This window comes from Sarcophilus harrisii, chromosome 2 (genome assembly GCF_902635505.1).
Source record: "Sarcophilus harrisii chromosome 2, mSarHar1.11, whole genome shotgun sequence".
Classification (NCBI taxonomy): Eukaryota; Metazoa; Chordata; class Mammalia; order Dasyuromorphia; family Dasyuridae; genus Sarcophilus; species Sarcophilus harrisii.
Genome location: NC_045427.1, coordinates 628,157,762 through 628,446,119, shown reverse-complemented (window position 1 = coordinate 628,446,119; position 288,358 = coordinate 628,157,762). Strand labels below are relative to the sequence as shown.

The 288,358-nt window shown below is 38.4% G+C and overlaps 4 protein-coding genes across 4 annotated transcripts; 1 reads left to right on the top strand and 3 right to left on the bottom strand.

Annotated features, from left to right (window-relative positions):
* Positions 1–33,460: 33,460 nt before the first annotated feature.
* Positions 33,461–53,521, bottom strand: LOC100928062 (cytochrome P450 2C23-like). Its single transcript, XM_003754911.3, has 9 exons — positions 53,301–53,521; positions 45,540–45,702; positions 45,114–45,263; positions 44,620–44,780; positions 40,505–40,681; positions 37,235–37,376; positions 35,947–36,131; positions 34,235–34,376; positions 33,461–33,789 (listed from the first exon to the last, which is right to left on the bottom strand). Exons 1-9 carry the CDS (start codon positions 53,475–53,477, stop codon positions 33,608–33,610), a joined length of 1,479 nt encoding a protein of 492 aa, XP_003754959.1. The 5' UTR covers positions 53,478–53,521; the 3' UTR covers positions 33,461–33,607.
* Positions 53,522–97,368: 43,847 nt separating this feature from the next.
* On the bottom strand, positions 97,369–107,424 carry SNCG (synuclein gamma). The gene is made up of 5 exons (XM_012540953.3): positions 107,159–107,424; positions 104,345–104,386; positions 103,282–103,409; positions 98,825–98,905; positions 97,369–97,781 (listed from the first exon to the last, which is right to left on the bottom strand). The coding sequence occupies exons 1-5, from the start codon at positions 107,277–107,279 to the stop codon at positions 97,761–97,763; spliced, it is 393 nt and encodes a 130-aa protein (XP_012396407.1). The 5' UTR covers positions 107,280–107,424; the 3' UTR covers positions 97,369–97,760.
* A 4,357-nt stretch (positions 107,425–111,781) lies between these two features.
* Positions 111,782–157,723, top strand: MMRN2 (multimerin 2). Its single transcript, XM_012540992.3, has 7 exons — positions 111,782–112,126; positions 136,973–137,101; positions 138,233–138,339; positions 139,184–139,264; positions 140,557–140,730; positions 141,406–143,256; positions 156,454–157,723. The coding sequence occupies exons 1-7, from the start codon at positions 111,897–111,899 to the stop codon at positions 156,849–156,851; spliced, it is 2,970 nt and encodes a 989-aa protein (XP_012396446.1). The 5' UTR covers positions 111,782–111,896; the 3' UTR covers positions 156,852–157,723.
* An 8,625-nt stretch (positions 157,724–166,348) lies between these two features.
* Positions 166,349–271,051, bottom strand: BMPR1A (bone morphogenetic protein receptor type 1A). The gene is made up of 13 exons (XM_031956749.1): positions 270,823–271,051; positions 222,830–222,945; positions 187,281–187,491; positions 180,831–180,996; positions 178,477–178,579; positions 176,774–176,870; positions 175,916–176,015; positions 174,929–175,073; positions 171,243–171,435; positions 169,908–170,205; positions 169,272–169,447; positions 167,705–167,835; positions 166,349–167,615 (listed from the first exon to the last, which is right to left on the bottom strand). The coding sequence occupies exons 3-13, from the start codon at positions 187,345–187,347 to the stop codon at positions 167,490–167,492; spliced, it is 1,602 nt and encodes a 533-aa protein (XP_031812609.1). The 5' UTR covers positions 187,348–187,491; positions 222,830–222,945; positions 270,823–271,051; the 3' UTR covers positions 166,349–167,489.
* Between the last annotated feature and the right edge of the window lie 17,307 nt (positions 271,052–288,358).

The following is a 288,358-nucleotide window of genomic DNA, read 5'->3' as shown; positions in this document are numbered from 1 at the left end:
CCTCCCAGTGCTCCTTCTGAGGACAGTCCACTATGGCATGTGACTCACTTTGTTTTCTAGTCTTCCTGTGCCCTGGCTTCTTCTGCCAGTCCTCGACAGATGAGCTGAGCCTCTTGACTGCTCACCTATCCCTTTCTTTAAGGATCTATGACTTCATTGCATGATCTTCTCCACAAGGGCTCACTGTGGGAAGAATGGTGTGAAGAGGGAATTCCTTTTGTCCCCTAGTGAAAGTTAATGATTGAACTATATGTCACAATAATAGATTTCACCATTTCTGCCCATCTACATCCTTCTCTTTTATTCCCCCCCCCCCACAAATGTCTAGGTCCTATGAGTCTGTTTCACTTTGGCTGACACTATGATGTCGTATGAAGATTTCTATGTATAATTTTATTTCTTTTCAGGAAAAAGGTCTTGTCTTGGAGAGGGCCTGGCAAGAATGGAGTTGTTTTTGTTCTTTACAACAATTCTACAGAACTTCACCCTCAAATCAGTTAAAGATTCAAATGAAATCAGCAGCAAGACCAAGCAGGTTGGGTTCACCAACCTTCCACAATTTTATGAGCTATGCTTTCTTCCTCGCTAAAAAAAGAACACAAACTTGATAGGAAAAATTAGCCAGTCAACTCCACCTTCTGGTTTCAAAATTATCATTTTTTGGCTGGAATCTCCTTGAAGGAGGAAACATTCTCACCTTTTGATTAAAAAGGATCTTAATTTCCAAAGACAAGAGAAGCTAGTAGAATACCTTGTATGTCATTGCATAAAAGGTGTTGCTTTATATACATTCATGTGTAACTCTATGCTCCAGCCATGCTATAATTCATATCTTCAAATTCCATTGTCAGGTTTCAGAGGAAGACCTATAAAATATCCTTCCAAAACTTGTATTAGATTGTACTTTTCAAATAACCTCAAGGATAATCTTATTCTGTATCATACAGCTTTTCTTTGAGAATTTGTCTTACAATAAACATGGTTGTGTTGCTAATAACCCTGTGATATGAAAATGTGTGTCTGCTTGCACACTTTGTGGATTTATGACTTCAGAATCAGCATGGTAATTGGAAAGAGATCTAACTTTTGGAGCAGAGGACCTGGGTCCTATCCTGTCTCTAATGTTAACAACTTGGGTGACTTTGGACAAGTCACTTCACATGGAGTCAGAGTTCCCTACTGACTCCCCCATTCATGACCAGTGGAGATACTCAGTGCAACTATCTGTTGTGTTCTTTTTATGTTGCGGTCTTTTTCCTCACAAGGATAAAAGGGTCTTACCTATTCCTGGTCTTCGGGGGTCCCCAGACAATGAAACATCACTGTTCAATTCAAGGAAGAGTCAGCCAGAGGTACAAAAGTAAAAAGATTTATTTAAAGAATAGAAAGTTACATAATATGCAAGACAGGAAAAAAAAGACACATGTTTCTTTGTTACCATCTTGTTTCCCAGAGTCACACAGCTCATAAATGTCTGAGGCAACATTTGAACTCAGGACATCATAACTACAGGTCTCATATTCTAAACACTGGGAGACCTGGATGTCCATAGGCTCATTTGTGGTTGTTCAGTCGCTCAGTTCGGCTCTCCGTGACTCCATGCAGGGTGTTCTTGGCAAAAATACCAGAGAGATCTGCCATTTCCTTCTCCTGTTTTCTTCTTTAGAAAACCCGATTTTTACCGATTCATAAATAGAGAGAAAGGGGACTTGAAAGTTCATTTCACTCGTGTGTAAGCTAGAGAGATCAAGGTCCCATCAGAAGCAAAAAGCAAAACTGGTATTCTTGTACCCTAACCCAATCTTCTCTTTGACCCTAGTGACAGACTCTCATCCAATCAAAACTTCCTCATGCGTCTTTCAATCATTGGCCAAAGACTATTCATCAAGGTCAGCTAGTTCATCCTATTTCTTCACCGTCATAAAGTTGAACAAAGTACACCGCATTCTTGTGATATCAAGCAAGGTTCTATATATCCTTTAATGCACTTAGACTGTTTCTTCAGTCTGATAATAATCAGTTCAAAGTTCAGATGTATGATTTCTTAACTCCTCTTCCCAAAGGCAGTGCTTAAACAAAGGCTTAGTCTTGTAATTACTTGTATGTGCGTAATTTATCAATGATAGCATTCCCATATTAATTCTTGTCCCATCAATTCAGATGCCTCCCAACAACTATCTGTGATTAATGAACCATTTTCAAGGGTGATAGTTAAAGGAAAACACAATAATGATAGACTTCTATGGCTAGGATAATGACTAGGTGACTAAATCACTGTCCATTGATAGATCCAGAAATTTCTAGTTTTGTAGAATCTTCTACAGTTTAGGGCCCAAGCAACCGAGATCACCTTCCTTCTACAATTCAACATAATACACCAATCTGCCAAGGAACTATGATTGTATTCATGAAGTCCCAGAACAGGTCAGAATTCAGGTAACCATAATTCAATTGCAAAATCTGAAATCATTATCTAATCTTCTTGGGCATCATGTGATTTGCCTGTGACCACACAGCTTTACAGCATGCTAAGCAGAATTCAGACCTTTATTTCTGGGACTCTGAGTTCAGTATTCTACCCACTATATCACATTGCTTCCTTTTCTTATGGCTCACACCTTCTGCATCCACACTTTTCATTTCATACCTCCATGTTTTTCCAGATCCTCACTCCATTTCTTTTATCATTTTCTTTCTTTCAGCCTCTTGATCCAAGAGAGAAGCTGTTCCATCTTAAATAGATCTCCATGCCAACCTTCCTTGTACCCTTGCCCTTTGGAGACATGTATTACTCCTGCTACATGCCATCTCTGTTTTTACATTCTTACTACTGAGAACAGAATCCTTTTTCTGACTCCCACTCTCCCTCTCTTCAGCATCTATTCTAAGATGTCTTTTTTCTACTGATACCTCTCACATCATCCCCAGTCTTCCAGAAAACTGGACTCAGTATTTCACTGAAAAAATTGAGATTATTTAATTTTCTTTCCTCAAAACTAACTGCTCTCACTGACATTAAAGTGTCTTTTAGTAAAAAAAAAAATCTGTTGCCTTTAATCAGTCTTTATCTTTTAATTTCTCTAAAATGTTTTATATTATTGTCCATAATCTCCTTCTGACTCAGTAGTTCTCTCTGGATTTTCTTGGCACTTTACTTCTCTTCTAGATCTCTTCCTCCTCATCTCTGCCTTTGCATTGTGATGAATTTCACGATCAATAAGGGTGGGAGATGAGTGGGAGCAGTAGCTATGACAAATACTACTTTAGCTGTCTTAGTTATCTCATAGAAACACTCAGAACTATCATTCACAATTCTGATATAAGAGACAGAAGTGCCAAGTGTCTTCAAAAACACTTTGAATTGTCCAGGAAACTGCATTTTTTTAAATGAGAAGCCAGAGTCCTTGGGAAACTGCAAAAGACACCACTGGAGTAGGCAAGAGATAGAGATCAAAACTAAAAGGAGCTCCAATGCGCAGGAGTCATTTTGTCAAGAGACAGATGGCAGCTCCTAGATGCCCAATTAGTCATTTGGTCTTGTGAACTAATCTCTAAGATCCATTACTTCCATTTGCTGAAAGAATACACATGTTCTTACTCTCTCAATTTTGGAGTCTTGAAATAAAACCCTCTCTGGCTCACTTTAGTTATAACATTACCACTCTATTCATGACTATCTTATCCAAGAAGCCACGGTCATGTAACTTCTAAAAACCAAGACTGTTACCACTCACTTTTCCCAGTACTCCTAAGAAGCAATCTTTCTCTATAATTCTGACTATTCCCAAGTAATGGCCAGGATAAAACTAGTGACTGTTCGGAAACTGAAGTTATTTTTAGACAATGTAAGTTCCCTATTTCATTTAATGTCCATTTTCCTCCTGATGGATTATACTCAATTTTCCTGAGTAGGTTCTTTTCCCTTTCAGAATATCATATTCCCTGGCTTCCGGTACTTTAATATAAAAACTGCTTAATCTCGTATTATCCTGACTGTGGTTCCAAGATACTTGAATTACTTAAAACCCCAAATATCCCAAACCACATGATCACTTCAATAGATGGAAAATTAACCTCTGACAAAGTACATTAGTCTTTTATGCTAAAATTTCTGCAGAGTTTAGGCAGAGTCCCTTAAAAGTATAAAAGCATCCATCTAGAACCCCAAAAATTTTCCTATGCAATGGAGATATGATAGAACAAGATAGAACAAGTAACCAGAGCCAAGGTGGTGGAGAAAACACAGGACATTATCTGAGGTCTCTACAGCTTTCTTCAAATCAATATAAATCAATTCTCTAAAAAGATTTTGGAGTGATATAATACACAAACATTTGGAGGATAATAATTTCCAGTTTAAGATATTTTGCAAGGAGTTCAGGAAAGATGTGTTTTGATTGGGCAGGAGGAAATGTGACTGAGTGCAGGTGCAATGGTCTCCTCCTGGGAGGCCCAGCATGAGGACTCTAGCTGGAGGCTCTTAGCCAAAGTACAGCATCATTGGATATTCTGTCCTAAAGTACAATTGGCAAAATGCAAAAGGAGGCTAAAAAAAAAGCTAACTGAAGACAATAATTCATTAAAAATTAGAATTGGAAAATGGAAGGTAATGCCTGGTCAACAAATTTTGAAAAATAAAAAATAGAAGAAAATGTGAACTTTGGAAAACAAAGTTTTCCAAATGTTTCCAAATGTTTCCAAAAGTTTCCAAAAGTTTCCAAATGTAGTCTTTGGAAAAACAATTGACCAGGAAAATAGATCCAGGAGAGATAATTTAAGAATTATTAGATTTTCCTGAAAGCCATGATCAGAAACAGAAATCCATTAGTATCTTTCAAGAAAACATGAAGGAAATCTGCCCTGATAGCCTAGAACCAGAAGATAAAATGTCATTGAAAGAATCCACTCATCATCTTCTAGAAGAAATCCCAAAATGAAAAATGCAAGGAATATTGTAGCTAAATTTAAGATTTATCAGATCAAGGAGAAAATATTGCAAGCAACCAGAAAAAACAATTCAAATATTGAGGAACCACAATCAGGATTACCCAGGACTTAGGAGCTTACACATTAAAGAATCAGAGGGTCTGGAATATAATGTTCCCAAAGGCAAAGGAGCTTGTATAACAAATAAGAGTCAACTACTCTGCAAAACTAAGCATGGATATTCAATAAAATAGAGGATTTTCAATCATTTCTGATGAAAAGATCAGAGCTGAACAGAAGATTTGATCTTTAAATACAAGACTCAAGAGAAGCATAAAAAAGTATGTCGGAACATTCTATATTTTTAAAGGATAAATATTTAGTCCCCTACATGAGAAGATGATAATTGTAACTCTTGAGAACTGTATCTTTTTGTCAGAGCAGTTGGAAAAGATATACATAGATAGAGATTGTGGGCATAAGTTGAATTCAATGTGATGATATAAAAAATTTAAGGGGTAGAAAAAGGATTGTACTGGGAGAAGAAAAAGAGAGAGGTAAATTACATCACATGAAAAGACATAAAAAAAACCTTTTATAATACAGGGAAAGAAGGGGGTGTGATAAGTATTGTTTGAACCTTAACCTTACTGGATTTGGCTCAAAGAGGGAATAATATAAATGCTTAATTTGGGATAAAAAATTTATCTCACTTTATAGGGAAGTAGGAGGGGAAAGGGGAAAGAAAAAGAAAAGGAGAGGCTAATAGAAGGAAGCACAGAAATATAATGGGAAAGCTATAAGAAAAAGGGGGGCTGATAGAAAGGAGGGCATATTGAGATCATAAGCAAAATATTGGTGGTCAGGAAGGAAATGGTGAAAGGAGAGAGAGAAGCATAAATAGGGAAAAATAGGATTGTGGGAAATACAGAGTTAGTATTCTTAACTGTGAGTGTGAATGGGATGAATTTTCCCATAAAGCATAAGCAGATAGCAAAGTGAATTAAAACACAGAATCCTATATGTTGTTTACAAGAAACATATTTGAAGCAGGGAGATACATACAGGCTAAAGGTAAAAGGCTAGAGAAGAATCTGTTATGCTTTAGTTGAAGTAAAAAAAAAAAGCAGGGGGAATTTATCCTGTTTTTTTCAGTTCAAGCAAAAGCAAAAATAGATCTAATTAAAAGAGATAAGAAAGGAAACAATATCTTGCCAAAGGATACCATAGAAAATGAAGTCATATCAATTCTAAACATATACAAATCAAGTGGTATAGCATCCAAATTCTTAGAGGAGAAGTTAAGTGAATTGCAAGAAGAAATAGACAGAAAAACTATAGCAGTTTTTCTACTAGTATAGTAGTGACGCATCTCAATCTCCCTCTTTCAGAATTAGATGAATATAATCACAAAATTTTAAAAAAAAGAAGAAGAAGTTAAGAAAATTAATAGAATTTTAGAAAAATTGGGTATGATGTTTCTCTGGAGAAAATTGAATTGGGATAAAAAAGAATATGCCTTTTTCTCATTGGCATATAGCAGGTACACAAAAATTGAATATATATTAGGGCATAAAAACCTCACAATCAAATGCAGAAAGGCAGAAATATTAAATACAATCTTTTCAGATCATGTGCAATAAAAATTGTGTGTAATAAAGGACTACAGATAAATGGACCAAAATTAATTTGAAAATTGAAATAATCCAATTCTAAAAAAATGAGTGGGTCATCAAAAATCATAGAAACAATCAATAATTTCATCCAAGAGAATTAAAATAATGAAACAACCGACTTCCAGGGGCACAACCAAGATGGTGGAGACAAAACATGTTTCTCTCTGACCTTCTTTACAACTCTCACAATAATTACAAAGTCTAGCCTCTGAATTAGCTCTGAAATGGAGACAGCAAGGAGTATACTTTCTTCTCGGAAGTTCATGGAACCTATACAAAAACTGATGATATATTAGGCCATAAAAACCTCAGAATCAAATGCAGAAAGTTAGAAATAGTAAATGCATTTTTTCAGATCACAATGCAATAAAAATTACATTCATTAAAGCGCCAGGGGAAAATAAATCAAAAAGAAATTGGAAACTAAATAATCTCATCCTAAAGAATGATGGGTAAAACAGCAAATCATAGACACAATCAATAATTTCATCCAGGCAAATGACAATAATGAGACAACATACCAAATTTGTGGAATGCAACCAAAGAGGTAATAATGGGAAATTTTATATCTCTAGAGGATTGCTTGCATAAAATAGAGAAAGAGTATCAATGAATTGAGTTTGCAACTAAAAAAGCTAGAAAAATCACAAATTAAAAATCCCCAATCAAACACCAGATGAAATTCTAAAAATAAAAGGAGAGATCAATAAAATTGAAACTAAAAAAATTATTGAATTAATAAATAAAACTAAGAGTTGGTTTTATGAAAAAAAAACCAAAATAGATAAACCTTTAATTAATTTGATTTAAAAAAGGAAAGAGGAAAATCAAATTGTTAGTCTCAAAAATGAAAAGAGAGAACTATCCACCAATGAAGAGGAAACTAGAGCAATTATCAGAAGTTACTTTGCCCAACTTTATGCCAAAAAATTTGACAACCTAAGTGAAATGGAGGAATACCTACAAAAATATAGATTATGCAGATTAACAGAAGAGGAAATAAATTATTTAAATAGTCCCATTTTAGAAAAAGAAATAGAGCAAGCTATTAATCAACTCCCTAAGGATAAATCCCCAGATCCAGATGGATTTACATGTGAATTCTACCAAACATTTAAAGAACAATTAACTCCAATTTGAAAAACAATAGGGAATGAAGGATTCCTACAAAATTCCTTTTATGACACAGACATGGTACTGAAACCTAAACCAGATAGGACAAAAGCAGAGAAAGAAAATTATAAACCAATCTCCCTAATAAACATTGATGCAAAAATCCTAAGCAAAATATTAGCAAAGAGATTACAGATAATCATCCCCAGGATAATACACCATGACCAAGTAGGATTTATACCAGGAATGTAGGGCTGACTCAATATTAGAAAAAACTATTAGCATAATCGACTCTATCAATAACCAAATTAATAAAAACCATATGATTATCCCAATAAATGCAGAAAAAGCATTTGATAAAAATCCAACATCCATTCCTATTAAAAACACTAGAGAGTATAGGAATAAATGGACTTTTCTTTAAAATAGCCAGTAGCATCTATTTAAAACCATCAGAAAGCATCATATGTAATGGAGATAAACTAGAACTATTCCCAATAAGATCAGGGATGAAACAAGATTGCCCACTATCACCATTGCTATTTAGTATTGTATTAGAAATGCTAGCCTTGGCAATAAGAGAAGAAAAAGAGATTAAAGGAATTAGAGCAGGTAATGAGGAAACCAAATTATCACTCTTTGCAGATGATATGATGGTATATTTAGAGAACCCCAGAGAATCAACAAAAAAGCTATAATAAATAATCCACAACTTTAGCAAAGTCGCAGGATACAAAATAAATCCACACAAATTATCAACTTTCTTATACATCACTAACAAAATCCAACAGCAAGAGATACAAAGAGAAATTCCACTTAAAATAACTGCCAATAGTAAAAAATATTTGAGAATCTATCTGCCAAGGAAAAGTCAGGAACTATATGAGGAAAACTATAAAACACTTTCCACATAAATAAAGTCAGATCTAAGCAACTGGAAAAATATCAAGTGCTCATGGATAGGTCAAGCAAATATAATAAAGATGACAATACTTTCTAAACTAATCTATTTATTTAGTGCTATACCAATCAAATTCTTAAGAAACTCATATTCCTGACCTAGAAAAAAATAACACAAAATTCATCTGGAAGAACAAGAGGTCAAGAATTTCAAGGAAACTAATGGGAAAAAAATCAATTGAAGTGCCCTAGCTGTACCAGATCTAAAACTATCTTATAAAGCAATGGTAATCAAAATCATAGACTAGCTGATCAGTGGAATAGGTTAGGCTTACAGAACACAATAGCCAATGATTATAATACTCTAATATTTGAAAAACCGAAAAGCCCCACCTTTTGGGATAAGAATTCACTATTTGACAAAAACCTCTGGGAAAATGGGAAACTAGTATGGCAGAAACTATGCATTGTCTTGCACATAACACCATATACCAAGATAAGGTAGAAATGAGTTAATGATCTAGACATAAAGAATGATGCTTTAAACAAAATAGAACATAGGATAATTTATCTCTTAGATTTGTGGAGGAGGAAGGAATTTGTAACCAAAGAATAACTAAAGATCATTATTGATCATAAAATAGATGATTTTGATTATATTAAGTTAAAAAGGTTTTGTACAAACAAAACTAATGCAGACAAGATTAGAAGTAGTAAATTGGGAAAACATTTTTACATCCAAAGGATCTGATAAAGACCTCATTTCTAAAATATATAGAGAATTCACATTAAATCTATAATAGTTCCAGCCATTCTCCAATTGGTAAATGGTCAAAGGATATTAACAGACAGTTTTCAAATGAAGAAATTGAAACTATTTGTAGCCACATGGAAAGGTGCTCCAAATCACTATTCATCGGAGAAATACAAATTAAGGCAACTCTGAGATATCATTATACACCTGTCAGATTGGCTAAGATGACAGAAAAAGATAATGACAAATGTTGGAGGGGATGTGGGAAAACTGGGACACTGATACATTTTTTTGGAACTGTGAACAGAGCCAACCATTCTGAAGAGCAGTTTCAAACTATGCTCTAAAAGTTATCAAACTGTGCATACTCTTTGATCCAGCAGTGTTTCTACTGGGATCATATCTCAAAGATATCTTAAAAGAGAGAAAGGGACCCACATATGCAAAATTGTTTGTAGCAGCCCTCTTTGTAGTGGCAAGAAACTGGAAAGTGAGTGGATGTCCATTAGTTGGAAAATGGCTGAATAAATTATGGTATATGAATGCTATGGAATACTATTGTTTTGTAAGAAAAAACCAGCAAGATGATTTCAGAGAGGTGTAATGTCCAGACTAGCTTTCTGGAGGGCCTCGGGACCAGTTTTGGTCTCAGCAGAATAATTACCACAAGAATAGTCAGGAATAAAGTTCAAAGTCTTTATTGTACCCTTTATAGTCTTTGTCATAGTTTGACCCAGTCTCCTCTGCCAGCATTCTGCAGGTCTGCCAGTCAGATCTTAGTGTGAGAAGTAGGAGAGCCACCACAAGGATGATCAAAGATAGAATGTCTATCTTCCAGTCCTTCTTTGCCCTTACATACCTATTGTAATTACATCATTACAGCATATTGATTATGTGTAAACCATTACATTAGAGAACCATTAAATCACCATGTTAAGTACTAAGTATATATGTGAACTAGAAAACAATCATCTCATCAGTCCCACTGAGATAACACCTTGTTTCAAGTATACTTCTCCAAAGTTCTGCCCTCTACAGAAAGGCTTGGAGAGACCTACATGAACTGATGCAAAGTGAAATGAGCAGAACCAAGAGATCATTATACATGGCAACAACAAGACTACTATATGATGTTCAATTCTGACGGATGTGGCTCTCTTCAACACTGAGATGATTCAAACCAGTTCCACTTGTTCAGTGATGAAGAGAACCATCTATATCCAGAGGGAACCATGGGAACAGAGGGTGGAACACAACATAGCTTTCTCACTCTCTCAGTTGTCATTTGATTGCATTTTTTTCTGTTTTCCTTTTTCTTCATTCTTGATCCGATTTTTCTTGCACAACCAGATAACTCTATAAATATGTATACACATATTGGATGGATCTAACATATATTTCAACATATTTAACATATATTGGACTACCTGCCAGATAGGAAAGGGGGTGGGAGGGTAGAAGAGGAAAATTTGCAACAAATAGTTATGCAAGGGTCAATGTTGGAAAAAGTATCCATGTATATGCTTTGTAAATAAAAAGCTTTAATTAAAAAAATAATGAGACAACCAGCCAAAACTTATAGGATGCAGCCAAAGAAGGTCTTAGGGGAAATTTTATATCTCTAGATGCTTTCATGAATAAAATAGAGAAAGAGTGTGTCAATGAATTGAGCATGCAACTATAAAACCTATAAAAAGAACAAATTAAAACCTCAAATAAATATCAAATTACAAATTCTGAAAATAAAAGGAGAGATTAATAAAATTGAAAGAAAATTATTGAACTAATAAACAAAACTGAGTCAGTTTTATAGAAAAATAAAAATAGATAAATCTTTGCTTAATTTGATTAGAAAATAGAAAGAAGAAAACCCAGTTAACAATGAAACAAAATGAAATGAAAAGGATAAACTTACCACTAATGAAGAGGAAATTAAAGCAATAATCAGGATCAGGGATCGCCCAGATTAAAGAGATAAAATAAAATACTTAAATAGTTCTATTTCAGAAAAAAAAAAGAAATTGAACAAAATATCAATGAACTTCTAAGCAAAAAAAAAAATCATCAAATTGTCCTGATTAACATATATTGGATTAGTTGCCATATTGTGGGAAAGTTGGGGAAAGGGAGGGAGAAAAAAATTTGGAACACAAGGTTTTGCAAGGGTGTCTTTTGAAAATTAAGCTTGTGTTTTCATAATGAAAAGCCTTATTAAAAAAGAAAAAGTCTTCAAGCATAATTGGATGTACACATGAATTCTACTAAACATTTAAAGAAAAATTAATTCTAATACTATATAAATTATTTGGAAAATAGGTGGAGTACTATCAAATTCCCTTTATGACACATATATGGGGGGTGATACTGAAATAAAGAAGGAACAAAACAGAGAAAAAAATTATAGACTAGTTTCCCTAATGAAAATGGATGCAAAGATCAAAATGTTAACAAAGAGGTTAAAGCAACTTATCATCATGCTTTATACCAGAAATTCAGGGCTAGTTCAATATCAAGAAAACTATCAGCATAATTGACCATATCAATAAAAAAAATTAACACAAATCATATGGTTATCTCAACAGATGTAGAAAAAAGCATTTGACAAAATACATCTATTCCTAATAAAAATTCTAGAGAGCATAGGAAGAAATGGAGTTTTCCTTAAATGACAAATAGTGTCTATCTAATTCAATCAGCAGGCATTATATGTAATGGGAAGACACTAAAAACATTTCCAATAAGATTAAGGATAAAACAAGGTTTCCCATTATCACCGCCATTATTCAGCATTGTACTAGAAATTTTAATTTTGGCATTAAGAAAAGAAAGAAGTTGAAGAAATTAAAATGGGCAAAGGGGAAACAAAACTATCCCTTTTTCCAGGTGATATGATGGTATATTTACAGAATTTTAGATAATCAGCCTAATAATTACTAAATAATTAATAAATTTAGCAATTTTCAGGATATACAATAAACCTACACAATAAATATACACAAATGTTAAAAACATTTATATTTGTTACTTTAAAAATATCCAGAATCAAAAGAAAATTTCCATTTAAAACAGCAGTAGGCAAAATAAAGCATTTGGGGGCCTACATTTTAAGGCAACACCCTAGACTAAGGTAAGCTACAAATGAATTCATGATTTAAACATAAGGGGTGATACTATGACTAAATTAGTGGAGCAAATTAAAAACTAATTGTAATATCTGTGGACCAGAAAGGAATTGATGGGCAAGTAAGAACCAGGGAACATTGTAAAATGAAAAATAGATCATTCTGATTGTATTAAATTTAAAAGTCTTTGTTCAAAGTCAATACAGTCAAAATTAAAAGGGAAGCAAAAAGTTGGTAATATTTTTATAGCCATTACTTTTGATAAAGGTCTCATTTCTAAAATATATAGAAACCCAAATTTATAATAATATAAGCCATTCTCCATTTGATAAACGGTCAAAGAATATGAACAGACAATTTTCAGATGAAGAAAGTAAAGGCATTTTTAGTCATATGAAAAAAAAATCTCACTTTTTTTATTAAAGCTTTTTATTTACAAAACATATGCATGGGTAATTTTTCAACATTAACCCTTCCTAAACCTTCTCTTCCAAATTTTCCCCTCCTTTCCTGTAACACATCCACTTGATGGCAGGTAGTCCAATATATGTTAAACATGTTAAAATACATGTACGTATGCATATTTATACAGTTATCTTGCTGTATAAGAAAAATTGGATCAAGAAGGAAAAAAAAAAACTTGAGAAAGAAAACAAAATGCAAGCAAACAACAACAGAAAGTGAAAATGCTATGTTGTGGTCCACACTTAGTTCCCACAGTCCTCTCTCTGGGTGTATATGGCTCTCTTTATCACTGAACAATTGGAAATGGTTTGAATCATCTCATTGTTGAAGAGAGCTACGTTCATCGGATTTGATCATTGTATAGTCTTGTTGTCATGTATAATCTCCTGGTTATACTCATTTCACTTGGCATCAGTTCATGTAAGTCTCTCCAGGTCTCTTGAAATCATCTTCTTGGTCATTTCTTGCAGAACAATAACATTCTATAACATTCATATACCACAATTTATTCAGCCATTCTCCAATTGATGGGCATCCACTCAGTTTCCAGTTTCTTGCCACTATAAACAGGGCTGCCACAACGTTCTTGTACATACAGGTCTCTTTCCCTCCTTTAAGATTTCTTTGGGATATAAACCCAGTAGAAACACTGCTGGGTCAAAGGATATGCATAGGGGGACTTCTGGCCAAGATGGCAGAGAGGACACACACATCTACTTAATCTCTGTCTTTGCTCTCAGAATTTATTTCATGACAAGGCCTCAGAATTAATGCTTGACTGAAAAAAACACACAAATAATTACCAACAGAAGATATCCTTGAAATTTGGCAGAAAAAGTCTGTTTTTGCTCGCAGGTGGGGATGGTCAGATCAGGCTCAGACTGAAGGCAGGCAGTGGCAGCACAGTAGACAGTGAGAGTACAGAGCTAACTGAGGGGGGTGGGGTGTGATCTCAGCCGTTTCTGCGGGGAGATCTTTACCACAATGTGGCTACTTTGCCCTGGCAGCAAGCCAGTAAATCAGCAGAGGAGGTGTAAACACAGGAGGTAAAGACTATAACCCTGAAAAACTAGGTTCTCTAGGGACCTGGCCACACCCACTTGGAGTGTCTCAGCATGCTCTCAGAGTCTCAGAACACAAATGCAGCACAGCCATTGCTGTCCTGCTAATACCTCACTGCTGACCCCCCGCCCCGCAGTCTGTAAAGGAAGATCAGTAATACCATCCAGGCCCCTCTTTGTCCCCCAAAATGTATACTGCATTTGTTTTTTTGCTACTTTGTTTTCTTTGATTCTTCTTTGACAAATTGAGCAAAAAATTAAAACGGACTCTAACTATTGATAGCTTCTATACAGATAGAGAGCAGACTTTAAACCCTGAGGACACTAAAAACAGACTGTCTCCAGATGAATCCCCAAAGGGGGACATGATTTGGTCCTCAACACACAAGACTCTCATAGAAGAAATTATAAAGGCTCTCACAAGAGAGCTAGAAGAAAAATGGGAAAAGCAAAGGGAAGCTGGGCAAGAGAGTCTGGATAAGTCATCCCAGTCATTTAAAGATAGAGTGGATAAAGAAATCAAATCCTTGAAAAACAAAATTGGTGAATTGGAAAAAGAAAATAGCTCTCTAAAAAATAAAATTGGCAAAACAGAAAAAAAATCCATAGAACAAAACAACTCACTTAAAAATATAATTGGACAATTAGAAGAAGATATAAAAAAGTGAGTGAAGAAAATAATTCACTGAAAATCAGAATTTAACAAATGAAATTGAATGACTTGAGGAGATACCAAAAATCAGTTAAGCAACCCCCCCCCAAAAAAAATGAAACAATGGGAAAAAATGTCAAATACCTTCTTGGGAAAACAACAGACCTGGAAAAGAAATCTAGAAGAGACAATCTGAGAATTATTGGACTCCCTGGAAAATATTATGAAAAAAAGAGCCTGGATACTATTTTCCAGGAAATTATCAAAGAGAACTGCCCAGAAGTTATAGAAACAGAGGGTAAAATAGACATTAAAAGAATTCATCAATCACCTACTGAAAGGAACTCTAAAATCAAAACTCCAAGAAATATAGTGGCTAAATTCCAGAACTATCAAATCAAGGAAAAATATTACAAGCTGCTAGAAAAAATCAATTCAAATATAGAGGAACCACAATAAGGATTACTCATGATCTAGCAATGTCCACATTAAAGTATCAAAGGACCTGGAATATTATATTCTGAAAAGCTAAGGAATTTGCAATGCAGCCAAAAATAACTTACCCAGCCAAAATGAGCATTTTTTCCAGGGAAGAAGGTGGTCTTTCAACAAAATAAGTGAATTTCATCTATTTCTGATGAAAAAAACAGAACTAAAGAAAAAGTTTGATCTACAAATATAGAACTCAAGAGAAACCTAAAAAGGTAAAAAGAAATCTTGGGAACTATATTTCTGCTATGAAGATATATAAAGAATACATGTATACCTTGTTCTAGAAACTAGAGGTGTAAAGGAAATTGCACTGGAAAAGGGGTAAAGTGTGCTATCTCATGAAGAGGCAAAGGAAACCTCTTACATCTGAGAGAAAGAATGGAGGGGGGTGAACATAGTGTGTATCTTACTCTCAACAGAATTGGCTTAAAGAGAAAAATATTAGACATAATTCGATTTATGGTGAAACTTCTTCCACCTCATTGAAAAGTGGGAGGGGAAAAGTGAAAAGGGAAGGAGTAAGCTAAGTGGAAGGAAATACAGAAATTGTGAGGAAAAAAGGATAAGATAGGGGGAGGAACTTTAAAGTGGGGGATGGATATTAAAAAGGGAGGGCTGTGAGAAGCAAGTTTAATACAGGGAGAGGGAGAAGGGGGGAAAGAAAAGGAAAAAAGCATAAGCAGGGGTTAACAAGATGGCAAGGAATACAGAATTGGTAATTTTAACCATAAATGTGCATGGGGTAAACTTCCCCATAAAGAGGAAGTGGTTAGCAGACTGGATTAAAATCCAGAATCCTACAATATGTTGCTTACAGGAAACACACCTGAAGCAGGGTGATACATACAGAATAAAGTTTAAAGGTTGGAGCAGAATCTACCATGCTTCAGGTGAAGTCAAAAAAGCAGGGGTAGCCATCCTGATCTCAGATCAAGCAAAAGCAAAAATTGATCTAATTAAAAGAGATAAGGAAGGGCACTATATCTTCCTAAGGAGTAGCATAGATAATAAAGCAATATCAATATTAAACATATATGCACTAAGTGGTGTAGCATCTAAATGTTTAAAAGAGAAATAAAGAGAGCTGCATGAAGAAATAGACAGCAAAACTACAATAGTGGGAGATCTCAACCTTGCACTCTCAGAATTAGATAAATCAAACCACAAAACAAATAAGAAAGAAATTAAAGAGGCAAATAGAATATTAGAAAAATTAGGTATGGTAGCTCTTTGAAAAAAAATGAATGATGACAGAAAGGAGTATACTTTCTTCTCAGCAGTATATAGAATCTGTACAAAAATTGACCACATATTAGGACATAAAAACCTCAAACTCAAAAGAAGTAAGGCAGAAATAGTAAATGTGCCCTTTTCAGACCATGATGCAATGAAAATTATATTCAATAAAAAGCCAGGGGAAAATAGACCAAAAAATAATTGGAAAGTAAATAATCTCATACTAAAGAATGATTGGGTGAAACAGTAAATCATAGACATAATTAATAACTTCACCCAAGAAAATGACAATAATGAGACATCATATCAAAATGTGTGGGATGCAGCCAAAGCGGTACTAAGGGGAAATTTTATATCTCTACAGGCCTACTTGCATAAAATAGAGAAAGAGAAGATCAATGAATTGAGCTTGCAATTAAAAATGCTAGAAATGGAACAAATTTAAAACCCCCAGTCAAACACTAATCTTGAAATTCTAAAAATAAAAGGAGAGATTAATGAAATTGAAAGTTTAAAAAAAACTATTTAATTAATTAATAAAACTAAGAGTTGGTTCTATGAAAAAAGCAAAAAAATAGATAAACCCTTAGTAAGTCTGATTTAAAAAAGGAGAGGAAAATCAAATTGTTAGTCTGAAAAAATGAAAAGGGAAAACTTGCCACTAATAAAGAGGAAATTAGAGCAAAAGTTAGGAGTTACATTGCCCAACTTCATGCCAATAAATTCAATAACTTAAATTAAATGGAAGAATACCTTCAGAAATATAGTTTGCCCAGATTAACAGAGGAAGAAATAAATTGGTTAAACAATCCCATCTTAGAAAAAGAAATAGAACAAACTACTAATCAATTCCCCAAGAAAAAATCCCCAGGACCAGATGGATTTACATGTGAATTCTACCAAACATTTAAAGAACAATTAACTCCAATGCTATAAAAACTACTGGAAAAAATAGGGTTTTAAAGAGTCCTACCAAATTCCTTTTATGACACAGACATGGTACTGATACCTAAACCAGGTAGGTTGAAAACAGAGGAAGAAAATTATAGTTCAATCTCCCCAGTGAAAATTGATGCTAAAATCTTAAATAAAATATTAGCAAAAAGATTACAGAAAATCATCCCCAGGATAACACACTATGACCAAATAGGATTTATACCAGGACTGCAGGGCTGGTTCAATATTAGGAAAACTATTAGCATAATTGATTCTATCAATAATCAAATTAACAAAAAAACATATGATCATCTCAATAGATGCAGAAAAAGCATTTGATAAAATCCAACATCCATTCCTAATAAAAACACTTGAGAGGATAGGAATAAATGGACTTTTCCTTAAAATAGTCAGGAGAACATATTTAAAACCATCATTAAGCATCATATGTAATGGAGATAAACTGGAACCTTTCCCAATAAGATCAGGAGTGAAACAAGGTTGCCCACTATCACCATTATTTATTTAATATTGTATTAGAAATGCTATGAGTAAAAAAAGTGGTTAAAGGAATTAGAGTAGGTAATGAGGAAACCAAATTATCACTCTTTGTAGATGATATGATGGTATACTTAGAGAACTCCAGAGATTCTACTAAAAAGCTATTAGAAACAATTCATAACTTTAGCAAAGTTGCAGAATACAAGATAAATCCACATAAATCCTCAGCATTTTTATACATCACCAACAAAATCCAAAAAGATACGAGAAATTATTAAAATAACTTAATAGCATAAAATATTTAATCCTCTCCAAAGAAAAGACAGGAATTTATGAGCAAATTACAAACACTTTCCACACAAAAGTCAGATTTAAATAATTGGAAAAATATTAATGCTCTTGGATATTGAAGGTATATAATAAAAATAAATACCCCTAAACTAATCTATTTATTTAGTGCTTCCAATCAGACCCTAAGAAATTATTTAAATGACCGAGAAAATAACAACAAAATTAATGGAAGAACAAAAGGTTGAAATTTCAAGGAATTAATGAAAAAAATCAAATTTAGGTTTTTAAATTTTGATCTAAAACTATATTATAAAGCAGCAGTCACCAAAATCATTTGGTATTGGCTAAGAAATAGATTAGTTGATCAGTGGAATATGTTAGGTTCATAGGACAAAATAGTCAATAATTTTAGCAATCTAATGTTTGACAAACCCAAAGATCCCAACTTTTGGGATAAGAATTCATTATTTGACAAAAACTGCTGGGAAAACTGGAAATTAGTATGGCAGAAATTAGACATGGATCTACACTTAACACTGTACACCAAGATAAGATCAAAATGGGTCCATGATTTGGGCATAAAGAACGAGATTATGAATAAATTAGAGGAACATAGGATAGTTTACCTCTTAGACTTGTGGAGGAGGAAGGAATTTGTGACCAAAGATGAACTAGAGATCATTATTGATCACAAAACAGAAAATTTTGATTACATCAAATTAAAAAGCCTTTGTACAAACAAAACTAATACAAACAAGATTAGAAGGGAAGCAACAAACTGGGAAAACATTTTTACAGTTAAAGGTTCTGACAAAGGCCTCATTTCTAAAATATATAGAGAATTGACTAATTTATAAGAAATCAAGCCATTCTCCAATTGATAAATGGTCAAAGGATATGAACAGACAATTTTCAGATGATGAAATTGAAACTATTTCCACTCATATGAAAGAGTGTTCCAAATCACTATTGATCAGAGAAATGCAAATTAAAACAACTCTGAGATACCACTACACATCTGTCAGATTGACTAAAATGACAAGAAAAAATAATGATGAATGATGGAGGGGATGAGGGAAAACTGGGAAACTGATGCACTGTTGGTAGAGTTGTGAATGAATCCAACCATTCTGGAGAACAATTAGGAATTATACCCCAAAAGTTATGCCCCAAACTGTGCATACCCTTTGATCCAGCAGTGTTACTACTGGGCTTATATCCCAAAGAAATACTAAAGAAGGGAAAGGGATCTGTATTGCCAAAATGTTTGTGGCAGCCCTTTTAGTAGTGGCTAGAAACTGGAAAAATGAATGGATGCCCATCACTTGGAGAATGGTTGGGTAAATTGTGGTATATGAATGTTATGGAATATTATTGTTCACTAAGAAATGACCAGCAGGATCAATACAGAGAGGCTTGGAAAGACTTACATAAACTGATGCTGAGTGAAATGAGCAGAACCAGGAGATCATTATACACTTCAACAATACTGTATAAGGATGTATTCTGATGGAAGTGGATATCTTCAACAAAGCTAAGATCTAATTCAGTTCCACTTGATCAATAATGGACAGAATCAGCTACACCAGAGAAGGAACACTGGGAAATGAATGTGGACTACTTGCATTTTTGTTTTTCTTCTCAGGTTATTTTTATCTTCTGAATCCAATTCTTCTTGTGCAACAAGAGAACTGTATGGTTCTGCAACATATATTGTATCTAGGATATACTATAACATATTTAACATGTATAAGACTGCCTGCCATCTAGGGGAAGGGGTGGAGGGAGAGAAGGGGAAAGTCAGAACAGAAGTGAGTGCAAGGGTTAATGTTGTAAAAAAAATTACCCATGCATATGTTCTGTCAATAAAAAGTTATAAAAAAAATAAATTTTGTCAGCTCTTTTGAACCTGTGTATAAGCTTTATGAAATTATTTAGTTGTTAACTATATTATGAATCTTAAGAGTTTTGAAGGAAAAGGGAAAAAAAGGAAAGGAGAAAAGATATAACTTTGTATATATGGGATAAGGATTGATTTGAAGAAACAATTGACATTGAAACATCTGGTTAGAATATCACATAGAAACTTGATTTTGTTTAGATAATTTTAGTTGGTGTATATGTTATAATTTGAAATGGCTATAAATTATATGAGATTCCTATCCACTTTGTGATAGTTTATGTTATGTTTATTTGGCTATTAAGTAAGGGTTATCATAATATTGTAACCTAAAAAATTGATGTTAAAGTTTATTAATTTGATAGATTGTTACAGAAAGGGGGAAAGTATGTAGCAGAAGGGAAGAGTTATGTTGGAGAAAAAAGAGGCAAGTCTTTTAATAGAAGGAACTTGCCATTTATTTGGAAAAAGAAAATACACTGGCTGGTTGTTATGGTCCAGAACTCTGTACTTAAAAAAGGATTCTTACAAGGTGTTGAGTCAATGGAATTGATGAGACAATGGTTATCTGGTTTAGCATGGTGATTAATAGTTCTCTAAGGTCTATATGATTGATTTAATCTTACAACAAATAATGGTTTCCGAGTGATACAATGATTGGTTTATATTCAGTATAGAGTATATAAGCTGGGACAAACTCAGCCAGAGTCAATTCCATCTTCGGTCAGGCTCCTGGTGGCTGACCTCTTGCACTTTCCTCACCGAGATCCCTTCTCAGCAGGAAGCAGTTGCAGAGAATGAGACCATTGCTCTGCCCACTGTAATGGGCTGAGGCTTGAGTTGATGCACTGAGGTCCCAAGCATGTGAGGCTAAATAGTAATTGGACTATACTCTATTAATATACATGATTGGATAAAAAATGGCCCCCGCCCACTCTCTGTGCAAGTCCTGATGTGTTGTATAGGAAATGACGATTTTGGTGGGTGAAGGCAGAGAGACAGGAAGAGAAGCTGGGAGAGATTGGGCCTGGGTTCTATGCTCCTAGCTGCTGGTCGTGTGGCTGCTGGTCTAGCTAGCTTCTTGATTCAGCTACACACATTGCTATTGCCCATTCTCTTCCACCTCCGATCTTTCTTCACTGAGAATAAAGACTGACGATTTTCCCCTAACCTGAATTCCTGACTCCGGCTGATTTTAAAATACATGGTCTTCACAGCCCACAATGGACATTGAGCCTCATTTATTTGAGGAGAACTGAAAGTGGTTGACGAATGAATGCCGAATTCTGACTGCGTCTCCTATTACAATGTATTTAGTTTTTAGGGTGAAAAGTATTGGGTTAAATTTGGGTAACTGTTGCTGTAAAGAATATTTATACTAAGTATCTACATTATCTAATTGAACACAATGTTCCCTTCAGAATATGTAATTATTTGAAGGGATCTTTGGACAAGTTCCAGGGTAGAAAACCCATGTACATACACTTTCAGGACTTATAAGTGAGACATATTCAATTAACAATTGAAGTCCCCTTTGGATGATTCTTTCAATAAAACAAAAGAAGATAAGAGATAAGGGACCAGGAAAGCCGATGGCTTTCCCCAAAAGCGCTTGAAAAAATGGGGACAATGCCTTCATCAAACAACTCACCTATGGATTAGATTGAAGGGACAGCAGCTGAGAGAGAGGTGAGAAGTGTATTTGACAAAAGTTAAAACTTCAGGTAGCAGATAACAGCGATCTCTCTAGTCACATAGTAATGCTTCCCACAACCTCACTCCTGCCTATCCCTGCTCAGCCCATACTACCCCTAGTGCCATTAATTCCTATTCACTTTGCCCCAGGTACTACTGCCCCTCCTAACCCACCAGTTCAAAAGCCCTTTCAGCAGTCCTTATTTTCATGTTTATTTCTTGCTTCGTTTATTTGTAACCACAGCTGCGCTGTGATTGCTAGTTCTGCTTTGACTTTGAATCCCTCATCTTGTTGTAATTGCCCTGGCAGATTCAGTTTCTGGGACAATTTTCTGATTACCTGTTCTTGGAAACAACCAGAAATCACCCTTGGAAATCTCCAAGGTATAGGCACCTGTCTTGTGACTGCTTCCATGAGTCTTTATGATCCATTCCTCCAGTGTAACCTCAGTTCCTTAATAAGTATTTCAGCATCCTCACAGGATGCAGCCAAATGTTGCAATTTGATATCAGGTATCTGAAAGTTTGTGGTTTGCCTGCCTTGATGGTCTGACTAAAGTGTGCATACTCCCACACTCTGCTCAGTAATCCATATCCTTTCTGTATCCTAGTAGCAGTGCCTGTCTGTTCTTCTGGACAGGGACAGGTGGAGCAATTCCAGGCCCCGCCTTTCCCTCTGAAATTCCTTGGAAAGCAGTGCAGTGCTCTTCCTAGAAGGGCCAGCACAACTGCTTGAGCACTGCTGCTCCTTTTACAAGCAGAAGCTGAGTTAAGTGCACAAATGACTGCAAACCTAACTCATATTAATCGTCCATTTCAAACTGGATTCCTTGGCTGAGATGGTGCTCCAGACTGCAGAGGACCTGACCTGCTTACAACGGGAGGCCTCTGTGCCATCCTAAATGAGGAATCCTGCTTTTATGCTAACAACTCTGTGATAATCAGGGAAAGTCTGGCTCTTCTCCATAAGAATCTTGCGTGTAGACAACTGGAGCAGGGTCAGGGAACAAATTGGTACCAGTCTCTGTTTAATTCCTCACCATGAATAACCACCTTTATTACATCCCTTATGAGGCCCTCCTTCTCCTTGCCCTCACTATAGGTCCTTGCATCTCTTCTCATCTTGTTCGCCTTGTCTGCTCCCAAGTAAAGTCGGTTAAAATCATGGTCCTAAGACCCTCCAGGTATCTGGGGGAAGATGATTCAATGATTTGAATACCCACTTGAGAGTGTGAAATGTAATACCTCAGTTTCCCTGAATTGTTATATCTCAGTTTTCCTGCTTCAGTTTCCCTGAATTATTATGTTATACCCTGAATAAAATATGATGGCTGCCCCCCCTTTCTTACCCCATTAAGTTCTGGTCATTCTCACATTCCAGTGAGTCATAAAACTCCATATGGTTTATCTTAAATGCCCAGGTATCTTTTGCCTCAGACTTGCTGACTCTTGCCCTCAACCTCTTTATCTTGATCCCCAATCTGTCAGGACTAAGTTGTGATCCTTTCCTGAAATTATAAATTACCCAGTGGTCTGCCCCCCACCTTGCCTTTGTTTCCCTGATAGCTAGAGCCCTATAAAATTCTCTGGAATTACTTGCTCGCTCCTGGATGCTTTGAGACAAGAGTCTTATTCAGCTGGCTAATTTTTGCTAGCCCAAATTCGCCACTATTAAAATATTAAAAACCTAATCTCTGTCTTGCCTCTTTCTCTAGCATAACACTCTGATGTCTCTAATTTACCACTATTGCCAAAGTGGGAATTTATTTTACTTAACTATGTATAAATATAGCAAGGGCTTTGTTTTTCTTTTTTCCCCAATGTTTGGGGAAAATGAGAATAAAAACATTTTCTACTAATAAAAATTTAATTAAATTTTAAAAGTAGAATAGATTTAAAATTGTCTCTTTATGAAAGTAAATTCATGTGTTTGGATTTTGGGAGGTGTAGCTCTACAACTTTTTTTTACCAGCATTCAGAATATGCCTCTCTAGAAAGCATAAAAGAATTTTCAAATTTGAAGAAAATGACACATTTCATTTTGGAAAGAGTAAAGAAGCATCAAAAGATACTGGACTCCACTAATCCTCAAGACTACACTGACTGCTACCTCCCCAAAATGCAGCAAATAGGATGAATGGAGAAAGCACTTGTTCATTGAACAAAGCTGATATTCCAAGAATTCTTACAGATCACACTCAAGATCAAGAGTCTCAAGATATTCCTGTTCCAGACAATTCTCAGATGAAGAAATTGAAACTATTTCTAGTCATATGAAAAGATGCTCCAAGTCATTATTAATCAGAGAAATGCAAATTAAGACAACTCTAAGATACCACTACACACCTGTCAGATTGGCTAAGATGACAGGAAAAAATAATGATGATTGTTGGAGGGGATGCGGGAAAACTGGGACATTGATGCATTGTTGGTGGAGTTGTGAACGAGTCCAACCATTTTGGAGAGTAGTTTGGAACTATGCTCAAAAAGTTATCAAACTGTGCATACCCTTTGATCCAGCAGTGTTACTACTGGGATTATATCCCAAAGAGATTATCAAGAAGGGAAAGGGACCTGTATGTGCACGAATGTTTGTGGCAGCCCTTTTTGTAGTGGCTAGAAACTGGAAACTGAATGGATGTCCATCAGTTGGAGAATGGCTGAATAAATTGTGGTATATGAAAATTATGGAATATTACTGTTCTGTAAGAAATGACCAACAGGATGATTTCAGAAAGGCCTGGAGAGACTTACACGAACTGATGCTGAGTGAAATGAGCAGGACCAGGAGATCATTATATACTTCAACAACAATACTAGATGATGACCAGTTCTGATGGATCAGGCCATCCTCAGCAACGAGATCAACCAAATCATTTCTAATGGAGCAGTAATGAACTGAGCTAGCTATGCCCAGAAAAATAACTCTGGGAGATGACTAAAACCATTACATTAAATTCCCAATCCCTATATTTATGCACACATGCATTTTTGATTTCCTTCACAAGCTAATTGTACAATAATTCAGAGTCTGATTCTTTTTGTACAGCAAAATAATGTTTTGGTCATGTATACTTATTGTGTATCTAAGTTATATTTTAATATATTTAACATCTACTGGTCATCCTGCCATCTAGGGGAGGGGGTGGGGGGGGGTAAGAGGTGAAAAATTGGAACAAGAGGTTTGGCAATTGTTAATGCTGTAAAGTTACCCATGTATAAATCCTGTAAATAAAAGGCTATTAAATAAAAAAAAAAAAAAAAAAGAAAAGAAAAAAAAAGAAAACCAATGACATAGACAAAAAAAAAAAAAAAAAAAAAAAGATATTCCTGTTCCCTAGGGATGCTATCAACTTTCTAGTAACTAGGCTTTGTTTGATCCTATCCTGTTCCTTATCTGAACTCAGTATGGGAAATGAGATTCAAAGAGTTCTGCTTAATCAATTAATAAACATTTACTAAGAGCCTACTGTATGTTGGGTACTTTATTAAGTCTGAATACATACAAATACAATACATACTGACAAAAGATAGTCCCTGCCCTCAAGGAGCTTACAATCTTAATGGAAAACATAATATTCAAAAATTACATATAAAGAAAGCTCTGAACAGGAAAAATATGATGCAGAGCAAAACTTGGAGTTGGGAAATCTTGAGTCCAAAATCAACTTCAGACACTTCCTAGCTGTGTAAACTTGGATAAGTCATATCACCACCAAATGCCTTAGTTTTCTCATTTGTAAAGTGGAGATAATAGCATTTATCTTCCAGGTTGATGGTGAGGATAAAACGATATGTTTTTAAAGGGTGCTATTAACTTTAAAGTAGTAGCAGATGACTCAGTGGATTGAGCATTGGGCTTATATTCAGGAAGATGTGAGTTTAAATCCAATCTCAGACACTTCTTAATCAAGTGATCATGTACAAGTCATATAAATCAATTGCCTGAAAATTAATTCACTGGAGAAGTAAAGATTTAGAAGAAATGAAATGGGTTCAGGAAGGACCATATATGACAGAAATGCAACAGAAAACAACCTGAAAGCATTATATAAATGTTAGCCATTATTATAAATGCTAGTTATAACCAGCATTAAACACTCATTTTAACTCATTAAAACACTCAGAATTAATAATTTTTAGGAACAGGTAGCCTTTATTTTGCTTCACAGAAAAATGAAAAAGATACAAAAGCTTCCCAGAAACTCATAAACCAATTCAGCACTTATAGTATCCCATAATCTCCACTGACAATGAAAATTTACTCAGAGTTGCCATCAAGCCATCAGTTCAACATTCCAGCTAATCCTTAACTATCTTCCCATCCTACATGGTTCTACTCAGACTGACAGAGGAAGCTAGGGGGTATCATGGATAGAGTACTGAGCTTGAAATCAGGAGATTTGTATTCAAATATGGAGTCAAACAGTTTATAGCAATATAATCCTGGCCAAGTCACTTCATATCTATTTACCTCTATCTGTAAAATAAAGATAATACTACCTACTCTCTCCCACAGTCATTGTAAAGATCAAATGAAATATTTGTAGGATGCTTAGTATAGGGCCTGCCACATATTAGATGATTGATAAATGTTTATTTCCTTCATTCCTTCATAACCTGATCCAGTGAATTAAATTTCTTCTTGAAGGAATAGTCATTTTGGGAATGCTGAGCTGGCAATGTTCTTTCCCACTGGAAATGAGCTGTTCAAATAACTCATATCAGTGGAGAAGAGGAACATAACAGGAAAGAGTAGAAAGTAAATGTCACCTCCCCCTTCCCCAATCTTACATGGCAGTAATCCTTAACTCTATTTCTTCCTCTATTCACCCCATAGCCATCCTATTTCATTTCAACATCATCTCTTACCTGGACAATGACAATTCTCTTTTAACAGCTCTCCAAGCATCAAGACTCAGTCCATTCTTCCCACATCTGCAAATTTAATATGTAGTATGAGATCCACTGAATTCTTCCCATGAGCAAAAAGTTTTCTGGCTGCTCAGAAATAACACAAATTCATCTGGCTATTCATCTTTACTCTCTGGGGGCTTCTCTTTCTAGATTGGTTATGCATTTACGCACACACACACACAATCTCTATGCTCCAATCAATATAACCAATTTTTCCAATATAAAGAAAGGTTAAAAAACAAAAAAGAAATAGAGAGAGACAAAAAGAACAAAGTGATATTATATCTTTGGAGAAGTAAAGAAGTTTTGATATCAACCTGGAAGAACATTTCATTGACTTATGTTTAGTTCTGTGATGTTTAACATTTTTATCAGTATGATACTGATGCTACCTCCTTCAAGTGATCTTTCCTTATTCTTCCTGTTGTTACTATCCCAGTACAGAAATCTCTATTTATTTTGTATATATCCCATTTATACTTATCTTTAGTTCTCTACCCCCAGTAGAATGTACACTCCTGAAAGGTAGAGGTTGTCTTATTTATATTCTTTGCCTTTACATCACCACCTAGTTCTCTGTTTGGCATATATATGTATAAATTATATATATATATATATATATATATATATATATATCTTACATATTTGTTGATTAGATGATTTAATATATGATTTAATATAATTTAATATAATTGATGGGGTTGGTCCATGAGGTTTGGAAGAGCAAAGATGAGGCACAAAAGTTGTAAAAAAAATCACAATGAGGAGCTCTCCTTGCCAAAAAGTATCTTTATTAATGAGAAAAGGCCACTGGCAAAATCTAAGGATGATTTTTGCAATATGCATTAGGGAAAGGAGAGATTATATAGGCCATGGGAGAAGAAGAAATATCAGAGAAGAGTTGGGAAAATAAAATATGTGTATTTTTAACAAAGCATTCTGTGTTGCTCAAAGATGCTAAGTAGCATCCTGGGAACCTGGAACACAGAAGTAGCATTGAGATCAGAGAAGCTGATTAAGATACAAAGGTTGTATGGAGATACTAAATAGTTAAGTCTTCAGAGAATATGGGGACAAAGGAAATGGATGAAATGTCATTGACTCATTTCCTTAGCACAACAGGGACCCAATACAGAAATTTTGGTCTCTATATCCTCTATTCTATATCCTACAAAAACAGGATAGTCTGAAACTAGCTTCCTTTTTGTTTTTAACAATAAACTAGCTGATGAAGTCTAAGTCATACTAATAAAAATGTTAAACATCACAGAACTAAACATATGTCAATGAAATGTTCTTCCAGGTTGATACCAAAACTTCTTTTACTCCCTCCCAAGAGGTATCACTTTCATCTTTTTACCTCTATATTTTTTACCTTTGATGGCCCTAAGCCAAAGAGTTTTAAAAATACATTGAAATAAATGCTTAATTGACATAAAAACACAGGAGTCTTGATTCCATTACTTAATCTTTTCTCATTAATTTACTTACATTATGCTTTTCTGGCTTGAAGATTTCCAGGTCAAATACTCTGACTCACTTTGAAATTCTTTTTAATAAATGCCTGAAAGACACCTTTTTTCTATGTCTATCTTATTTTATCAAATATTTATTTCCTCCCACTCAGTGAAGAAAGATAAACAAAATCCTTGTTAACACATAAGCATAATCAAGAAAAATAAATTTCCATATTGACCATATCCAAAAATAGATGTCTCATTCTGCATACTGGGCCATCAATTTTTTCTCTCAGAAGGCAGGTTACATTCTTCATCACTGGTCCTCTGCACTCATGAAGGTATCTGAATTGATAAAAAAAAATGTTCATTTTTGTAATGTTGATAGCTATCATTCAACTTATTTCATACACGATTAAACTCAAATTTTCAGGATAACTTATTTAGTTATATAATCCAATCTTCTTTGATTTTTTATTTTTTTGCTCTTTGATTTATTGATTAGAAGTAGTCTTGACCCATTCAAGTTTATTTTACTTGATTGGTAAAGGACTTTCTATTACAAAAAATTCTTATTTAATGTTAAATATTTAAAGATTGAGCATTAAAATCCTTGATGTGTTAAACTTGATGTTGCTTTCTTTTGGATAGCCTCTGAATTCTCTCAATATATACTTTGTCCTCAGATTTTAATAATTGTGCATTTTCATTATTTATTATATACAGAATTTAAAATTAATTCTCTATTTTTAAGACATAGCAGATCCTTAAAGTTTTTCAAGTCTGATCTTCAAGATCTTTTTAACTTGGAGAGAGCCAATGTGTTCTTTCAATAGTGTTATCTCCTCCAAAACTGGGAGGTGTTTGACCAAGGTTGCATGGGTTCCCTACAGTGTTGCTGCTTCCTCTATTTCTATAGATGAAGCAGAATTTGGTTTCCCTACAGTTCTGAAATGAGAAGAGTTAGCAAACAGAGGGACTTGGGTTATATCAATCTTATTAGCAATCCCCATAATTAAGATACACTCAGGACCATTCCAGGGAGTGAAGTGGAGAGGATTCCTTAATAGCTTTGGGAATGCTTTCCCAAAGAGCAGAAAGGGACTCTGGACAAGATAGGCGTTAATGAAGGGTTAGCTAAAAGTTGCTGTCTACCTAGTTTGTTTTTTTTCTTTTTCTTTTCTTTCAGAATGGGGTAAATTCCTGGAATTATCCCCAAAGTTTCAGGAATTTTTCTTGCCATCATAAAATGACCAAATGCCAAACTTCTTAATCATTGCTCTTAAAACTTTGAGAACCTTCTAAGATGTTATTTTAATTTTAATTAGTAAATTTTTTGTGTAGCCCCCAGTTCAGCCAGAGCTAAAGTCTACAGAAAAAAGGTAGGCTTCTTTAAGAAATTTTCTCAGCATTCCAACTACAGCATAGGGGTTTTTCTTACTAGTTGTGTTTGAAATCTTTCCAGGTAACAAAATCTAGCACACAGAACAAACATGACACAGACATTCTGCACACAGACACAGACACAGACAAAAGCAGCCATGCAAGAGGACTGCCATAAAATTTTGCCAAAAGCCATCCTATAGCACTTCATCTCCTCTGGTGTTCCAGAGAAGGTGAAAAAGTGGCAAAGGTACCCTAGGAACTTTGTTGAAAATTGCAAGAATTTCCAAGTCTGGGTGTTCCCAATCAAGAAAAATTTGCTGAGTGTGGAGCTTGTGATGACCCAGACAAACTTTCTTCCAGTGGTTTGGGGTGACCCGGTAATAGGATTACAGGACAAAAAATGGGGGTTTACCTTGACAAGGAGAGAATCAAGCCAGGGGAGCCCAGACTCTGCCCATATGGGCCACCAAATGTTGAAGTTGGAAAGGACCCCAAAAGGTTGGGGTTACAGTTAAGTTATGGTTTATGAATGCAATGGAATATTATTGTTCTATAAGAAATGACTTCAGAAAAGTCTGGAAAGATTTACATGAACTGATGCTGAGTAAAGTAAGTAGAACCTGAAAAACATTATACACATTATAAACAAGAAGATTAGGAAACAACTATGATAGATTTAGCTCTTCTCAACAATACAGTGATTCAAGACAAATCTAATAAATTAGGATGGAAAATGTTATCCACATACATAGAGAGAACTATGAAGACTAAATTTGGATTGAAATATAATATTTTCATGGGTTTTGGTTACTTTTTCTTTCTCATGTTCTTTTCCCTTTTCGTCTGATTTTTCTTGCACAACAAGACAAATACGGAAATATGTTTAAAATTTATATACATGTTATACATATATACATGTATTATATCTGTATAAATTGTATCAAATTGTTTGCTGCCTTGGGAAGAGAGGAGGTGAGGAAGAGAGTGGAAAAAACTTGGATCACAAAATCTTTAAAGAATGAATGTTGAAAAAATAGTCCTGAGAAAAATAATTTTAAAACACCAGAAAAATGAACTTTCATAATCTATTTTATAATCTATTCTCCTTTGAATCTCAGCTTTGTGTTAGCCTACAATCAGCTCTTATCTCCTATATCACATATCCTCAGATGCCATGGTCAACTCTCAACTGGTTCTTTCATTTCCACCCCAGGAATCAGTTTCTTTTTGGTGAGAAATAGAAAAAGACACAAATTAATCACTTTCTTTGAATTTCTATTCTTATCCAGGAAAGTGTTTGTTGCAATTTTCCCCACTCTGAATTTACTCTCTATAATAAAGATATATATAGAAATTATATAAGTATTTTCCTTTCCCATTCTTCTTTTTCAAGCCCTTTTAAAGAGATTTCAGACTCTAGGCATTCTCATTCTTTACCAGCCAATGTAAGGTCAATATTATCCTTAAACCAGGAGCTTATCATTCTTCAAGATTAAACCATAATTCAGATATCCAAAATCTTTCCTCATTTGAACAAACCTTCTATTTGCCCACTTCAATTATATAAGATAAAGTACCCCCAATCACTTTCCCTTTTTCCCCTGGATTATTTCTGTTTTCTTTCTTTTCTTTTCTTCTTTGGTGATCATCAATACATAATAAAAACACTTTCAAACCTTTTATTTGCTTAACAGCCTCTATTATCATTGTGGACATTAAGAGTTGAGGAGAGACTTTTTTTCTCTCTCCTTTTTAGCATGTAAATTGTTGTTCATCCTTTTTGTAGAGGATCAATGACATCTTGGGATGAAGAAGACCAATGCTGTCCAAGTGTGATCTCTTGACTTGTTCATGAATTGGATTTAAATGAAGTCATAAAATTCACTCTCTCTTTCAGAGTCATCAAACTTCAGTGCAAAACAAAAGTCAGGAAGACCAGTTATAACCCAGGATGCATAGGGTGACTTTGGTATCTTTGCTGTTGGACTGAAGTCCAGCTGCCTTCATGGCCACTGGAACAAACTGTTCTTTTCTACCCTTCCACTGGGGGACATCTTAGTTGATTCAAGCAGGTATCCCCCAAGTCACAAATGGTTGAGGCCTGTCAGTTAATGCTCAACTTTATTTAATTGGTCTGCCAAGATGGTTTTAACAGCCAGATGCTGTTGTACTTGCTACAGCTTTTTGGAGCTACAGGTGAGAGATGTGACTAGTGTGTCATTGCATAGTCCTGTCTGATTACTCACTGTTATTTATCTTTCTACCTAGGTGATGCAGTGGAGGTATCATTGGGCTTAGAATCAAGAAAATTCATCTTTTTTAATTCAAATTTGTTCTCAGAAATGTACTAGTTGTGTGACGCTGGACAGTAACTTGACCCTTTTTGTCTCAGTTCCTTGTCTGTTAATAGAGCTAGAGAAGGAAATGGCAGACTTCTGTTATAACTTTCCCAAGAAGAGCCCAAATGGGATCAAAAAGAGGTGAAAAGAGGCCAATGGCTACATATTTTTTTAACAATTGGACAATGAAAAGGAAGAGGAAAAAGGCCTTATAATTGGGCTTGAACAGGGTATGTAGAGGGATTCCAAGGTGGCTTTCTTACTAGCAATTTGTGTCTTAGTATCCTTGCACCTTTGAGATGAAAAGTCAGTCTTGCAGGGTGGCCTACACATTCCAGAAGTTGAAGCAATTCCTCCTTGTCCAGTGAGCTGTTTTTTAATTCAGCAGTTATCCAAAAAGATATACTTTGTCCTTTGGAAGTGATAGTAGTGCTGAGAAAAAGATACACAGTAAGCCAGTCAGGGAATCTCTGGGAATTGGATGGATATTTTTGTTTTGTTTTAGGGATGAGGGAGAAGTGCATTTTATTGCAAGCAGTAGGAAGGGAATCAGTGAATATAGAGAAATGAAAAATTAGGAAAAAAGAGGAGAGATGCAACCTCTCAGAAAGGGGAGGAGATGAAATCAAAGGCCCAAGTTGAAGTAGTTGGAAGAAGAAATGCTATCTATCTTTTTCCCCCACTCTACTCCCTCTATATCCTCAGCTATACTGGAACAAAAGAAAGATAATTCATGTGATGATGGAAAAGTGATTTGGAATAAAGATTTGTAGAAAAAAATAAATTATCAATATATGTTCTCAATTTGTTTCAGTGATATATTAAGTTCAGTCTTTCAGTGAAGGTGAAATGATGGAAAAGACTTTAGAAGAGAAGAAAAAATCTTAGAATACATGCTGAAGGGAGTGGGTAGCTAAGGGAAAAAAATCTGTGTTCAGTAGCAAGATTATAGGAATGGAGAAGGGGAGGGGTAGCAATATTTCCTTATAATTCAGTAAGGAAATGTGTGTCCCCATTGGACAAGGGGACATAGGATTCAAAAGTGGAGATCAGTTTAAGATGGAACCAGTTTGCTATTGAGTCAAGATGCTGAAAAGAGGAAAGTGAGATATAGAATTAGGTCCTAAGGTGTAAATAGATGGACTAACCCCACTGGTCGAAGGATTGTAGATAAAAATTAATTAGGGAATTCTGAGCCCATGTAGTCCAAACTTTTCATTGAATGAGGGAGAATCTGATATGAGAAATAGTGAAGGCCACACAAGATCTTAGCAATAGAAGCAGGGTTGATCTCAGGTCCCTGCCCTCCAAACCAGGAGTCCTTCCATGTTATCATGTTGCCTCCGAAGTCATGAATCCTCAGTGTATGGAAGTATAAATACACATTTGGCTGTAAAGAGTTATTTGCAATATAGCTTTGTTTATCGCATCTCAAATTCCCATATAAGAGGTTTACAATACAAAATAAGATCATCCTTGAGGAAATTTTAAAAGGAAAATACAAACTAATATGCATTGGGGGGGGTTGCTAATCTTCTTGAACACCCTAGATTTGAAAGGAGATATTAGTGAGAGTCGTACATGAATGTGTATAATGCAGCCCCTCATATAATGACATACAAAATACCATGCAGAACTGTCTTGTCTTTGAAAATTAGAAGTAATTTTAATCAAAAGGTGGGAAATTTTATTTCCCCAAAAAAAGATTCCAATCAAAAACATGAGAGTATTGAGTGCAGAAGATAAAATTAGCCGATTAACTTTTCTAATTCAACTTTATCTCTTTCTTTAGCGAGGAAGAAAGCATAGTTGGTAATGTGGTGTAATATTGTTGAACCCAGAAAAATTGGTCTTGATGTTAATTTCATTTGGATCTCCAACTAATTTGAGAGTGAAGTTCTGTAGAATTGTGGTAAAGAACAAAAACAACTCCATCCTTGCCAGGCCTTCTCCAAGACAAGACCGTTTTCCTGGAAAGAAACAAAAATTGTGCTTAGAAATCTTCATGGAATATCACAGTATCAGCCAAAGTGAAACAGACTCATTGGACCAAGACAATAATGAATAAAAAATTCAAAGAGAAGGATGTTCATGGGCAGAAATAGTGAGAACTATTTTTGTGAGTTGTATTTCAGGAAATGATGATCATTAGGGAACAGGAAGGAATTCCTTCTTCATATTATTCTTCCCACAGTAATTTTACAATGGATACAATCTAGGCATAGTTCCACTAAAATAAGGAGGCTCAGCTCATCTATTGAGGAGTCTGATGAGAATACTAGAAAGGAAAGTGTTTTATATGCCACAGTGGTGTGTCTTCAGAAGAAGGAAGAGGCTTAGCCAAAGGAGAGAGGGAAGAGGAACAGGATTCTCCCAATAGAATGAGAGTTAGATATAGAAAGAGTTCTTTTTTACCAATGGAAAAGGGCACGAAGTAGTCACTTTTCTTGAATTTCCCATTCTCATCCAGGAAGTGCTGGGGGTCAAACTGGCCAGGGTTGGGAAACTCTTTGCTATCCCACAAGATTGGGGACAGCAATGGGAAGATAGTTGTGCCCTAGAGGGAAAAAAATTCCAGGCAAGGGTCAGTTGTCATCATGAATATCTTTGCTAAGCTAGTCCCAAGAAACTTCAGTGTCTCCCCAAATGGCTCTAGGACAATGTACACACTCCTTTGTGTAAAAAACACTGCCCTTTTACTGGGCAGGACATGGGAATTGTCACAATCCCTGGCAGTGTTTAAAGTCTCTTGAGGCAGAGCAGGATTCCTACTGAGGAATTTTTTCATCGGGAAGCTCCTCTACCAATCAAATCACAACTTGGGTTTGAAAGAAAGAAATATTTTGTGTGGGCTTTTTCTGTGCCAAGTTTTGCTCCCTCTAGGAGAAGCCAAGGGCCTCAATAGTCAAATACTCTTCTGTTCTTGTCTCATGTCAAAAGCACTAGGCCCAGCAATTCTTACATAGTAGATTCTTCCTGAAGCATTGATAGCTGGACCTGAGCAATGCACTCAGTGGAGTATATTAAATGTAAAATTAGAAGGAATTCTTCTTTCTTTCTTTGAAAGAGAATAATTCTGCTGATTCAATGCTAGGAAACTTCAGCGAAATTCAATTTAATTCAATCTTTTTTTTAAGTAATTCTGGAAAGTAATGTTTTGAATTCTAAAAACCTAGATTCTAATGTCAGCTCCAACACTTTTAAATGATCTTAGACAAGTCATCGGACCTGATTCTCAGTGTTTCCATCTACACAGTGGGACAGATAATACTATTTACACAACCACCTTAGTCTACTGTAAGAGGAAACAAAATAAAAACATGTTCACTTCAGTATTCTTACTCTCTCATTTGACCTGTACTTTGCCCCCAAGAGTTAGGATTCTTACAAGGTGCTAAGTCAGTGGAATTGAGGAAACAGTAGCATTGATGTAATCCTGCAACAAATAATGCTTTCCTAGTGATATAATGATTGGTATATACTCAGTGTGGAACATATAAGGAGGAGCTCTCAGGGCCAGAAAGGACAAGACCATTAGAAGATTTCTGAGGCTGAGACAGATTCATTCCATCATCTACCTTTGTTGTGGCTGGAGGCTCAAGCACAAACCTTTGGATCTGGAGACATTTGGAGGAACTAGAGGCAGAAGCTGGCAGAGGCAAAGGACTAGTGGCAGGAGCTCTCGGAACCAAGGAGAGAGATGGGCCTCTAAGAAAGCTAACCAGATCCCAGGAAAAGAGACAAGACTTTGAAGGAGATAAATAAAGTATTTGGACTTTAACTCCTGGCTGCATTTGGGGGGATTACTGAAATGAAACAAAAGGTGCCTCCAGAAGCCCCCCAGGAAATCTGCTTCCACAAAATATTACATTTTTAGAGGTGAATATAACACCAAGGGTATCTGTGGTGAAGGTGAAGCAGGGAGAACCAAGATAAATATATACTTTTCTCTCATTCTTCATTCAGCACTGCAGCCAAGTTGGCTGTATAATAAGGAAGATTGCTTTACGGAGAACCTCACATGAAATCATGATAATAGGACTTGATTTTTCCATGTCTAAAATGAGATCATTGAGATATTTGAGATCTCTTCCAGGACTAGATTCCATTCCCCCATGATTACTGACCTTGGGGAGGAAATATTGTCGGAATTCTGTGTCCTGGGTTAATGCATGGGGCACATTGAGAGGTACGAGGTCAATGAATCTTTGTATTTCATGCACCACAGCATCCATATAGGGCATATCCAGTCTGTCTTTGATGGAAGGAACTCGATTTCCAATCACACGATCAATTTCCTCATAAATTTTTGCTGTAGGAATAAAAATAGGAATAGTCACTCAACCTGGTCTCCTGTAAATGCCCAACAGAGGCTGTGTGGAGCATTTGCCTAATGATGTGATCTAAGATGATTCTCAGATGGACTCAGTGTCCTCTTTCTACTCAGTCAAGGACGCAAAGACTTTAACAATAGCAATGAATAATTCTCTGTTTCTCAGTTGATAGGAGTCAGAATAATTGTTTATATTCCTCTTTATGCATCATCTGTGCCAATTTAGCCAAGTCATTAAGCCTTTCTAAGCGTCATTTTTCTCATCTGAAAAATGGCAATCATAAATTATGTGTCTTCTAATGTTTTCCACACCACTAATGCTATTATTTTATGATTTGTAAAATGAAGATATTATTTGAATCTCCCTTGGGGCATCAAAGAAAATAATTTGTCAAGAGATTTGCAGACCTTATGTCCTTTATCTTGATAACAACTATTATTCTCAAAGAAAGTAGATATCTTCATTTGAATTTAATAGTACTGATGATGATATTATCATATTGATTTAAACAGTCTCAGGTCCTATCTCGGAAAGCTCCTGAGAAATAGAATCTCAGCAATCAAAATGACCCATTTATACCAAGGGCAATCCATCCTTGGACAGGAATCCTTTATGGAATGTCAAAGGGTCACCCAGCCTTTGCATGAGAACCTCCAATAAGGGAAAGCTCATGACATGACCTACAGGACAAGTGAAAGGACTTTCATAGTTGCCAAGTCTTTCCTTAAATGAACCCTCCATTTCTCAATTTCTGACTTCTCTCCATAATTCATAGTTTAACCATGGTAAACTGTAAACCCGTTTGTGGAAATACAGTGTTTAATTTGAGTCTTTGTGTCCTAAGCATAGAACCGAGGGTTCAGAGCAAGAACTTCATACATGTCTACTAAAGAGAATTGAATTTCCCATGATGAACTTCACATACTTAAATAACTATCAGGTCTTACCAAGTGTTTTTTTAAAATATGCTTCTATCTGACTTATTGCTGCTCTGTGTGGTAGTCATGCAAACCTAAAAAAGTGGCCAACTACTGTCTAAGGTACAGGGTTTAGCTACAGCATGGCAATTCTTGTACTTTACCTTGGACCTCAGGATGTTTCAGAATGAGCAACAGACCATATCTTAGAGTGTTGCTGGTTGTCTCTGTTCCAGCAGAAAATAAGTTTGCTCCAGTCACTGTTAGATTCTCTAAGTGAAATTCAGATTTAGGATTATCTTTTTCCTAAAAAAAAAAAAAGAGGTGCAAATAGATGAAGTAATGAGAACATCAGCAAAACTTATAGCAACCCTATGAAGTACAAAGTGTTTGCCCTAGGAACCCTCCCCTTACTTCATTCCCTACCCCAAGAGAATAGAACCTTCCTAATGGCCCTTAGGCTTCCACTGCCTAACTATAGTCTTGCCCTTTCCAGGCAACCTTTTCCCCAATCAACAATATGATGTAGTGGATAGAGCCCTAGATTTTGAATCGTGAAGACCTGGATTAAATTTAAGTCTCAGCTAAAATGTATGTGTCCAGAGGAAAGACACTTAATTTCCTTAGAAATCCTTAGAAATAGAAAGGATCCAATCCTTAGAGTTGGATACTTTCTTTTCTATGATACATATTATATGGTGGGGATTTGAACAAGTAATTCATTTAAAACCATGATAATCTGGGAAGTGATCCTTAAACTGATATTTTCACCACAAAGCAGGACAGCAACAAGAAATTTCAGGTTTTCAGACTGGAGAATTGAGAGAAAACTTTTGTAGTTGAGAATATAGAATTTCAAATTTTATAGTCAACCTGTGACTGATCAAAATTTTTCTTTTCAAAATCTCACTTAAGCGATCATCCATCCTAAGTTGGAATAGTCCCATAGGTTGAGAATTTATCACTTAATTTAAAATTTCATAGCAATTTTGAACATTATCCCTTCAGGTGGAAAAGAAATGTGTCTCTGTAATTTCAAACCACTATTATGAGTTCTATCTTCTGGAAGTAAAGAGGCAAAAGAATTCTAATTCCTTTGTATAATAGCCTTTAAAATTAAGTGGCTGCTGAGGTTCCTTGTAACTCACAAAAATGTGAATTTCTATGAAATATACAATTTCTACATAATAGGATTTACAGCTTGGAAGAACCTTGGAGATCACTTGACCCAACATACTCATTTTACAAAAAAAAAAAAAAAAAAAAAGGAAATTGAGGTGTAAAGAAATGAGGTGATTTTTTTCAAGACCACACAGGAGAAAATGGAAAAGGTTGGATAGTTAAATGGTCCAAATGGGGAAAGATTTAATAACATGTTACCAGAAATAGAAATGAAGCTATCTATACTAAAGAAAGGAAGAAAGAAAGATACAGGAGGAGGAAAAGAAGGAGGAGAAGGAAGAGGAGGAGGAGGAGGAGGAGGAGGAGGAGGAGGAGGAGGAGGAGGAGGAGGAGGAAGAGGAGGAGAAGGAGCCAAGCAAAGTGCTAGGTAGTGGTGATATAAAAGCATAGGATAAATAAAACATTCTCTACCTTCTAAGAGTTTACATTCTACTGAAGGAATTCAACACAGTTAAACATAAGTACATATGGAATCAATACAAAATATATACACAGTGATTTGGGAGTGGAATACCAACAACAGGAGGAATAAGGAAAGGCTTCTTGAAGGAGGTAACAGTTAAATATGGGAGGATATTAGGGCTGCTAAGAATTGAGGAAAAGGAACAAGAGCATTCCAGGCCTGGGGCCTAGACTGCATAAAACCAAAGAGGCAAAAAAAAATGGAATATTGTGTAAAGAGGACATCAATCAGGCCAGTTTACCTATAGTATAGAGGGTATGAGAAGGAAGAAAGTGTAACCAGCCTAGAAAGGGAGGCTGGAGCCAGACTTTGAAGGGTTTTAAATGTCAAACAGATGAGTTTGTGTTTTGTTTTAGGAGCCCTGAAATTTCCTGATCATGGGACCATTGTTTTGTCAACTTTGCATATTTTTGAAAAATGGATTGAGTGTCTTGATGCTGAAGAATTATCAGGAGAGAATTGTCATTGTCATACTTATCCTTCTAGTTATTCTTTAATCCATTTGGGTTAATCTATAAAGGAAGGAAGGACATAAGCATTCATCAAATATCTACTAGATTCTAAGCAACTTACAAATATTATGTCTTTGATCTTTACAGTGACCATAGGGCCAGATGTTAGTATTACACCCATTTTACAGTTGAATAAATGGAGGCAGACAAAGTTTAAAAAACTTGTTCAGAGTTAGAGTTCTCTAAAGAGTCTGATTCCAGATTTGAACAAAAGTTTTGTTTTTTTTTAACTTCAGGTTCAGTATATAATCCAGACCAACCTGCTTTCTTTGTCAGTCTGAGTGGCACTATGTAAGATTGAAAGGTAGTTAATGATTAACTGGTATGTTGGACTGATATCCTGCTGGCAATTCAGAGTAAATTTTCATGACCAAGGGAGAGTATGGAATATTATGAGTGCTTTATTTGTTTTCTAAATTGGATTGTGGGATTCTGGGAAGCTTCTGTATCTTTTTCAGTTTTCTGTGGGGCAAAATTCAAGCTGCCCTCTTCCTGAAATTAATTAATCTTAATATGAAGTGCTTTTATGGAAACTAGTTATAGTTAACATGTATAACAATAGTTAATATTTATGTAATGTTTTGAAACATTACATAACATTAACAACTTGTTTTAGAAACATAATATTTCATCTTGATAACTACCCTGGGAGATAAATGTTATCCTCAATAACTATTATTCTCAATATTATCCTTATTTTTACAAATCATGAAAGTGAGATAGACAGTGATATTATATGACTTGCCCAGGATACAGCAAAGAGTATAAAATTGGCTTTAAACTCAAGGGTTTTTTTTATTCTAACTCTTGTTCTGCATCCCATTTCTGTTCTGTTTCAAGCTTAACTTTGTATAAATTTGTTTAGATGTCACCCTCCCCCCATTAAATTGTAAGCTCCTTGATGACAGGATCTCTTTTTATTCTTTCCGGGCTTTTGGGATTTAGCAAAGTGGCTGGCACATAGTAGGTGCATGGTAAATGTTTAGTAATTGATTGCTATCATCATTCTCAAAATACCATCCTTCTCCAAACAGGAAAGCCCAGATCAGCAGTTCATCACCCAACAAAGCAGAATTAATCCAATCTCATTTCTCATACAAAGTTGAAGTAAGGGACAGGGTCAGACCAAACAAAGCCCAGGTACTAGAAAGCCAGTGGCATGCTTAGGGGACATGAATACCTTGAGACTCTCTCTGATGTCACAGAGAGTAGACTCTAAGAATGCGTGAAATATTAGCCTTACTCAATAAACACGCTGTTTACCCCATGGATCCTACCTGGTGCATTTTAGAGAGGTAGCAGTCAATGTAGTCTCGAGGGTTGTTGGGGTCCAGTGTCTTTTGATGTTCCTTCACTCTTTCCAAAATGAATTTTCTAACTTCCTCACCACCTTTAAAAATTATTTTATGTTCTCCAGGGAGGTAAATTCTGAATGCTGGTAGAAAGTTGTAGAGCTACAAACCCCCAAATCCCAAACCAAAGACACGAGTTTATTGTCATGAAAAACAACTTCAAATCTCTAATTATAAACCATTATATTTTATTCAAAGGTATTGCATTAAATTTTTCATTAACAATATATATTTCTCTCTAATCTTCACTGCAGATTAGGGAAAAAAACAAAATCCCTGGAACATATATATATATATATATATATATATATGTGTGTGTGTGTGTGTGTGTGTGTGTGTGTGCGTGTGTGTGTGTGTGTAGATATAGATAGATATAGATGTAGATATAAATATAGAAATAGATAAAGATATAGATATAGATACAGATATGAGAGAGTGTCAAGTAAAACAAATCCCCATGTTGGCAACAGGCAAAAATTTGTGCCATATTCTACATCTTGAATCTTTCTCTTCTCTATACTGAGGGAGGAAGGATGATTCATCATGCTTCCTCTGGAAACTTTGTGGGTCCTTGTACTGAGAGTTCTTTAGTTTTGCATGGGTATTTGTGTTTCTGGTGTTTTTGTTATTATAAAAATTGAGTCTGCTTACTTTGTTGTCATTCTTTAGTTATTTCAGTCATGTCTGACTTTTTCTGACCCATCTGACATTTTCCTGGCAAAGATACTGAATTGTTTGTTATTTACTCTTCAAGTCCATTTTACAGAGTCAACAGGGTTAAGTGACTTTTCCAAGGTCATACAATTAATATGTGTCTAAGGCCAAATTTGAACTCAGGAAAATGAGTCTTCCTGACTAGCACTTTATCTACTGTGCTACCTGGTTGCCCACTTTACTTGGCATCTATTTATAAAATCTCTCTAGGTCTAATTTTTTACAACATAGTAAAATTTTATCACATTCATATTCCACAATTTGTTTAGCTACACCTCCCAACAGCTGAAAGGTCCCTTAGTTTCTAGTGATTTACAGCCAAAAAAAAAAAGATATGCTTTAAGTATTTTACCTACAGTTTTCAACTGTTCATATTTTTCTTCTTCTTTAATTTTGCTGAGGCAATTGGGGTTAAGTGACTTGCCCAGGGTCACCCAGCCAGGAAGTGTTAAGTGTCTGAGGGCAGATTTTAACTCAGGTCCTCCTGACTTGAGAGCTGGTGCTCTATCTACTGTGCCACGTAGCTGCCCCTCTTCTTTTTTGAAGATTCTTTTTGGACACAGGCTATGTAGTGGTATTGTTAGTTCAGAGGATATACATAATTTGTTTATTTCGAAGAAATAAATATAAATTGCTTTCCAGATTATCTGAACCTATTCACAGATAGACCAAGAGCTGTCAATGTGCTGGTTTTGTCACAGTCCCTTCAAAATCTGTTATTTGTTTTTTGTTTAAATGCATTTTGGGACATTTGAAAGGTGGTCAGGAATTTTCCACATTTTTAATAAAGCCATTTGGGTCTATTTTTTGTGACAACTTTTAAAGTACTCTAAACTGGCAGAGTGGATTTTAAAGGCATCTATTCAGGAAAGATCTGGTGTTAGTTATGAAAGATGGGGAGTTTCTAGCTGCCATCAGTAGACACAATATCTTAGCCTAAGTAGACAGAGCAAATTTCAGGATTATATACAACAAAACTAGGGAAGGCAGAATCCATTGGCCTCAATGAAGTTTGGAGAAAAACAATCTAATTTCTCTGACTGAAATTTGGATAGAAAATAGTGCTTCTTTCTCTTCCAGAGAGGAGATGTTGGTATGACACAGTGCTACCAAGTTCTACTGTGAGTGGTGATAAGGATAAGGGGGGAGGGAGAACAATTAATCAGAGATGTCAGAAAAAGGACCGCTCTGATCATCAAGGAAGCTCAACACTTGAACTGAGAGAGAAAAAAAAAGATTCTCTTTAGAGCAGAAAGTGTAAAATTGACTTCCTTGCATTTTCTTCTGTTTTTCAGTTAATAAATAGCATCTCTCTATGTCCCTTTAATTGAAAATTTTCAAAACTACTGTAACAAATATAAATAGTCCAGAAAAACAAAATCCCCATATTGTCTATGTCTATAAATGGATGATTCATTCTGCATACTCAATCTGGCACCTCTCTGTCAGGAAAAGAAGAACATATTTCATCATAGATCTTCCGTAATCAGTATTGGGCATTGCACTGATAAGAGTAATTAAGTCTTTTAAAGTATTTTTGTTTTTTTGCTTACAAGGAAGATTGACTTTAGATAAAATTATCTCCTAATTTTTACTCATTTCACTCTACATAAGTTTATACCTTCTTCCCAGGCTTCTTCACTGATGTATTTCTCTATTTTTAAACTAAAAACAAACCATTTTGAAATCTGGTGCTACTAGGCTCATTTCTTCCTCCATTTTTCTCATGATTTTTCCTTGAAGTTCTTGATATTTTGTCCTTCAGATAAATTTTGTCATTTTTTCTAGTATTATTAAGTAAACCTTGAAGTGGTAGGGCAATATATAAATAAATAAATTGAGGTAATATATCATTTTATCATATTATTTCATCTAAACAATGAGCAACTAAGATTCCTTTTATTATTTAGGTCAGTCTTTGTTTCCACACAAGATAATACTGGAGTTGTTTTATTGAAAAAGTTTCTATATGCATGTAGGTAAGTAGATTTCTAAGTATTTTTTCTATCTTATGCTTTTTAATAGAATTTCTTTTTCTACCTCTACCTGTTTACTTTTGTTGAGAGCATACAGAAGTGTTAATGATTTGTATGAATTTATTTTATATCTAGTGACTTTCCTGAAGTTACTAACTCAAGAGTCAGCTTTGAGTTAAGCAGTAATTGATACATTTCCTTTGCTAAAGGTTTCCCTTTGTGCTTAGTCCTGACATGAACATGATTCTGGACTGTCAAACGATCTGGAAGCACTTACCCCTGTGCAAAGACTTCTAAAAGAAGCCAGGGAATGTCTTTACTATTTCGTATGTGTTGAGGGGAGAGAATCAGTCTAATGAGGTTTCTCACTACAAGTTCAACTAAATGAATTTGTGCTAATCAATTACTAATCCATTTATCCATTAATTATGCAAGATAAAATCCTGCTCACATAAATTGACACTCTAGAAGAGGAATAAGGAATAACACACATAGATAACTCTTAAATAAATAATACATGATTGGTGTATCAGAAGGATACATATAAAAATCCCATGGGAGCTCTTAGAGCATGATTATTTCTGATTGCAAAGAACAGAGTAGGCTTCATGAAGCAGGTGGTATTTGAGTTGGACTTTAATGTGTGGAGGATATTCAGCAGATAAAGGGGAAGCCAAGGCCATTTAGCATATGGTGACAGAGATAACAATGAAGCAGTTGTCCTCAAAATGCTTTCATTCTACCAGTGAAGGGCTTAGCTATACTATGTATTCTAGACTTTAAGTAAAACAGAGCATGGGCAAAGGAAAAGAAAACTTATTTTTTGGCTGCATGAGGATCCTTAGTTCTGACTTAAAAGAATGAGGGCTTTGATAACTGTGAAAAAGACACATGTCCATCCATTGTAGAACTAAGCCAAAATCACCCCCAAGATCAGTTTAACCTTTTGGTCTAGTTGACTTGATCCCTTAGGTTGGACCAGTGGTCCTCCTTAATTCCTCCAAAATTGTCTGGGCAGGTTCCTTGTTGCTAATTATCTTACTTTGATACATCTATGAACACTCTCCTACTTGGGATAGTCCAGGCCCCTAATCAGACATTTCTCTCTTTAATTAAAATTTTCATATAACTAAAAACTAGTTTAAATGCCTAGCTAGCTAGCATCTTATTTGAGTATCAAAAATATTGCATGGTGTTATTGTCCTGGAGTGCATGGTATACAAATGTGTGTGTATGTGTGTATTTGTGGGTGTTGAGAATCTTGCTAAGAAATGAGAGCTTATGGTATAATGATCATGTTGCTGAAATTCAGCAAAAAAACCCAGAATATGAAGAGATCTATTATCTTACCTGTGCCCATGGTTTGTTGAACCGATGAAAGTTTTCATTTAACAATTTCATCAGATATAGAAATTTCTCATCATCGTATTTGAATCGATCATGGAAGAGGATAGAACAGATCACATTGCATGGGGCACAGCCAAGGATGAAGGTGGGATCGGTGGGCTGACCTAATGTGGAGAAAAATCACCAAAAGGAGGAAAAGAGCAGCTTTAATAAAAATGTTGCCAATCAGGTAGAGTCTGGACATCTTTTCTGTCCTTACTAGGATATGGTGTTTAGTTCCTTTAAAGTTAGTGATTATTTTATTGCTTAAAAGGAGACTAGATAAGCTTATAATACCCAAGTGCAATAAAAAAGAAGGGAATTCTCTGGCCCACTGTTCAGTGGACCAAGGAAGAGACTTTTAGAAAGATTCCCAAAGCAAGTAACATTTAAATGGGTGATGGGTGAACAATTGGACCGAACATGCACGGGAGGAAAGAACTGAACTGAAAGCCAACCCTTTGTTTTCCTGAGCTCTTCTACCAGACATTGGGCTTCTTCTTGAATTCTCTCTTCGATGCTTCTCTTCCCCATTCCAAAGTTCCTCAGGGTCATGAGAGAAAATCTGCGGAGTTCTCTCCACCTCTCTCCATGACTGAAAATAACTCCTAGAAAAAAGAGAGTAGGGCACCAGAGGTATTTGAGGAAGACATTTCTAGTTTAGTTCATTAGCCAAATTTTATTTTGTTCAATTCAGAACAAAATGCAATACAACATGGTAGATATGAAGGACTTACCACATTTTCTTATTACTTATTCTAGGTGCTGGGAACAGAACAATAAAAATGAGACCAGTAACCATGCTATAGAAGGATACATTCTATTGGATATTCAATGCCATACATTTTGCTTTTCTGTGACTCTTCTGAGTAAATTAAACTTACCTAATCCTTTGAATAAATCTTCAAATATTGGCATATCTCCTCTCTCCATAAAAACATCTCCTTGATCAATTAGAGCTTCCTTGACCATGGTATACCCATATAGCACCACTATACGCTTAGTTCCAATATAAATAGTATAGATGGGGCCATATTTTTCAGCCAGCTATGAAAAGAATGTAAAGAATAAAATGAAGTTCAGTGAGAAACTTTAGAAAGTTGGAATTTATACCTACAATTGCTTCATAATATGTCATATGCACGTCTACATGTGTGCATGAGACCAGATGTTTTTAATGAATTTTGTGTATACAAAAGCATAGGCTGTTGGATAACAAAGTAATGTTCTCATTCCTTTTAGTTTTCTCTTTGGGAATCCCTGTCATTTTAAAACACAGTATTTTTCCCAGATAAAGAATCCTTCATTGGTACCTATCTAGTGTAAAGATATTATAAAGCGAGTCTGAGGTCAATGTTGGTGGGTTGATTCAGGAAAAATTTATAGGAGAACATGAAAAAGCCACACAGAATTCAGAGGGGACTGGGATCTCCTAACAAAGACTATTGCTCTTATTGCCTGTCTTCTCTCAAATACTTGCAGTATTTCTTGAGTAACTCCAACTGGGCAACTCCAATGAACCACTCCAAAGTTATTAATAGTCTCTAGATGGCCAAATATGATGGTCTTATCTCAATTCACATTCTTCTGGACCTTTTTACAGCATTTAACATTGTTGGCTACATTCTTCCATTTACTCTCTTCTCTCTGGGTCCCTCATATCACTCTCTATTCCTCTCTATATCTCTTTCTTCCTCTGCCTCTGTCTCTCTTTTCCTTTTACCTGTCTTATTGGTCCTTACAAATCTGTTTTACTTGATCATAATCCACATTGAACTGTGAGTTTTCCCCATAGTTCTGTCTTGGGTCATCTTCTCTTTCTATGCTCTCATTATCACCATGCATACTCATTCCCACTTGTCTTACTTCCCTACACTAGAAATTTGGGTTCTCAAAGAGGTAATTGCTAAAGTTCTATGAGTACAAAATTATTGTACCATTGTAGTCAAGCACATACGTAGAGTTATATGTGGTTATATTGCTTAGGATAACTCACATTTCTGCAATTGTGTGGGGTCTACCCTCACAAAGGTTTACAAGTGAAAATGGATCTATTTATAAGCTGAGCTTCTCAGAAAAATCTCCTGGACTATTTACTATAAGACTAATTCATTGTTTTTTTAGTAACTTTTTACTGACAGAACCCATGCCAGGGTAATTTTTTACAACATTATCCCTTGCACTCACTTCTTTTCTGATTTTTCCCCTCCCTCCATCCACCCCCTCCCCCAGATGGCAAGCAGTCCTATACATATTAAAGAGGTTACAGTATATCTTAGATACAATATATGTGTGCAGAACCGAACACTTCTCTTGTTGCACAGGAAGAATTGGATTCAGAAGGTATAAATAACCTGGGAAGAAAAACAAAAATGCAAGCAGTTTACATTCATTTCCTAGTGTTATTTCTTTGGGTGTAGCTGCTTCTGTTCATCCTTGATCAATTGAAACTGAGTTAGATCTTCTCTTTGTCGAAGAAATCCACTTCCATCAGAATACATCCTCATACAGTATCGTTGTTGAGGTATATAATGATCTCCTGGTTCTGCTCATTTCGCTCAGCATCAGTTCATGTAAGTCTCACCAATCCTCTCTGTATTCATCCTGCTGCTCATTTCTTACAGAATAATAATATTCCATAACATTCATATACCACAATTTACCCAACCATTCTCCAACTGACGGGCATCCATTCATTTTCCAGCTTCTAGCCACTACAAACAGGGCTGCCACAAACATTTTTGGCACATACAGGTCCCTTTCCCTTATTTAGTATCTCTTTGGGGTATAAGCCCAGTAGAAACACTGCTGGATCAAAGGGTATGCACAGTTTGATAACTTTTTGGGCATAGTTCCAAATTGCTCTCCAGAATGGCTGGATGTGTTCACAATTCCACCAACAATATATCAGTGTCCCTGTTTTCCCACATCCCCTCCAACATTCCGTGTTACCTTTCCCTGTCATTCTAGCCAATCTGACAGGCGTGTAGTGGTATCTCAGAGTTGTCTTAATTTGCATTTCTCTGATTAATAATGATTTGGAGCATATTATCATATGGCTAGAAATAGTTTCAATTTCTTTGTCTGAGAATTGTCTGTTCATATCCTTTGACCATTTATCAATTGGAGAATGGCTTGATTTCTTATAAATTAGAGTCAGTTCTCTATATATTTTGGAAACGAGGCCTTTATCAGAACCTTTGACTGTAAAAATGTTTTCCCAGTTTATTGTTTCCCTTCTAATCTTGCCTGCATTAGTTTTGTTTGTACAAAAACTTTTTTATTTGATATAATCAAAATTTTCTATTTTGTAGTCAATAGTGATCTCTAGTTCTTCTTTGGTCATAAATTCCTTCCTCTTCCACAGATCTGAGAGGTAAACTATCCTATGCTCTTCCAATTTATTTATAATCTCATTCTTTATGGCTGGGTCATGAACCCATTTTGACTTTATCTTGGTATACGATGTTAAATGTGGGTCAGCACCTAGTTTCTGCCATAAGACTAACTCATTGTTAAGTGCCCCATCCCACTGCTGGTCAGGTGCATATCTGCTGGACTAAGTTGAGTGGATTTCTGTTACTGGGCCACTTCAATCATGGGCTGACCAGAGGCAGTGAGGAGGACCTTTCAGATCCTTATCTGGGAATTTACGGAAGCTTTTTCAGTTCTTCCATGTCTGGAGTCCAAGGGTTTTCTGTATTTGTGCTAACATATATAACTATAGAGAGGTATATAGAGCTTCTCTCTTATCAACCAAACTCTTTCAAGCACCAGGTGTCAATGCAGAGAGATGAAGTCATTTTTTCCCTAGAATCTGAGTTCCTTTCCCAGACCAACTTTACTAGTTCAGAAACAGATCTTTTCATTTAAAGAACTCAGTATAATATGGGTTATTAATGAGCAATTTAGTATATTCTCATGTTTACAGGCTAAGCAATAATTTTGTAATGTACATTTGTCAAATAATCATAAAACAGTTCTTGGTCCCACATTTTCTCAAGTATTAATTGCAAAGTTCTCCTTTTGGTACAAATAAAGCAATGGGAAACAAGGCATTGAGACCAACTTTCCCCTAGGTAAGCATACATACTAGATTAATATTTCATAGGTGTTTTGACCCATTTCAAACAGCAAAACAACCAAAGGGACAAATTCTTTTACTTATGTGTGTACATTTTACCTGCTACAATTGAATGAAAGTTTCATAAGGGCAGAGACTATTTTATTTGTGTTTGCATTATCAGAATGTTGGATAGTGTGTAACCTGTAGTAGGTAACTACTCAATGCTTTTTGACTGATTGATTGGTTTAGAAATCCAATTAAACATTCATCCAAGGAGCAAAAGCTTTTTTGTGAGGCAATTGAGGTTGAGTGACTTGCCTAGGGTCACAGAGTTAATTAAGTGTTAAATGATTGAGGCTGGACTCAGGTCCTCCTGACCTGAGGGTCATGCTCCATTCACTATGCCATCTATCTGCCTCTACAAAAGTTTTGAAGAAAGATTTCTCTAGGAAGATTTTTAGGCAAAGTATAGCAATTGAGGGAGGTAGAAATGTATGATCAATACTCTTGTGGTGAGAAATATCAAAGTACATCAGTGAAACTGCTGGTGTAATTTGGCTCAATAAGTCCTTTAAATGAGAGTACATTTGGTATATTACCATTTCATGGGTGATTTTGGAGCAAAGACATATTGTAAATAAAGTTATTCTTGGAGGAAGAAATCCAGACTATCAATAGCCATATTTAAAATGTGTTCCAAATAATTAATAATCAGAGGAATACAAATTAAAGTATCTCTGAAATTTTCCATTAGACTCACAAAGTTGATAAAAAAGGACAATGCACATACAAAAGGGCCTATGGAGGGAAGAAGGGACATTTATGTATTATTGATGGAATAGACAATTTTGGAAAGAAATTTGAAACTATGCCGCAAAAGTTATTAAACTTTACATATCATTTGCTCAAGCAATAAACACTACAAAGATCAAAAATTAAACAACACAAAGATAAAAGAAAGAGAAAGTAAAGATATATTTATATCCCCATACACTAAAATCAGAATAGTATCTATGTATTTCTTTATTTACCATTTAAAAAACTCTGCTAACCATTTTTAGTAGGTTTTTCTCTGTCATAAGTCATATATATCTTTGGTAAAGATATCAAAACCTTAACCCTGTTTCCCCCATAAACTTTGTGGGTTTTATTGCCTAAATTTGGATAGTGGTGTGATTTGGGTGAAAACATAGACTATTTTATTGCAGCAATAATGGTATATGAATACATTGGAATTTACTACACTATAAGGAACGAAAAAAGGAAAAATCTCAGAAAAAACACTTGAAAATGTGGATGAACTGATGTAGAAGCAAGTGACCAAATCAAGAACAACTTATGCAATAAAAAACATTTTAAAAAATAAATAACTTGGAAAAACTTGAGAATCATGATAGCATCCTAGGGTTTTATGATGAAACATGCTATTCACATCCTAAAAGAAATGAAATAGACTCAGGGTTCAGGTGGAGACACTTCTTCAGACATGGTTAATGTGGGGATTTTTTTTCTTGTCTGCATGTTCGCTACAGGAAGGTGGGAGTTTGAGGAAGAGGGAAAAAAATGGATTTCTTTACATTGAAAACAATTGTGTGAATTTAAATAGTAGGTAAATTGTTTTCTTTCTACTTCCTTCTTTTGAGCATCATCTCTCAATTAGTTGTTTTTTCCTATCACTTTCAGGGCATGGGTCATTTTTCTTGATAGAGAAGACTATACTCAAATTTGAAATGATCAGATTTGCCCCCTCTCTGTTGTTCTCATTATTGTCCCATCCACCCCATGCAAGTGTTCTATCCCATAGTCCCACATCCCCAGAATAGATTAAAAAACAACTCTCTTAATAGTTTTTAATGTCATTACCCAGCTTCAAATCACTCTGAGCTTAACACTCATGATATCATTTTTTGTAAAAATATACTCTACTTTTTGGCCCATTCTTTACTACATGGCATATTCCCAGTGTGTGTAGCTTTCTTTGCAAATAAGTTTAAATCCAAGACTTTTGATCATCTATCACTTCCATATCTCATTCAAAAAAGGACATGAACTTAACCTGACAGCTCTTCTTGATGAAGACATAATGATTCTTTGTAATTATAATATCCATTTCTTGAAATTCACCAAATATCTCTTTCCTGATCTGTTCTCAAAATTTTCTAGGAATCGAGACAAAAACTAATTGGTCTTTATTTTACAAACTTTATTTTTTTCTTCTTTCGAAATCTGGCTTTGGAAAGCCTTGAAGCTAATGGCTGGTTTCATCATATGTGAAGAAATAATAAAACAAAGTAAAAATTTCCCTTTCTCCATCCCTCTTCTCCAAATGAAGAGAAAAATAGCTAAGAATTTGAGCAATTAAAAAAAATTCTTGAGACATTTCTTTTCTTGGTTTCCATAATACTGATCCCTTCTGGTTCTTCTACTACATGTCTTGTTCCTTATTCTCAATCCTCAGTGCTGGATCATCTTACATCTGTTGCCCACTAAGGTTCTTTTATGGACTCTCTTTTTTCTCCACTCTCTTGGAGACTCCATGATCTGCTATTGTACTCTCTAACTAGGGTTTTTCAATGTTCATGGTTTTAATGATCATTTCTGTGCAGAAAATTCCCATATTCATATGACTAGACTTTATTACTTTTCTACTCCACGTAGCCAACTGCTTAGAAAGGATTTCTCAACTTGGATGTCCTATTGACATTGCAAAGTCCATAATACAGCTCATTGATTTTCTCCTAAAACTATCCCTTTCTCCAAAGTTATCTATTACTCGTATGGGTCCCCAAGAGGTGGATTTCTCTTGAACATACCTCCATCAACTCTGACGTATAGCTATGGATTTATATTTGACTTTTCATTCTTACCTATATTTTGCATGTGCTTAGAGTTAGATATGCTCAAGTCTGGTAGATTCTATCTTCATGTCTTCCATATTTATTCCATTTTGCTTCCTAACTGGCCTAATTAAGACCTTCACCCTTACCAACTTTGCTTAAACTACTATAATAAACTTGTGAGACAGTATTCGAACTAATTAACCCAATAACAGGGAAAGAGAACATGGAACATGAAAGACAAATCAAACCACCATTAAGTTCCTTTGGAATTGATAGAGAACTGTTACCCACAAGTCTTTGTGACTGATCTTTTCGTGTCAATGACTCCTGCCAATAGACCACTGAGGTTGCTTCAGCCCAAGCCAAAAAGTCATCCTTAAAATGAGGAATAATCCTTGTAGAGAAACGACCCATCTTCCTCCCCACCACCTCTACCAGTTACTAAATAATTAATCCTAGCAGAAAGTAAGCCCAAAATTCCTAGGAGTAGCAGCCCAGCCCTGCAGATCATTGTTTCCACTTCCATCCCAGCTTTCCCAGCCTTCTCCAGTATCAGTCCTGAAAGCAACTCTCTGGCAACTTCTCTAAGTGTTGAAGCCAGAACTACTGAAGACTACCTAAGAAAAATCTGACAAAGAAATCCAGTGTACTTCCAATGGCTTGGTTTCAGAAAAGACATGATTTTTATTGGTGGAATTGGCATAAAATGTACTATATTAGCATCTGTTTTGTTAATTTACCCTTGGAAACCCAAGGCCTTTCCAAATGACATACAATTGAAATCCCTTACTCTGTGTTATCTCCACAATACTGAGAACATAGTAGCTACTTAATAAATTATATCTTTATCAATTCTTTCAAAAGCCTCCAAATTCAATACCCTGCTTCTAATATTTTTCTTTGAAGTGAATAATCGGCAACTTAATATTCCCATAGCATAATTCTGACCACTTCATTCCTCTACTCAAAAGTCTACAGGAGCTCCCTAGTGGCCTGTCTAGCTTGGCAGTTAAATGCCTCCAGAGCTGACTCCAACCTGTGAAGATTAATTTTACATTACATTGCTTCATCCTAAAAATTACATTGCTGCCCTGTTAGCTATATTATCTCCCATTTCTTTGTATGTACCCAGACTGTTTCCCATTCCTGGACTTCACTCCTATTCTCTCTTCCAATCAGAATCTGTTACTTTCTTCAAGATCCAGATCAGGTGTTCTCTCCTACTTAAAACTTTTTTGGGGTGCTCCAATTACAAGTGTTTTCTCAGTCATCTAATTACTTTCTACTTATTTGTCTATGAATTTGTTGTATCCCTTTGATAGAACATAAGCTTCTGGAGGAGAGGAACTATTTCCCTTTAGGGAGAAATTGTTTTATTCCCCATAGATTTTTCTCATGTCTGGCACAATCCCTGGCACACAGTAGATACTACAAAAGTTTTCATTAATTGAATAATCTCTTTTTGTCTTTATATCCCCAGAGCTGAATGTGATACATTACACACAGTAAATATTTGGTCATATTGTTGAATTTCTTCTGTTGCTACCAAACTTTTGACAAAACAATCTATGCTTGACATTATTACTAATAGAGATATCACTCATAGAGTCCTTAAATTATCACACATGACTTAGAATTATAAATCACCATCAGTCCTCATTAAATTATTCATTTGAAGCCTTTGAGAATCCCCCACAAGCCAAGCAGCTAGGATTCAAACCCCAAGCCCAGTCCTTTACCTGCAAGAATGATGCAAGCATGTTCTTCAAATTTATTTGCAGGATGTTGCCAATAAAGGGAAAAGGAGTGGGACCTGGTGGGAGCCTTCCCCTTTTGGTTCCTTGGATCCATACAGATAAGATCAGGAAAAAGACAAAAGCCAGGAGGACAGTAGTGGTCAATCCCGAAGAATCCATTGCCCTGAGAGATGGTTCTACAGCTCTCAGAGGTAGTAGATCAATTGTCAGACTTGCTTAATCATTGATTTAAAAAAACAAGGGGTGGGAACAAGGGAATGTCCAGTCCATAACTTGCTAGTCCTTGGAGACAAACAAATTGGTTTTTCATTAGACAAGCAAGCAAAAAATGATTAAGAAAATGTCTACAGATTTGTCACTTTGGAGTATCTTCTTGACTCTAATTTGGCTCTAAATTGAATAGGGAAAATTGGGGCCGGGAAGAGTCAGAGCTGTTAATAATCAAATTTTAGTTGGCCTATAGAGGTGTGTTGAGCTAAGAAGAGAGCTAATATCCAAATCCAGCTTGAAAGGAGTTGGTTGTGGAGTCCAGATACTAAGATGCTGCAGGCTTGACCTCACATTAAAAAGATTAGGTACTATTTTCTTATCTCCTAAACTATATTAAGCTTAATTGACTTCTTAACCTTGATAGTTCTTTCTATACCTTGAATAACATTCTTCCTGAGAAAGAAGGGGGCAACAAAATAAGTGTCAACATTTTTACATCCCCAAATTTCTTCTGAGCTTTAATCCTTGTTGTTAATGATCTTTCAGATTAGTGGTTTTTCTATGCAAGGATGAGCCCCTGATAACACTCATTCTCTGACCGTCTTTGGTATATATCATCGTGTACTAATGACAACTCAAGCAGAGTATAAATAATCTATGTCTCTCTCAGACCTCAGACCTCAGACTTGACCCCATTCTAACTTAGAGAATAACAACAAATCTTAGATTGAGCCTGTAACCATAAATACTCTTATTCTTTTTGGTCTTCCCCCTTGGATTGATATAGAACACATTTCTCTGTTCATTTTAACTCCTGTTTTCATGTCAGGTGCAAGACTCTGATCATCTCCTTTGAATGTATGCTTTACCCCGTGTTTGATTTGCCATATTTAAGGTTCCAAAGATAACATAATATGCCATCAATGGTCAGCACATGGAGAGCACTTCAAGAAAGACTGAATGCATTTGTGTAGAGTCTCAGCTAGTCACCATTTACTTATCATCCTTTCTTCCATTCACAGAAAGTCTATCACTTGCAAAGTGTGTCTAAAGGTGCTATTCTACCAAATCTTCTTGATCTGTTGGAACAGATTTTGAGTGTTTCAGAAAGAAGATTTTTTAAAAATTAAGAAATAAGATTCTTGCCCATGGGCATGCTAGAGCCAACTCAATCTATCTCAAGAAATCTGGTTGTTAAATTCTACATTGACCCCTGGGACATCTGAAAAATACCACAAATTGAGGCTTGATATTTTGTTTTATTTCTAGAATTAAAAATGATGGAAGAAATGTTATTAGTTCAGATTAAACTTAAAAGTATGAGAGATTATATGTATTATATACCTGTGAAGGATTTTTGTATTGCTTACATAAGAACTGCCTATCCTGCAAAGATATGACTTACTTATCTTTTCCATTGTTAGAGGGAGTTTCATAATTGATACAATCACGGAGTCCTGGGTATATGTAATAATAATAATAATAGTAACATTTACATAACATTTTGTAGGTCCCAGGAACTGTGCTAAAAGCTTTATAAGTATTATCCCATTTAATCTTCACAATAACCTGAATAAATAAGGCGCTATTATTATCTCCATTTTATAGATGTGGAAACTGAACCAAATGGTTGTCATGTGACTTGAGAATAATAGCAGAAATGCCATCTTGGCTCTACCCACCAATAATGGTGGGTTCTACACATTCTGAACCTGGACAAATCACTTAATCTCTGCCTCCATTTCTTCAACTGGAAAATGAGGATAATAATAGTACCTTATTACGGATGTTGTGAGTATCATTCCAAATCATATTTTTAAAGGTTAAACTTTTCTTTGTAGTGACCAAAAACTGGAAACTGAGTGGATGCCCATCAATTGGAGAATGGCTGAATAAATTATGGTATATGAATGTTATGGAATATTATTGTTCTGTAAGAAATGACAAACAGGATGATTTCAAAAAGGCCTGGAGAGACTTACATGAACTGATAGTGAGTGAAATGAGCAGGACCAGGAGATTATATACTTCAACAACAATACTATATGATGATCAATTCTGGTGGACGTGGCCATCCTCAGCAATGAGATGAACCAAATCAGTTCCAATGGAGTAGTAATGAACTGAACCAGCTACAGCCAGCAAAAGAACTCTGAGAGATGACTATGAACCACTACATAGAATTCCCAATCCCTCTATTTTTGTCCATCTGTATTTTGGATTTCCTTCACAGGCTAATTGTACACTATTTCAAAATCCGATTCTTTTTGTACAGCAAAATAACTGTTTGGATATGTATGCTTATCTTGTATTTAATTTATACTTTAACATATTTAACACCTATTGGTCAACCTGCCATCTGGGGGAGGGAGTGGGGGTAAAGAGGGGAAAAATTGGAACAAAAGGTTTGGCAATTGTCAATGCTGTAAAATTACCCATGCATATATTTTGTAAATAAAAAGCTATAATAAAAAAAACTACCCAGCAAACAAAATGACAAATTATGGCAAAAGGCAAATAGCCAACAGAAGCAATCAATTCCTTTTTAAAAGTCAAAAAAAAAAAAAAAAAAGGTAAACTTTTCCCAGAAAAAAGATTGCTTTGGAAGTGCTGAACAGGCAACATTTGGAGTTGAACTGTCCAAATAACTCCTTAGTGGGGAAAGGGAAACCAGGAGAGAGCAAATATTTTCTCTCTCCACCTCCCACTCCATCCTGGCAGTAATACTTATCTCTTACTTCTCTCCATTCATATGCCACAGATTTCATAATTCAAATCCTCATCACTTTTCATATGGACAATGACAATTCTTTTTCATCAATTCTCCCTGCATCCATGCTTTCAATCCATTCTTCACAAACCTACAAAATTAACATGCACAAATACAAATTAACAACCAACAAAGTTGTAAAAACAAAAGTAAATCACACAAATCATAAGCATTTCTATATATTACCAACAAAGTATAGCAACAAGAGATAGAAGCGAAAGTTTCATTTAAAATAATTATAGATAAGATAAAATACTTGGGAATCTATCTGACAAGACAAGCTAGGAATTATAACAACACAATTATAAAACACTTTCCACCAAATAAACTCAGATCTGAACAATTGAAAAGTATGAAATGCTCATGCGTAGGTTGAGTCAATATTTTTTTAAAATGACAATTCTGAATAAGGGCGGAGCCAAGATGGCGGAGAAGGCACATGTGACTTTCTAAGCTCCTCTCATTCCCCTCATAACCAAGTATTTTATCCAGCCTCAGAAATAGCTCTTCACTGCTTAACTTCATGAAGATCAGAAGCATACAACTTACCTGCTGAAGTCAATCTGGAAGATTGTCAGGAAAGGTTTGTCCTGAGGGGTCAGAAACAGACCAGCGCAGGCAGGGAGAGGCTAGCGTCCTGAGCAGACCAGGGGCGGGGGTGATCTCTGTGGCTAGAGAAGTTATAGAGACCACTCTGCTATAGGCTAACTGCTCTGCCTTGATTACAAAGCAGTAAACTGGCAGAGAAATTAAAGCCTGGAACAGAGGGTACTCTAAAAAAAGCCAGAACCTAACACTGGCTGTAGCTACTCAAACCCAGAAGTGACTCAGGAGACTGAAACACAGCCCTGCAGCTACATCCTGCAGTTCGGGGCTTTTGCAGGGGCAGTTACAAACCCACATGGCAGGGGGGCACAGCCTGGGCAGCCTCTAATCAGCACAGTGGGGGGCTCGGCCTGGGGCAATAGAACTTCCCCAACAGGACTGTGCTTCCCGGAGCAGAGACACTTCCGGTCCCTGCAAATCCATTCACTGCTCAACTGCTAATACCCACAGCCCCAGGGTGGGATTTGGCTTGGGATAGTGAAACTCTCACTGCTCAGCATCTAGCCCCAGGGCAGTCATTATCTCACACAGCAGGGGTTCTTTGCAGGGCACTTTCCCAGCTCTGCCCTGCAGGCCTGAGTTACTTCCAGGTGGGGAACTCTTTCCCAGAGCACTCCAGTACCTCACTGCTTTTTGCAGCCGGCTAGCAGGACAGCTACCCGTCCATACACCTCTCACTGCTCTGCAGAGGAAGCTGGTAACCTCCTGGCCCTGAAGGCAGACCCTAAAGGCTTTAACAAAATGAGTAAGAAAATCAAAAGGACAATTGATAGTTTCTACTCAGAAAGAGAACAGCTTTTCAACCCTGAAGAGACTAATAGCAGACAGTCTCCAGACAATTGTTGGTCCCCAATACAAAAGGCTCTCCTAGAAGAGACTATTAAAAACCTTAAAAGAGAACTAGAAGAAAAATGGGGAAAGGAAAGAGAAGCTATGCAAGAGAGTACAGAAAAGACATATAACTCACTAAAAGAAAAATTTGACAAAGTGGAAAAAGAAAACAACTCCCTGAAATGTGAACTGGAAAAGGTAAAAAAACTCCCAAGAAGTGCAGGGAAACAGAATTTGTGAATTGGAGAAAGAAAATCACTCATTAAAAAAAAAAATTAGTGAAATGAAAAAAAAATTCCATAGAACAAAATGACTCATTTAAAAACTCAATCAGACATATACAAAAAGAAGTAAAAAAAAAAGCTAATGAAGAAAATAACATGCTAAAAATCATAACTAAACAAATAGAAATGACTGACTCATTGAGACAGGAAGAATCAGTCAAGCAAAACCAAAAAAATGAAAGATTGGGGAAAAAAGATCAAATATTTACTTGAAAAAACAACGGACCTGGAAAATAGATCAAGGAGAGAAAATCTAAGGATCATCGGACTACCCAAAAATTATGATGAAAAGACCTGATACTATTTTTACAGGAAATTATTAAAAGAACTTAGGGTAATGGGCCAAAGGTAAAATAGGTGTGGAAAGAATCCCGAACACCTTCTGAAAAGACCCAAAAATAAAGACTTGAGGAATATGAGGCCAAACTTCAGAATTTCAGATTAAAGAAAAATTCTACAAATCCAGGAAAAACGTTCAAATACCAAGGTGCCACAATAAGGGGCACAGAAGATCTTGCCCTAACATTAAAGGACGAAGGGGCCTGGAATTTGAATTCTGAAAGACAAAAGAACTTGGGAATGCAGCCAAGAATAAACTTCCAGCTGTGAGCATTTTTCCATGGAAGAAGATGGACATTTAATGAAACAGAGATTTCCATCTTTTCTAAAGAAAAACCAGACTTAAACAAAAATTTGACTAACAATAGGACCAAGAAATTAGAAAAGGAAAAGGGAACCTTGAGAACTGTATTTCTGTTGTGGATATAATAAAAATCACATGTATAATTTGATTTTACTTTTAGCATAAAAGGGAAGTAGAAATGGAAAGGGGATAGTGTCAGAAAAAGGGGAAAGGGGAGAAAAAAGGGGAAACTTCAGGCCGTAGGCAAAGGAAACCACAATCTGAGGGAACCTAGAGGGGGGGGGAACAGGGAATCTTACCTCATCAGAGTTTCAAAGAGGAAAAATTGACAATTTGTTTTAAGAAATCTTCTCCCACCTCACTAAAAAGTGGGAGGAAAAGGAAAAGGAAAAGATAAGGGAAGGGTACAAAAAGGAGGGGATTCAAAGGGAGGGAGGAAGGGATACAAAGAGGGGGCTGGGTGACACAAGGGGACCAAAAAGTTTAATATTAAGGAAGTGGGGAAAGGGAAAAAAGAAAAGCATAATCTGGAATAGGATGAGAAACAAATTGAATTTAACGAATGTGAATGGGATGAACTCCCCCATAAAGAGGGGTGGATAAGGACTGGATAAAATCAGAACCCTATAATATGTTGTTTAAGGAAACACATTTTAAAACAGGAGATACATACAGAGAAGGTAAAAGGCTGGGCAGAATTATTATGCTTCAGGTGAAGTCAAAAAGAGGGGGAAACCATCCATCCGATCAAGAAAAAAGCAAAAAATTGATCTAATTAAAAGAGATAAAAAAACTTATCTTGCTAAATGGTTCTATGACAATGAAGCAAACAGATTAAACATTTGCACCAATGGTATAGCATCTAAAAAAAAACTCCCTAAAGGGGAAGTTTAGAAAATAAATAAAAAAAAAAATAAGAAAGAAAAAAATAAATAGAAAAGAAAGAAATTTGATAACCAAAAACAAAAAAAAGGGAAATTTTTAAAGGAACCCAAAAAATTGAAATTAGGGACATAAAGACCTAAAAATTAAATGGGAAAAAAAGAACTTTCTTTTTCAGCAAATTCAATAAAACTACCAACAAAAACTTTGAAACAAATAAAAATTAAACAAATAAATCAAAGAAATTGGGTAAAATGCTTTCCCTTTTAACTTCAAATAAAAATTAACATCAACAAAAATTTTGGGTGACCAAACAAAAGAGGGAAACTTTTAATCCTTAATTCTTAAAAATAGGGAAAAGAAGGCAATAATTGGGCACAAATTAAAAACTTAAAACCCCAAATATTACAAATTGAAATTCCAAAATTGGAGAAAACATAAATAAAAAGAACAATAACCAAGAGGGTTTTAAAAAAAAAAAAATTATAAATTGGCTTGGATTAAAAGGGAGAAAAATCAAATTAAAAAAATGAAAAGGGAAATTTCCCATGAAGAAAATTAAAAATAATAAATTTTTGAACTTTAAAATATTGATAATAAATAAATTTATTACCCAAAAAACCCCAATTAAAAGGAAAACTTAAAATCCCATTTAGAAAAGAAAAAACAAATAATCCCAAAAAAAAGGAGAATTTTCAATGAATTTAGAAAATTAAAAATTAAATCAAAATATTTAAAATAAATGAAAATCCACCAAAAGACACAGACGGTACTGATACCTAAACCAGGTGGTTGAAAAACAGAGAAAGAAAATTAAAAATCTCCCTAATGAATATTGATGCTAAAATCTTAAATAAAAATTAGCAAAAGACTCAAAAAATCATCCCCAGGATAATTACATGATCAAGTAGGTTTTATACCAGAATGGGGTGGTTAATATTGAAAACTATCAGCAAATTGGCCATATTAATAACCAAAAACAAAAAAACATTGATTATCTCTAGATGCAGAAAAAGCATTTGATAAAATCCAACACCATTCCTAAAAAAACACTTGGAAATAAGGAAAAATGGACTTTTCCTTAAAATAATCAGAGCATCTATTTAAACCAGCAGTAAGCACTTTATGGAAATGGAACAAACTAAACATTCCCAATAAGATTGGGAAACAAGGTTGCACTATCATCGTTACATTTAATATTGTATTAGAAATGTATTGGCAAAAGAGCTGAGAAAGATATTAAAGAATAAGAATAGGCAATGGGAAACTAAATTATCACTCTTTTTTGGATGATATGATGGCAGAGAACCCCCAGAGATTCTACTAAAAAGTTATTGGAAATAATCCACAATTTTAGCAAAAGTTGTTTTATAAAATAAACCCCATAAAATTCATTCTTATATATCACTAACAAAATCCAACAGTCGATTACAAAAGAAATCCCATTTTAAAGTAACTACTGATAGTATAAAAATATTTAGGAATCTATTTGCCAAGGGAAAACCAGAAACTTTTAAAGCAAAAACACAAAACACTTTCCCCAAAATTAAGTCTGATCTAACCAACTGGAAAAAATATTAAATGCTCTTGGATTGGGCAAGCAAATATAATAAAGATGACAATAGTACCAAACTAATCTATTTATTTAACCATACCAATCAGACTTCCCAAAAACTATTTTGATGACCTAGAAAAAATAACAACAAAGTTCATATGGAAAAACAAAAAGGTCAAGAATTTCAAGGGAATTAATCAAAAAAAAATCAGATGAAGGTGGCCTAGTGTCCAGATCTAAAATTATAAGGCAGGGTTAAAAACATCTGGTTTGGCTAAGAAATAACTAGTTGATCAATGGAATAGGGTTGGGTTCAAAGGACAAAACAGCCAATAACTTTTTATCTGTGTTTGAAAACCCAAAGACCCCAGTTTTGGGGATAAGAATGCAATTTGACAAAATTGTGGGAAAATTGGAAATTGTATGGGAAACTGGCATTGACCCATTTTTTCCGTACCCCAAGATAATAAAATGGGTTTATGATCTGGCAAAAGAATGAGATCATAAATAAATTGGAAGACATGGATAGTTTACCTCGGACCTGTGGAAGAAGGAAGGAATTTAACCAAAGAAGAACTAAGATCACTACTGATTACAAAATTGAAAATTTTACTATATCAAATTGAAAGTTTTTACAAACAAAACTAATGCAGGCAAGATTGAAGGGAAAAATAAACTGGGAAAAACATTTTACAGTCAAAGGTTCTGATAAAGGCCTCATTTAAAATATATGAAATTGACTTAATTTATAAGAAATCAAGCCATTCTCCAATTGATAAATGGTCAAAGGATATGAACAGACAACAAGATGAAATTAAAACTATTACTACTCATATGAAAGAGTGTTCCAAATCACTATTGATCAGAGAAATGCAAATTAAGACAACTCTGGAAACCAATACACCCGTCAGATTGGCCAGAATCCAGGGAAAGATAATCAGAATTTGAGGATTGGGAAAACAGGGACACTGATACATTGTTGGTGGAATTTGGAACACGTCCAGCCATTCTGAACAATTTGAACATGCCCAAAAAAGTTATAAACTTGCATACCCTTTGATCCACAGTGTCCTACGGCTTATACCCAAAGAGAACTAAAAAGGGAAAGGACCTGTATTGTCAAAAAGTTTGTGGCAGCTCTGTTTTAGTGGCCAGAAGCTGGAAAATGAATGGATGCCCATGGGTGGGGAATGGTTGAATAAATTTGTATAGAATGTTATGGAATATTATTGTTCGTAAGAAATGAGCAGCAGGATGAATACAAGAGGATTGGTGAGACTTTTAAGAACGATGCTGGCGAAATGAGCAGAAACCAGGAAATCATTATAACCCAACAACATACTGTAAGGATGTATTCTATGGAAGTGGATTTCTTAAAAAGACAAGATCTAACTTAGTTTCAATTGATCAAGGATGGACAGAAGCAGCAACTCAAAGAAAGAACACTAGGAAATGAATGTAAACTCTTGCATTGTTGTTTTCTTCCCAGGTTATTTATACCTTCTAAACCAATTCTCCCTGAGCAACAAGAAAACTTTCTTCTGACACATATATTGTATCCAAGATCTACTGTAATCTATTTAAATGTATAGGACTGCTTCCATCTGGGGGAGGGGTGGAGGGGAGGGAGGGGAAAAATCGGAACAGAAGTGAGTGCAAGGGATAATGTTGTAAAAAATTACCCTGGCATGGGTTCTGTCAATAAAAAGTTATTTAAAAAATAAATAAATAAATAAAATCACAATTCTACCTAAATTAATTTACTTGTTCAGTGCCATACCAATTAAATTATTTATAAATTTATAGGGCTTGGGTAGTTTTTTTTTTTTATAAAAACCATGAATGGGCAAATGCATGTCCATTAAGTCTCTGTCTCATCTAAACATTGGATTTGTTTGGGGAAAAAACCAATTCATCTGGACCAAATAAAAGTTCAAGAATATCAAGAGAATTGGTGAAAAAAGAATGTGAAGAAAAGGGATCTAAGTCATACCCGATCTCAAACTGTACTACAGAGGGGCAATCATAAAAATAGTCTGGTATTTGCTAAAAAAAAAAAAAACAAAAACAAAAAAAAAACAGCGTGGTGGATCAGTGGAATAGATTAGGTACACAATATACAGTGGTAAATAACCATGGCAATGTGTTTGATAGATACAAAGATCCAAACCTTGGAGATAAAAACTTGTAATATGATTTAAAAAAAAAAAAGAAACTTTTAGGAAAACTGGAAAATTGTTTGGCTGAATGGATATGCATTTAATATCATATACCAAGATCAGATCAAAATGGGTACATGATTTAGAATTAAAGATGATAACATAAGCAAAATCATGGAATAACTTACCTGTCATACCTAATGGAAGCACTCATGACTAAACAAGAGAGCTTCACAAGATTGCAAATGCATGGTTTTGATCATATTAGATTTTTTTTAAGTTTTACACAAACAAAACCAATACAACCAAAATGAGGAGAGCAGAAAATTGGAAGATATTTTAATAGTAAATATTTCTGAAAAAGGCCTCATTTCTCAAATATATAGAAAATGGAGTCAAATTTACAAGCATACAAGCCAATCTTTAATGGATAAATTGTTAAATATGAATAGTGAATTTTTATATAAAGAAATCAAAGTTTTCTATAGTCAGGGGCAGATAAATGACACAGTGGATAGAGAGCACTGACCCTGAATTCAGGAGGACCTGAGTTCAAATCCAACCTCAGACACTTAATACGGCTTAGTTGGCAAATCACTTAACCCCAATTGCCTCAGGGGAAAAAAGTCTTTAATAGTCATATTAAAACGCTCTGTTACTATCAATTAAAATGCAAATTAAAACAACTCTGAGGTACCACCTCTTACCTATCAGAAAATCTAATATGATAGGAAAAGAAATTTGATAAATGTTGGAGGGGATGTAGGAAAATAGGGACGTTAATGAATTGTTGGTCGAGTTGATAATTGACCCAATTATTTAAAAGAGCAATTTCACAATATACCCAAAGGGCTAAAAAAAAAAGCCCCTTTTTGTGCCTATTCAGAAAGCTTATTACTCAGGTTGTGGTGGCAAAGAATTGGAAATTAAAGGAATGCCCATCAACTGGGAAAAGACTAAATAAGTTATGATTTGTGATTGTGATGGGACACTATTGTATTGATGCTCTTAACAAAAACCTGGAAATGGTTACATGAACTGATTTTGAAGTGGAATGACCAGAACAAGGAAAATATTGTACATAGTAACAGTTGTATTTTATGATGATAAACTATGACTGACTTATCTATTCTCAGCACCAATGATCCAAGACAATTAGAAAGGACTCATAATAAAAAATGCTATCAATCTCCAGAGAAGAACTGATGGACTATGAATGCAGATCAAAGGAAACTTTTTAAAACTTTAATTCTTTTTCTTGGGTTGCTCTTTTTTTGGTCTGTGTTTTCATTCACAACATAATTAATATGGAAATATGTTTTACATAATTTACACATGCATAACCTATATCAAATTGCTTTCCATCTCAGAAGGAGGGGAGAAAAGTTATAATTCAACTTTTTAAAAAATAATCATTAAATGTAATTGGAACAAATAAAATATTATTCAAAAAGTTAAAATCTTTCATTGCTTCTTATAGCTATAGGCCAAGTTGCTTGGGACACAAAGAAACTAAGTGATTTGTCCAGGGTCACAGGAGAAATATGCATCAGAATCAAGACTTGAAATCCAATTCTTTCCAGACTCTACTATATTGAGCTGCTTGCAGTGATGTTATCTTACCTATCTGATTTTTCCTCAGTTTCCTTTACTAGATCTTCATTTGGGTCATACCTATCAACCATAAGTATGCCTCAAGACTCTGTCCTAGGTCATCTTCTATTTTTCCTCTACACAAGGGGTTCTTTAACTTTAGTCAATTGGCCACTGAGGGGTCTAATTTCAGGGTATCTGAGCACTTGGGGCTTTGATAATTGAATTTCACTATAATTGATTTCATTTCTAATGCTATGTATTTTAAATTTTTAGGTTTTAAGTCTTTAAAAGCTTTACCAGATTATCAAAAAGTCTTATAATGCAAAAAAAAAAAAAAAAAGATTTACAAAGGCCTGATCTCCATGATTACTTTATTTTGTCACCTAAAGATCTCATTAGCTCCCTTGAGTCACATTATAATTTCTTCAAAGTTAATTCTCACATCTATAGATATAGTCTAGTCTCTTTACTGAATTTCAATCCTATAGCCCTAACTTTTCATTGGACATGTACAAAGCTTGATGTTGCACATACATCTCAAATTCGATATGTCCAAAATAGAAATCATTATCTTCTCCTCAAACATCGCCTTCTTCTGAACTTCTTTTATTACTGTTGTGGTGCCATGATCCTTCCAGTTACCCAGATTTTCCATCTCAGCATCATCCTCAATTCCTCATATCTAATCTTTCTTGCTGACTTAAATACTTTCTATCTTCATAAAGTTTGTGATGTACAACCCCTTCTTTCCATTCAAATGGCCATTACTTTAGTTGAGATCTTCATTATCTTATGACTGACATAATGGAACAGCTTTCTAGTTAGATTCCCTGCCTCACCATTCTCCCCATTTCAGTCCAAGTTGTATTCAACTGCCACAGAGGTTTTCCTAATTCTATCTCATCATGTATTCCTTATATTCACCCCCTTGTTGTTATTGTTGTGGTTAAGCCATTTCATTTGTGCCAGAGTCTTCATGACTCCACTCATGTTTGGGGTAGGGTTTTTTGGCAAAGATTCTGAAGTGGTTTGCTATTTCCTTCTCCAGATCATTTTATAGATGAGAAAACTGAGGCAAAAGGGTTTAGTGATTTGCTCAGGATCACATAAGCAGTAAATATATGAGGCCAGATGTGAACCCCTGAAGATGAGTCTTCCTGACTCCAGGTCCAGTGCTCTATCCACTGTGCCACATAACTGCTCTATTCACTCCCAGGATCAAATATCAAATTCTCTATTTGGATTTTTAAGGACCTTTACGTTTCTTTTTTTTAAATAGCCTTTTATTTACAAGTTATATGTATGGTTTTTTTTTCCAACTTTACAGCATTGACAATTGCATAACTCTTGTCCAATTTTTCCCCTCCTTCCCCCCACTCCTTCCCCAGATGGCAGGATAACCAGTAGGTGTTAAATATATTAAAATAGATACACAATAAGTATACATGACCAAACCGTTATTTTGCTGTACAAAAAGAATTGGACTCTGGAATATTGTACAATTAGCCTGTGAAGGAAATCCAAAATGCAGGTGGGCATACATTTCAATTGTAAAAAAAAAATCCAAATTAAAAATGGCAGTATATCTTGCTTTTTTCTGCTGTTAAGAACTGACTCTGGAGTCTGGAAGATCTGAGTTCAAATTTCATCAAAGGCATTTATTAGCTTAGTAATCCTGGGCAAATCACTTACTTTCAGTTTACCTTGGTTTCCTCCTCTGTAAAATTAGGATAATAATAAAATCTACCTCCCAGAGTTGGAAGAATCAAAAAAGGTAAACAATTGAGCACTTAGTACCGTGCCTGACACATTATAAGTGCTATACAGATGATAGGTATAATTACTACAAGTGTTACAATTTTTATAATAGTTTAAATTTACCCAAAAAGAGAAAATACAAAATTAAACTATTCCAGACTGCACACAAACTATGCAGCCTGTTATGTTAAAGTTATGTATCAGAAGACACTATTTTTTACATAATATGTTGAACAATCACACAGACACACATTTTGATGGTTGTCAATCTGTCCGTTCCTTAGATAGAAGAATTTTTTAAATTTAAATTCATTGTGGTTACAGTCATAACAGTGATTAGGATATTAAAAATGCATTTAAATAAATGATAATTTTTTGTGATTTCCTAAGAATTTAGGTAAATGACCCAGAATTTTTAAGCATCCAATGTGTAATATATTAGCAATTCTAAGAAGCAAATAGAGGACATCAAAATCAATTAATTGCTCAGAATATAGAGAGCATGCTGCTAATATCAATATTTAAAGATCAATATTCTTAAATGAAAATTTTATTCATAACATCCCATCTTCTTTCTATGGGTCTTTGCACAGATTGTCCTTTGTGCTTGTAATTCCCTCTCCTTACCTCTATATCTTGAGTCCATATGATGCTTCAAGTCTCCGTTGAGGAGCCTCCTTGTTCAAGTGGTCTTTCCTGCTTCCTATAATTGATAGTCCCACACCAAATCACTGTATATTTATTGTGTATATATTCACTCATCAGTGAATACATTGTTTCCCCCGGTGAAATATGAACTCCTTGAATACAGAATTGTATCACTTTTGTTATCAATGTTGACAGCACCAAGGACAGCACCTGATACATAGCAGACTCTTAATATAGGCTTATTGATTTACTACAAAGATAAATATATAATCCCTGCCCTCATACAACTTACAAATTGTGACATAAACACAAATAAACATAATGCTGAGTAAGTTATGATTAAGGCAAGGTTGAGATACAAAGAGATCAAGAAAAATTTGGGCAGAAGAGAATTTGTAACTAGAAGGCTCAGGGAACAGGTAATGTCTAAATTAAACCTTGAAGGGAAAAAAGCTTTTCACAAGCTTGAGATTTTAAAGAAGAGCATTCCAGGTCTTAGGAACAGAAGATCCAAATGCCCAGAGGCAGGAGATAGCAGATAAGAGTTTGGGAAAGAGGTTCTAGTTCTGTACAGCTAGAATATAATTGTATTAAACTAGGCATCCAAATAAAACAGCAATATACAATTTCAAATAAAGTGTAAAATGAAATAACATCACCAAAGAAACCAAATGAAAAGCAGTAAAAATTATGAGGCAAGGTAGCATAGTAAATAGAAAGCTAGTTTTGGAGTCAGGAGGACCAGAGGTTCAGGTCCTTTCTCTGATATATTCTGATATATCCTAAGTCTATAAACTGCAGAGCAGAGTCAGGTCTACATTGATTGATAAAGGAAATTTGCTGTCCTTGAAGCTCCTTATACCAATGAACTCACAAGTTCGGTTTCTATGTTGAAAGGAATTACTCAGAATGGGAATGTCATTATAGCTACCCTCAGACTGCATGAAAGACTCCTGAGACCAGAAAATCATGACTAGGCAGTAGGCTCATGACCCACACTCCACTTTTGGGTGTTCCCTCCCCTAGGCTCGATCCTTTGTCCTAGTGCCACTCAATGCTATAAGTCCAGAGCAAAATAAAGATTTTGTCTTCCCATGCATCCTTATACATAGCTACTGTGGAGCAAGATAGCGACAACAGGAGGGAATAGATTAAGCTCCAAGAAGCAAACCCCAACTGCTTTTCTTGACAGAACTTGGAGTAGAAACCCACTTCTGCTGCACTGAGCTTCTCTAACAAAAAGGGATTTTTCTATCTCCTGTATTCCATGACCAGTGGTCCCACCATATTTCCTCCACCTTGGTATCACCTTTAAACTACATGATCCAGGACAAACAGTTGATTGAGCCTATTTGCCCAAATCTGAAAGTGGTATTGCCATCATGATGTGAGGGCAGTAATAATATTTTTGCCTTGCTCAAAATCTCCATTGCCTCCTATAATTCCTGAAACTTAGTTGATGCTTAATAAGTGTTTGTTGAGAATAAGAAAGCTTTTGAATTAGTAGCACAAAATGTTGCCCTAAAGGCTCACTCACAAACAGTATGTCATTCCCAATATAGTGTATCCTGTATATACATCTTCCAAGTTATGTCAGATTATTTGAAATACATAGCAACAGAAATAATTTTTAGGGGATATGAATACACACCAAAAGAATTTAAATCTTTCATGGAAGAGAGCCAAAAGGAATTCTTCCTATTTGCGGGTTATCCAAGTATTTATATATTTATAAGTTGCATTGAGACTTGAGTCTTTCCAGAAATTTGTGTACAAGGTATTATTTGACTGTATTCTAAACTTTATAAATCATACTTCAGCTTAGATAATATAATATGGAACTATGTGTAGGACTTGATTTTCCAAATCCTGTAAATACTGGTAAGTCAACTCTCTAAAAGATGATTGACAACTTTTCCTAAGTGAAATGGTATTGTTTCTTAAGAACCCCTACTAGTATGCTTATCAAAGATTGTTAGCCAGTAACCTCATTTAGTTTTTTAAAAAGAGTATTTGCTATCAAGTAGAGTGAAGACATTTGTTTCAGAAATATCTTCACAGAGTGGGAGTACACTTTTCCTTTGCATACACTTCCTTTACTCATCTGCAAAGTGAGGATAATAATATGTCTTACCTAGCTCCAAAGGGCAATGTTTGTAAAGTATTTTGCACATCTTAATTTGCCATGTAAGTATATCATCATTATTATTAAATTAAACAAAATTAATTTTTATTGTAACATGTTTCATGGGATATCATACAATATTACTGGAAGAAAATTCTTTACTTTTCATTTTAGGAGTGAACTTGCTAGAAACAATTTGTAATAGTTAAGAATTGTTGTGATCCAAGTATCTTTCTTTTTAGAGAGTTAAAAGCATCAGAAATAGCTATAAATGGTGGAGTTGCAAAAAGTTATAGAGCCAAACTATCTTCCACAACAACTTTAACATGATTTACAACAACAACCAGATTGAAAAGTGAAGAAGAAAACCCAAGAAGAAACTACAATAAGTCATTTTTTTCCAAGCCAAATGTTGCAAATTTAGCACACTGACAATGAATAAGGCAAGAACTAGAAATTAAGTTGGCAAGATTAGGCTGCCTAGAGGCTTTGAATTATCACTAAAAGGCCTTTAACTTGAAAAAGAAATAGGGGAAAGAAAACTACCTATAGAGTTTTTTTTTGGGGGGGGCATTATATATCTTTATCACAGAATGTATGTGGGAAGAATAGTAGCAAAAAAATTATCTTGAAGTAGACAGAAAAGGGACAGCTAGATGGCGCAGTATATAGAATACTAGTCCTAGAGTCAGGTGGAATTCTTCAAATCCAGCCTCTGACACTTCACATTTACCATCTGTGTCACTTAAGTGACTGGGCAAGTCACTTAACCAAATTGACTTAACAAAACAAAACAAAAACAAAAAAACAGGAGGCCAAGTTTATGGAACGATCCCATAATAAGACCCATGGCCAAGCATGAAAACCAATCAAAGGAAACTACAGATTCTCTTGCAAGGAGGGAAATTTGACCTTTTTGGAATCAGCAAGACAAGGGATGAGATCCATGAGCAGAATAAGAGTATATAATATTCAAAGGGGAAAAGATAAAAGACAAGTAAGAGGGAGGGGAGAGAGAGAAAGGGTGTGTGAGGAAATTCCCAAAAAGGGGAAAAGCAAAGAGGAAGCCATTGGAGTGAAGATCAACACTGGTAACAATCTCATTTCTCTGACTGAAATGGTCATGGAACAGAGAGTAACTTCGGTTGAAGACAATATTTCTTCTCCTCCAGAGATGGGACATCAGCAGAGTATAATACTACCAAGTTCTAGTAGGAGGAAAGGCAATGAATTAGAGACTGAAGAAAAAGGAAGGTTCTAAGCATCAGGGAATCTCAGCACTTGAAGTGAGAGAAAGAGAAAATTTGTCTTTGGATCAGAAAGTCTAAAATCAGCTCCTTTTATTTTATTTTGTTTTAAATTAACAATCATTTTCTCTTCCTGCCTCTCAAATTTAACAATTTTTCAATTTTAAAATGCTGAAATATAAATTGTCAAAGTAGTGTATTTCATCATAGGTTTTCTGGAATTACTAGTGCTCATTGTGTTGGTCAGAATAATTCTAACTTTCAAAGATTTTTGTCCTTATAATTGTATAAAATGATTTTCTGGTGCAGGACATTTATACAATTCTTTCCAAATCTCTCTGAACTGATTCATTTCATTATTTTTTTCCATAAAATAGTATTCTATTAAAGTAATGTAGTATAATTTTTCAACCCTTCCCAAATTGAAGGGTTTTCCATTCAGTTTCCAGTTCTCTCCCACAACAAAAAAGCTACTATGAATATTTTTGTAAATATGAGTCCTTTTTATTTTTCTCTGATATATATAGGGGCTAAAACTAAGAGACAAATTGCTGGGTATATGGTTTGCTGATTTTGAAGCACAATTCCAAAAGGCTTTCCAGAAGGACTCTGCCAACAACATCATATTAATGTGTCAGTTTTTCTGAAACTCTACCAATATTTGTTATTTTATTTTTTATCATCTTTGAAAGTGAGATTGAGATTTGGTTTGGCTTTCACTTTTCTAATTATCAGTGATTTGTAACAATTTTTCATATGGATGTTCATAGCTTTTACATTTTTTCCTTGATAAATGCTTGTTCATAGTCCTTTTCTATTTATCATTTACTGAATAACTTATGAATTTAAATCAATTCCTCAAAAATCTTGCCGTTAATGTCACTATCAGAGAAAATTATTGCAAACATTTCCCACCAAGTAACTGTTTCCCTTCTAATTGTAGCTGCATTGATTTTGTTTGTGCCAATGATTTTCAATTTTATATATCAAAATTGCCTTTTGATCTTAGGTAATTTTCTAATTCAATTTTTAAATGATCTCTGCATATTTACAAATCTGAAAAGCAATCTCTCTCTTGTATGTAAGTTGTATTGATGTGATCTTTTATATCTGTCATGTATGAATTTGAAACTAATCTTCACATACAGTATGAGGTGTTGGTCTCAGATTTTTTTTGCCAGAATAGTTTTTAGCTGGCACTTTTTTTCAAATAGTGAGTACTTATTTCAATAGCTGGTTTTGTTTGTTTGTTTTTTGACATATCAAGCATTAAGCTACCAGATTAGCTGGTTTCTAATTGTATTGTGTCTCATTTATTTCATTGATTTCCATCTCTATTTCTAAGTTAGTAATAAATAATTTTAATTCTAGACTCCATACTCCCATTTTACCATACTTTCCTTGAGATTTTCAATATTTTGTCCTCTAGATGAATTTCATTATCATTTTTCTTTTCACTATCAGTTAATTTTTGGATTTCTATTGTATTATATAAGTCAATGATTTGTGGAAGTGTTGGCATTTTTATTATATTAGTTCAGTCTAACTATAAGCAATTAAGATTTCTTTAATTGTTTAGATCAGTCTTAATTTCCACAAAGAGAGTATTGTAGATGTAGTCAAACAGTTCCTCTGTGTATGTGTTTGCGTGTGTGTTGGTAGGTTGATTCCCAAGTATTTTATATATTCTACACATTTTTATGGAAGTACTCTATCACTTCCTCTTCTCTTTTGTTGATAACATACAGAAATATTAATGACTGTTAAATTTACTAACTGAAAAGCCAGTTTCAGGTTAAGCAATTATTGATGTTTCCTCTATTAAAGTTCTCCTATTTTGCCTAGTCCTGGTGTGGAGGTGATCTTGCAAAAAATCTGGAAACCCTTACTACTGTGGAAAGACTTGCAAGAGAAAGTAGCACATGTTCTTAGTATTTTGTGGGTGTTTGAGAGCAGGGGCGTCAGAACATATATTGTATAATGAGCTTTCTCACTATTAGTTTAACTAAATGAGTTTGTGCTAATCAATTAATAATCTATTTGGGTCAATTCAATGAATACTTCTAAAGTAATTAATCAATGTAGAAGAGAATATTATATAGGAAGATACAAAGCTTCTAAAAGATACAATCCCTACTCATATGAAGTCTTATTCTAGAAAGAGAATAAGATCAAACACACATAGATTACTTTAAAATAAATAATTCATAATTGGTACATCAGAAGCATGTATTCAAGATCCTGAATCATAAGATCGTTGCCGATTGCAGGGAATAATGTAGGTTTCATGAAGCAGTGGACTTATATGAGTTGGGACTTTAATCAGAGGTAGAAATTCAACACATAAAAAGAGAAACTGAAGGACATTCTAGGTATTGGTGACAGGGAAAACAAAATCACAGTGTCAGAGAAGTACAGGATTTTACTTTGAGTCAGAGAATAGTCCAGCTTAAATCAGTCACAAAGGACATGAAAAAGACCAATATGTGGACCAAGCCAGATTTAAAGGGTCTGGAATGGCAAATTGGCTTTCTACATTTTGTCTATATTTGTCTATCTCTGTAGCCCCAAATCAAAGTATTTCCAGCCCCCAGGTGACATTGATTATCAGCTAAAAGGGAAGAGATGGTGAGTGAAAAGCAGGATAATCTCTAGCTTCTACAAAATTAGAGGTGTAAAAGGCCATCATTTCATGAAATTATCACCACTCACTATCCTTGCCAAGAGTGAAGAGGCTTGGACCGACCATGGTGCTGAGATTCGTAATATCAACAAAAGGACTTAAAAATGTTTCTTTCATGTTTCATGTTTCTTGTTAAATTACTTCACATCTGTTTTGTCAATATGAGGTATTCTGTTCTTCAATGGAGAGTGATCAAGTGGAATGATGATTGAATTTGAAATTAGAAAAGTTGAGTCATCATGTGTTGTCCTGTGACATACAGGGTCACCTCAGATAAATCATGCCACTTCTCTGTACTTCAGTTTCCCCCTCTTTATAGTAATAATAATAACAATAATAGCAACAATAGCTAACATTTATATAGCATTTTATAAATGCCCAAAGTACTTTATATATGTTATCTCATTTGTATATCACAACAACTTTAGTTAAGTAGGTGCTGTTATTATTCCCATTTTATGGACAAGGAAACTGAGAATGAGGGGAGTAAAGTGACTTTCCAAGGTCCACATGAGTATTAAGTGTCTGAAGGAGATTTCAGATTCATTTTCCTCATTCCAGGTCTAGGCCTCTATTCCTTAAATTCCTTTCTTTCGCTAAATTCTATGATTTTATGATCCTTCAAGTAAAGGAATAGTTCTCCTGAGCACTTAGGAATAGGAAACTCTTCGGCCTAAGAGTTTCGTGAATCCTTTGAAATTTAAATCTAAACAGGCAAATACCTCAAAATTAATTCACCCAGTACTGTGCTATCCATTGGGAGGGCCAGAAGGGGAATATTATGTTCTTCTTCAAAAGAAGCTGATATTTGAGTTTAGAAAAATCTACTTATCTTAGAAAACCCATTAACATAAAAAACCCTTTTTTAAAAGACAGAGATACCCAGTAAACAATTAATTCAATTCACATTAATTTAATAAAATCCAACAAGTATATATTCTGTACTCACTATAAACCAAATCCTGCACTAGTCTATGATGATATAGACAGCAATGAAGGAATATGTTCCACCCTAAGTGGAACAGAACATGGGTAAAAGAAAAGAAAGTTTGGTTTTGGCTGGATCTGTGAATGAAGGCCTTGACCCTGCATGTTCTTCCTTTTAGAGGCTAGACCATAGCACTCCCCAAATCTGCACAGGCTATTGACCTAAGTGATTTGCTCCCTTAGCCCTGACCAGCTGTCCTCCCTAATCTTCTAGAATGGACCGATCAGGCTCTTTGTTCATAATTCTTTTACTTGTCCACATCTATAAACACTGTGCAACTTGGAATATCAATACCCAATGAGACTTTTTTTTTCTATAACTTAAATATTTGTATAACCTAGAAGTTGTTCGGAGCTTGCTAGGAACAGATTGTTTATTTGAGAACCAAAGATATTACATGATGTTATCGTATTCATGTGTGTTGGAGCTTTTTGCTAAGAGATAAGTGCCTCTGGAACTCAGATCCTGTTGCTGAAACTCAGCAAACAACCACAGAATGATAAGACAGCTCTGGCCTTACCTGTGACCATGGTGAGTTTAGCAGTTGAAAGTTATCCTTTAACAAGTTCATCAGATATAGAAATTTCTCATCATTGTAACTTGAAGAGAGAATGGAGGAGGATGGAGCTGATCACATTGCATGGGGCACAGATGAGGATGAAGGTGAGATGAGTGGACTGACTGAATGCAGAGAAAAGTTAACAAAAGGGAAAAACAATTTAATAGAAATGTTTCCAATCACTAGGAACTAGACACCTCTTCTGCTCATACCTAGACATGTGGTTTAATTTCTCTATGGCTATAGATTGTTATTCTCCTGGACATTTTCCTTTTCTCTTATAGAAAATTAGAGAGGCTTATTGTTAGAAGCATGCCTACAAAAGACCATAGAAACACTAAGGAACTACAAATTGCATATAGCTCCAGTAAGAAAAGCATCCACATATATTTGACACATAGTAGGGCTATTTTTCATTCCCTGTGGCAAAACTATCCATTCATAACTTTTATAAGGCTCAGCTAAGTTAATGCTGGGCACTTAAAAGGCAGATCTTTTCAGCTTATAATACCAAAATATGAGAAGGGTGATCCAGCACAGTAATAACTTGGTCAAGTAATAACCAAATTAAAGACTTTTAGAATGATTCGCAAAGCAAGTAGCATTTAGGACTGGGAATGGGTAAACAATTTGACCATACATGATCAGGAAGAAAGTACTGAAAACCAACCTTTTATTTTCCTGAGCTCTTCCACTAGACATTGGGCTTCTTCTTGAATTCATTCTTCAAAGCTTCTCTTCTCCATTCCAAAGTTCCTTAGGGTCATGAGGGAAAAATCTATGGATTTGTTTCTACCTCTCTTTATGACTGAAAATAACTTCTATACAGAGGAAAAGAATGGCTCATTGGTCATTCTAACACTGAAAGTGATAGAAGTCACTATGTCTGAGGTAGCTATGGGATTTTTGTCTTAATTCATTGGCGAATTAAAAATTGTTTGCATTCAAACCAAAATGCAATACCGCACAGTAGATATCAGGTTCCCACCACAAGAAGGTCTTGTTGTAGGTGCTGAGAATGGAATAATAAAAATACAATCAATAACTATGCTCAGGAGTGGAGTGTTATATTCTACTGGATATACTATGCCATATCCTTTTGTTTTTTAGTCACTTTTGAATACACTAAACTTACCTTGTCCTTTGATTATATCTTCAAATATTGGTATAACCTCTCTTATCTGTAAAAACAATCTCCTTGATCAATTAGAACTTCTTTCAAAATGTTATAATCATGTAGCACCACAACAAGCTGACTTCCAAAATAAAGAGTACAGGTGGGGCTATATTTTTCAGCCAGCTGTGAAAAGAATGCCAAGAAATAGGAAAATATTCAGTGTGAACATTTAAAAAGTTGGAATTTACCCCTACAACTACCTCATAACGTTCCATATGCATACATACATATATGTACCTATAATGTATGTATTGTTAATGGATACTGAGGCATAAGCTGTGGGAATAACAGAATTGTGTTCTCTTTCTTTTTAGATTGCTATTTGGGAATCTGGCATTATACAGCATAGAAATTTTCTCAGGTGGTTTCTCAGTGTGCCCCACTGGTACTTATCTAGTGTAAAGAGCTTGTGAAAAGGGCCTGGGGTCAATGTTGGATAGATGACTGATGGAAAGTGCATAAAAGGACACAAATAAAAGTTACTCAGAATGAAGAAGGGATTGTCATCTAACAAAAGCTGAATACTCTTATTGCCTCTCTTGTTGCCTCTCCTCTCATTTCTGAAATATTTGCAGTAATTCTTTATTCATCAGCACGCATCTCCAACTGATCTCTCTATTAATAGTGTCTGAATAGTCAAATCTGATGGCCATATCTCAATCCACATTCTCTAACTCTTTTTACATTATTTGACAATGTTAACCACCTTTTTTTCTACCTACTCTCTCTCTCTTTCTCCCTCCCTCCCTTTCTCCCTTCCTCCCTATTCTTTCTCTTTCTCCCTTCCTTCCTCCCTTTTTTCCTTTTCCTCCTTTCCCTCCCTCTCTCCCTTCCTTCTTCCCTTTGTTCCTACCTATTTTCTCTCTTTTCCTCCCTCTCTCTGTCCCTTCCTCCCTTCTTCCCTTCCCCCATCTCTCTCTCCCTACATCCCTTCTTCCTTTTCTCTCCCTCCTTTTTTTTCTCTCCCTCTTACCCCTCCTTCTTTCTCTCCTTCCTTCCCCTTCTCTTCCTCACCTTTCTCTCTCACTCCCCCATCTCCCTCTGTCTCTCTCTGTGTTTCTCTGTCTCTTTGTGTGTGTTTCGATCTCTCTTTGTCTCTCTGTCTTTCCTCCCTTTTCCTCCCTCCCTTTTATTTGTCTAATTGCTCCTTATCAACTTCCTTTTCTGGATCATGGTCCACATTGAGCTACAAATCTATGAGTTTTCCCCATGGTTTTGTCCATAATCTCTTCTCTTTTTACATTCTCAGTCTTGGTAACTTTATAATCACCATGGAGATAACTCCCAGATCTATACATCTTGATCTAAAGTCATTCTCTCTATAAGAATCCTATACCAAAGAACATTAAAATAAAATTCATTATCTTTACTCTTAAAAAGTCATCCTCTCCCAAACTTCATTATTTACGGCTAAAATCTTACTCCTTTGATCAACAAATTTCACCTCTGGTATCAAACATAAACTTCTTAGCATTTAAAGTCTTTCACAACCTTGCTAGAACCAACCGTTTAGGGTCATTATTCCTCTTCCCTTATTCCATGGATCAGAAAAACTGGACCTCTTGTTGTTTCTTTCACTACACCATCTGCCATCACTTTGCTTTTACAAAGCTTTTGTACTGCCCATGCCCAGGATGCACTTTTTCTTTGCCTCTGACTCTTAGAAGTCTTAATTTTCACAAAACCTAGCTCAAATGCCAGTTTTAACTCCAAGTCTTTCTTGACCTCTTCCCCAGCTGTTAGTACCTTCCCCTCCAAATATTACCTTACATTTATTTTCAACATTTTTATATATTTAACCAGTTTTCTCATTCCTTCTTTACCTTATTTCTCTTATCTGTATCCAATCTGAATCCAAACTAGGTCCTCAAAAGGATGACTTCTAACGTTCTCAGAGTTCTATAACAAGTGTGAACACAAAAATGATTGTACCATTACTGTGAGGCACAGATAGAAAGAGATCTGTAATTAGGACAACTCACAACTCTGTAATCATGTGGGGTCTGCTATCACCAAGATTCACAAATGGGTTGAGTTGGAGGGAGCTATTGAATTTATGGAAGCTTCTTCAGTTCTCCCATTTCTAGAGTCTGAGGGTTTTCTGCTTTACAGTCAACAAATATAATTACAAGGAGCTATAGAGAACTATATAGTCTCTGATTAGCCAACTCTGTCAAGCACCATGTATCGGTTCAGAGAGATATATTCATTCTAGGATCTGAGTTCTTTTCTTAAACCAGCTTTTTCACTTAAAGACCTCACTAGAGGGTAACATGATTAATGAGCAATTTCTTAAATTTTCTTAAATTTTTATGTCTATGAGCTAAGCAATAACATGGCCATGTACATTTGTCAAATAATCATAAAAGAGTTTTTGATCTCAGGTTTTCCCAGATATTAATTCCAAAGGTCTACTTTTGGTACAAATGAAACACTGGGAAAGAAGGCATTGAGATAGATTTTGCCCCACACAAGTGTATTATCTCTATACTAACTAGTAACTAGCTAGTGTTTCCTTTATGCATATTACATGTGTTTTTACCCCTTTTAAACAACAAAATAATCAAAAGAGCAGAGACCATTTCATTTGTATGTTTGCATCAGCTTCACCAGAATAATGCCTGGCATGTAATAGGTACCTAATCAATACTTTTTGATTAATTTATTGAAATTCCAATTAAATATTCACCAAAGTACCAGAAGTTTTGAAGGAAGATTTCTCTGGGAAGATTTTGAAGAAAGAAGGGCATTTGAAGCAGATGGAAATGTATGACCAACATCCTCGTGGTGGGAAATTTTAAAGGTCATCAAGGAAACTGCTAGTGTCATTTGACTCATTGATAAGAGCATGGAAAGTAGGGAGAGAAGAGGAAAATACATCCATACATATATAAATATATGTTTTCATATGATGATAATGCATGAGAAATGACTCAGAAATATTGAACTAAGGAATTATGGTGGAATGAGAAGAGCCAGAATTTCTGTGTCCTTTGTGAGCTATAAAACTGTGCATATCCTTTGATCCAGCAATGTCACTATTGGATCTGTATCCTAAAGAGATCATAAAAAAGGGAAAAGGACCTACTACATATGTAAAAATGTTTTCAGACAAGGAACTGGAAAGTGAGTGGATGTCCATCAACTGGAGAATAGCTGAATAAGTTACAGTATATGAATGTAATTGAATATTATTGTTCTATAAGAAATGATGAGCCAAGTGACTTCAGAAAAGCCTGAAAAGACTTGAATGAACTGATGCTGAGTGGAGTAGAGCCAAGGGAACATTGTTCACCACCACAACAAGATTATGTGATAATCTACTGTGAAGAACTTGGCTCTTTTCTACAATACAGTAATTCAGGTGATTCCAATAGACTTGGGGTGATAAATGCCAATTACATCCAGAGAAAAAAGTGTGGGTATTGAATATGGATTGAAGCATAGCATTTTAACCTTTTTTGTTTGTTTGTTTCTCCCGTTTTTTTCCCATGTTCTGATTTTTGGTCTGGTGTTTTTTGCACAACATGATAAATACGGAAGTATGTTTAAAAGAATAGTACATTTTAATTCATATCAGAATATTTGCTGTCTTGGGGAGATAAGGGAAAGAGGTAGAGAAATTTGGAACATAAAATCTTATAAAAATGAATGTGGAAAACTTTCTTTACATGTATTTGAAAAAAATAAAATACTATTAAATTTTTTTAAATGAAAAAAATGTGTCCTTTGTATAATGGCCTCCTTGATATATAAGGCATTACCATTCTGTGGGTGGATTTGAGAGCAAAAAACCCATTAAAAACAAAAATTGGGGACAAAGGAAAAGTCAGAAGGCTAGAGTTAAAACAGAGACTGGAGGAGGTGGATGCTATGTAACATGAATGTTTTAGGGTCAGGGAAAAGAATCAAAGTAGCCTAAATATTTAAGTCTTGTGGCTACAAGGTCTTTAGGTAAGAAAGGATTTCAAATTGATCCTAGGACCCTAGGATAAGGAAGCCAAACTGACCACACAGAAGAAAATCTATGTGTTATAACTACCCAGTGCATTTTTGAGGTTATGTGTAAATCAGATATCTTTATCTAAGAGGATAGTTGCTGAAGAAATGACTCCAACATTCTTTATTTAAATAGTGTTTCATTTTTCCAAATAGTTGTCAACCTTTGCAAAATCTTATTCTCCAAATTTTTCTACCTCTCCCCCTTCCCTAAGACATCAAGCAATCTGATATAGGTTAAATATCTGTAATTCTTTTGCACATATTTCCATATTTATCATGCTGTGCAAGAAAAATCAGATCAAAGGGGGAAAAACCATAAGAAAGAAAAAACAGCAAACAAACAACAAAAAGATAAAATTACTATGCTTTGATCCGTATTCAGTCTCCATAGTTCTCTCTCTAGAGGTGGATGACATTTATCATTCCAAGTCTATTGGAATCACTTTGAATCACCTCATTGTTGAAAAGAGTAAAGTCTATCACAGTCAATTTTCATATAATCTTATTGTTACTATGTACAATGTTCTCTTGGTTCTGCTCACTTTACTCAATATCAGTTCATGTAATCATGTCCAGGCTTTTCTAACTCTAACATTCTTGATACCCTCTGTAGCACCTAGGAATCCTTAAAGTGTCTTCGTTCACAGGTTTAAAGATCAATAAAGGGTTTCCTAAGACCCATGATCAAAAGGTTAGTCCACAAGTCTAGAATCCCATATTGTAGTAAATTCAGATAGTTACAGAAGAAGATGATAGAAAGAAGGGATTTCCCTATGACATGCTACATCTGGAATATGATGGGATAAGATGACTATATCTCTTAAAAAACAAATCCCTTTCTCTACAAAAACTAAATTAACTCCAATAAAAATGTTAGCCTGATTGATCCTACAGAAAAAAACCAGGAGAACAGTTAAGGTGGTGTGGGAAATGCTGAAAAGTTGGGTTTCCACAGTGTTGCAAACTTCCAGGTAGTGATTATACTTGTGAGATAGTAGGTATCACTGACTATGAGGTTTTCAAAATGTGAGAGATTAAGAAAGGTTAAGATCCTACAGAACAATTAAGAGATCAATAGAAGCCTTGAACAAATAAGGAACTGGGGAGCTAAGTGAGTTCACACAGGTGGAATCAGCTAATTCTCAGTTTTGAGAAAACCACAAACTTAAGTAATAGCTGATCAAGCCCAAAATAGTTGGGATCAATGACCTGACTTGACCAAATCACTATTTGGCTTAAAAGGCTAACTGAATATTAAACAACACACCCCAGAAGAGAAGCTTTCCACCATTTTGAACATGGAATATATGATGAGAGAGGGAGGGGAAACATGTCTATACATATTTAGGGGAAACATGTAGTGAGCATATCAGAAAGAAAAAATGAATAAATCTGTTCTTGGAAGAATCTTAATGTTTCTGTTCAGAAGCAGACCCCACTCCTTTTTGGGAAGAGGGAGCTCCAAGTCAGAAATGGGAGAACCTTTATATTTGCTAGTTTGACACAGTACCCCCACACACACACTTCCTGGTTCCTAACTATATAATTCCTTAAGATTCTTCTTTAGTATTGTCAATGCTGAAAAATTACCCACCCATATATCTTGTAAATAAAAAGCTATAATAAAAATAAATAAATAAAAAGAGTAGAAAGGACAAAAAAAGATTCTTCTTTAGTAAAATTTCCTCAATATCTGATTTTCAGTGTCAAGAGTGTATTTCCAACAGTGGGGTTTGGGTTATAAAATGGTGAGTCACAAAGGGGGAAATTGTGAAATGATGAGCTAGCATTGATTTTTTCCATGTGAAGACATTAACAGTAGGAAAATTTATTGAAAATAGAATCAAAGACTCAAAAATTATATCCCTTTTATGTAGGGAAAATTGGGGTAGAGGCCATTATTAACAAACAGATGCAAGAGAAATTAGAGGCCTGGATAGCCTAAACCATAGGAACATAGATCTAAAGAGAAACAGGAACCTTAGAAGTCATTTTATTTCACAGATGGAGAAACTAGGGTTCAGGAATATAAAGGGATGAGACCAAATCCCAAAAGTAGCAAAGAGGCCTTCTGACACTAGACCAGTGTTCCATTTACTGTACTATACAGCCTTCCACAATATTTAATACAAGCCAGACAAAAAAAAATCTGTGAACACACAATGCTTCTATTTCTTTCAACCATTTTAGTGCAAAACTCTGTAAGTTTTGCATAAATTTGAAAGTCAATCAAGAATTTGAAGATTTGAACTTATGTTTAATTTGAACATCAGTTTAATGGTGAAAGACTTGCAAAGTATTTCCTTGGAGTTAGGAGGGAGAAGATAAAACCTCATCTTCCCCAAGCCTTGGTTATAGTTTCCTTCCTTTACTCTCTTGGTCAGAAGATGACCTCTCGAACTTCTAAAGATATAAAAGAGATTCCCATAAGCATCCTAGCAGCATTATTGGAATAGTGATGGCAGTGTCTACCTCTTGACTCAAGGACCTGACTTGATAAAGAAAGGCATCTTCAAGACTCTACAAGGAGCCCAGCAGAAAAGCTGCACAATACTTGAGGAGAAAATCTTAAAGACTCCATAAGAAGGCCTTTCAAGAATGTGAGTTTCCCCTTTGCCAGATGTGTATTCTTGAGCCCATTTTCCTGTGGACTTTCCTTGTAGGAAAGTATGGGGGAGGAGGTGTTTTATATGGACAGCTCCTATTATACTATTCTTTCCTAAAAGCAAATGAAGTCTGTCTGACTATTGATATTAACTAATAATCATGGAACAAACACAATGGTAGGGACCTATGAGTGATTAGTACGAGAAAAACTCCTTTGGGCTATAGCTTGAATGTGTGGAAATAAGAGGCTTGGCAAGCCTTGGAGAACTGGTCTGCTAGGGTAAGTAGGAGATGAAATAGTTCAGAGCATGGGAGACAATTATGAAAGAACAGACATGAGAACAGTATAAGAAAATGTGATCTTCTGTTATTAAAAAATGGGTGGTTTTGATGAGTAGTTTCAATTTAATGTCACAATATACTTTTGTGGGCTCTTCTATGCTATCACAAAAATAATTGTACTCAATTATCCTTATTGTATTTTGAAATTCATCAATAAAAGTATGTGCAATTTTTTACCTATTACATGATGTCCTGATTTTGTCTTTTGACCTGCAAAGCCTAAAATAATTAGATCTTGTTCTTTATGTAAAAAGTTTACTGATATGATGATTCAAGGCAATTCCAATAGACTTGGGATGCAAAATGTCATCCACATCCAAAAAGAGAACTATAGAGATTGAATGTGAATCAAAGCATAAAATTTTCACCTTTTTGTTTGTTTATTTCTCATTTATTTCTCTTTTTATTTTATATATTTTTATTTTGTATAACATGATAAATATGAAAATATGTAATTCTTTTAAATTACATATATTTAACCTATATAAGATTACTTGCAGGGAGGCAAGAGAGGGATAAAGAAAAATTTGGAACACAAAGTCTCACAAAATGAATGTTGAGAACTATCTCTTCATTATTTGGAAAAATAAAGTGCTGCTGAGAAAAAAATTAAAAATAAAAGCAAAGAAAAAATTGACTCTTGCTCTAGCTTACCAAGACTTAGCTTTTGTTGCACACTTGAAAATGTTTCTTAATTAATTCAATCTCAAATTCCAAGGTTAAATAGTGTTTATATAATATTTATACTTCAATAAAATAAGTTTAATGACAACTAACATGATGAAAGAGAGAGAAAAGAAGAAGAAGAAAAAGAAGGGGAAGAGAAAAGAAGGAGGGGTAGGAGAAGAAAGAAAAGGTAAAGAACAAGAACAAGAACAAGAACAAGAACAAGAACAAGAACAAGAAGAACAAGAACAAGAACAAGAACAAGAAAAACCACAAGAACAAGAAGAAGGAAGAAGAAGAACAAGAAGAAGAAGGAAGAAGAAGAACAAGAAGAAGAAGGAAGAAGAAGAAGAAAGAAGAACAATAAGAAGAAGAAGAAGAAGAACAACAACAACAACAACAACAACAACAACAACAACAACAAGAAGAACAAGAAGAAGAAATGAGAAAGGAAAAAAAAAGGCAAGCAAGCAACAACAACATAAAAGTGAAAATACTATGTTATGATGCCCAGTCAGTCCCCTAATCCTCTTTCTGGATGCAGATGGCTCTCTCCTTCACAGGTCTATTGGAGTTGGCTTGAATCACCTCATTTAAACAAATAAATTTTAAAAATACAAGTCATAAGCTAATCTAGTAGTCAAATGCCCAGTAAACATAAAAACATCAGTTACCAGGATAAGAATCCACTATTTGATTAAAAAGTGCTGGGAAAACTAGAAAGTACTTTGGCAAAAATTCAATTAACAAGCATCTCACATGATTAGCTTTAAATTGATATATGACAGATATAAAAGGTCAAATAATATTAGTTTCAAATTGATATATGACAGATATAAAAGGTCAAATAATATACTTTGGAGATATCAAGTAGAAATGTACTTTTAGATATATAAATAGAATTCATGAGAAAAGAATTGAGACAATCACAGAAGATAAAAGAAAAAATTTTAATTATACAAAATTGAAACTACAATTAAAAGGAAAAGACTTAATGGGGTGTGAAAAAATGCTTCTCTGGTAAAGATCAACAAGATTTATAAGGAATTGATTGAAATTTCTGAGAGTCATTTACCAACTTCTAAATGGACAAAAGATATGAGCGAGCATTTCTCAAAGGAAAAGATCCAAGTTACAAACAACAGTATGAAAAATTGTTGTAAAGCACTAATAATTCGAAAAGTGAACATCTAAAAACATCTCATTTTTATTAGACTGACAAAAATGATTTTAAAATGGAAATGGCAAGTATTAGTGGAGCTTCATAAAAACTGGCACATTAATATAATGTTAGTGGAATCATTGTGGAAAGTCATTTGGAACTATCTCAAGAGTCATTAAATAGTGCGTATCCTTTCAATTTCTCTCTCAATCTTAGCCCCCAAGAAATCAAAGCTAAAGGGAAAACATTCATGTAAAAAAAATATTTTATCATAGCTTTTTTTTTCCAATAGCAAAGAACTGGAAAAGGAGGGAACATCTATCTATTTGGGGATGGCTTCAAAATGCTATAGAAATATAATGGAATACTAATTTGCTGAAAGAAATGAGGAAAGAAATGTATTCAGAGGAATGGGAAGAATTGTAATGATTGATTCCAAGTGAAATGAAGAAGATAAAAAAAATTAATTATATAAAAATAGCAACATGGTAAAAACAAAAACAAAAATCTTTGAAAGCCTTAATTAATCTTAATTATATCAATGCAGTGACCAATGTTGATTCCTAAGGGCCCTGTGGAAATATGCTACCCATCTTTAGACAGAGAGGCGATGGACAGATTTTGTACGTTAGTCCATCCGCTCTCACTCACATGGCAGTTCTCTCTTGTATATTAACAGCTTTTCAAACATGAGTTCTATATTCATTCTGTGACTGTTAGGTGGTACCAGAGTGCATAGAGGGCTGGGTCTAGAGTCAGAAAAAACTCCTTTTTCTGAATTTAAATCTGGTCCCAGACACTTGCTAGTTATGTGACCATAGACAAGTCTCTTAATCCTATTTGCCTCAGTTTCCTCATTTGTAAAATAATCCAGAGAAGGAATACACTCCGGTATCTGCCTAGAAACGCTCAAAAATGGGATCATGAAGTGTTGAATAAAATTGGAAAAAATGACTAAACAATAACAACCTATTCATTTATTGTATCCTGTTTGAGATTATTTACAATTTTTTTTCTCTTCTTAAGTTTACCTGACAGTTGGTTCCAGTAAAAGAAGAACTTCTACCTAAAATTTGTCTCTAACCTTCTTATCAAAGATAGTTCCAGGTAAAGGTGGGCTCTTCCTTACTGGAGGTTCTCAACTAATGGCTGGATGACTGTTTGTTTAGCATGTTGGAAACAGGATTCTTGTACAAGTATAGATGGCTCTCTGTGAAAACAGTGGTCGTTTCTAATTCTGAGATCCTGTGCCTCAGCAACTTAGGGATATTGAGGCAGGAATTGACATATATTCCTGATGAATTATTTACAGTAACATGATAATGTCACCACTGGTGATTTCAAATTCAAATGAAGAAATTTTTCTTTGACAATAGATAACTAACACAAAAATAAAGAATGTAGGATTTGCAAATCACTTCACATATTATTTCATTTGGAGTCCTTTAAAGAAGGATCAGTTATTATCTCCACTTTACAAACCAAAGGATAATAAATTTAAAAATTAAAGGGAAATGTCTAGTTTAAAGATCCTCATTTTACAGTTGAGAAAACTGAAATTTATAAAGGTTAAAAGATTTGTTTAAGTTCATAAATTATGTCCAAAATAGGACGTGGACACAGTTCTTCCTGATTCCTTATTACTAAGCCACAAAAAGTTATCCCATTTCTGCTGCAAAAACCTTTGCATCCTTGATTAAGTAGGAGAACAATGAGCCCATCTGAGAATGATCTTAGACTGTATCATTGGACAGATTCTCCACACAAGCTCTATTGGTATCCTGAGGACAACAGGAAGTTCAGCGGTTATCCTTATCGTCCCTCTAGCAAAAATTCACAAAGAAATTGATTGGTTGGACAAAACTGAGTTCCTTTCAGTGAGGACAGATAGACCATGCTCTGTATGGATACTATAGTATATGAGGAACAAAGATTCATGAATTTCTCATTTCTCAGCCCCATACAGTAACCTGGGACATCCAGTTTCAAGAATTTGTCCTCCCCAAAGTCAGCAGTTATGGGGCATGGGATTTAGTATGGAAGAGATCTTAAGTATCATCTGCTCTAGTGATCTCATTTTCAAGCTAAGAAAATTGATTCCCATTGTCACGATCTTACATCAAGACTTCCTTAAAGCAGTCGTCTGTCACATACATTTAACTTGGATGTGGTGCTGAAGGAAGAGTGAGAAGTAAGTATATACTTCTCTCTATTCTACCTGCCTCTCATTCACCACAGCACCTTTTTAGAAAGAATATATACAGGGAAAATAGCAGAGTGAAACTATACAATTAACTTTTTTGTTATATTATTTCCTCTTATTAGTCATTGAAGTGTATAGTGTAAATCTGATTGTCTGTTCCATTGTACAGATGGAAACATTGAATCTCAGAAAGGTCAAATGACTGGTTCAAAATGATTTAAGTAAAAATGGTGGAGATGGGACTGAATCCTCGATTCTCAAACTCTGAAGTGCTAATTTCCAAAGGTATTTAATGAGTGGAATGGAATAGAATTGAAGTCTAGAAGCCTCAGTAAAACTGCTCTCCAAAGAACAAGAAAGGGAGAATCTAGTCTAATGCTTCATGATATTTAAGGCGTACCATTCAGTACATCGTTCAATTCAAATCAAAAAAAGCTTCATTAAGGTCTACTATGAGAAAACTGCTGGATCAAGTGCTGTCTACACAGAGTAAGAAAAGAAGAAGACTTCAGCTTTCAGAACTTTGCATGTTCTTGGAGCCAGAAAAGTTCATCCATGGCATTATTTTTTAACTTTGAACCAGAACTGTGATTTGATCAGCATACTGATTTCTTGGTGAGGAAACTCCCTCTATCGATGTATGTGTATTGCTGGTCTCTCCTTAGAGTCTTTTGGGAGTTGCCTGGGGCACTGGGTAGGGTTGTGTCCTGCCGAGGGTCACATAGGTAGCATGGTAAGTGTAGACTGAGGAATTGAGACAGTGGGGAGCACAAAGAATTTGGGGCTTTATCCAAGGCTCCCTGTGTAATATCGAAGTGGAAATTTGAAGGAAGCAAGGATTTCTAACATATTAAAATGAGCAATTTTTTCAGTTATAAGACATAAGATTTGCTCCCTATTATATATGAATAATATTAGAATTTCTATTATAAAGGCACAAAGCTCAGAAAGGGACATCAAAGATGGAGAACAGCAATTGGTTCAGTTTGCCTGGAACCGCAAGGCCATGCATGATAGAGACAATAATGTTGTATCAGTCTGGAATGGCTGAGTGGAGCCAGAGACCTAAAAGATAGACATGCCAGTGCACATTGTCCTAGAGACAATAGGAACTAATTGGAGGTTCTTGAGACTGGCATCCCAAGGATATTAATGATGACAACTGAGTCCCCCTGGAATTTCTTTCCTCTAGAATGTGACCATCTTCCCATCACTCTTCATTCTTACTCTTGCTCTTCTTGTTGTTCTTGTTATTCTTATTCTTGTTTTTTTCTTTCTTGTTCTCATTCTTCTTCTTGCTCTTCTTGTTCTCATTCTTGTCCTTTTCCTTCTTGTTCTTACTCTTCTTGTTGTTCTTGTTATTCTTTTGGAGTTTTTGTTCTTGCTTTTCTTGTTCTCATTTTTGTTCTTCTTGTTCTTGTTCTTTTCTTTCATCTCCTTCTTGTTCTTGCTCTTGTTGTTGTTGTTCTCCTTGTTCTTGTTCTTCTTGTTCTTGCTCTTCTTCTTTTTGTTCTCATTCTTGTTCTACTTGTTCTAGTTTTTGTTCTTGTTCTTTGTCTTCTTTTTCTTCTTCTTCCCCCTGTTGCTGTTGCTCTTCTTGTGATTCTTCTTTTTCCTTCTTCTTCTTCCCTGCCTCCCTGATCATGGTAGCACATAACACTCATAGCCAAAATTAAAGACATATTTTAAACAAGGGCAAAAAATATTTGAATTTTTGAAACTGAATTCACAGACTGATAATCAAGAACTAACACCCATCAAGTCTTTTATCACAATGAGAAAATGGTGTGTGGTTCCTGAACCTGACCAAGAAAGAAGCAGATATGACCTGGTAGTGGAAAAGTACACAGGATCAGGCATCTGCAATTCTGGGTGGTGGGCAGGAGGTGAGGGAGAGAAGATGGAGTCTGAGGCAGGCTGATCTCTTGAGGCCCAGGATTTCTGACTTGCAGTGGGTAATTTTGAAAGGGAATCCATACTAAGTTTAGCATCAGATATGGTAGTAGGGCCCTGAATAGCCTAAAGAAAGGTTGGACTGATCCATGTTAGAAACAGAGCACTTTCCACCTGGGTGAGAGGAAGAGACTCAGTCTTCTTAAAAATGAAAATCAGCATTTTACCTGTGTTGAGGCTAAGATACTTAGCCACTATATTTTGGTAACCAGAAAAGGTGAAGAAACCATTTATTACTTTCATATTTTGTTATTCATTTTAGTTTCTTTTCATGGTGAAGACCATAAATACGGGGAAAGGAGCCAGGTTGGATTCTTTATTTTGATGAGTTAGTACCATATGGTGATTTGGATTTCCTGCATACTTTCCCTCCCCTGGACACCCATTTGTTTTTGAGTATACAGCTCATTCCCAGAAAACATGCAGAAGCATTCATTCTTTCCCTAGATATATAAATATATATATATATATATGGATATTTCATTTCATATGACTGATTGCATTTGCTAAACTGCCATGAGATCCCAAGCATAGCCATGCCTATAAGGGAATTGATGAATCTGTGTGCTCAATCTCAATGGAAGTTGTGTATCGAATGATTGCTCTCTGAGGTCATCCGCATCCTTGAAGGATATCAGTGTGGTCTAGTTTGGGATAAATCTCAAAAGGATTGAGCTGATTGATTCAAAGAGCAAGACTGAATATAAATACAAAGTCATCCTGAAAAAATAAGAGGAAGAACGGAAATATGTTAATATTTTGTCTCCTGGACCAGCCAGGTGGTGCAGTAGACAGAGCACCAGCCCTGAAGTCAGGAGGATCTGGGTTCAAATCTGGTTTCAGACACTTAATACTTCCTAGCTGTGTGACCCTGGGCAAGTCACTTAACCCCAATTGCCTCAGCAAAAAAAAAAACAAAAAACTTTGTCTCCTGCAAGTAGGTGTGCAGAACCATGACCAAAGGATGACTTCTGAAAATTCTCTAACATTCCCTCCCCTTTCACTGTTGTTATAACCTCTGTGAATTTTTTCCCATAGAATATATTAATAAAATCCCTAATGACACCAATGTGATGGGGAAGAGATAAGCCTATGAATTTACCTTTGAGCCAGATGGGATGCTGGGAGATCCAGACTTGAAAGACCAGATGTTGGTAGCTAAGGATGAGAAGAAGGCACAACTTGACTAAGATTTTAAGCTATAGCATCCCTGGTACCCATGACAAGAAGTTGCTGAAGACTCCCTATAGGGGATGCTATAGAGGGGTCTACCTATATTGGATAAGAGTTCAGATTAGAAGATTCCTAAGGTCCCTTTGAATATTAAGACTTATGATTCCATAAGATACTGATCACTCTCAGGAGGATCTATAGCAGAACAGTGTCTGCTGCCCTCCTGTGGCTAACAAAAGTACCTAAAAGAATTTTGCTAATTCAAATCCATTACAAAATAAATTAGCTCTGAAGTCAAGAAATATGGCCAAAAAAAAATCAGAGAGTCCATTTTCCTCTGAGTAACAGACAATCTCCTTTTCATCTGCCTAGGAGAGTCTCAGAATCATTTTTTTCCAAATCTAGATGGTGGTTCTGTAGTTGGACATCAAAGAACCTGTGCAAGTTTGATCAATTCAACATTTCTCAAACATTTACAAGGTACTAGGCTCTAAGATCCGGCTGTTGGGGATACAGAAACAAAAGTGATACAGTCCTTATTCCTCGAGGTGCTTACATTCTGGGAGGGAGAGCCAGAAACAAGACCAGCCCAAATGAGTAACTACAACATAGGTACCAAACGATACAGAATCATTTCAAGAAGGAGAGGGTGCTAAGCACTGGAGAGCGATACCTCCTGAGCGATACCTAGAAGTTTGTAAGGGACTCTAAGAGACAGAGATGAGAATAGAGTAGCCTATGGGGGACCACTGTGCAAAGTCAAAAGTGAGATGACAGAAGGTTGAGACAAAGAACAGCCAGCATGTCTGACTAAAATGAAACTTCAAACAGGAGAATATTATGAAATGACTGGACTTAGGAAGCAAAGTCAAGTTATTGTATGGCAAATGGATCTAGGGCAGAACATCCAGGAGGAGATGAGCAGATCAACGTTCTCTTCTCTGAACCAGGGACAACTCACTGCAAATAAAAATTTCATAAGACCAGAGATCTGGAAATAGAAGGAATCTCAAAGAGCAATTCCTCATTTTGTGAGTGAGAAAACATAATCCCATAAAAGGCGAGTGATTTGTCCAGAATCTCATAAATGGAATGCGATACAAGGAGGATGGAAACATAATGAGCATCCACAATAAGGCCCATGTTGCTTCCTTGCTACAATGCATTAGTCTGCTAAAAGGACTTTAAGCTTTCACTGGAATATCTGAAACTTTAATGAGCACAGAATAAGTTCCTGCAGGCTTTGAAGAACGTGTGATTTTCTGACATTTTAAATAAACATCATTTATTATAAAGGTCTTACTTGTCCTTTTATTCCCAGTGGAGGAGGTGGGAAGGAGAGAAAAGAAATACTTGTTAGATGAAAAAATAAGAAAATAAGTGTTTTGGTAAAACTTTATGATGCTAAAAATCCGGAGAGGATCCAAAGAAAGGAAACCAGAAGTGTGAAGGGCTAGTGGTCTTCTCTTTGTTAATCTCTTTTGGGAGAGACATTTTTTCTCTTTCATTTATTTTTTTCTCTTTTATTTATGTTTTTCTTTTTCAGTTCTATATTTCTTTTCAGTCATTCATGAGGTATATTTCTGAAGAATGAAAGAGTTTGATAAAAAAAAATTTGTCATCAAATTAAACAGTTCATCTTGAGCACAGTACAGGATCCTCAAGAAATGTTGGGCCCTGCCAACCTTGGAGGCCACATTGACTGCTTCCTTAACAGAACAGTCTCAGCTTTCTGAGCACTTTCTCAGCAAAGAGTTGGTCAATTTAGGCTCCACTCCCTGACCAGTTGTGAGTTCCTTGTCTCTTAAGGCTCACAGGACCATAGATCTAGAGATCCTAGAGACCCCTGACATCATCATCATCTTCAACCACCTCATTTTACTAAAGGAACCGAGACCCAAGAAGGATTGGTGATTTGTTCAAAGCCACATGAGTATTAGCATCAAGAGGAAGACTGGAATCCACCTAAGTCCTCCAACTCAAGAGCATGGGCCTTTCCCACTGATTTTTGCACTTACAGGGGCAAAAAAAGGGCAAGTTTGGCAGAGAAGGTGGGGAGGAATCTGAAGTCTAGAGTAGTGAAAAACTAAAAAGATGACCCTTGTTCCCAGAATTCACCAGATTTTTGAAAGTCTTAAGTGACAGGCAGAAGAACTTAAAATTCACTCGGTTACCAATAGGGAGCAATTGAATTTTTGAGCAGAGAATCGGCAGAACGAGGTCATGGTGTAAATAATCCATATCACAGTTATACATTAATTGCTCCATAACCTCATCAGTGCAGGTGCTCCGACGGCCCTTGCCTTTCCGTAAATAGACTGTCTACACACCATGGTGTCTTCCTCTATTTCTTTTCATAAACTTAGCAACCAGCAACACAAACATTGAAATGCACATATGTATAAAAGGTTTTCCCCTAAAAACCACCAGAGACTTCCGCTAGCTCTAGTTTGTCTTAAATTTGTGTATATTCACTTTAATAAGATAATGATGTGTGCATCCTGTTTGCCTCAGTATTCCCCTTAAAACATTTTCTTTTCTATGTGTTTCCCAAATACATTTCTCAAAACAAATTTTGTTGTTGTTGTTATTATTGTCATTATTATTATTTCATGATTGTAGTTGGTATGTTTATTCTCTAATTATGGTTTTTTTTCACTTTAAATTACTTTGTATATGATGACTGGAGCTAGCATGGTGGAGATAGGAGTGTGCTGGTAAGATAATAATACCTGACATTTATATGTCACTTTAAGATTTGTAAAATGCTTTATCTACAATATCTCCTTGAATCTTCCTGTGAGCTAGATTAGAAGCTTATAGATGAGGAAACAGAGGTTAAGTGACTGACCCAGGATCATATAGCTCTTAAGTGGGAGAGGGAGGGAGGACTTGAACTCAGATCATCTGAACTCTAAGCCTAGTCTTGTAGTTTAACAACCAGATCTTGGAATGCACATGAGATATATTTTTAAATTTAATCCATATTATTAGCATCTTCATAGCTTGCTTAAGGGGTCCTCTAACTATGGCCCACGGGCCAGATGCAGCAGCCAAGGACTTTATCCGCCTCACCCAAGGCTATGAAGTTTCTTTATTTAAAGGCACACAAAACAAAGTTTTGTTTTTGCTACAGTCCAGCTCTCCAACAGTCTGAGGGACAGTGAACTGGCCCCCTATTTAAAAAGTTTGAGGACTCCTGGTAAACAATCAACAGAATAATATATTATAATACATCATAATACACAATACATCAAACTTTGATCCACAACATTTGACAGTTTTCCCATTTTAAATCCTCACACCAAGGCTTTAACAATCCTCTCTAGCCCTGAGGAGTTGGCTGAACTCCCAGACCGGAGGGACTGGGTTCAACCCTAAACTCACTACCTGAGTGCGCACAGTAGGAACTAGGGTTAGCCTTTCTGTGCCTTCAATCTCTTTTATAGAATTGGGATAGGAACTCATGTTACTGGCTCACGCCATTGTTATGAGAATTAAAGGAAGTAATAAATGTAAATTGTATACTAGCCTCCTAATATACATTTCTCATGGGCCCATAATAGTCCCATTAAGTTCACGTGCTACAATTTGTTTAGTCATTCACCAATCGCTGGATGCATGGATTGTGTCCAGGTTTTTCGCTTTCATTCATGATACTACTATGGCTAATTTTGTACAGATAATTCTTCTTCCCCCCCTGTCAATAACATCCTTAGTGTATGGTTCCAGAAATGGATCCGTGGGTCAAAAAGTCTAAACAGTTATGTAATCATTATTGTATTATACAATCATAATACTCTGAGAGAGAGAGAGCTAATGGCTAATGTTTATATAGTATTTACAACGTACCAGGCAGGGCTATTGTAACAGTCCTAGAAGATAGGTGCTATTACAGTCCCCATTTTACATTTGAGGAAACTGAGGCACACAGTGTCACATGAGTTCAGAAGTGCTTCAGAGAGAAAGTTCAAGAGACCAGGAGAATCTAGACTCCCTCCATACCCCAGCTCCCTCCCTGTCCTATCTCCCCAAGCATAGGAAGGAGTAGACCTATAACACATATGGAGGAGAAAATCACAGGAGGAAAGAACCTGAACCAAGCCACATATATCGCTTCTATCCAGAGTAGATCTCTAAGCATAATCTTGACTCCTCTCAAGAGCTACTTGGGAGAAGACCTGGCTCAGGGGGAGTTAATGCTATTTTTGACCCACCTTAAGGCTCTTATGGATCCAAAGGAAATTGCCCGTACCCCTCTTGCTGTTGGGAGTTCTCCATCTCCCACTGTATTACAAGCTCAGCTTTCTTCCTCATTAAAACAGATAAAGGCAACTTTAGTTTGGGACTGAGGCAAATCAGGACTCAGAGGGCATCCCTTGAACCCAGTTGCATCTTGTCTTGATGTACAGTAAGTACTCTCCTGAACAGACTGCCTCACATCAGGACGGTTATAATAGTGGGATTCTGGGCTGTCTAGGACCATGAATAAGAATGGGCAGGAAAAGCAGAACTTTCTAAGATCTCTGGCAGTGACCTGGATATTGAGGCTTAATTAATTCTAGGTTTGGATACGATGGGAGCATTATATAACAAAAAATCACTTCTCAACTTCCTTCTATTTCAAAATCTATTGTCTAAGATCCTCCTCCCTTGATATGCAAAGGATTTCACAATTTCATTGAGTAGATTGAATAGTAACAGGATCAAAAAAATACTAAAATTATAATTCACACTAATAGTATGGAAGTGACTTGTGGTTTCATCTGTGTGGAGAGTACCGTCCACCAAAATGGATCACAATAAATAGTTATTAATACCTGACATTTTTATGTCACTTTAAGATTTGTAAAATGCTTTATCTACAATATCTCCTTGAATCTTCCTGTGAGGTAGATTAGAAGCTTATAGATGAGGAAACAGAAATTCACAGGGTTAAGTGACTGACCCAGTGGGAGAGGGAGGGAGACTTGAACCCAGATCATCTATACTCTAAGCCTAGTCTTGTAGTTTCCTCTAACACTTATAATAGTTTATATTTACTTAGCAGCTGGGATTTGCATTTTAGCTAATAGCAGAGGCCATCTATAGTACTCCAGAGATAATAGAGTGCCATTATCTCGAGACAATAGTACAAGATAAAAGTAATCTAGAGTTGGGGGGCTGGATCACAGAGGACCTCAACTGTCAAGAAAAGGAGTTTACACTTTAGGAACGAGGTGGCTACCAAAGACTTAAGGAATAGAATATGGACATGATCATGGGTTACCATAGACACTCACCATCTAGGGAGCTGACCTACTGGTGGTGAGCCTCTCCACTTGTAGCTAGAAAGTTGGGAGACCACCAGTCTGGGCTAATGAGAAAACTCCCGTTCAGCTGGTTGTCATTGGTTCTTTGTTCTCGAAGAGGACCATGACATATGGGAGGTGATGCCATAAAGTGGAAGTAAATTGGATTTAAGGGAGGGAGGGCTGGGCAGGGTCACCTGCCTCACTTTACCTCCCAGAGCCATCTGGGTCCAGGGGCCAGAGAGATCAGGAGGACTCGATTCGATGGAAGACTTTGGCCTTTTTGAGCCAGATCTCGAGGGGACTGAAGCCACACCATGCAATGCTTAAGGCTGGGTTGTTGTTTGTCCTGAGTTTGGAAGAGTTCCATGGCAACAGGAAAGTGATATCAGGTACTGGATGGACTGGACGCTCACCTCAACCTTTACTTCTTCTGAGACTCTATGATCCTATTTAGAAGTGAGGACTCCCAAGACACAGTCGAGACAGCCTTTTCTCTAAAGCTGATAATATGGGTTCAGATCCCATTCTGAACACTGCCTGTATGACCTTGAGCATGTTGCTGATTCCGCCATTTGTAAAATATGGGATGGAACTCGATGACCTCCAGGTTTGTCTGCAGCCCAGGATGCCATCTTCCATAAAAAAGACTGCCATAGATTTAGGGTTAAAGAGCCCAGAGCTAATTTCTGACTTAATTCATCTTTTGGAAGATGGAAAACCTGGGTCAGAGAGACCAAGAGACTAAGGTGACATGTTTATAAAGTACTTTTCTTACAATTCTGTGAAATGGCTGTTCAAGGATTAAAAAGAGTAGAAGGGCGAGGACAGAGTGTTAGAGTGGGAGGCAAGAAGACAATGTCAGATCCCAGCTTTGACACTTAATTGCTAAGGAATCACAAGCAAGTCACTGGACTTTTTTGAGAAGCTTCTTTTTCTTGGAATGGAAAAGACCTGTTAGCTACATTGTGAAGAATACTAGCTTTGGAGGCAGAGCATCGGACTTCTCCCTGTTCTCTAAAAAGAAAAGAGATAATATGTTTGTTACCCATACACAAAGCTGTAATGAGGAGCAAAAGAGCAAAGATGCAAATGATTGTCACCTCCTATTCTGTCTCTGACTCTCAGATCCATCTTCCCAGCCCACACACTGCAGCACTAGCCTCATTAGGAGGCAGTGGGGGCAGCTCACAGTGGGTAGAGCACCAGTCCTGAAGTCAGGAGGACTTGAGTTCAAATCTGGTCTCAGACACTCAACACTTCTTAACTATGTGACCCTGGGCAAGTCACTTTACCCTAATTGCCTCAGGAAAAAAAAATAATCTGTGGACAGGTTAGAGACCAGTATCAGTATCAATCTGTGGCCACATTGGGGGTCAGTTGGTGACCACACTGGGGGTCCATCTGTGGCCACATTGGGGGTCAGTTGGTGGCTACATTGGGGAGTCAGTCGGTGGCCACATTGGGGGTCAGTCGGTGGCCACATTGGGGGTTAGTTGGTGGCCACATTGGGGGAGTCAGTCTGTGGCCACATTGGGTGTCAGTCAGTGGCCACATTGAGGGTCAGTTGGTGGCCACATTGGGGGTCAGTCTGTGGCCACCTTAGGGGTCAGTCTGTGGCCACCTTAGGGGTCAGTTGGTGGCCACATTGGGGAGTCAGTCTGTGGCCACATTGGGGGTCAGTCTGCGGTCACATTGGGGGTCAGTCGGTAGCCACATTAGGGGTCAGTTGGTGGCCACATTGGGGGGTCAGTCTATGGCCACATTGGGGGTCAGTCTGTGGGTTTTACACCAGTCGGGAAGGAATAATAGCCCACCCAAATTCCTCATTCATTGAAGGAGTCCCTTCCTCCTTTCCCTGGTGCTATCTCGGGGTAGTTATGCTTTTTTCAAAGGAAATGGAAAGAACCACAGAGAGCCAGCAGGGAAGCATAGTTCAAACACAGTTTTATTTGGTATCATTTGTAAATAAATAAATAAATAAAGCACATTCAGCATCTACGGAGTCCACTTGAACAGAGGGAAACAAGAAGGAGTGAGAGAGGGGACAACAAGGGTTCTCAAATGGAAGGACAGATGGACTGGGGGGTGGGGGAGGCTTAAGCCACAATTAGGAGGGAAAGGAAGATACCCACACATGGCTACTCAACACGTATGCTCCAGAACCTGATATTCACATGCAGCATGAGGTGTTCATCTAGTCAGGGATAGGGGAGAAGGGAGGGATTTGGGTCCAAGAAAGCGTCTGCTCTGGGACAGGGAGGTGATGGGGAGTGTCAGCTAACGGCTCCACGATCCTCGGCTTGGTCCAGGATTCTCTGGCTACTTTCCACTGCCCTCAACCTCAAAGAGACAACAATTAAAACACAAAGTAAACACACAAGCCCGATGTAATAACCCGCCCGGCTCACTGCCCCGGACATAATGCCAAGTACGGACTCCTGTGCAAACACGGCAGGGTGGCAGGTCTGCCACTGGTAGGACACCCTCTGATCGTCTCCTGCGATAGGGATGGGCCCAAATCGTTCCTCTTGCCCGTTTTCCCTGGGACTCAAGGCCCAGGTTGTTTTAGAGGTAACTGGTAACCTTAGGAGTTGGTCTGTGGCTAGTGCTGGGCTGCAGTATGGGGCAAAAGTGCAGTATGGGAAAAAAGGCTCAGCCATCAGCCAGGATTAGAGGGTCAGATTGTGGCCAGGATGATTGGCATTGGGGCTCATTATGTCACTATTATTAAGGCTCATTCTGAGTATGAGGTCAAGAGGTCAATAAATGACCAGTTTGGGGTCAGTCTTTATTCTGTTTGTGCAAGAGCCTCTGAAGGTCATCATCCCAGCCCTATGATGGGGAGACTTTAGAGGACAATTGTGGCAGTTGTAGGACAATTGGGGGTAGAAAAGGAGATGGAGGCACAGCGCATTGAGCACTGGGTCTCAAGTCAGGTAGACTCATCCTCCTGAGTTCAAATCTGGCTTCATAGCTAGTTATGAAAGCCTGGACAAGTCACTCAAACCTGTCTGCCTCAGTTTCCTCATCTGTAAAATGAGTGGGAGAAAGAAATGGCCAAACACTCCAGCATCTTCACCAAGAAAACTGCAAATGGGATCACAAAGAGTCCATCACGGCTGAAGGGAATGAGCAACGATAACAGCAGAATCCTCCTAGAGAAAGATGCTCTGGGGGTAAGGGAGCATGTAGCAGGAGAACGAGCTGGAGAAAGGCTGGGGAGTAGGGTGGGCAGGTCCACAGACAGAAAGTCCTCTGGTGGCTGCTGTCATTAAATAGGTTTTCCCCAAGTTCAGGAAACTGAAAATTGGAAAATCCTGGAGGGCTCCAGGCAGAAAACCTTGGAGCCCCCAGGAGAGGGGAAGGGAGCATCTGTACTCTACCTCCTCGGTAACTTCTGCAGCCTCTGCTGGCTGGTCTTCTGGGCCTGCGTGCTCAGGGTGGGCTGGGTGCACCAAATCCTCCTAAGAAAGCAGAAAAACACTGGTTGGTTGGAGGGCTTAGGGCAGAAACTGAAGGACACTGAGGGGTTTGTAAGCATGACAAAGAGTAAGAGAGAGGGACATGGGGGAGGATGAGAGGGAAGGAGAAAGGGACACAGAAGGGAAGGGCTAGAGGGAAGAAGGGAAGCAGGCAGAAGCAGAGACAAGGAGAAGAGGAAAGAGGAAGGGAACGGGACAGGGAGAGGAAAGAGACAGGGAGAGAGGAAGGGAGGGGAAAAGGAAGGAAGGAAGACAGAGGAACAGGGAGAGAAGAAGGGAGAGGGAGAGAGAAAGAGAAAGAAAAAGGAAGGGAGAAAGGTGGGGGAGCAGGGAGAGAAGGAGAAAGACAACGAGAAAGGAAGGGAGGGGAAAGGGAGGGAGGAAGACAGGGGAGTAAGAAGAGAAGGAGGGAGACAGAAGAGGAGAGGAAGGGAGGGAAAGAAGAAAGGAAGACAGGAAAAGGGAGACAAGGAGAGAGAAAGGGAGGGAAAGAGAAAGAAAGGAAGGCAGAAGGATAGGGCAAGGAGAAAAGATGAAGATAGGCAGGGAGAGAAGGAGGGAGACAGATAGGAGAGAGGGAAGGAAAGAGGAAGGAAGGTAGAGAGGAAGGGAGAAAATGAGGAATGAAGAAATAAGAGAGGGAGAAAGGGAAATAAGGAAAGAGGGGCAGAGAGGCATATAGATTTATCTCTGGGACAGATGATTCCCAACCTGCCACTTGAGGCATTCCTGTCTTAAATGCAAATAAAATTAAATTGAATGGAATCTCGCCAGCTCACATATCCCTGAAGCAACCAGCCTGGTCTTTCTGCACCCATGAGAATGTAGACCTGCCAAGGGCTAATCCAAGAACCCTCATTAGGCAAGTCCTCTGCAGCATCCCTGACAAATGGACCCCCCACTTATGAAGATGTCCAGTGATGGCCAACCCACCCAATGGAGCCGGTGGCATTTTGGAACACTGTTTTTCAGCAAGCTTCCCTGAGATCGAGTCTAAACCTTCTCCCTAAAATTACCACCCAACAATTCTCCTAAATCCACAGGAAGACTGGGGTTAGCTAGCTCCAGATAGTATTTGTATCTCCTGAGTGTTGCTGCATGAGATGTGTGAAGGAAGAGTGGGAAATGACTCCTTGGAATCCTTTGTTCTCTAGAACTAAAACTCTTTGTTCTTCCAAGTCCTGAACTTTCTGTTTCATACTTGCAGTCTCCCTATTTGAATGGACACATCTGAGATCCTAGGACGGATTGTCCTGGCATCAGACCCATTTTCCAGATAAGGAAACTAAGGCAAGGGGAGCAGCAAACCTTAGGAGGACTTGGGACAACTGCAGAAAATGTAATGCAAATGAACTGGTGGTTTGGAGACAGCCAACTAAGCGGCCCAATGAATAGTGTTGGATTTGGGATCCAGCAAAACCCACATCCCAGTCCTGCTTCAGACACTTACTAGCCACAGGGCAAATTATTTCAGCTCCCCCAGGCACAGTTTACCCTGAAAAATGGAGCTAATAACAACACCTGCCTCCCAGAATTGATGTCTGATCAATCGAGATAATATTTCTAAAGGACCTGGCAAGCTTGGAAGTCTGAGTTCCTGTAACTCTTAAATGATTCTCTGTAGCTGCTGGGCCCATTACTGGTCCTACAGGTGAGAAGGAAGAGGGCAGCCCCTGACCCTGACCTCCTCCCAACCCAAGTTATGTCTTCAGGCAAACAGTGAAGGTTATTTATTCCTACAAAAGGGATGTTCATTAGTCCAGGCTCTTGCCCAGGAGTCCCACCTGAGACTGGCTCTTAGCCTGGCAGCGTCTCCAGCCGGGTAGCATGGCCAGGAGGGTTTCCCTTGGGCAGGACCGTCTGCATCTATAACTGGGGCACTGATATCTCGGAATGGGACACTCTCCATGTCCTTGGCGGCTCCCGGATGCTCAGACACGGAGCCGAGGGAGACTGGGCACAAAGAGCTCTCTCCTGCTCCTCTGCCCCATAACCCCAGCCTTCCTCACTGGTCCTGGAGCCCCTGATTCCCAGCCCAAGGGCTTCCCTTACTCCAGCCACCTGCTCATGTGGGTTTGTAACAGACGGAAGGGCCACAGTCAGAGAAAATTGAAATAAAAAAGGCATTTAAGGCACAGATGAATGGTGTCAACAAGTGTCAACATTTCCATCATACTCTAAAACTAACGGAGAGATTTTCCTACATTTTGTCCTTCATGCCTTATAGAATCCATTTTATAGATGAAGAAACTGAGATTGAGATCGATCAAAACTTCCCCAGGCTCCCACAGCCTGCATAGGATCCAAACAGCAGGCTAGTGTAATAGATGGGTGTGGGTAGAGAGTCACAAGGTCTTAGCTCTTGAATCAGCCCCATCCCATCCCAGCGACAAGAGAACAATCATGGGTAAACACATTGGATGTGTGGGGACAGAGGCATTGGGAAGAAAACACTTACAAGGACCCCAGTCCCAACCCAGAGGGGCACTCACTAGCTGAAGAGACCCCACTCAAATCAACTTCCATGAGTTTCAGGTTACCCATCAGTAAAATGGGGGTAAAAATATATTCACTTGCTACCTCAATGAGTTGTGTTAGGGAAAGTACTTAAAATGCTTACAACCTGTAGAAATGGGAGCTCATAACTGCTTTATCTGACCCTAAGATCCTTTTCCCAAGGGAAAATTGCCTCTAAAATATCTTATGAAAAAGGGCCTGTTGCTAGAACTAAATACTATTTGATTTTCCTCCCAAAATACATCAAATGGATTATTAATTAGATCAAAGACTTCAGCAAAGCATCTGATAGTCTCTCCCTTCTTTGGGTGTGGGAGGGAAAGGAAGGGAATATGCATTTATTAAGCAGCTCCTGTCTGTCACATACTACAGTATCTATAACATCATTTTAAGTTTGAAGCTCAGAGGGATTCATACACAGGACCATAGGTTTAGAGGTGGAAGGGATCTTCAAGGCCATAATGGCCAACCCCATCCTTTTTCAGATGAGGATATTGAGGTACAGAGAGGATAAGTGGTTTTCCTACCGTTACACAGCTGATAAGTGTTTGGGGTGAGATTTGTACTGGGGTCTCCTGATTCTAAGCCCAACAAACTATCCCCAATAACAAACTCCTCTCTAATGAAATCTTAGGGTGTATTACACAAGCACGGTGCTCAGGAGGGAGATAATAGTCATAGAATATTTTAATTTGATCAGACCACTCCTAGGGAATTAGGTTCAGTCTTGGATCCCCCATTTTTGAAGGAACACTGGTGAGCTAGAACCCTTCAGAGAGAGAGGGGGACCAGAATGGAGGGAAGAGTCATAGAAATATTGGTTGAATGATTAGGCTAGAGAAAAAGAAGCCATGCTCAGTGAGGTTGCCCATCTCTAGAATCTGCAATGGAGTAGCCACTTGTTGGGATATCGTAGAAAGGATTCCTGCTGCAAGAGGTCCCTTCTGCTCCAATTTTCTGTGAAAAATTCTTTCCAAGATTTTATTTTTATAGCCTAATAAATATAGTGATCGTGTTTAACTTATATTGGATTACTTGCTGCCTAGGAGAAGGGGGAGAGAAGGGAGAGAGAAAAAATTTGGAACACAAGGTTTCTCAAGAGTGAATGTTGAAAACTATCTTTGCATGTATTATGAAAATAAAAGTCCAAAAATGAAAAAATATATAATGATCTTTGCTCTTAAGGATTAAGAGAGTTAACCCACTGTTTCCCGGGCTATGAATCTAGACTCTACCACTCACTAATCATGGTACCATTTAATGTCCTTGAGACTCAAAGAGATTGGACTCAATGACCTTAGAGGTCCCTTCCAACTCCAAATTTATGATCCTGTGACTGAGATTTAGTATACCTGGATTCTGGTCCTGCCTCAAAATCGACAAACTGCCTCAGTTTCCCCAGAACCACAAAGAGGAGGATGATTACCATCCTTTCTCCCAAGGAGATCGGTTGAGAGACTCAAAAGGATCTGAGATCTATAGTCCTGGGTCACACAGTTATGTTGGGTTGGGACTTTTGGAAAGGACTTTTAAAAAGGCAATACATTCCTGAATCGCTCAGCCATGTAGCCCAGGGCAAAACTACTTCCCCTCTCTGAAGCTTGGTTTCCTCATCTGTAAAATGGGGATGAAGCCTCCTTATGTTACCTACTTAGCAGGGCTGATGTGAAGAAAAGGACTTTGTGGGCTTGAGAGCAGTGAACAGATGGAAGGTGTTTCCATCATCCTTGAGTGCCATATGAGATGGGACCACCCCCAGCTGCTGGCCAGAGCCCCTTGGAGTTGGCTTGGTGCCTCGGGGGCTGAGGATTTCCCTGGAATTCTGAGCAGAGACAACTCACCTTCCGAACAATGCCGGTAGTCACCACAATATTTTCAGCTTCCTCCACTGTCTTGCTGGCCACGGTATTCACGCTGGCCACCATGGCATCGCTCACCATGTTGGCCTGTTCTTTAGTCTTTTCCGCAACTTGTTGGGGAAGAACAGAAAGCATTTTTTCTCTGGCTTCGGTTTTTCCTGTCTGACCCCTCCCTCCTTCAGAGTGGGATTGTTCTGTGCCTCCCAAAGGTCCCTTCCCACACACAGTAAGTATGCTTTGTTCTGGTCACTCCGACGCTGAATTTTGAGCTCAGTCCTCCAGGGAGGAAAGTGGAGAGGGAGATTCCAGGATTCAGATCCGCAAATATGATCTTCCCCTATTCATTTACACGTCTTTTTCCCTGATCACAGGCTCTAATAATTCAGGGTCCCCCTCCCCAAGGTATTCCCAGGAGTAAGGGAGCCATTTGAAATGGGGCTAAAGAGACAGACAGGCACACAAAGAGAGATTTAGATAGAAGCCAGAGAGACAGAGAGGAGGAAAGAGAGGGAGGGAGAGAGGGGGGAGGAGGGAGGGAGTCAGAGAGGGAGAGGAAGAGGCACAGGGAGAGGGAGAAGGAGAAGGAGAGAAAGAGGGAAAGGGATAAGGGGAAGGAGAGGGAGAAGGAGAGAGAGAAGGAAAGGGGAAGAGGGGGAAAAAGGAAGAAGGGGAAAGAGGGAAGGAGGGAGGGAGGAAAATGCTGATTTTCAGCATTTTTCATTCCATTTGTGGGGGAAGAGCTCACACAAATGGGGCTATGCTTTACACAACCCCAGACAACAGGAATGATTTTTAAGGGGAGAGTTCCAAAAAACAATAAAACCTTCAAAAAAACAATAAAATCATGGGGAGTGGTCACAGTCAAGTCAGAATGACAGTGAATGTAATGGGAAGAAGAGTGCAGAAAGGCACATCAGACCCTCGTTTGGGCACCTGTTATCTGGGGGATTCTGGGGAATTGGGATTCTAGGGAAACATTTTTGTAGAGAGAGTTCCAGTGACTGTCCACCCCTAGCTAGTATCACAGAGGGTCCCACATCCTTACCTGAGGTCACACTCTGTACCACGTTCTCTTTAGTTTTCGTCCCTGTGAAGGAAACAAAGACCAGATCAATTCCCTGAACAGCTCAGCCATACAATGAGCCCTTGGCTTGGATTCTTCCTCCCATTACTCCAAAGCATGTTCTGTGTCCACAGGATAGGAAAAGAAAATATAATACAGGAGAATGGAGGGTCTTCTGATGGAAGGAATGAGCCTCTTGCTGGGTTTAGGCAGTAAAGGGAAGGAAAGACTCACAAAGAGATAGGTGGGAAAATAGGCAAGATGGAAACAGATTAGAGAAATTCAGGGCAGAGATTAGAGGAATTGGGAAATGGAACCTAAAGAGATGGGCCGTGACAAAATAGTGGAAAAGGGCAGAGATAGGGGTGAGAAGGGCACAGAATCAATGGAATAAAGGAGCAAGTAATAGAGAGGTGAACGATGGATGAGAATGGAAAAATAAAACAACAAATTGGGGAAGAATCTAAAGGGGAGAGAAATGGAAAATGGAAGTGAGCAGAAGATGGAAGAGGAAAAGAACAAGAGATGGGGGGATGGGGTGGGGACAGTGAATGGAGTGACCAAGATGGAAGACATCCGTAATGAAAGGAGATGGCGGAGCTATAGAGGGAGGATCCTTCCACCCCAAGTCTGGCCCTTCCTCATTTGCCCCCCAGAGATCATTCAGGGAGGGAATGACCAAGTCTAGCTCTCTCCTAGGGTCTGATGTGTTATTATAAGTGGTATATTCATATCCATTCGTTAGGGGAAGTACAGTCCACATCAAAGGGCTCTTTCCTTCCGTGTCTGGGAGAACCCAATAGGAGAGGATGGGCAGGATGGAAGGGTCTGAATACAGAGGAGAAGGGCAGGATAACCGGTTCAAGGCAGAACTTCCTCCATCGCCCCCCAGCTGCCTGCTTAGAAGTCCATGTCCCCCTCCCCATGATCGTCCTGGGCTCTGCCTTGGGATCTGCTACCTGTCACAGTCTGGTCCCCTGAGCTCAGAAGCCCTGTCTTCTCCTCCTACTTCTTGGAGCCACCAGAGAGCATCAGCAAAGTGGAACGATGGGGAGCTCAGTCTGACTTCGAGTGCTACCTCTCTCATTCACAAACTGTGCAGTTTGGGGAAGATCATTTGCCCATTGTGAGTCTGAGGTCCTAAAGGGGGTACTTCACCAGGTCTGATCATCTGAATCTACAAGTTTATCTCTGACTAAAGGGTCTTCCAGATCGTGCTCAATAGCATGGCTTGAAACAGCCCTGGACTAAATGAACTCTGGATAGAGCGAATAGACATGAAGAAACCCGTTTCTGAAGACTTCTGGGCTAAACAGAACTAGAGAATAAAAGAAGAGCTGAGTCATAAAGTCAGTTTTCATCTCAGAGGCATGGGAAGTTGAGATTTCTGTGGCGGGCTGGAGAAGACACCTTGGAACTGGATAATTAAGGGAGGGGGATGGTGGGATTAGGGGCAGCCTTTCCCTCCCCTGTCTCTTCTTCGCCTCCAGCTCTGACCATTCCTGATGACCATTCCCCGCTCCTGCAGGCCTCCCAGGCTCCCAAAGCTGCAGACGAGTACCGGAAAACTAGGTTTGCTTCCCCAGGGGAAGCAGCAGGTGCCTGTTGTGAGGCAGGATGTGGGGGAGGGCTCGTCTGCACGTGTCTGCATCAGTCTCAGCCTTTCGAGGCCCCCTGAGTCACGGGCCAGTCTGCTAGGACACAGCAGTGTCTCGTTCCTCCAGACAAAGCCAGGCACAAAGTGGCTGCCCCCAAGGAGAGCTTCAAGGAAAAGGTGCAGCAATGATCATGAGAACAACAAGCAGGGAGGGAGAGAGTCAGAATCAATAGCTCCGTTTTATAGGTGAGGAAATTGGGATTCTGCGTCCCAAAGTTCTGCCCTTTGTGGTCTCTTTACTCCCCCCACTTCTCCCTCCTCTAACCATTGAGCCGAGGGACCCCCAGCAAAGGCAAAGCCGAGGGAGACCTCACCTAGGGAGGGAACAGAGAGTTTGCAAGGACTTTGTCACTGGGCAGTTGGGTTTGTCACAAGAGCCCCCCCCACTCCCAGCTTCTCCCCCTTCCTCCCCGCCTGGGACATTTGTGGACCCTGCGCACAAGCATCCACGTTTGGGGCTGGTGGGCTGCCTGCTGGGCTCTGGGCAAGGGGGCGACCTTGACATCCATCGGCCTCCATTCAGAGACGCTCTGCAGCCAGAGCGGCCCTAGGGCGTGGTCCTGATGGCAAAAGGCCCAGTTTTCTCCTGATCTCTCTGTAGCCCGCACACATCCCCCCCTCTCCAACCTGCCCCAGTTTCTCTATTCCTTCCCCACGGAACGTCTGACCTACAGGGAAATCCACACAGGGTACAGAAGCCTCGATTGTAGCAAAAGTTAGGGTGGGGAGGGACCCCCAATTATGATGCCCAGGGAAGGACCGCTGGCCTCCCAGACAGGCACAGGCTTCCAGGCTGATGAGTTCGGGGTTCAGCAGCATCAGCCCTACCTCCTTATTAATTACCCAGCATGGGGGTCTTTCATGGACCTCTGGTAACCCAGCCTGGAAGAACACATTTGGACGTGAAAAATTAGCACTTATTTGGACTTACATGGACAGCACTACAGAACCCCCAGCAGCTGTGGAACTGCCCCCCAGGAGTATACTTAAGAACCCCACGGTGATGATGGGGACCTGCCTGAACTTGGGGGGCTTCCCAGGCTTTCCACTTGTCTGGGGCCCCCCTCTCCTGGGCTGGATGAGGATGCTGAGTGCCCCTCCCCCGCGGGGTTACTTCCTCCCCCTGACTCCCAACTCACCCACATACATGACCCCCTCCTTGGTCTTCTCAGCGGCCTCGGTGACTCCCTGCTTGGTCTTCTCCACGGCCCCTACCACGCCCTCCTTGGCGATGGAGAACCCTTTCTTAAAGACGTCCATGGCAGCTGAGCGCGCGGTGGCTCCCGGGCGGGCTGGGCTGCAGTCGGACAGAACGCGGCCCCTGCTCAGTCAGTGCAGCTCGAGGGAGAGCGATTGCCGCCGCCGCCGCCGCCGTCGGTCCCCCGCTGATGGCCGCTTCGCTCCCTCCCTGCCCGCCTGTCTCTTATTGATAAAGTGACTGCGGAGGAGCCAATGCCAGCAGCCGGGCGGTGCTGAAATATTAATGCTGTGGCGTGGCGGGCAGCGGCGCAGAGCGGGGAAGAAAGGAGCGCGGCTGGCCCCCAGCCAGCCCCGGGAAGCTGCAGTGCTCTCATTAACTCCTCCAAGGGCAAGCTCCTCCTGGAAGGAGAAAGGGCCCCTGGGAGCAGCCGCCGGGCTCTCCAGGACCCTGCCGCAAGCCAGCCCGGCCTTCGGTGTTCCGGGGTCCCGGGTCCCACTCTTTGATGTCCCCCTGCCCCACCTTAAGACTGGAGATGCTCCCTCCTGCACCCCAGAGCCCAAGGATCCTGCTTCCACTGCCAAGAGGGGCCCAGACCCCGGCCTCCATTCCTTCCCAGGGCTCCACTCTGTTCTGAGCCACCTCAGAAGAGCCTGACTTGTCCTTGAGCTCAAGGGAAAGGACCTGGGGGATCACTCAGCCCAACCTGTCCCCATGCAGGACCCCTGACAAATGGTCCTCCAACCACTGTCTGGAAACGGCCTGTGATGTTCCCTGCCCAGCATCGCCCCCTCAAACACATGTACACACTCGGACTTTCTCAAATGACCCCCTTGAGCATCGATTGATGATTTATGACCAGATTCTATTTGTGGGATTGGATGCCAGAGATTCAACAGAATGGGAACCTTACTGAGAAGGTTTGTCTGGGATCATCAGCCTAGGGCTGGAAGAAAACTCAGAGTCCGTTTGGCCTCATCAATTTACAGAACAGGAAAGCGAGGTGATGATTCACAGAGACAAAGTTCGAATCCAAGTGGTCCAGCGACTGTCCTCTGTCCTCAGTGAATGGTCTCTAGCCTGCTCTTGGGGGGAGTGCATCCGATCAGCTCTTGGGGTTGGGGAGGAGAGAGACAAGGTCTCCCTCACCCACTTCTGTCTATCCACTTCTGATGGTATGGAAAGGAAGGCTTCTAGCTAACTCCTCCACAGCTGCCAGCAAGGGGCCCCACACTTGGGTCCCACAGTCTGTCCCATCAAAGGCATGAACTACCCGTCCAGATTCAGTTGGCCCTCTCCCAGAAAATGCTGTGAGATAATACAGGGTAGTGGACCGATTCTGCAGCTAAAAAGGCTGAGACACAAAGTAACGTTCTTTTCCAAGGCCCTGTGATGAGTCAGAGAAAAAAAGTTTGAACAAAGGCCAGATGGAATCCACCACACTGCATCCAAGACAGCAAGATTCTCTCTTCCTTAAGTCTTTAGCCTGATATTCAGGGCTCCTAGAGCCATCCATCTCAGGTGTAGGTACAAGGGTAGTATTGGAGAGGAGGATCCTTCCCCCACTTGTATTACCAGTTGATGGTATCTCCTGGTCTTGAATATTAACGAGGGCTAGACAAACAACCCTTCCCTCTAAGAGCAGATGTGTCCAGCTGTAAATTATGCCTTCTCCTCACCTCTCTGATCTCATCTCCCAGCAAGGATTCAGCTATCATTGCTAAGCACATGCTTCCCAAATCTACATGTCCGAACCTCGTCTCTCTCCTTAGCTCCATTATAATAATAATAATATACTATCGATTGCGTGTTGGATATCTATACACAGATGTCCTGTAGGCCTCTCAAACCCAACACGTCCAAAATAGAACCCATTAGCTTCCCCCTGAAATCCATCCCTCTAGAATTTCCCTACCTCTGTTGAGAACACCGCCATCTTTGTCCTCACCCCTACTGGCTGCCTTATAATTGTCTACTTCACACTCTCCCTCACTCTTTATAGCCAATAGATTACTAAATATTAATGATTCTATCAACTGACTCCTTGTGAAAATTCCCTTATCTCTGCTCACAAAGCCATGACTTGGGTATAGGCCCTCATCCCCCTTCTCCTGGACAATTGCAGCAACTCCCTAACTGGTCTTCCTTTCTCATCTTTCTCCATTACAATTCATGCTTACATCTTCCAAACTGATATTCCTTTTCTTCTAAAATTTGATTTTTAATTCATGGAATAAAATAAACATTTCCACAACATAATACAATAAAAAAAAGATGATTGCCCATGAAACTACAAGTCTAGTGTGCAAAATATGCTATTTCTTTCAAATATGCAGCAAAATTATCATGTAAATTTCTTTTTTTCTTCTCTCCATTCTTTCCCCAAATCCAGACCTTAGAAATGCCCTCCATTTGGCATAGATAAGTATATACATATGTATATACATATATATATATCCATAAAATATTATATATTTTAAATTATTCTATACATATTTATAATTATCAGTTCTTTCTCTGGATGCAGACAGTTTCTTTCTTCAAATGGCCTTTATAATTAATTTGGTTATTTATAATAGTCAAAATAATTTATTCATCAAAGTTGTTCTTAAAACAATATTGCTAACTGCACATATCCTTTGATCCAGCAGTCTCACATTTCAAAAAAAAGCGAAAAGGACCTGTATGTACAAAAAATGTTTATAGCAGCCCTTTTTGTAGTGGCAAGGAACTGGAAACTGAGTGGATGCCCATCAGTGGGAGAAGGACTGAATAAGTTGTGGTATATGAATGTAATGGAATATTATTGTTCTGTAAGAAATGATAAGTGAGCTGATTTCAGAAAAACTCATATGAACTAATGCTGAGAGAAGTAAGCAGATCCAAGAGAACATTGTACACAGTAAAAACAAGATTATGTGGTGATCAATGTGAGGGGCTTGGCTCTTCTCAACAATGTGATGATTCAAGGCAATTTCAATAAACTTGGGATGGAAAATAACATTCACATCCAAAGAGAGAACTATGGAGACTGAATATGGATTGAAGCATAGTATTTGCACCTTTTTTGTTTTATTTTGTTTTGTTTGTTTTCTTTCTCATGTTTTTTCTCTTTTAATTTGTTTTTTTTTTTGCACAATATGCAAATATAGAAATATGCTTAAAAGAATTGCATATATTTTAACCTATCTCAGATTACCTGATGTCTTGGGAAGAGGAGTGATAAGAAAGGGAAGGAGGAAAATTTGGAACACAAAGTCTTACAAAAATGTTGAAATGTTGAATGTTGAAAACTATCTTTACATATATTTGAAAAAATAAAATATTATTGAAAATTTAAAAAAGAAAAAAAAAACATTGCTGTTACCATATACAATGTTCTCTTAATACTGCTCGTTTTGCTCTTTATTATTTCATGCAAGTCTTTCCATGTTTTTCTAAAATCATTGAGTTCATCATTTCTTACAGCACAGTAGTATTCCATCACAATCATATATTACAACTTATTCAGTCATTCTCCAAGTGATGGACAGCTCTGCAATGTCCAATTCTTTGCTACCACAAAGAGAGCTGCTATTAACATTTTAGATATAGGTTCCTTTCCCCCTAATTAGCTTTCAGAAATAGATCAAGTGGTCGTGTTGCTGGGCCAAAGGGTACAGAGAGTTAATAACCGAGTATCATTCAGATTGCTCTCCAAAATGGTTGGATCAGCTCAAAATTCCACCAACAATGAATCCATGTTCCAATTTTTCCCCATCCCTTCCAACATTTTTCCCTCTCCCCTATATCATTTTAACCAATCTGGTGATATTCTTTTTTTAAATACTCAATAATATTTTATTTTTCCCAATTGCATGTAAAAACATTCTTTTAAAAAGAAATTTGAATTCCAAATTCTCCCCCTCCTTTAGACGGTAGGCAATTTGATTTAGGTTATATCTGTGCTGATATTCTCAAAGCCCAAATCTACCCAGAGCACCCTCTGCCTCAGAAGTTTCTGTGTGCCTTCTTATCTCCAAGATTAAACCCAAACTCTGTGACACTTAAGATCTTTCAGCATCTGGCTTTGGGTTATTTTTCATCCCCCCTCTGTTCACACATCCTACATTCCAGTCAAACCAGTTCTCTTTGCCATCTCCATCCGGGACATTCCAGCCCCGCCCCAGAACCTTTGCTAGATTCAAACTCAGGTCCTCTCCCTGCAGATGCACCGTGTCTCTCTGCAGGTCCCATCCGATCCCAGCCCCAGATCTCCTCTCGGGGAAGTGACAGCTCCAGAGGTGGCTCAAGGAGCCACTGTAAAGTTAACATCCTCTTCCTGTCTCCTAGGGAGAAGGGGCTAGAGCCCCCAGTTCCTGTTGACAGATCATTTTAAAGGGCCCATCCAGGGACAGAGGCAGCCCTGAATAAACTGTGACCCAAGTCCAGGACTGCTTTCTTCCTCCCTCTCGCTAAGTCCCAGCCCCCCAGACTGCCTCTCGGAGCCCCTTCACAGGAACTCCCCAGGCATTGTTAGGTGGCCTCTGACATTTCCAGGCGGCTGGGCCAGGGACAGCCTCTTCCGCCCTTTGTTGCAAGAATTCAGGGGTTTTATTTTTTTTTTCTTCTGAGATTTAACTTGAAAATCCTGCTAAGCGGGAGTCTGAAGGCAGGTGCTTCACAGCAAGGAACAAGACATGATGGGACCACTCCTCTTGTGCCTCTGGGGGCTCCTTGGGAGGGGAGCAGGGGCAGCTTGGGCTGCAGATCCCAGGCACCTTGGGGGCTCCCCACAGGGGGACTATAGCACCAGCCCCTACCCATACAGGAGCCCCATGCCTCTGGAGCAGGAGGCTGGGGTCCCTTCTCCCTTGCCTCTGATTCCTCCCCAGCAGGCTGAAGATGGACCTAAGGATCCCTGGAGAAGGTAAGGTGGCTATTTCCTCTCCTCTACCTTGCCCCAGCCTCACTTGGGCTAACTGGACTGTGGGATTCAGGGGGAGAAGGACTATAATCATCGGAATCGCAGGCTAGAAATCGGGTTGGGTCCCATCCAAAATGGAGATTCTACGAATCAGGAAAATTAGTTTAGTTTAGAATCTCTGTTCATCATGGTGTGGCTATGGGAAGGTCACATTATTTCCAAGGCTCACTTTCTTCATCCATAAGATAGGGATGCCTTTTAAGGATAAAATTATTTATTATGTAAAAGGTTTTACAGAGCAACAAATCTACTAGATCGGAGGATCATAGATTTCAAGCTCACGAGAGATCTTGGAGGATATCTAGTCTAATCTCTTCATTTAACAAGTGAGGAAACTGAGGCTCACAGATATGCTCAAGGCGTGGCAGTCAGGATCTGGATCCAGGTCCAAAGCTTTTCCTGTTCTACTTTGCTCCTCTGTTTTCTGGGAACTTGAGGCACCCCACCCTCACCCTGCTCCAGCTGAAGATGGGAGCTGTCCATAGAAGCAGAGAAGTTGCCCACTGGCTAGATAGGGTAAGTTCAGGCAGTCAACAAACATTGTATTAATTATCTACTAAGTAGCAGGCAGTGTGCTAAGGGCCAGGATTGCAAAGAGAGGCAAAAGACCATCCTCTATGGGAAAGGATCAGGGCCTCTGAGACCCTCCCAACTCCAAATCCAGATCCTGTAGGGGGTGAGATACAGGGAAGACAACATCCTCCCAAGGGAGGGGAGCCAAGAGAACCCCAGAGGTCCCAGGCTCCCCACCTGTCCTGAGCACTGTTTGGGGCTGGAGTGGGCAAGGATGGAAACCTTCTATTAATAATCAAAGAGGGATGGCGGTTGTGACCCAGGTCAGTTCCTAAGAGCTTGAGAGTTTTTCCTTGAAGGAAATCAATTCTGAAAGACCAACTCAAGCCAAGAAAGTGGGGGAGGGAGCAGGGGAAAGGATTTGGCCTGAATGTGAAACAGAAGCCTTTAGCTGTAGCTTTGCAAAACAAGGTAACTCTGGGGCTGAGTTCCCATCCCATCTTGTTTCAACCATCCAGTTCAACTCAGCCACCATTTATTAAACACAAAGGCCTAAGCTTGGAATTAAGAATAAAAGGGTTTAAAAAAGAAAGAAAGAAAGAAAGAAAGAAAGAAATCCACAGTCCCTGCCCTCAAGGAGCTTGCCATCCAAGAGGGGAGATGAGTCTTACTCATATAATTAAGATATGACTGAATATGACAAGGACAAAGAAGGAATCCACAAAATGTTCCACAGGAAATTTGAAAAGGAAGAATGGGGAAAGTTTCATGGAGGAGCCCCTAGGATGGGCTTTTAAGGCAGGAAAGGCTCTTGACAGCTAGGGATGGAGTATTCCAGCTACTTGAATGCAGCGAGGCAGAATAAGTCAGAATACATTCCGATAGATAGATTGTCTAGAGCAGAGGCTATGAAGGAGATTCTCAAGGGATCTGGCTAGAAAGTTAGCCTTGAGGCCGATTATGGAAGGTTTGAAAGGATAGGCTGTATATTATCCTCTGAGAAATGGGCAATCACTCAAGGGAATAGCATTGTCAAAATTGGATGGATAAGGAATGGATAGGAAGAAATAAGTGTTTATTAAGCATTATTAAGAGCTTTTATTTTCTCATTTAATCTCTAAAACAATCCTGAAGGATAGGTGCTATTATTATTCCCATTTTGCAATTGAAAAAACTGAGGCAGACCCAGGTCGGTACTGGTAGTAAATTTCTAAGGTTGGAGTAAAACTGAGATCTTCCTGATTCTAAGCTAGTGCTCTATTCATTTGGGCAGCAAGGCTGCCTAAAACATTATTCTGTTTGGATCCTAAGGACAACAGCTAAGGGACAGAAGGAAGATGGAAGGGATGACTGTGAAAGTAGCATCTCTAGAACAGATCTGCTTTGCAACTAGGGATTAGAAAAGACTTCAGCTAAATTTCCTCAGTCCTGAACCAAAAGTGATTCGGTGGCCAGAGACCAGAAATTGAGAGACTGAAGAGGAAGGGAGTAAGTGTCTGCCCTCAAGGGCCCTGGGCTCCTCTGGAAATACAGTCATTATTCATCACAGATATTTTTCCCCAGAGAAGTTCTGATTTCAAGAACATAAAATACATTTTACAAAAATCTTTGATTTCAAGTTTGGAAACTATAACAGAATCACAGAATTTCAGAGGTAAAAGGAACTTTAGCAGCCTCCCTACAAATCCCCAACAAGGGGTCCTCTGGTCTTGGCTTGCAGACCTCCAGGGAAAAGGGGCCATTCCATAGGGCAGCTCTAGACATTAAGAAGCTTTTTCTGCTGACATATCTTAGACTAAAATGTAAATCATCACATTTCCCCCTAATTAAATTTCATCTTAGAAGGGGAGAAACAAGGTAATCGAGAGCCCAGAACACATGGATTCCTCTAACATAACTGGCTGTGTGATCTTGGACAAATTGTTGGACTTTTTGATCACTCTGGGAAACACTCCAAGTGACAGGGAAGAGGTATGAAAGACATTTCCGCAGCTGAGAGGTTCTCATATCTAAAATTTCAGCCTAGTGCTTTCACTTTTCCAGAACATTTTGGATTGTGACATCCAATGCATTAATGATCCCTCCAAACCTTGTGTCTGTCATCTGTGGATTTAATGAGAATGCTGATTTTGCCTTTTGTCAAGTGACTGCTGAAACTATTAAATACAGAGGGCCCCGCACAGATCCCTTTGGCACTCTACTAGAGACGTCCTTCTGAGTTGACCCTGAACCACCATTAATGACCATTCTTTAAATCTAACCGTTGAACCACTTCCAAATCTATATAATTATATTATCACTTAAGTAACATCTTTCCTCTTTTCTACAAGAATTAGATACTCTATGAAATCTTAGAAAACTCTATCCTCATCCTTCCTCTGAACTCCCGACTTAATAACTTCATCTACAAAAGAAATGATTCTAAGTATAAATTTTGTTGATGGGTCCATGCTCATCCCCTTGCTATTCTAGGTGGCAGAGTATACAGATCATCAGATTCTGAATCGGGAAAATCTGAGTTCAAATTCTGCCTCAGATACTTATTAATTGTGTGACAATAGACAAATCACTTTATTTCTTTCAATCTCATTTTCCTTACCTTTTCAATAGACATAATTGCACTTACCTCCCAGGATTGTTGTGTAGATCAAAAAAGATACTCTACATAAAGTGCTTCAAAAACTTCAAAGTGCTTCAAAGTATAATTATAAACATCAGTGAATATTATTATATCTTTGCTAACTTCAAACTCATCATTGTCTAGCTTGCTGAACCCATTCTCTTCTCTTTTTTAGTTTTTAACAAAAGGTAGGACACATTTACCTTTCTCCAGCCCTATAGAATCTTTCCTGTTTTCCATGCTCTTGTAAAAGTCACTGGCTTTGGCTCATTAATCAGTCCTGACTGTTCTTTTAGAAGTTCATACAGGTCTAGTGACTTGGGAGCTAGGGATTCCCTGACCATCCTTTACGTCTCCTGGACCTCGGCTTCCAATTAGCCATTCCTTGTTAAGCATCTTCCAATATAAAGCCTATTCTCCTCACCAGACAAAAGAGACTCATAATAAGAACTAAGCAGTGCAGCGATAAAACTAATCCCACGGGCAAAGGGTCCACGATAGGAGAGAAACCTGACTGAAACTTAATTGACATGACAATGCTGCAGAAGGCCGGACCGTCTGATGAAGTAAGAGAACGACTAGAAAAGAGAGAACCAGAATGACAGGGTGAGATGCCCTTGGAAGTGCAGGCAGAAAGGATTTCCATGCTGGAAAGGGAGTGGGAAGACAGTAACAGTCTTTGGGTGATGGAGGCCCTTCTTGGGAGTAAGAAGAAGAAGAATTATAGTTAGTATTATATATATTAGTATGTGCATACTAAAATATAGTATGTATATTAGTATATAGTATTAGTATTATAATTATAATAGTATTATGTATAGTATTATTAATTATAATAATTATAGTTAGTATTATAGTTATAATATTTTAAAATTTGCAAAGCACTTTACAGATGTTATCTCATTGTTGTTACTCAAAAAAATAATAAAAAGCAGGGCAGGTGCTATAATCCCATTTTGCAGAGAAGGAAACTGAGGCTGAGATTCAATAACTTGCCCAGGGTCACACAGCTTTCAAATGGCTATGGCAGGACTTGAACTCGGCTTTTCCAGGCCCCTAATACCGCACTCAGTCTATCATACCACCTAGCTAAGAGCAGTGTGAGGGTGAAGACTTTGCCAGTTACCAGTCTGGCACTGGTTATTCAAAAAATTGGCCACTTTGTTGAGCTTGTCCAGGAATTGTCCTTGGTCACGTCATTAAGTTAACTGGAATTTCCTCTCTCTCCCATTCCCTTTGGGTGGAGGGAGAGGAAGCATCCAATTACCTAAGGGAGAGGAAGCATCCAATTACCTAAGTGATTGCATGAAACTTGGGCAAAAGCAATGAAGCTACAAGCTATTGGGAGATTCCCACTGAATGACAGTGAGCTCGGGGGTTATAGAACAGGTGAGTAGACTTTGCTTAATCTGGAGAACCCCTGGGCACATCCAAAATCAGCGTGGGAGCGTCCCGGCTGTCAGTCTTCTCTTGGAGGCATGAGAATTGGCTCTTCTGCCCTCAGTGAACATCTTTATGTTATGATAGAAAGAACAAGGAATGTGGAATCACAATTACCCATGTTCCCACTTAGAACTTGAGTAGGTCATTAACTGAGTTTCCTCATCTTGAAAATGAGGGAGTTGGATCAGTTAGTTTCAAAGTAACCTTCCAAATCTGCTGTGAGCCTATAAGATCATGGACCAAGTTAGATAGAATCCCTTAAAGGAATTAGTTATTGCCTCTACCCTCCCATCAAACATATACACACAGTCTGGGACTAGGTGATGTTATTTTGTACAATCTCTCATGACCTTCCCCTGACACAGTATTTCTGTCTCTGTAGCAAGTATGTCCTGGATCTACAATTCCAGAGCCAGGTCAGCCACATTTGCCCTCTTGAGACTTTAGGGGTATCCTGAAGAACTCTGGGGTATTTACTCTCTCATGCCACAGGATCAAGCCGGGTCCTTTTTACACACTTTTTAAGTTTCATTTAATCCCTTAATTAAGGGATTTTTTCAAAAGAACATTCACTTAAAAGACTTAACAAAAACAAAAGAATAAATATTCCCCCCCCCCCAATATCTCTGGAATATACTCTCTCCTCTCCCAGCTCAGTCTTGAACATAGCTCAGTTTCTACATTTCATTAGGGCCACTGAGTTCACATCCAAATTCAGCATCAATACCAGATGCATCCTGGTCTTATCTATTTCAGGGCTTTCTCCTCAATGCTAAGCAGCCTGTAAAAGCTGGGTGATAATGTCGGGATGCTGCTTTTCCTTTATCTAAAATGGAAAAAAAATAGGTGATGAGGCAGGAAGGAACCCAGACCTATATTCACAAGGTCACAAAGTAGGGAAGGCCCAAAACAGGAAAGATTTGTCTCCTCCGGGATTCCATAAGTGAAATAAGCAAGCAATCTTACAGGATGCTAAAACGTATGAGGCTGACTCAGGTCTTCTGGGCGCCTCTGTAGCCAGGACAAAAGCATCCCCTTCTCCATGTGGTTAGCCAACCTGAACCAATTACAGAATAGTTATGGATGCTCCAAGGCCTCTCCACTAGATAGCCCCACCACTCTCCTAGAAACAGGTGCATTGGTCTTTTACTCAAGGAAAAATAGTCTCAGTCAAGCATTCAAAGCTTTCACCAGTTCTGATTCCAAATCTATTTCTATGACCCTTGTAAATCCTTCAGCACCTCCATGAATCAACGGTTCCATGAATTCCTTGAGATGGATACCCAGTCCCTTGACACAGGTTGCAATCCTACTCCCTCAACTATGGTCTTGAAGACCATATTCTTGCTCTATTCTTGAACTATTCTTGAAGAATAATATCCCACAGTTACCGACGGCTCAGGAAGCAGGTCCACGAGTTCCTCAGGTTCTACAGAAAATCCTTCAGGAGTCTCATGCCCTTTTTGTAAAAGATTTTGTTTGGAGAGATTTTTTTGCCTTTCCTTTCTGGTAGAGGAGATATTTGGAAGAGCGGATGATGGACAAAAGTATACAATCTATTTATATGTGATTTTTTTGAATACTATTTTAACTTGGATGGAAAACTGGAATCATGGAATTACCAGGCCACTATCTCACCCTTTCTCTCTGTTTCAATACCTATTATTTTTCATTTCAAATATGTGATTGTATTAGTTCTTTCCACAAGAATGAATTCTCCTAATTTAAATAAAATATTAAAAAACCACTCTGTACCAGAGTGAGACAGCATCAGTATCATCATCATGATAAAGATGGAAAGAAACAAACATTTTGAAAACACCTACTATGTGCCAGGTGCTATGCTAAATACTTTATAAATATTATCTCATTGGATTCTATCACAACTCTGGGAGGTAGGGGATATTATGATTTGCATTTTGCAGTTAAAGAAACTGAGGCAGACAGGTCTAACAGTGTCTGAGAACAAATTTGAACTTGGCTCCTAAGTGGCACAGTGGATAGAGTGCTGGGCCTGGAGTGAGGAAAACCTGAATTCAAATCCAGCTTCAGACACTTATTACTGTGGGACCCTGGGCAAGGCGCTTATTTCTGTTTGAAGTAGTTTCCTTATCCATAAAATGAGCTGGAGAAGAAAATGGCTAATCACTGCAGTGTCTCTGCTAAAAAAAATCCAAATGGGGTCACAAAGCGTAGGACACAATTGAAATGAGTGAACAATAATTTCCTGGCTCTGTATAATATAACATTATATTATAATGTGATTATGTAATATCATAATAAAAAATTTCACTTATATATATTTTATATTTGTTATATTATAATATATAATAATATAATATATTCATATTATATTATTATATATTATATAATTATGTAATAATAACTAGCCTTTATATGATTATTAGATTTGTAAATGTTACATTTTTCAGTGCTCACCATAACCTCAGGAAGCAGATGATATTATTATCCCCTTTTTACAAATGAGGAAACTGAGTTCCACTTACCCAGGTCTATTTACACTCAGCTAATAAGTGTCTTAAACCCAACTCCCTATGTCCAAGTTCAGTACTCTATCCACTGTACAAGAAGGTTAATAATTATATATGGATAATTCTAAGGATATCCACTCTGTGCATCTGGAATATGTGGCAGGCCAAGGCGAGATGGAGGGAAAGGAGGCTGCTGGGATCCTCCTCCCTCAGCCAACCGTGGGACAAATAGCAGGAGAAGGGGAAAGGAACCTGGGGATGCCGTGGGGCGAGGGCAGATGTAGCCAATCCCAGAGTCCTGGCAGCTGAATAGATTCCTCTGAGTCATTGTTTCAAAGCAGGGAGACTGGGAGGTTCCCGGTCAAGGTCAGGGAGAGTCAAAATATGTGGATTCTGACAGTCCTAAGATCAAAATCATAGATTCCTCTGAATCCTTTTCAATTGGATTTGTCCAGAATTCTGGTCCGTCCACTTTAATAAGGCCCAAGGTTTGCTCCTTCACAGCCCGTTTTCCCAGTCCAGGCAGTCCCAAAGTAAGCCTGTGCCCCCCAACTTTAGGCCACATAAACTTGGCCCATGGGGGCTCAAAAGTCCAGAGCATCAGCTGCACTGTTATTAATGAATGTCCAGCTCTGAGTTACCTGATCCTGGTTCTGGAAAAGCCCAGTAGGGCTGGAGTTAAAATGAAGCAGCAGCTTTGAGGCTCCATCAACCAATTACCCACCTTAAGAAATTCATTTAATGTCTCTGGGACTCAGTTTCCTTCTCACTGAAATTAAGGGATTGAACTAGATGACCCGTCCACTTCTCCATCTATCATCCTGTGACTCACTCGGGTTGGCGTGAGAAAGGAAGGAAGCCTCCTTACTTCCTTCTGCTTTGATTGCTTCCTCGGCTTCCCTTAAAAGGTAAAAGGTAGGACCCAGAGAGAGAGAACTATGAGAACCGAGTATGGATCACAACATAGGATTTTCACTTTTTTTGTTTGCTTACTTTTTTTCTTTCTTGTTTTTTTTTTTCTTTTTGATCTGATTTTTCTTGTGCAGCATGATAAATGTGGAAATATGTATAGAGGAATTGAACATGTTTAATACATATTGGATTACTTGCCATTGAGGGGAGAGGAAAAGGAGGAAGGGAAGGGAGGAACACAAGTTTTTGCAAGGGTGAATGCTGAAAATTATGCAGATGCTTTATTGAAGCTTTTTATTTTCAAAACATATGCATGGGGACAGCTAAGTGGTGCAGTGGATTGAGCACTAGCCCTGAAGTCAGGAGGCTCTGAGTTCAAATGTGACCTCAGACACTTAACATGTCCTAGCTATATGACCTTGGGCAAGTCACTTAATCCCAATTGCCTCAGGAAAAACAACAACAACAACAACATATGCATGGATAGTTTTTCAACACTGACCCTTGCAAATTTTGTGTTCCAGTTTTGCTCCACTTCCTCCCCTTGAGGCAAGTAATCCAATATATGTTAAACATGGTAAAAATGTAGGTTAAATCTAATATATGAATACATATTTATATAATAATCTTGCTTATGCATATGTTTTGAAAATAAAAAGCTTTTTTAAAAAGATGCAAAAAAAAAGGTAAAAAGGAGGGATGTCATTCCTCTGGTCTGGGGCCATGACTGACCAGAAGGGAAGAAAACATGTGACCTTAGAGTAGTTCTTCCCACTGCCCACACAGGGCAGATGTCTTCTGCAATGAGGGGGCTGAATTAGCCGGTCCTTTTAATCAAGCATGTAACCATTCCTCAGATACCCACCATGTGCCAAATACTGTGGAGCTCCAAAAACAGCAAAGAGCCAGAGCCTGCAATCTGGGAGCTTTTATTCCATAGGGATGATGGGAAGTGGGAAGTGAAATAAGTTTTCAAAGGGTGTTGCTAGCCTTAAAGGGCTAAATAAAAGTTAGCTATCGCTAAAGCACCTACATTTTTCAAATGAGAAAACCAAAAGTGAGAGAAGGAAGTGGCTCACCAGCAAATAAAAGGCAAAGATGGCACTCAGACTAGTTCCTCTTGCGCCTGTTCCCGAACCCTTCTTCCTTGCCCTGAGGTATTTATTTGGAGCTCATTGACCAGTCCGTTATTGATCACCCAACTAAAAGAGATTTCAGAAGCTCTCGTCCAACCATAACCCAACAAGGATCTTCTCCGGGGACCCAGGGGATGGAGAATTGAGTCTGAAATCAACAAGTTAAAATCTGATCCCAGACACTTACTAGCTGGGTGATCTTAGGCAAGTCATTAAATTCTCAGTCTGCCTCAGTTTCCTCATCTACAAAATGGAAAATCAGCCTCTACTTCCCAGGGTTGTTGTAAGGATAAAATGAGATCTTTGCGAAGTGTTTTGTGTATCTTAGAGCATTAGCTAGTGGTTATTGTTGTAACAGAACCAATGTGTTATCCAGCCTGAGCCGGGAGACTTCTAGCAAAGGGTCCACTCCAATCTTGAGGTCTCTCGGTCTCCTTTTGGGCAGCTCCAATTGTCACTAAGTTCTCCCTCAATCAAGCCTCAGTTTTCTCTTCTTTATTGTCCCTAGTTCTGAACTCTGGGATGGAGCAGAGGAAGGTTAATCCATTTTCTACTTGATGGGCTTTCAAATATATGAAGATTGGTCGTGTCCCCCAAGTCTCTGTTTCAAGCTCTGCCAGACTTTTTCCATTGGAAACTTAAGGTCCTTCATCGTCCTGTTTAGTCTTCTTTGGACACTTAGCAGCTTGTTCATTTTTTGGCTAAAAAAGTGGTACCTAGAATGTAAGATAAGTACTCCCAATGCAGTCAGAAGACCCCAGCTGAGCAAACAGGGCACCCCCCCAACTGGACACATTGCCCCGAAAGTCTGCTCTTCTCTAGCTGCCCTGCCCATGACTGATACTAGAGTTGTGATATTCTGTGGCAAGATAAATAAACAAAGCTCCTGCCCAGCCCTAGAGAAAAAAACTGGGGAGCAATGAAGGGAGGCTGGAAAAAAAGGCATATTTGGGCTCAATATGGGGGAAATCTGCACAGGATCACAGGGTTTTTTGGGTTTGTGAGGCAACTGGGGTTAAGTGACTTGCCCAGGGTCACACAGTTAAGCAATGTTAAGTATCTGAGGCCAGATTTGAACTCCAGGCTTCCTGACTTCAGGACTGGTGCTCTATCCACTGAGCCACCTAGCTGCCCCTAATTTTTGGTGGATTGCAGGGTTTGAATTAAACAAGACCTTCAAGGTCATCCACTCCAGAAACTTGGAGAGGTCCAGGCCTTTGTCCAAGGTCACTCTGTAGTAAGTAACTTTGTCATTACTGTTGAGGACATCACCACGCTCCTAGTCCCCCAGGTTTGAACACAAAGTGCCATCTTTGACTTTTCCCTCTTCACACCCCGTAATCATTCTTGGTTTCCTTAGGAACATGTCTTGAATGCACCCCTTCTTTCCTGTGACTCAGCTGCATGCACGATTGCATTAGCTGCTGGGGTGGGAGTGGGGGGGAGTGGGGACTGCCTGCCTCAGATCCCACCCTTCCTCCAACCCCTCCTCCATTCAGCTATGAAATTAAGCTCTGACCAGATGACTCGCCCTACTGGATTGACTTCCTGTCACCTCCAGGATAAAACATAATAAATAAATATATAAATAAAAATAAAATATAATAAAATAAAATCTTTGTCATTCAAAGCCTTTACAACCTGAGCTCCTGCCCTGCCCTTCTGCCTTCCTCCTCTCACACACAAACGTGCACATATACATGTGTCCCCACACAGGTACACACAGAAATATGAACACACACCCTCTGCAACCCAGAGATAACACCAGAGTATCCCATGTCCGGGTTGGGCATTTCCTCTGGCCGTCCCTCTGGCATGGGGCGCTCCCTTCCTCATCTCTGTCCCCATTTCCTGGACTCCCACCAAGTCCCAGATAAAATCTCCCAGGAAGAACCTTTCCCAATCCCCCTTAATTTTAAGGCTTTGTCTCTATTGATTCTCCCCCAATTTCTGTAGAAATCTTACTCGTATGTGGTAGTTTGTGCCTTATTCCCCATCCCCACTAAATTCTAAGTTTCTCAAGAGCAGGGACCTGTTTTATTTCCAGAGCACGCAGTAGGAGCTTCATAAATGCTTGTTGAGTGATTAAATCGAGGGCTTCTACCCACTGCCCCACACTGCCTGACACATAGATCTGTCCGAAAGTCGATGGTCTGGCTTTGGAGGGAGTGATCCCCCTGTCCCTGGTGGTCTTCAAGCAGCACTTGCTGGTCACTGGCCTGGACATGGGACTGCCCCGAGGGCTTCTGGGCTCCAGCTCTTATTCTCTCTGATTCTTTAATGCCTTAGGCTGTGTACAAGGGACTTTCTTTTATTTTGTATTATTCATTTTGAAGTCAAGGTCATCCCCCTTGTCCCCCAGGGAAGAAGAGGGAGCACTTAAGGATGAGTCAGCAATCTCTACTCAGGGAGGGGGGTGGAGCGAGGAGCCAGGCCCGGAAAAGTGTCCACTGTTTATTGGCCTCCCAATGTGGTGTTATCTCAGCTCTGCCAATGAGCTGGGAGCTGTGAAGTCCTGGAAACAGACCTCCACTGGGGACATGGGCTTGAGCAAGATGGAGCGACTCAGGCACGTGGAGGACGAGCTGGGTTCAGACCTCAGGGTCTCCAAGGCCAGCAGGTTCCAGCAAGGATGCCCCAAGACGGCAGAATGGCCAGGAAAGTCTGGACTGGTCACTAGTGTGGATCGTAGGACTTGGGGCCCAAGCCTTTTTCTATCAGAGAGGAGAAACTGAGTCACAGAGAGAGGGAAAGTGAGGGCTCGACAGTCCCTGGGCTAGTGAGCAACAGAGATGGAGCTGGATACAGTGGAAAGAGGCCTGAACTTAGTTTATTTTCCTGGTTTTACTCACTCTACTCATCAGCCTCCATCTGGGGGCCTGCTCCCCTGATTGGCGAGTCCTTAGCCCAGACCACCACAGCCAAGCTCCCTTCATCCCTAGCTGTGTCACTCTCGGGGCTCCCGGGACCCAGGCAGGGACCCCATTCTCCCCACAACCGCCTCCTCTGCCTTTGTCCTCCTGCAGGAGAATGTCTGCTTCTGTGGGTGTCCCTAAGGCTTAGCAAAGTGCCTGACAGTAAGAGCTTAATCAATGCCCTATTATCCATTTATCTACCCAGCTGTCCTATCCATCTATCTCCCTATCATTCATCTATCTTTCTATCATCTACGTACCATTTACCTATCATCTATTTACCCAGCTAGCTTCTCATCTCTCATCTATGTATCTATTAATCTATTATCGACTTATCCAGCTAATATCTGTCTATCCATCATCCATCTATCAGTTATCTATCATCTATCTATCTATTATTCCATCTATGTATCCATTCATCCTTTTGTCTTTTACCTATCACAGGACTTAGATCTGAAAAGAACCCCGAGATTATCTGGCAAACCCCTTTTACAGATGAGGAAACTGAGACTAAGAGAAGGGAAGTGTCACAGGAGGTAAATTTCCTTTAGGAAAATTAACAAGGACAAGTCAAAAGAAAAAGAGCCAGAACCTATAGCCCCCCAGAAGGGTGTAGTAGGTAACTGCCACTATCAGTACAGGAAGCCAAAGCTCAAGCTAAAAGAGGCTTCCATGGTTAATTCCTTGCAAGCAGAAAGCTAAAGGGAAAGACATGGCCAGAAATAGTGAAAAGAGCCTTGAAAGGGGGTTACCTATTGCCTCCCTCGTCAGCTCTCCCCTGAGCTCCAAGCCCTCTTCGCTAACTGTCCCACCTCTCTACCCAATGTTCCGCAAAAATTCCAAATAGAACGTGTCTGTGAACATTATCTTCCCCCTTAAACCTGAGCTTCCTCCTTACTTGCTGAAGGGTCTCCCCACCCTTCCAGTTGCCCAAGTGACTCTGAGTATCTCCAGAGAGCTTAGCTTCCCGCCCCTGTGGCCAGAGACAGGACAGCAGACTAAGGAGGTGCCCTGGAGGCCAACCGACCCAAGCCAAAGGAACAGGAACTTAGGATGTGTCCACTCCATGCTGGGAATCGCACAAGGGGATGAGATGTCAGGAAAAAGGAAAAGTCATTCCTGCCCTAGAATCACAAGTCCCGACCAAGAAAGGATCTGATTTTACAGATGGAGAAATTGAGGGTAAGAGAAATTATGTGACTTACCCCAGTAATAAGTGACAAGACTTATTAATGATAATAATAATCACTAGCACTACTATATTGCTTTACAAATATTATTATATCATTTTATCCTCATAGCAACCTTGGAGATAGTTGCTATTGTTTTCTCCAGGGTGATACAATGAGAGAGAGACAGAGAGAGAGAGATAGACAGACAGACAGAGACACGGAGACAGAAAGAGATAGAGACACAGAGACAAAGACAGAGATAAACAGAGACAGACAGACAGACAGAGACATGGAGGGAGAAAGAGATGGAGGCACAGAGACAAAGACAAAGATAAACAGAGACCAAGACAGAGATAGAGAGAAAGACAAACACGGAGACAGAAAGAGACAGACACAGAGACCAAGACAGAGACAGAAAGACAAACAGGCAGAGAGAGATAAAGGACAGAGACAAAAAACCAGAGAGACACAAAGAGACAAAAAAGAGTAGAGTGTTTATTAAGCACTTAAACTGTACTCCAGGCAATCTGCTAAGTGCTAGACATACAAATACAAGCACTAGCAGGCAGGTTTCACAAATAAGACAGTCTATGCCCTCAAGTAAGTTGTATTCTAATAGGGTAAGATAATTCAAAAGGGGAGAGCCAGAAATCAGGATGTGGTACATAGTGAACAGTCAGTGGGGAAATAAGGTGGGGCCTGGGCCCTAACAAAATAAGGAAAAACTCATCTATCCGAGATGGGGTACTGGGTTAAGTCTGAGCTTCTGGTGGAAGAGAGATAGGATTCAGACAAGGCAGTCCCTTGAGAGATGTCCCTTCCTTCCCCTTCCCTCAGCTCTATCCACATTTCCCAATATTCACTTGTGTCGGGACAAATGTCCAACTTCAGATTCAGGAAAGCCAAGGAGGATTCTCTCCCTGTGGGACATGGGAGCCTTTAAAAGCAAGTTACAAAAAATTGTTTGTTTGTTTGTTTTTGTCAATAGCATGGAGGGTGGAAAGAAAAGAAAATCAATATCTGTTTTTTAAAATAGAGAGAAGGGGTTCTCCATGTGGAGCAGCCTTTCAGAGGAATTCAGGGGAAGGGCGCATTTAAATCTCTCAGGTGTAAGGCAGGGATGAGAGCAGCACTTCCTCTCAGGGCTGGTGGGAGCACACAAGGAGAGCGCACAGGTGGGGCGCTCTGCAAACCTTAAGGCCTCCAAGGTGCCAGTTGTGATGATGATGATGATGATGATGATGATAATGAGGATGAGGATGATGACATTGGTGATGAAGATGATGATGATGTCATTTAACTCTCTAAAATTCAAAGGGGTAGAGCAGGTGTTGACAGGCATTAGTGGCTGGTGTTTCCTCAGAAGGAAACAGATGAAATAAACATATCCACCCCCCCCCCAAAAAAAAGGCAGAGAAGCTGCTTAATGGTTAATGCCTTGGGCTTAGAGCCTGAGAAAGCTGAGTTCAGATCTAGAACTGGACACTTCCTGTGTGCTCCTGAACAAGTTACTAGTCTCCATCTGTCTCAATTTTTCATCTGTAAAGTGCAGATTGTAGCAGTACTTACTTCCCAGAGTCATTGTCAATGAAATCACATTTGTAAAGCTCTTTGCAGTCCCTAAAGTGATATCAACTTGCTAGATACTATTTAAAAAAAAAAAAACAAAAACCTATCCCCATTAGCCGTGCATTCCCTCATCCAATAAAGCCACATGATGAAAGGGTGCTCTTAAGCCGATCAGGTGACTTTTCTGACTGCTTACTGCCCTTTCTCTTTAATTTTTGATATATCTTGTTTTTATGTCTCCACTTCCCCTTGTAACAGAAGATAAATCATAGAAAAGGGGAAGGAAATTCAGAAGAGCCAACAATGACGTATAGCAACCACATCTACCAGTACATATTGCTGTTGTTCAGTCGCGTCTGATTCTTCCTGACCTCATTTGAAATTGTCTTAGCAGATATACTGGAGTGTTTTTCCATTTCCTTCTCTGGCTCATTTTACAGATGAGGAAACTGAGGCACCAGAGTGCGGAGACTGGCTCAGGTTATGGAGCTGGCAAGTGTCTGAAGCCAAAGTTGAGCTCAGATCCTCCTGACTCCAGGCCTAGCACTGCATCCATGGCTAAGAGTACATACAATACTTTAGCCCCATAGATCCTTTGCACCTCTACAAAATAATGGGGGGGTACGTTTTCTCATTACTTCTGCATGGGGTCACAGCTCTAAAGCTGGGAGGTTGAGGTCACTTAGTGGATCCCCCATATTTCACAAATAAGGAAACAGAATTAAGGTGCCCAGGATCACAGAGGCCCCCAGCCCTCTGTGTACTTGGCTGGGTCATTAACCATTCCCAGGCTTCTGCTGCTCGCCCATGAATTCCTGGATCCCTGGGCCCCATCTAGAGCACGGCTAACTGGCTGCTGACTCCTACCTGGTCTCCAGGCCCACTGCCCTTTGCCCACCCGCTGCTGCCAGGAAAGTGGGCCAGTGTGCCCTCCCCTCCATGCCATACTAATGCTGTGCCCGTGACAAGTGGGGCAATGGGTGGCGTTCCTGTAGGAAGAGGAGGGCACACCCGCCCGCCCACCAGGGTGTTCGGAACAGATAAACATTGGGCAGGGGAGGGAAGCGGGGCTGCCTGGAGAGGAAAACTCTCACTATCCTTGGCCTGGGAGAAAGCCGGGCCCCACAGGGAAGTGAGAACAATGAGGGCCCCCCCCCCCAGGACTGGCCTTTGCCACTTCTCAGGAAAGTGGCCGTTCGGGCCAGCTCCGAGTGAGGGCTGTCAAAGCTACAGCCAAAAACAAGACGGGAAAAGAAATAACCGGGAATGAGCATGTTCTCAAGGCCCTGCTGACCTTTGCTGCCAGCCCAGATTCAATCAAACACGGACTAAGTTTCCACTAGCAAGAGCGAGGCTTTGAAAGCAGCAGGCCAAGAGGCGCTTGGCTGGTGCAGTAGGCAGAGCCCTGGGAAGATCGGAGTTCAACCCAGCCTCCCGAAATCCACTTACCTGCTGCCTGCCTCAGTTTCCCCACCTGTAAATGGAGCCGATAAGAAAAAAGTCATAAAGTGACTGGCATTACAGTAGGTGCTTCATAAATGCTTATTTCCTTCCTTCCAAAACCTGAATGCCCTGATGTCTGCGGGACCTGGGACCTCCCTGGGCCTGTTTCCTCATCTAACCCGACTCTCAGATATGAGGGCCAGACTGAATACCCTGACTCTCATCTCTCCCTAAATTCGAGATTCTAGGAAGAAGAGATGAGAAAATATACTTTTCCCTTCTTTTTCAGGAATGGAGCTTAGTGGGGGCAATTATAAGATTGAGGCTTGCCTGGAAATACTGTCTCTTCCAGCTCTGGACCACGACTCTGTGGATCTTACTTTGTGACCTCAAGACCAGGGACAGGCTCTGGGCCAATGTCCTTGTCGGTCAAATGACAAGACTTGAACGAAATACCTCTTTGGGTCCTCTAGCCCAGAGTCCTGATTATCATCTCCACACAAATGACTCCCAGGGTTACCTTTTGGTCTTAATCTCTCTCTTGAACTCTTCTACATCACCGATGGCCTGCTAGACATCCCCACTCGGATGTTCCAACATCATTCTCCAACCTAACAAGTCTAAAATGGAGCCCACCATCCCCATCTCGGCCCCCTCATCCATCCCTCCTCCAACCTCCATTATTTCTCTTGAATTATCCGAGACTCATTCACACTTAACTCTTTCCTCTTCTTCATCCCCCTTAGCCAATCAAATGCTACTGATTCCATGTCCGTGACACCTGTCGTAGCCGTTTCTTTCTCTTCCTCCCATGGCCAACAACTGATTTCAGGCATTCATCACCACTTTCCTGGACTCTTATGATAACCTCCTGATTGGTCTCCCTGTCTCCAGCCTCTTCCCCTTCCCATTTATCCTCCCCATAACTTCCATAATAATCTTCTTACATACAGTTCTGACTCTGCTGCTGCCTTGCTCAAAAACCTTCAATAGCTCCTTCTTGCCTCTTAGTTAAGATTAAAAGTCCTCAGTCTGACTGTTAAAGCCTCTCTCAAGCTGACTTCTTTCTTCCTACTTCCTGGACTTTTTTCATGTTATTCCCTTTCATGTACAAGTTGTGAGGCCAAATTGGACTGCTTGAGATTCTTCTACCTTGACTTCCATCTCCGGCCTCCATGCAGGTCTACGGCCTGTCCCCAAGCCCAGGAAGTACTCCTTCTGCATCTCCATCCACCTGTAGGGAGACCTTCCTTTGAAGCTCAGCTCAGGCGTCATGTTCTTTGGGAGGCTCTTTTGATCTCGCCTCCCTCCCCTCACCGCTATCTTCTCCTCTTGCTGGTATTCTTCCCAAAGACCACAGGATCCTAGATTCAGGTCTGGAAGGGAACTTGAAGGTCATTGAGTCCACCTGCCCTTTTGAGATAAGTGAAGCTCAAAGGGATGTAAATCTCCTGCCCAAGGTCACACAGCAAGAACTGAAGCAAGAATCAAACCCAGCTCCCTATTCTTACCCACAGCACTCCATCCACCATTCCACACTGCCCTCTCCCTTCTGGAATGATTTTGTATTTGCTAATCGATGTCTACTTTGGATTTCCACCCTGATCCCTTTTCTTTTGCCAGCAGAATAGAAGCTCCCTGAGGGCAGGATCCAGTGGGGTTTTTTGCTTTTGTATATCTGTTGCCTAGCACAGTGCTTTGTACACAGTAAGTGCTTAATAAATGCTTGTTGATTGATTTGTATCCCTAGCCTAGCAAAGTGCCAGACACATTATAGTCACTTACTAGCCATCTTTGAGTATAATTGACCCCTCAGCCAGTTTCTGGCTCTAGATCTTATTATTCTGTGTCTGGAGCAACATTTCAGGTCATTCGTAGCATTGCCTGAGAGAAAGGGGGGCTGAATCCTGGGCCCCAATATGGGATTGAGTTGTTTCCTTTGGATTAGATCTGTGATTTCATTGATCTAGGGAACTCTCAGATGAGGAAGCTCCCTCTGCTGGTGTAGGTTGGCACCTGCTCAGTATTTTATAGCCTTGCAGACTTTCCTAGAGTTCTTGGATTTTTTGGAGGGTCATAGAGCCCAGATGTATCAGAAGCAGGAATTTTAACTCAAGCATTTGTCTCCAAAGCCAGCTCTCTATCCCCTGGGCCGCCCTGCTTCTCCCTTACAAATACTACTCTGCCCTAGGTGAGAGATATCTGCCCATTCCCCGGTCTGAGAAGCTTTGCCACCCTCCCCTCAATGGGCTGTGGAAATAGAAAAGTCCTCTTCCTGAGCCTGGGGAGCTCAGCTGGAGGAGCTGGGGCCCTGGGTTCCAGGGCTCCGAGAGGGCTGGGAGTAGCAGACCAACCAGGCCGGAGCCCGTCCGAAACGGTGGCTTTTATTTTCCACTCAAGACCATCATGGAGATGGAACAGCCATTATACACGCTCACTGCGAAGCTTTGAAAACCCTGGAGGCCATAACCATCCCATCCTACCTGACCCAAGGGGAAGGGAACATGGAGCAGATTGATTCTCTTTGAGCCCCATTATAGCTCCTAGGCTTCAGAAATGGAGAGACCTGGGAGGCCATGGAGCCCAGGGCCTTTCTTTTCCTGAGGAGAAGATGAAGCCCAAGTAGACGTGATTTACAATACAAGGTCAGCCGGGGAGTAAGAGCACGGGGCCTCCTTTGCTGTTTGGGGAAGCCCTTGGCCTTTCTGCTAGGTCCATGGTTCTCAGGCTGGGTCCATGAACTAGTTGGAAAAAATGCTTGGCTGGCTACATTTCAATATTACTGGCTTCTTTCATAACCCCATGGGCTTTATGTTATGCTTCATTCTGTGAAAAGGAACATAGAATTCCTACCCAAAGGGTCTAGACAATTAAAGAGTTAAAAACCTTGAACTTGAGTATTCAGGGAAGTGGAAAGCGCTGGCTCCTGGCACTTGTGGTTGTTATTGTTCATTCATGTCTGATTCTCCATGACCCTATTTGGGATTTTCTTGGCAGAGATACTGGCATGGTTTGCCATTTCCTTCTCCAGTTCATTTTACAGATAAGGAGACTGAGGCACACAGGGTGAAGTGACTTGACCGGGGTCACACAGCTAAGATTTGAACTCAGGACTTGCTGATTCCAGACCTGGAGTTCTTCCACTGCACCACCCAGCTGGCCCTTTCTTGGCACTTACTTAGTAACTTTAATAAGAGCTTCTTCATGACCACAAGTTGGTTGGTAAGAGTAAACTGAATTAAGGACCAGAGACGATTGGGTTCGGGAGGTACGGTAGTCCTGTCAGGGTTTCCCACTCCTTGGTTTTACAGGCTCCTTGGAAAGAGTACAGGATCTGTAGTCAGAAAACCGAGGTTGGAGCCCTAACTTTTCCACTTACCACCTGTTTGGCCTTGGAAAAGCATTTCATGTGTCTAGACCTGTTTCCTGATTTGTAAAATGGGAGAGTTAAACCAGATAACCTCTGCAGTCCTTCCCAGCTCCAAAGGCTACACTCCCTTCACATCTCATGACCTAGCCTGGCGGACAAATGTTTATCCCAAGCCATAACCACTGAGCTCCAGCTGGACAAGCTGGTTTTCTCTGTTCAGTGGATGAACCATTCACTCTAGGGTCCAAGGCTTTCTGTTGGCAATGGGTCTCCTGAGAGGCTGCCTCCCAAGCCTTGCCCTTCAGGGAGGCCCAAGGCAGGAAGGTGAGCATGCTGCTGTTTGGATTGGACATCAGTCATTGTTTCCACCCACGCTGCCAAGCTGGCTTAACTTTTTATCAGTTGAGTCACTTTCCCATTGAATCCAGGACCAGCTCCACACCCAAGGACCAGGAGAAAAGGAAGAGTAAAAATAAACTCTTGCACCCCTTTCTCTCTCCCTCTCCTGCTCCACCTCCCTCCTTGTACCACTTAGACTACAGTATTCCAACCAAACTTCTTGTGCCCTCCCTCCAGCTTCCAACTAGACCAACCTCCTAGGCACTTGCACTAAATGCCAGCCCACTTGGAGCCCCTGGTCAAGTCAGAGTCACAAAACACTGGATAAGTTCCTCACTTCTCTGATTCATAGGATCATAGACCAAGGACTTCCTAATCCAAGCTCATCACTTTACAGATGAGGAAACTGAGGCTTGGGGACATTATCTGACTCACTGAAGGTCACACACACACACACACACACACACACACACACACAGAGTGAGGATCACTGCTGTCAACTTCATCAGTCTTCTCACAGTACTTTGCTTTTTCCCCTTCTTCCTTTATTAAATGAGGGAAAGGGATTTGGAGAGCCAGTGAAGGTCCTTCTGGCTCACGGTCTCTCACTATCACTAGAGAGAAAACAGTTCCACTGCATCATTCATTGTCATCATCCTCATCCTCATCATCATTGAAGCAGGAAGGACTGAGTAACTTCTCGTTTTATTTCTTTTCCATCCAGCAAACGTATAGTAAATGACAAATGGGTGTAGAGGTCGTGCTCAGGGCCATCAAGAAGATCCCCCAAGCTCACAGTCTCAGGAGGAGCCCCCGAGGACTGCAGGGATCGGGCTCTACTGCCTCCATTCCTTATTCCCTGTGGATTTCTTCCTCCTGGCCTGTAGCCAGGTCAATTATATGACACAACATTAGAGCAGTAGGAAAAAGGATCATTTAAAACAGGAATGCAGGAGGTAACGATAATAACACCCCCCACCCCCAGGGTTGTTGAGGACCACATAAGATAATCGCTGTAAAGAGCTTTGAGGGCCTGGGATGCAGAAAGAGCTTTACAAACGCTGCTGTGTGAGCCAGGGCTCCAGCTCAATATCCCTTCGTTCTCTTTGCCCCTTTGCTCCATGGGAGAAGAGCTTGGGTGGGCAGGGGGCCTTGATGCAGCTCTTGGGATCTTGGGGCATGATGGGTATCAAGGTATCAAGCCTAAAAGCATGGCTTCTCCAGCTGAGAACCCCAGGGAATGTGCCCTTGAATGGGAAATCCAACTCTGGAGCTTCACCCCCCATCTCCAGAGCTAGTCTTGGCCATGATCCTCTTCTCACCGCCTGGGCTCCCAGGCTCCTATGTGCTGATGACAGCGTCCTCACTGGAGGGTCACAGCTTTTTGATGCCCTGACTGACCCCGCCCCTTCCCAGCTGGACCTTTCTCAGAACCAGAGACTCCCAGAAAAGCCTTCCAGACCAGGTGGCTCCTGCGGCCTCTCACTGCCTCCGTGACTGAGGCCCCTCTGACCCATCTCTGGGTCTGTGACACGAGGTGATCTCCAGCTCTGGGACCTCGATCTCAGACCCTGCGGGAGGAAGAATCCCCTCCTCCTCCTCCTCCACACGGGGACAGGTGGTCCGCTAGGCTTGGCCCCAGCGAGAGGGACCCACCGGCTTCCAAGGCTGCTCCGCCAAGGAGCGGTCAGCACGTACTGACTCCGTGGCCAGCTGCCGCTTCCTCGGTGTCCCCACCCACCCCTCTAGAACTGAGCAGAATGAAGGCGGCCCCTTCTGCTGGGACAAACCTCAAGTTTCTTCTCCCCTGCCCCCCTCCTCCCACCCGTGATTTATGACGCGGACCATTGTTCCCAAGGCCAGATTTCCTTCGAAATGGGATTTATCAGTACTTGGGTTCCTGTGTTTCTACACGAAACGCACGCGCGTGCTCACACACACACACACACACACACACACAGAGTTCAAAAAGCCGCCCCTTGTCCCTCGCCCATTTCTTACAACAATGGGACATTTCACATCAGGGACCCCTCCAAACCTTTCCAAACTCCCTCCCCTTGACTCAGTCTGGCATTTAGAAACATATTTGGTTTCCTTCCCAATTTCCACCCACCCACCCACGCTCTAGAAATTATTGTGTCAGGGTTTGGCACAAGAGCGTGGGAGCTGGAGCCGGAAGAGCTGGGGTTGGATCCTGCTCAGACACTCCCCAGCTGTGGGAGCCGGGCAAAGTCACTTTGTCTCTCTGGGCCTCGGTTTCCCCATCTGTAAAATGTGGATAAAATGAATATTTTCTTCACAGGTTGTCATATAAAGTGCTCTGCAAACCTTAAAGCATTCGATAATAATAAAACTTAATCGTGATCATTATTGATGATGTTAAAGGACTGAGGACCAGTAATGACTGGTATAAGGAATTCCCCAAAGCGGAAACTCCTTCCAGAGAGATCAGCATTTTTTCTTCAACTGGGAAGCTTTGGAAAGGCCCTCAAGACGCCAATGGGCATCCAAGGCAGGACTTGAACCCAGACCCTCCTGGCTTCCAGGCCAGCTCTGACATCCATTCTGCCGACACCTTTTCTGACTCCTTACATCCTTTTTCACCTGGCTGTTCCACCCCCTATAAATTCCCTGAGGGCAGTTTCCTTTTTGACTCTGTCTCCCCAGTCCCTGAGGCTCCACCTGTCAATTGCTGGAGCATTTAAGGCGCCACAGCCCCAGCAGGGGCGGTGGAAAGGCTCCTGGTCCCCTGCGGACCCACTTGCGGCCCGGAGCCTCCTCATCCGCAAAGGGAAGGCCGTGCTCCTGCCCCCCGACCCCCGGCAGCTGTCCCAACGGGGAATGCGAGCTGTGGTTTCTCCCGAGGCTCCGGGGAGGTCCGCGGATGGAGGGGGCAAGAGCACCGGCTGCTCTGCGGCGCTGCGGGGACCCCCTCGAAACATGGGGGGCAGATGAAAGAAGGGTCTCTCACTCCAGAGACAGCGCGCTTGCCACTGTTGGGGGGACGGGGAATTAAAGAGATCTGAGATTAATTCAATTAAATTTTAAAAAATAAAAAATAAATTAATTAAAAAGAGTGACAGAGACACACAGAGAGATAGAGACTGACAGAGAAGAGAAAGGAAGGGGAGAGACAGAGACAGAGAGAAAGAAGCAGAAAGAGAGCCAGAGACAGACAGACCCAGGGACAGAGACAGACAAGAGCCAGAACCAGCCAGACAGAGACAGAGACAGACAGAGAAAAGAGAGGAAGGAGGTCGGGGTAGGGGAGATAGAGATAGACAGAGAGACAAAGTCAGAGACAGAGGCAGAGACAGAGTAAGAGGGAGTGACAAAGAGAGACAGAGAAACAGAGACTAGAGACAGATTTATTACAATGGTTTTGTCTTTTTTATTGATTAGAGGAGATGGAAGGGAGAAAATAGATTTTTATTAATGGAAAAAAATTAAATTTAAAAACTTCAAAATTAAATCCAAAAGTTATTCAATGAATTAAAAGGCTCTAAATTCTTTTTCATGTCCATTTTTTTATTTTATTAAAATATGAAGACAGTTAAGACCTAGAGCTTGACAAAGTTCCGAGTTCTCAGAAAGGCACAAGCACCCCAGGATTGGCAGCCCACCTTGACCCTGTTTCCTCCTAATCCTCATATCCATCATCTGCCTAGACAGATCTTTTGGAGAGTGAGACAGCTCTCCCACCAAAAGCCATAGGGCAGTGAAAAGCTCTCAAATTCTAATCCTGGTTCTGCTGCCAGTTTTTCTTGTTGTTGAGTCCAGGCAGGCTTTGTTGACATGTATCTTCTACCTCTAGAACAGTGTAGAAAGTTGGGAGAGGAGGAAGAAGGGAGGAGAGTGATGTGTTCCTTGTTCATTATTCTCCATTACTCTTATTGTTCTACTTCCCCTGGAAGCAGCCCTCAAGTACTTCAGCATGTCAGCTGATGAGACTGAGACTGGCAAATTCCAAGAAACATTCCAAATGGAAACAGTGCCAGAGCAGGGATTCTCACGTGGCATCTGGAAGCTAGTCATTTAAAACATTTGGGATCATTATGTTTCAGTACAATTAATTTCCTTTCTGATTTTATGATTTTATTTTTATGAATGTATGACTTTATTCTGAGAAGGGGTCCCTCTACTAGTCCAAACACTGGCCATGGGGTCCCTGACACGCAAAAAAAGCTAAGAATCCCGCATTGGGAAGCAGTGGGGACTTCCAAACCAGCCTCCATGGGAGCATTTATTCAAATGGAGGTGGGTGGGAGAACAGGAATTAATAATGCAGGTTCTCTCTCTGAAGAGGGTACTTTAGGTTAAGTGCTAATGGATCCCCAGAAAGCCACACTAGACTAGGCACTTTGTGGATGGGTGGGGCTGAAGGTATTAGGAGGTCCTCACAAATGTCTACAGAAGGGGAAGGGGCTTATGGCACATGTGGGTAAGAACTATGAGCATCCCCTGAATGATGGGGTGGGAGGGAATTGAAGGCTGTACTCAAGCACCCAATGGGCTGGTTCTGTGAATAAAGTCTAGGGATCTAAAGCCTGGTCTCAAAGGTCACAAACAGGATTAATGAATGGTCGCTGAAGAAAGGAAGATTTTAGCTTAACCAGAGGAAAACCTCCCAGTCAGAACTGCCCCCAAATGGAATGAGCTCCCACTGGAAGCAATGGACTCCCTATCCCTAGAGGTCTTTAATGGGAGGCTGGATGAATATTGGTTGGAAATATTGTAGAGGCCATTCCCTTTGTGGGTGGGTCAGAGAAGTGGATCTTCAAAGTCTCTTTCAATGCCGAGATTCTGAGTCTCTAAAATGAACATTAAAGCGTAATTCTTTGATCCTTCTCCCCTTTTTTTCCTAGTAATTGGTGCCCCTACCAACAGTCCAAGCTGGTCACCTTTGTAGCCTCCTGCAAAACCGAGAAATTCCTTGTCCATTCTCAGCAGCCTTGCCCTCCCGGGACTCCTGATTGTCAGAAGGTCAAAGTCATGTGAGTGAGATCCAGGGGGTGGATCTGTCTGTCTTTCCTTCCTTTCTCTCTCTCTCTCTCTCTCTGTCTCTGTCTCTCTGTCTCTCTCTCTGTGTCTCTCTGTCTGTCTCTCTGTGTCTCTGTCTGTTTCTGTCTTTCTCTCTGTGTGTCTCTCCCTCTCTATCTCTGTGTCTCTGTCTCTCTTTCTCTCTGTCTCTCTGTGTCTCTGTCTGTTTCTGTCTCTCTGTCTGTCCGTCTCTTGTCTCTGTACCTCTGTCTCTCTCTGTGTCTCTGTTCCTTTCTGCATATATATATATATATGTATATATATAAAATTCTCTGCGTCTTTCTCTGTATGTGTCTCTGTCTCTGTCTCTGTGTCTCTTTGTATCTTTTTATTCTCTTTCTTGACTATCATAGTTGAGAGAGAGAGAGCGAGTGAGAGAGAGAGAGAGAGAGAGAGAGAGAGAGAGAGTGTTTCTGTGTCCATTTCTGCCTCTGTCTCTCTTTATCTGTGTGTATGTCTCTCTGTCTTTGTGTATCTCTGTGTCTTCTTTTTCTCTCTGTATTTCTGTTTCTGCTTCTGTCTCTGTATGTCTATCTCTGATTCACTGTCTCTGTCTCTGTCTCTGTCTCTGTCTCTCTGTCTCTCTCTCTTTCTCTCTCTCTCTCTCTCTCTGTATATATATATATGTGTGTGTGTGTGTGTGTGTGTATCTATATCCATATTTATTTACCTGTCTCTCTGTATCTCCATCTCAGCTTCTTTTTCTCTCTCCCTCTTTTCCTCCTTTTTTCCCCTCCCTCCCTCTTTCTGTCCCTGTCTCTGTCTCTGTGTGTGTCTCTCTGTCTCTGTCTCTTTTTCCTCCTCTCCCTCTTCCTCCTCCTCCTCCTCTTCCTTCTCCTTTTTCTCCTCCTCCTCCTCTTCCTCCTCTTCCTCCTCCTCACCCAGCACCAAGAGGAACCCTCAAGGTGTCTGGCCCTGGCTTGGGAGGAACCAGAAGGCTTCGGGCAGAGAGAAGCAGCAGGAGAGAGTGGGCTGCTAAGATGGGGCAGACTGGGAAGAATGGAGGGGAGGGTGACCCTCCACCCCCGCAGCTTTTCTCCAGGGCTGAGTCAGCATGGGTTGCCCACTGTTTCGTGCCCCTCCAGGTACCGAGTCTCCTTGAAGCCCGTTTACCAGGTGAAGCAGAAAGTGCACAAGTCTATGGTCTGGAAGTGCTGTCCCGGGTACAGTGGTGCTGACTGCAAACATTACGGTAAGACTGGCCCCCGGGTCTAGGGGATGGGGAGTCAGGAGGGGGAGGCTTGGATATGGAATTCCTGGGGAGTATCTTTAGATGACAAAGGGGAATCTTACCCCCCTCCCCGCCTCCTTGTGACTTCCTGTCTGCCCTAGCTTTCTTCTAACTCAGGGAAGGGGGGATAAGGAACAGAAACAGCCTCCCTACAGAACCTACAGGTGCCAAACCCTGTGTCCTATGCTTCTCACAGATATTATCTCATTTGATCCTCACAATAACCCTTAGAAGTAGGTGCTGTTATTACCATTCCCCTTTTACTATTGAGGAAACTGAGGAAAACGACAGTGAAATGATTTCCTGGGGTCACACAGCCAGCAAGTATCCGAGGCAAGATTGGAACTCAGGTTTTCCTGATTCCACACCCACTCCATCACTTAGCACGCTCAGTCTCCCTCTCTAATTCCCCCCTCACAGACCTTACAACCCACCTCGGCTGTGGAAAGCTATCTCTAACCACCTGTGGATGTCAGCCATTACTGTTTAGTAATGCACTCAGGTTGGCAACTGAGCAGTGTTTTAAGTGTGTTCCTTCTCAGCCTCAGTTTCCTCATCTGTAAAATGATGCGGTCAGAAGAGATGATCACAGAGGGGCCATCTAGGATTAAATTCAATGTTCCCCTTCCCATTACTGCTTATTCCTTCTTCCCCCATCAAATGCTTTATCTCAGATTTTCTTCCTTTTCCTGACCGTGGGAGAGATTCTGATGGCCTAGTGGGTAGAAAGTCCCATCCTGGCCATCCCCCGATTCTCTGAGTGCCCCCTCTCCATCTGAGCCCCTCTGTCACCTCTCTTTGGCAGACCCTTCAGGGATCTCAGAAGTGGACGACCAGAGTAAAAAGAAGCAGGACCCTGGGGAAGAAGCCTTGAAATATGAAACAGGTTTGATACTTTCCTGCTCGGGAAAACTAGGGTGTGTGGGGATCGACTGCTATATACCTCAGGGGGTGGAAGACAGCACCTATCTGACCTTCTCTAGAAGCTTTTGTCTATGGCCATGACTGGGACATTTCAGTCAACAAGTAAATAAATATCTATTAGGCACTCGCTCTGTGTCAGGTGCTGGGGACACAAAGGTAAAAATAAGTTTTTGCCCTCAAGGATCATATCATCGAATAGAAGAAACTACGTATCAGTAACTATGTACAAGAAGACATATATATGGGGGGGTACATATACATATGTTATGCATTTTTATGAGAGATTTCCATTCACATCCACTTGGGGTACCAAGATCTAATCCAAATAATCCCTTGGCTTTGTGACATTTAAAAGGTTCAAGAGACATAATTTCTAAATAATTAATCATAACACTAAATGCCCTAAACATTTTTAATAAAAAGATTTTTATTAAAATTTTATTAAGATTTTAATAAAAGGATGTCTTCATTCAGGCTTTTATGCCCTTGGGAAAAGGTGTTTCTGAGGGTATTGATCAACTCTGATTGGATGATAATAATAATAATAATAATAATAATAGAATGAGTATGACAATGAGGGGCTGAGAGTGACATCATGTCATAGAAAGACCATCCCTCTATCTAGACTACTGTACCCTGTGTCCAGCCTCTGGCAATCTCTTCAAAGAGTTTATCCCCGCCCAGATCTGAAAAAAGCTTAATGGCTTACCCACCTGAGTGGGCTCTGAATAAGATTGTTAAAAAAAAAAAAAAAAGTGAATCCAATCTTATTATCAGCAACATGAGGACTTTACAAAAAGGGGAGATTCTGGATCTCCCCAAGCCATTGTTATTAATAATCACTTCTCTTAGCTGCCCGATGGAGACTTCCAACCACTGAAAGCTGGGGCCATATTTCAGAAACAATCTTTTCTGCCTTTTCTTGTGGTTGCCATTTCTCATCAAGTACAAGATAAAAAGCTATGTCCTTTGTTCTCTTCACGGACACATTCTTATAGAATGGAAAAATTTGGTTCCATTTCAAAAAGTGACCAAGACCTGGAAGGAGCCAAGAAGGTATTATTGGTACCTCCCAGAATTGAGTTTAAATGCTGGACAATGAACTGAATTAGCATAGAGCAGCTCACAGCCATTGCAATGCTGGAGTCCTCTATTCTAATGATCCCTCATAAAATAAGCTGTGGGTAAGGAGGAGGGATATGTTTCTCCCACCCTAAGAACCAATATATTAATTAGTCTCTACCTTGTAATCAGTCCCTCCTTCCAGCCAGCCCATGGAGCTCCGGAGAGCAATTGAACAACAGGAGGATCTATTGGAAGACCTTCAGAATGACATCCACCAGGCAACCGGCAACCTTCTAGACCTGCAGAAGTCCCTGGAAAGTAACTATACAGCTGAAGAGATAGAGGCAAATCTAACCGAGCTCGGTAAGTGAGCTTTAATTCCGAGTCGAGGTAACCGTAGTCACTGGTATAAATTTGTCCGAAGTCTAGCACTTAGCACATTGCTTTTAGTTTTTAAAATTAATTAAGTTTAAATTTAATTGATTTAATTAATTAAAGGGATTTAATATTGATTGTTTGACTGATCAATAAGGAAGATACTCCAATAACTTGATATGAAGAGAAATGAGTGCTAGACCATAACTGAGCACGTATTTGGGTGAGAAGTGTGGGGAAAGGTGATAGAACCACAGAATTATAGAGCTGGGCCCTATAGCATCTAACCTCCAACCTGCTTTACCACATCCTCTCGGGGCATCATATAAAGCACTTCCAGCTGGTCAAAGACTTCCCAGAATGTGGCTACCTAGGCTCCAGGGCAGAATCTGCCCCTTCTCATGGTCTGGAGGCCTGGCTTCTCACACCAGGGACCAGGGAGATGATGGTTGCCATCCTGACGGTCCTCAGTGACCCGATATTAGCTGGCGAGCTGGGATTGGGGGCGGAGGATCTTCTCTCTCTGGGCCTGAGTATGCCATCAAGGCCCGCCTTTCCATCTTGGAGAAGGGGAGCCGTGGCCCAGTGTGAAAGTTTCCATCTCCAAGAAGGAGAGCCGTCCAAACTGGCCCAGTGTGAAAGCCTCCCTTCTGTTGCTTACAGGGTCTGCAGATCCATCCCTTCAGCAGGCCCTGCCATCCCAGCTGGAGACCTTCCTGAAAAGTCACTTCAGCCCCGTGTGGAGAAGCTTCAACGAAAGCCTCCTCAAGCTCTCTGAGACGGTGACGAACCTGTCGCGCGCTGTGGAGACCAACCGCCGGGACATCGAGAGGCTCCGGGAGACCGCTGCGCCCAAGGCCGACCTCCAGGAGCTGGGCACCAAGTTTGAATCCAAAGTCCAGGAAAACACCGCCAGGGTCCACCAGCTGCGGCAGGACGTGGAGGGCCGGCTGCGTGACCAGCAGCTCGCCCTGACCCACAACCTGTCTGCCGTCAGGGCGGACACCGATCTGAAGGTGAAGAAACTCCAGAAGGCCCAGGAAGCCCACCTGCTCCTGAGCAACGGCAGTGCGGCAGACTCGAAGGAGGAGCAGGAGGACACCCAGGTGAAACTCCGGCTGCTGCAGAGCAACCTCTCGGAGTTGTGGGGGGCCTCCGGCCGCAGGGAGGAGGAGCTCCTGAGCGCCCTCCGGCAGCTCAACGAGACCCTGGCCAAGCACGAGGAGGACATCAAGGAGCTCTTCATAGATTCCGACGAGAACTTTGAGCTGGGCACCCGGCTGGAGGGGCAGGTGATGAGCACCGAGAGGAGCGGCAAAACCATGATGGAGGAGCTCAGGGTCATCCTGATGGAGAAGTCCCTCATCATGGAGGAGATGAAGGAAGACTTTGAGAGGCAGATCCTCGACCTGAACTACACGCTCCACCACCTGCAGGGGAGCCATTCGGACCTCATGAAGTACGTGAAGGACTGCAATTGCCAGAAACTCTCCTTCGACCTGAGCCTCCTGCGGGAGGACCAGAGGAATGCCACTCGCTTTCTGGAAGAGACCCACTTGACCCTGGAGGACCAGAAGATGCTGGAGAGCTCTTCCATCAAGGCCCTGCGCAATGCCGCCGAGGACCTCGCCATGTCTGTGGACGCCCAGAAGGAGGAGCTGGCCCGGGCCAAGGGGAGCGTGGCCCTGCTCAAGGGGCAAGTCCAGGCCCTGGCGGGGGAGGTGGATGGGCTGAGGCGAGTGGACAGACACGTCTTCCGGGAGATCCGCTACCTCAACAACTCCTTCAGCTCCCTTCTGGAAGATGCCCTGAGGCACCAGCTCGTGCTGGTCACCCTGTTTGGGGAGGAGGCGCTGGAGGAGATGGCCGAGGAGGACGCCAGGCTGTCTTTGACCTACGTTCAGATGGAAGATGCCCTGGAGTATACCTCGAGCAAGCTGAGAGAACATGCCAGGGACCTGAAGGCCCTCGGGGAGAGAGTGGAAGTACTGGAGAGTGCTGGCCAAGCTGGGCCACAGGACTCCGGGCAGCCCGAGGCAGAAGTCCAGAGCAGGGCGGAACACCCGGAACCCAACCAGGAAGCCTCCGATGGGGCCGGCCTTCAGGAAAACGACCTGGCCAACCTGAAGAGCGAGATCACGCTCCTGGGTGTTCAGATGGAGAAGATGGAGTCCCAGATGAGCCACAGCCAAGAGTGCTGCCGTCCTGCTGGGGAACCGCCCCTCGTCCCCTCCGTGGAGAGCCTCCAGAGGGATGTCAGGGCCGTGAAGCAGGACCTGGGCCAGCATCTCCAGCTGTTCCAGGGCCTGTTTGGCAACTACGGAGAGTTAGTGGCCACCAACATCAGTCTGGACCTGGAGAAGCTTTGGACCATCCTCGACAAAAAGGGAAAGAAGCAACGGAGAGAGGAGGAGTCTCATCGAAAGAGGGACAAGAAGCAAGTAGAGAAATGGGGAGAGCAGCCGTTCCCCGAGAACGGGAGGAGCGACCAGGCCCCCAAGCTCCTTGGGGAAGGTAAGAATTGGGAGGTGTTCTATGCTGGGGTGGGGGAAGTCTCCACAAAGTGGATCCTTAGAGGTCAGATTAACAGATGAAGAAATGAGGGCCAGAAAAGTTAAGGAACGTGTCTAAATTCAGAGATAGCCAATTCATGCACCAATCAATATTTATTAAGCACCTACTATGTGCCAGGCAAAAGACAGTTCTTGCCCTCAAGGAGCTTCCATTCCTCTAGTATGGGAGACAACTTGCAGATATATCTAGCAAAGACACTGGACTGGTTTGCAATTTCTTTCTCCAGCCATTGTACAGATGAGGAAACTGAGGCAAATAGGGTGAGGTGACTTGGCCAGAATCACCCAGCTGGGAAGTTAAGGACAATTTTTAACTCAAGTTTCCCTGAATCCTGGCCCCGTGCTTCCTCTATGCCCAAAGATGCTGGAATTAAGAGGGGGTGGGAAAAACTCCCTGTAGAAAATAGGAGTTTAGTTTCTACTTAAAGGAAGACAGGGAGGGCTCTTTAATCCATTTTATCTCCCTGTGTTTACATAGTATTTACACATTCAAGAGAATTCTCACATTAGTAGCCAGAATTTGAACCAAAACTTCTTGGCACATAGTAGGCACTTTGTAAATATTTCTTGATTGAATCTAAACCTAGTGGTATTTCTACTACAGCACAAAAGACGGGTGACTGAGCCCCAGAAAGTCATTAATTAGCTCACTTATGGTACTACACCAGGTGCTTCCACATGTTCACCCTCAGCTCACTTTTAGCCCCTTCCAATCCAGCTTCCAACCCCACAGTCTGTCTCCTCTCGGGTCACCAAGGATGTCTCAATTGCTAAATCCAATGGTCCTTTCTCAAGTTTTTAATCCTTCTTGACTGCTCTGTAGCATTTTAAACTGTTTTTATATGTTTATAGATTTAGAGCTAGAAAGAGGATCCCACAAGTCAAGTCAAAACCCCTCATTTGACAAATGGGGAAACTGAGGCCTAGAGTAACTAAGAGAAGTTGCTTGCCTAACTGGGAAATTTAAGTGAGAAGGTCCTGGTTAATTGAAGTTTTAAAAAATTTCATTTTAAATGAAATATTTGCAAAGAGCAGTGAATCTGTACCTGAATTCTGTTTACTATCTGTGTGAATTCATAGTGAACAGTGAACTGAGTTGTGTTAGATGACAACCAAGGTCCCTTCTCCCCCTAGTTCAATGATCCTGGATCCCGAATTGTAATAATAATAACAATAACTAACATTTACATAACACTTTTAGATGTTTGAAGAATTTGAAATATATTATCTCATTTCTACTATATACGCGCACTCCAAATAATGATGATGCAAACATGAGTCTAAAATAACAGCATAATTTTAAGACAAGAGTGAACATACCACAATACATTCACCAAAGATAGATTTAGGTACAGTAATTGTTATTTGGGGAGCAGCTAGGTGGTACAGTGCAGTTAGGAAGGCTCATCTTTTGAGTTCAAATCCAGCCTCAGACACTCATTAGCCGCGGGATCCTGGGCAAGTCCCCTCACCCTGTTTGCCTCAATTTTCTCTTCTGTAAAGTGAGTGGAGTAGAAAATGATCAACCAGTGTCTTTGCCAAGAAAATCCCAAATAGGATCACAAAGGGTCAGATACAACTGGAATTGTGTCATTTTAGTGTTGTAGTCAATCCACAAGCATTTATTAGGCACTTACTACATGCCAACCACTAGGGTTACAAAGAAGGGCAAAAATCCCATCCATTGCCTCAAAGAGCTCCCATTCTAATGGAGGAGACAGCTTTCAAAAAAAAGTACACACACACACACACACACACACACACACACACACGATACCTATGGTGATCTCAGAGGGAAGACACTGACTGCGGTTGGGGAGGGGGCACTGGGAAAGGCCCCCAGTAGAAGGTAGGACTTGATGTGAGTTTTGAAAAAAGCCAGAGAAAGCAGGAGACAAAGGTAAGGATGGAGAGCTTCTAAGAGTGGAGGATAGTTTGCTGCAAAGATACAGAAATGAAAGAGAGTTTTATGTACAAGGAAGGAGAACAGTGTAGACAAAGTAGTGAGAAGTACAAGAAAACTGGAAAGCTAAGAAGGAGTCAAGCTGTAAAGAGTTTTCTTTGGTCCTGGAGGTAATAGAGAGTCAGTGATTTTTTCCTGAAGAAGGGAAGAACCTGCTCAGACCTGAACACTTTCCCATGGTCTATTATACTTGACTAAACATTTCTCCAACTTTAGTTTATTTGAGCAAACATACATAAAGGACCACTTGATTTAAATACTAAATGAAAAATAGGAATGTAATTTTATTCAGTAGCAAGAACTACTTGAGCCCTTTGGATTCTTGATTGAATCCAAACCTAGTGGCATAGGATCACAAAGTTTATAAACCAAGTTATTCTCCTAATTAGTCAATGCTCACAAATCACTGATTAGCTACAAATGGAGTGACCTACCATTTCCTTTAATTCCCTGAAATAACTAGAAAGAACTCAAATTCGATGGTTAACATCAAGTGTTCACTTCAAGAGGACAAGTACCTATTTGAGTCATGAGAAGGAGGTTAAACTCAGCATTTTTCAGTTCCAAAGGATGTCTGACAGGTTTGCTTTTAACCACACTCATTTTACTGCCCAACACTTCAAAACACCCTTCAAAATACACTCAGAGTGAAGGGGATTTTGCCTGACATCATTCAATCAAGTCAATCGCTTCCCTAGAATAAACATCACTTCTTTCAGATATTTGGATAACTTTGGGAAGGTAAATATGAGGCAGCCACATGAAAAGGATATCGGCTGAGATTCTTCCTCTGACCAGGGTTAGGGAGAAATCCATTCCCCGAAAATATCTAAAATGAAAAAAGCAAGGATCTAGTTCCTGAGCTGAAATGAATGGTCCCCTCCCAAAGATGCTCTTCTTATTGGATTTTATGACACTTCTCTCCCCTGATTTTTCTTTTACTACTGCTGCTATTGATTGACAGTGCATTTACTATGGGCTAAACTTTACAGAAACTCTCTGATTTGATCATCACAACAAGCCTAGAAGGAAGGAATTATTATCGTCTCCATTTTGCAGATGAGAAAACTATGGCAAACAGGGGTTGAGTGATTTGCCCAGCATTACACAGCTAGTAACCATCTGAGCTGGATCCTGACTCCAGGCACCTGGTGCTCTATCCACTCCACCACTGAGCTGCCCTTTATCTGTCAGACTTTTCCATAGGATTCTCCATTGCTGGTTCATCTATCATTCACATTCTGTCCCCCATACATAAGTGTCACCCATCTTCTGCACCAGGCCCCTTTTCTGTCCAATTCATTCCCATTTCCAAGGAGATAATTCCTAAATCTATTTATCCAGGTCTAGTCCCAGATAGATCCTAGATCTTAGACAGAACATCAGTCCTGGATCACTATCTGCCGGGCATCTCAAATACAGTGTGTCTGAAACGCTCTCCCTGAATCTCTCCCTCTCTGCAACTTGTTTCTGCCAAGAATGTCACCCAGGTTTCAGAGCTCAGAGTGTCCCACACAAGCATTATTCATTCAATCAATAAGCCTTTGTGTGATTGTTTAATGCCTATTGCGTGCCAGGCACTTGGGAAGCAAACACAAAACTGAAACTTGCCCAGCAGCACTCAGGGGACTTACCTTCTAAATGGGAAGAGACAAGGCACAAAAGCCGAGAAATTAATTCACTGTATGTAGGTGACACCTGGTGGGGCTTAGGGATTGGTCTCATAGAGATGATGACCTGGAGAAGATGACAATTTTAAGAGTGGGAAGTGAAGCAGGAACGCTTTCCAGGCTGGAATGCCGACGTAAGCAAATACACAGAGACATGGGATATTGTGTCAGATTCTGGGAACAATTGCAGGCCGGTCTGGCTAACACAGAGAGTGAATGAGTGGTATAATTATCCTGGAAATGTCAGCTGGGGACAATCTGTGAAGGGCCTTAAATGCCCAAATGAGGATTTGCATTTTATCCTCAAGCCAGAAGGGAATCCTAGCGTCTTTGGGGGAGGAGGAGTTGAGAGAGGAGGTCAGAGCTTTGTTTTGGGAATATCATTATGGCACCTAATAGGTTGAAAAGCAGAGATATTAAAGGAAGGGAAACCAATTAGGAGACATTTGTGACTGGATGAGGGGAGGGGCTGTTTGAGCAGAGAGAATTAGAATAGACGTGGTAGAGGCAAAAGCAACAAGACTTGTTTGCCACTTGGAAATGGAGGTTTAGGTTTAGGGAAAGGAAAGAATGGAAAATAACTGAGGTTGAGAATCAGGATGATTGGAAGGATGGCCATGACCTTGACAGAAACAGAGGTATCAAGAAGAAAGGATGGTGGAGGGTGGAGAAGGGACATGCAAGGTCATCACGAGTTTTGGATAAGGTGAGTTTGAGATGGCCATGGAACATGGGGATGGAAATATCCAAAAGGCAGCTGGTAATATGGGGCTGGAGCTCAGGAAAGACTGTGCTGGATATATTGATCTGGGAGCCTTCTATATAGGGATGATAGTTAAACCCATGGGAATGGATGAGATAGGTCACTGAGAAAAAATATAGAAAAAATCCCATCCCAGAGCCTTGAGCTGCTCATTTGTATGGGCAGACATATATGCCCATGTACACATTCTGCATCTGCCCATTCCTGAGAGATATCATCCCCTATTTCTTCTCCCTTTTGTGGCTACACTCCTTGAGAAGACCATCTACAAAAGATGTTTCTGTTTCTTCCTTCTCACTTTTTTCTTAACTCAGCCTTATTATTTAACCAAAACTGTGCTCTCCAGAGTCACCAATGATCTTTGAATGGCCCGTCCTCCCTGATCTCTCTTTCTCCTTTGCCACTGTTGATCACTCTTCCTCCTCGACATATTCTGCTGTCTGGTTTCTATGGTATCGTGTCTGCATCGATATTTCTGTCTCTTCCACTGACCTTTGTCCAGGCCACATCCACCCATTCTTAGGGAGCCCCCTTCTCTTCTCCCTCTCTATTATTTCACTTGGTGATCTCATCAGCTCTTGTGATTTCAACTACCTGACATGTCTCTGCAGAGAACTCTCAGATTTGCTTGTTCAGCCCTAACCTTTCCCCCAATCTTAGTCTCTCATCTCCAACTGTCTTTTAGACATCTCGAAACTGGATGTCTCATGGACATCTTAAACTCAACACACCATCTTTCCCCTTACAGCCTCTCTCCTTCCTAGCTTCCCTGTTATTGCTGAAGGGGCCGTCATCGTCATAATCACCGAGGATGTCAACCTACGACTCATCCTCAATGAAAACATGTTTTTGGGACAGTGGATAGTGTTGAACTTGGAGTTAGAAAAACTTGAATTGTCTCATATTCTTTCTAGGCAGTAACCCCAGGCAAGTAACTTACCTCCTGTTTGCCTCAGTTTCACCATCTCTAAAATGGAAGTCATAATAGCATCTACCTTGCAGGGCTCTAGTAAGAATTAAAGGAGGTAATATTTGTAAAAAGCACCTAGCATGTGCCGGACACAGAGTAGGTACTGTATAAATGTTAACTGTTACTATTACTTATTTCTCACTCTTTCACCCCTCACATTCAACCTGTTATTAAAGTCTTTTCAGCTTAGCTTTCAAACACTCCCTTTTTGCCTCTGGCATTGCCACCACCCTATTCAGGCCCTCATCCCCCATATCTAGATTATTTTAAGAGTTGCTGGTGGGTCTCCCTGCCCCAAGATTCCCCCCACTCCATCTTTCAAAGTGATCTTCCTACACACACAGAGCAGTCCAACAAAAGAAGCCAAAAAGAACCTGAGAGAGACAGAGAGACAGACAGAGACAGAGAGAGGAGAGACAGAGACAGAGAGATGGAGACAGAGAAAGACACACAGAGACAAAGAGAGTCAGTGACAGAGATATAGACAGAGACAAATGAGACAGAGAACAAAGAGACAGAATCACAAAGAGAGACAGAGAGACAGAGACAGAGAGACAGAGACAGAGAGACAGAGAGAAACTTAGAGAAAGAGTCACAGGGAGAGACAGAGAAAGAAAAAAGAAAGAGAGAAAAAGAAACAGAGAGACAGAGACACAGAAAGAGATAGAAATAGAGACAGATAGAGAACTGCCAGGGGAGAGTAATATCATGGACTATGAGATAAAAAAATACTCAGACAAACTGATCTTCTCTCTGTAGAGGGACAGTGAGAGTGACAGACACAGACAAACAGAGACAAAAACAGAGAGAGAGAGATAGGAAGAGAGAGAGAGACAGAGAGACAGAGAGACAGAGACAGAGAGAGAGAGATAGAGACAGAGAGAGAGACAGAGACAAAGACAGAGAGAGAGACAGAGGCAGAGAAAGAGAGACAGAGACAGAGAAAGAGAGACAGAGACAGAGAGAGACAGAGAGAGAGAGACAGAGAGAAAGAGAGAGACAGAGAGAGAGAGAGAGAGAGAGAGAGAGAGAGACAGAGAGAGACAGAGAGAGAGAGAGAACTGCCAGGGAATCAGAAACACTTACACAAACTAACTCTCCCTCTGCAGTGTGGTTAATGATAATAATAATGGCAATGATTATGGTAATAATCATAATAATAATTAACATGATGATAATGATAATTATTATATAGCCTTTTAAAGTAGGGAGCACACTTTACAAACTTATCATTTGATCCTCACAACAGCCCTGGAAGGAAGGACTATTATTCTTCTCATTTTACAGTTGAGGAAATTGAGACAGGCTGGGGAGAAAGAAAAGGCTTGGAACGGCTCCTCTGGGTGTCTGATAGGCTAGTTCCCTATGACCCTGGCAGCCCTGGAAGGGAAATGATCCCGGAGGGGCTGCCCCTCCTAGCAGGCTCATGGCCAGCATCGAGGGTGGCTCTAGGCTTCTTGTCCTCCTGAATCAGGGTGGGCCAGACTTCCCGCCACGGCTCCATTTGGGGGGTTCAGAGGCTGCTGCTGCTTAAGAATTCTCCTTTTCCCTTAATAAAACCGGAGCCCACATTTATAAAGCCCTTCAAGGCTCACGCGTTAGGTTCGGCCATCATCCCCATTTTACAGATTATAATATAGAGCAGCGTCATGCAGGATGCAGGTATCTATACGACCCCCACCGAGCCCTGGGCTGGCAGCAGTGACTATTTGTGGGCTCCGGCCCCGCTGGTCCCAGGCCAGCTCCTTTCCACGTGGAACGCTGCCCTCGGCTCCCTCCTTCCCGGTGGCGGAGGCGGGAGCCCCGGTCCCCAGAGAAGACTTGGGCCAGCAGAGTGGGGGGGGGGGGGTCCTCCTTCCTATGCAGATCCGGGCAGAGTCCCCAGAGTCAGGAGGACCTGGGTCCCAGATCTGCTATGTTACACCCCCTCCTCCTGGCAGCAAGTGGAATGGCAGCCTGGCCAAAGCCTCCCTCGGGCTCTGCGGAAGACATCTCAGAGCAGAAAAGGAATAAGGAGGCTGCCGGTCCCACCCCGCTACCACGGGTCTCGTGAATGGCCCCTGGGCCGCTGGGTGGTTCCACGGCGCCCGAGCACTGAAGAGCAGAGTTCAAATGCAGCTCATTTACTCGCTGTGTGCTCCGAGCAGCTCGTTCGTCTCCGGTGCCTTGCTTTGTCCATCTGTAAAATGGGAACGATGACAAGAGCCCCTCTCTCCCCGGGTAGCTGTGAGGAGCAAATGAGGTAATATTTGTAAAGGGCTTTGCAGACCTTGGCCGTGTAGGTGGGGATTGTTACTGCTGACCCTTCAGCAAGCGGTGTCCGGTCTTCGTGTAGGAGAGAAAGCCTTCCGATGGAGTGCAAAGCGGCTGATGATGGGTTGTTAAAGGAATATAAAGGGGGTCGCTCTCCTGGATTTTGGGCAGGATTTCAACTTTGGAGACCCAGCCCCATCCGTTTATTTTACAGATGAAATCTCGGAGCCTCAGGGAGCTTAGTACTTTGCTCCAGATCACCCAGCTGCGCTGGGATCTGGACCCAGTTTTTCTGTGCAAGATCTAGTACTCTTTGCCCTGTGCCATCCTCACAGCCTAAAGTTTCCTCCCTCCAAGTCAGCAGGCTTTTGTCACAGGAGACAGCATTTATTAAGCACTTAGTGTATACCCCGCACAGCCTCACCACTAAACCATCCTCACAGCCTAAAGTTTCCTCCCTCCAAGTCAGCAGGCTTTTGTCACAGGAAACAGCATTTATTAAGCACTTAGTGTATACCCCGCACAGCGCTGGCCACTCAGGAGGGCTAACATCAGGCAGACTAGACGGACGGAGCCTTCAAGGGGCCCTCAGATGGGGGGATGGCAGGCCCGCGACTCCCACGTTGGTACAACTGCCCTGGGACAAGACTTTCCTGGGAGCTCCTTCCAGTTCTGCCGTTGCTCTTCCGCTTTCCTTTGCTGGGAACCCCGATAACGTCTCCCGCCCTTCCTGCGCCCGCTCGGAGCCAGGATCAAAGGCGGCTCGGGACTGAAACAAGGCCCGAGTGGCCACGGGTGGCGCCAAAGTGCGCACGACGCGAGCGCTGGACTCAGGCGGCCGCGGCCGCTCCCCAGCCGGGGGATCCCGGGCAAGTCCCTCCGCTTCCCATGAGCAAAGCCCCCATTTTTTAAAATTAAAGGGGGGCCCCTCCTGGGTTTGGGGGGTTTTTAAGGGCGCATTTTTAAAACGGGATGTTCCCCCAAGCGTTTGCCCAAAACCCTCGGGGTGACGGCGATAGAGGGGGGAAAGGGGGGCCCTAATGGGGGGTTTTGGGACCCGCAATTTCCCGTGAAACCCGGGAAAGCCTCCCACTCCTTCCATTCTCCTGTCCGGGCTTTTTTCGGGAAACCCCTTGCCTCCCCGCCCCCTCCCTCAGGGGTAAACATCAGGGACAAAGGGCCCGGGGCCGTGGGAACCCGGGCCCCACCCACGGGCCATCCCCCAAAATTTCCCCCTCCCTCCGCTTTTCCCCGTTTCCCCTTGAAACTTTGCCTTTGGGGGAAGGAAAAGCCCAAAGAAAAGGCCCGGGCCCCCCAAGGCCCACGGGCGTGGTCCGGGCCCCGGAACCCCCTCCCCCCGCCCCCGCCCCGGAACCCCAAAACCCCCCCCCTCCCCCGGAACCCCAAAAGGGGTCAACAAGCCCACACCAACCAAACCCAACCGCGCCGGCCCACCGAGCACCAACCCCCAAACCACCCCCCCGAAACCCAGCCCCACCAAAACCCGGGAAAACCAACCCGCCCCCCAAAAACACGCCAAACCCCCATACACCCACCCCACACAACACCACAACCCACACAAACACCCACACACCCCACATCCCACGCCAAACACCACAACCAATGGCGCACACCCACCCACAACGCCACACGCACCCACAACCACCACCATACACACCCGCCACAAACCACCCACACAACCACGCACCCACAACACCACAAACCCACGCCACACCCACACACCAACCTCCACAACAAACCACACAACACCACACACACACCCCGCCACCACACACCAGCACTCACTGCACACACACCCCCCACCCAACACCGCCCGCCACACACATCCACCACCCCACTCACCCACACACACACATACCCAATCCCACCGCCAACACCAACCCCATTTACACACCCCGGTCACCACCCCGCCCCACACCCACACACATACACTCCACATGCAAACCCGCCACACACGCACCACGCAGCACCCCCCACACATTCACACACACACTACACACACCAAATACCCCCATGCACGCACCACCACTCACATCACTCACACCCCCCACGCACTTGCCCACAACACCCGGTACCGCCCACTGCAATTCCCAACACAGACCACACACACGCACGCACGCACACACACGCAGGCACGCACGCACGCACACAATTTCCTCCTCTATATAATGAAGGGACGGCATTAAGGGCTCCAGAAATCCGCTTCCCGCTCTAGATTTTCGTGACGCTGATGGAGACCAGGAGGGGGCGCCAAATAAATAATGATCACTCGCCTTCAATAGGCTCTTGCCACATCATTCTACCGGCGCCTCCCACCGGTCCTGTAGAGGGCGCTAGGATTAGCCCCGCTTTGCGGAGAAGGAATCGGGGCTGAGGCAAAACTTCGTACCCAGAAATGTCCGGGGTGGGGGGGGAGGAGTCCGGGCCCGCGATCCCTGCGCGAGGCGCCTCTAGCTCCAGGACTCAGACTGCTGGACAGCGCGTTACTCGTCCGCTGGAGCGCTTCGGGGGTGGGGAGGTGGCAGGCGTCACCCGGGGCGATAACCCATTAAATAATTGCTTATAACGTATATTTTTTAATATATTATATTTTAAAAAGAATAAATTTTAAAAATTATATAAATTTTAAATAAACGAAAAATTATTAAAAAGTTAAAATTTCCAAAATTTTTATTTTCAAAATTTCCAAAATTTTTTTTTTATTTTAGAAAATTTTTTAAATTTATAAATTATTAAATATAAAATTTTAAATAATTTAAAAATTATTTAAAATAATTAAAAATATAAATATAAATAATAATGCTAAATAAAATAAAATATTAAAAATATTTAAATATAACATATATTTTTTAAATATAATAATAAAAATAAAATATAAATATAAAATATAATAACTTAAATATAAAATATAAAAAATACAAAATAATAAGCATAAATAAACATAAACATATATAAAAATATATAAATATGCAAATATAATAAGCACAAATAAATATATATAAAATATATATAAATATGCAAACATATAATAACCATAAATAAATATAAATATATATAAATATACAAATATATAAACAAAAAAAAGCATAAATAAAAAATTAATAAATATATTAAAAAATAAATATATAAATAAATATATACAAATATATAATAAGCATAAATAAATATGAATATATTAATAAATATATATAACATATATAAATATATAATAAGCATAAATAAATATAAATATATGAATGAATATATAAAACATATATAAATATACAAATATATAATAAGCATAAATAAATATAACTATATTAATAAATATATATAAAATATATACGCATAAATAAATATAAATATATAAAAATATATAAATATGCAAATATAATAAGCATAAATAAATATAAATATATGAATAGATATATATAACATATACAAATATATAATAAGCATAAATAAATATAAATATATGAATGAATATATAAAACATATATAAATATACAAATATATAATAAGCATAAATAAATATAAACATATTAATAAATATATATAAAATATATAATAACCATAAATAAATATAAATATATAAAAATATATAAATATGCAAATATAATAAGCATAAATAAATATAAATATATTAATAAATATATATGAATATATAATAAGCATAAATAAATATAATAAGATAAAAAAATAAAAAACAAATTTGCAAAAAAAAACAAAATTAAAAATAAAAAAAATTCCCAAAATAAAAAAATTTTTTAAATCCCCTTTGCAAAAAAAATAAATTTTAAAAAAAAACTAAAAAAAATGGTAAAAAACCCCGGGCCCCCGGGGGCAAAAAAACAAATAAAACTTTCCCCTTATTTAAAAATGCCCCCCGGGCTAAAAAATTTTTAAATAAAACCCAAAATTTAAAACCCCCATCGCCAGGGCTAACCCAGAGCCCAGGGGGCCCCGGTGCAGGGGCCAGGCAGGGGGGCCGGGCCCGGCTTCCCCACCTTCCCCGCCCGGGGGGAAGGGCCGGGGGCCAACTTTCCAAGGATGGAAAAGGCCAAGGGCGGGCGGGGGCCCCCAGAAAGGGAAAGGGGAAAAAAGAGCCCAGCCTTTTGGGTTGGGGCCCCCAGAACCCAACCAGGGGCCCCAGGGGCCTACCTCCTTTCCAAAAGGGGGGGGGGTAAACCCCGCATCTGAGGGCTTTATTTTTTCCTCCGGATTTTGGGTGGGGAAAAGGGGAAAATCGGGGGCCCCTCCTTCCCCCCCTCCCCAGTCTTGGGCCCCAAAAATTTTTTATTTTTGAATCCATTTGACCTTATTTTTCGAAAACAAAATTTGAATTTCCCCTTTCCCCCCTCCAGTGGAGGTTCCCCATACTGAAAATTTAAAGGGATTAAAATCTGATTTTAACTACCATTTTTCCCGTTTTTAAAATTTTGGGGAAAAGGAAAGTTTAAATTTATTTCCCTCCAAAATTTAATTGGGGGTGGCGCCCACATACCTCGGGGGAAATTTTGGGGAGGGAGGGGAAATTTCCTTTCCATTTTTTTGGGAAATGGGACAATTTCTTCCTGTAAAATGGGGGGTTTTAAAATTCCCTGACTCCCCAGAACCTCCACTTTTTAACGGGACCCTTATGGCAGTTTTCCTTTTTAAAAAAAGCACTTTTCCCTCTGTTTATTTTTGGGGCAAAGATGGTGGAGGGGTCGGCCATTTCCTTCTCCTGTTCGTTTTACAGATAAGGAAACTGAGGCAAACATGGTGGAGTGACTTGCCCAGGGTGCTACAGCCAGTATCTGAGGCTGGATTTGAATCATGTCTTCCTGACTCCAACCCAGAGCTCTGTCCACTGTTTCCCTAACTGGGACGTATGGCAGATGCTTTAAAAAAAAAAAAAGTTTCTGATTGATTTTTACTCTGAATAAATTATTTTTGTCAATGGAAAGGAGAAAAGGATAAAGTATCTTCTCTTCATAGAATAATAATTGCAACGCACCTGGCAGAGCCAACAGCAGCACTCCCAGCCCAGTTCTGGGTTGCTTGGTACGTGCTTTGGGAGAAAATTATTTTTTAATTTCTAGCTGTCCTAGTGCCTAAATATTTGCCAAATTTGAAGTGGAATAGAGAGGAATGGGATCCAATATCTCACTCTGGATATCACCCACACTGGGTGGGTGATGACGAGATGGGTCTAGAATTAGGCCGACCTGATAAAAATCTGGCCTCAGACACTCACTAGTTGTGTGTCTCTGGGAAAGTCACTTGACTTGCCTGCCTCAGTTTCTCCATCTGTAAAATTGGAATAATCCTTGCAACTCTCTCCCTCTCAGGGGCTGCAGTGAGGAAAGGGATGACAAAAGTCATCTTTACCTAAAACAGGCTCACAGACCTTTAGAGGTTCATCTAGTTCCTGCCCCTTAAATTTCAGATGAGGAAAGTGAGGCAAGTGAAGTGATTTCGAACTCAGCTCCCTCACATCCTCTCATGCGTCCCTGTTCTTCCTGTTTGCTTTCCAGGACCCTCCGTGGCCTTTTACGCCGGATTTCCCCAAGGGACCCACGGCCTTCGGCGTCCAGTGAAGTTCAATGTCACCCAACTGAACCTGGGGGACTGCTACGTCCCGGAGCACGGCTACTTCCGCGTGCCGGAGCGCGGGATCTACCTGATTGCAGTGAGCGCCGAGTTCGGCCCGGGGCTGGGCGAGGGTCAGCTGGTGCTCGGGGGCCGACTCAGGACGTCGGTCTCCAGCGGCTCCCAGGAGCCCGCGGCCGCCGGAACGACCACCGCGGCCACCTTCGCCGTGGCCGAGCTGCAGAAGGGGGAAAGGGTTTGGTTCGAGCTCACCAAAGGCTCCCTGGCCAGGAAGAATCCCAGTGGGACCGCGCTGGGCGGCTTCCTGGTGTTCAAGACTTGAACCCAGAGCCCCGCTCTGATTCCTCTCTCTCCCCATAGAGGCTCTGAGTGCCGGACCGTTATCTCGTAGTCCTACTGCGGTAGCCCTACATGCTCCCTGGAAGCCTCTGGCCAAAGCCCGTCTGGGGCTCAAGCCTGATGCTCTGGGTATCCCCGGATAGCCGGGAGCCTGCAGAGGCCGGCTAGGGTCCACAGATTCGGCCCTGAGGGTCGGGCAAGTCCCAAACTGGGGTTTGGCTAAAACCTAAAACGAGATTTAAAGCCCCTCTGTTGGGGGTAGGGCTGCCCTTGACTCCCTCCGGGAGGCTCTCCACCTTTTCTGAGACTGGCAGTTTTTCTAGAACTCTTTAAACCTCTTCCCCTTGGTTTCTTTCCCATTGTCATGAGCTGCACCCGTGGGGAGAGACCTCCGCTGTCCAGTATAATTTAATCGTATTTATTTAATAGGGTGCTAAGTATCCAGGACACAAAGAAAGGGAAAAACAATGTCTCTGCCCTTAAGGAGGCCATGTTTTTAAGCTGGAAACATCAGAGTAAGCTTAGGAAACGACCTGCTCAAGAAAATGGCAGCTTCTTTTTGTGTTGGCTAAGAATTGAAAATCAATTCTCCATCAGCTGGGAAGGGTTGGGGGGATGTGTTTGTAAGGGAGTATTCCTGTGCTATGAGAAATGACAAGAAGGATGATTTCAGAAAAACCTGAAAAGACTTCCATGAACTGATGCAGACAAAGTGAACAGAACCAGTTGAACATTATATACAGTAACATCGATATTGTTTGAGAAAGAATTGTGAAGGACTTAGCTGTTCTCAGCAATACGATGATCCAACACAATCCCAAAGGACTTGTGATGAAGCATATTATCTGCCTCCACAGAAAGAACTGATTGATTGACTACGGACTGAAACATGCTATTTTTCTCTTTCTTAATTTTTCTATTCTCGTTTTCTTGTACAAAATGACTACAATGGAAATGTTTAACATAATTGCACATCTATAACCTGTATCTGATTGCTTACTGTCTCAGGGAAGGGGGAAAGGGGGACTCCAAATTTTAAATAAACATGTTTAAAAATTGGAAGAAAAAAAAAGAAGAAAGAAAAAAGAAAATGGCAGTTCCTAAGAATGGATGTTTTTCAACAAGAATGCTCCATTTGGGGCATTATTAGTAACTTCATGACCATAGGAGATAAAGAGAAAACCAAAAGTGGTTAGGCAAACCCTAAGACCAGAGCATTTGAGAGTACCAGAGACCCACAGAAAAAGTCAAATTCAATTCTTTTGCTTTAGAGATGAGGAAAATGATGAGAAATTTCTGGCTCCTGGGCAAGAAGAGAACCAAGATCTTTCCCTTGGCACCTGAAACCTACTGGGTTCATTCATGATTTCCCTTTTATTGATAAATATTTCTCATCCCTTCCTTTTCCCTTTGGTTTAAAAATCTTTAAAGTAAAATGGAAGGACTCTGGGGTAAAAAATTTTTTTAAATTTTTAAAATGAAAATGTTTTTCTTAATTTTTCACAGATTCATAGATTTTTAGAACTATAGGATGTGGTGACCAAGGCTTTGCTCTTGGACGGGGAAATTTAAAGGGTTATTGAAATGGGAAATTATAAAGAAATACTAAGTAGCACCTGGTTTCATTACATGGGAAGCCACCAGACCACTGCTTCCTTTCCCAGTTGGCTTCAGCCCAGCTAAGTTCCACTCTAACCAGGTCCTGCTCTATTTCTCTCCCCATCCCCCTCATCCCATTGCAGAAGTCCCTCCAGCATGGGCCTATTCACTATTACTTCCCTTCAATGATTCAAAGACAACTTGTTCTGAATTGAAAAAAAATCGTAGTTATATTCTCCTGTTAAAGATTCAGGAGACTTCTAAGAGCATCTTGTTTGACAGAGGAATAAATTGAGGTTCAGAGCAGGGAAAGAGTTTGCCCAATGTCGTTTAGTTCACTGGCTAAAGAAGAATCTGACCTTCAATCCATATCTTTTGATTCCAAAGCCAGAGTTGATTTTTCCTGAATACTCTATATACTCTATACTCCATATGCTATTCTCTATACTATCATCTAATGCACCTCTGCACTAGTGTACTCCACTTAACTTCTAATGACCTTGGTATTCATCAGCACCTCTACTTATAGGAAAGAATGAGAAAGGAAAAAGAATCAAAGCTCAAAAATAAAAGTCTTTCAGTTAGGTCATTTGAAATAAAACTTTGTCCTTCAGTTCCTTGTCATTTATTTGTGTTAACAAAAATGATTAACAAAAGGAGAAGGTTGAAACTAAAATGATATAAATGGAAATATTTGGGCTGTGGGAGGTTGATCATTTTACTTTGATTGGTCTCCTTCATTAAGGAATTAATCATCCATTAAAAAAAAAAAACCTATGCAAAAGACACAAGGCTGATAAAGCTTCGTGGGTAAATATAGAACTGAAAAAAAAAACCCTGCTTTTTCAAGTGAGACTAATTTTAAAGAAGATCAGACACCTATAGCAATTATAAATCAACTAAGGGAATAAACTATCCCATTAAGAAATTTTTACAAAATCCCCAAACATGGGTCTTATACTCAGAAAAAAACCTAATCATTCAGTTAGTAATTTGAAGGATTAAATAATAAAATTTTGAACACTTTTCCCCATCCATCTAAAGTCACACTCCCTCTTGGTGAATGAGAAGAGAGATTTCTAGCGCCCTCGTCAGAATTGATTCATAGTCATTAATGTTAATGACTATGTATGTTTGCTTTCTGTATCATTTTATAATTTCATACTCTTAGAAGAAAATATCACTCAATATACCAAGAACCACACTTAAAAGTCATTTCTTTGCAAGGTAGTAAAGATAGGCAATCATATGCATGTTTGCTAGGTACACCCGACTAAACCCAAATAAAATGTTGTTGTTTGTCCTTTGTTCTCAGAAAGGACCAACCCAGTATTTCCCTAACAGAAACTATTAAGTGATCCTCAAACAAAATGAAAACGTTTCTGAAGTGGAAAAAGTTTTTAAAAACCCTGCTAGAGAGAACGTCTTCTTTCTTCCTCATTCTTCCTTGTCTTGCTTCATCTTGGATGCTTCTCAATGATTTCCCCAATGGACCCCTAATTGTGACAAAGAAACACAACTGAGTAAACTACCCAACACATTATCACTCTGTGAAAATGAATGCCCCATTCTACCTCAGGAGGCCACCACCTCTAGTGAATGTATAGATGGTCATTTCATCGATGGGAAGTCTGAAGTCCTTCATTGTTACTTTCCTTTACATTAATTTGTTACATTATGCAATATAAATTATTCTAATCTTAGTGAGCAACAATTACCTTTGGGGAGAGCATGATGTAGAGGGTATTGTTGATGTAGTGGGCATTGCAGTTGGAGTCACAGGACCCTGGGTCAGAATAAGTGTGGGAATGTCTTCCTGGGGCCTCAGTACTCCAGACATGAGGGATGGCCAAAGCCAAGATATGGTGACGGAGGGCATACAGTTTGTGAGTTTCTGAGAGAAGGCTAGTTTACCTGGACCTCTGAGTGCAGGATGGGAGGGAGTAGACAGTGAGGTGGGGAAGATAGGTTGTGGAAGGCTGGAACAGGTAGTTATGTCCTCATGGAGTGTAAGTTCTTTGAGAATAGTGATTAACGGTTTTTTGTTTTTGTAATCCGGTGTCTCACACCCAGCACATAGTGTTATGAATTTCAACAACTCATTGAAATGTTTGTTGACTGATTGCTATTTTTAGACAGTTCCCATGCTGAGTTCCTGAACATTTGATTACTGCACACAACCTTTATATAGTCTATGTGTCATTTATTATGGCTGACATTTTTATTTCATATGTGCAACATCCCCATTTATGCTGTGTGTGCAGTGCACCAGAGCTTTGCACACTATGGTTAGCTACATGAAATCTGAACGGAAAAGATGTAGATTAAAGCATACCTGGGACTGAATTGTTTTAACATCTGCTAAGAAGAGTAGCTGTGTGATATTGACTGTGTTTTACATTATTTCTCTAATTATGCAACATGCTAAGGTCTGTGTCTTGTGCGACATAAGCATAGATAACCTGATGGATCCCAGGAACTGTCAGTTCTTCACTAGAGGAAGATGTAGGGCAGCACTTAGCATAGTTCCTATCATCCAGGCAAGTGTTTACATCAAGTTAGCAAACATTTATTAATTTGTCCTATTATTATGACAAAAAATTATTATGGGAGTTTTGGGAAGACACTAAATTACGTCAAAAGATCCAAGCCCAATTTAACCTTCCTGTAGGAAGCAACTACTCTGTGCTCTTGATTCTGTGCTAAATGCTGGTTGAAGTCTGGACCCTGTTGCTTACTATTTTGCTAAGTTAGTAAAACTTTTTGAGTTTCAGGTTTTTTGCCAAAAGCGGGGGTTGGACTAGATTCTAGTAGCCTAAGCTCATTTTATCACATCTATAACAAAAATGGGTTTGAGACAGCAGAGTAGTGGATGTGGGTGGTGCGACGGATAGGGACCCGAATTTCAGAGTCAGCTCTGAGTTCAAATGTGGCTTTAAGATATTAGGTATGTGATCCTGGGCAAGTCACTTCACCTGTTTGCCTCTGTAAAAAAGGGCATAAAAATAGTATCTACCTTCCAGGTAAATATGAGGATCAAACTTGTAAAGTGCTTTTACTTAGGAGAGTAACCAACATATAGTAAACACTATATAAATATTAGTTATTATGGTGTCTGGCTAGGATTAAATCTGATTCATTGTACCAGCTACTGATATATCAAATGGCTTTACTTGGTTTTTACTTGAAGAGAACACGACTGCAGCCAGTCAGTGAGTATCTTGTGAGAAAAATGAGATTAATATTCACCCAAAACATTCTGTTTTCTAAACATAAACTATGTTCTGGATGCTGCACTAAGTGCTGGGGACAACAAAGATGTAATTCCTTCACTCAGAGAGCTTTCATTCTTAAAAGGGGGAGGGAAGGTACACAGAGAAACAGATATAGAATATCTACAGTCATTTTAGGAGAGGGATCAGAATGAATGTTGAAAGAATAATTTTAAAAGATGGAGAGTGAGGAAGGACCGCACTCTAGATATGGGGGGGGGGGGGGGGGGGGTCTATGCAAAATCATGGAAACAGGAGAGAGATGCAAAGTCCCATCCTGAAAACTTCAAGCAAGCCAATTTGGCCAGAATGGGGAGTTCATGAAGAGGAATGAACAAGGATCCTCAAGACTAGGCTACAGTCAAGTTGGGAGACAATGGTGCTTCTTGAGAGGGGAGTAACATGAGCATGTGGGTACTTTAATGTATTGGCAGCTGGGTGCAAGATTCTCTTGATCAGGCACAGAAGAGTAGCAAGGAGACCAAATTAGGAGGCTATTGCATTGGTCTATGTGAAGCAGGAAGTCACAGATTAATTAATTGTTCTTAATGATGTTCGCTTTGGGAAGATGGCCTAAATCAATGTGAGCTACTTTCAAGTTTTATGGCCAAGTTTTGATTTGTAATTCTATTATTTCCATGTAATTGACTTATTACTTATACTTCCTGGATCTTTCCTTCCAGAGGAAAGTGGGGAGGGAGGAGAGGGAAAGGGAGAAGAGGAAGAAAGATAGAGACAGAGACAGAGACAGAGAGGTGGGATAGGGAGGAATCCTGTTAACATGTTGAAGAACTACAAAGATTGTCATTTGTGGCCATACTGATCAATCTGACCATTATTACTAAGGTTATATAGTGTTACAAAAGTTTTCAAGGGTGGAAGTATTCCCGGATTTTAGTCATGCAGAATGCAGACCTTTCACACTTTCAGAGATGGTCTTCAGGAGTTCCTGAAGTCAAAATGAAAATTATCTGGTGGTCAGTTTTCTAGTGCTGAACCTCTCCAAATCCGGTTAGCTTTAGCCTGATCCTTAGAAACAGGGTTAGAGACTGAGATTGGTGATAATTTCATTCATATAAGTAACTTCCAGATGAGCACATTTCCCCCATCCATCACAAGTTCAGATCATCTTGTGACTTGCTTCCAAGGTCACACACGCGCACACACACACACACACACACATGCACACTCTCCAGCACTTTAAGCTTTTCTAGGTAGTGGGGGCCTGCCAAAGCCTGCATTCTGCTGGCATGGTTTTAGAAAATCCGGATTCTTCAGACTTTAAGAGACATACTACAATTAATTTTACATGATTCCTTTTCTAAAAAATGGGGAAATGCAACAGCAACCTTCTGCTGTGTGCTCCTGACTAGATTACCAATTATGGAAAGGGGCTTCTGGGCACTGCACAGAAACAAGCATGTTTATGGTGAAATCCCTCTAGATTTGTTCAAAAGAAAATTAACCTCAGGACCCAACACAAGAAAAGTAGAGCAACACAAAACACATTACTAGTATGTACTAAAATAAGGTTATTTACTTAAAAATGATACATTGGACATAATCTGTGTACAGAACAAAGCAATTCATGGTAAACTTAATAAGGCACCTTTTAAACCAGATGCTGTACAAAATACATTTAGTGTATTACCATTTAAAAGAGTAATCTACACTTCTGGTATCTAAGCAAGAATTTAATCAAACTGTTTATTTTATTTTATTTTCTATTTACAATTTTTCTAAGTAAGGTATAATGGTTTTTTTCCTTTTATACAATATACTACAATTTAGTTTTAAAATGGGCATTTCAAGGGCAGTCACTAGGATGGGCTTTTAAAAGGTAGTGTATAGCAGTGGTGTCAAACTCAAATAGAAACAGATCCCTACAAGCCAAATGTTAACTTAAAATACCACAAATTAACATTATGTTGCATTGTCTTTTTATTTAGTTTGTTCAACATTTCCCAATGACATTTAAATCTGGTTAGGCTTTAGGGGAGTTTTGCTGGAAGCATGAGGCAACCATGAGTTTGACACCTCTGGAGTAGGAGAAGGAGCTTAAAGTCACCATGAGATGATATTGTATACTTTCCTCAAGCGATATGAATCACACTTTCCTTATGGGCCTCCCTGGGCAAGGTGTCCCATATTGGCTCTGTACCATCCTGACATACAGAATTCTGCTATAAATACAATGTCCACTTCTCTAAGGAGTTTTGTTTTTTCTCATATATATAAATGAAGTGAGAGAGAGCTGACAGATTGCCCTATCAATCAATATCTGACTAAAATAAATGATAAAAGCTCTTCCTTTTAAAAGGAATGGACATTTAAAAATCATAGTGGCATTTTTTTCTATCCCAAATGCTTTATTTTTTTAGAAAAAACTAAACTTCAAATATATTTGGGGGAAAAATCAGTGATTTAAAATAGGGAACCAATCCTAGGGAGAAAGAAATAGGCAATTATCTCCTTAGCTAAACTTTTGCATTTCTTCTGGAACCTAGATTAGAGCTCTGAGAGAGAACAGATGTTGGATAAAAGTTTCGTGAACAAATACCTCTAAACAAGAATTTCTATTTGTTTCTAGGGAGATTGTTTAAGTCAATGTTTGACATTTTTGTTGCTCTCATTTCCAAAGGTAAAGTTAGCAAAAGGAAAAAAAATCTTTTTAAATATAGCTATAGTAAATAAGAAATCTGGCACAATTTGGTTAAATATCATTTTTAGGCATTTCAAAGTTTAAAAATTTCACTTAAATATTGATGTTAAAAGACCACAATAGGTAGGGAAATAAAACTCACACTGGAAGGTATTCCAGAAAGGGTATCAGAAAAACTGAATTTAGTTTTCATACCTCTGATATTTGTTTGATAAGAAGCTATTATGTCTCAAATAAACTGGAAATCATTTTAAAATCTGACCATACCTTCGATTCTACTAATAACCCAATTCCTTTATCAATTAGGAGAAAAACAGATCCAAGCCAATGTAAACTCTTTCATTAGTTATGGGGCACCAGGCACACTTCCTTCTGATCAATCTCACATCCAAGTCCTAGCACAGTTCTAAGTTCAGGAAAGACTTGTCCTGTGTCATCTAAATAGGCTGGTTTTTAAAAATAAGCAGATCCACATATACGCCCTCCCGCCCCAGGTCAATTCTTAAAGCCTGTGTAGGCAGTGGGGCCTGCACTGGCATTGAACATCAGGATCACCTCCAAGCCACAGGTAGGCTATTTAGCTTAAGTAGCTTGAAACTGCAATGAGACTGTCGGACCCTGTATATTTCACTAATGGGATAAACACAATTCTAAATGGGGAGAAAGAAATAGAAGGGTTCTAGCAGTGTGACCCTGGGCAAGTCACTTAACCCCAATTGCCTCAGCAAAAAAAAAAGAAAGAAAGAAAAGAAAAATAGAAGGGTTTCTAAATAAGGTGACATTTATGTTTCAAGACTATATTTGTTGTTCCTTATAGTCTTACTGAAATATTTTGATTGTTTTGATTTTTAAACCAATTTCTTATTAATAGTTTATTGAGCACAACTCTGACTTAAAACATTTTGTGATTTTTAAAAATTGCTAGGAAGGTTGCATTTTTTCATATTTCCTCTATTTATATGAATAATAATAAATGGCTTCTTTGAGAGTTTGTAATTTGGTCTCGTCCAAAAAAAGTAAGGTCAAATTAGACAAAAATATTAAGACAGAGCTAATAAAAGAGCTTAAGTCACATGGCACTTTAGATGATAGTATTTGTGTCCTTCTATACAAACAGAAGCAAAACTGTTCTTCTGTAAAAACAAGCTCATGGGACACAGAAATCAATTTAAAAAAAAAAAGAATGCTTCAACTTTAAAACATGACAAAGAAAAGCTTTATTTTGGATTGTAAAAATATTAAATCTTTCCAAACAGTTTCCAGTTAACTGCAAAACTGGTCTGCTTGGAAATACTCAATAGCTTCGACTTTCAATGTCAGTCAAGTTTTGGCAATGGACGGAAAAATGCTTTAAAAATTATCATTTAAAAAAATTATAGCCCTTTGTCATTAGTATTTCCATAGCACAACCCCATTTATTGTCTTACGCTGCATCCAAAAATAAATTTAAGTCTAACTTAATGGGCCCATGAATTGTTCTGCCAGAATATAGCATTAATACTTAAAAGACATTACAAAACTGTAATGATTTCATAAAACAGAAATGTCCCTTGAGATAACTAGGATTCTATAAAATATGTAGCACTTTGTTAAATAAAATCTGTACATTGCGATAGTAAAGAAAAACACTTGGGTTTTGTTTTGTTTTTTTGCCTGATCCTTTTTCATTTGTTTTATAAACAATGGAAAAAAAATTTTTTTTAAATCCCCCAAATTTAAAATAACGACTAAGATAATCTAGAACCTACTTAGTAGGTGTTGGTAAGTTCACGTAGGTTCTGCAGTATAAATTTCCAATTAGACCTTTCTCTTATATGGAAGAATTTAAATGAAATTATTATACTGAAAGCTGGTGTGAGTATATTGTAACAAAACAAAATCCTAGATTAGAAGATACTAATTTGAATGCATTCCTTTTGAAAACCCATCCACATTTCTATGTGTAAATGTTCTTCCTAACAATCTTTGGGTATTGTGGGTTTTTTTTTTTTTTTTACCTTTTAAGCCTGGGTTATGAGGTGCATGTGATCTGGTTTCTATGGCATGAATGTATGTGGACAAACACGACTATCCAAAGTGAAGTTAAGCGTTAACGTCCTGCAAATCAAGCACACTGTGCACTAGATATGTCATTTCCCTTTTAGAAGTCACTTAGAACAAACTATACAGGACAAGGTTATAGGCACTTAAATTGCTAACAAAATCACCCCAATAAGTGAGTTCGTTCTTCAGGAGAGTCATCACATTGGGAGTTCCAACTTAAGATATTATGTTTTTCACAAAAACAGATTAAAAATTGCCAAAAAAAAAAAAAAAAAAAAAAAAAAGGAAAGAGGAATGAAGCTCAGGTTTAGAAGCATGATCTTAACTCCCTTTTGATTTTTCAATTGATACCAATTTTCCTGATCAGAGATGTTGGTAAAGAAGCCAAATTCTCCTGTGAGTTAAATGATTTTTGTGTGACTGGCTAATCTTATTGCAACGATAATGACAGACCTGAAGCACTGACCACCCCCACCTTCCTGGGCATTCATTCCTCTTTTTTCTCTTAATCCACATGGCAGCAGAGGAATCCTGGCACACACACAACACAGATGATAAACTGTTAAAAACAGAGCAGTATCCCAAAATGATTCATAATCTACAGGCTGTTTTACAAAAGCAAGAATATGAACAGATTAAGTTTTATCAGGTAGAAGGCAAAAGCTTATATTTCTCCATCTCTGTTAAATTCATTTTCTTCTTAAGGCTTTCACAGAAAGCACCATAATATAAACATGCAATTCAGTACCCAGAGTTTACTGGAGACTCATGAACGATGACTAAAGTCTCAACATAGTTCATAACCCCTTCTCCCTCCAAAAAGAAACACATTTAAACAAGGCTGTCCATAAATGTAGCATGTAGTGAACAGAAGTTCCCAGCATCATATTCTACAGAGTACTGAAATTATTAGCAGCCTGTAAAGGGGTGGTGAGGAAAAAGTCTAAGAACCACATGAATTTCCTCATCCCACTTCAATTCCACCCTTGGCTTGGGTGAAACAAGTTCTTGGAGTCCAATGCGGCTCCTGAGTCTTATATAATTGTCAAATCTTTACATCTTGGGATTCAACCATCTTGGCAAGTGTCTTTTTGATTCTCAACGCGGTAAGTCTTGAAGCAGGATTGTGAGCCCAGCATTCTGACATTAGCTTCAAGATAGCTCTTAGACACTGAAACACAGAGAAAACATAATGTGGTTTTTAAAAAGGAATATACTCCTAAAGACTTGTGACTATAAAGGAATTAATTTCCAACTCACTTCATCACTATTCCATCGGTTAGACACGATGGGCCGCAGTCGCTTAACACACACCACCTCACGCATATCTTCATAGGAAGGATCATGAGGCACCATGTTGTAGTAAGGCAATTGGTACTCTTCTGCAATGCCTATAATGGGGAGAAAAACATTCAAAACTGTGAGGGCAACATGCACGCGTGCGCGTGCACACACACACACACACACACACACACTCCTGGTAAAGCTACTATAAAGTAATTATATTTAGTTAGCCTTAATTAGTCAAACTGTGAAAACATAATTTATTTCTACATAACGATAAATAACAAATTAAAACTTTAGATCAAGGTTAATTTGAATTTAGTGCAAATGTTTATGGTTTTTTCAGAAAATATTTGTTACAATTATATTATACTTATTTTCCAAGTTAGATCACATAATCACAAAATGTCAAAAACCAGAAAAGACCCCAAGAGTGTACTCTTGAGATGTATCCTAAAACTCTCTTCTGGATCACCTTTCTGTCAGTCTCTGCTCTCATAATGAACTCATCAGCTCCCTCTGGGTTCAGTATTGTTTCTGTGCTGAGAAGTCCAAGATCTCTATATTCTGTTAGTATTTCTGCTGAGCTCGAACTTCGCATAATCCAAACTGGGTGTTTCATAACATCTCAAATTTAACACATCCAAAACAGAATTTTTATTTCCAAACCCAATCTCTTCCAAAGGGACAGCACCAGGCTTCCAGTTCCCCAGATTTCTAAATTCTGTATCCTGCTCCATTCCTGTCTCTCCACATTTAGCAATCACTTGCTAATCTTGTGTCTATGACCACTACAATTCCCCAGAATCTTCCTATCTCTCTACTCACATGGCCATCACCATAGTTCAGGCCCTCACTACTTGCACCTAAATTATGTTGCAATAACTTCCTAACTCTCTGCCTGCATGCTCCAATCCATCCTTTTTACAGCTGTCAAAGAGATTTTCCCAAAGTACAGACCGAACCACATCTCTTTCCTACTAAAACTCCAGTGGCTCCTTATTACTTCCAAGAATAGCTCTGAACTCCTCTTTCTGTCATCAGAAGTGCTTCACAACCTATTCCTAATCCACCTTTTCACATATAAACAACCCAAACATGATTCTATCCCATTCCCCTCCCGCAGAAGGTTATCTCCATACTGACTCCCTAGAATGCAGCCGGTTCCTAAGGAACTTGTTCCTCTCACCTTGTTTCTCAGGCTCCCTAGTTTCTGAAGCCTAATTCAATCTCTTTCTACATGCAGCATCTGGAAGTAAGTAATGGCACTAAGGTCATAGTTAGTTAGAGACAAAGGAAGGATTTGAATCCAGACCCAGAAGTCTTTCTAGTACCTTTAATCTCTTCCTTCAATATTCCCGCTAAAATATTATTTATTTTCCCTCTCAACAGAAATTCTGGCCCATCCTCAAAGTATTTTTTCTCTAAAACGAATGTGAAATCTCCTTTAATTCAATAAATCCATTTCTCTTCAAAAAAATGAGATATTTTAATTGTCATCTAAACAGAGCTGGTTTCCTAGAAGCACCCTACAAATACCCACCTCCTGTGACACAGCGACGAGCCATCTCCCACATGATCAGTCCAAAGCTATAGATGTCAGCCATGATGTATGGCTGAAAGTGATTTTTATTCAGGCTTTCATCGAGGACTTCTGGGGCCATGTAACGCTTTGTACCTACTCTGGTGTTCAAAGGAACATCAACTTCATTTGTATCACTGAAAGAGACAAAAAAAAAAAAAAAAAAAACTTACCACAAAGTCAGAGGGCAGTACAAACATGTTAAGTAAAAAAAAAAAAAGATAAATTCCATTTTAATAAAATTAAAATGTGAACTTGATGCAATGAAGACAAAGATTCAATTATCTACTATATGGAAAAATGTAGTTATACAATGAAATAATAATGTCACTGCACTGTTTCCCATATTTGCTTTTTAGATACCATGTGTTTGATTTTGTTGCCTGAGAATATGGTTTCAGACTAAGTTACTCTCTTTCTTTTTAACTTTTTTTCTCACAGAATTCTATCTTTTCTCTTTCCTACCATGCCCCATGGTCCACAGAGAAAGTCAGAAAACCCCCTTCCCACCCATCCCCATTATAAGAATGCAGAGTCAAGCACCACAAACTCCCTCACTGGTCACTGAGAAGGGAGAGCTGCATCACAACAGAATACCTGTTAAATTTCACAGCAAGGCCCAAGTCAGCGATACAACAACTCCCATTTTTCTTGATTAGGATATTTTTGCTCTTCAGATCTCGGTGGGCAATCGCGGGCTTTCCTTGGGTACCATAGATCTCTGTGTGGAGATGACACAGACCACAAGCCGCTGAATACGCCAACTTGAGGAGGGCCCTGGTGTCCAGAGTGGTACATTTCAGGAAGTCGTACAGAGATCCATTCTCGTGGTAGTCGGTGATCAGGTACAGCTGTGTCCAAGAGCCGGTGCCCTTGATGTCAGCCGCGATAAAACCTGTCCGATGAATGAAGCGCAAGTCTGATGAGTTGGTTTTAACTCCTCATAAGGGAAATGAAATCTGACTCTACCTGGGAGTAGGAACCCTGACAAGAAGTTTGCTTCCCATCACTGAATGTCTCCACACTATGGCAGGCAATGTGCTGGAACCCTAATTTGGAATCACAGGCCCAGGGTTTAGATCTTGCCTTGGATGCTTTAAGCTCCCAGGGCCTTCCTGGCTCTGTCACCTATAAAATGGCCTTGCTATTGCAGCTCAAGTCTATAATGTCCTACAACCAAGAAAATCATGCTTTATAATAAAGGTTAAAATTACCTATTGCATGAAGATATGGGGAAAGTTATCTTCCTAAAGAAAAACTTCTTTTAAGGCTATGAGGGAAACTTGAGAAAAGAATGGTGCTAAACTACAAACTCACTCCCTTGAAGAAGTGCAGGATTTGGGTGATTGGCTGACTAAAAGGAGAATTCCATCTTAGGCTACATTCATCACATGCAGGGCATAAAATGGGGGAGAAGACCCTCCTACCATCCTCAGCCACAGACACAATCAGGGCACCAATGTTTAGGAACAACCCTGAGAAGACTATGTCTAGAAAAGGGTAGTATTAAGGATGATGAGGGAATGCAAAATCCTAAGAATAAAATAGGGGCTCCTAAAATATTAAGCCAGAAGAGATGACATGATCACCACCTTGAAATATCTCAAAGCTTATCACGCAGGAAATTGAAGTCAGTTCCTTTTTGCCCATTTATCTTGCTTTTCCAGTTTGTTCATTGTGGTTATCAGGTCTCAATAAGACCCAAGACACTATCTCCAAACTAAGGGCATGGAAATCAAACAAGAGGTCAAAATGGAACAAACTATCCACATAGCACTTTCTATGTAACAAGAATATGATACAAAAATAAGGTCAAATTGATCTTTATTTAAAGGAACTAGCAAAAAAAAAAAAACTATTTCATCATTAGTTAACTACTATGACCCTCCAAAAGCTAACAAAACTTTTTCTTCCAAGGCCAAATTTGTTTACCAAGAATATTCTCGTGTCGCATCAGAACAGTCTGGTAGATCTCTGTTTCCCGAAACCAACTGGCCTCTTCAGTAGTGAAGAATACTTTGACCGCCACTTTTTCACCTCTCCATTTTCCCATCCACACCTCTCCATAGCGACCCTTTCCCACCTGCCGAACCATCTGAATCTGCTTGGCAATAGTTCGTTGAACCTGTCAGGAAAAATGAAAAAGAATTTAGGTTAAAACTTACAATCTCATTTGCCTGCCAAAGTACCACCACCTGAAAGGCAAGGTTAAGTACAGATATTATTAGAAATGATAAATATTAGCAACACAAAATAAATAATATATCAAATCAGGGACTTTTATGTGCACATATTGATGTACTTATAATATTCAGTATGACATCCTGGAGAGAGAACTCCTCAGAAAAGAAGGCCTAAATACAAGTCCTATTTCTAAACAGTGGCTGTGTGATGCTGAGCAAATGTCTTCACCACATAGTGAGCAGGAGCTACTCAGTACTGATAGACACAATTTACTCATGGGGGGTTCTCTAAACCATTAAAATCATAGGCCTAGTAAAAAATATAAATATATTCCTTCCTTATTCTTAACCCACTAGTAGTAAATCAATCAAAAAGAATTTATTCAGCATCTATGATATGCCAGGCATAGAGACCACAAGATAAAAATGGGAAGACAACATTTACACATAGAAGAAGATGCAAAATAAATACATGGTAATCTGAAGGTTGAGCAGGAAAAAATATCTAGCAGTTAGGGTGATCAGGAAAAGCTACATGTGCAAAACATAGTGCTTGATCTCAGCTTAGAAATAAATACTAGGAACTTTAAGAAACAGAGATGAGAAAAAAATACATTCTAAGGACAGGAAGCAGCATGGAAAAAAAGCAAAGATATGGGGCAAGAATCTCAAGGAAAATAATGGAAAAAATGAAAAATGAAAAAACCCAAGGTGTTTGCAAGATCTCAAAGCCATTATAATGCAGTAATCATAAAAACAACATTGTGTTGGTTAAGAAAAAGAGATGCCAGTTACTGGAACAGAGTAGGTATACAACATACTTAAGTAAAAAAACCTACTAACCTAACATTCAATAAACTCAAGGACAGAAAAGTAGTGTCACCATTTACTATTCTAATTTGACAAAAAATGCTGGAAAAACCAGACAGCAGTGTGGAAGAAATTACATAGAGGCTGACATCTTACACAGTATCACAAGATAAGCTCCAAATGGATACAGGATTAATGTATTAAAAATATACATTACAAATGCAGAGTAGCAAGAAAGATATCTCAGATATATGGATGGGGAAGAATGCATCATCATACAAAGGACAGAGAGGATCCTAAAAGATAAAACTAACAACCTGAAGTGCAAAAAATTTAAAAGTTTTTGCACATAGAAACAAATGCAGCTAAAATGAGAAGGGAAATAGTTGAGTGGAAAAAAATTTATGACAAGCTTTCTAATAATGGTTTCACTTTTAAGATATAGAAGTAATGGATTCAATTTATAAGAATAAAAGCCATTTCCCAATTGATAAATGGCATATCTTTTGACCTAGTGAGAAAAGTAAGTCTATACCTCAAAAAGATCAAAGAAGAGAACCAGGTCCTATTACACTCTTTTTACAGTGGCAAAGAACTGAAACTAAAGAACATGAGTTGGAGAAATGAACAAATCATGCTACATGGATGTAATGGAGTGTTACTGCATGCAGTTCCAGAAAAGGCTGGGAAGACAAGACAGACAAATGAATGGATAGATGGATGGGTAGATGTAGAGGTGAAGAGAGAATCATGAGAATAATTTATACTGTAAAAACAACACTGAAAACGAACAAATATGAAAGACTTAAGATCTCTAATCAATGCAACAATGAACCATGATTTCTGAGGATCGATGAGGAGGAATTCTGCTTATGTTCTGGCAGAGAAGTCATGACCTACATGCAGAATGAGACCTGTATTTTTGTATATGGTCAATAAGGGAATGTGTTTTGCTTGACTATGTTTGTCACAATGAATTTGCTTGTTTGTTTTTTGCCTTCCCAATGGATGGAAAGAATAAAAAATAATGCTAGGCAATTTAAAAAATAAAAATTTATTTTTTAAAAAAAGCAAGAAGAGACAGATGGAAAGGAAGAGAGTCAGCTTGTAAAATATGTGAAGGAGAATAAGATATAATAAGCCTTAGAAAGATCAGTTGGAACCAGACTGTACAGTACTTTAAATACTCAAGAGAAAACTAGAGATATTTGATTGGGGGGACAGGGAAAAGGAGCCCTTAGAGTTTCCTAGGCAGAGGAATGGGATGATCACTTTTACAGCTATGAGGACGGGAGACAATAGAGGCAATACTAGACAAGAGGTAATAAAGACTGAAACTTGGATTGTGTGGTTGAGGCATGCATAGAGAGAAGGGGTCAGATAACGAGAGATGGTGTGACTTGACAACATTTAGCTGGTGGTTAAATATGTATGATGAGGAAGATGGCTGCTTGGCAGGGTTATACTACTCTGTATGGAAATAGGGAAGTTCAGAAGAAGAAAACTGAGTTTGAAGAAAAAGATAATGAGTTCAGTTTTGGACATATCGCCTATGGACTATCTAGTCTGAAATATCCAATTAGCAACTGGAGATATAAACTAGATTATCTAGATCTGGGAGTCATCTGCATAGGAGTGATAATTAAATCCAAAACTGTTAAAGACCCCCAAAGAATTTAAAAATCAATAAAGGAAAAAAAGAGAAGAGTTCATTTACTTTTGGAAAAAAACTGGAAACTAGTCAAACTGTGATGATTACTTTTCAAATCACAATGAATAACTTAAAATTTGGTATATATTACATTAGAATATTCACTACCATGTATATCAAGCTATTCATGTGAAATCCATAAAGCAGCATTATGTTACCAGTTCACAGTGGCAGCTGAGTGAAGGATGAAAGCTGAGGCAGGGAGACTAACTAATAGGTAATTCTAGTGGGGTAGGCAATAGGTGATAAGGGCCTGTCCCAAGATGGTGACTGGGTCAGGGTACAGCAAGGGACGACTTTGCACAAGAGGAGTAATAAAGGCAAATGACAGGATTTGGCAAGAGATTAGCTACAGGGTAAGAGAAAGTGAGGAACTGAGGATGACCCCTAGCTTGCTGGTCTGAGCAACCGTAGTGCCTCTGACAGCTTTAAGGAAATTTGAAAGAGAAGAAGGTTTGGGGGTAAAAATAACAAGTTCCATTTTGGCCATAGTAAGTTTAAGTTTGCCATGGGACATCAAGTTTGAGTTCTCTAAAAGGCAAGTGGAAATGTGAATCAGGGCTGGATAGGTCAATAAATCATTGGCAAACTGAATCCAGGGGAGCCGTTTTTCACCAGAGACAGAAAGTTTTAGCATCTGTTTCCTCTCCAGGTACTAAAAACTGGAACTGTTTCACAGATCACAGAATTTTGTGAGATAAGGGTCCTTAGAAACCAATGAATTTATTTTAACAAAATTTCATTATTGTAAAATGGGATGAATGCGAAAAATTTGCCTATGAACAAAAACAAAACTCCTAAATGTAAAATATATATTAATATGCATCATTTTTGTAAAGAAGGATAGTAAATTGGAGTAAATGCTTTGCTTAACAATAAAATTACTGAAGAACGAAGGAAAACACTCTATTTACCAGCAAAGGAAGTCCGGATCCGCTGCCAGAACTTTGTGACTGATCAATAAGGTCTTTCAATGACTCTCCAACTGGTATAAAAGCTTCATCCTGTTCCAAGTCACGATTATAGCAACGGCTTCTTGCTATTCTTTTGCAGTGGTGCCTTTAAAAAGGACAAAAATGCTAAGTGAAAAATGGTACACACTGAATTATAAACTTTGAGAGTATCTTAAGTTTATGCTCTCCTCCTGCTTTCAAACAGAAACATAAGCAGGTAAGAAAGACCATCTTATTCTAAAAAGTTCTTCCAAAGGAATGTTAAGGTAGGGCAGAATCCTCTCAGAAACTCATTTTAACACTTTAAAGTTCTCATTAAAGAATAGTAATTAGATGTTTTCTAAATCCTCCATGCTGAAGATTCAATTTGCAATATTTTTTAAATGTTCAGCAACAGAAGAGGTGAAAGGGGGGGGGCAAAATTTAGAAAATACATTAAAAGCTGATTAAAATAAAAATAAAGGAATATTAGAATGAAATACTTGAACAAAACAGGATTTAAGTATTAAGTGGCATTCAAAACAATCACCATTATCTACAAGAGACATTATTTAGTTAAATTAGGAAGCTAAAAATCAATTAAAAACTTATGTGAATAGAATCTGTGAAAAAATTACAAATACACATGTATAAGAAAGGACAATGAGTAACATGAAAAAAAAAAAACCAGAATTATACATGAGTATAGAGGAACCATGAGGTTCCAAAGGAGCTAGGGAGGCAGAATATTCCTATGTGAGCAAAAGAGGAAAAAAACACAAAATAATAGTTTCTCAACTTCTCACATCTAGCGGTTTTTTTTTTTTTTTTTAAACAATGACATTATCTGAAACAGTAAGATTACATTAAGGTGTCTGTCTTACTTTTCCAAGCACAACAAAAAATCCACTTCAATCTTACTAACAAAGCACATAGTACATGCCCGATTGCAAACAAATCAGTTCTTACTTGTAACAAAAGCAGCTGAAGATGATGATCATAGCAATTATACACACAGCCATAGAAACAAGGACAGCTAGCCAACGAATACTACCATCAAAAAACGGACCTAAAACAAATCCAAAAAACACTTAATGGCAAAATACTTGGAAAGTTCTGAAAACAGACTATATTTCTTTTTTTTTTTCTTTCTTTTTTTCTTTTTTTTTTCTGAGGCATTTGGGGTTAAGCGACTTGATCAGAAAGTGTTAAATGTCTGACATTACATTTGAACTCAGGTCCTCCTGATTTCAGGGCTGGTACTCTATCCACTACACCAATTAGCTGCCCAACAGACTATATTTCAATGAAAGCATCAGTTTAAGAAAAAACAAAATCATTGTTAATAGCTATTCCAGTTTCTGATACTTCTTTTGAAATGTATTTACAAACAAAAAGATGATTTTTTAAATCGTGTTATCTGTTGACAAAACAAGACATTAAACTGGATAATCTATGTGATTTAATTCTTTCACAGAAAAAACTGTCATAGTGAACTAAACTGTACCTGTTTACAAAACTTTCTTAGTTAAAAGAAAGAGAAAATTTTCAATTCAATATCCTATATATCTATGAACAAATTAATTTGGTAACTTTGAAAAGTCTAATATCCTTTGTTGTGAGGGAATGTTGAGAAAGCATAAAAGCTGATCGTTTGGCAAATTTGCTAACAGTTAACATACTTTCAAGTGCAGTAAATATAATAGACTTTCAGATATACAACATGATAATAAAGGGTATTCCATTTATTACTAATAAAAAGCACTGCATATAACATTTCAATTTAAAACACATAGGTTCTATTCTTTCTCTAATTAATTAACCTACCTATGACAACAGGGGGTAGCGTAGGCTGTAAATATTGATTACACAAATTGGTTCGGCAACATTCAATTGTTCTCCGTAGCTGAGCTTTTGGTGAATCCTGGAAAAGGAAAAGTATGAAAAATATCAATGTTTCAATATGTTAAGCAGATCGCATATTCCATAGACTTCATTATGTCACTGTTCTGGAAATGAATAGATGAATTAAGTGATTATTTTGTGCCAAAAACTGTACTAAAGATACAAATACTAGACTGCATGGTAGAGAAAGAAAATTTGGCTAAATTTTGGCTGAAATATTACACTGTAGTTCAGGAGAAAGCATGATAGGATCATACGTTCTCCCTCTATAGATCCTGACAGAATACTGGACATAAAGTGAGACTAGATTTAAAACTCAGTTTTTACAGGACCTCTTTTCCAATCCCTCTTAATTTTAATGCCTTCTCTCTCTCTGGATTATTTCCTATTTCTCCTGTGCCCAGATCATTTGTATCTATTCACTTGTGACATGACTCTTCCATTACTCTGTGAGCTCCTCAAAAGTATTCTATCAGACACCTATTATTGCAAGGTATGACCTAGATGAGCATCCAGCAAAAGAGACAGAGAAGTGGGGTTAGATGGGGGTAGAAATAGGAGAGAGAGAGTAGTTTCCCAAAAACCCAAAGAGGAAACTATCACAGAGGAGACTGTGATCAGCAGCGTCAAAAGACTACAAAGGCAGAGAACGAGGGCTGAGAAAAGATCACTGGATGTGGCAGCTCAGAGATCCTGACTACCTGTGGAGAAAGTTGTTGGGGTGGAATGAAGAGGCTGGAAGCCATTCTAGAGTGAGAAGAGAGAAAGCAGAGGCACCTCATGGAGATACCTTTTCAAAGAGTTTAATTTCAAAGGGTAGAAGAGAAACTAGAAGACAGCAGGGATGGAATACTCAAGTGATTCAGATAAGAAAGACATATAGGCCCTGGCCTTGCCAAGAAAGAACAAGCCACTTAATTATGGGAGACAGGGATAAAGGAAGTGTTTTATAAAAGCCAAAGGCATCTGAATAGAGGAGAGGAAGAAGTGAGAAGAGGGAGCTCTCAGCAAATTGCCTGAAATTTCTTCTGTAAAATAAGAGGCAGAGAGTATGGAGAGGGGAATTCTGGGAATTCTGGATGAGGATGCCAGGAATCTATATATTTTTCAAATCCAGTTTTCCTGAGTCTTTGTGTGACCTTCAACAAACCATTTCTCAGTGACTTAAGTCTTCAAATCTACAAAAGTAAACAGTGATTACTAATCTCATATATACACGTGAACAGTTAATTTTTTAAAATACCATTAGAAATTGTGAAAAATTAAGTTGAATGTTTTGGGGAGGTTTTGGTAGTAATAACCCCTTAGTTCCATCCAACATTTGGAAATGGAAGAACTGTCACAATTTTAAAAATAAGTAACTGGCATGCAACTAGAATCACAAATTGTAATAAAGCCCATTCTTCCCCAAGACATTTAATTAAACAACATCACAGATCATTAGAGTTTGAAGGGATTTTAGAAACCAAAAGATTTAGACTTATTTTTACAGATGAAAAGCTAAGATTACAGTGCATAGAACTGATATTAGTACATAGAATTGTGCTGATCCAATTCTCATCACCTTTTTCAACATGACAGTTTGTTGAACAATCTGATCTTATAGATCTCAAATTAAATCTTACCTTGCACTGAAAATCTGAACCTTCATACTTCATACAGCCTGAAGCTAATGTAGTTTCTCCTTGATCATCTTCTTCTATGATGGCAAAGCAATGACCATTAGTTCTAAAAAAAAAAAAAAAATACAAAGGTTTTCATTTAAAATATACTCATTCTATTGGACTTCAGTGAGACAGCACAGTGCCCTCAACTTTACTATTTACTGAATGAATGGTGTTCATACAGGCATCATAGGTAAATTTAAATTATATTAAATTTAAATTTAAAAACAAAGTGGCTAGGGCAAATAAATGTACATTATTTGTCTGAATTAGGATCAGGAGAATCAATGAGATAAATATCAGATTACTAGGTGAACCTAGATTAGGATGCAGCTTTCTTGACATGGAATGCAATGCTTTTCCCTTACTATACTGTCTCAGTAAGAAAGCATATCTAATATGCTTCCAATAGGAAAAAAATACACCCCGGCACCTCTCAGAATGTCTTTGAACAATATTAATTATTTTATGTGAGAACTGTTTAATGCAGAAAAAGATGGGCAATAGAAAAAACAAGTTGACTCTGAAAAGTTTGTGAGAAGTAGCTTTCACAGTCAAATTATTGAGGACTCAAAAAAGAGGCTGCCTATTTAGTCACAAAACAAAGCTAATCACCAGCAGGGGGCAGACAAACCAAAGGCAGTGCAGCAAGTGCACAACAGACTCAAGGCAGCAAAGAATTTGGATATTATAAAACATCATACTCAATGAAAACCCAGTACCATAACTTTGGTAACTCATTCACATTCAAAATCCACATAGAATCATAGCACTGTTAATAACACAATATTCAACTAATTTTTTCTTTAAGGTGTAAAAACCCAGCAAACTAGTAGAGTCCTTTGGACACTTGGACCTTCACAGAACACTAGATTTGTACCACCACCACATGTAAAACATGAGACACACATCGCTGACGTAATATTCTAAGCTCTGTAAGTTCATCTCTGTACCTGTTCCCCTCCAGCAAGAGAGTCCCAAATGGCCACCCCTAGTCCCACTTGAACTAAGAGAAGCTGGCATAGGAGTGAGTGCCCCAAAGTCTGCCACATGGTTATGCCCAGGTTTTTTTTTTTTACTAACATGAACTATGTATGTCCTTCCTTCTCTCTAAAGAAATTCTGATTTCCATTACTAGACTTCTGTGATTTAAAAAAAAAGGTATTTAGTTAAGTCTGACCTATGTAAGAGGCAGTATGGTCAATGCAGGGACATCAAGCTCAAATAGAAATGATTCCTTTGGCTACATGGTGATTTAGAAAATGGCACATTAACACTTTCTCAATCAAATTGTATTTTTATTTAATGGCACACTTCCCAATTTCCTCTCCATCTCATTCCTGAAGTCAGACACCTCTGGCCTAGTGGAAAGAGTTGACTTCGAAGCAGTCTAAATTCTGCCTGTGACACATGGAGAGCAAGGGAGTCTTAGCCAGATTCTGCCCTCCGAGCGCTTGAGGCAATACAGGAAGGCACCAGATACAGAGACAGGCTGGACTTTTCCTTGGAGCCATTTCCTTGGCTTTTCCTTTTTCAACTTGGAGTACCAGTGAAGTCATCTGTCCTTATCCTACTCTGGAAACTCACACATAGGCCCAATAAAGTTTAACAGGAAAGTCTAACAAGTTCATAAAAACAGATACATCATAATTCTTCTTAGAAGGGACTACATTAGCTCTTTAACATATCTTCAAGTGGAGTCTGATGAGGGAAAATCCTGGACTCCATATCTTATTTCCCTTTGAAAAATGGTGTTAAAAATAACAACTAACATTCACATGGTACACTGTAACCTGTCTAGGGCTTTCTTTACAACCTTTTGGGAGGCAGAATGCAATGGTTCTAAGAGACTAGGTCCCCCAAAGCTCTATGGCTAATGGGTTTCAGGCAGAGGCACTGAACTCAAATCAGTTATGTCGTTTCACTAAGAAAAAGGGTGTCTCGGGAGGTGCACGCCTGTAATTCCTAGCGCTGAGGAGAATGTTGATCAGCCATGAATGGCTGCTCTACTTGCAGCTTAGGCCAAAGAAGGAGGAAGGAAGGCAAAGGAAGAAAGGAAGAGGGAGAAGAAGAAGAAGAGAGAAAGAGGGGGAAAGGAAGAGGGGATAAAATGAAGGGAAAAGGGAGAAAAAAAAGTAAGGGAGTCTCATTCTCTAAGTTATATACAAAATCAGAAGCATTTTGAAAGTTACCTTGCAAAATTAAAGATTATTAGGCTATTTACGCACAGTGTTCTTAAAATAGGCAACAAACTTATAGCATTCTGTATCTACCACTATTACTGCCATCTAAGACCTCTTACACATAATACTCACATGCATGTGTTATTAATAGCATCATCTGGGCAATGTCCTGAACAGTGGCATTTCAAAAAAGGCAAAGTATCCTCTGGTGCTAAGGTTACTCCATTTTCCTGCTTTTTCTGATTTTGGTCTGACTTCATTTCTGTGCCATGAAGGAATCGACTGTCTGGATTCTGTCCTATATATTAACACATAGGAGAACATAAACATTTCCGAAAATCATTTGAATAGTTATTAATAAATATTTTCAAATTTCCTTATCAGAATAACATAAAACATCATTTGATCTTAGATGAAAGCAATTCCTTTCAAGTCATTAAAAGTGAATCTTTCAAAGATATGAAGTACATGCTGTTAACTTGAGAATTTTGCTCCAAAATATTTATCAGGTTTCACCAAGACATAACAATACAAAGTCTAGCGCAATCAAAAGATAACTATTATAAAGACAGAGGCAAATAGCTTATCTAGATAAATTAGTTAAAGATTTTTTGACATATTATCACTATCACACACACACGTGTATGTGCACAGTCATGTATTTATTTAAAGTTTTTCTGATCAGCTTTAAGTACCAAACAGAGGATTTGGATTTTAGTAGAGGATCATTAGAACTTCTTGAGCAAAAAAGTGACATAGTTTAAAATTGTATCAGTAAGAACACCAATTTCACAGATGTGAAGGAGACTTACCTGGAGAGGGAAAAATATAAGGCTGGGACACCAATTAGGAGACTACTGCAATAGATTAAATGAATCAGGCTGGGAGCCTGAACTAAGGAGTGGTCATGTGAGTAAAGAGGATGGGACAGATGCTAGATGTGGTAGAGGAAAAATCAGGAAGACATGGCAACTGATTAGAAGTAGGGGGAGGAAATATGAGCGAGAACAAAGAGTTCAAAGACTCCAATGCTGACAACCTGAGTGACTGGAGAGATGGAGGTGCCCCCCAACAGAAACAGGAACCAGGAAGAAGAATGAGTGGGTTGAGGTATGAAGGAGATGCCAAAATCTTTTTTTAAAACACTTGGCTGAAAGATGCCTTTAGGAATCATTTGGAAATGCCTATCAACAGGGCTCCAGTCACCTCTCACTGGTTTATTCCAGACTACCAGCCATTATGAACTCTACATTCTGGCTCAAATGTTGCATCTGCTATTCCCTGCACAGAACAATTCCCCTCCTCTGTGTCTAAGAATACACTCCTCCTCCTAACTTCACAGAATGTCCTGCTTCCTTCAAGGCTCTGCTCAAATGCCCCCTCAATAAGAAGCTTTTCCTGGGGCACCCAGACATGATGTTGTGTTTACTCTGCACTTAAAAGATGTTCCAAAAGTCTGAATGCAGTTTTAAGCTTTAATGGCCTAATATTGCTCTAATAGCTTAAAATTAAACCAAGACTTTTAGAATACCCCATAGCTGCTACTTTTATGTGTTCATGTTTCTCTCCAACAGAGTATAAACTCCTTGAGGGAAGAGACTGTATTTTTTTCTTGAAAAAATATGAGGGAGATGCTCTCCTTAGATTGAAAGAAAGGTAGATATATATATGTGTGTGTGTATGTGTGTGTGTGTGTGTATAGAAAAGAGGTTTAGAAAGGATGCTATATAAAGTGATAATCAAGGAAGAAGAAAAAATGATCATGCAGTCATCTGGCTAATGCTTATATTAGTTAAATCATGATAGATCTATTTGGGACCTGATATCTGCATGACCTTGTCTAGCAGTACTTAGCAACACATCTGTAGGAGATAAGAAAGTGGTTGCCAGAAGTATACAAAGATTTAAGTTTTAGAATGGTTGCTGGAAACAGGGTAAAGAGGGAATTCTTCATCTTTATGGTAGAGTAAAAATAGAAAATTGAAGTCAAGGGAGGCCAAAGAAAGGATGATGAACTTTGGCAGCAAGAAGGAATGAAATGACTTCAGATTGTAGTGAGAATTAAGAATAGGAAGATGTAAGAAGAGAAGATGAATGGAATAGAAAGGCATCTCCAGTGTTCTGAATTGTGAACCAGAACACAGTGGATGATGACAAGATTAAGGGTTTAACTATCTCTTTGGGTGACCAGGTAAAAAGAAGGTACAGGTCATGCAAGGTGAGAGCTCTGAACAGATATCAATATGAATGTTGGATTCCCCAAGGATACAGATGGAGTGCAATCTATGGTCCATCATTCTCTTTAGATCCAACTTACTTCTGTTATTTGGTCTCATTTACAGTAGAATACCAAGATTAATACAATTCAGGTCCTCTACTGGTATTGGCTATTAGATCAGAGGATAAAAATCTCCTATACAAAATACTGACCACCAAGATATAATATTTTAATAGTAAGAAAAATGTATATAACATAGCACAGTGTAAGGGCTAAGAAGCAAGTCTCAATCAGAAAGACGTGGGTGGCAAGTCAAACCTATCACATACTACACTGCATGGCTCTGGGCAACTTGCTTACCCTCTTGGTACACTGGGCCTCTCTTAAGACTAGGTCTATATAAAGCAGCTGCTGAGGAACATGGATAGAATTAAACCTGGCCCCTTTACAATCTTCTTATACCTTACTCCCCCCCCCCCACATCCTTGCTGATACTCTCAGAAGACACCCTAATTTCCTCATTCTTGGTATTTTCACTGGTTAGCCTCCAGGCCTGGAATGCCCTTTCTCCCAATCTCTGCCTCTTAGCTTCCATGGCTTCCTTCAGGTCTTAACTAAAGCTTTATCTTCTGCAAGAAGCCCTTCCTTCCTTGCTAGGTTATAAAGCACTTTTAAAACCAAACAGGATTTTCTATTTGATACTAAAGGTAATAGAGACACCAGAGTTTTCTGAGTGTGTGTGTGTGTGTGTTTGGGGGGGGGGGAGGTTTGAGATCACATGTGCACTTCAGAGAGAGCAATTTGACAGTTTAGTGGAGGATAGATTCAAGTGGGGAAAGATCTGAAAAATGGTGACACTAGCAGGCTATTGGCATAGTCTAGGCATGGAGTGACAAAAACTTACACCCAACAGACAGTCAGAGGAGATAAGGGAATGCATGTGGGAGATGCTACAAAAGTAAAACTGATAATACTTGGTTACTTAGAATAACTTCCCTTATTCTCCCAGTTCCTATTGTTATCCTCTCTATGCAGATGATTCTCAGATTTGCATGTCCAGCCCTAACCTGACTTCTAGCTCCCCATCTGCATTGTCTATTTAAACACTTCAATGACCACAAATATCTTAAATCAACATGTCTAAAATTAAATTTTTATCCTTTTACCCAAACCACCTCTTCTTCCTAAATTCCCCTATTACCGTCAAAGGTACTATCATTTCTCAGCCCCATCCCACCTTATAACAGGGGTGTCCTACTTAACTATATTCACTGTCCATAGCACAAGAATTGGCATGTAACATGCTCTGAAGAAATGTTACCTGTTATTGCTTATAATGACGGAGTATCACACACACACACAAAAAAAAGATGACTGTTATCAAGATGGGTTTTTGTTTCAGGGAAGAACCTGGAATAGTGTGTTCCCTTTCTCCTGACCCTGCTAAATCTGGCTCTCTTTCCTTTGCATGCAAATTCAAATGCAATTTATATACACTGATGAACTAGATCATTAGGTTGTCCATCTAAATGCATTTTAATTTGGAAAATAGGCTTTCTTTTCATTCATGTATTTTGAATGTTTTGGTTGAATTCTTCCAAGTAGTTGTAGATGTCATTTAGAAGTCTCTGAAAAAGCATAATTTTCCCTTCGTTGCAGACAAGGGGCACTAAGGACTGTCAAAAGTGATCAATGAGCTGACTAGTCTTGCTAAACTGATCTTTCTTCCTCCTTTTTTTACATCTTTTTTTGGGGGATGACTTGATGAGGAGGTCAAAAAGGAGGTATATTTGGAGATGAAAATGTAAAACAAAAAAAATTGATTTAAATAAGATTAAAAATGAAAAAGGTTCTGTAGTATTTCAGGACTTCAGAAAGCAACAAAACGTCATTTCTAAAAGGCAGCATCTGGGAAACCTCACATCTTCATACTTTCCTTTCAGCAATCCCCTTTTTGAAAACTCATAAATATTTCCTTTCATTTCAGTCTTGTTGATTGGTGGAAATTTGTTATATAATGATCGTACTATTATCTACAGAAAAATTTTCACTTAACAAAGCTTAACATCCATGCTAATAAAGCTTTTCATCCAGATCTAAATAACCACTGGCTTACCATGGTTGTGCTACTGGAAATAATTTCTTCTCTTTGAAATAATTTTTAATGTAATATTTTTCTTCTGTATAAGACCTATTATACAGCTCTGAGTAGACCCAAGATGCAATCTTAGTAAAAAAAAAAAAATATTAAGCATTTTCAGATCTACACAGATGTCAAAACACTTTCATACTTAATGATGCTCAAGAGAAGCTTCATTTTTGAATATATATATTGATATACCATGAATGACATCTGTGATTTCCAAATAATTTAAGTTCATAAAGAAGGTCACTAAAATATTGAATTGCTTAACAGTGATCAAAAGAAAGAAATCTTTCTTCCAATGGAAGAATCACAATCTTGATTTTTCTCCAATCTTGTCATGCCTTCATCCACATACAATAATTCTGATGGTTTCGGTACAGATAGTAGCTAGGCTGGAGGTGTTTGCAACTTCACACAAATTAATCTTCCACCCTGGGTCTTTCTTCAGATTTTTTCGGGTTGTATCTGGAGAACCTCAGTTCTGCCCCAAATCTTGATTTTTCATCAGTCTATGTTTGCCCTGAGGCACAAATTTGTTTTATTTGTGGGGGAACTCGGGAGAATTTGAAATTTACCAACCTACTCCGCCAACTTCCCAGAATCCTCCTTATTTTCAGTTATCAAGAAAGTTTAATTCTCACTAGATTTTTCCATTATGAATTTTGATGACTAAGCATCACTTAATCTCTGTGTAAGAACAGAGAGAGATCCATATAACAGTACTTTTTGTGATAAATGGAAACACAGCCGATGCCCATTAACAGGGAAATGACCAAACAGATTGTCGTATGTGAGTATAATCAATTATTGTGCTGTAGGAAATGAAGAATATGATAAATACATTAAAGAATGGAAATATTTACAGGAACGAAAAATGAAGAGTGAAGTAGAGCCAAGAAAACAATAGACAAATGGTTACAACAATGTAACCAGAAAGAACCACCACAAAAAAGTACCAAAGCTAAATGTTGCAAAATTATAACAAGAATGGTTTCAAAGAAAATACATTAAAAGATTCTTCCAGCCTACCACAAGATCCACAAATGTTGTATAATGTATATATTTTAATACTTTTCTGATGTATTGATCAGATATACTGATATTTTTTCCTTTTTCTTTCTTTAAAAAAAACATTAACATATAGGATGACTTTTCACCTCTAAAAGTGGAGAAAGAAATGCTGGGGGAAACTATGGTAACTAAGATAAGTATTTCTTATATGATTTACATGGATTTATTTTTTAAATGTAAGGATGATAAATGTTTGGGAAGAGAGGAGGAAGATATGACGATAAATCCCATTATCAACTATTTTTGGTTTACAGAAAGACCAAGACTCATCCTAAGTTGTTTATTGAAAAAATGTTATATATTATATAATCTTGTAAAGAAAAGTTATTTTAGGACAGTTTTATTTCTAACAAAGTAATTTTCAAATTATATGCCAAAGAATACAAAGCATCTCTATCTATCTATCTATCTATCTATCTATCTATCTATATGTTCACAGATACCATACATTCAATGACATTTTTATGCAGAACCTCTGGTCAACTTGTTACTGAAACACTAAATCTCAACACTCAGTACAAACTTAAGAAAAGAGCAATGTTTTATTGCTGAATAGCCTATTAAATGGAATAAAGATGAAGTGCAAGCTCTATATAAAATCTATTTATGAAATGAAGGTTTTAAGTCTTATCCTAAATAAACTTCAGGAAACAATGTGTAACAACCCAATGGCCTCCTCCTCACAATCAGCACCACCACTTCTAATTTGGAACTTTAAACACACAATAAACAGCAAAACTATATATTAGTAAAACATGGCTAACGAAGACATTGTAGCACTCTAAATTAAGCAATGCCATTCAGGCTTTAATGAAATTTACAAAGTTAACATTTTTCTTAATATCCACCTTCATTCTTTGTTCCATGGTAAAGGCACAGTTGTTTTACTAGCAACAATAACTTTGAAATATTTAATTATTCAAGTCACAGATAAAACGCCCAAACCCTAGTTAGCTTATTTCTGCCTTATGCATCTTATTGCTTTAAGAATCAGTTTTCTAAAAATGAAAAATGCTATACAAGTAACAAGGGGAAAGTTTTCTCTGCAGCATCCAAGATGTGGAATGAAACAGATCACAATTAATTTGATTTCATTATTTTACTACCAAAAAAGGAGAGAAGATTGTTTATATGAAGATGAACTTACCTTGAACATAAAAAATGATGAGCAGATAGGCTCCCCAAAATGTGATATAAATGCTTAGTTGAGTCATTGTTCAGTTTTTAATCTTCTCTGTGAACTGTCCCCCTGAGCAATCAATCTTGTTACTTGATAAATTTTAAGCTTGTATGCTTGGTGAAATTCTGCCTGCAATAGTTTAATAATTACTCCAACTTCTACTGCTGTTTCCTGCTTCCTGAAACATAAAATTTAAGCAAGGGAGTGAGTAAACTTAAATTCTATAAGGCTTTCTCAAATCAAGAAAGGAATAAATGCAAAAAAATTTTCAGAAAACAAGATATAACCGAACCAATGGAAAGATCTCTTTTTGCTCCTTTGTGCTCTGATTCAAGAATTAACTGCTTTAAACAGAATTTACTAAATACATTTTAATATATACCTATATATAAACACACACTACTGAAAACATCATAGTTATATGATAAATATAAAGCTATATATATATATATATGTATATATACATATATATATAGCTTTATAGTTAAAGAAAACATTTAAAAATTACTCAAAATTTAAAAGTAGCTAATCTTTTGAGTTAGTCTTAAGTATAGCCAAATATAAAGTCAGCCTAAGCAGTTCGACAATTTCCTCATGTTTTCTTTAATCCAACCACAACCAACAAATATTCAATTGGAAAAAAGATCTTGACTAGTTCCCATAAAAGGTATTATTTGAGAAATCAAGTCCACTTGACTACAAATCCTGTTTTAACTGGCTTTATCAGCATTTTTTTTTTTTTTTTGCTGAGGCAATTGGAGTTAAGTGACCTGCCCAGGGTCACACAGCTAAAAAGTGTTAAGTGTTTGAGGCCACATTTGAACTCAGGTCCTCTTGACTTCAAGGCTGGTGCTCCAACCACTTTGCCACTTAGCTGCCCCATCAGCATTTAAAAAACAAAATATTGTCTATCTTAAGAAAATTAAATAATCTGGATCGAACTGTAAGAACATTTTAGAAATTCTTTCCAATGGTGATTTTTAAAAAGCCATTATTAACAAAGGCAATTTTAGTTCATAAATGTCTTAAAAGCAATACAACAACAGAGCTAACAAAAACAGATGCTATTCAAGTCTTGTCTTTCAGTCTGTTGATACATTTATTAAAAGTCCTATTATATTCCAGGGACTGTGTTAAATCCAGGAGATATTAAAAAAAAAAAAACCAGTCTTGTCTAAGAGCTCATAATCTAATGGGAGAGACAACATATAAACAACTATGTACAAACATGCTAAAAATAGGATAAATAAGAAATAATCAACAGAAGGAAAGCACTGGGACTAAGGGGAACTGGAAAAGGCTTCTTATAGAAGGAAGGATTTTTGCTGGGACATGAAGGAAATCAGGGAAGCCAGGAGGTGAAAATGAAGAGGGACATCATCCCAAATCCAGGGTGGAGGTGAGGCAGTCAGTGTATATGCCTAGAGTAAAGAGATGGCATGTGCTGTTTGAGGAACAGCAATGAGGCCAGGGTCACTGAATCAGTTTTAGAATCCAAAAGTATGAGGGAGAAGCAGGGGAGATGAAGTAGAGGTAAGTAGAGGCAAATTAAGATTTTGATCCTGGAAGCAAAAGAAAACCACTGGAGTTTTTACTTCTGACACCTACTGTCTCTGCAACCTCAAGTAGATCAGAAACCTCTCCATTGTCCAGGCTACTTTCAAAGCTTTAAGTTGTATCTCGTAGTAGAGAGGAAATAAAACTAGAGGATACAGAATAAGACGAACATTCTCAGACTTAAGCAATTGTACCGATTTCTTTAATTTGACTATACTTATTGGTGGAGGTGGAGAAGGTAAGCAAGTTAGTGAGTAGTGACTGATCCAAAAAGAACATCAACAAATTTTTTTTTTTTGGCTGAGACAATTGGGGTTAAGTGACTTGCCCAGGGTCACACAGCTAGGAAGTGTTACGTGTCTGAGGTCAAATTTGAACTCAGGTCCTCCTGATTTTAGGGCTGGTACTCTAGCTACTGTGCCACCTACCTGCCCCCCCAAAAAATTTTTATACTCATAAAAGAAATTTTAAAAAGAGAATTTCATTATAGGTTGCTAAATTTAATATAAACTTTAAAAAAATACAACACAAACTATGTAGCACAAGTTCACAAGATCATATACAATACTCCTTGTTAGAACAAAAACATTTTGTTTTTTTTACAAGTTGCAGAACAGGCCTGCATTGCTAGTGGAAGTTTCCTTGTTATAAATCTAACTCATTTAAAGAAAAAGATCCAATCCCCTCACCTGATTCTAACCTCCTGGCAGTGAATTTTATAAAAATTTGATTTCATAGGATTTTTTTTTTAATTCTGAAATCTGCTATCCCAAAATACACGTCAGAATATACCAGATTTCCTGTCCTCAACAATAAATTTTAAGATGTAATAATCCCTTTACCTCATGGATCCACATAATTTCTCATCCAAAAATTAGCTTTTTCCTATTTGATGAAAACTGGAACCAAGCTAAAAGTTCCTCTTCTTGGGTCCTTCACCTTTTGAAGGAATAAAGGATCATTGAGGCAAGTCAAGAAATTATATAGTTGCTCTGTTTTGAGCAGAGATTACTCTACTAGGTGTTCAGATAAATGCAATCCCCCTAATTCTTAGCAGTCTGTTTTCCTTAGTTCTACCTGCACTATCCTTCACACTATCAACAACATGGTATGCTTTCCTATTTTCATTATCTTTACCTGTCCTCTCCTCCCTGCTTGCTGAGTCTTTTCACATAAATTCATCTCCTTACAATGTTACTCTGCTCCCCTTCCCTCCTTTTAAAAAATCCTGTTCTTTTTTAATATATCCTTCCAAAGTAATTTTCTTTTCATGAGTCTCATCCCACAAAGTCTCAGGGTCAAACTTGTTTCCTTGGGATAGGACGCATCTCTAATTTATCCTATTTGTTAGTCATATCTTGTAAATTTTTTTGACTGTGTATAGATAGCTGAAAATAAGTTTCATTATTCACCCTTTTCTTGGACTCTATATTACAAAACTCTTGACATCTCTACTGTTTTTCTTCATATGATATAACTCTATGCTGATTCTGGAGGTGATAAGTAACCAGTGGAGTTCACCGAATAGTGGTGGATGACATGGTCAGGTACAAACTATGGGAAAAAAATAATCTGATAGTTAGTGGATTGTGGTGGAAGGAAACCTGAATCAGGGCAAGACAACCCAGAAAGACAATCATCCAGACACGAGGTGACTGAGATCCTGCAACAGTACAGTGGAAATGTCAAGAAGAGACAAGGAGTCATATATACAAGATGTTACAAAGGCAGAACTGACAAAACTCTGACAACAGGCTGGGATGAAAGAGAGGAAGGAGTTCAGGATGATCTGCAGGATGTGAACACAGGATCCTAGGAAGATGTTGACAACCCTGACAAGGAAGAGGAAAATGATAATGAGGGAAGAACAAGGGAGAAAAGTAGTGAATTTAGTTTGGGAATACTGAGTGTAAGATGTCCATGGGCATCCAGTTTGATAGGCAGTGAGAGATGCAAGAAAGAAGTATGAGCTGGATAAAAATTTGTGGGAATCATTAGCAGAGATGATATCTGAATCCATAAGAGCTGATGAGATCACTAAATGAGACAGTATAGGAGAAAGAAGGTAACCCAGGACAGAACACTGGAAGATGCCCATGACTTGTGGACATAACATGGATGATCTAACAAAGGAGCCTGAGAAGTAGCAGTCAGACAAGTGGGAGGAAAATCAGGAAGGAGCACAGTGCAAAAAAAAAATCGTTATTTTATACTCTTGAGGTTTTCTCAAATTTCTTCCTAAGCTCCTCCTACTTATAAGGTCTTGGCAGACTTATTTAGTCCCTCCAGGTCATCTGATTCTGCCATCCCATCAAAATTTTATTCTATATCTTTCATTTTTTTTACCACAAAATTCTTAGGAATAGTTGACTACACTTTTTACCTTTAATTGTTGAGCTCCCACTCAATTTTCAACACTTTTTAATCTGCCTCCTCACCACTACTGCTGAAGCTATTTTTTCCCCCACTAAAATAATAGTCTCTTAGCTGCAAAATCCAATGTATTTGTATCAGTCTCTCCCTATCCTCTCTGGATTTCACTCCAGTTTTTCAAACTGCAAACCAACTCTCCTACAAAGTATTTTTTCTTCTGAATCCCATGGTCCTGCTTTCTCCTAGTTTTCCTCTAACCTAACATGCTCAGTGTCCTTTATACCCTTTCAGCATGAGGGCCCTCCTCCTACATTTGGTTCCATGTGACCACGTACAAATCACTTAATCGTTGAGCATTAGTTTCCTCATCTATAAAGTGGGGTTTTTAATACTTATTATGTCTGAAAAGGATGTAAGGGTCAAGTGTAATGATGTGTACTCTTTAACAAAAGCAATATCTAGAATTCTGAAAATTAATTATTCCTTTAGAATTTTTTTTAAATGAAATTCTCTAGAGATTAAGACAAGTAACTCATCCATAAAGTCCAAAATTAGGGACAGATATATCTTTCTTTTTCTCAGCTGTTAAAACTGGTTACAAATTTTAGTTAACAAGAGCTGGAAGATGTGTTTTAAGTAACAAATTTTCTAGGACAAAAAGTATCACTAGTAATGTTACTACCCTCTCACCTTTCTGAAAAGTAAGTGGAGAAAGCATGTGAGTGCCTGTCTGCTGGAAAACTGTTCATAGATTAAAGACCTGTGATAACTTTTCTGAACCTTATCTGACTAGTAATGGAGTTAAGTGTAAAGTAAGACCCAGAAACTATAGGTAAACTGTCGAATGTAAACACCTACAATAGAAGTTTGTTAGTTCAAGGTCAATTTTAAATTCTTTTTACAAGACAAAAGTAAAGCCATCTAAAAGATCTTATACAATATAATTAGTTTGCTACTAAGTGTCTCCTTACTTCATCCCCTGAAAAACATTGAATATTTCTTTCATGCAATTGCCTTAAGATATAAACAAATATTACAATTTATTTTAAAGACATCTCCTTTTTTAAGGATAAGGAAAATTGTCTCCAAATCATAAGGACATCGGCTTACACTAAAAACAAAATTTTAGTTCTATAAATCTGATTCATTTTGCTATTCAAAAACAATTCTCTGTGCTGAAATTCCATGAGATGAAGTGTGAGAGCACTCCCTCTCCAAATGACTTTGTATTCCTTTTTTAAATGCCATGTTTATATTTACACTGTACATTTTCTTTTTCCTGTTAGAAATAAAATAAGCTCCTTGAGGGCAGAGGATCTCTCCATCTTCAGACCTTAGTACAATACCTGACACATAGCACTTAAAAGGTTTGTTGATTGATTTTATAATCACAGAATTTTAGTGCTGAAAGAGATCCTTAGAATATCATAGTCCTACCCCTGATTACTTTAGAAGAGTAAACAGACTGAAAAGATTAAGGGACTTATCTAAAGTCCTTCTGTGGGTTAGTGACAGAACAAAGATAAAAATCCTGGTCACCTGATTCCCTGGTCAGTTGTCTTTATAAAACGACACTATGCAGTTCTTTATTCAGATTCAATTAATTTTATGGACTGAATTATCTATTCCTGAACTACAAGACATTTAACTTCCATCAAACCACTTCTGTTGATCTTCCTGGGAAACGAGTCTTTAATGAAACTTTCTAAAATATATTAGGGGAGAAAAGAGAATTTACAAAACATGTGACTATGCATCAATACAGAAGCAACAACAAACCCATAAAAGTCAAATTATCTATCACTGAGATTTGTTAAACTGTCATCTTCTAGGCATCTACAGGACCCTGTTAAAATGCTATAGTTTCTCTCCCGAATTTCAGTCTCCAATCATGAACTGCTTTGAAACATCTGGGCACCTCAAATTCAACATGCCTCAAACAACTCATTTTCTTTCTCCAAAATCTTCCCTCTCTACCCCATCCCCCTTTTCTAGCTCTTACTACTACAACCTCCCAATCATCCAGGATCACAACCTTGGTGTCATCCTGGACTTCTCACTCTAACTCACACTATAGCTAAACTGTTGTCAAATCTTGTTTCTCCTTCCCAATATCACCCATGTGCATCCCTTTTCTCCACTAATACAGCCAACCACTCTAGTATAGATACTTATCACCCTATATTTTTAAGAATATCAATTTACAAAATGTGGAGGATGAATTGGAAAGGAAAGATATTAGAAAATTCAGAATTCATTTAGGAAGTTATTGCTACAGTCCAGGAAGGCATGAAATGGTGTGGTTGTAGTGATAGGGGAGAGAAGGGAACAGGAAAAAAATGCTAAGTCTTAGAAACTGAATGGATATTGAGAGAGGAATAAAATTAATAATAGCTAGCACTTATACAGTGCTTTAAAGTTCACAAAGTACTTTCCAAATATCATTTCATTTGATCTTCACCACAACCCCTTAAGATGGATACTCCTGTGATTCCTATTTTACAGATGAGAAGACTGAATCACAGACTGGTAAAATGAATTTCCAGGATCACAGAGTTATTAAGTGGCACTCTCATTAAGTATCACTTTACTCATATTTGAACTTAGCTCTTCTTGATTCCGAGTCCAACACTGTCCCAACTGGCTGCTTAGGATGAAAAGTAAAGGATTATTCCTAGGTAGCAAACTTTTGTGGTTAGAAGGAAAATGGAGTTAGGAGGGGTAGGTTTAAGGTGAAACATGAGTTCCATAATGGATATAACTAGGGCATATCAAGAAGAAGTCAAAGGCAGCAGTATTGTAATAGTGGGCCTCAGGAGGAAGTGGAGAATTAGAGATGCAGATATCCTGCATCTAGATATCTAGATCTAGAAGCCAGCTATATAAAAATGATAGTAGAATGAATGCACTGAAAAAGAAAAAAGATCAAAAAATAGAACCTTTGGGTACATTCATTAATAAGAAATAGAACTTGGAGATAAACTTGTAAAAAAAAACTAAAAAAAGAGAGCATTCAAACAAATATGAACAGAACTACAACAGAGCAGTGTCACAAAGGTCCCAGAAGAAAAGAGTTGATAGGAGGAGGAAATGATCAGCAATGTCACTCAAAACAGAGAGGTCAAGAAAGAGGAGGCCTGAGAAAAGATTAATGGATTTACAAACCAGAAAGATCATTGGTGACATTGCAAAGAGCAGTTTCAATTGAGTGATGAAAACAGAAGTCAATCTGCAAAGAATAAAGTAAGTAAATTATGAGAAAATATCTACAAAGGCAGATAAGGTACAGTTTTTTAAGGAATTTTGTGGAATATAGAAGAGATGTAGGAAAATTAGCTTTAGGTGATAATAAAGGAAAGCAAAGGTTTAGGATGACAAAAATCTGGGCGTAATTGTAGGTAGCAAGGAAGGAATAAATGTTAGAGAGGTTGCTTTATATATATAGTTTATTAAGAAATCAAAAATTTTAAATGCCTTAAAAAAGACATCAGTAAAAAAAGAAAAAAATTAAGGAAAGTGGAGGGTGGGAAATAATCAATGGGTTAAGCTCAAGAAGAAAAAAAGTGAGATCTCAAAAGAATAAGTAAAAGGATGGGCAAGGAAAGGGGTCAACTCTTTCTCCAAAAAAAAAAAAAAAGGAGAAAGAATGCTAACGCTATATGAAATACGGATTTGGAGAAGAGAGGGAAGCTTTGGATGGATGACCTCAATTTTTCAGTTAAGCATAAGTAAAGTTCTCCTGTTGAGAAGGAGGGTGAAGGCAAATTAATGGTGCCTTTGGTTGACCATGTATTTGTAATTCCACTTCCAGACTGGCATGATGAGAAATCTATAGTCTGTATATGATTATTCTAATTAAATGGCTCTATTTAGAGAAAATTATGCCAATTATTTTATGAGCTTTAGTTTTGTAGGAATACTAAGGCCAAAGTCCAAAGAATCCAAGAGTCCAGACACTACAAATGATCTGGGGGTACAACAGGCAACTGGTAGGAGCTGGGGGCTCTTCCTCTACTATCATTCTTGGTAACATTTTATCACAAGGTTTAGCCACAAGAAAGATCTCAGAATCATACTTCTAAGGGGTGAACAATTTTTCACCAATCTGTGGAGAGTGTCTTATGTTTCTTTTACCAATGTTAAACAATAGTTATATCTGCACAAAGAGGCAAAGTGGATTCCCTCATAGGGAATACAGAAATACCTCTAGAAGTTTTCAAGGAGAATGCTGATAAGGCAGAGGGTAATCCTAAACCATATCAGGAAGTTGAAGGACACGACACAAAGTGAGCAATTATATAGTAGGATAAAACTGGACTCTGAAAGATCTCAGTAACTTCTCCCATTTAAAACCATGGCAAAGTGGGCCACTAGTTCTATCTGGACAGAACTTGTCAAATGATGATGAGATGAGCCATTGTAGCTAAAGACACCCTAATGAGAGGTAGGCAAACACTTACTATCTAGGGTTCTGAAGACAACAGAAAGGATTATTTTCTCTAGGACATCTATCTGGGCATTGGAAGAAAGCATAAGTCTACTATTGGCTTTTAGTAATTCCTATGAGGAAGAATGTTGCTATTTGAAGTAGCTCAGAAAGCTGGAATGATAACATTTCTATGACACCTTCAAGTTTGCATAATAGCACAGGTGGTGTTTTCTTCCCTGATGCCAAATAGAAGTGGGAAACACTTCAGAAAAGAAAGGAAAACTTGGAAAATGAAAATTTAGTTTATTAGGCAATATGTAAGAAAGGGATTTAGTTTCCATAGCTTAATTATACATGTTTAATTACTGAAGGGTCTTGGTTTGGGATAGAATACATAAAGAAAATCAGTAAAAAGAAAAAAAAATATATTGGTCTCATGTCTTACAAATCTAATCAAGATTTTAACCTGAAAAAAAAAAGGCGGCAAAAATTGTCCTTATCTCACTTCCAAGAAAGAATTACATAGGAAAAGTATCAATACAGATCAACATTCCACAAGAAGCAATAGCCCCAAAGAGAGAAACTTTTATAATCCATAGTTTATTTATCTACAAATGCAAAAGGTATGGACCACAAAAACACAAAGCAAGGAGACAAATTCTATTTTATAGGTATCACTGAGACTTGATAGGATCCAATCCTATCTGATCCAACAACATGTATTAACTTGCAAGGCCTTTCTCCATCTGCTAAAAGCAGAGTTGCTAATAAAGTCTACCTCATCTTAACTAAAATTTTATTCTTAAAAATGCAGAATAGAAAAGAAGTTCTATTCTAAATCTGATTATGACCAAAAAAGAGCACTTACTGAAGAAGAAATGATATAGAATTTAAAAGCACATGATCACTAACTTTTTTTAATGGTACATATCAGGGTTTTGATTTGTTGTCTTGTGGACTGTTTGGAATTGAGAAGACAATGGAGAACATTTAATAATGCAGATGAAATGTTGATTCAGTCTTATCAGTCATGTCCAACTCATGCCCAACCAAAACTGGGGTTTTCTCGACAAAAATCCCAAAGTAGTTTGCTATTCCCTTCAGTTCATTTTACAAATGAGGAAACTGAGGCAAACAGGGTTAAGTGACTTGCCCAGGGTCACTCGGCTAGTTAAGTATCTGGAGTTGGATTTGAATTCAGGTTTTCCTAACTTCAGCCCCAGTGCTCTATCCATTGTGGAACCTGCTACTCTTTGAAAAATATGTATTGAGTATTTTTTTTTTTTTTTTGCTAGACAGAGGGAGAGAAGCTAGTTGTTAAACATTTACCGGTTCACTCCTGGTCCAGGACAAATGCTCTTTACATTTTACTGCACTGTCTACTCTTATCTACCCTTTAACTTTTCTTTTAAAAAAAATCAATTTCATCTTTTTTTCAGTTTTAAATTGTCTACTTCCCATTCCTCACCAAATGAAAAAGAAAACTCATTAAAAATCCATAAAGGTATATAAAACAAATTTCCATATTAGTAAATTTTTAGAATTTGTGGTAGAGGAATCAAACTTGAACTTGAAATTTCATTTAAAAAACTTCAGATAGAGGATAAGCAGGTTCCCATAGCCTTTCATTAAGGAGTATTAGCATAAAAAGGATGGAAAGCTCTAAAGATTGAAATTCACAGTGAGAGAAAGAGAGAGAGAGAGAGAGAGAGAGAGAGAGAGAGAGAGAGAGAGAGAGAGAGAGAATAAGGAAGAAGAAATCTTAGAGATCTACTCTGAAGTTTGAAAACAACTGGAAACAAATAGGGAATTGAGCAACCAGTTTCTATTTTCAAGCAATTAACAGGAGACAATTACCAAAGAACAGCATGCTTTTGTAAAAACAGTTTTAGAAGTTAAAGTTCAACAATGTGTAGAGGCCTAAGATGAACACGAAAGACAACTAGCACTTTTTAAAAATCTATATTAGTGACAAGATTATCAAAAAGAGGAAAGGTAGGACCAATCCTCAAAGTATAAAGAGAGATGATGCAAGAGAGAAGTTAGCCCAATATGAGTCTTGCGTGTTTCAGCTTCCTCCATCAGTGAATTCTGAAGGAGATATCCCACCAAGCCTACCATGGGGTCTCCCCTTCCATCTCAGTTTCTGCACCAGTACTCTCACAATGCCTCCCAGCTGCTAGTTTTCTTCTCACAATCATCTTGTGTCTAATATGTATAGACTTACACATGTTCATGTTTTCAGTCCCCTACCTTCTGAGCTGTAGACTCCTGAAGGCCAGAGATGGTTTTTTTTTTATTTTGTTTTAAGTGTCCTTCCCAGTGCCTAGCATAGAAAAGACACCAAAACATGCTTGTGGATGGATTAATTCGTGTGAGAACTCCATCTACAAAGTAGATTGAAATCACAACTGCTGTGTAATTTAGGAGATAAATCTCAAAAAGAGGCTGGTCACAGGCACAGAGCCAAGAAGTACCACGGAAGTTTGCCATAGCTTTTCCTGATTTTGAGTGAGCACAGTCCTGAATCCAGAATCCAAGTCCTGGGTCCAGATTTCTCCTTGGATCTGACCTAGACCAGCTGTGAGTTTGATCACTAATGAGTTATTTAACCTCTTTGCCTCAAAAGGTTGTTTAGAGGCTCAAATTATAAGATATTGTGAAAACTGTAATGGGAAGAAGAGCTCAAAAATGGTTAACAATTGTTGAAATAGAGGATAACTGTGAAAATAAGAAGAAACCTAGATAATCACAATAAATTCAAGTCACCAAGACTAGATAAATATATTCCAGGGTTCTGAAAGAACTAAGAAATACAGTTGTCAACCCCACTGCTGGCAATAGCTGAAAAATTGTGGTGAACAAGAGAGTTGCTGAAAGAGAATGATGATTTGTTCCCCCCTTTTTTTTTAAGAAAGAAAATTAATGCAGTCCACAAACTACTCACCAATGAGCTTGATGTCTATCCCTGGCATGATTATCTTTATTATAATTATTTATTACTGAGGATAGACTAGATCAAAGCTTCTTAAAGTGTGGGTTGTGACCCTATTGGGGGTTGTATAATTGAATGTAGCGGGTCATGAAAAAATTGGTAACAACAGTTAGAGGTATATTAAAAATAAGCACATCAATCTCATAAGTTTGCACATTTGCTTTTGCCTTTAATAAATGGTAAAATCACAAGCACACCAAAGAATTGTTTTAAAATAAAGTGCTTTATGATTTATTATCAAAAATGCTTAATTTATATACACCTGCATAGCTGGGATCATGTAAATTTCTCTGGTGAAAAGGGATGGTGAAAGAAAAAAGTTTAAGAAGCCCTGGCCTCAATGACTAATAGGGTCTTCTCTAACTCTCAAGTTACTTTGATCCTATGATCCATGCAATAACAGTACTGTTAACTTGGACTTTATAATATTTTAAGTAAGGGAACAGACATGCTATTATTTTTCATAATACTTATATTAGATATTCAAAGGGGAAAAGAAAATCATGCAGTTTTAGGGTCCATTGATTATATTTATTATAAATAAAATATAATTCACATATGTTGTTTCAGAGGATTTTTTAATGGAAAAGATGAGGAAGAAAGTCCCAAAAGAATCAGAGAAAAATCAATACCAGTGATTATAAGATTTAGCAATAAAGACCATCCAGAAAGCACAATTGATAAGCTACAATAGACAGTGTGCACCAGCTCACTGGCCCTATTTCCACACTGTTCCTAGAAGTCATCACTGAATAGAATAACCCTGCTGAAGAAAGGGACTGCCAACCAAGGCAGACTGGCCTGATGGAGGTGGCTGGGCATTCTCCAGGCCAAAGAGGAGGAGGCAGGTTTTGCAGGGTGTGACCTCAGGTAGAAGTCCTAACTCTTTGGGACAAGTTTCTTCCGTGAAATGAAGAAGCTGAATTGGATTGCCTCTGAAATGCTTTTCAATGATGGCCATCACAAAATAACAAATTTAACTCCCTTCCCCAAAAAAACAACAGGAACATCAAGTCAGTATCAAATAACCCATCCAAAAAGTATAATCAGTCTCTCTCTTTTTAGGAATTATCAGACTCAAAAAAATTCTTTGGATAAAAAGTAGCTTTAAGATGCCTGATGAAAAATTTACCATAATTTTAGGCTGAATATTAAATTAGCATATCTGCTATTTTAAATTCTGGATTCTGTTAAAATATTATTTTTTTCTGGAGGCAGCTAGGTGGAGCAGTGGATAGAGCACCAGCCCTAAACTCAGGAGACCTGAGTTCATATCTCTTCTCAGACACTGCCAGAGGTCCTCAAACTTTTTAAATAGGGGGCCAGTTCACTGTCCCTCAGGCTGTTGGAGGGCCAGACTATAATAAAAACAAAACTTTGTTCTGTGGGCCTTTAAATAAACAAACTTCATAGTCCTGGGTGAGGGGGATAAACGTCCTCAGCTGCGGCATCTGGCCCACGGCAGTAGTTTGAGGACCCCTGCACTAAACACTTCCTAGCTGTGTAACCCTGGGCAAGTCACTTAAGCCCAATTGCCTCAGGAAAAAAAAAAAACATATATATATATATATATATATATGTATGTATGCACATATGTATGTACATATGTATGCATATAATTTTTTTTTCCAGTAGAGGCACTTTTCACATAATAAAAAGGAAGAGTTGGGAGGATTTAATGGCAAAATGCCTTTTTTCTCCTTAGAGGGGCAGCACTGGTGTTTAAAAAAATAAATAAATAAATAAATAAAAGAATGGTGGTTGTAATACTATTTTTCTCTTATGGAAGTATGAAACTAGTATTTGATATATCCTAGTTTTTTAAAGTATAAAATAAAAAAATTAATAGGAAACAACTTGAAACAGGGCAACTAGATGGTACAGTGGCTAAAGTGTTGGGCCTGGAGTCAAGAAGACTCCTCTTCCTGAGTTCAAATCTATCCCTCAGGTACTTACTAGCTGTGTGACCTTGGTCAAATTACTTCTTGCCTCAATTTTCTCATCTATAAAATCAGCTGGAGAAAGAAATGGCAAACCAGGTGTCTCAGAGTCAGATGCGACTGAATGACAATCCTAAATGAAACCATCAGCATTGTTTTTATGATGGTCTAGAACTACTGTAGTTACAGCACTTGAATTTAAAGCAAAACCAAACAAAGACCCTGACTCTTCACATGGAGAGCCTGGCCCAATGCATTCTTTAAATGAGGCCATTGCTTCTCTCTGACTGACAGAGAAGGCACCAAGAGCCGGGGCCTGCAGCCAAGGAAACCAGTTTCATGGCGGACTGCTGATCCAGACAAGCCTCTTACCTTCTCTCGGCTGCCTAAAACAAAAAGAGGATACCAGCTAGAAAGAAGCTACAGTTCAATACACGTGTGTATTTTATTCTGTGAGATTTAAAGGTTAGTATAATCCTTTTTCCACCGACAATTCACAAAGATACATTTAGCTATTGAACAATCACCAAACATTTATATGCTTGGTAAGGGGCACTAAGTAAATTGTTTTATAAAAATAAGAGAAAGCTGAACCAACAGTTCTGTGAAAAGGCTAAGCAGGAAAGAGTTGGCTGGAAAACACACTACAGTTATTCTTTCCTGTTCCTTTCAATCTTTCCTTCCTACTTGTAAGGTTTGGGATTTTTCAACTTGTTGGCCTGGAGCCAATTCCATAAAATAACTCGGAGTCCAAGTCCTCTCTCCCTGAGCCCCTCCCCAAGGCGGCTCTCGGCGCCCAGTCTGACATGCTTTTCAAGGCATGCTAGACTCCAGAGCAGACTTTCTGGCTCCACTTCCATTGTTTGCATGGCTACTTTGCTCCTTATCCAGGGTTTGGATTAGCATAAGAATATTGTCTTCCCGTTTAGCAAGCAATCCAACCATTCCTTCACTCCCTGATTCTCTCATCCCTATCAACATAGAGGCTAACACAGAACTTTAAAGAAAAATATTATTATTTTCCTTTTGCCCCTTCCTCAACTTTCTGGTTTTTTATTTGATCAAAGACAAACCCTTGGGGGCTTTAGAAATGTGATAAAACAGAAAGATTTGGGTGGATAAGTGCTCCTCAGGGCTGGATCATCAGGATGTGTGTCACGTATATACAACAAGCACTGCCCATGGACCGTGAGCCCAACAAGGAAGAGGAGCCTGAGAAGTCAGGAGGCTGCTGGGAGGTGGCCGGGGGGCAGGGGGGGACCACAGGGCTTGTAAGGATTCCCAAGATTCAGCACTGAAACAACAATCCAGCTTTCAAGCACCATTTGCCTCCAATGGTGCTTATTATATGAATGAGAAACATGGGCCAATCACAGACATTTACATCTCATTTTAAGCTTTGCAAAAGCACTCATCAGAGCCTCATAGCTCTGAGGTAGTTTCTACATTTCTTATTATCAGCGCATTACTCAGAAGAGACTCAGAATCAGGGAGGTTGTGAATTCCTCAGGGTCACTGAGCTAGTATCAGAATCGAGCAGAATTTGAATCTAAGTGCTCTCAGTATGGGGGCACAGATCACACAAAAGGTAACACAGACACACGGTGATGAAAAATAGGCTGCAGCACACTGACAATAAAAGAGAAGCAGAGTAGAAGATGATATCTAAGAAACAGATGACTAGAAAAGTAGGTGGGCTGGCCAGGAAGGGAGAGTAAGGGATAACCAGTGGAGAAAACTCCTGGTTTTCAGTGGTGCACAAAAACCATCAAGAAATCTAGAAAGTCTCCACAGCACACCAGGGACCCCATGGAAGGATTACAATGACTTCCAAGAGGAGCCTGCATGACCCACTCACACTGAGGTATGAGATTATATAGAACAATCAATGATGACAAGACTCCAGAGTCAGAAGAGAAGAGCAGAGCAGAGAGAACAGATTATCAACTAGATGTTTTTGAACACTATGTCTTATTAACAGCCTAAAATTTTACAAGCTTTTAAAATTATGTCATATTGCTGACTCATATTAAGTTCTGCTGTTCAATAAAAATTCCAGGTCCTTCTGTCTAGTTAAATGATGCCATCTTACCTGATACAAGTTGGAGAGTTTCAAATCCACATATAGGATTTAAATTATTCCCTAAAATAGCTGATTTATTTTTAGCTGGCTCTTTCAGCCTACTGAAATTGTTTGGGAATCTCAATTCTTTCACCTATCTAGCCCTTCCAGCTATGGATTATTCATTAATTTGGTGAGCACTGGCAATATGTCTTGACCTATATAGATGATGAAAACATTAAACAAAACAAGGCCAAGAAAAAAAAAAAAAAGCCTTGCCCCAGGATGGCATCGGTTCATTTAACAAGATTATATGGGTTCAACAAGTGTGGCGTTCATCTAAATATGTCCTCATCCAAAGCGTATCTCCCATATTTCCCCCAAATTGTGTCAGAATCCAGGTCTAGTTTGTCTAAGAATAGCTAAAAGAAGATACTTCTCAAATTACATTAGTACATCATAACAAAATCCCACTACCCATCCAAGAAATATTCTTAGATAATTAATACTCACTGTAAATATTTACAATAGCATTCCTATGGAACTAACTGCACCCTGTAGTATTGATTCATCTAACAAAATTTTTTTTCTGCTGTTTAACAATAGCATATTATGAATATAGTAAACTACGTTAAATATATTCCTCAAGACTTAACTTTTCTAGTCGGAAGGAAGGAGAGGGGAAAGGAAAGGGGGGAAAAAAGGCGGAAAGAAAAGGAGAAGGAAAAGGGGAAAGGAAAGGGGAAGAAAGGGAAAAGGAAAAGGGAAAGAAAGGGGAAGGGAAGAGAAGGGAAGAAAAAAGAAAAGAAAAAATTTAATGTGATTTAACTTTTTAAGTTTATTGGTTTCATTTTAAAAACATCCAGATGGTTCTTACTTTATCCAAATTCAACTTCACATTCTTAAAGAAATCTGCCTTCCAAAAAAACCCACTTAATTTCATTGTACAGTACTGTGCTTTCCCTCTCTGCTCCTGCTCCTAAGTTCAGTGCTCTATGTTCTATAATCATTCGACCTACAATCAAATAAATATAAAACAAAACAAAATAACCCAAAAACCCCTTCAAGTAAAAGCAGAACAGAGCCCAGGGATACTGCCACTAGATTGGAAGCTTGATTTCAGACCTCCAACACCAATGAGAGGATACCTTTGCCAATACCACCTACCCACTCATTTCTTATTTTGTGTATTGCTTTTCTTATTGCTAAAGCTAACATTTTTAGTACAACACTAAATAACAGTGGTGATAATGGACATTCTTGTTTCACTCCTGATCTTACTGGAACTGCATCTAGCTTCTCCCCATCACAAATAATGCCTGCTGATGGTTTTAGATAGATGTTGCTTATCATTTTAAGAAAATTCCATTTATTCCTATGTGCTCTAGCAGTTTTAATAGGAATGAGTATTATATTTTGTCAAAAGCTTTTTGTGTATCTACTGAGTTTATCATAGAATTTGTTAGTTTTGCTACTGATATGGTCAATTATGTCAATAATTATCTTTATATTGAACCAGTCCTGCATTCCTGGCATAAATCCTACTTGATCTTGTTGATAAATTACTATAATCTCTTTGTAACCATTTTATTTAAAATTTTTGCAACAATATTGATTAGGGAGATTGGTCTGTAATTTTCTCCCTCTTCTGGCTATTCCTGGTTTAGGTATCCACATCACATTTGTGTCACAGAAGGAATTTGGCAAGACTTCTCCTTTGCCTATAGTAGTGAAATCAATTTTCTTTAAATATCTGGCGGAATTCATATATATATATATCCATCTGGTCCTGGAGATTTTTCTTAAAGAGTTCACTGATGGCTTGTTCAATTTCTTTTTCTAAAATGGGGTTATTTAAGTAATTTATTTCCTTTTCTGTTAATCTGGAATTTATATTTTTGTAAATATTCAGTTATTTCAGATAAGTCAAACAAAGATTCATTAAGAGATTAGAAATCTCCATTATATGTCAGTCATATTGATGATGAACAAACTGGTGGCATATATTTTAACTTTAGGGCCAGTATCCTCATATGTACTCCCTTTAATCTTTATCCTTACTCCATGAATAATTCACAGTATATAGCATTAAAGTCATCTAATTTGGGAATATCAGTGTCAAATCTAGCAATATAAAAGGGTTGAAGCCAAAGGAACTGTGAGGCTCTACTTAATTGGAAGAGTCTATGAGAGAGGCTATGAGTATAAATCATAAGTCTGCAGAAAAAAAAATCTAACTAATAGCATTGATAGTGAAATATGGCCCAAGCTTACTATATAAAAACACTGTAGACTGGTATCAAGAGAGAAAATTACTTACAAAAACAAATAAAATGCCATAAAAATTGATTCAATGATAAAACACCTAAGTAGGACAGAGAATTATAATATATTATTCCCTATAAAAGATGTTTGAATTAGAAAGGATTGATTTGCTATGATGGTCCAATTTTTTTTCCCAGAGAGGCTAAAACCAGACAGCTATACCTGAACCAGAAGATGCTATATCAATGGATAAATTAATTCATTTCCTTCTCATTTCAATTAACATGATATATAAACCATCCCACGTTCCTATTAAAAGCATCAATGTGTATCAAGGAACAGTTGGATTCTTCATTGCTTTACAGGATACATTCAAATTTGGAAAATAAATAGTTCCTGAAATAGGTTCTTGTGAGAATTATCACTCCTTAGCAATACAAAACAAATCTTCAAAGACTCTCGTGACTGACAGTCATTTTTTGAAAGACTGTGGTGGACGGGAGTAGTACCTCAGACTGGATTATGCCCTGGTTTAAAAAAAAGCAAGAGATCAGATCCAGTGAAGTTGGTTGTAGATACCCAGCAAAATTCTAGAACATATTGTTAAAGGAATAGTGAGTCAACATCTAGCAAAGGAAAAAGAAGTTGGCTAGGATGATTTCATGATGAAGAGAAAATGCTCAATTAGCCATTTCCTTTTCTAACTGTACTACTAGCTTGCTTGATTAGGGGAATGCTGTAGATCAAGTTTGTCTAGATTTTAGGAGAGCAGTTCACAAAGACTGTCAAACCATTCTTGTGTAAAAGATATATAGTAATATAGACTAAATAAATAGACAAATGAATGGATTTGGAACTGATCACTTGGCTAGATTCAAAGTTTGGAAAGCCATAATCAGCAGGATGACCCTGACATCTTGTTATGGGCCAGAACTCTGAACTTGAAACAAGGGATTCTTACAAAGTGCTAAGTCAGTGGAATTGATAAAGACAATAGTAATTCAGTAGATGTACTTAATACTTAATGTACTTCCACAAGATTCACACCTATGATAAGAGAGCATATAAGCTCGGACAAACTCAGAGAGAGACAGAACTAGAAGACAGAGACTGTGGTGGTGGTCCTCCTGCCTCCCCCCACAGAAACCAAGATACATTCAGGAGGACCTCAAGAAGCTGGCAGAGGCAGAGAACACAAAGGATTGATGGCAGGAGCTCAAGCTCTCAGAACCAAGGAGAGAGATAGGCCTCTAAGAAAGTTAACCAGGCCCCAGGAAAGGAGTCAAAGACTTTGAAAGAAATAATAAAGGACTTGGACTTTAACACCTGCTTGCAGTTGTGATGATTACTGAACTGAAATGAAGGCTGCTTTCAGGGACCCCCAAAAAAAACAAAATAGAGAACATTACAACATCTGCATTTGTTCATAGGCCATTTAACAGTTTTATCAATTACTTAGATTAAAGACACAGATATATCCATTCATTAGACAAGCAAGCATATAAGAAACACCTATTTTGTTCCAGGTCTTTTGTTGAGAATGTGGAATATGATGACAGAATTAAGAGGTTTTTATAACATATGAATGAAATCTATAGATAACAAAAACTGGGAGGGGGAGCTAATGCAATGAATTAGAGGAAGGAACCCCAAACACACTGCTAAAATGTTAGATTGATATTAGTATGATTAATTTTAATAAAAATAAACACAAAGTCCTATATATTTGGTCCAAAAAGTCAATTCTATGAGAATAATGAGAGAAATTTGTTTAGTGAGTAATTCATCTAGAAAAGATCTCAGGATGAATTAAAAGCCCATGACTCAACAATATGACATAGCAGTTAAAGAAATTAATGAAATTAGGCAATGTATTTTTTAAAAAAAAAGATTAGTGAACTAGAATAGGGAGGTAACAGTTTTGCTGTTTTTCTGTCTCCCTGGTAAGATCACAAGTGAAATATCTGCTTCAATTCTGTATTTTTGTGATATACCAAAAAAATGTCCAAAGGAAGACAATCAGGAGAATGAAGAGGCTTATATCCATAACTGATTGAAGGCAGTGGAACTGTCAAATTAAGACTTACAAGGCACAAGTTAGCCGTCTTCAAGGATTTGAAGATGGAAAAAGGACTTGTTTTCAAGCATGAGAAAATAGAATTTGAAATGGATAGTATAAACGGTAATGAGGTAAATTATTAGAACTGTTCAAAAATGGAATATGTTGGCTCAGAAGGTGATTGATTTCCTTTGTATATGGAGATTTTCAAGAAAAGCCTAAATGTCTATCTGAAGTATGAGTTGAACTGGATGGCCTCTGAAGTTCCTTCGTATTCTACAACCTTTGGTGAGACTTTATCCCAAACTCTTCATTTGTCGGAAGAGAAAAAGGAGGTCGAGTAAGTGCTTTGTTCAAGGTTATCCAGACAATGAGAAGCAAGAGCCAGATTCTGAGTCTAGGTCTTGATTCCAAACTCATTTTCCTTTGCATTCATTCCATCACTCTGCCTCTACTATGATATGGTGTCTAAAATATGAACAGTGAAGTCTGTTAAATACTTCTAATACTATGTCACACAATTGTGCAGCTCTACTCATTTTAATCCATTCTGGAAAGAATCTCACTAAAAATAATACTTTTCTTTGGGACATTAGGGCTTAACAAACATTTAAGTTCAAAAGAGTATCATTAAAAGTGGTCTTTTAGTACATCAGCAAAGGAGAGGATGCAAAAATATTGACACTTTAACAGTAACATTCTTTAAATCTCCCTGAATAATTTTAAGATCATATTCAAATCACTGTTAAAAAAAAAACCTTCTGTTCTCACAAAAAGCATAACAAATATGTGTTTTTTCAGCTTGAGGACAAATAAAAATAGATCTTGAGATAATACTTGAATATAAACTTAAGAATTTGGAAACCTAACCCAGTCAACTAGGACAAGTATTATTTGTGCTGTTTAGATTCAACCTACACTAGGGACTTTGGGGTATCCCCAAGACTCTGTCAGTGGGAGGGTCACTAAGGTCAAAATTATTTTCATAATAATGTGAAGACGTTTCATTTCTAACATAGTAAATATCAACAGATGACAAACAAAAGCTTGTTGGAAGGGTCTTCCATTATTCTTAAGAGTGTAAAGAGATCCTGGGACCAAAAGGTTAAGAAACATTTCCCTCTAAGTTCACATATGATGATCAATGAATTAGTCATAATGCCATCACTGTCAAAAGCCAGAGACATTAAGAGGCAGAGATAAAAGAGCACAGCATTCCAGATATGGGGGACAGCCAGAGAAAAGGCACAGGGTTGTTGTTGATGCGTGACTGTAGAGCATGAGAGATTAAAGGTAGATATGTAGATCTGGAAATCATCTGTTTAAAAATTACAACTGCACATATGAAAAACAGTTGAGACCACCAAGTGAGATACTATACAGTAACAAGTAAAAGGGAACCAGGACAGAGTTTTGAGAACACCGATAGTTAGTTGATGGCATGAATGATGACTTGTCAAAAAAGGCTGAGACAAAGCAGTGGACCAGATAGGAAAACCAGTATAGGTCAGTGTCATGAAAACCTAAAGAACCAAGACTACCTAGAAGATGATCCAGTGTCCAATGCCACAATGAGATTAGGGAGGAATAGGATTGATTGGCAATATTTAAAGATCAGTGGTAATTTTGGGAAGGGCAACTCCAGTTAAATGATGAGGCTCAAAGGCAGACTATAGATGATTTAGAAGAGAGAGACTAAGAAGCTTCCACTCTCTAGTGGAAGCACTGAATGAAGACTACTTTTTCAATATCTTTGGCAGTGAAAAGGAAGGTGTGAAGTAGAATGGTAAATTAAGGAAGTAGAAGGCTTGAGAAGTCTGGCTAGGAAAATTAAGACATTTATATGGATAAAGGAATGGGCAGAATTCCAAACTCTGGAAAGCCAAATACTTAGAATTGGAAAGCAACCAGGATAGTTAAGAATGCTGGGTCTATGCCATAAGTGCATCGGTTTATCCAAAAAAAATAAATAAATAAAATTTTATTTAGTTTGTACTTCTACTTAAGGCAGACACTGTCCTAGGTGCTAGGAAAGCAAAGACAAAAAAGTAAATGGTCCCTGGCCTCAAGAATATTATGTTCTGTTGGAGAGAAACAAGGTAAACTTGGGTAATTATGAAATATACTCAAATCAAACTATAATCTCACAGATTCTGGAGTTCATTCCAAAGCCGCACAGCACCAACCCAAACCCAAACTATCTTGTGGAACTTTCATCTACATCCTGCAAACATTTAACTCCTGAGAGGCTTTCCTTGCTTTATCCTGATATTGCAAGGGTATCAGTGGAGTACTCTGGCAGTTCACCTATTATCCATCTTCTCCTTTTGTCATAAAATGCTCTGCCCAGCTCTTCAGGATGTTCTCCTGACTCTCCAGCCTTCCTCTACCTTGCCACAAAAACCTCTTCATCCTGGCAGCTCATACTGCAAATTCTCATCTTGAAACCCTTCAATTTGATTTCTATCCACTATGTCACGTCTTAGTAGTAACTACCTTCTCCTCAGAAAATTCAATGTTCTTTATCCAACAATCAATAAGCATTTTTAAACACCCAATATGATATTGGATACACAATTTGATACAAAAAAAAGATGCATTCCTGTCATCAGGGGTATTTTACTTTCCATCCAATTGCCAGTCAGGTCCTTTTTGCCACCTGGTTGGTTGCTGCTTTGCTTTTTCCCACAGGTACTTCTATATGAATATCCTCAAACCTCTTTGATGATCTCTCTTTTCCTCACCTCTCTAATATCTTGGTGATCTCATCATCTCCAGAGGGTTCAATTAGTATCTTCTACATTGATGAGCTCAAGATATACATATATCCTGCCCTACTTCCTTTCCTGAGCTCCAGTTCCATGTCATCCACTACCTTTGAGATAACTGGATGACAGATGTTACATAGGCATCTCAAAGTCAGATGGTACCCAAACTAAATTCAATCTTTTTCTCAGCAAATCCTTTCCCTTCTAATCAGTTCTTTCACTGAAGATGGCACCTCTATCATTCTAATCACCCAAACTTGCAAGGTCATTGCTATTTTTCACTCACCCTACACAGCAAATCCACTGCAAAATCCTGTCAAACATTTTACCCCTTTCTTCCCTCACAAAGTTACCATCTTCACTGAAGTCTTTATCTGTCATCTGAATTATTATAAAAGCCTCCTAATTGGTCTCCCTGCCTCATGTCTCTCCCCATCCAATCCACCCTCCACTTGGCTGCCAAAGTGATCTTTGTAAAGCACAAGCCATCCACATTCAGAGAAGAAATTATAGACTGAATTTGGATCGAAGCATAATATTTTCATCTTTTTTTCTTTTTTTCATAGTTTTTACTTTTTGTTCTGATTTTTAATTCACAATATGTTTAAAATGATTTTACCTGTATAATTATATCAGATTGTTGAATACTCTCTTGATATGTAATTGGAAAAAAAATAAAATACTATTAAGTGAAAAAATAAAAATAAAATAAAGCACAAGTTTGATCATATCAGGAGCCCACAACCCCCGATTCAATAAGCTCTAGCAGTTCTCTCTCACCTCCAGAATCAAATATACAATCTTCCATCTGGGATTCCAAGTCCTTCATAATCTACCTCCCTACCATTCCAGGCTTCTTTTACCTTAAACCCTCCAAACCTATGACCATTTATACACAGTAAACTTTGTGGTCCAGTGGCACTGGTCTCCTTGAAATTATTTGAACTTGACACTTTCTCTCATGGGTTTCTGGTATTTTTACTGACCATCCCCCACGTCCACAATGTTTTCACTCTTCAATTCCATCTCCCCTGGCTTCTCTGGCCTACATTTTAGCTTCATGACCACTCTGTCAAGAAGTAGGTGATATATTTCATCTTCATTCCTTTAGATTTCTGATTTATCATAATGTCAATCCATTTAAAAATTTTTCAAAGCTGTTTTTCTCTACGATATTATAGTTATATATATTTTTCTCCTAATCTTGCTCACTTAGCCCCACATTAGTGCATAAAAGTCTTCTCCATTTCCTCTGAAACTCTCCATTTCATAATTTCTTATAACACAATACTATTATATTAAATTCAGAGCCCAAAATTTGTTTAGTGATTAACTCCTAGGAAGATATCTTTTACTTTCCAAATTTTAGCTACTATAAAAAAAGCTACTAAAATGTTTTTATGTAAATAGATTTTTAAAAATGTGTCTCTGATTTCTTCACAGGTTTCTTCCCAAGTGTGGCGTAGTAGTGGTAAACCAGGGCTCAAATTTAATAACTTTTGGGAAAGACTTCCAAATTGCTTTTCAGAATGGTCAGACCAATTCACATCCGTGTGTGTGTGTGTGTGTGTGTGTGTGTACACATCCATCTACAGCCTAACATTTACCATTTTCCTCTTTTATCATCTTTGTTAATCTGATAAGTATAAAAAGAACCTCAAAGTTGCTTTAATTTGCATTTTTCTAATTTCTCAGTGATTTGGAGCAGTTTTCCACATGATTGTTAATATAATTATTCCTTTGAAAACTACCTGTTCATATCCTTTGACCATTCATTCGTCATAAATTTTCATCATTTCCACACACACACACACACACACACACACACACACCCCTGAGTCCAGTGGCAAGATATAGATCAAAACAACTAGAGATGGCCCTTGCCCAGCCCTCTCTCATTTAAATCCAATATATCACCTTCCTGAGGTCCCGATCCTCTTCAAGAACAAAGGAAAAACAACAGCTTCTGAAACCAGGAGTAGGAGCTGCCCCTGTCCTACTAAGTGGGCCACTTAGCTCCCTTCCCTTTCTTCTTTCTTTTCCCTTGCCTCTGTCCACATTGGGTATCACACCCTTATCTGTGAGTGGTCTCCCAAAGAAATATAATTTTTGATCACTAAAATTTTGCAAGATATCTTAGGATTTATAGGTAAGATCATGTCTTAAACCCCAATCACTCTAGCTCTCACTGACTGATCAATGATTAAGTCCCAGGCCAATCCCAGATGGTCACTTTTGGGGCCTTGATTGTTCACAATGATTGTAAATATCAATTGCTGTTTTGGCCAGAAACCCTGAGGGTCTTTGGATTATGTAACTTCTTAGCCTTAATCACTGCTTGGGTCTTACCTCAGTCAAACTGAGACCTGATAAAGAACTCAGCCTAAAAAGACCCAGATCTCCCACTACATCTAGGTCCTCCAAGAAAGAAAGACGAACAACAACAAAAACGATTATATCTACCTAGCTACATATATCTACTTACATAAATACACAGACACACACCACACACACACACACACACACACACACACACACACGTGTGTATGTATATCTTGGTCTGATACCTTTATCAGAGAAACGTTGCAAATATTTTTTGTTACCTGTTTCCTTTCTAATGTTTTTACAATTAGATTTATCTGCAAAGAAGTTTTATAATTTTATATAACCCAAATTTCTTATTTTACCTTCTGTGATTCCATCAATTTAAGTAATGAATTCTTTCCCTAACCATAAATTTGAAAGGTTCTTTATTCTTTGTTTCTTTAATTGATGATTTTCTGTTTTTATATTTAAGCCATGTATCCATTGGCATTTATTTTGGTGTATATAGTAAGGTATTAGTCTAAATCTAATATTTCCCAGTCTGCTGTCTGGTTTTAGGACAGTTTTTGCCAAATACAGAATCCTTCCCCCAAGAATTGGGGTCTTCAGATTTATCAAATACTAGATTACTGTATTTGTTCTGCATATTATGTAGCTTACTCTATTCCATTGACCAACCTCTTTTTTAAAATATACTACTAAACCATTTTAATGCCTATGACTTTGCAGTATAATTTAAGATCTAGCAATGATTAAGATCTTTCTTCCCACTTTTTATCATTATTGAAATTGTTGACCTTTTATTCTCTTCAAATACATTATTCTTTCTAGAAAAACAACAAAATTTTCTTTTGGGAGTTTCGTTGGATTAGAATTGAATAAGTAAATTAGTTTAGGTAGTGCTGTTATTTGTAGTACATTAGCTTGATCTACACATCAGTGTATTTCCAAATATTTAGATCCGAATTTGTATAAATTATATAAATAATTATATTGATTTAATTACAGTATATTGATACACTGATTATATTGACATAATCATATAATATGATCCTTATTGTTGTTAATATGATTTATTATTTTATATTCAATTTGAATTTATATTCAAATCTAAATCTTTTATAAATCAGATCTGATAAGCAAAATCTAGTTCTGTACATGATGCCAAAACTTTCCGGACCCTCACTGGGAACTTTTAAGGATTTCCCCTGGTCAAATACTAGAGAGGTTTCAGCCACCACAATCATAAAGGATACCAATTCCTCAGCCAGAACATGTTATAACCAGGCCCCGTCAAGGGATAGACACATTCTACCAAGCCTCAGAGGCAGAAATATGTACTAGGGGTTGAAATTATATTTTTGTCATTTAATCAGACCCTCTACTATTCATTCTATTTCATATTGATCTTGCTGACCTTTAAGCTGTCACTTCTTATTCCTAAAGAGGTTCCCAGAATCATAATCTCAGTATTAAAAGGGATCTCAAAAGACATCAATCTAATCCAAACCTTAATATAGAAAGATCTTACAGAGTGTCCCTATTGCAGTAGGATAGAGCTAGAGATTTGTCAATAGTCATAGCCAACCTAAAAGCTATTCTGTTAAAACAGGCTTAAGATGACATTTAAAATGACTTATTTGGGTCTGACATCATCATTTCAGATGCATGGGGAATTTTCAGCATGGAAACAACTTCTACTAATAAAGGTGGGTGACTCCATCATTTAAATCTTTGAGAATCCCACAGGGCACTAAGAATTTGAGTAATTTACCCATAGTCATGAAGCTAATATGGCAGAGGAAGGACTTTAAGCCAGAACTTTCTAACTCCAAGGGCAGCCAACTATCTACTATGCTAGGCAGCCTCTCTAAGCAGAATGTGACTTGGGCTGTCAAAAAAAAAAGTAATATAATGAGGTTGGTATCTGGGGGAAAAACCTCCAGTCTAAAACTTTCCATTACAGTCCTGAGTGCGTTTTTAAAGGTGCTGCTCACCCTTTCTTTGAGCATTATCAAATTTGGTGTTTTTTGGATTCCTCCAAAAGATATTCTAAAGTGGGGATGGCCAACAATGGCCCAAACCCAACCAACTACTTAGGAAGTGGGGATGGAGAGATACTAAGACTGACTTTTCCTTTTGCAAATATACTAAAACTTTCTTTTTCTCAACAATATTTTGTTTTTTCGAATACATGTAAAGAAAAAATTTAGCATTCATTTCTGTAAGGTTTGGGGTTCCAAATTTTTTCCCTCTTTCCCATACCTCCTCTCTCCCCAAGCACTCTGATAAAGGCTATATACATACAATTCTTTTAAACATGTTTCCATATTAACTATATTAAAACTTATCTGAAAATGTCAAAATGCCCCCCCACTCCTTGAAAGTGAGTTTGCCAATCCTCTGCTCCAGAAAAATCATAAGCAAGTTCTTTCTACACTAATCCATAACTATTTTCTGAAGTAACTTTAAACTTAGATGATTTGCAAATATTGTGTCAACCTATCTATGGTATAAGGTACTGAAGCATCATATTGTCTTCTGTCATCTCTATTTAAACAATATTAAATTCCCAAGTTTGTTATGATCTAAAAGACTAGAACACCCAGGAAAAATTTTAAATCCCAAGATGTCTGGGACAGTTAAGTGGCACAGTGGATATATCACCTCTATCAAATCCAACTTCAGACATTTGACACTAACTAGCTGTGTAATTCTGGACAAGTCACTTAATCCCAAATGCTTTGTCCCCCACTCCTCAAAAAAAAAAATCTAAGATGTCACCAATTCGTGTTCAAATTCTGAATTCTCGCTAATATATTTACTTGAATTTAACATTTATTAAACTGTATGAATTCTTTGTCATTTTAAATTAAGCAAGATCTAAACAGTCACATTTACAAAATAAGGCAAAAACAATGGAGATGAAAATGTTAGCAATGGCGCTGTCTAGTCTTAAATCTGTTACCTGTTCTTTTAAACATGAGTTATGTTTATTATAGGAGTTGAGCCAAAATGTTCTACCAACTTGAACATATGTGTACTTGATGCATATGAAAAAAATCAAGCTTTATTGAAAATAAGTTACCAAAAAATAAATTAAACAGCTCATTCAATTCACAGAGATTTTCTTCAACAATATCAAAATGTCACTCAGACTTAATGAATATAAAATCCTAAATATATGACAAGGAAAAATAGAGACTGACGACTTCAAGCTTACAGTAGGTTACATTGAACCAGTAGATTAAGGAAGTATCTACAAATATCTTGGTCTCTCCCAAGCAGAACACATCAGAATAAAAAAAAGAACTCAAAAAACCATAAATGAATGCATTAAAAGAATTACTGATATCTCAAAAATAAATAGGAAGAATGAATACATTTATATACTGCTTTGGACTTATTTACAAAAACTTAACAGGGCCCATCATCCTAAAGCAATTATAAAATAAATTAAAGCTTCTACATCTAAAAGGAGAAAGGAGGATTTAGAGAAATCTGTAAGACATGATAAATAGGTCAAAAAACTAAAGAAATACTTTTAGAACAAGATAGGTCTCTGTCAAGACGGTGAAGTGAAAGATCACCACTGTTAAACCTCTCCCCAAACATCTACAAAATGACCTCAGAAAATTTCAAACAGAATTTTGGGTGGAAAAGCAAGAGAAAGTCACAGTGAGCCATTTTTCCATCTCAGCAACCTTATGAAGATAGAAGTCTGCAGATATTGAAGCAAGAGCTAGGCAAGGCAGCATTGGCCCAAAGTGGTAGTGATGAGGACAGACAGCAGCGACTGGAAGCAGTGACATCAGGACTCAGGGATGGTAAGGGGACTGAGCATCTGGTGAAGATCCCTGTTCTAGCACTGGGCTTGGGATCTGATGATATCTGGCAGCTTTGCACCCATTATCCAGTTCTGGGTCACAGGCCCAGGCAGAGAAGAGCAATTAAGAGAAGACTGTTGCTCAAGAAAGTAGTGACCAGCCCTCTCCCCACATTACACTACTTTGGAGAGACTAGAAACCTACAGTCCTCCAGATCAAGCTGGACATAACAGAAACTCAGGTCAGTCATTTCTTCCTCTCTTCTCCCAAGAGGAGAACAGAGTCCAATTACAACAAAGTTCAAAGTCAAAAAATAAGTTGGAAAAATGAGTAAACAACAAGAAAAAAAAAAAAAAGAACCTGACCATAAAAAGCTACTATGGGGACAAGGAAGCTCAACACACAGAAGAAACAATACAAGTAAAATACAAAGAATGCAAATTGGACATCTAAGCCCAACAAGAAGTCCTAAAAAAACCTAAGCACCACTTTTTAAAAAGAATAAAAACATGACTTTAAAAATCAATGAGAGTGGCAGAGAAAAACTGGGGAAAGAACTAAGACTGCGAGAAAGTTATCAAAAGAGAATTAGCAGCTTGGTAAAAAGATACACACACACACACATACACACACACACACACACACACACACACACACACACTGGTATTTCACCAAACAATAATAATAAAGTCTGATAAGTATACACCACTGGATTTGCATAATGTAAGAGAAGGTAAAGTTTCTCTCTGTACATAGCCTATAAAACAACTTAGATTCAAGATGGACAATATCACATGAATAAATTTTAAAGAAACATAGAAAACGTTAATTCATGAGGAGCTGTTTGCAGAAACAGAGGGTTTATAATGGCAATTCATGTCCAAGTCTCTGTTATCAAAAACTCTAGATGGCTTTTCCTTATGGGACCAAGACTTAGTGGTCAATGTAAATTACACAAGGAAACAGTAGAAACTGTGACAAATAACAGAAGGCTATACAAATTTAGCACTTATCAAATATTTCACAGATTGACAGATGATATATTCTTATACTACAAATATAGACTTCAACCAATAAACTGTACTAGAATGAGACCACTATCATAGTATATAATCAAAAGCAACCTTACAGGTCCAATTTCACAGGTCCAATCCCTTCATTTCACAGATAAGGAAACTGAGGTACAGACAAGTTAGGAAATATGTCTATAGCAAATTACTACGAAGTATTGAAATAGTATTTCAATTCAGGTCTTCCTGACTCCCATCCAGGGTTCTCTCCACTTTTCTACCTGGCTGCCACAGACTCAAACTGTTGGCCACGCTGTCTGCATAAAACAATGGTGTGTATGCACATGACCTAGCAGAGAGATAAAAATCACAGGGTAACAGAACGTCACCTCTATTGTCAGATACACTACTGATGTCATCCGAAGGCTGCTCTGGTGAGTCTACAGTGGATAAACTTACATCCTAATTCTTTGATTCAAGTAATCATTTAATATATTTCTACAAGAAGCCACAGGCCATTCTATATAAAAGCATAGCAGGAAAGTTCCAAGCTAAACTCCAATAAAGACAACATCAGTGACAATAATGTGAGAAGCCCTGAGTGTGACTCCCACCTTAGACACATTATGGCTGTGTGACCTAGGCAAGTCAATACACTTCTCAATGTCCTGGGCATTTCCCTGAAATATAAATTAAAGAGAATATTAAGATCTGCACTGGGGGACAAAAATGCTTAATGAGTGTTCCCAACTCCAATTAAATCAAATGTTCCACTCAATAAAATATCAATATTAATGATAATCTGTAAGAATACTAATCAACCCTCCATCTTACAAGGCATTCACACTAGTATCAATCAAAACAATCTATAAGCACTATAAGAAAACAATATATTGGCTGAGGAGCAAAATGGATGAACCCTAGCAAAACATGAAAATGAGACCACTTAATAATCATATTTTGCATTTAGATGGTTTTCCTAAAAGTTTGCAAATTCCTTTCCATATCTAACTTCATCTGTCTTCTTGTTTAACTTCATTTTAAGTGCTAAACACACGAGTTACAAACTAGCATAAATTAGGACCCAAATTAGATTCATATGACTTGATAAGTTACCAATAGTTGTGTGTTTACCTTTAAAAGTAATACTCTCTATTATTCAGTTACCAAATCAACACTACAGATTTCAATGGGGATTTCAATGACTAAGTGAAAAGGGATCTCTATCTACTAAATGCCATTCTTGATTTCTCAGAGTTGTTAATCCCTCTCCTGCAAATTCATATGTTTTATATGGAAGAGATTGATCAAGGGTCAATTATACCCTAATTCACAGGGTCACTGATCTAAAGAAACCTAAGACAGTCTAATCCCTTCACTTTAAAGAGAAGGAAACTAAGGCACACATAGGCTTTCTAATTTGCACAACGGGCTTAGCAGAAGCGGGATCTACATTCTTTATTTTTCACTTTACAATTAGCACTCTTTCTTTTTTAATTATTTTTTTCAATTAACAAAAGTCAACTTTCTTTCCCCTCTCTCTCTCTTTCTCTCCCTCCCCCCCTCTCTTTCTCTCTCTCTCTCTCTTCCCACCCCCCCCCAAACACACACAACAATGACTAAAAGGAAAAAAAAACTCTTTTTAACAAAATATGCAGTCAGGCGAAACAAATTCCCACGTTGATCCAGTACTCCTTCCACTATTCTCTAGTTCTGCTTGAGGAGTTTGCAATGGCAATAAGACTTTGTTTGAAACTTCAGATGAGCTCACAGGCACCTTGTTAAAATGACTCAGATAAATCTTAGTAACTGGAGCTACTGCGCAATGAACTGGTTGGAGTCACCCCTTGGCAAATTCAAGGGATAGGTCACAATGACTGGAGCTACCCCCAAGGTGATTTTATTATTCAAACACTTCAGAAAACAGACTCTTCAAGAGTCAACCCTTGGCCAGCTTATAAACATGAGTACAAAAACTTATTTAGATCTTTTCACATTTTTCCAGTTCAGGAAACAAACCTCAGAATAGCAAAGAGCTTTCAAATGCCCACAAGCCTCAGGATGTGATAATGGCTACCTTTGGGTGGGAGCACAGAAGGGCTGTATGTGCTCACCTCTAAAGCAGAAGATGAGAGCTCCAGCCTAAGAGAAAGAAGAAGCCAGGAGAGAAGGTAGCTCACTGCCTTGGGACAAAGAAAAGCTAATCATCCATATAGATAATGTCTTCTTGGACCCCTTGGAAAGGAATTCCTAGGCAGCATGAAAAGCATCATCCAGCACTTCAGTCACAAAACAGAAACTTCTTGGGTATGACTAGCCTCTGGAGTTATTTCAAGAGTAACTTCAAGTTCAAGAGTCGAGATCTGAATTTCTGAGCAAAGATCAGGAATAGTTCCTAAGCAGTGTGCTTCTTAGAGAAAGGTTTGCCCAAATGGCTCCTGCAGCTAAAGAAGCAATTACAGGTTAAAGTCATTACACAGGATGCTTATACTCTATCTTCCTCTATTGATACTATGCTTTATTTCGGAGCAACATTGTTATAGATCTAGCAGGAAGTGAGAAAGGCACCCTCCTATGACAGTTAAGGAAACTGAGACCACTGGACCACGATAACAAAGGTGTGAAATAGCAGGTCAGTGCTCAGACTCCCAACCCAGGGCTCTTCCCTTTGTGCCACAGCTGCCTCTTCTAGTACACAGATCTGGACAGTATAGGTCTGACAGAAGTGGCTGTGGAGCCTTGGTCTTATTGGGAGGTGAGGAAAAGAAAGTCCACACTTCTGGACGACCCTACTGGTCTAGAAGGGACCATATGTAGATTGTAGTGAAAGACAAAAAGTTTCACTGAAATTTTAGTGTGATCTCAGATTCTGGTTCCTTCCAAGAGGAGCTCAAGGACTACTGTCATTGCTTTATGTATTTCCAAACCTATGTGTAAGTATCTGTTAAGTTTCTTAGACTGTAATATTTTCTCTGAGAAAAAAATCATAATAGTCCTCTACCCAATTTGCATTCATTAATATCCATCCAGAAGTGAGGGACTGTTACCTATCTGTGTGAAATAAATACAAGCTATATTCAGAGATTTTCCCAGAATAAAAACTTGGGAGAGAGAAGAGGATATAAAAAGACAAAAGACAAATGGCCTCTTGGAGCTAACCCCTAAGCCTGGACGTAGTCTGGATAAGCAAGGAGCTTGAAGGTCATAGGACATGTGAGATAGTTCTATTAAATGATCTTTGTACCTGTTGTTTTTCCTGGGCAAAATATAAGCTTGAGGGAAAGGATCATTTCATTTTAGTTATTGTATTCCTTATATTTGGCACAATTCACATGGACAGAAATTAATAAATCCTCACTGAATTGAACTACATATACCTCAGTGAGAAAAATAAAAAATAATATGATCAAGTTTCAATGAGCAAAATAAGAAAACATAATATAATCAAGTCTCCATAAATATCACAGAGGAAATAAGCATGTTCAAGAATTAAAACCACATCATCCCCAGTAGAGAGATCTCAATATGCCTAAAAATTATTTATATTCCCAACCTAATAAGAATTAGGTTCTCTTATCAATATGGCCTTTTCACAAAAGTTTATTCAAATCATATCCAATAGTAGTAGCTGACATTTGTATAATGGCCCAGTCACTTTGGCAACTATGCAGACAGGGGAAGGGAGACATTTGGAGCAAATAGGGAGACTAAGCAGGAGGCTAGGCAAGACCTGATGAAGCCCTGAACTAGTGCAGTACCCTGACAGAAAGAAAAAGATGAAGGCCAGATTGTTGAGGAGGTAAAAGTAACCAAACTGGTGACTGGATAAGCAGGTGAAATAGAGTGAGAAGTTAAGGACAGTTCAGAAGCTAGGAACCTATCTAATTTTCTGCCCCTAACTGCTTCTTTACTTAGACCTTTCCCTACTTAAGAATGTCCTCTATCACAGCTAACCATCCTTCTGACAGTTGCAAGACCAACCTGAAATTCCCACTTCATGGAGATACTCCCAGAACACTCCAGGGGCAACTCTGATTAAGTTGCTGGTACCTTTCTGACAGTGACTATTTATCACTGAAACTGCAAAATGCCTTATTTTCCCCCAAAATTATAAGGCAAAGATCATGTCACATACTTCTTTGCATCTTTCATACACAACAAAATCAACATCTGCTGACTTAATAACTATTCAATTCTTAGAAACGAATTCTGAAGACAAACATGTTTACTCATATAATTAGGAAATAAGCACATGGCTTGGCACATAGTAGACACAACAAATATTTCAAAGTTTATAGACTGATTTAAAAAAAAAATCTCTCTTCATCGAAGGAGAAATGTTTAAGCTTTAAATGAAGAAAAGTCGAAAAAGGGCAAGAGAGGGAGCTAGATTCAAAGAGTTCAATGAGTAAACTGTGCTGGGACCCCTTAACTCTTCACTGCCAGTGACCAAGACTCCTTGGAATTTCTGTTACTTTGTGTGAAGGTTATGGAAAATGTGAGAATAAACAATAGTCCAAACAGGTACCAGAGAACCTCTCTTCTCTTACTCAGATGGGACATGAAGGGAATAAGATTGACTTTTCTATTATTATTATTATTCACATAATAGTATTACTGCATTAATATAAAAGCCAATGGGTAAAACAGCTTGACATTTTAAATACTTTTAAAATCAATCTAGGAAGGATCATTTACATGTCCGTGACTAATAAACTAAATACCAATCATTTTTGTTAAATGAACTGGTCCCTAAATTTCTGTACTTCTACCAACACAGCTGACCTAATAGTTTAGAATAACTTCACATTCTCTAGTTATTACATTCATATAGTAATTTCTGCTGCTCGTGATAAATTATAAACTCTGAATTTGTTGCTTGGAGAGGTCTAATATTTGTTCCTAACATGTAAAGCATTAAATTTTCATATGAAGATAATTAAATTTCAAAATAAATTCACATTTGAATTTTGTTATCGTTAGAATGGGAAGACAGGTTTTTAACCTTTTAAGTTAAAATCTTTACAGAGCTAAACAAAGTTATAATCTATGGTTTGAATGAAGAAAATTATATGAAGCAACAATAAATAAACTTACCAACTGAAGTTACTCAACAAGTACAGGAAAAACTGCTGGAAATATAATGATCTAAACTATGCTAGACTTAGCTCTTCTCAGCAATACAATCCAAGGCAACTGTAATAAACTTTCGATTGAAAATGCCATCTGCACCCAGAAAAAGAACTATGGAGACTAAATGTAAATCAAAGCATACTATTTTCATCTTTCTGGTTTTTTTTCTTTTTCCTGGTTTTTCCCTGTTGTTCTGATTTTTCTTTCCCAACATAACTTGTGGAATTGTGTTAAAAATGAATGTATACATATAACCTATATCAGATTGCTTGATAGCTCGGGGAAAGGAGAGAGAAAGGAAGGAGGTAAGAAAAAAAATTTGGAACTCAAAATCTTACAAAAATGAATGTTGAAAAACATTTACAAGTAGCTGGAAAAATACTATTAAAATGAAATTTTTTAAATGGAGGCAGCTAGGAGACTCAGTGGATAAAGCACCAGCCCTGAAGTCAGGAGGACCTGAGTTCAAATCTAGACTCAGACACTTAATACTTCCTAGCTGTGTGACCCTGGGCAAGTCATTAACCCCAATTGCCTCAGCAAAAATAATAAAAAAAATAATGATAATAATTTTTAAAATGTATAATGATCTAAAATTTAAAGAATAACTAAGAACATCTTTAGTTCTTTTTTGCAGGTAACATAATGACATTAGATGACTAATTTATTTCACATATTCCTGAGACAGCAATCAATCAACAAACATTTATTAAGCACTTAATAAATGCTGAAAACATTCAAATCTAACTTTTTAATGAGAAGTATAATCTTACCTCAAGAGAGTCTGCTGAATAAAACTGTGTTTTCTATTTTCTCCAAATTGCTTTGATCTGTATTTCCACTTCATTAATTCCAAGGCAATATTAAAGTAATACATATTTCCATGAATCTGTTAAGATAAAAAAAAGTTGATTTAAATATTGAAACAATTTTTGTCTTTAGAACACAATTTATAAATATGCATATTTCTTATGAAAATTAATATCAAGAAGTATTTTTATTTTAGAAATGAATCTTCCTCTTAAGCAGTTCACTACTCCCAAAAGCTTTACATTTTGAACGTTTTCAACTTCTTAAACAACTTTAGTGCACAAAAATCATTAATTTTTTTACAAGTTTCATATTAGCTATTACTAGCTATTAAATTTTTCAAAAGAATTTTATACTATCGGTATTTACTATATATTAGATTCAAATGTTATTAACATAACTTTTAAAAACTAAATGTCAGCTATTACTACTGTAATTATCTCAATTCACTAAAAATTAGGGAGAAGAGTTAAGAGCAGAATTTTTATACTTCTAAAATTCTGATTCCTGTACTACTAACTTTTTACCTCTACAAATATACATTTGACTTTCTTTTTGAATTTTTTTATTCCCTTTTATCAACACAACCCTCAAGTAAACAGTTTGAATTTCCATCAAACTTTTATTTCCCAGAATAACAGACATTTTTCAGATGAGGACTGAAATATATCTGTCAAGCTTCATTATTTGTGAAACTTTATTAGTATCTTACTACTATGCATATTTTTAGAATCTTCAACTCACAAACATATAACTGAAAACTTTATTTATTAAATTCACTTTAGGTACTAACACCACAATTTGAAAAATATATTTGAGTACAGATGATATGATATGAAGATGTTATTTCATTCAAAACAGTATTCCACAAGAGGTTTGGCAATTGTTAATGCTGTAAAGTTAACCATGCATATAACCTGTAAATAAAAGGCTATTAAATTGAAAGAAAGAAAGAAAGAAAGAAAGAAAGAAAGAAAGAAAGAAAGAAAGAAAGAAAGAAAGAAAGAAAGAAAGAAAAAACAGTATTCCATTATCTATTTAAAGGGGTGGAAATCCAAAAGGTTTACAACTATTACCTATATCTTACTCCAAGGTCAAAATGTCTCTGTCTCCAAGTCCATTTGGAAGTATCATTTGTTCGGCACTGAGGTTTAGTGGTCTTGGCAATAAGAACTAAATGTGTGTAAACTGGAGCAACCTGAACCAGCATGGCATATCAGGTAACACCCTTTCTTAAAGACAACAGTCTGCAAAGCAGACAGGCTGCCACAGGACTATGTTAAATCTTTCATGGTCCAGCTAAAGCTAGGCTGACCAAGCAGAACAGTTAGCAAAGACCTGCAGGGTTTAGGAACTTCTTACTAACCACCTTTTTCAATCACTTCTTAGACAGATCTTCACACACATCTGTACTTTTTTGTCTTTGAGTTCTTAGAAAGGCCAGAGAAAATTAAGGTATAAATAAATACAATGCTCTAGTTGGAATTTAATGTTTTATTTTTATTTCCTAGCCTAAAATATACTTTTTATTAAATTAAGAAAAAACAAAGGCATTGATTGTTGCCTAATTTTCAGTAAGGGCAAAACAGATGCATTTTCCCCAGATAATTCTTTTCCATAGCACCTTGAATCTTAAAATATTCCCCCAGCCTTTTCCACAGAGAGGGGGGTTGGTGATGAGTAGGAAGACATGAAACCAAAGAAATGAGCCTAATCCCTTAGAAAACAAAGAATCACTCATCCTCTCCTAGCCTTTTTCAAGATATATTCCTAGAGACCTGTTTTAATCCCAACCAAGTCCTTCTAATATATTCACACACATAAATCAGGAAATGATGAATTAAACAGGATAGAAATATTAAAGCAATTTTTAAAGGTTTGTTAAAGTATAGTTTCTTCAGATAGTAGAAAATGAGATAAAAGAGCTTTAACAAATATATTTTTATAATTACTCAAAACCTACTGTCCTTGCTATTATTCCAACTTCTGACCTTTTTTCTTCACTTGCTTTATTATATATTTCCAATACTAAGTTAACCTCAGTTTATTTCTACTCTTCAAAGAAACTATTCAAAAAGCTTCCTGACTTCCAAGAGCTTCACTAACAAATCCCAAGTAAAATGAAGTGGGAAATTGGGATAGCAAAGGGCCGGTGCGCCTCCTCAGCTAGGGAAGAACCTATTGCTTCCTATGGCCCCCATCACTGTGGATGTAGAAGATAACTTATTTTTCACCAACAATTTAATTTTTTGAAACTGGCCAACTCTTAGTTTTTTAGACATAAGAATAGAGTCTAAATTAAGGTAAGCTTCAGTGCAAAAGATGATAAGAATTGTGTGCCTATCTTTTAAGAAGTAGGCTAGCCAAAGGACAGCCCTAGAGTGGGATCACAGCAACTCTTATGGAGTCTAAATTGTCTAAGGAACAAGGACTGAAAACTTAGGTAAAGGAAAGAACCACAACTCAAAATCATGCAATTTTGTAGTATAGCTGAATACATAATAGTAATGGATGATGACCTTTAAAAAATCTTTATCATGACTTTGAGAGTTTCATAAATAAATCTTTCTGAAAACTAAAGCTATTCCAATCACCATTTTGGATAAGAGAAGACAGTAAGTTCTGATGAAAGGGACAGTTTTTGCCTCTCTTTGAGTCCCCAGTACTTAATAAAAAGCCTGGAGCATAGTAATACTTGATGCAAATAAGCTGACTGATTTACAAATTCTCCCAGACACAGTCTTCTCGTCTATAAAATGGGGATAATATTAACACCTATTTCAGAGTTATTATAAGGATTAAATGAGATAAAAGAGGTATATCTATGTTAACTTATACCACCAAGTCTGTCCATTTAAAAAAAGCACATCCAGGCTGTTTATTCTTGCTCAAATTCTGGGAAGAATGGATGGCTATTTCTCACCCACAATAAATTAGAATTGAGGCTGGGATGGAGACAGCCAACTGCTCTAAAGGCCCCAAGGAGGAAAAAGAAATGCAAAGTCATGGCCAGCACCAGGGCACAGAAGTTTGTTTCCTAACTAGTCTTACAGCTTCTCAAAATATGGAGGGAAACAAAAGGTGACTGGATTGTCCAGTGTTTCCTAGGTAGTAAATGGCAGTCAAGAATGGGATCACCTAACGACTGGGTCAGCTAAGGTTTCATTCTACACACCAACACATGGTTGGCGAAGTGGGAGCTCTGACAGCCTTAGGAGAAAGGGACCACAGCTGCTGTTTAAGCCAGCTAAGAATACAGCTTGCAGAGAGTGTGATGGTTTATTTTTTTTAATCAGTGAAGAAACTAATAACTTCAGCAAAGTAATATGATAGAAAAATAAATTCACAAAAATTATTAGCATTTCAATACAATGCTAACAGAAAACAAGATGAAACAACAGAAAGAGAAATCCCATTCCAATTACAATAAAATGCATAAAATATCTGTATGCTGACCTTTCAAGACAGATTCCAGATTTATGTTACAAATACAAATAAAACTACATTACAATAATAAAGATAAATAATTGGAAAGGGAATCAGTATTAGAAGGGGCCACTGGAAGACAAGGACACTAACATTCTGTGAATCTGTCCAACCATTCTGGAAAACAATTTGGAATTAGGCTGGGAAGGTAACTAAAATGTCTTTATACTCTGATGCAAAAATTCTACTGCTAGGCATATACACCAAGGAAATCAATGGCAGGAAAAAATACCAGGATATATCAAAATATTATTAGCAGCACTTCTTTGTAACAGTAAAAAAATGAAAATAGAATAGATACCCATTAGTAGAAAATGGCTGACTAGATTGGGGCACAAAATGTAATGGAATTTTATTGTGCTATAAGAAATGATGACTATGATAAACAAAAGAAAACCAGAGGAATATTTATATGAACTGAGTAAAGTTAGAACTAAAAAAACAATACGCACACAATAACAATGTAAATAAAAAGAATTTTATAGAATTTAAATGGAATAATGTAAGATAATACTGGCCAAGCTTGACCTGAAAGAAAAGATGAGACTATCTTTTCTTCCTATCCACTTCTTTGCAGGGGTAAAAGAACATGAATGCTGGAACACTGCATATAATATCAGACTTTTCCAATATGTCGGTTAATTTTGCTAAACTGTTTTTTCCCCTTTCTTATTCTATTATTGGGAAATGTAAATATAACATAAAAACATAAAATTAAAATATAAAAATATGATACCAGTAAAAATGTACTTTAAATGGCAAGGCATTTATTATTCCAGGTGGGGCCTCACTAACATCATAAAAATAAAAACAAAAAAACATCAAATAGGTGATTCCATTACCTAAATTAATTTTAAAATGTGGTACCATACTTATCAAACTAATAAGAGGATACTTTATAAAATTAAATAACACAATTCATTTTCAAGTATATGAGATAATAAAAAAGCAAGAATGAAGGGGCATGGGATTATCAGATTTCAAACACTTTTTTTTAAAAAGCAATAATTATTTAAATTATTAAAAAATAAGCCATTCAGTACTGGATACCCCAAAGAACATAAACTATTGGTGAAAGGGCTTCCTCTTCCACAAGAGCTATTGGAAAAAATAAGAAATTTTTATAGAAAATTCATTAAGACCAGCATCTTATAACACATTTACTACTGCATTCTAAGTGGATCCATGACCTAAATATAAAAGGCTATATCATGAAAGAAAATCAAAGGATACCAGAAGGAAGTGTCTTTATAAATTATGAACAGAGAAAATATTTTCAAGAAAACAAAGGATAGAAATCACAAACAACAAAAAGGATAATTACGATTATGAAAAAACTTCAATTGGGTAGAGAAGAGACTTCACATGTGACTAGTATAGAGAAAGTTTAATAAAGAAATTTTTATTTAATAAAGAAATCTACTAGTGCTAATCTATACTTGTTTTACAAATTTTAGTAATATGTTGTTGCCTAAGGTACTTTAGAGATTAAGTAATTTCTCTACAATCCCCTGTCTAGAGTGTTGTAGAGACAACATCTGAACCCATCTTCCTATCTCTAAAGTTTCTTTCCACAGCCACATACTACCTCCAGAAAAGCTTTTACGTGAATAAAATCAATGCAACTAAAAGAAAAAAAACTGATGAATCAATTATTGGTCATCTGCACAATGGTCCCATCCTGACTCAGGAGTGGGAATTGGTAATACTGAGTCAATGAGACAGATGCACCACCCAAAAATTCAATCTTGTTTAATAGATAACAGTATTAAGGATAGATGGTGACAATTATCAAGGTCTCCCAGTTCTTCACAGGAAAGCCCATAAATCAACAACAAAAGCAGATCTAATGAAAGTGAACAACCAGTCCCAGAGAATTGGGTCTCCTTTCTGCACTGGCTTTTATAGGATTCATGAGGTCAAGGCAGGCCTTAGTATACTCAGCCAATCAGTGAAGCAGGAAGATCTCTACTGCCAAATTTCAAATCTGAACATACTGATATCTAGCTGGGGCTCTGTGCTATAAAAACATGACTAAGGGCTACTTATGGGACTTGAAATTCTAACTGGACCATGCCGCCTTAGAGTTCAAGGAATACAAATAAAGCATGGAAACCACAACTGAAGTGGGGGAGGGATGGAATAAGGGATAAAGAATCTTTGCTTCAAATTTAAGTTTGATATCCAAGCTATAGAAGGAATTAATACAAATATAATAAGAAGACTTTATATATATGATACTTTTAAGTTTCACAAAGTGCTTTGCAGCTATTATCTCATTTTATTTTCAATTCTAGGTGTTAAGTGCTATTGATATCCACATTTTACAGATGAAGAAATTGAAGCAAAGGAAGGTATCCCCAAAGAATTGTTTTATCAGTCCACTTAACTAATTCTTGGCCCTAATCTAACATTTATGACAAGCTGTTCCTTCTAAAAGGATCTGACAGGATCTTGCTCCTACTTCTCTGCATTCTTTCCTCAATTACTAAACTTTGCATCCATCTTCTAAGTATGTTTTTATAAAATAAACCAAGTATGCACCATATGTTACATTAATTACATACATTAATCTTTGCACTTCTTCCCATCACTTCTATTTTCTCATTCTTGGTCAGAAACAGTCCAAAACAGCAGTTCCTTTAAGTCTCTTTCCTCTACCTTATGAAGGATGAAATTATCCGCAAGGTAAAGAGAATTCTTAAGTTGTTATTATTAGCTGAAAGAGACCTACAGAAGAAATCCAAACAGCTAAAACTGCTCCTGTCTCCTATATCTTGTTTCCCTGCCAGTTTTGTGATCTTATCAGAACTCATCATCCCTCCTATCCCATTTTCTGAGATCAGTGTTCTAGGATGTCCTCCTACTAGAATATCACATCTCTGTCTACCTTCTTTGACCCTCACAGAAAATTTCCCCACCAAGCTTTCTACAAAGAATTATATGGATTCTCACACAGATTTATATCTTCTTAATGTAGAATACTATTCTACTACTCTATTTCTCCAATTTGTTTTATAAAATTTTTTTATAAATTAGATCTAGGCTTCTACTGGGGCATTCCAGATATAGGTCATATCCACCAAGTCTTAATGACAATTATAAGGTTTTATTTTCCTACAGAGATCTAATTCATTTTATTACAAATATTTTGTGATTTTTTATACATATATAAGTATTTTATTAGTATTTATTATTTTATATTTACTATTCTTTTTCCTGGATTTTTTTGGTTAATTACTAAACAGCATTACCTTTCTTGGGCACCTAGACAAGACTGAAAGAGATATTAGTAAACCCCCAAAGAATCCAAGCTCTCTAAAGAATGGTGTTATTTTTCCACTTAAAAATTTGTATCTCCACAGCACCCAGAACCTTGTATATAGAAAGTGTTTAGTTAATATTGTTGAACTGAAATGTGGTCAACTTAGTCAAAAGCCTCATTTTTTAGTTAAGGAAACCACAGAAAAGTTTAGGGACTGAGCCAAATTCACACAGGTTCTTACCTGTAGGGCTATCTTCTCTTCCTAAGCAGGACATGCTATATTTGAATGGGGTTTAATAGTTATAGAAGCAAGTTTCTCCTCCATCTATTTTCAGTTTAAAGTCCTCTTGCTCAGATTCACAAATCTTTAGGCAAACACCAGACATCAGATGTGCTGCAAACCTGGCTGTTCGCCTGATTTTATTATCAGGCACCAACTTTTTAACCACCTGTTCACTACCTATTATATATCCTAAGGAGATCACTGACAAAAAAGTCTCCATACACACCAAAATATTTAAAATAGTATTTTGGGGGCAGCAAACAAAGCAGATGCCAATTGATTAAGTAATGGTCATTTAGAGTAAATTAATGTAATGGAATACTACTGTGATGAATATGAGGAATACAGACAAAAATGTAAAGATTTGTACGAATTAGCACAAAGTGAAGTAGAACCAAAAAAACAAAATGAACAATGATGACAACATAAATGGAAAGAAGAGCCATTTAATACTCAAAAATGCATGCTGAAAAACTACAATGAACAAGCTTAACACAAGAAGAAATATGAGATGTCTCCCTCCATTTCTTTGCAGGAACGGAGGGTCTACAATTGTGAAACAATCCATATAGCATCAGGTTTTCTTCAACACAATGATATTTTTTCTTCTTCCTATTAAAAAAAAAATACTTGCCTATATAGGATTGTTCTCTGAAAAAGAGAAACGTAAAAAGAGGAAAAAATCATATAATGTAATAACAAAAGAATTCTAGAAACATTTTTTAAAAAGGAAAGAAATGCTCCAGAATTACCAAAAAAAAAAAAAAAAAAAAAAAAAAAAGCTTGTTTCAAGAAAAAGAGATATAAGAAGCCAACCTCTCCTAACTTTTTGCAGTGATGGGGGTTGGAAAAAAGGGTTCCATAGTGTGTGACACCGTATATGATGTCAGATTTTCAACGTGTTTATTAATTTTGCTGATTTTTTCGCCCTCTTTTTTCAAAAAAGTTTTGTTATACAGGATGGTTCTTTCGGAGGGGAAAGAAAAAAATGCAAAGGAAATTGAGACTGCAAAAACAAAAGATACTATAAAAATTTATTTTTAAAAATTTCATTTAGAAATTTTTTTAAGGATCCAATAAGCATATCCTGTTCTCATGTAAAACACCCAATATGGGTAGGAATCTTCACATGTGAAAAGTCTCAGCAGCCAGGTGGTATGGGAGGTATAAAGGGATAAATCTCAAGTCAAGAGGACCTGGGTTCAAAGATTTCCTAGCTCTGATCGTGGGCATGTCACTTAACTGCTCTCTACTTCAATTTCCTGTTTTGTAAAATGGAGATAAAATAGCACCTAATGTTGATGTGAGAATAAAATGATAAAATATCTGTAAGGCACTTCACAAATCATAAAGCACTAAATAAGTGCTGTGTATTATTTTTACATCTAGTCATGTTAACGTATAGCCTCCTTACCGACAAACAGAATTCTTTTGTTTCCTTCTTGTAATCAGTCCTATACCCTCCAGGTGGCATCTGAGGATCCTCCTATCACTATTTTTCCATGAGGCAAGTAAAAGTACTTACTCCTCTGAGGATACATTTCTCTCCTCTGTGAGGAAATCCTGAAAAGTATTACAGATATAGAGTATTCTGGCAAAACTGAGCATTAGATGTACTTGCCTCTTTTTTTTGTATTAACCAATTAATATTTTAAGTATCTCAATGTGCCAAACACTGAAGTTAAAAAAAGTAGCAAAGTAAAAAAAATTAAAAAATAAAAAACCAGTCCCTGTCATCAGAGGTCAAAATCTAGTTATTAGATCAAACAGGTAACCAATATTTTAACAGATCATCCCTTTTAGGCATACTTTTCTATAAAATATCAGTAAAATAAAAGGTAGTAGAGATACTAAAACTGACTCTCTCCAGAACCAATTGTAGAACTTTAAGCCATGGAAATCTTGCCCTTGAAAAAAACTCTTGGCTCATATACATAATTTTCTCAGTTTATATATATGAATATTGATTTTATTTATCTCAGCATCTGAGTGAATTTATGTTATGTTTGACTCATCAGGAGTAAAGATTAAAGTGATAAACATATGTATATGCACACGTGTGCACATGAACGCGCAGGCACACACACACACACACCATCCACCTGATCCCAAAGTGAAATCAGCATTCAGATCAATGATGAAATAGAATGAAGGCTTGAACTAAAAACTTTCTTACTCCAAATACTTAGAATTATACCTCAGGAGGGAAATAAGACACCTCCAGATTCTTGAGAGTTCAGGCCTCAGAAAACTATAGCAATTGACAAAAGAAGCCTGATGCTAAATTCTGCTGTAAAGTTTCTAGGAATCAATCTATATGCAAACATTTGCAGGCACAGGAAAATAACTAAAAGCCTAGGGGTGTGAAAGTTTCTCCCCTCTTTTTCTTCATTCACCCCATCCTTCAAAAGGAGTTAACTGAAAAGGGAAAATGACCCCCTTCCAAATAGGATCTCCATGTTTTTTGGCCCGTTTTGCAACTATTCTTGAGCCACATTTAGCTCTTTCATATTCCTCCAGATGTCTAGTTAGATTTAAGTATGCTCTACAAAGAAAACAAAAAGCAGGTGGTTTGGGTGGTTAATAGAAATTGCAAATATGCATCTAGAATCACAAAATTGGGCCTGGCTGTTCTCCACTACGGTGGCTCAGCTTCTGCCTTAGAAGACTCTCAAATAGCTTGTTAAGAAGCATACAATGGTGGGGAGAGGCTTGATAATTAAGACTCCTAAAGGGAGAGGCCCTAGAACATGACCCAAATTTCCCTATGAATTCGGTCAATAGCTAACAGTGGGGTATCCAAAGCTGTGTAGGACTGTTTTCTTTCATGTTTTGTTGTTCTTGGGTGACAGTGGCATATATATAACAAATTTATGGGATGCCCATCTTCCAAAAAACTTGAGGCCCACAGCCCAAGCAGGAAACAGTATAATTTCCAAGTTTCTGTTAAGGATGCTAACATCTTATTATTGTTCGGTAAGAAATGACCAACAGGATGATTTCAGAAAGGCTTGGAGAGACTTACGTGAACTGATGCTGAGTGAAATGAGCAGGACCAGGAGATCATTATATACTTCAACAACAATACAATGATGATCAATTCTGATGGACGTGGCTATCTCCCGTAATGAGATGAACCAAATCAGTTCCAATAGAGCAGTAATGAACTGAACCAGCTGCACCCAGTGAAAAAACTCTGGGAGATGACTATGAACCACTACATAGAATTCCCAATCCCTATATTTTTGTCCATCTGCATTTTTTTATTTCCTTCACAGGCTAATTGTACAATATTTCAGAGTCCAATTCTTTTTGTACAGCAAAATAACTGTTTGGACATGTATACTTATATTGTATTTAATTTATACTTTAATATATTTAACATGTATTGGTCAACCTGCCATCTGGGGGAGAAGGTGGGAGGAAGAAGGGGAAAAACTGGAACAAAAGGTTTGGCAATTGTCAATGCTGTAAAATTACCCATGCATATAACTTGTAAATAAAAAGCTATAATTTTAAAAAAGGATACTATACATCTTTATAATATTTGACAGGCTACCAAACATTCATCAATACACATATTACCCTCCCTTTCTTTCTCTGAGGTTCATCCAATCCAGACAGATCAGCCTATCTAGATGCTTCAGCACTAAAACCCAGGTTATCCGGCCTCCCTTTACAAGAAAGGCATTGCCCTCCTATTTCTCTGCAGCCTTGACATTGCTAAGCACTCTCACTTCCTAGACACACTCTCATACCAGGGTTTTTGTGGTTTCCTCTAAGTTCTCTTTTGTTTGACCACTTTTTTCCTCCACTTTGTTGGAAAGTCCTACTTTCTTAATTATGGTAGCCCCCATTTTCTTTCTTGAGTTTTTTCTTCCCCTTTCCTCCTCTGTTCTTCCCTTCTCTTTTATATTTATCCATCTGCTTCTCTCTCTCCCCTTTTTCCTCCCCATCTCATTCATTTCATCACCTTCCAAGGGCTCAATAACTATCTCTCTACTGATAACTCTCAGATCTATAGATTCAGCTCTAGTTTTTCTCTTGAGTTCTAACAATCAATCTCCTGTAAAGTCTATATGTAAATACTGGCAGGCATAGGAAAATAACTAAAAGCCTACCTCCCTATCACCTCCCTACCAGGCCAAATGAATGTAGCATGAACAGGTCAAAGGATTTCAAACTCAAAATGCACAGACAAAACTCACATGTTTTCCTCTAAAACCCTTTCTCTTCCTAATTTCCCCATCTGTCAAGCACATGCCTATCCTTTCAGTCATCCAAGTTCCCTCAATGGGAATTACAGGATCCGAGATTCAGAAACACAGTGGGAAGGGGCTGAAGAAACCATCTAACTCAACTCCTTCATTTCACAGATTCAAAAGTTGAGGCTCAAAAGTGACTTGCCACAAGTCACACTGTTAGTAAGAATGACAAAGACTATGAGCTAGGTCTTCCTGACTCCAAGTCCATCATTATATCCACTATGTCAGGTCACAAATACTAGTGTCTCTATTATGGCAGAAACAAGCTTTGTAATCCAGGGATCTTCAAAGACTTGGAGTCTACAATCCTCCATTCTGCCTCTGAGTTATCAAGAGTTATCAGAGGTATATAATCCTTGAATTGATTCCAGGATCCTTACTCATTCTCAAACCTCATCAGTTGTCAAATCTGGTACATTCTGCTTATACAATGGTACAACTACCATTACCATTGCCTGAATTACTGCAAGAGCCTCCTAATTGGTTTTCCTGATTCAAGTCTATACCATCTCTGTCTTCCAAAAATCTGCCAAAATGATACTTATAGATTTATAGAACCATAGATCTAGAACTAGAATATTTCTCAAAACTTATATAATCCAATCTCTTGATTTTACACATATAAAAGTTGAGGTCCAAATAGGTTAAGTACTTGCTCATGTACTTTCAATGAGTGTCAGAGATGAGATTTGAATACAGATGCTCTCACATCTGAGCCAATGATCTTTCCACTATACCCAAGTTCCATAGTTTAAGCCTCAATCGGGCTACAGCCATTACATCACTGCTCCAAAAGCATCAACAGATCCCTCTAGCCTCTCTGAGAAAACACAAACCCTTTTATTTGACCTTTAAAGCCATCAGAGCCTAGCTACAGTTGACCTCATCAGGCAGATTACTAACATTCCATCTCTTCATACACTCGATGGTTTGGGCAAAGTGGCTGACTTGCTGCTCCTTATCCCACAACTCCCCATCTGCTAACACCAGGACACTATGATCAGTTATACCTTCTGCTCCATACTCAGGGGGTTCTTTAGAATCCCTCCAACCAGAAGTCACTACTTACTTGCCCATCATCATCAACTAAATGTAAGATGATTGAGGGTAGGGAATGTTTTGGTTTTGAATTAGTATCTACCCAGCCCAGAAAATGGCCTGCATTTGATAAATACTTGTTAACAGGCAATAGCTTTAATTACAGGTATAACTCCTATGTAACAACAATACTGCCATTAAAAAAAATACATATTTGCTATGATGATGATCAAGTCAAAGACTTAACTTCTCTGATCATACAATGATCAAAGATAATTTCTGAATGAAAGCTGATGAATTCCAAGTGCCTAAGTATAATTTTCTTGCTTTTCTGTGATATGGCTCACATAGAATATATTCTGCTTATGTTTTGCATGACTTCACTTGTATAACTGATACCTTGCTTGTCTTCTTAGTGGGTAGGGAGGGAATGGATGCAGACAGAAAATTGAGAAGTCAAAAATAAAACCTCTTCTTTCATTTTGCAGATGAACAAACTATAGCTCAAAAAGTTTTAATGTTGCCCCAAAGTCCCAAAGCTACTTCTGTAGAACCAGGACACCCACATCTCTAACTTAGGACAGCTACCTAGTGCTTCCCGGGGCTGGGTTTCATTCACTTCAGAATCATTTTTGTTCTAACCTTTTCTGTCTGCAATCAATTTGAGTCATTTTCTATACTGTCCCATGGGGTGTTCTTTCCTGTTGAATGGGATTAGAAGAGCAGGGGAGAATAAAGCTGGTTTTGTCATGAGGCATGTAATAATGTATTACACACACATAATACCTTTCATCTGTGGACCTCAAAGCACTTCACAAACAATAATTAAAAGTAGGTAAGTATTATTATCCTTATTTTATGGATAAGGAAATTGTGACACAGACTGCATAATTTCTCCAGGGCCATATGGCAAAAAAATGGCCAACCAGGATCTAATCTTAAAATTTTCACTAATTATCTGTTCAAACTAATAGACCAGAATCCTCAAAGATCACCTGTATGAGTCATTTTATATTTGCACCAAACTATAATGTATTTCTATATATGTGGTAGGATAGAAAATATGTTGAGAAGGTATACACAAATAATGAAATCCAGAAATCAAAGGGGAAAAATATGATAGAAGGTATCTGGGTGAAATGGAGACAAAAATAAACCTGATTTTTTTTTACTAAAGCACAATAAAAACTACCTGGAAGAAGGGCAAAAAGATGAGGTATTCAAGACATCTCACAATCATGGCACTAAAACATGATTTAGAGAAGTGGGACTTCCATTATCCATATATTTGCTGGAATTTCGTACTGCCAAAAGCAGAGCATTTAATTAATTTTGGAACTTAGTGAAAACTTCATCTTTCAAAAGTTAAAAAAAAAAAACCAATAAAGGCAAATTCTGTTCTGGATCTGATTCTCATTAACAGGAAGAAAATGGTTGCTGGGTTGGAAATGACAGAAACCCTGGGGGAAAATGACCTCTCTCTTCTAGAATTTGAGATACAAGAGAGGAAATCCGGGCATAGTCTGAAATGTACCCTGGGTTCTGGGAAAACAGATTGCAAAGGATTCAGAGGAAAGATAGGTAGCTTCTCATAGACTAAAATGTGAAGGGGAATTAAGGCCAGGAAAGATTGGACATGGTCTCAGGAATAAAATGCTTAACTTACAAAGGAAAATAATTCCAGTGAGGAACAGAAACAAGATTTGTCTGAAGAGAATGACATGGGCACTCAGGTAATTCACCAACCTAGATTTTAAAAAGAAATGGAAAAAAGGGCATGTAACAGAAGGTGAAGGTAGAAGATAGGCACATGAAAAGTCCTATTAAAAAGTGTTAAAAAAAAAAAAAAAAAAAGACTAAAATCTGAAGCTGTTGTGCTCCCTCTGCCCTCTCTAAGTCCATTCTAGCCCTCCTGCAGAGGAAAGAGAGTAATATCACCCTTTGGCTACTTTTTATATAGGAAGTGAACCGAGAGAGTAGTGTCATATAAGCCCCAAAAGAACATCCATGAAAAGGTGGAAGAGGAGGTGAGGAGTTCAAAAACGTCAAATGCAGCAGATAGGCTGAGAAGGATTAGGATTGAAAAAGGTGATCAGATTTGAAAATTAAGAGATCACTAGAGAGGAGGGGGCAGAAATTTGTCGATGAGGATAGGGCATTGGCCCTGGAATCAGGAGGACTTCAATTCAAAATCGACCTGAGACACTTTTAACGTTTACTAGATGTGTGACCCTGGAGAGGTCATTTAAACCCCAACTGCCTTGCAGAGAGAAACTGGGGGGGGGCGGGGGAGGGAAGGAGGAAAGGTAAAGAGGGTAGGAAGGGAAAGAGGAAGGAAAGAAGGGAAAGGGGAAGGAAGGAAGAGAAAGAGTAAGGGAGGAAGGGAAAGAGGAAGAGAGGAAGGGAGGAAGGGAAAGAAGGAGGGAGGAAGGAAGAAAGGAAAAAGAGAGGGAGAGAGGGAAGGAGGAAGAGAGAGACAGACAAATCAGAAAGAGGAGAGAGAGAAAGAGAGACAGAGACAGAGAAAGAGAGACACACACAGAGAAAAAGAAAGACAGACAGAAGCAGAGACAGCAAGAGAGAGAGAAGTAGGAGTTGGCTCTCATTGGGAACTTTAGGGGGAGGAGCCAAGATGGAATACAGGCTGGAAACCAGCTGAACTTTCCCAACATTCCCTCCAAACAATTTTAACAATTTTAAAAATAAGTCCTCAAATCAAATTTTGGAGTAGCAGAATCAACAAAAAGGCTCCTGCTCCTCAGCAGTACTCCTCTAGGCCCCTGTGACCAGGTATCCCGTTCTCCTGCAGCTCCAAGTTCAGCTCTGGATTGAGTTCCAGGATGAATAGTGCTTAGTAGTTGCAGCAGAGGCAAAAAATGTAAAGGGTTTTTTTCCCCAAGGAATTTAGCTGAGACAGGGAGGAGAGATATCTAATACAAAAGCTTTAAAGGTATGATAGGGACTAGTGAGGTTTTTTAAGGACAGAGAAGAATTGGGCATATCTGAAGGCAGTAGAGAAGGAACTGGTTGCTATGAAAGGGTTGAATACCTGAGTGGAGGATGATTAAAGATGCAATTTACTGGGGAAAATGAGAGGAGGTGGGATCAAGTCCACATGTAGAGGAATTAGCCTTTCTAAAAAGGGTCACCTCATTTTGTTTTTCTTAATTATATTTATTTTATTCCAAAGTTTAATGAACTCTAGAAAACAAAACATTCCATATACAAAATAGAGCAGAAAAAGAGGCTAAAAAACCATGGATTTTTGTTTCATATGGCTTACTTTTCTAAAAATCTATATAAGTTCAACATGTTATTTTATTACCTGCAAGTTGATAAGCTTGTCTGTATTTCCTCCTGAACTTCCTTCTGTTCTCTTTTGTACTTTTCCCTCAATTAACAACAAGTTATTTCTCTCTCACCTTTCAGTTACCATTCAGAAAAAAAGAAAAACAATAACCTTGATTAAATAAAATGCAAATTCAAACTAAACAAATTTCTGTACTAGGGCTTCTTGCTGTCAAAAACTGGAGGAAAGGAAGACAGAGTAAGAGATGATATCAAGTAGTTATGATTTAAAAGAGAAGAGCAGAAGAGCGATCTGTGAATTGGCTTCAATTTTTTTCAGTAAAACAAGAGGCAAGGTGCTCAGCTAAGAGAGGGGAAAAGGTATGAGGCTTGAAGAAGGAAAAGGACGTTTATAGTAAGATAGGGAATCAATAAGAGAGGAACAGAAGTGCTACTTTGCTATATTGAGAGCCCAGTTGATGTCAGATAATATGAATTTAGAATGTGCCAAATAGCAAGTTGTATAAGTTCCTACAATTCCAATCAGCAAAGCTAAGAGTAGAAAGGAAAGAGGTAATTAGCGAAGTAAATCTGGACTAATAGTTTGGCAAGAAATAAACTGGCAATGGGATAAGGGAAAAAGAGATTTGAAAGCAAAGGGCAGTGGAAAGTTAAATGACTAACTTAAAGGGTCAAGACTAGAAAGAATCCAAAGTGAAGTCTTAGTAAGAATAACTGTCTAAGAAAGTACTAAGGAGTGGAAAGATTAGATGATTAATGATAAAGACAGGGAATGGGTTTTATGAGTTGCAAGACAAAGGATAAAATGGAATGAAAGGTGGAGGAAATGAAATACCTATGGATAATGGTGTGTCTGGATATCCCTAGGTCTGGCTGAGATGAAATAAAGGGAGTATGTCATAAGATTTTATGAAAGCTGAGAATCTAGGGAGACAGAGGGAGCATTAACATAACATTAGGATTTTCTAATATAAGGACAGCATCTGAAGAAGAGAGACAGATGAAGAGGAAGATACTGAATGCTCTCCAAGGAGGGTGGCCTCGGGAGCTAATATATAACAGCCAGCATGAGTTGACTTGATTGGAAAACACCATCTGATTTTAAAATTAAGGATTACTGATGATTCTGAAGAGAAGAGTTCATATTATATGAAAACTGGCTGAAGGAAATGGTGATATTTAGCCTGGAAAAGAGAAGAAGTTATATTCAACTATCTGAAAGGCTTTCATGTAAAAGAAGGATCAAGAATTGGCCTGAGACAATAGAACCACAAACAAAAAGTGGAAGTTGAAAAGGGGACAAATTAGGTGTACTATCAGGAAAAACTTCCTAACAAATTAGCTCTGTCTGGTGTAGTGGATAGAATACTGGGCTTAGAAGCAGGAAGATTCATCTTCCTTCAAATCTGACCTCAAACACTAGCTATGTGATCCTGGGTAAATCACTTAATCCTGTTTGCCTCAGTTTCCTCATCCGTAAAACAAGCTGGAGAAGGAAATCAGTTGAGCAAACCACTCCAGAATTTTTGCCAAGAAAATCCCAAATAAGGTCATGAGACAGCTGAACAATAACTAACTGAAAAAGTGAAGAAAACCAAATTGTACATATGGAAAATGAAAAGGAGAATTCAAAATAATTAAAAAGGAAATTCATCTACAGAGTTAAAAGATCAAGAATCTCAACAGAAATTATTTTAAAAGGGGGAAAGAAGGTGGCATATCAATATCACAAATGATTCTGAAAATTAATAAAATAAAGAGCAAGAACTGAAATTCAATCAATAACTATTTATTAAGTACCTGCTATATAGGCAAAGTACTATATACCCTGTTGGGAATAAGATTATAGTAGTCCTGTCCTCCCACTGCAAATATATTTCAACAAACTGGAATAAAAATATAGTCAATATTTTAAATAATGTGAACATTTACAGTCCTACATTTGATTCTTTATTTGTCAAATATTTTAAAAGTGCCACTCTCCAATAAATCATAATTTTAACAAAATAAATTTAAACTGTTGCATTTATAAAAAAAAGTCAAATTAAATACCCCTATATCCATGTAAGACCAAGGGCTCACTGACTTTCTGAATAATTCAAGCTCATTATACATTTATAAAATGAAAGAATAGACAAAAAATCAATTCCATTTAGGAAATGGCTGGAGAAAATGATGGTTAAAACTCAAAGTTTTCAATAACAAGGTATGAGTTAAATGCTGATTTTAAAAAATAAATTAATAATAACCCACTTCTAGAAAAGAGAGTCAACAGACCAATTACTATTCAAAGAAACAAAAAAATTGCCTTAAGGTCCTAGAGATTGTTAAAAGTAAATGCCAAAATGGATAGCATAAGGGGAGGTGGGATATAATACAAAAAAGAAAAAGATTGTAAATATGGAACAGTATGTTCAACCCAAAAAAAAGTAACATAGGGAAATAATTACACAAAAGTACATGAAGATATAATAAATGTGAATTTGATCAATCACTTCTAGTTAACATAAAAATGATAATTTCATATAGTCTTTCAAAATGAATCTATGCTAACAACTTATTCCAAAAGTTAAAAATTTCCCGTGTTACTTTTTTGGGAGGAAGGAGTGATAGAATGAGGGGGAGAGGGACCAGAAGAGTGGCCTGGGACTTGCTCTGAGTTAGTATTCACAGTGGAGAAACCTTGGTTCACACCAATCTGTATACCTGTTTGTGTTATCTATTAAAAGGCAATCATGTTTTCACCAGTTTGAATGACCGTCTTCCTAGAGGACAAGGACAGTTCTGCTTTTGTCTTTGATCTGGAACACAGGAGGGGTGAATATATGCTTGCTAAAAACTATCAAGTCCTTTGTAAATTCTGGTCTTTGAAAGTTGCCAAAAGCAATGAGTTCATGCATTTGCTGGTGATCATCAAGCCAAATGGCAAAACCAGAACTTGAATTCAGATCTCTTATTTCACAGCTGGCTTTCTGTCCAATAAGCTCCAACAGTGGCTCCCTTTACCTGGGTAAAGATGAATCTTCCTGTTTACCATTCATAAATATGCAGATATTCCCACTGTATTTAACTATAAACATGAAACAAAACTGTAACAGTAGCAACCTCTGAATATATCATCTTCATCATTTTTTTTCTATGAGTAATAGTCTCATATTTAAGAAACAGTAACTAGATTTGGATACTAAAAAGAAAAAAGCAATCTTTCAAAATAAACCACCTGCCCTATTACTTTGGAAAATCAGTCCTAAAAAAGACCTTCAAACTTTCTAACTAATAGATTTCAATCTTCCTTGAGAGTTCTAGAAGATAATTAATAGTGAAATATCTACCAAAATCTTAAAATGTAATCTTTCACTTAAACAAACTTTGTTAAAAACAGTGAACTAAAGATCAAGAGCCATTCCCCAATATATGAACAAAGGAGATTAAAAGAATAAATCAAAAAGATTTATAAATTGTAAATAACTATGTAAAGGATTGTCCTAAATCACTAATAAAAAAAACAAAAATCAAAATAATTCCTGGTTTCACATTACACTCTGCAAAGATGAATATGAGAATAGTCAATTTTGGAAGAGTTGTGAAAAAACAAGTCTATTAATATATTGTTGGTGGAGTTGTGAATTGGTCTAATCCTTTTGTAAAAATAATCATTAATTATACTAAGAAAATAATTAAAATTCCATAACTTTTGATCTGAAATTTCATTGCTGGGCATATACCTCCAAAGATAAAAAAAAAAGATCTCTACTACAACAAAATATTAATTGTTACATTTCTGTAGTAGGAAAGAAATGTAAGTAAACAAAATAGATACCCTTTGGGAGATGGCCCACCAAATGTAATGAGTATTAATGAACTTTAGACATGAACATTAGACATGAACCAAGAAATTATAGAAAACAACCAACTAAACAAAAAGAACAACCAAACTTCACTCAGAGCTGTGTAACTTGATAATGACCAAGCCCACCCCTTTAAAAAATGAACAAATTTTTCTCTCCCTTCAGAAGCACATAACTAAAAGAGAACTTGTCAGACTTAGGTGCAGGTGAACTAGTTAGTTTCACCAGACTTCTTTTTGTCTCCTTTTTTTAATTCTTTATTTTAAAGCTCAATTTCTAAAGAAGGAAGAGAAAAAATATATATTTGGTTACACAGAAGATTATATAAGAACATTTTTTTTTATTTCAAAGGATTTAATAAACTAAAAAAGGCAAGCCAACTCAAATCAAATACTAGAATACTATTTCACGCACTATGGAATAGTGCACAGGACAGTATAATAGGTACTAGAGAAATAAAGATGTATAAAGATATGTTAATATCTATCATGCAACATGTATATTACATGTATTTAAACATACATAACTACAGGGAGCTGGGTGGTACAGCGGAAATCGCTGATCCTGAAATCAAAGAAATATGAGTTCAATCCAACCTCAGATATTTACTCACTGTATGATCCTGGGCAAGTCACACAGTCCTGTGAGTCTCAGTTTCCTCATCTGTAAAATGAGTTGAAGGAGTTCCACTCCAATATCATTGCCAAGAAAACCTCAAAAAGAGGTCACAAAAAGTCAGGTATAATTGAAAATGGCTAAACAAAAATACGTATATTATCTACCTACCTGTCTAAAAGAAAAACACCAGAAAAAAATAACACATCCTAAATTCCAAAGGAACAAAAAGTGTTAGGAATTAAGAAGCCTGGTCACTAAAGATCAGGAAAGAGGAAAAAGCCTCTTGGAAGAAAAGGAATTTGAGTTAAGGTCTAAAAGAGTGATATTTAAAGTAACAACAAACAGGAGAGAACATACCAAGAAAAGAGAAAGGTTAGATTCTAGTACAAGGAGTAGACCCATTTGGCCAGAGCTTAGGAAGAAATGTATGAAACCAGAAAGGTAGTAAGAGAAAATTATTTAAATATGTCAAAGGGAATTATTGGCAATAAGCTAGAAACAGAGTAGGAACTTAGGAAATAAATTAAATAAAACTGCTTAATTTCAGTTCTAATCCTTGGAAGATACCATTACAGTAATTGTATCTGAATTTATCTTTTGGACAATGCAGCAAAAAGCATGCTATAAAAATAATCCAAAATTAAGAAAATACACACCCCTATTGCCATAGGGATCTTGAAGTAACACAGTCTAGTGGAAAGACTCCCATGTTCAAAAAGCTGTGACCCTTTATTTCTTCATCAGTAAAATGGGGATAATATCCTTTTTATTTTTTTAAGGTAGTCACAAGGAATGTTTTGTAAACCATTAAATTATTATATAAATGTAATCTATTATTGTCAGAGAATAAATTTATATGTATATACAATCTCAATGATAATATATCATTTAATGTTTTAATGATATTTTTGTAGTATTATTGAAACTTTAAGTGATAATTAATAAATTTTATCAGTGAAAGTACTCCCCTTTATTGTACATAAAACATTATACCTAAGACTAGTCCTCCATTTACTCATCTAATCACTGAGCCCTGGTCAGTTTTGTAGAATAGGGCAGAGATGATGTTCAAAGCCAAGGCTTATTACCACACACCATAATGAGACAGGATTTTAATGGAAGATAACAATAATAAAAACAAGTCAAATTGCCAAGAAATGGAATTAGAAAAGATCAACACATTTTTAGATGAACTAATTATGTGGTAGAAAGATTCAAAAATAATATTTAGTTATTTCAGTCCTGAAAACAAGCTCTAGTTAAAATTTAAGTGAGTATTAAATATTTTAATCTACTCCGAATTGTTTAAATTATTTCTGAAAGCCAAGAAAAGCAAGTTTTTCCTACTCTAGCCAGAAAACAACACCCTTTAAAAATCGAAAAGCATTATCTAAATCAGTTAAACTAAACTATGTAAATGTGAATCTAAAGTTTACAAAAGCCTTTTTTTTACTTAAAAGACTATCTTTGAAAAGGTTTATAACTACTACTAGATGAATGATAATTTTATTAATTTGGGGACTCTCTTCCATCACACAACTCTAAATCCACAGCTCCACACAAATTCAGGTAAGCTTATTATATTTTAAAATAAGCTTATTTTTAAATATACTTACATATTAAAGTCTAAACTTAAATTCAAATAAAATGTTAAATTTAAATCCGTAATGACATTTGAACTTCTGGTGGAGAAAAATAAATCTATTTATCATACAAATTCCTATGAAAACGGAAGGAAATTTTTCTAAATTCACTTAGTTAACAAAGGATTCAGGCAACAAAACTTAAATTCCAAGAACGATAAAAAAAAAACAAACAGAAACCTTTAAAGAGAAAAGGATAAATAAAAACTTGGAGGAGGTAAAGTTTTATTTTAATTTCTACATGGGAACTTCCCTGCTTCCCTTTTACAGGCCTCAGATGATGAAAATCTCTAGGTCTCCTGTCCCCTAAGTGGGGGGCAGGGCTAAAGAAAATTGTGGCAAATGTCTCTTCCAGCCTAGCCAGGGTGTCTCCAGCCTTCAAGTAGAGGGGCAGGCTCTGGAAGGAAGAATGTGTAACTTGATCTCCTTCCATCCCCTCCTCCTTCATGGCAACATTTCGAAAGTAATTTAACCTCTCAAAATGGCATCTAAGCACTGCTTGGAGGAGAAGATCTCTCCACAGCTAGAGTTTAATGCAGGGGGGGAGGGGAGGAAGCAAACCAAACTAAAAAACCCCAAGAAATCAAATCTTTGAAAAATGATTTTTTTACTTAACACAGCAATCTTTTGGTATCAGAACGAGAATACATAGAAACACAGCATTTGTAAGCATATTACCTGGATAAAATATCTATTGCTCAGAACTAAACTGTTATCTGAGGAGCTGAGAAGTTAAGTCTTCCTAATGTAAGCATTTGATCATTTTCTCTTCAACTTTAAAGTTAGAATTTAGCTTCAAGAAAGGCAGAAAAGTATTCACAAAAATAGTATAAGTCCTACAAATATGTGTTTTACATCTTTCTGCCTAAGTATGAATCATTCAAGTTATTTCCAAATAACTGTCAATAATTTTGACTATGCTTAGGTAAGGAAAACAAAATAATGAAACTAAAATGCTAAATCATAATATGAGAACTGAAAAATATCCAGTAGTTAAATAATAAGTAATGGTTAAAAAGTATACAGCACCAACACAATAATAATTCTTAACAAATAGCTATTTTCTGATTACATATTCTGACAATAATACAATCTTAGACTTACATAACTTGTAATACTTTTTAAAGCACCTTCATTCTCATTAGTTCATTGAGAAAGTTAACCAAAAAAGCTATGAGTTAGTAACCGTTCATATTTATATATAATGTTTGAAACTTCACACATTTATATCACTAGCTAGCATTAATATCATTTGCCTTCTTAAGATGAGAAAACAAAACAGCCACTACTTGACTTAGCCAAAGTCACAATTAGTGGTGGGGCAAAGGCCAGAAAAACTAAGTCTCCTGGCTGCTGTTTCATATTCTACATTTTCAGGATTCTAAAGGCTTCCAGTAACTTCAGACAACTAAACTATTGAACATAAGAAACAGTCTGAATACATTAACAACTAATAAAATACCATAACAACTTAAATGATCCTTTAACTATTTTGGCACTCTAAATCAAAAGCACTGAGGGGAAGGGTTGTTCAAAATAGAAAATTCTGTGCTTATCAGTATGCAAACTGATAACCATATACAAAAGTAATGACTGCTGAAACCCTTGAAATGACATTCCCAGTCTGCTGAATATAATGCTCCAAATGGTTTAAAGTACACAACTGCTCCAAACTGTCTATTTAAGAATATTATGAATTCCAATAACCTTGGGGTAGCTATGCAGATAGCTTAGAGAACTATGGAGACTAAATGTAGTTCGAAGCATAGCATTTTCACCTTTTTGTGTTTATGTGTTTGTTTTTCCTTTCTTGTGGTTTTTTTCTCTTTTGGTCTGATCCTTCTTATATAATATAACAAATATTGAAATATGCTTAAGAGAATTGCACATATTTAACCTATATCAAATTGCTTGGTGACATAGGAAGGAAAGGAGAAAAATTTGGAACACCAAGTCTCACAAAAATTAATGTTGAAAACTACCTTTACATGTACAAAAATACTATTGTCAATTTTTTTAAATGCTATTAAATTTTTTTCATTTATTTAACAATTTTTAAAAGGTTTCTGCCATAAATAATTTTACATAACCTCATAAGATGACAATTCAACACCAAAACTGATAAACATTCTATCAACACTGCTGCTGGTGACCAGACTCATTGTTATAAACCAGAACTCTTTCAGCTCCCTGATTTGTACCTTATGTACAAAGCTTTAAATCATGAATCTAAAACTCATCAGAAGAACCAGTGATAAAATCCACAGTCTCAGATATCTACCCACACCAAAAAAAATTGAGCCACAAAGCAAAATAAACTTAGAGATCATAAAGCAAGGAGGAAAATCTGTCCTCGTAGGAATCACTTTGAATTGGCATCATAAGACCCATGACTAGAATATCAAGGTTTGGAAAGGTATAGCTTACTTAAAAGAAACATCACAAGTTTTTCTTTTTAAAGGGAAAGGGTTGTACATTTTTAGGAAAAAGAACAGCACTTATGAAATCCAGGAACCAGAAGGAAGATCAACAAAAGCAGAAAGCAAAGCAATATTATTATATTACATGACGACACCTAGAAAAGAGAAAACAGATGAGGAGATGAGAAATCTCAATCTGTGTGTGTGTGTGTGTGTGTGTGTGTGTGTGTGTGTGTGTGGTTTTTTTAATGAGCTTCAGCTCATTTAAAAATGAGGAAATTGAGGCAAAACAGGGTTAAAAGACTTGCTCAGGAACATAGAGCTATGCCAGATTTGAATAGAGGAAGATGAGTCCTCCTGACTTGAGATCTGGCACCTATTCCCTGCACTATCTGGCTAAGTAGGCTACTCAGACCGAATCTGACAAGGGTACCCAACCCAGAAGAGTTAAGAACCTATCAAGAATTAAATTTCCAGTCACAGAATCACTATCCTACCCCACCATGAACATCATTCCCAAATCCAATCTTCTTCCATGACTTCCAAGGTTTTGCACAAGAAGCCTTCTCCCTGTCAAGACCCCTTATTCCTGACTTGATCACACCTGTGTTAAAAACCATACTTCATGGTCAATCTCCTTAGTACCATAAAAAGTGCCTTGACCCTTCTATCTTATCAGTCTCACCTCTTACTGCCCTTTAAAATAATAAATTTTTTGAAAAAATTGTCTGTGCTAAATAGCTAATTCTCTTATTACTCACTCTTCTTAACCCTTGGGGGGAGTGTTGCTGCTTCCAGTGGGTCAATCAATAAAAATTTAAGTGCTTACTGATGTCAGGCGCTAAGTACTAGGATGCAAAAAGAGGCAAAAGATAGCCTGCCCTCAAGGAGCTTATGATCTCATGGTAAGACAACATGGAAACAAATACGTATAAACAGGCTATGTATGGAAAACTAGGAAATAATGAGAGACGACACTAGAATTGAGCTGGTTTAGGAAAGGCTTTCTATAGAACATGGGATTTCAAGTGGAAGTTAAGAAAAGCCAGGGAAGCAGAAGGCAAAGATGAAAGGAGAGCATGCCAGGCACGGGGGACAGCAAGAGAAAATACCCAGACAAGAGATGGAGTCTCTTGTTCAAAAGAATAGCAAGGAGACCAGTGTCATTGGGTCAAAGAATATGGGGCAGAGAGTGAGGAATGAGAAGACTGAAAAGGTAGGAGGAGACGAGGATAGGGGAGGCTTGGAGAGCCATTATTCTCCTGAAATACCCCCCTCCACAAGTTATCTCCCACCCCGGGCCCTTCCAAAAGATGCACTCCCCACCCAGAAATCTCATTTTCCTCATTCCCTTCCCACTACAACCCCTGGCTCTCCCCCTGTAATCGTTCACAGTTCAGATGGATGAGACCCTTGTCATCTCTTGACTAGAACTAGGCTTCTGTGTCACTTCTGGACATTTCCAAACCATGTCACCAGAACCCTTTCTTTAGCTCCTCTAGTTTTATTTTATGTGATGTGTTTCCCCATCAGAATGTCACTTCCTCTGGGGCAGAGACAATCCTGCTTTATCTAATAGCTCCAGTGCTTAGCACAATGATTGGCACATAGTAATCTCTTCACATTTATTCATCTCTAGGCTTTTATACTGCTTTTCCCAAACCTGGCATGCACTCCCCCCCCCTCATCCTTTCCTCTTGGTATCCCTAATTTTCTTCTTTCCAAGTCCAACTCCATTGTTAACTTCTATATGAAGCCCTTCGGGATCCTTCCCGAAACTAGTAAAGCCACCTACCTCCCCCCCAAAAAAAAAATGCACCATGCATTTATCTTGTGAATGTTTGTTTATGTACTTCAACCACCTAAAACACTGTAAAGACAAACAACTCTGAAAACCTTAAGAACTCTGATGAATACAGTGACCAACCAAAATTATGTTCAGAGCAACTCGCTGAAGCAGGAGGGATGCAGTTCTGAATGGTTCATACTAGGAAATTTTTCCTCATTATAAGCTAGTCAGTCAACAATCATTTACTGAGTACTTACTATGTCTCAAGCCAAACTCTACTTACTCCATTTCTAACTATTGCTAGGATTTTCATCTTTAGTGGCTCCCTCCAAAAAAATGTTTTAAAAGATGATCCTTTAAATTAATCAATAAAGCCTCGAGTGCCTGTGTGTAAAACATTATTATTAGTTGTCAGAGAAAGAGACAGTAAAGTGCACGTACATAATATATATGTATGTATGTGCATACTCAAAAAGTTGTCTTTTTGAGGAAAAGGATTTGCTGTAGGAGATGATTAATAAAAGTTTCATATAAAAGGTGGCACAAATTGACGGCTATCTCTCCATTCCTTTTCAAGTCTGGACATTATATTTCTATTAATAAAGGCTAAGATCATTTTATCCTGTATTGGCCACCATGTAGCACTGCTGACTAGCAAGCAATTCTTTTATTCTCCCTGAAACAAAGATCTATCCTTTTAATACCATATGCTTTTGGTGATATTATATGACTTCCAATCACAGAATGTCACAGTCTCAAAAGAAATGAAGTTAAAGATCATCAAGCCATCATATTCATGTAGAGATACATAATGGACAAAAGTTTGCTATAGCGATATGTGAGATGCAACAGAGATAGTTAGGAAATGAAGGATGAGGGGGGGGAAAGGATGAGGGGATTGACCACAGAACGACACTGGGTGGCAGCCCAATACCAAATGAACTTAAAGGCCTCCCTGGCATGCTGAGTAGAGACCTTTAGATAGATCTCCAAGCTGATAATGGCCTAAAATCACATGAAAAACGGATTCTAAGAAGTATCCTCATCAATAAAATTACAGATGGACTGGTATCTTACCTTGTCCACCAAAATCCAAGAACTTTTTCTACAGTCTTCACACACACACACACACCTTGAACTATGCAAATGTTTTAAATAGGACTTTACATTTATCCCTGACTTTTCAAAATCTTTTTAGACTCTGAATTTAAAGGCATTTAACTATCCTTCAAAGTCTCAATTTATTCATTTTACAGATTTGAAAACTGAGTCCCAGACATGTCCCAATCTGAATCAAACCCTCTCTAGGCTCTGGTCCAGTCCAATACTCTCTCAACTTTGCTCTTTAAAAAAAAAAAAAAAAAAAGAGGGGGCAGCTAGGTGGTGCAGTGGATAGAGCATCAGACCTAACATCAGGAGGACCTGAGTTCAAATTTGACCTCAGACAATTAACACTTCCTAGCTGCATAACCCTGGGTAAGTCACTTAACCCCAATTGCCTCAGCAGGGGAAAAAAAAAAAAAAAAAAAAAAAAAAAAAAAAAAAAAAAAAAAAAAAAAAAACTTTCCATTTTTCTTCCATCAATGGTCCTTTTCACTCTTCACTCTTGCTATTTATAATTTGCATTACAAATTCTGCAGAATTCATTTAAATACTTGGCTACCTTTTCATATTAGCAACTTAATGCTCTGTTAACTTAAGATATTATGGATGTTAACTCTAAAACTAGAGTCAGTCTTTGATTCAGTTACTTTTAAGATTTAGATTTAAATCCAAGTGTTAAGAGCTACAGTTGTGATCTAACTTCAGGTTGTTGTTTTAGTTGTTTTTAGTAGCATTCAACTCTTCACAAACCCATTTGTTGCTTTCTTGGAAAAGATATTGGAATGGTTTGTCATTTCCTTCTCCATCTCATTCTATAGATGAAGAAACCAAAGGAAACAGGATTAAGTGACTTGTCCAGAGTCATACAAGCTGGTAAATGTCTTAGGTCAAATTTGAACTTGGGTCTTACTGACTCCAGATCTAGTACTCTATCCACTGTGTAACCTAGATGTCCTTATTTCAAGTTACAAGAGCCCTAAAATTATGGTTTAAGCTTTATATATCATTTCTGGAACAGCATTTCCTACATTTCCTGACAGTCACCCAGGGAGAGGAAGAAACACTGAAATCTGAATAGCTGTAGAGAAAAGAATGTGTGTGAATTCATATCTTACACCATAATTAGAATAAACAGATTACTGATCTAAAACCATAAAAAATGGAAAAATGACATAATTGTGTCAAACAGAGAGAGGAGGGTCATTATCAAAGAAAAACTGAAAGACATTTAAATATTGGTGGACCTGCCTATATAAAAATGGAAGGATTTTACCCAGTAGAAAAAAAGTAACCAACAATGCTAGAATTTCAACAAGGAATAAGGTTTAAATGTGGGACAGAATGGAATTATATATGATGCTATTATTCAACTTGAAAAGAACCCTAAGAAAGGCTTTAAGACCCTCTCCATACCCCTTCCAAACAAGATCCTCCTGGTGAGAACTGTGCTGGGGGAGGGGAGAGATATACTTGGGGTGTGTGTTTGCCTTTCTTTGTATCCCTAGCACTCAGCAAAGTGCCTGAAACACAGTCAGCTCTTGATGAATGCTTGCTGACACACAAGTAGCTTTTAGTCAGAGTTTCCTTTAAGAATTTTTTCATTCAAATTTTAAATGGTCCTTTTAGCTCTAGAACTATGTTCATATGGCTAAATAAAGAATAAATGTATTTATTTCATTGTGGGGAAGAGATAGAAAAATACACCTACAATTCTCTTTATATAGTGCTTTAAGGTTTCCAACACATAACCCAGATTATCATTAGATCTTCACAATAACCTTATAATGTAGGTGCTTTGACTACTCCCTTTTTACAGATAAGGATAAGTCTCAGAGAGGTTAAATGATTGGCCCGGGTTTACTCACACATCTAGTAAAGCTCTGTTGGGGGACTCATCCCCAGGGATTCCTGACTCCATGTCCAGTGCTACTTTTCCTAGTACCCTACAGCTTCCATAGAGCAGGTCCTGACACACTCGCACACTGAGAGGCACACTTTTTTTTTAAACAAAGCAAACAAAATTCATGAAATCACATGAAATCACATTGTAGTTACAAGCACAAGTACAGGGCTCTCCACTCTCCCACAGTGTACAGAAATTCCTCATGGCAAAGAAAAATGCTCCAAAGAGCTTGAGAACCCCTATTAATGGCAAACCTGTGCACTCCATGGTGTGCACAAAAGGCTATACTGTGGTGTAAGGAAAATATAATTGAAGAGAGGAACAGATGATACATACTTCTGCAGTCTCTGCCTGCTATATTGCTTGCTCTCTCCTTCCCCAGCTGGTGGGGCCCTCTTCAGCAAATAGGCAGAGAGGCAACCACCCCCCATATTCCAGTCCCGTAAGGCCCCTATGCTTCCCCCCCACCCTACCACAGGAACAGAGGACAGATCTCCTCATATCCCTCACAAAAATATTTTTGTAGCATTAATCAAAAATTTCAATTCTTAAAATAATAAGTATTTCATTTTAATCCTTATTGTATATAGCTTAACAATGTGTATACAAATATGGAAGAATATATGTGCAATTTACAAATAAATATGCATATATTTGGGGTGTGTGTGCATTTTTTTTACCCAATATGAGTGCACAAAGAAATTTAGAGACCCACTGATGTGGAGGAACCTGGGCCCCAGAAGCAATCAATCTCATCACTCCAGTTTATGGAAAGGCAGCTGTTGGAATATAAGGAAAAACTCGCTAAACAATGAGAGTTGTCCAAAAATGGAATGGACTGGGGGAAGAGAGAATCTTCCTTTCATTGAATGTCTTTTAATTGAGGATAACTGAACAATCACTTGTCCATTAAGCTACAGAAGATTGTTGTTTAAAACTAAAAGCATGTTGAAAAACGGCAAAGAAGTACACTAAGTCTGATACAAGTAAAACCTTTGCAGGGATCAAAAAAGCTACCCCAATGTGGGAAACAGTCTTCAAGCAGTCTGGATGACAATGCTGTTCTACACATATGTGGCAGGGGGATCCTGATTCAGAAATCAGTTGAATTGGTTGATTTTTGGATCCCTTAGAGTTTTTGACAATCTTCAATTTCCCACTTTACAGATAAGGAAACAAGTTGCACATAGCTATAAATATTAGAAAAAGAACTCAAAACAAAGGTTCTTTCAAAATCTGAGACTTTGTGATTCCATATATTATTGCATTTATGTTAAGGAATGATGGCAAAAAATTTTTATATGCTAGGCACTGTACTGAGCTCAGAAGATACAGATAAAAAAGAGAAATTGTTACTGCCCTTAAGATACATTCTAAGGGTGAAGTTTAAAGGGTAACATTTTTGCTTTGGCTTCTCCCTTAACTTCCTCCACAACAATATGAAAAAATGAGCCAGAGAAAATTTTGATGGAGAAAGCCATGAAAAGTTACAATGAGTCATTTTTCCAACCCAGGGCACCTTAGAAAGATAGAGAAGTCTGCAGAGAAGCTGGCCTCTGGAGTAGTGGTGGCAGCAGTAGAGAGCACTTCAGTGCCTAAGGATAGGTAGAAGACTAAGCACCAGGCCAAGAAACACCTGGGCAGAAAAAGATCCCAGAGAACTATTGTGCTAGCATTGGGTTCAAGAACAGGTGTCATCTGACAGCTATAGCACCCAGTACTCAATACCAGATGAGGAAGCAGGGGACTTACTTGTATAAAGAGCAAAAACAAGTTCTAAAATCTAACTATGTGGTATTGAGCCTAACAACAGAACAGCGACTCAATCCTAACCTTCAGCTCTACACATAAGCCAACAGAGGAATAAACCAGGGCAGAAGATCAAAATCAAGAGAAAGGCAGCAATTCAGTTGCTCTGAACCTGCAGAAACTCCCATGGGCTAACAGTCCAGCAGCAGTTTCTGGGAAACAGCCACACACACAAGCCAAGAGGTCCAAACCTGGGTGAGGAATTTGCAAAGCTCAGACAAATTTGGCAATGAACAGACTTTTCCCTGGGTCATACTACTTTGGAAGCACCAAAAACTTACAGCAAAGCAGGAGAACATAAAAAGACAGAAGTTTAGGTCAGCCATCTTACTCCTCTCCTCCCAAAACTAAACAGGGACCAATATTTTAAAAGTTCAAAATTAAGAAATAGGATGGAAAAATGAGCAAACAAAAAAAGAGCCCATAAAAAGTTACTATGGTTACAGGAAAGTTTAAGACACAAATATAGGAGAAGACAATGACTTGAATACACGTTCAAGCAAAACATCAAAGAAAAAACACAGATTGGACACAAGCCCAACAAGAATTCCTAAAGTGATAAAGAAACAGGTTTGTTTGTTTTTTTTAGAGCAAAAAAGGATTTTCAACAATTGAGTAAAAGTAGTATATGAAAAATTGGAAAAAGAAATGAGACCTTTTCAAGAAAATTATGAAAATAAAAAAGATGAAGAAAATGTAAGATAGCTCATAGGAAAAACAAATGACCTAGAAAATAGAAACAGGAGAGAGAATTTAAGAATCACCGGACAAGGGGATAGCTGGATGGTGCAGTGGATAAAGCATCAGCTCTGGAATCAAGAGGACCTAAGTGCAAATCTGGCCTCAGACACTTAACAGTTTCTAGCTGTGTGACCCTGGGCAAATCACTTATTCGCAATTACATCATCTCTCCCACCCACCCACCCCCCAAAAAAGAATCACTAGCCTAATAAAAGGTCTGAGACATATCTCAATAAATTATAAAGAAAAACTCCAAATATCTTAGAATCAGAGGGTAACGTAGAAATTGAAAAAATACACTCATCACCTTCTAAAAGACATTCTCCTAAGAGACAACACAAATTAGAGGATAATACCAAAAGAAGGCATTTTTGGTCAGGGAAATAATGATGAGTGGAAAGGCATTTCATTTATATTTTTGTAACTATTACATGTGTTTTCCTGCTTTAGTTTTTCAAAATGTTTCATTAATTTTCCCATGGCACTGTTTTCTTCATATTCATAATTTCTAATAGCAAGTAATTTTCCACAACGGCCATAAGGCAGTCAATTGTCACACTCTTTCCAGAACCAATAGAAGTGTTGATTTGATTACTGTCCCCCCAAGGTATATAAAGGAAAAAAAATGGTAGGGGTGAAACATGGAGTGGCTGTAATGAAGGATCTTTGACCTACAGTGAGCTCTCATTAGTTGGGGGCAGCATGAACCCAGAGCACTGTTCCAAACTTAAATGGTTTAGTTCTTCCAGGTATGGTTTCTAGTGGCCTGATTCAGAGGAAAGTAGTTGCAATGGTGGAATAACAGGTCAGCAACAAAACGGGAAGCTGGCCACACCATTACATTCATACTCTGATGGTCTGGCTACATCATTCAAATGCCAAACTTAAGTTTCCCTAAAACTTAAGGCAAAAGTTCTCTATTTTATAGAGAACTCACAAAAGGCAAACGCTCACATGGAAATCAGAAGAAATGATACAAGGATACTCCTGAGGTCTCTCTGAAAAACTCTGGAATCAACTGTGAAATATGGGAGGCCCTGGGATGTGGCAAAGAAGGCAGGCAGTGTGCTCTTTGAGCAAAGGAGAATACGGTAACCTGAAAGAAATAAGATGCACAAATTCGGAGACATTTCCATTCCAAATGTTCAGAGAAATTATTTGTGCTGGATCTATGGTAGAGTCTTCCAAGCTCAAATTTGTCTGATCAGCCACAATTGGACACACTGTACTTTGATCCCAACAAGATGATGTCATTCTGGTCCTCTTCCAATATTAAGGACAACAACTAACCAACACTAATATATTATTACATTAACATATTGATAGAGCTCTGAATTGGTTCAATCATTCTGGAAAACAATCTGAAATTATGACCACAAAGTAATCCAAATGTATATGACCTTTGATGTAGATATCGCACTACTCCGTATATATCACAACAGGTTAACGATGGAAAATGTTAGCATACTGCAAAATATTTATAATTATGAAATCTGGAAAGAACAATGTAGAAACAATGCTCATGAGAAAAATATTTATATCTTTTACTGATTTAAATAACAATTAGAAAAAGGCTAAATGAACTGTAGCATATGAAAGTTGTGCAATATTTATGTGCTATTAGAAATTATGAATATGAAGAAAACAGTGTCATGGGAAAACTGATGAAAAATTTTGAAAAATTAAACCAGGAAAACACATACAATAGTTACAAAAATGTAAACGGAAAGAAATAAAATAAAAGAGTAAAGATTTTGGTCATGACAACAGGAGCCTTTCCAACACTAAAGTCCTGAAATTCTGTATTTCAACAGATAAAAATAAATAGAGAGGGAACATCTCAAAGCTGAAAAACCAAAGATAGAAGTGTGGAAAGAATGGGTTAATTGCTTCTCATTTCTCAAAACTCACATTACTTACTTAGATAGGAGTTATTAATTGCAAAATCATAACATAATAGATTTAGAGCTAGAAGTGACTCTAGAAACCAATTCAGCTAATCCCTTTCTTCTAGAAGAGAAAACTGAGGCCCAAAGAAGTGAAGTGATTGTCCAAAGTCACAAAGATTATAACTCTAAGGTTTAAGCCTAGGTTCTCAGGGCTCCAGATCCGAGCATACTTCTCTCTGCCCACATCTAGCTAGAGTTTGTAATTAGTACAAGAGCAAGAGAAGAAAACATTGTCAGAAATATAATAAGTAATGAGAACTACGTATATTGGAGGAGAGAGACTAGGGGCAGGAAGAAAATAGCAGCAACCCACAGGTTCTAACAGAAAATATGTAAAATTTGAATCTACTTAACTTGCTTAATAAAATGGAATTCCAAATTTAAAGTTTTTCCTTTTATCATTCCCATTTTAACCTCCACTATCAAGACATCATAAAATTCATTTTATATTATTTTAAAATAGATAAAACTTTAAAACACATATACAAATGTAACCCCCTATATTTAACTCTCCAAAAGAGATGAGTCAAAATTGAAACAGCAATAAAAATGAACAAGACGGATAAATACCTTTATGAACTACAATCTTCTAGTTATTGACAATGCTATGTCCTAACTTTCAAGTCACTGGAATAAAAGACTGCTGGAGAGAGAACTTACTAAGGATTAGTAGTATATGCTTTTTCATGCTTCTTACTCTTAAGTTTTAAAACACAGTGAATAAAAACCTAAATCAAAAAAATTTTAACAAAATTGGTCAGCGTTCAGAAAGGCAGAAAAGTGCCACTGAATTTTGCAGTAGGGATGAATATCTGTAAAATCTACAACAAAATCAAGATGTACAATAAAATTTGCAATGGTACATCACATTATAAGCTAGTCACAATCACCAGAAAAAATTCTGTTAATAAATACATAACAAAATAATAATTCAATGTGGGAAATATAAATAACAAGTCTAAATTTAGCACAAACAGTCCAGTAATTCTTTGTGAAGATTTTTTTAAATCAGAACTCCCAAACTCTGTTAGGAAGTGGAAAAACAATGCATTTAAAGATGAATAAAATATATACACTAGAAAAGGTGCTATAATTAGTCATTAGACACAAAATAAAAGGTTTGACTTCTTCCCAAAAAGTTTTAAATCCAATGTTCTTAAATGTTCACAAAAATATATACTTCATACACTTAGAAAATGTTCTCTTTTTCAAAGTTTCAATTGCTATTTCTGTAACTGAACCTTTGTATAAAGAATGCACAGCTGCTCAGCAGATGTATAATTTCTCTGTTTAGATTCCATTATTTCTAACTTCATTTTGCTGAATGTTTTTGGATGTTCTATTTCCATCTGGTTTTTGACCTCCCTTGGTTCTGTTCCTTCCTCCCCCAATCTTACTCTGTTTTAGTTCATTCATTAAGCACCTCCCCCCTCAAAAAAAAAAAAAACCCTTCAAATTAGAAACATCTTAACATTCATAACTTGTAAGCTTTTTAGAAATCCAGGAGTAGGGATTTAGGAAAGAAGAGGAAGGTGGAAAAGGAACAACAGTCACATGACTAGGCCAAGACAGAAAGTAATTTCAATTTGGCTCCTTGTTTTTTAAATTTCTTTCACTTATTACACACAAATAAAATTATAATAAATTAATGTGAGATAAGATATAATTTCAGTACTATTCACTTTCTTCTTTCTACAAATTCTTTAGTGTTAATAGAAACAATAAAATTTTATAAGTTTATATGAATAGCAAATAAAGAAAACATTAAAACAATTAAATTTTCCACTACTATAACTAGACTGAATAATTTTTCAAGATAAATTGATGGAAGCAGTTCAGAAGTCCATGGAACACATATATAATATTAAATGATCACAGTATCATAAATCTGGAGCTGGAAGTGACTTTAAACCTAATCCAGCTTCTTTACAAATGAGGAAATGAGGCCCAGAAAAGATAAGTGACTTGCTTAAGCTCACACACATGTAAAAGCATCACAGCTAAAATTACACCTGATTCCAGAGCCGTGCATTCTTCCCACTATGCATTCTTCCCACTATGCTCTGCTGACAACATGATCTGTATTTATTTTCAGGGTGATTTTAGGGCACAACAGTCACATTAGTGAGCTTTTTGTGCTGCTCTTTCTGGGAATGCAATTTCAAAGAATAGAAGAAAAACATCTGGATCAGTTGCAATTCTTGCAAGATGAGGAACAACAGAGCTTTCCTGCCGTTGAAAGCAATCTCCTCCCTTCCCCACCACCTCCCCATCTTTAGTCAACTGATAAGTCCTATTGATTCTACCTTCCCTTTGTCTCTCCTCTCTGCTATGACTCTCACACCATCTGGGTGCAGGCCCTTATCACCTTACACCAGGACTACTCTGGACTATTGCATAAGATTCCCAGTTGGCTCCACACAGCACTCAGCTCCCAAAGTGATCTTCCTCCAAGTTCAGGTCTGCTCAGCCCCTCCCTTCCACTCAGTCAATCCCAGTGCCTCTCCATCACCTTCAGGACCAAACAGAAAACCTTATGTCAGTTATTTAAAGTTTTCATAACCTAGTTCATTTCTAGCTTTCCATTTTCCTTAAACCTTCCTTCCCACCACGGATAACCCAGCCACTCTGGCGGCCTTGCTGTTCCTCGAACAAAACATTCCATCTCAGGATTCCGGGCATTTTCTCTGGATGTCCCTCATGCCTGAAATGCTCCCTTCCTCAACTCCACCGCCTGCTTTTCTGGCTTCCTTCAAGTCTCCCCTTGAATTCCAACATCTACAAGAAGTTTTACCCTAAAATGAGTTAATGCTAGTCTGAAATTATCTCCAATTTATCTTTTCGTTTGTTTCTGCCATTAGAATGTGCTGCTTCAAGAAAAGGGCCAGATTTTGCCTTCTTTGTATCCCTGTCTTTTAGCACAGTGCCTGACACATGTTAAGTGCTTAATAAATGCTTCTTGTCTATTGTTTATTATCATCTAATCAATAGTTTATTGAGCAACTTAATATTTCCAAAAGATATTCACTCCAAATATTCTCAGGAAGTTTACAATTTAAGACAAACAAGAACATATAGCATTGATTATTTTTTAGAAGAACAGATCTACAAGGCCTGAAATAAGGTAAATAAGAAAAACAGTTTTTTTTAAAAAAAAAATTCCCATATTTAAAACTTCCACCAAATTAAATCCAGCAAGATAAATCTTTAGTTAACTGAATTAAAGATGCAATAAAAGGTATGTCTGCTATTTCTTATTTCTAAGAAACACTCTAGGAAGCAATAAAGAGAAGACTCTCATCCATGAGAAACTATAAAAATACTATATTTTCATGAATTTGGGGTCAATTCAAAAAGTCTAAAAACTGAGTTCACCATAGGAATCTTAGAATCTTGTAGAAAGTGTAAGTTTTAAAAAGCAACACAAGTAAGCTCTTAAACAAAAACTAATTAGAGCTTCCTGTGGATGATGTTAATGAAGGAAAAACCTGTCAGACTTTGAAAGAAATCTGATCCTATCATCTATGTTAACTGAAAAAAAATTAATATAAGAGAAATCATGAAAATTAAAAGAAGGAAAAACATCTTCTGGATCAAAGTAATTTTAAAAATTAATTCTGCTACTACACTTAAGTAAAAACACTTAGCATTTCCATTTACCAGTTTATGATTAGTCCTTTATTTTCAATCCAGAGCAGGATAAAACCTCAAGTCTTTATTGCTCTGGCACCTGTATACACTACATTTTACTTATACAGATTTTAATAAATTTCAAAGTAAAGTAATTCCAGATAATCCAGAATATTGGAGAATAGGCTATTTTGGTTAATAATTGGTCAATTCAACAAATATGTAAGAAGTATCCATTATTTGCCCAGTTTAGTGTTAGACATACAAAGACAAAAATGAAAACTGTGCCCCACAAAGTATTTTTGTTTTGCTTGTTTGTTTGTGCTTGGACCCATGCTTTAACTGGAGGTATATGGAGCCTCAGAGAAAATTCCTTCTTACCGAGGAAATGGCAGCTCTCAAACAATAGCAGAGCTACACAGGTGCAGTGAAAAGTTAAGGATTTACAACAAAGGTCTCATAATCAGTATAGATCAGAAGCAGAATTTGAATCCAGGCTTTCAAAGTTAAATTTCTCTGTGTATCACTCTCAATGCCTACACACAAGAAGCAAACATCAAAGTATACAAACTAATGAATTAGGCAAGGGAAGACAATTATAGGACCTTCACTTGCCTGGGTACTTCTGGGCCTTTGGCAATGCCTCCCAAGCTCCTCAATTTTTATCCTATTCCTCCTTTACCTTTTCCTTAGCTAAGAAAATGACCACTCACCATACATTACAAAACTTGAAAGTTAGAATTTTTAAAAGGCATTCGATCTAAAACTATCTTGACTATAATTTAATCTTTGACAATTCAGAAACTACTTCCAGATCTTGATGTGACTCAAAGTCCTTATGAACATAAGTCATTGTACCAAGATAAAATGTGGGTGGGTAGAGATGTTTGTACTGACCAAAGGAGTCCAGATGGCTTAGTAGCCCAGAAGAGAATCAGAATGCACCTCTCTTCCTTCTTACAGAGGTAAGGATTTTTGCTTTGAGAAGTGGGGAAGAGAAAGACTTAATTAACATGCTCCTTAGTTTTGTTTTGTTTTTAGTTTTAACTTTTTTTGTTATAAGGGATAATTTCTAAATGGAAGAAAGGGGAAAGATCCACTCTGAAATGAAGATGTGAAAAGACATGAATAAAAATTTAAAAATAAATATCTGATAGCAACTTGTGTCTTCCTTCTCCCAAAAAATTACATTTCAGAATTCAGCCATCCCTAAGAAAAATGTTAAATTTAAAGTAATGTGACCTTTCTAGTTGTTTCCACTAAACATATGCTGTGGCTTATGTACACTCACATTATTCTTTAAAAATCTTTACAAAGGAAAGATAATACATTCCATTTGCTTTTCAACAAAAAATAATCTAAAAACATATTGTTTACTCTTCTATGCAAATTAATAACTGCTAATAAATGAAGAAAGAACAAAGGTCTTGTTAAATTATAAACACAATTGCACTAAAGAGATGATGTCACACGGTTAACTAGTTTTATTACTAAATGCATACACACACAGAGGTGACATTAACTTTCTAAGGTCAAAAGTGAAGCTTATTTTTTAAAATTTCTCATTGAATAAAAAAATTTTTCACTTAAAAATCTTCAAATCAAAAGCAGGACTTGATAAATGTTACTTCCTATTACTTTGAAGATTATGATCATTTTCATTTATTCATTTTATTTTTGAATGGAGTTTTAGTTTTTACATCACTTATTTTCAAATCTCTCTTTCTCTATGTGTGTGTGTGTGTGTGTGTGTGTGTGTGTGTGTGTGTGTGTGTCTCTCATATTCTCTCACCGTCTCTTTCTTTCTTTTTCTCCATTTAAAAAACAAAACAAACAAAACCTATACTAGAAAAATAGAAGTCCTGACTGGGACACTAGCCATATGGCTTGAGAAAATTCATTTAACCTTTCTGACCTTCACCTTCTTCACTAGTAAAATAAACAACAATATTCATATTGTTTGCTTCATACGACTCCTCTGAAGAAAACTTGGTCAAACAGACATAATTTTTAATGAGCATATTATCACTACCCATGGTATACCGGGTGACAAAGAGAAGATGTGTGGATGCAAAATTTCAAGGAGGTTTTCTCTCTCCAAATTCAACAGACTTTCTAGCAACTGGATACAACATGATCATTCTCTTCAAAAGTGAAAGTCAGGAAAGAGAAATTGGAAATAGTCTGACTAGAAGCCCAAAGGAGAAATGGATGGCAGTTATGAGACAGCAAATCTTAGTACAACACAATGAAAAACCTCTTATTTGAGCTGCCTTTAAAAAAGTAAATAAATAAATAAAGAGGCTCAACAGATAGTGAGCTCTCTATCACTGGAGGTCTTCAAGTAAAAGCTAAATGACCACTCTGCAGATATTGGGGGGGGGGCGGGGATGGGCACCACAGAGAACGAGAGAGAACTCTGCATCAAGCACCACTGATAAACAAGATGATCCTAAATGGAAATTCTTCTGAGGTCTCAAAGGTGAAATTGCCATACTATCAGGAAATGGAAGTGCTTCAAGTTGAATAATTATCCTTTCCTTTAAATGCTGCATTTAAAAAAAAAAGAATTAAATTTTATCCAATGTATTTTTTCCCTCCAAAATAGAGTATCTAAGCATCAATGTATACCAAGTTTTCATTATGTCCCTATGTGGAAGCATTCTGCCAAGTATTAGAGGAAATCCAAAGCACAAGAAAAAACTGTTCACTTCATCTCCCCTTTTCCTCTCACTCACTCTTCAACCCCTTGCAATTTGGATTCCAACCTCTTCACTCAAAAAAACTTATTCTTCCAAAGTTACCAGTAAACTCTTACTTGCTCAATCACATTATCTTTTCAATCTTTATTCTTCCTGGTTCAATGAATTTGATATCACTGACCACCACTGTCCTTTGCAGACTCTCTCTGGCAGCCTTTTCTCAGTCTCCTTTGCTGGATCCTCTACCATATCAGTCCCCTAACAGGGGACACATTCCAAGGGTCTATATTCTGGACCCTCTTCTCTTCCCTCTCAGGGATCCCATCAGTGCTCTGTGTTGAATCCCATTCTCTGTGCTGAGAACCAATCTCATAGTACCAAGTGCCTATTAGACATAGCCCAATAGCTGCCCCCAGCCATTTCAAGCTCCACATGATCAAGAGAGAACATTCTTCTCCCCAAATGTATCCCTTGTCCTCTCTTCCCTATCTGCAGTGTCAGACCATCCTTCCAGTCATCCAGTTTCACAATCAAGAGTCATCCTCAACTCCTCCCTCTCCTTCAATTTCCTTTCAAATTAGGTCAATTTTCCCGCCACAGAATAGCTCACATCTGCCCTTTTTTCTCCACTCATGTGGCTACCGCCTACTTCAGGCCCGACCACCTCATTCTTTGGCGTTATTGCAACAACATTCTATTGAGTCTTCCTGCCTCCAGTACCTTCCCTTTGCAATCCATCCTTCCCATAGCTACCAAATTGATCTCTCTAATGCACAGGTCTGACCATGTCAGTCCCCTGCTTTAGGGATTTTCTCTGTGACTAATACAAACACTTCTCATCTTTAAAACCCTTCACCTCCTGGCTCATATCAGCCATCTTCATATACTCTAAGAGGGAAATGAACTGGTCACTCTGCTGTCTCTCATATACAATATTCCCAGCCCTATCTCCATGTCCTTGGTACAGACTGTGCCCATTCGTATGTTCCCTCCTTAGCTCCACCTCATAAAACTGCTTCCCTCAAACTTCAACTCAAGGCCATCTCCTGGCATGAAGGCTTTCCTTATTTCTCCATGCCAGCACCACCCCCATAAAATCAATGAACCTTTAGTAAGGAAGCAATGGGGATACAAAGATAGTATCCTCCCTCAAGACACTTATATTCTATCAGAAGATGTGTGTAAATAAAGAGGTATCACAAAATATATGCCAAATAAATAAAGGTAACTGGAAATATGAATAAGGGTTTCTTGTAAAAAGTGGTGCTGGAGCTCAGTTAGGAAGGAAGATGCTAAAAGGTGGCGGGGAGGAAGGAAGTTTTTTGAGGCCTATGGAGCAGTCTGTGCAAAGGCAGAGATGTGGAATATACCAGACTGGCTGGACCAGAGTATGTAGGAAAGAAAGTCATATATAACCAGAGGAGAAAGGGAAGAGAAGGTCAGGTTGTGTAGGATTACAAAAGCCGAAAGGGAAGCCAATGGAGTTAACTGGATAGGGGAGTGACCTGGTCAGACCAGTGCCTTAAGAAAATCACTTTAGCAGTTGCATGGAGTACCGGCTAGAAAGAGAAGGCTGAAGCAGACCAAGGAGGTGATTACTGCAGAAGAATGAGTGAAAAGTGCTGCGTTGGATAGGAAATATGGGAGCAGAAATGTCCACAAGAGTTAGTGAGGGAGATAAAGTAGAGGAGAAAGTTGGGCATAACACCAATGGGGGAGCTTGGTGACTTGAAAGATAGAGGTGTCCTCAAAAGAAGTTCAGAAAGAGCAACATGAAAGAGCAACAGAGAAGGGAGAAGTTCCCTTTTGGATGTGTTCAATGGGAGACGAATGAACGAAAAAGTGTTTATCAAATGCTTCTATTTATGTGCAAATCTTTGTAAGGTGTCTATGTATGACAGGTAGCTGGAGATGAGTACCTGGAGCTCAGGCAAAAGAACATGACTAGGTCTGTAGCTCACCAAGTACCAGAGTGAGAAGGGTCTTGGAGCACCCCCAGTTAGGTGGTTATGATGTAAATGCTGACTCAGCAAAGGGCTGAGGGAGAGATGGACACCGTGATGAGGTTCATTCTATAGAAGAGGGAAACTGATGGCCACCGTCACGTGACTCAGGTGGGATCCAAACTCTGCTCTTGCTGCCGCAGCATCCAACGCTCTATTCACAACATCAGCCACAACAGAGAGGGAGAGTAAGAGCAGCATCCCAAAACCCCAGAGAAGAAAGGCTATCCCTGAGAAAGAAGCTTTCCTCAATGTCCCAGGCTGCTAACCAAACCGGGCAGTTCAGAGAGACCCTGTCTCAGGGGCATGATGCTGAGCAGTGAGAAGAGAAGGCACCACATCATGGCAGTACGAGGTTTAGCAGTAAAAGGAAGCAGAGAGAGAGGATGATGGACTTCAGAGATCAGTCATACCTAGTTTGGGGGAAGTGTGAGTAGAGGGGGAAATCCCTATAGACCAGTGAAGATTTAAGATTATAGAGAGAGAATGATTGTCAAGAGGACAACATGCTGGAGAAACCTGAAACAGATGAGATCTCGAGTAGTCCTAGGCTGTTTGATCTTTGCAAAAAGCTTCACCTTCTTCACTATACAATGGCATAAAAGATAGTAGGGGGTACAATATAAAGAATTTGAGAAATGGGGAGATGGGGAGAAAAAGGAACTCAATCTGTTTTTTCAACAAAACATGAATTCAAATCCTGAACTGAAAGGATATGAGAAGGGGATACAAAGAAGGCTTAAAGAGATATTGAAACATCCTTCTGTATGAATATAGGTTTAAAAAAAATCAACTCTTGCTGTCTAATTATTTTAATCATGTCCAACTCTTTCTGATCCCATCTGGGATTTTCTCAGCAAAGATCTCAAAGTGGTTTATCATTTCTTTTTCCAGCTCATTTTACAGAGAAGGAAACTGAGGCAAAGAGAATTAAATGATTTACTCAGGGTCACATTGCTAGTAAAGAGTAACAACAATAACAGCAAATCCCTAGTGCCCATTCAAAAATCTTTCCCTGATAAGATCCAGTTCTTACCTTCAAAAATATATAATCCAGCAGGGGACAAAACAATTATTTAAACAGTAAAATGAAAAGTCAAAGGTTAAATAATAGTATAAGATTAAAAACACAAAAGATGATGCACTACATGATTACTTGCCAATAAATGGTAGAGACAGTAACTATTATAGATATTTAGGAGGAGGAGAAAGAGGAGATCATTTCAGTCTGGATTGGTCATAGAAGGCTTAAAGAAACAAACAGTATTTTAGATGAATTCCTGCAAAAGAGTTTTCATGGCCAAACCCAGAGAGGCAAGAGAGCTAAAGTACCAAGCTACAAGATTATAAACTACAGTACCAATGTTTGTTGGAACATAGGGTTTGTGTAGGGAAATAATGGAAGATAAGACAAGAAAGGCACATAATGTCTGACTGCAGAGGACCTGAAAAGGCACCTGGATTTTCCCCTATAACTTCAATCTCAAGCTCTTTCCAGACATAATACTGCAACTTTTCTTTCCTATACGGGGTCAGACCTGTGTTTTCACTGAAGTGGAAAAAATTTCTTCAGATTAGTAATGGTCTGTACAGTGTTACATAATTACCTAGGCACTAAGAAGTTTTCCTAAGTAAACTAAAATCTAAAATCATATGGTTAGATGTTAGACTGAAATCCAGATTTTCCTGATTCCAATGCCAGCCTTCCATCTTTACCAGGCTGCCTCAATTTGGGGAACATGAAAAGAGTTCATATATTCAGATATAACTAATAAATAAAGTTAGTGCATTTTTTAAAAATTCTTAAAATACTTTTCTTATTATTCTTACCAAGAAAACTATAAGGTATTATTTTTCTACTAAAATGTAATTTTATATTTTCATCAAATCTTCAACAAAATTTTTAATAAACATCCTTCAACAAATGTAAACTATAAACTTTCAATAAATAATATATTCCTTTTTAACATTTCCTATATAAGAAATCAGGTCTAAGACCTAAGAGGGAATCTTTGTTAAAGATATATTTCATATTTTCAAAACTATTGTCTCACAAAATTAGAAAGGAATTTAATTGAAGCAGGAGAAAATTTCCTATTGATAATTAACAATGTGATAAAATTTCACTTCTATTGCTCCTCAAAAATTAGACTTGTCACATAATTCCCTTATAATCTCCCGTATGTTAGATTTCTTGGCTTTCTCTAACTGAAGAAGGAAGTCTGTATTTAAAAAAAAAAAAAAAAAAAACCTAAGAAACAAACAAAAAAGAAAAGAAAAAAGAAAGAAAAAGAAAAAGAAAGTAAATGAAGGTGGTCTTTAGTATTCCCAATCACTAACACTACTCTGAAATACAAATAGCTGAAAACCGTTTCCTTCATTAATATAGTACCTGCCAAGACAGGAGATCAAATGTTCCAGGGAAAATGCAAAAACTCAATGACATCATCAGTACTTAAAGCAATACACAATCTGCAGTTTCAGCAGTTCCTGGCTCTATATTAAGTGTTAACACATACACACACATTTATACACACACATTCTGAACTCAGGTTTAAAAGGCTTACATATTTAGGGTCAAGAATACAATTATTTAAAGACTTTCAAACTGATGTAACAAAACTCTGGACTACCAGAACAAAGGAGATTCATAACACAACAAATACTTTCCCTCTTAGCAATACTCTTAATGTTGTATAACTGTTAAAACTAAGTGGAAAGGGGAAGGGGGGGGGGGGTAAAGATGTTTGAAGGTGATGGGAAAAAATGATGGAGAATTCACTATTTCAACAAGGTTTTAATATTTCATTGGGATGTAATTGTTATTTTCCTTACTACTGATGTCCTCCAAAAACCTCATAAGAGAAACTATAATCTAAATTCTGACAAGTCCTAGACATTTAATATTAACTCACCAGAAAAGGGTAAGAACTATGTGATCATAACTTAGAACCCAAAGTTTAAGGAGAAAGAAGTCACCAAATGTTAGCGACTGGGCAAGCTTCTTTCAGTTCTCAATATATTTTGTATTCCCTTAGACGTCCAAGTTCTTCCTTCTTGGGGGGGATGGGAGGGAAGAGGGTTGTTATGATCAAAAATACCAAGGAAGGAAGGAAGGAAGGAAGGAAGGAAGGAAGGAAGGAAGGAAGGAAGGAAACCCCTCTTAACCAATATACATAATCGGGCAAAACAATTCCCACATTAGTTTGGGCAAAACAATTCCCTATTAGCTCTGTTTGGAAATCTATTTCATATTCTGCATCTTGAGTCCATCAAAACTTCTTTGTCAGGAGGTGAGTAATATACTTCATCATCAGCTGTCTAGAACTGTGGCTGGTCATTGCACTGATCAGAGTTCTTAAATCTTTCAAGCTATTTTTTCCCCATAATGTTGTTATTATATAAATTATTTTCCTGATTCTCCTCACTTCCTTCTACCAATTAATACAAATCTTCCCAGATTTCTCTGAAATTATCCCATTTATAATTTCTTATTGTGCAGTAATATTCCATTACATTCATGGACATTCCCTTAGTTTCCAGTTGTTTGCCATTACAAAAAGAGCTGCTAGAAATATTTTTGTACCTCTGGGTCTTTTTCCTCTTTCTTTGCTCTCTTTGTGGTATAGGCCTAGTAGTAATTTCACTGGGTCAAAGGGTATATGCAGTTTAATCAGTCAAGTCTTGTCCCTCTACTACTGGAAGAAGGCTGTAACTCAGACCTGAAATGGCTTAACTTAAGCTACTTACTGGCTTTAACCGAAAGAAAATGAGTATTCCATTCCCTGAATCTTATTACAGCAACAATAACTCCACTGAAGTCTGCACCAACTGGAAATGGAGTTCAGACTGTGTCCAGGGTTCAGCATAGCTCAGCTGCCAGCATTAGCTTCTCCTATAAAACAGCATACCTTTCCTAGAATAAGTCAACAGCCAGGCTTTCTCAAATTAAAATCTTTCAGGGTAAAGAATTTTATCAACTGATTGGGCCATCATTACAAATGAAGCAGTGAAAGCTGCAACAAATTATATCCATCCCAAAACAATGAAGTTCTTCAGAAGCTTCAGCATGTGAAAGGGTGAGCTGTACACAGATTAACTAGAGTTGTATTCACCAGATTCCTTTAGGCTATCTATCCAGATTTCAATATACTAATCCTAGGATAATACAAAATTTAGTTTTCACTTTTCATAGCAAATTTCAAAAAATACATTTTTAAAAGTACACTGGAAAAATATAAACTCACACATCCATGCGAGTCTTCATAATGACAAAAAATTGGAGGAACAAGTGCCATCACTCCCAAATCTCTCACACAACCAGAAATGTTTTCTTTACTTAACTATAGACATCTAGACATATTATGGAGTAAAAATTTATCTAGGTTAACAAAAAGTTTTTCAAACTTTCAAATGCCTTGGGGAGAAAGGGGTGGCTATACAGTCACTCCCACATTAGTGTGACAATTCGTTCCAATTGCTTCCCTCTAATCAGAAGGCACCAACACGGCAGCAAAGTATGGAAACTGGAAAACCTAGGCTTCTGGGGACAGGAACGGTAAATTAAGGTTCAGAAAGAAAAGGGAGGGGCCATGGAGAACATTTTAATTATTTCCAAGACTCAAGGACTGGAAGCTCCTTTGGCCTCTGGCCCCCTCTACTAAACAATTCGGGATCTTTTCCCCTGGAAGTCTAAGGATCACAACACTGGTTGAGAGAACCAGGTGATCAGCAAGCCCGTCTATAAATTAGACCGCTTTTATCTATCGATTCAATATAAAAAAAATCTTGTTGGCCAATTTCGATTCTTAAATTTCCACAAGTTATCTTTTTGTTTTAATTCGAGTTCTCTACATCAGTGTTTATTATGAGCTTACTCTGTTCAAGACTCTGATCTTAATACAAGAAAAATAAGTTTCTCTCCTCACTTGACTTAATAACAACTTTAAAATGACCTGCCCATCAAAAGGCGAAATACTGCGGTGAGCTATTTTCCCCAGCCAGACAGATACAAAGTGAAATCCGAAGCCTTGCAGTAAATGCCACGCACTGATCGCTGCTTGAAATCTCATCTCAAAAATGCTCCCTCTAAGGGAAACTCTCAAGCTACCTTAGCTGCTTCGCAGCGCCAGGTAACAAGCCGGACTGCCCCAAGCACCGGGCCAGGTAGGTCCGCTCCAAAGCCCGGACGGCCCGGGGCCCAAGTCCCCCAGAGTGGCCCGCGCCGGCCACCTCCCCCAGTCACGTCCGCGCCCCCCGGGAGGGCTGAGCCGGGCTCTTTCCTCTCCGACCCCAGCGCGCCAGCTCCCGGCTGCCTCCCGCCGTCCTCGGGCCCGAGGGGCAGGCAGGGCCAAGGCGGCCCGGGGAACACCAAGGCCTCCTCGGCCCCTTTTCCATCGCGGCCCGCGCGCAGGGCTGCAACCCAGAGGCCCAAACGCGCCCGCGGGGCAGCCAGGCAGGGCCCACCCCGAGGGGCTCCCGGAGAGGGCCGGGGGAGGGCACGGAACCCAGAGCGCTTGGGGAGGCGGCAGACCCCGGAGGACAATGGAGTTTGGCTCCGAGGACCAGCTAAAATTAAGGGGAGGGGGAGCCAGTGGTCAAGAGCCAAGAGGAGCAGAGCAGGGGCTGGAGCCAAGGTGCACAGCCGTCCCTCTGGGAGAAGCACAGAACCGGGAGATCCCGACGGGGGGGAATCGGCGATGGGCGGCTCAGGCGGGGGGAAGGGGTACGAGCGGGGTGAAGGGGTCAGGGTGTAGGGCGGAAGCACGGGGGCCACCGGGGCTGAGGGGGCTGTGGGGGTCATTAGGGCAAAGCCTGGCCCCGGACAAAATGAGGGGGAGGGGGCGCGCGGAGGGGCCCGAGGAAGGGGCGGGGCGGCAGTCAGGAGGGGGCAGTTGACAGGTGGGGGCGGGACAGGCCGGAGCGGAAGATCTGGGGCGGCGGGGAGGGGGGGCGGCAGAGCGGAGGGAGTGGGGGAGGGGAGAGGGATGGAAGGTGGCCTAAAGAGAGTCCTAAAGGGGGTGGGGGGTGGGGGGCGGGCGCGGGCGCAGCCGAACTGCTCGGGCCCGTCCTGCCCCGCGGCCTCGCGCGCGCGCGCTCCGGCCCGCACCCCAACTTCTCGGGAGGCCCAGCGGCGGGGCGGAGGACTCACCGGAGGCACGGGGGGCTCATCCTTTCCGCCGAGGGCCGGGCGGCCGGACTTCTGGGCCCTCCCGGCCGCCGCCGCCGCCCTCCCCCCGGGCCTCGGCGACTTCTCGGGCCGGCCCGGCTCGGCTCGGGCTCCGGCTGCGGAGCGAGCTCCGGCGGCAGCGGGTGCGGGTGCGGCCGGCGCGGCGGCTCCGAGGCCTCGCTGGTGCTCCTCTCGTCCTCGGTCGCGGCCCGCTCCCTCCCTCCCTCCCTCCCTGCGTCCCTGCGCGGCGCGAGGCGGCAGCGGCGGCGGCGGCGGATTCCAATCAGTGCAGCCGCGGCCCAGACGAGGCTCGGGACGGCGGGGGGAGGGGGAGGGGCTGGGGCCGCGGGCGGGGGGGGGCGGGGCCTCCTGGAGGCGGGGCTTCTTCGGGCTCCGCGCGTACGCACACACGTACGCACGCGCCCCCGCGCTCCTGCACAGACCCCGCCCCGCCTTCCCTATCCGGGGAGTCGGAAGGAGCCGAGGAAGCGCCGGCGGAGGAGCGCTTCGCTCTGCCCCGCCCCCGGTCTCCGTCGGCCCGGGGGGGGGGGAGCGCGTGCCCGGAGCCTCCCAGCCACGCCGCGGCGCGCGGAGCCCGGCGCCCAGTAGGCCCCAGTGCCGGCCTCCCTTTCCCTACGGAAAGTAGGGTAACGACTAGGAATTCCCACGGCACCGAGATCCAGGCCCATCCAACACAGAAGTGCGCGGAAGCTAACGTGTGACTTCTCCTTTTCCTTTTAAAAACCTTTCGGAGCCCCTCTCCATCTCGGTTATCTCCACTTGCCCTGGATTCCTCGGGTTTCTTAACCTAAGCGGTCAGCCCGAGGTCCACTCAGACCCCTGGATCTGTCTCTGAGCCCGACTACCACCTCGTGCCCTCCGGCTCTCTTCCAGCACCCCCCGCGCTTCCCTCTCGGGACTGATGCCTTCGCCTGGGCGCCCCGGAGTTGGGTGCCCCTCCGGTTCCCTTCAGGAAAGCCCGGCCCCCTGGCAGCAAGCTTTCCCCAGAGCCCACTCCCGCCCCTCCCCTGGGGCACCCCCAGAATCTAGAGGAGACAGCCCCTGGGGGAAGGACGCCAGAACAGTTAGTCAGAATGGTCCTCCGCGCTCCTCCTTTCCAGGAGGTCGTGCTGGGGGCCGCCCCCAGAAAGGTCACCCGGCGGGGGGCTGGAAACGAGCCCCGAAACTGGGGAGCGCCGCCCCCCACCGCGGTGGCCGGGCCTGAGCTCCAAGCTCGGAGGCGCGAGGGGCTCGGCCCTGCTGCCCGTGGGGCGGACGGGCCGTGCTTTGGGGGGACCCGAGAAATCGGGGAGACTGAAGGGGGAGGGCGCCAGGTCAGCGCTGCTGCGCCGAGGAAGAAGCTGGGGTTTGACGCCGGCTCCTCACTCAATCCCGTCTCCCTTTCCCTAAACTTCACTATCTTATCTGTGATGGAGGGAAAGGGGAACCGAGTGCTTGGTGGGGGAGAAGGGCTTCTAACGCACTGGAAGGTTAGACGTCGAGGAAACTGAGGCGCAGAGAGTAAGTAACGGAGAGGGGACTCGAATCCAGATCCCGGGGGCCGTCATTCTTTCAAACTCTTGGAGAAGAGGATGAAGCCGAATCAGAATCGAGAGGAAGCTGGTGACAGAAACAAAAAGTGCTGGAGCTCATGGGGCGAAAGGGTTCTGCCCCTCACCCTCAGTCCCCCTCTACCCTCCGTTTGTGGTCTCTTCGTCATCCTCCCCCAACTAGAACCTCCCACAATTTGGGGGCCGCAGTGAGCAGATGACTGCCGGAACGCTTTTTGATCTGAACTTAAATCCGGTCTCAACACTTACTGGGATTTTAGGCAACTTACTCTCCCTCTCGTTGCCTCAATTTACTCGCCTATAAGCAAATAGTAACATTTACAACTCAGGATTGTGAGGATAAATTTAGCTCTTTGCAAACCTTCCAACGCTCTATAAATCCTAGCTAACTTTTTCTTTTTTTAGGTTAATCTAGAAGTCTGGAAAAAATCCCGATTTCCGTTTATCCCTCTTGGGTTAAACTACTATAAATTAAACCGTAGGTGGAGGTCTGCAGTTAAAGTGAGAAGTTTTCTCCCTCTGGAGTTCCCTCAATCCGGGGTCCTTCCCTATCCCTTTAAGCACTGTTGTTAAGAGGATAGCCCTTAGGCTGCTTCCCATTGTAAGGTTTATTTCCTTAATGAGAGTAAATCTGGAGGTCTCTGACCTTAATTGTAAAAACTTCCCCCAGGATAGGAAGCTGTCAACTCAATTTATTGGTGCTTAGCCCGCGCTAGACTGTGGATTTGAATACACATTGCTCGGCTCTTATCTTGAGTATTTTTAGTGGTTAACTGTGGTGAAGTGTGAAATCAACTGAAATGAAAGAATTAATCCCCGGATGCTGGATTGGCTTGTAGTGGTTTCCAGAGTGGGAGCTCCCTCTGCCCTAAAGCCATTGCAGGAGGCTCAGAGAGGTTGGGGACTGGCTTTGGTCACACAGCTAGTCTGAGGAGGGAATGGAGCGCAGGGCTTCCAGTCTCCTGCTCTATCTCTCCAACCATGCTAATAAAAATAATTTGATGTATTTCTTCCTGAACGGCGATCCATATGACAGCTAAACCTCTCCGCCTCCTATGCTCCAATTCTCTCTCAGTGCTCCCCATTGTGAGAAAATGTTGGACATCTAGGTGACTCATTAGCGGTAAATTAGGACATTGTTTTTATGCTTCTAGATGTGATTAAAGTCAGGCATAGATAAATAGGCTCTGAATTCCAAAGGGGTAAGAAAAGAAACCACTACATAGCTTAAAGGGCTGGGAATAATAGGTTGAGGCTGTTTATTTTCTGTCCCTATCTCTACTCCTGACTCATTTCTGGGATCTGTCGAGTAAGCTCACTTCTTTGATGTCAGTTCCTTCATTTGTAAACTGTAAATAATTGCTGCTTCTCTTTAAAAGGTATCGTACAATTACTCCGTTAAGATCTATGTGGAAGGTCCCTTGTGCCATAATCAAAAATGTAATCTGCTTGTGGTAGGGGAAGAGGAGAGGTAGGGGGATGGTTTCCTCTAAATGTGACTTGAAAGATTTTTGAAGAGAATGCACTATGTTCTTAAATTAAACCTTTTTTACATATAAAATCATCTTTTAAGAGGCAGCAGACTACTCATTGGAAGGACGAATATTGAAATTGAAGCTCTAATAATTTGGCCACATAAATGAGAAGACAGGACTCATTGGAAAAAGCAAAAGAAGGGGGCGGCAGAGATGGACAGATAGTGTCATGGAAGCAACAAACATGAGCTTCGACTGATCTGGGGAGACAGAGGAGTACAGAAGGGCCTGGAGTGCTATAGTCCATGGGGTGACAAAGAGTTGGACATGACTAACAACAGGAATGTAAGGATATAAAAGATCTGTGTTCAAAGCCCACTTCTGATATTTAGGAACTGATAGACAAGTCACTTAACCACCTGAGGCTCAATTACCTCATAAAAACAGGGGACAAGAGGCTTTTTAAGTCCAAATCAGCTCTAAAACTATGATTTTTATAAATTAATTTTCAGGGGGGAAAACCACATCACTTAATTTTTAATGTTATTAAAGCATTGAATATCAAATTTACTTGCTTAATACATTGGTTAATTAGGTCTTAATCGCTTCTCCCCTGACTATCAAAATAACCCTCTGCCTCTAGTTTCTCCAGGGTATCTCCACACAGCTAAGAATATCACAGCTAACTGATATTCTTAAAGCTCAGACCCCAATCACATCACCACTCTGTTTGAGAAGCTAGGATACAAATTCAAAGTCCCTTATTTTGCCTTTTCTTCTCAAATTGACTCCCATCTATCTTTCCAGACTTTCATTTTTCTCCTCATTCATTCCAACCTACTTTCTGCTCTCAGAATACCTTTGCACAAGCTGGTATATTTTGCCTCCTCAAACCTGCCTCTTGGAAGCTTTCCCCCACTTCAGAAAATACATTTACTCCTTATTTTTATTTATTTGTCTACCTGCCAATAGAATGTAAACTCTCTGAGAGCAAACCTGTTTCAATTTTTTGTTTTGTTTTGTTTTGGAATCTCCAATGTCTAATTCATAGTAGAGACACTAACTATTTGGTGTATTGAATTGAAATAATACATCAAAGCCTAGGCCCCATCTCCTTCCTTTTTTATTATTCTTTCTTGCCCTGAGTTGCTTTTCATAAAGTTCCTTTGTTCTGTGATTTCATATTCCTTTTGTTTTTCCCCACCATTCTCCTCCTCCTTTATCCCCCCTTTTATTTCTTTAGTCTCTCATTTTTGCCATCAGTTTTCATTCTTTGCCTTCTCCAGTTTTCAATTTTTCTTGTTTCCGTAACTCCTTTTGTTACAATAAACTCTTCATTTTCAGTTTCTAGTCAAAGACTATTTGAGGAATGAAATGTTTTAAATCAATACAGATTTGTCCCTTTGCTTAAGCATCAAGTTCCTGACATACTACTTTGTCTTAATTAAAGGGAAAGGGATGAACTATGCCTCAGGGCTTTGGAGGCTAATTGGGATAGGAGGTGTTGAGGTGTGATGAGCAAGGTATCTTGGGCAAGCCCTTCATTGAGTTTAGAAAAGACCTCACCTGAGTGTACTGTCTGTAGTCTGGGTTAGTTTTTGTGCATAAAGGGGAAAAAAAAACGGATATATTAAGCTGTAAAACTCTAGGTGGAGTCAGAGCAAATCAAGTTTTCCAATAGAGATCATGTCCAAATTCAGGTCAGCATTTTCAGACTGGTGTCTCATTCTGATGTGGAAACTGGAGCAAACCTGAAATATCAGACTTGAAGCTATGATATCTTTGACAGCATCTCTATAAAAGTGCCTCTTTTTTAAGACGTAGGGGATTTTATTTAACACATCCTTTTGATCCTGAAAAACCTCACTATTGGTGGATAAAGACCACCTGCCACCCAGATTAAATACACACACACGTTATGTCTGTGAATGAAGCAACCACTAACAGCCACACTGGTTACAGTGTTTTCTTTGTGGCTCCTGGCAAGTGGGTACATGTTAGCCTGTCTCTCTGGTTTGCCAGCCCACTCAGGCAAGCCGATCTGACCGGTGTGGCGCAGAGAGGCAGTTTAGCATTGGGGATCTGGCCCCTAAACCCAAAGGCACACCAGAAGACCTAAAGTTTGCTTTTTCTGATTTGGTGACATCTCTTTAAATGCATCTTCATATTGTGAGTAGGGAAGGAGGTGACTTTCATTTATAGTGCTGATTGACAGAAGGAGTTATTTTTGAAGCCTGCTGAAATGCTTCTGTAGTATAATTGAGGTTTTGTTTTGTTTTGTTTTTCGTGTCTTGTATTATATAATCTCTTTCATTAATTATTCTGATTTAAACCATCTTTTTGTCTTGCTGAGACAATGGAATTGTTTTCTCAAGACATCTTTTCATATAACCCTGGAGATCTCCCATGATTCCAAAGAAACTAGGTTCAAAACCCGGCTCTGCCTCTTTAACAGTTGTGTGACTTTGAATAGATCATTTAAAGTCTCTTAAGTCTCAGTTTCCTCATTTGTAAACTGAGAAAGCAAAAGGTGTGGGTGCTGATGCCATCAGGGACAATAACACTTACTGTTGCCAAAGTCCCTCTTCTCTTTCCTGTTGTAAAAGATTTTATGGGACAAGAGGCAAAGCTAAATGTTTGTGGGTGTGGCATTGTTAGAATAAAATAAGGGGGCAAATGAAATGTCCAAAGTGAAAGGATGTCATTCGATTTTTGCGCATAAAGAAAAAAAAATGAATGCATAAATGAGGGGGGTAAGATTGCTATGGAGCTGAAGAAATGAAGTCCTTATCTCTTTGTTGAGAGACCCATCCATTAGAAAGAGTGCTGAATTTGGAGACAAGAGCTTGTAAGAAACTAATTCTGGAGCCTTAGAGAAATCACTTCTCTGGGCCTCAGATTCCCCTTCTGCAATAAAGGAGTTAAACTAAATGGCCTCGAAACCCTTCCAGCTTTAGAATCAGTGATATCATGACTTGACTTGAATTTGTAGCTCTTTAAAATTGTTGGATATTTTTTACATGAACTATTGCCAAGGCATGTTTCTCTCATCAGTTTGAGCAGCTGATTTTGATATATACAGATATATATGTAGATGTATATACATATGTATATATGAATCTTTGCCTAAGTAATATAAATAATAAATATATAAAAGTACTAATGCATAATAAAAGTCTGCACTTGGGCTCAAAATCATAGTTATATAATAACTTTATATTTAAAAGGAATAGCAAATTATATACAATAGATTTGTAGTTTCATGGGCTTATATTTTACTGTATTATGGAAATGCAGGTTTTATTTCTTAAGTTCAGAATAAAAAACAAAAAACTTGAAAAATCATATATATGTATATGCATATGTATTTGTATATGTGCATGTGTACATATATTAATATAACCTATATCTATTATAGAGATAATTGCATCGAGGTAGCACAGTGAATTAATTGCCAGGCCTTGGAGTCAGGAAGACTCCTCTTCATGAATTTAAATCTGGCCTCAAATACTTACTAGCTATGTGATTCTGAAACCACTTCACCATTTTGCCTTAGTTTCCAAATCTGTAAAATCACCTGGAGAAGGAAATGGCAAACTGCTCCAATATCTTTGCTAAGAAAACCTCAAAAGGCATCATGGAGAGTCAATGTGACTGAAGTGACCCAACAACAATTCTGTTTTACACACACACACACACACACACAAAACCTCTATCAACATCCTCCTGCAATGCCTCAGCAAGCAAGGAGGTGATTCTGGGTTCTATGTGGTCTACCAGGTCCTGCCCACACTTCAAAAATAGTCCTGGCAGTCAACCTTTTCTATGAAAACCAGTCCAGCATTACTCAGAGCTGCCCTCTAGCAGGACAGCCAACAGGTAAATCACTTCTTCAATCATAACAATTCACAAAAACCATGTCCCAAACTTTTTCTAATAGTACATTTCTATCAGTTAAGAAGTTTTGAGCATTCATCCCCTAATATGTGCATATTTATTTACTTACAAATTATACACACATGCTACTAAATTGAATTTTAAGCAGGATAAGCCAAAGATATTAAAGAACATTTTTACAATTGTTTATTCAGTAATACTAGGAAAAACCATTTTATTCTTGCTAAATATTGGTAATAATGATGCTGGTAATCTCTAATTCACAGAGTTGATGTAAGGACCAACTTGATAATTTTAATTTATTGAACTAAGTACAAAATAAGAAAAAAATAGAAAAAAGACAGAAAAGGAAAACAAAACAAAACAAAAATTGCCATGTGTCCAGGGAAGATTCAAAATATGTAACAAAAAATTATAATAGAAGAAATTACATTTATGAGTGTCCATCTTTGCTTTCTTGTAGGTTATATGTTTGTTCTTCACTGAATATTTTTTACTTTATTCTTTTTTTTCCTTTTCATCTTCCCATTCCCTCAAGCAGGCTATATTTAAGCACAGATCTATAGATATATATAGATATAAGTATACAGATTAACATCCACCACAGACCCACACATATATCATATGACGATATGCACATATACATAGACTTACATACATAGTACCCATATATATACTGAGACACACATATATGCATATACCCATATGTAAACATGCATCTAAAATTATGTTAATGTTTTTAAGGTGATATAAATGTTAGCAATTTAATTACAATATAAATTAGCAATTTAATACACATTGATATTTTTAAAACTATAGGGGGAAGAGAGGCTGACTTATATAAATAGTAATTGTTATTTAGTTAATTTGACCAGTGTAGCTAATCAAACAGGTGAATGCCTTTTTAAAAAATACCTTTTTAATTAAAGATACACAACACAACAAACTAAGATGTAACAATTGTGAATATAAGTTTTTCAACAGGAATTAGACTTCTCTATGGACAGATATTCACACTAAATAGTGCAAAAACAATGAGCAAAAGTGAATCTCTCTGATTTCAATGAAGCAGAAAGTTTTCAATATGAATAAAATCCTCTTTGTTTACATGGTTCTGCTTAATGAATGTTTCATATCTTAATTTCCTTTTTGTGTTTAAATACTTTAGCTGTGTTTTTGTAGGAGTGTGGAAAACAGCAAGCAAGCCAGTTGGGCTGGACCACAGAGAGCATGAATTAATCCATCAATCAACAAGTATTTATAAAAGACTTAATAAGTACCAGGCATGGGACTCGGTGTACACAAAATGAAAAGATCTCTACTTAGTAAACTGTTTGCATTTTTGTTTTTCTTCCCGGGTTACTTCTACCTTCTGAATCCAATTCTCCCTGTGCAACAAGAAAACTGTTTGGATCTGCACACATACATTGTATCTAGGATATACTAGGACATATTCAACATATATAGGACTGCTTGCCATCTAGGGGAGGGGGTGGAGGGTGGGAGGGAAAAATCGGAACAGAAGTGAGTGCAAGGGATAATGTTGTAAAAAAAAAAAAATTACCCAGGCATGGATTCTGTCAATAAAAAGTTACTATAATAAAAAAAAAAATCTCTACTTATAAGGTAGTCATGTATATGAAGACTGATAAGATAGACTGGAGTCAGGTCTTGTCAAATCCAGGAAATTATATTTGATCTTAGGGATATAAAGAGCCACTGGGGTTCGTTGAGGGGGAAGGTGGGACATGACATGGTCAGAAATAAGGTTTGGGAAATTAAATTAACAACATATATGTATGAGAGATAGGAGTATTAGGGGCTGGAAGCAGGGAGACAAGTTGGGAAGCCATTGCTGTAGTCTAGGAGAAAAGGGAAGAGGTCCCAATCTGGCTGTATGAGAAAAGTAATGAATAAGAAAAATGATGAAGAGAAAAATGGCACGATTCGACAACTGCTTGGATATGTGGAGTGAAGAAAAATGAAGTGAGGATGACAATGAGGTTATGTACCAAGTGACTGGAATGATCTTGACAGAAATAAGAAAACTCAATTTCCTGAACTTCCAGAGATAGGAAAGTTCAAGGATGGCTTTGTGAAGACATGGTAATGATTTAGGTCCTAAAGTGTCCAAGACTGTTCATTTTGTACAGCTCTCTCTGGCCCATCCAAAACTAAAGAGAAAAGGACTCTTAATACCAGGAATGACCACCTTATAATATGGGGGACAAGGGAATGTAGAGGGGAGAAAGGGATGTTTCCAATGACACCTCTGCAAACACTGCCATTAGATTATAACTACTGGTCTGAGACCCTATTGCCCACCTGATTTAGAATGGGGAACATGAGTTTATACAGCAGTGACAAGGGGCAGAATGAAGAAAAGATGGGGAGTAATGAGTAGAGGATGTGGTTGGATTAGCCTTCCCTATAATGAGAGAGGGAGAATGAAGTGAATCTCCCTGCCTTCCTGCCTTCTTATTGGTTCATCTTATATCCCTTGGGGTCATAAAAGGACCACAGTTCTTTGGAGTCATGCCATGATCTCCAGTTTGGAGATCACCATGTCAAGTCAGGAACAAGGTGTGTTGGCCATGGAAGTCTCCATTCTAGTAACCAGGATCCTTAAAGCATTGAAATGAAGGCCTTTTCCTCATGAGACTTGATCCCTCCATCTAAGCTGCCTCAATTTTTTTGGAGGTTGAACCTATCATTGAGCATGTTAGCTCTCTCTTTCAGGGCTGTGACATTTTAGTATCTGAACATTTTCTTGATCCCTCCTGGTTTCTTCTTGTATCATAGCATCTCTTTAAAAGCTAAAATAAACACATTCTCAGGTATTTGGTTTTCAATCAGATAATAAAAAGCAATAGGTACATTTCTGGTAAATAACCAGAAATGGCCTATAACTTTCCCATAAGAATTCCATGATAACAGTCTACAATTAGAAGTTTTGAGCTTTGATATTTTTTTGTTTTTAGGGAACTGCCCAAATTCTATACAAAGTACCATGAAGAAGTTCCTTAGATTAGCTATTAACTATTATATTTGCTTCTGTGTCCATAAGTATAGCACAACCAATATGCCTAGTGACAGAGCTGAATTTAATGACTCATTTAATCTTTTAGAAAAGAATATTTACTAATTCTTGTTGCTGTGCTAGTTGACCTGGGAAATCACAAAGATATATGAGCCTCTCTCCCAACCTTTAAGGATTTTATGGTCTAGTAGGGAAGATAAGACAGTAGGGGGTCAATCTGACTAATTGGTCTTTATCTGGAGATGGTTCCCTTCATCAACTAATTCATCAGCTAGCATTTATTAAGCACCTAAGTGACATATTGTGCAAGCTTTGGGGAACACAAGGACAAAAATGAAAATTCCTGTCCTCAGAGATTTTCCTTTGTGCAACATTTAAAATGTCTTCTTCTTGGAGAGTGACTTCAGAATCACTTCTCTTTCCACTGCACCACCACCCCATTTCTAAGGTCCTATCCACCAAATCAAGATTTCCTCATTATTATCATCATCAAGAGAATATGTGGAGGATAAAGAGTTGACATAAACAGGAAGATCTGAGTTCAGTTTCTTCTTTTGACACATACTGATCATGCTATCCTGGGAACATCATGTAATCTCTCAGTGGCCCAAGAACAATACTGTGGCATAAAAAGGTGGCAGAGATAGGCAGGAGTTGCACTGGTGGAAGTTCTTTCATCATTTAAAATCACAGGTCCAGTCACATTGAAATAGAATTCTATCATGTCTACACCAGACCATGGAGGGGTTACTAGAAACCAGATTGATGGATATTTGTCTTATATTTAAATGATTCCTTAAAGCTTATATGTGTCTTGGCAGGTGAACGCTCAAATATTTTATACTTCCTGTAATTATTTTAAAGGGAATTAAACTTTTTATCTCTTCCTGTTGGATTTTGTTGATAATATGAAGAAATGCTAATGATTTCTGTGAGTCATGAGTAGAATTCAAGGAATCTGTAAAGTTGGATGGGATAAATACATCTTTATTTCAATATAATTGGCTTCCTTTATAATTCTTTGTATTTTATTTTATTCATTTTAAAAGCATTTTTTTTTTCGGTAAAGAGATCCACAGGTTTGCCAGACTACTGAAGGAATTCAGAACACACCAAAAAAGTTTAATAACCTCTGGACAAGAGCCAGGATACAAACCTTAGTTTCCAAAACCCAGGGCCCCTTTCACTTCACTGCACTGCCTTTTAAAGTAAAATGAGTGGGAGGTAGAGCAACAATAGAGGCAAACAGTTTTTAATGCTGCCCGCCTCCGAGTTCTTCCCAAAGAACACCTCCGTGTGTCTTATAACACACACTTGATCCTTTAAACGAGAACCAGATTACCAGCAATGGAACTTAACAACAGAAAACTAAGGCTCTAACATAGCCACAAGGGAAAGGTATTTGTTTTCCATTCAAATCTAGTCCCAGGAAAGTACAATAGTGAAGCTGTGGGTTTGAATTCTATTATCATGCAGAGAACAAAAGACATCACAGAAAAATGGAAAGCGGTCCTTCTTTGCCTGACGGCTCATTGCATTGAAAAATACAACATTTCAACAGCAATCTGATTTCGACTACCCTACACAACAACCACCACCAAAATCTTCACTGGGCAGTTGTCTGCCTTCAGCCGATTTCTTGGCCTTTGAACAATACTGGCTGTTGCTTACGGGGCCATCAGGAAAACCCAGCTGTGCTACTCTCTAGTACAATGAATTGCTTCCGCTGTATATAAAATTGAAAGTATTGGGTGTTTTAGTGCGGAAAAAGGATATCCTGCTACTCAGCTCCTATTTCCTAACTGAAGGCTATTACTGAACTTTCTCCATTAATTCATATGCACTGGATTATCCTGTGATGAAAGAGAATGGGCTGGGGAAACTGGTTAGTTATCCTTTGGGGGAAGGGATGAAGGATAGTTATTTTCACTCGAGTATCCTTTCCCTAGGAAGTTCACTAGGAATCACAGAAGAGATTATTTGCTGATATTTATTAAAAGAGGGAATTTGCACCCCGAGTTTACCATAGGGAAAAAAATCACAGATCTAAGTGTCCCCTCCCCCCAAAAAATTATTTCTTCTCTTTTACACTGGAGGGGTCAAAATTTTCTAAGCTACTGTTATGACAGAAAATGGCTGGATACCTGATTTCATTGTTCAGAATCTCCATTAGAACTTACTTATGGCCTTTTCTTTGGAAGGTTTTATTTTGAAAATATATTTTCTTGCTTTTGCTGTTGTTTCTACATCACCTAAACTTTCCCCTATATCTTTTTTCCCTTTTCTTTCTCAAAGAACCATCTGATCTAAGAAAGGCATTTTTAAGAGGAAAAAAAGAAAAAAAGGGAGGGGAAGGAAATTAGCAATACTCAATAAATCAATATATTTTTTAAAATCTCTGAAAATAGTTTCATTGTTCCTCACCTGCAGACTTACACACACACACACACACACACACACTCACACTCTGCAAAGGAATAGAGGAAAAAATGTCCTTATATCAACAATCTTTTAAAAAAATTCGATGTTTAGCAGTATTTGAATTCTACCACACTTGTAAGGTTTAGAGAAAACCTTGTTCTGGAAGTGAGGAGGTTGAGACTCAGCTTTTCACTACTGAAATGTCCTTGAGAGTCATCAAAGATCATGGCTTCCCAATTGTAGAATGATAAGTGATCTTTGAGATCTAGTCAGGGAATCTAGCCAGGGTATCGAGAAGATTGGACTAGCTAGCTCTCTTATGAGAAGTGGGGCCTTCCCCAGGGTCATCCCTTACTCCTTTCCACTCCTACCTCCACTGTCCTTTTCTAGGCCCTATCTCATTTCCCCTGGACTATTGCAATAATCTTCTAATTAGCTTCCCGGCCTTGGTCCTCCCACTCCAGTCCACACTCCTCACCACTGCCAAGTTGATAACACAAAAATAAAACACAACCCAAATCATGGCCTTACCATTCTCAGAAATTTTCGGTGATCCCTTAGTCTCTAGGTTATGAGACTCTAGCCAGTCTCATAACCCTTCCCCTTGGATTCATAAACTTTTTACTACCTGACTCCCATGTCCCTTTCCAGGGGACATTACCCCCTGGATTATCCCCCTTGCCAATTTCTTCATTTCAGATTAGCCAGCTAGCTGTTCCCTAAATTCACTACCTCTTGCTTGGATTTCTTTATACATAGTCCCTCTTGCTTAGAATACACTTCCTCTCACCTCTTCCTCCCAGATTCCTCTAATCCTTCAAAGCAGAGCTCCAGTAACTGAGAACCCGCCTATTAACACTCTCCCTCTTTTGAAGTTACTTGGTCTGAATTCGCTTTTGTATTTACTTACTTATGCAAGTAGTGCCCCTTCCCACTCACTTCTCAGGCTCCTGGACAAGGGGCTGTTTCATTTTGGCTTTGTCGCCCTATCTCTTAACTGTGCTTGTGAAATAGTAAACAACACATATTGACTTACAGTCAATTGAATAATAGCAAGGGAGAGACAAATTCTATTGTGTTGATTTAAATGATTAGATTATTTTTATTAAACTATTATGTACGGTTTAACAAATATTGGACTACTTGCCATCTGGGAAGGGGGAAAGGGAAGGGCAGGAAAATTGAAACACAAGGTTTTGGAAGGATTAATTTCGAAGAATTATCCATGCATAAGTTTTGAAAAATAAAGAGCTTTAATAAAAAAAATAAAAGAAAAAACTATTATGTACTTAAATACTATGTAATCTGAGTGGGGAGAGCACTATGAGTTTATTATTATTGTTGCTGTTAACACAAAATATGCCCTCAAACAAGAGGGAACAGGGAAGTAAATTATTCTGTATCGGTCATACCATAGCCAAACTCCTACACAAGCACCTGTTGCAACCATTTTTCTCACCTCCCATTCTTCTCTCAGTTCCTTTCACTTAGGGATTGAAATCTGTCTTTCAAACTTCACTATCAAATAGATCAAGAAAAATCTTCTCATAGAAAATGGCACAAAAGATGAACCTTAAATGAAGCTTGGAATTCTAAAGGGCAGAGATGAGGAGAGAGAGAAGTCCAGTTATGGGAGACTTGTTCAAGAGTGGAATTGCAGAGATGGAATGCTGCTGCTGTAAAATATCAGTTAAGCCCAACTGTCTGGAATGGAGAGTGTATGAAGGGGAACAATGTAAACTAAGTCTGAAAGGGCAGGCACCAGCCAGACAGTGAAGAGGATGACCAGGATGATGAAATGCTTGGATTCATTTTTTGTAAGGATCTTTTGAAGGAGCTGCCAATGTTTAACCCTAAACAGAGAAGACTTAACTGGAACAGGGTGAGGGTTAGGAACGAGAGCTGTCATCAAATATTTGAGGGTCTTTATGAATTAGAGATGAAACATTCTATTTGGCACTGGAGAGTAGAACTCACAGCAGAAGATAAAAAGTTGGAAAGAGACAGATTTCAACAGGATTTTGAGCAAAACTTAGCAATTATAACTATCCAAAAGTGCAATAGACTTCCTTAGGAGATGGCACTTCTCCTTTTCTTGATTTATTTAAGCAAACAAATGATGGCCACTTTCATGTTGGAAAGGCAATCTTTTTGATGTAAAGTTTGGACTAGAAAGGCCCCTTCCAAGTTGGTGATTCTGTGATTCCACTGCAATGTCTTCCCCAAATATAGAAACATTATACAGCTCAGTTCAAACATAGGATAGGCAGTCCTATGCCATAGTTTTCTAGATTTTCTCAAACTGCTAATGCCCCCTTTGTTTTACTTACATTTTAATATGTTTACACATATGCAAGCATATTGTCTCCCAAATATACCTTGTATATAAGGCCAGAAACGGTTTCACTTTTATCATTTTATTTTTCCAGTGTCTAGAGCAATGCCTGGCATTAACCAGGCACTTAATAAATGCTTGTTGAGTGATTGTTGTTCGTCCTTCATTTTCCAAGGGACCGGTGACATCATGGGGATGTCTTGACTTGCTCTTGACTTGGATCTGAGTGAGGCAGAGTTGCATAAAGTTCTTGCCTCCGTTCTTTCTCCCAGAGTCATCAAAGTCCAGCGGCAAGACAAAAGTTGAGATAACCGGTGATGGCCCAGGACGCAGGGGGTGACCTTGGTGTCTTTGATGTCTGAGCAAGCCCTGCTTCAGCTGCCTTCATGACTGTAAGAACAAATTGTTCTCATCTGTTCATTCCACTAGGGAAATTCTTCATATGCTTGGGGTCAACATCCCTTTAACTCACCAACAGGTTTGAGGTCTGTTGCCAAATTATGTTATATGAATATGTAACGTGGTTGACTCTGATCCCACTACTGAAAGCCAACCTTGTCACTTTTACTGTCCTTCCCCACAGAATTCCTTGATACCCTGAAAGGATTGGAGAAATTTCTTTTCCCTGCCATCATTTCAGGCCCCCACTCACTGTATCCCCCCCCCACCCTCTTTTTATCAGTCCAATGACTAGTAGATAATAATTTGAAATAATATTTGTAAAGCACAACACTACTCTGGCACAAAATAGGCACGTAATAAATGTTTGTTCCCTTTCCCCATTTAACCACTTAACATCTTGTTTGTTTTAGCAAAAAGACATTTACTTTAAAGATATATAGCAAAAACAAACACTTCCTTCTACCCTTCAGGGGCATAATGTCCCACTACGCCATCTCATTTCTGGGAGACTGGGGGGTGGGGATTGGGTTCATAGTGTAACTCAGTTCATATATAGCATTAGTCCTCCCAAGTTCACATCCAAAGCTTCTGCTGGGCTGACATTCCTGGACCCAAGCTCCTCAGGGTATTGATGCTGGACTGGCTGCAACATCCTATGACCCAGATTCCTGGACTTGTGGCTTTTGTTCCTTAGCCAGATGGAAACTTCACTCCCTGCACCGAGGATGGAACACAACAGAAGACCAAAGACCCAGGCCCCTTTCTTGGGTCGCATGACCTAAAAGGGAAAGGGGAAAGATCTTTCTCCTTATCATGTAGTGTTAATGCAGGAATCCTTCTGTCTCAAAGCCAAATACTGCAACATCTCCCAGGCACTAAATCAGGCCCTTTCAGCCAACCAGCTATGTAGTCAAAGGCTGCTCTCAACCCTGTAGTTCACTAAGGCAGAATGTTCACGTAGGCTTTAGTCCTCCCATCTCCTCAAAGCAGCCTCTTAATGTTTCCTTCTAAGATACTATTCCCTGTCATGGAATATCACACTTTGGCATGAAATAATTAAAGGAATGGTTTCTGAGAGTCTTGGGAAGATTTATGTGAACTGATGTGGAATGAAATGTGGGGAACCAGGAGAAAAACTTTCACAGTAATAACAACAAATAGACAAGTAAATTTGAAAACTTAAGAACTTTGACCAAATCAAAAACCAACAATAATTCCAGAGGACCACTAATGAAGTATCTGCTGCTGAAAAAGATAGGCTCGAAGTACCATGAGAAAACTGTTTTTGGACATGGACAATATGGCTATTTGCTCTACTTGTCTATGCATAGTTGTGACAAGAATTTTGGTCTTCTTTTTCAAGGTTGGGTTGTGGGAAGTAGAAAGGAAATTAAGTTTTTGTTAACTGAAGCAAATTTAAATAAAATTTACATAATTAAATATTTGAATGATTTAATTCTATTTTTAAAAAATGGACACCAAGCAAGTGTTTTTAATGCAACATTTATTCTCTTCAATTTCTGAAAAAGATCAGGATACTTCCTCAATTCTAATCTCAGACAGATTTTGTCTGCCCGGAACCCCAGTTAGGTATGATGATGAGGGGAAATGAGAGCCATCCCATAAGGAGGAAAGAATGATAATGGGCTCAGACCCTTTGTCACTCTCACTATTCAATTGGGGACTAAACTGAAAAACTTTATTAGGTCCAGGAAACACTTTTGTTTTCTTTCTTTCTTTCTTTCTTTCTTTCTTTCTTTCTTTCTTTCTTTCTTTCTTTCTTTCTTTCTTTCTTTCTTTCTTTCTTTCTTTCTTTCTTTTATCACTGAGACAGCCATAAAAAGAAATCCTCATTTCCTAAAAGTTCAGGCATGATGGTGCAGGTTTAATTAGGAACATCAAACTCTTTACAGAAAATTATGAACTACATCCAGCAGAGCTGGGTGGATACTCCCAAACCTGCTTCGTTTGCATGTGCCCAACAACCCAGGCCTGGCCAAGCCCAGATCTGGCAGAGGGAGTCCAGAGAGACAGGGATAGCTTCACATCTCCTGTCTAGAAGGGGGGAGCTCTAGGACTCCTTTTGGACAATTCATGGACCTGAGCAAATCGTTTTCTTCTCTCAATCTTAGTTCCCTCACCTGTAAAATAGAATAGTGCCCACCTCCCATGGTTGTTGTGGGATAAAATGATATCATGGATATAAAGTGCTTGGTAAACATTAAACTGCTACATAAATGTGAGTACTGTACATGAAAATGATGCTTAAAAAGGACTTTGCAAATTCTAAAACACTATTTTCTAGAGCAGGAGCTTTTAATATGGGTAAACTACTATTTTCTAGAGCAGGAGCTTTTAATATGGGTCCATGAATATA

What these genes read in the sequence shown, in the direction of transcription:
- BMPR1A (XM_031956749.1), bottom strand. Translation starts at nt 187,347, where the DNA reads ATGACTCAACTAAGCATTTATATCACATTTTGGGGAGCCTATCTGCTC. An exon ending in GTTCAGATTTTCAGTGCAAG is followed by an intron (nt 176,871 to 178,476) that starts GTAAGATTTAAT and finishes TTCCTTTTCCAG; the next exon opens with GATTCACCAAAAGCTCAGCT. An exon ending in CTTGCTGTGAAATTTAACAG is followed by an intron (nt 169,448 to 169,907) that starts GTATTCTGTTGT and finishes TGTCTCTTTCAG; the next exon opens with TGATACAAATGAAGTTGATG.
- SNCG (XM_012540953.3), bottom strand. Translation starts at nt 107,279, where the DNA reads ATGGACGTCTTTAAGAAAGGGTTCTCCATCGCCAAGGAGGGCGTGGTA. An exon ending in GGTACAGAGTGTGACCTCAG is followed by an intron (nt 103,410 to 104,344) that starts GTAAGGATGTGG and finishes TTCCCCAACAAG; the next exon opens with TTGCGGAAAAGACTAAAGAA. An exon ending in CTGCAGAAGTTACCGAGGAG is followed by an intron (nt 97,782 to 98,824) that starts GTAGAGTACAGA and finishes TGTCTCTTTGAG; the next exon opens with GTTGAGGGCAGTGGAAAGTA.
- LOC100928062 (XM_003754911.3), bottom strand. Translation starts at nt 53,477, where the DNA reads ATGGATTCTTCGGGATTGACCACTACTGTCCTCCTGGCTTTTGTCTTT. An exon ending in GACAATATTTCCTCCCCAAG is followed by an intron (nt 34,377 to 35,946) that starts GTCAGTAATCAT and finishes TTTTCCCTCTAG; the next exon opens with GGCACAACTATCTTCCCATT. An exon ending in CTTCGTGCCCTTTTCCATTG is followed by an intron (nt 33,790 to 34,234) that starts GTAAAAAAGAAC and finishes GTTTCTTTCCAG; the next exon opens with GAAAACGGTCTTGTCTTGGA.
- MMRN2 (XM_012540992.3), top strand. Translation starts at nt 111,897, where the DNA reads ATGATGGGACCACTCCTCTTGTGCCTCTGGGGGCTCCTTGGGAGGGGA. An exon ending in CCTAAGGATCCCTGGAGAAG is followed by an intron (nt 112,127 to 136,972) that starts GTAAGGTGGCTA and finishes TTTTTTTCCTAG; the next exon opens with TAATTGGTGCCCCTACCAAC. An exon ending in TGCTGACTGCAAACATTACG is followed by an intron (nt 138,340 to 139,183) that starts GTAAGACTGGCC and finishes TCTCTTTGGCAG; the next exon opens with ACCCTTCAGGGATCTCAGAA.